Genomic DNA, 288,358 nt, shown 5'->3' on the forward strand with positions numbered 1-288,358 from the left:
ACCCTGGGAAAGAGGCCTTGATGTCCAGCGACATTGTGCAAATGTGATTTCTATTCTGCAGCCGGGCTTCACATTAACAATACAAAACAAGCCCACTTGATCTGGCAAACTAGAAATGAATTTAGCTGTCCAACTTGGGAATCCTTCCAGAAAATATATTAGCCTTAATCACCCTTTTCACAGGGAGATAGACTGTTGCATGTATTTGAAAAATATCTTTTCTTTCAACGACCTTACCTACTGCTAGAAGAAGGGAGAAAAGAGGGTTGCTACTAAAGCAGCATCTAGGCTTTTGTTCACAGTCAAGGGTATTTGGTATTGCTATGATAATATGTCTGGCAAATAGAGTGTGCAGCTGGATCAGAACACTATTTAAAATTCAACAGCTCAGCTGTGTAGCTTGGTCAACAAATTGTTCCTCACACTGAGCAAAAACTGGGCTTTTTCATCCACTTTTATGGTACAGACTTTTAGTGGTCAGATTAGCAATTTATCTATGTAGAACTTAAGCAAAAAGTCATAGGTAAGCTATGACCAGATCTTCTTTAGAAAGCTTAGATGCCCAAACCACATCAGTAAAAACATCCATAAAAACAGGGCTTTAGGAGTAAAGAATGTACATAGAAGTGCAGATTATACTGGGCAGGGCACAGCCAGCACCTGCATTACTCTGAACTCTTCCCTAACTACTTCTACTTTGGGGTGTTTTTGTCACCTTAATGGCATGAGAACAACTAAGGTGGAAAAGCCTTTCTGTTCAGCTATCTTCTGAAGATGTGGGAATCATTTTGAGGAATGAGAATCTTTTGATTCTCAGGGTTCCACCCCTTGCAAATAAAGGTGGAAAAGACTTTTTATTTGCTTGTTCATGCTGTAATGGTGGTCTAAGAACACAGGCAAGACAATTTATAGGTGGAGTTAATATTTTTCTCTTAGATCAACTATTACAGTTGAAAAAATTAGACAAGTTTTGTGCACACAAGTCCTTCCTTGGGCCTTAAAGCTCATCTAATTTTTACAGCCATGCCAGCTGTAAAAATAGGTTGGGCCAATAAATGTAGTAGCAGGAGAATCAAGAGATACACAGGGGTGAGACAGAGCAGGTTGGTTCATACGCACTGCAAGAGCTTATTATTTACTTTGAAGAAAGTCTTTTTGTACAGGCTTCATCAGAATACTAAAATCTGACCTAGCTAACCAACTCCACTTTATAATAAATATGCAGAGACCAGCACTTTTGATATGATCCTGGAATTACACATCATCTAGAAGTATTTCAATGTTGTTTCAAATTCTTTTTTTTCATTAATCTTCTAAAAAAAGTGGGACTTGTAACAGAATCTTATTTTCTCTCTGATGCAAGTGATCTCACACATGGAACACCAAACTGCTGACTGGATTTAATACAAACTTTTTAAAACAAGAACATCTGGTTGAAAGAGGCTAATCCTAGAAAATTTCTGTTCAAGAGCAAAACAACATTTTAAACCATTTTTTACTTTTGTACAATAGCTGGTATTAAGAAATCAGAGGTTTTTAAAAGTTTGATTATATTAAAAGCCACCAGAAACTTTTGAAAATAATTATTAAAAATATTGGTATGTTTCATATTTACAACCCTGATAAACTAGAAAACTTAGTTCACAGGCAAGGGTGAGATTGACAATACAGCAAATGAGTTTAATAGTTAATAAAACTAGTTACTGATGGTATCCTTACCCCTACCATGGAGAAAGGTTTTATGAGGAAGGTATCAAATCCTTAATATAATACCTGACATGTCAGATATTTCTGACTATAAATCAAAAACTACAAAGTTATGCAACCTATGCCTTCTAAACCAGTATATAACAGAGACGTAGGCTATTATAACAGAGTGCACCATCCCTGAAGACAAAATAGAGTGAAAAAAAATTACAGAAACCCAAATCAGATTATTAATCTTAAACTAATCTATTTGTCTACTGAATTGTGAATACCAATAATAAAAACTGCCTGGGTAAGTAAATCATCCTCTATCAAATTCTTCCAGTTATCCAAGTATTTTTTTAATTGAGTTGTTTGGGTTCCCCCCCCAGCTCCCCATTTTATGGGATTTTCATATGAGAAGTAAAAAGGAATATCTATGCACTGTTAGTCTTATTTAGAGAAAGCCTTTTAGTAAAAATGGCAGGGAAAATCAGCATAGAAACCAAGCAAATTTTTGAATGACCTAGTTAAAAGTTTTATCAGTTTCTGTTACATACATGTAAGGTTATTAAGCACAGCATGAGTGAAACCATTGACACTAAGTGCATAGTGATTAAGATGAAAGAACAGTGATATTTTTAGGGGAGTGATATAGATATTTAATTTTGTAATGCCTTAATGCTTTGAGTTTGAAAGCTTTATAAGTCAAGTAATAAGAGAACTTTTAGTCTTGCATCTTTTTGAGATAATGAAGTCAAGACACTTGCAAAATTCATGTTGAACTGCTGTTACTCTTCTAATAACAGGAGTGCTGAAAGTACAGTATTATCCAATCAAATAAGATAATGAGAGTATATAATGAGAAGTATATCTTCCAATGCATATTACATCTGTAAAGTGGAATCATTTATGATAAAAACTGAAGGTTTGGTTTTCAGTTAGAAAGTGAACTGTTGCACTGATGCTCCCTCTGATATGTAACACCTGCCTAGCTCTTGCCAAGATGGTAGCACCTGTTGGGGTTTTATTTACTTTGAAAACTTACTAGATATTAATACCTGTCCTATGCCATTATCCTCTTTCTAGTGCACAAATGTACATTTATTATAATAAGTCTAGTAACCCCTACACATATTCTTAGGGAATAGCTATTCTATTGCTCTTTTTTGTCTGTACAGAATATGCAATGTGGGAAATAACCAAGGCATTTGCTCAAAAGCTTTTTCAGCTCTACTGAAGCAGAAGTAGCAAGTGAGGACATGGGATAAAAGACAGCAACCTTTTAACTGATAATATTATACAGCCAACCTGGCTTTAGGGCTGCTATGAAACAGTACACTTCTGTCCATATGTGTCACTGTTAGCAATAAAAATGTGGCCATTGGAATTTACAAAACAGATGTTGAAGAATTAAAAAAAGGAGTCAGACTGCCTTTTGTTATCTGTGTTGACTCTACTGAGAGATTAACAAAAAATGCATTTTTAAAAAAGTAAATTAATGTGACCAAATTACAGACAGCAAAATTCATCACTCAAACAGTGAAAAGTCTTAAAAAAGTATTTCTAACTATTCTGTGTCCTCCAAGGAGAAGATCAGGAGAATGAAAGTCTTGTGCAATGGATATTTGAATCTAGTCCAAAGTACTAGTTACTTAAACACAGGGTGAAAATTATTCCTGGGGCTATGAGTGCATATGATTTTTTTGGGGCATACTGACATTTCTAGATGGTGTATTGACATTTCTAGACAGCTTGTCAGTCTTCTTCTTGAAGATGACGCTTCATTATGTTCTCTGAAAAGGAATTCTACTTGTGAAGCATTCCGGGAGAGGTATTGTTTGTGTACAGGGACAACTGTGATTGGAATGAGCTACTGAAGAATGAATGTGCCAGTGCAAAACAAAATATTAAAATAACTATACTGAGATCTGATGGTTCAGTAGTGTTATAAGGCATGGCAAAGGCTCAAATGCATTAGAGCTTCTTTGTTTTCTTTTCCTCCGTTGCATGCCTTAAATTATGGAGAAGTAAAACCTATTTATGTATCTTAACAGATAATGGGACAACCTTTCACAGCCCCACTGTGATATAAATTATTTCCACATAGGGCAGAAGATTTACAGCTGGGATGTGACTTGTTTTAGCAAGGTATCTAATATTATTTTAGACTCCCTAGGTAATTCTGAGGGCGCTCCAGCTGCCACTTGAGAAAGGACTGGGTCTCCTTCATATCCTGTAACTTTTCTGCTGGTAAGAACCTGAAGATTCTAAATTACCCTGATCATCTATTTTTGGGTAGTTAAATCCTACCTCTGATGTGTGCACACTGAGACAAGGTGGGTACTAAGGATCTGATCCCATTTTTGCTTCACACTGTAACTGGTTGTCAACAGCAGTGCTGAAGACTTGCCTCAACCTGCCTGATGGAGAAGTCTTTGGGCTGGACACCTCATGTGTCACTGGATCTTGTGTCCTTCAGTGCTGAGACTCAGGAACAGTTCCGAATTCGCCGTACACAAAACTGAAGAAGTCCCTTCCATTTCTACCAAACCAGACCCTGACAAAAATTGCACCTCATGCCAATTGCCAGGTATAAGAAACTTCTAAAACAGAAGGCTTCTTTGCTGACTGTTTTATTTTGCCTGCACAGCATCTGGAGGGGAAAATAATCCTTGTGCTTGGCAATTGCCGTGCTGGCTGTTAGGTAAGTTGCAGAGGATGGAGACTACCAGAGCCATATACTGCTGTCTAAAAGGCATTCACAGCCCTAATGGAGAACCTCTCCCTCCCATAATTTAGCTTGATGTCTTCACAACCTATGGGAGTCCCTGAGAGGAAATTGAAAGTATGGCCATTATTAATACGGGAAATCAGTGAAAAGGTTGAGAGCACAAAGGCTGAGAACAAATACAACCTTTATGAAAGCTAGAGATAGGTGTGAGGTTCAGCTGCACAGAGAAGGGGATATTTTGAATGGGTGCTTCATCTGTTTTTGTTGTAGAATGCACTGAAATACAGAGCATACTGAAGGGGGGGAGACAAGCCATCACTTTGGCTAATTATTAGACTGTTAGTTTATTTTAATTTATAATGGATGATTTTTTTCCCTTAAGTTTTAATGTAATTTTTTGGTAGCAATTGAAATCTCATATTTAGAATATGTATACTGCTTTCCAGGAGAGGGCAGTCCATTCCCAGGATCAGTTGGCTCCTGCCACATTCTTAATCCAAGAAGTGTCCAAAGACAGAAAGTTTTTTTGGCAGGGCACAACCAAGACCCCAAGATATGGGTCCATTTTATACACAGCTGTCTTGGATAAGAAAAACTAAAGGTTCTCCACTGTCTCCCTGAAGGAGAAAGAATGTACATATGCTAGTGGAAGTACATCAGTGACCAGTAATGTGCAAAAAGGAGGCACAGAAGTGGAATGAATGTATAACCACAGCTGTACAAAGGCTAATGAATAGCATATCCAGAACTTTGGCTGGGGAAGAGTTCTCTCTATCACACAATCATTGTAAGTTTAAAAAGGGCAAGCGCCAGATTCTGCACCTGGGACAGGGCAGGCCAGGTTTTGTGTATAGACTGGGGAATGAGATGCTGGAAAGCAGTGCTGCAGAAAGGGACCTGGGGGTCCTGGTCGATGGCAAGTTGAACATGAGTCAGCAGTGCCCTGGCAGGCAGGAGAGCCAAGCAGGGATGCATCAGGCACAGCATCACCAGCTGGGCAAGGGAGGGGATTGTCCCACTCTGCTCTGCACTGGGACGGCCTCACCTTGAGTGCTGGGGGCATTTTTGGGTGACCAAATGTAAAAATGGCATTCAGCTATTGGGGAGCATCCAAAGGAGGGCCATGAGTATGGTGAAGTGCCTTGAAGAGAAGCCATATGAGGAATGGCTGAGGTCATTTGGTCTGTTCAGCCTGGACAAGAGGAGACTGAGGGGAGGCCTCATTGTGTTCTTCAACATCCTCACAAAGGGAAGATGTGGGGCAGGTACAGATCTCTTGTCCGTGGTGAACAGTGACAGGACTCAAGGGAATGGCTTGAAACTGAAGAGGTTTAGGTTGGATATTAGGAAAAGACTTTTTACCCAGAGAGTGGTTGGGCTGGAACAGGCTCCGCAGGGAAGTGGTCACATCACCAAGCCTGACAGAGTCAAGAAATGGTTGGACAACAGTCTCAGGGCCCATGGTGTGACTCTTGGGGTGTCTTGCACTGGGCCAGGAGTTTGACTCAGTGATCCTCCTGGGTCCCTTCCAACCCAGCATATTCTATGATCTATAAAGGCATAAAAGCTCTAGACACAAGAGCTAAGACTGGACTTTTATTTGACGTAATTTCATTCTTCAATTAATTTCATTACATTTCATATTTTTATAGAACAATGTTAGGGGTTATTTCTGAAACACAGTGTAATGAGTCAGACTGTGTTTCTCCACTTACAATCATGCCTGTGCTCCTTCTACTTGTCTCTGCCAGGTATGTGATTCACCCAAGAGAACTTCGAGGTCTACTCTGGAGTAAAAAGCAGGGTAGCCACATCAACAAGATACAGCAGCTAAAGTAATTAGCCTTAACAGCGTCTGGAAGAGACACTCCCAAGCTTGTCTGAGATAGTATGTTCATGTATTGTATTTCATGGTTACTGACATCCACAGAAGATACTGACTCCTGAGCTGGTGCGACAGCCCTGGTGAGGTGCTCAACAGGAGTTAGTGAGTGCTCTTGAGGCACTCTGTTGTAACCTGCACTGCAGGAGATCAGTGTAATAAAACTCAAGGAAGGAGAGGGTGATTTCTTTCACAAAATGTCAAAGGAGTAGATTTTACCCCTTCAAACGCATTCTCTCATGGACATCTTTTGCTCACACTCTACATGCACAGGCACTTAAAGCACCTCTTGGCCTGGACCTCTGCGTCCAAGGGGTCTGCCCAGGATCACTGGTGAGGCACAAGGGATTCTGGCTCCTGAGTCCTCATCATGTCTCTAGGGTTACTTTTGATTGGCAATGGCTAAAAAGTTTTTGGACAGATCTTTTGCATCATTTAAGGGCTGTGATGGAGCAGTCCTTTTCTACAGTCTGTCTTCCTGATCAGTTACAGAAAAAGGAATGGCACAATGGGGTGTGCAGTAATGTAGTTCAAGTGCTAGAAAAGGGAGGACAAGGCACAGTGCATACCTTTCAGCTCTTACATTTTAGTTAGAGGTTAAAGCATATGCCACCTGACTAATAATCTAAAAACTGATCTACAAAGACTAATGGAATATTTTGATTTGCTTGGAGAATCAAACAGAAACTTGAAATACAGTCATAAACCACAGTGTAGTGGATCAGTGAATACAGTGACAGGACCAAAAAATTAGAAAAATAAGCTTCTAAGAGCAATGTACTTTCTACAGACTTGCAATAAAGATAGAAAAAGATAATCAAAGTCAGTGGGTTACGATTAGAAGCTTCATACTACAGAGATGAAGAACAGAGGAGTTTATTTCAAGGGAAGGGTACTGGCTGTTTTTATTAGGAAGGCATTATTAGGTTAGGAACAAGTATGAAACTTTGAATTTAATCCCAGTTCACTATATTATCTGGAAATTGGACCTAGATAGTTCCTAAATTATTTTTAGTACATTTTCTATCTCACCATCTACCTGCATTACAGTCAAATCCACCTTCTACAAGTTCCTTCAGAGTCTGAGACAGGAGCTGAAGTTAAGAGTGTTTGGTAGGCAGGAGGATGTATCCTCCAAAGGGCAACAATGATTGTGGCACAGTCTCTCTTCCCTCCTACTTTTCAGTGGTGCAATGTTTTGTCTAGGTGGGCAATTATAAATAATTATGCATATAAATAAGTGAGCATAAAAAGGACTAAGTTTGAGAATTTTTTTTTGCAGTACTCAAAGGGAATTTTTTGTTAGCGGAATTGTCCTTTTCCAGAGAATTTTACTTTCCTCTTCTCCACTGAGAGTTTTAATCCTGTGAACTTGAGGAAGGGCTAGGGCTCTTGTTTGTCTCTGAATCTGCTTTCATTAGTCTGCAGTTGTGCCTTGTGACATCTCCCTTGCCTTAGCCCAGTCCTCAATCCTAAACCAGCTCCCACTCTTGCCAGATCTCAGGTATAACCTGCCACAGTGCCAGGATCATACTTCCTCTCGCTGATTCAGATAATTGCACAAATGACCATCTCCTCAGCAACTGCATCTCCAGCCCATCTCAGAGGGTGATCTGTGTCCATGCCCAGAACTGGGTGTACTGCTTACTCCCTAGATAAATATATATAGTCTTTTCCTTGTACTTCACTCATCCCAATGCTGGAATGTTTGCATAATGATCCTAGTCCTCCCAGCCCAACTGCTAATGATTCCAGTATCAGGATGTCCTTTGTTGAAGAGGGGACAAAGACTACGTCTGTCCTAGTAAACTAAATGTGACCAGAGCCTGGACCTGCACACTATTCCGTGATGGTGCAAGCTGTTCAAACATTAGCACATTCCGTGGCAGAGCTCTGGCCCATGCTGGCTAGCATGGTCTACAGAGTGCCAAGACACAGTTTGGGAGCTGACAGAGTCTGGGGGCTTTTTCAGTGAGCAGTGCAACTGTCCATTTCTTTCTTGATAAAACCCAGCAATGTTTGCAGAGTCTTAACTGCAGGCTGTACAAATGTTCTGACTGGCTAAGTAGTGCCCCATGATGTAGCATTCCTGCTTATGACATTCATGAGAACATACATGCAACAGTAGAAACAAATCCTCTTTTTTTTTTTTAATTCCCATTTAAATTGAACCATTTCTTTCATAAGTAGGATTTTACCATAAAAATAAAAAGGTTCTCTTTTTCTTTATCAGAAATTGAGAAAACAAAAGGAAAGTCCTATGTAATTTTAAGGTTGAAGGACACATGAACACATATGCATGTGTATTTGAGTGAGGACTTCAATCCAGCAATATCTGTAATGAATTCAGTGAGCATTTCCCCACATAAGTGCTTGCACTGTGATGACTGGATAGGACAGTGATCACTGGATGGGAAAGTGAGGGGAATGATCTTTCTCTCCCCAAGAATTTAAAAGAGCTCTAATAATTTTTCTATCCTGAATCAGAACAGTGACAAGATCTCCAACAGTTTCACAAACAGAGTCATTTCACACGCAAAAAAAATTTGTTGATCAGAAAACTGTGATTTAGGATGGAACATAAGATAAGAGATGAGCTGTTGGCAGGTTTGAACAGAGATTTATGTGGGAAGAAGTTACAATACACTGGGAAGACTTGGGGGGAAATGACTGATGAGGAAGCTGAAAAGGAGTCAGTTAAATTAACTGTATTTGTCTTATCATTGCCATTACAGTTTACAGCTAATGGTAGCCTTGCTAGCAATTGTGATTACTTTGCCATATAAAACACAGTCCAGGCCACTGATGAATGACAAGCTGTTCAATTTTCCCATCTACTGCTCTCTAAAGCACTTTAAAGGCTATTGCTGTTCTCGCAAATATTTACAAAGAGATGGTTTTGGAAAGCAGACAGCTATTTTGCCATATGTCTGAATTGCTGTTCTTCAATATGTTCTTGAAGAGTAATGACAACTCTTAAAATTTCAAGGGCAATTTAAAGGGATCCTCTTCATTTACATTTAGTCCACAATTTGAGTTTTGTGAAAAAATAACCAAAGGGTCATTTTTAGTATTTGGAAACATGATTTTTTTCTTCTAATCAAGCACATTCTCTTCTACTTTTAAGTATTGTAAGGCAATTGTGTGGAAAGTAAGAGCAACTGGCTAACATGACACAGAGAATGCAAACCAAACATACACATTTGGGAAACCCCTCAATGTTCTGTTGTGACAGTGTGGCATCACCAAGCTCCAGGCTTGCCATTTCTTTCCTGAGAAAGAAACTGATCCATGGTAATTCCAACTTCTGCGCTGACATATCAGCGTGCGTAATGAACAGCAGAAATCAGTCCCTTAATTTAATTTGTTGTTCAAATTTAAAAAATACACCCCTCCTCCCTAACATTTCAGAAATATGTAAAAGTGAGTTAGAAACTCACAGACAGATTAGTAAGCAGTCACAGGAATGCTTGAGAATAGAGACCAGAGGGCATTTTTAAGGGTGTCTGGAACAACTTCATGCAACAGATGGTACTTGGTAGGAGCACTTGGATTTCAATTTCACTTTGGCATGCTGCATTTGTTTGTATGCAAAACCTTCACATACAGCTCAAAATTTTCTTGAAATATAGATTGAAGTTTCTTGAAATATAGATAATGAGTAAGATTTAGGAGATTAATTTCCAGGATTAAAAAAAAATAGACTGTTATCTTTTCATTTTTTCCCTCCTCATTTTCACTTTCTCCCCACCCATATGAAATAAGAGATGTGGAGTCCAGCAGTTTAATTTTACCATCTATCTTTAGTTGTGTTTCTTTCTGATACGTTCTTATATTTTCTTAAAAATAAAAAGTAAAAGTACAAGTCTCTGATTTGTCAATCAGCAGACTTAAAATTTTCAGTGTCAGGTCCCTCAATGATCAAAAGTCTATACTTTCTACCTTGTCTGAGAAGGCTTTGCAGCATGCACACAAGATCAATAAACAATCAATGGTAGAGACTTTTACATGATTCCACTCCACCAGGCTCAAAAGTCTAACATTAGGTAGGTTGAATGAGAGGCTGAACCGAAAAATGTGAAAAGTCAGCTGCAAATCGAAACTGGACAGAGCAGAAAAGAGTGAGAGTAAGAGACAAGAAAAAGGTGTAATAAGAAGCACTACAGGCTACAGAGAAGCAGAAGTACTCTACCCTTAAGAGAAGCCAAACCAAAGTCCTTTTTTCTGTGCACAGCAACTGGACTTTGTCAAACTACATTTTAGTGATTCATATGAGTAAATCCAGTCTTAACAATAAAAATGCTCTAAAATTCATATGTAAAGCAAATACCTGATTCAAAATAAAACAAACACAGAAGGATCTGAATATTCTCTCATACTTAAATATATCTTACTCTCATGGTTTACACTCTGGGATGCCACACTAATTCTATGTGGTGTCAAGATCAGCTGTGAAACACCGTGGTCTCTTTTCATTCCCATCAGGTTTCCTGCAGGAGTTTTTTTCAAACCCCACACAAGTGAAAATTTAATCTCTAAAGCTGTAGTAGAAAGGAAAATACCATTACAGAATAAGTGAAGTTTTTTTTGGTTTTATTTTTTCCAAATGTTTGTGGCTCAGTTCATGCAACCTGAAAGCCAAGAAAATGGATACTCCCCTTCTGGATCTGATGTGTTTGCCTGAATATTTTCCTGTAAGATAAGCTGTCCTAAAAAGTATCTCCATTGCCACTGGAATGCCCCTGGAAGAACCACCAGACACATATCCACAGCTGACAGGGAATTCAACAGTCTCAAAGGGCAACAGTACTCCTCTGTATTTTCATGCAGCTGATCTATTTGACTTTTACTGTCATACCTATTGTTCTAACCTACAAGGTTTAAAAGAGGTTCTAATAAAGACCTGTGGACTTTTTCTTGGAGATATAGAGAGACGACACTGACTAAACAACAGAAGTTTTCCAGTAACACACATCATGCCTGTTTGAATCTACCTGAAGAGCAAATAGAACTTCTTTCATGCTTTTCATAAAGTAACATCGACATATTAGCAGAAAAAGGTGCAACAATGTAATGATACTATTTCAGTTTAATTTCTCACATACTATCTGCTACCTAACAAAAAAAATCCTGTCTCCATTTAAGGATGTGCAAGTGGTATTTTTTCCAAGTGAGTGTTTTGCCTGAACAAGAACCACAAAACTGGTAGCTTATGATAGCATTTTAAACAAAATGGGACAAGTTGTACAGTGTCTTAAAAGCACATCTGTTTTGCTTACTTTTGTGGTAAGAGATAAAAGTCAGAGTGAGAGATGTGGAGGAAATTATTCACTATAAATTAACCTCAGCAAAAAGTAAGTGTCTTTGATAATCTGTGGTAAAGTATTGCTCAAAGTACACTATTAATGGATATTTCAGAAATGAGCACTCATAATATTTAGACAAATATGACAAGATCAAACTTTGATGTGTGGAGTGTGCTACCCACCCAACTCTGGCATAGTACCATCTTCAGAATTCTTCTATTCCTCTATAACATCCTTCTCCCTCCTTTCTTTCTTTTTTTTTTTTTTTGCACTCTAGAAGATAAACTGAAACAAAATGCACCACTGATGACTCAGTATCACTTTATGTATGTCTTACCTAACTGACATTCTGCGCTTGTTGTAACATATTTAGCAAATTTCAAACCCTGGTACTACAAAAACATGCATGTTATTCCATCACCATCCATAAAGTAAAATTAGAGATATTAACAGAGTACTTATAAAAGGAAACTCACTAAAGTTGTCCTGTTTTCAACAGGAAGGCCCTGCTGAAACTGAGAGGGTACAACATATAAACATCAATAGGCTGTTGTTTTGTTCAAGCTGTTCTCCTGCTACACTTTCTGACAGCATGTGACTTCATCTCCAACTTCCCATGTAGCATTTGCATTAAAATGTTATTTCTTTCATTTGCATTGATGGTGACAAACTGAATAAAGCTCATTCTCCTGGGAGTGGTATAGGGTAATGTTGCTGGAATAGGTAATGAGGAACACAGGAGAAGGCAGGGCAAAGACAGAGCCTTTAGCTGTACAGAGTATTGCTTCTGAAGATTAATACTACCTTAGTGCATAGCAGGGGGTTCTTCCCAATCAGTGCCTTGACACTTTGCACTGTTCCATTTTAGATCTCACTGCTAGTTACCTTGCATGTTAGCCTCCTATTTTACAGAGGCCTTGTTCACAGCAGCGCCGTGAGGATAAATATATGTGAAATTATGAATTAATCAAATGTGCTGTGAAGGAGGGCCTTGGAAGTATGTAGACAGTGAGGCAGAGCAGTTCTCTGACAAACCCTTACAGGATTATAAAGCAATGAATTTGTGAGCCATCTGTGACTCTCTGAATCTCTAATCTCAAATTCTGTGTGCGCTTCTAAATGGTTCCAGTTCAGCTACTCATTCATTTTTTTCTCATAAAGGAATGTGCATTCTAGCTGGCTCAAGCTGAACGGAAGAGAATTTGGGTGGGATGCATACTCAAGTGGAAGTGAGAATTAACTGAATCTTTAAACAGCAGCAAGAAAAGGAAAATGTGGCTTCAACTGTCTGACAGGGACTCCAAAATAAAAATGTAAAAAATTATTTCAAAACATAAGCAATACTTATCATAATGGTTTGAAGCCCATTCTATTATAAGCACAGGAATAGCACGGGAAAATTGATTAGGACAACAACAAAAATGAATTTATCTATTTGCTTTGCGGACACTTCTCTTAGAAATGAAACTGGATTAATCAAAAATATTTAAGCAGCACAATGCTGCAATAACTCGAAGTAATGAGGATGATCAGATTTAATAACAGTTTTTTAATAACCCAAAGTACACAGAGCATATCCTTGCTATATTTTATAATTTTTTCTATGTATTTGTCACATGGTATTTCTGAAGTATTATGGAATTGTACAAAATGTATTTACATGCTTGTTGCTATATTTTAAAAATGCAGTTACAACAGCAAAATAGGCTTTTTAATGTTTAAATGAACACACACATTTTTGATGGTACAGAAAAGCTGATTGTGTACTGTGTTCACTGAACTATTTACCCCAAATGTCCAAAACTTTTACAGATAAACTAAAAAGCAATAGAAATACTTTTAAAAGTTTATCAGATTTCTTAGCATTTTGAAAATGTAATTACATGTCCTTAAAAAACAAATCCTGCAAGATCTTGTCAACTGAAAACTATTTTTAAGTCTCCTAAAGTCTATTTTGGTCCTATTTTTATATGCGGTAACAAATCTTCATCAACATGTAGTCATAGAAAAGAGTGAATGTTTTGTGCCTTTGCTCATAGTGCTTTTTAAAAGTTTGGATTTCAGAAAAGGAGGATTACAATTAGGACGGCTAAATTGTGAAATATTTCTTAGCAACAGACGAGCAGATACAGGACCAGATCCACACCTCATTTTAATAGATGTCATTTTAACTGAGATGAAATAGAACTTTGTTTTAGACTTTTAAAAGTCTCATTCTAAGAACGTCAGGGAGACATCGTCATCTAGACCATATCCTCTCGCCAAAAGAAACTATAAAGGGATAACCAGGGAAGTAGCCCTGGATAACAGGGTATCCAAATATGGCAGTTTCTCTAGCACTACCCCAGCCAGCCATTTTCATACCAGTGTGATTGCATCCTAACTTCTCAAGCCTGATACTACTTTAGTGGTACTTGGGTTCTATATCTTAATCCCCTCCTTAAATCATAGAGAATTTTGCAGCTGCTTGTTAGGAGCATGGGACTCATTTTCTTGCCTATGCCAGCAACTCCAAAAGTTATTTCTGGAAGAAAAAGGTTATGTCTACAGATTCTGTTGATATGATACAGGTCTTTAATGTGGAACAATATTACTAATATTTGTGCATTAAATCTGTGTATTACCATTTTCAGAAAATAGGTGAACAATTTAATAAAGACTCTTGATTTTTTTCAATTCTCATCTACCATAGGTCTGATGCTCTAGCAGTGACTGGAGTTCATCTGGAAATCTGAAAATCATGTGACTTCACAAACTTGACACTGAAAATATCTGGCTTTAACTTTACTAATTCAAATGTAAGGCCAAATAAATATTTCCTGAGCACAGAAATGCAAGAGAAAGACAGCTTTCCTAATCCCTATTTTGGTCCAGCTGGCTGGGATTGAAGCTGTGTGTATGAGTGCATAAACTTTTATTGATTCCCACCAGAGTTACGCATAAGCAAACAAATGTGGTAAATTAAGTTAATAATTTCCTCTCTTCCAGTCTCCCTTTTTTAATCTCCAAACATGACCTTGAATGTAAGATGTTACAAAATAATATTTAAATGTTTCTACTAGGTGTTGGGAAAGGTAAAAGATGCTTTTTTCTTACTAAATATGCTTATTTCTCAACTAAAATATAGATAATATTGCTGAAAATCATGGAAAATATCTCTGAGCAGAATTCTGGTCTCTGCTCAGAGATATTGTCCAATCAGTCCAATTGTCTGTGCTGCAAAAGAGTTGCCTACATGATAAAGAATACAGGACTGAAAAGGACCTTCAATCTAGTTCCCTGCAATTGGAGAGTTGTATCATGCCATCATACATGAAAAATTATCAAAGTTCATTGTAAAATAGTGTATGTTGAAATCTTATCTCCTACATACTACTGCAAGCAGGAGGGCTGCTTTTAACTCTTACAGATCTGGTAAAAACCTAAAAGCAAGGACTGAGGTAAACTGGGAAGCAGTCTCAAACTTCTCTAATAGGATCTCCTAACAGAAGTCTGTGTGCTGGAAACTGTTTGAAAGTGCCAGCAAAGCCTAGTATTGCACAGTCTCCATAGAGGCAGGCTCTCCCTGGAGTCCCAGTGGCTTACTTAAAATGGCTTTCACTTGTGGAAGTTCCTAGCTCCATGAACAGAGGAAAGATGCTTTAGTCTAGGGAGGTAAGTGCCACCTGGAAACCGAGCTCATGGCAGATGGGGAAAAACAGTTGAACAGAGGGAGAAAAAGCAGCACATAAGGTTCAGTTCTCCTTTGGCTTGTCAATTGCTATGCAACTGCAGTTTTATAGAAAGAAGGACTGAAAACACTGCAAAATGCACAATAGTCCTGTCATTTGACCTCAGAGATTGAATTTTCTTACCAGGCAGGCTCTCAAGCACTTAGGGTCTCCATGGATCAGGTTTCTCTCATGTATGATGGAATAATTAACATTGACTGCAAGCTTGTCAAGGAGTAGCTACTCAAGGAGTAGCATTCCACATTATCTTGACAAACTGGAGGAGCAGTTAGGGTAAAAAAAGGGCAGTGCAAGACCTTAATTTTATCCAGATAAAATAGTTTTGGAAAATTTAGTGGAAAATAGGTAGATGTATAGGAAATGTGTGAAAAGGAGACTGATCACTCTGATTGTTTACAAGCTGAAGAAGGGTTAGTACCAAGATCATCCAGTTTTGGCACAGCATTTCCAAAGGCAGTTTGAGAGAGGACACTAAGAATGGTCAATTATCATGAAATATTTTTTGTCAAGAAAGCCTGCAAGATAGGTTTCTTGTCATCAAGAGAAAACTAGCAGTTCTGTGGCAGTGTGTAGGTAGACATTCACATGTTCAAGAGGCTCTGTATTCATGATGGATAAGCTTAAACTTAAATTTGGAAGACTCAAGGCAGACACAAAGCATCACCAGCTGGTCAGGGGAGGTGATTGTCCCGTTCTGCTCTGCACTGGTGTGACCTCACCTTGAATATCATGTGCAGTTTTGGGTGCCACAATATGAGGATATGTAGCTCTTAGAGAGTGTCCATGGAGGGTAACAAAGATGGTGAAGGGCCATGAGCGGAAGCCGTATGAGGAGCGGCTAAGGGCACTTGGTCTGTTCAGCGTGGAGATGAGGGAACAGGCTCCCCAGGGCAGTGGTCACAGCACCAGCCTGACAGAGCTCAGGACGTGTTTGGATAATGCTCTCAGGCACATGGTGTGACTCTTTGGGGTGGTCCTGTGCAGGATCAGGAGTTGGATTCAATGATCTTTGTGGGTCCCTTCCAACTCTGCATATGCTGTGATTCTGTGATCTGTCATGGCACAACAAGAAAGCTCTGAATTAGATCAGCTGAAAAGATGTCTTAAGGACAGGTTACAAAGCTCTCGTAGGACTGATTTAGAAAATTTCCACTGTTGTAGGAGAGAAGGATAGAACAGGTGGACTTGAGTTTTGGAATGGACAACCAAAATAAGATTTTTTTAATTATACTTACTAAGTTCAAATAGTGCAACCCGGGAATACTAGAGGGGGAAAATTACCCAAAATGAAGAGGAGGATGAAGGGACCATCTCTCTTTTGGAGTTAGATAGAGGGGTTTTCTGAAACTCAGTACCTCTCTCCTGAGCCCCAGCATTCAGTGAGGTGAAATGACAGCACCTGGGGAATAAACTGTAAAATCTTTTGGCGTCTTACTTGTACTAAAAAAAGAGGGGGAGAGTAGAGCTCAACCCACTTAACTTTAGATAAAGTTGTTAGGCAGGTACTGATTTCTAACTAGTCTGTAACTAATTAGTCACCATTCAGATTCCTTTTCCAACCAGCTGAGGAATAGGTATTTGGGAACAGTTTGTCTGACTAAACATATATGTCTACTTTGGGATGAGCCTCATCCTGGGAATTCTCATGTCTCTCATTGACTACAAAAGGCAATTAGTGTGATGAACTTGTCAGGAGACATCTACACTGCAAATCTCTGCATTTGATCAGATAAATCCACCTACAGTGTACATAGTTGCATTGAAAAAGAGCTTGCTTCATTTCCATTTGTTCCCAAGAATATGCTGAGCAAGTTCTCCTTCTACTTCAGCATGCTCACCATCTCACCATTAATGGGGTGGGAAAAGCTGAGAACCATTGTGAATTTTAATTTACCTTTTTTTTTTGCTACTGAAATACTAGGTGAAAGAACTCATTTCTCACCAAATCAGTTGGGGCTGGCCATGCATCCTTCTGTGAACTAGGCAGTCAAGCAGTCTCTTCTACATAATCCGAGGTTTTATATATGACTACAGACTCTTCCGTGTGCTGCCTTTCTATTTTTATCAACATTTCTTCTTTCTTACAACTAGGTAATATTTCAGCCATTTCATTTAAGTTTTGAGAAGACAAGTAGTGACAATCATGTGGCAAAAGACAGCTGAGAAAACAAAAAGGTGAAGTACTTTCCCTTGCCTGGAAAAGGAAGAGACTCTGAGGAAGAGATATTTACAGGAGTGAGAGACATTTTACATTATAGGCAGGAGTCACCTAGCTGGCTTTGAAGATCCTCAGAAAGCTGCTGAAGTTTTAGCATTTTGACATTTTCTTGAAGCAGGACAGTACATGTCTGTGATGTTGTTTGGGATGACCTGTGAGGTACTGTGGTGCAGACTATTACTTATGATGATTGCAATATCTAAGCAGCTTTGCCACTCAAAATCTTTAGTCAGGATGTGCAATTGGAGGAGCATTCATTTGTGCAGTTTTCCATAGTAGTAGCCCGCATACACACTTCGACAAAGTTTCCTTATTTCCCATATTACGGATATGTTCATACTACCAAAACAGGTTTCTGTCATTTCCATGTGTTAAGCTTATCACTAATTGCTTTATTCTTTTTATTATTTAGCTTTTATTGTCACATCATTAAATGGTAAGAAATTCACTCCTCTGCACAAACCAGAATAAAAATGCTAAACAGGCAAATGAAGGAACTACTGCTGGATTTCATTTGATGTGTACATGAAAACGAGATCATCAAAGTGCTGCTGAAATCAAAGGGAGTTGTCACAGACTTCAGTGGAGTCAAAATATCATCACTGGCAATATGTACAGAAAACTGACCACACTTTAAAATGTAAATGTAAAAAGAAAAGAAACTGAATAATAGCTGGTCTATTTGCAGTGCTATATCAATATTTTCAGTTCAAGGTAACATAACTTCTTTTTGTGCTTCTTCTAAAGCATTGTTATGAGTTTAACAAAAAGATTTTCTCAAGAACATGTCTGGTTCTTAAGGTATGGCATCCAAGTCTAAACTCATGCACACCTGTAAAACTCAGTTTAGTCCACTGATGTATCTTGGATGTTATCATCCATCATTTATTTCCTTAGAATAACAGTGTACACTGCTACTGTTAAGAATATATATGCTGATAGTAAAACAGCTAGAATATTATTAATACTTCTGTTTGTGGACAAATTCAGTTTGTGTTTCAAGATATCTTGAGTCAGACTACACAAATAAATATCTGTTTTACTCTATATGCAGGATACTGTACTGAGAAATGACATACATCTTTCTGACATTCTCACAATTCCTCATCCAGTAATCATGTCTGAGGACAAAGAATAAAGTAAGAAAGTACATTTTTTTCCATTGGAAGCGCACAGACACACACACACGCACACACACAAGTTCAGGTCTTTTCTGTAGTGGGCAGCATGTGAAATCTATAAGGAAGAAAAGCCTCTTCTTTCAAGGAATCAGGAGAGTTCTCAATTTAGGGCTGCACAAGTACTGGAATAACACTGACATGCTAGCTTCCACTGCTACTCTTTCATTTCAGTAGTTGTGCCTGTTTTTTTAACTATATCACTTCGTCATGCTCACTGTATTTGTTTATTCCTGAAGACAGTGAGGACTGAAAATCACCACTCAAGAATGTGCAACACCAATGAAAATATCTCTCTTCTCTACAAATTGTTTTCATTTCCTGAGGGAAAAAGCAAAAATAGGAGTAAAATGCATGCCTTCCATACACCTTCTACCTCCAATTTACAAAATATTTTACTGTGGTTGCAATTAATGAGCATTCTATAAAAGAAGTGGAAGGAAGCTTTTTGTCCTTAGGCAGCAAAAAGACATATAGTGTAAGAATAGACATGTGATCTGAAATCATACTTCAGTTTGGGCAGAAGATAGTACTGAAACTTTTTTTCCTACTGCATCTGCCTTGGTCTTTGAATCAGCCAGAAGGATGGAAGTTGAAGTAGGCTTTGCTTTTAAAAGCACTGAAACCAAATTTTTGCTGATCCAATCCACCCCTTGATCTTGATACTACATATCTGCATAAATTTTCCTTTAGAAAGGGCTGTTCTGTGGATGCATGGCATAGTGCTGCTTATGAATTTTTATTTGGAAAAAAGGCATTAACAGGACAAGTTCCAAAATTATAAGAATCGTAGTAACCACAATGTCGCATTTAGGCAGGAGCTATTTGATTTCTAACTGAGTTAATTTCCAACTCCTTTGCTATTTCCTAGCCCATTCCACTGAGCTAAATTTGTATGGAAACTTGACTCTAACCCCTTCTCTTTCCCCTTCACTTCTTTCTCCCTTCTGAAATGATTAAAAGGACCAGGAAGGAAAAAGAGAAGTGACTCAAGATTAAAATGTCAGTGCTGATGGAGAGGAGAGCTGTGCAATGGAGAATTTAAACATGATACCCAGAGACAGATTTTCACCTGTTTTCAAACAAAACATTGCAGAGCACTGTAGCTGTTATTTCCAGAGCTGGATTGCTCCCATGATATGAGTGGTGTCTTGCTAATTTAAACTGGTCTGCAATGATAAATGGAGTAACAACAAGGAAGGTATGAGTAAAGGTAAGAAAATTCAAGGTCTTTTTCTTATCTTGCCACTTGTGAGACAGATAACTGAATCACTGGCACTTTCCTTCTCTTCCTAGGAAACTAACTGGTTATTGAAGTAAGAACAGCTCACAATAGCTTTGCCTTGAATTCATCCTACTCTTGAGGGTGCAAAGCTTTGACCTTTGCAAGTGATTTTAAGGATTCCCATGTCATTAAAACCAGGTGAAAAAAAGAGGTGCAGACATGAAATAAAAAGCAGAAGAAGACCAAGCAGTTAAGAAGGCAGTGACAGAGACACTGGCAGTAAAAGGACAGTAAGAGACAAAGCTGTGAAAATGCTATGAAATGCATTAAATAGCAGGACAAAAACTGAGGTTTCCCATCCACTTGATCTAGAAGACCTCAGTATCCAGTAGTTATAAAAGCCTCAATATTTTATTTAATGAGCAAACATATTTTAGTGAAAAACAAACTGTACACACAGCATGTACACCATGTATACACACTGACATGCACACTGACACACCGTGCACACACACTGCTCTCTCTCTGCCAGTATGACCTGGGGTTTCACTCCAGTTGCTGCACTTAAACCTGCAAACACAGAATAGAATGTCACCCAGAAAAGCAGAAGTGGAGTTTTGGGAGGTGGGGGATAGATTCAGAAGGGTGAAAGTGAGAAAACTCGTGGGCTGAGATAAAGACAGTTTAACAGGTAAAGTTACACATGCAAGCAAAGCAAAACAAGGCATTTATTCACCACTCTCACGGGCGGGCAGGTGGGCAGCCATCCCTAGGAGAGCAGGGCTCCATCCCATGTAACAGTCCTAGGGAAGACAAACGCCATCGCTCTGAATGTTGCCTCTTCCTCCTTCTTCTCCCAGCTTTAGATGTGGAGCATGATGCCATATGATATGGGACATCCCTGTGGTCAGCTGGGGTCAGCTCTCCTGACTGTGTCCCTTCCCAGCTCCTTGTGCACACCCAGTCCCCTCCCTGGTGGGGTGCGGGATGAGAGGCAGAAAAGGCCTTGACTCTGTAAGTTGTGCTCAGCAATAACCAAAACATCCCTGTGTTATCAGCACTGTTTCCAGCACAGATCCAAACCTCAGCCTCTTACCAGCTACTGGGAAGAAAATCAACTCTATCCCAGCCAAAACCAGTGCAGGAGGAAAGCAAGTGGAGGGAACATAAAAGGAAACAGTAGTTTCTATTAGACAAGTAAATGGAAAATTAGACACACAGCTTCCATTTAAAATGTATTTTATTAGGGTAGGAAAAATTACCCAGGTCTTCATACATTCTCAGGCTGATGTTCTATGGAGCCAGCAGCAAGTCATGGTCTCCATGAAGTGCAAGTACCTGCACAGCTTCCTTCCACCATGCACACGTAGGCAAAGCTATTTCCTTTGCTGCTCTGCATTTTTTTCCTCTGATATCTGATGTTTCACAGCTCTCCACTGATAAATATATTGCAATGACAGTGAAAAAGGAGTAGGATAGCAGTCATGGGGAGTGGTGTAACAGACAGTAGGCACAGTGTTGTTCACAGTATCGCAGTGTTCACTTGTTTTCCAAAGTGAATGAGCTTGGTGACCTTTAAATCTGTTTCTGCTGCTTCTGCAGTTTGTTTTTTACCCGCTCCCACTCCACACAAGCCACTGGACTCTGTTATATGTTCGGCACATCACAATTCTGGAAGAGGCCATTATATATGCAGTAAGTAGAAAAGTTTTTTTAAAACTTTTGTGGTTTGCTTTCTTTAGGTTCCAGTCTTGCCTGGGGTTTTTGATTGCTTTGGTAGCTCTTTTTTTCTTTTGTTATTCAAGATGTCACATATGAAAGAACTGTTTATTATTAATCATGACTATCATCTTGATTGGTGTTGCTGTGAGTTCTCCTGGCAGTGATTGGGACCCAGGGCTTGGTGCCGTACAGCTCAGCACAGCAGGAGAAAGGGCCTTAGAGGTGAAATGGAGTGGAAGGGATAAAAAAATCTTGACCAAGTTTAGGGAACAAGAGAGTGGCCAGGCCAAAACCCTTGGTCACTTACACTCTTTGCAGAGCTCTGTGCATCTTCCTTACATAGCACCTGTCATATGCCATAGCACCTACCTTTCCATCTCTGGTGGAAGCGTGCAGAGGAGGACCAGGGGGCTGCTGTATTCTGCAGGTACCCCTGCCCAGACACGCATGTGGGATGGCACCCCGCGTCCTGCATGCCCAACCCCAGCAGCAGATGACCCACTTTGCATAAAGCAGTGTTCCTTGCACTCTCTGTGGGTAAAGCAAGGGTGACAACACGTGCTTATCTGCTTCCTTGATTTGTGATTAATGAGCTTTTGCTTGTTCACAGCTTTAGAAATGAAAAGTATTGTCTATCTGCTGAGAGTTATGGTTAGATGAGTTACTGGTGAGCCTCAAGGCATGTTCCCACTGAATATGTGGAACAGCTGGTATTTTAAGTATGTAGCCTCTATGGTTGTGTCCAGATCACTGTAGAACTGAGTTTAACTTAAAATAAAAGAACCTCTGTATTTTCAGTAGAAAGTGAATTCTTCTTTTGTGGTCATAAAACCTTATTTTGTACTTGTTCATGCTTTCCTAATCTGTGAAGCCCAAAGGTGTAGTATATTACCAGAGGTGCCTTGGGCTAGGCTGGAAGCTACTTCTTAGGGGAAGTAAAAAAAAAATTTTGCTTCTCTCTTCTTTTTTTTCCCCCCTGGTGTTTCGGATGTGTATTTGTTATCCTATGGATGAGAACAAGCAGTCAGACTGGGCCATTTGAAGATGTCAGTGTCCTCTGGATCCTAGAAAAGTTGAATGCAGTGCCTACATATTATTATTGTACAATATTATATCTACTTGCATAAAGCTTATCTCAATGTAGTAAGAACTTAAATAATTTCTGTATTTAGAGAGGATTTTTCTGGGAAATAAAACCAAGATGATGGTCTGCTGCAGCTTTTCTTATACATCCAAAGTATCCAAATTCAAAATTTTCAGGGACGTAGGAGGGCAAACATAAAAACCACATTACATATCCAAAAAATACTCAAAATATATTTTGAATTTTTAAAACTACTTTGATTAATTAGTAAAATATTCCTTTTCCAAGTGCATGGAAAATTCAGATAATGTGGAATTGGAAGTGCCAAACAGGACAGCTTAACCTTCACAGTACAACCAGCTTTGGTGCTTTAAGGTACTATTGCCAGTATTGGACCATTTGCTTTCAGCTGTCTGCTCCGAGGGGTCATCCTCCTAAAAGAGCACACCATCTGAGCCCTACATGCCAGCCTCTGAGTGAAGTTGCTTGGCTGATTTTAAAAGCCCCCATGTGCTGTGGCTCAGCCCAAGCTGCCTGCCTTGCGGTCAGACAAGCAACGAGCGAGTGAAGCTCAGACAGATTGGCAGCAGTCACCTGCAGCAAACTCTGCACTGCAAGGGACAGCTAGGAAATGGTAACTTTAAAAGCCATCACAGCCGTTTCCAAATAAAACCCAATGTAGATCGCAGCCAGATAAAATGTTTCAGCTGCCCCTTCGACCAGATCACACCTCAGACTATTCACACAATTAACCCATCCCTCCACATTCTGCCATTAATGGACGGGTTTGTTTTCTTGTTTGTACACCGTCATGGAACGGAAGAGCTGGGCAGGAAAAGCACTGGATGGCGAGGCAGCAGCAAACAGCTGGGATGATAATCTTTTCATCCAGCTCATCATAGGAGTCCACCTGATTCCCCTTTATAGAGATTGACGTGACTAAGGCAGCAGAAGAGAGTGAGTGGTGGGACTTGTGGCAGTAGCAGATGTGCCTGCAGTACATCCGTACAGTCAGTCCCTGGCTGTGTGACTACCAGGCTGGTAGGGATGAGGCCATCCTCTGATGGCCAGAGGTGTGACTGCTTCCCACAGTCTGCAGGCTGGTCTGAGCTCCCACACCTCTCTGCTTATCAGCAGTGGATCAGTGAGTGCTCTGCCCACACAAAACCTGCGGGCTCAGGCCACATGGCTTTACTGGGCAGAGTCAGTGCTAGTGCTGCTCTTTAGCAGACAGCAGGGTGGTGTGTGCCAAGGGGGAAGGGAGGTGAAGTCTCCCTGTCCCCAAAGACAACCCCACAGCTCCCATCTGTACTGAGGAATTCCCCACAGCAGTTGTTCCTTTCAGCTGGTCATCCATAATAACTCTGGTCAGAAGGGCAGATACTGTAAGAGACGAGCTTCATCACAGGTCACCTCTGAGTCACCTCAGTGAGTCATCTCTGTCTGGCCTTGCTGCTGGCTCTGGAGCCCCCAGCTGCAGCCCAGTGTGGGAAGGCACAGTCTCCTTTCTGTGAATCGTCCTTTCTTCCAGTGTCCTGCAGCCGCTAGTCCCTTGGCTCCTGCCCCAGCATGGCTCACCCGGGGTTGTCTCTCTGCCTGGGGTGCCCCAGCTGGCTCCCTCTGCCCGAAAAAAGTCAGGCAGAAAATCATTCCTTGGAGACTGACAAGCAGACATACAACAAGGCTGGCTTTTACTTGGCTTGTGATAGGGTCTTGGGCTCACCATGTGATGCATTTAGATGGACACAGAAAAAGGTGCAACTTCTCCTGGCTTGAGTACAGAACTGCAGCTCCTGGTGTGACCGGGAAGTTTGGTGAATGAGCTGAGCCAATGAGCCCATCCATCCGTTTCACTGATGAGCAAGAAAAGCCTTGCATTCAGCCCGAGCTGCTGCAGCCAGTTCTGCCTCAGCTGTTCCTCTGCCAGAGATAAGCAGTAAAGAAAAATGGGGCAGGGAACCAAGGGGTCCAACACAGACAGTAAAAACAAAAGGTTTACAAACAAGTGCAAACACTTCACAAATATCGAGAATGGCAGAGAAGGCTTCTATGCTTTCAGCCAGTTTCTCTGGGTCATATGGTGTTAGTGCAGATGAAAAAAAAAAGATGAGTCATACAGTTTTGATGAGAGCCTCCTCCTGCCATTGTAATAGCTATTTAGTTTTACATGGAGAGGAGTCTCTAGGACATAAGAAGGGCATTACAAACAAATGAAATTATTTAACAAAAGTAAACTTGTCTCATGCACACGCTGAAATGGAGTAAGAAGTTCTGCCTCTATATATAATGCAAACTTTCTTTTGTTCTAATTGCCTGTCTATCCAGAAGAAGTCCTTCTAGTTTTATGGCCTTCTAATTTCCCTCCTTTTCAAGGAACAAGCTGGCATTCAGCATCATAGCAAAGAATCCAAGTTCAGAGGCGTCTTTGTAGAGAAAAATCTGTGAACGCAGTTTCTGTCAAAGGAGAAATTGAGTGTTCGGGGCTCTTGGCTAACTGTCATGCTTGTCCCTACAGATGCACAAATGTAACACTAGCAAGTACCTTTTACATATTTTTTTCCATGCTTCACTGTGTTCTTTTCACTGTGTTCACTGTGACTTTTTCTGCTGGGTACAGGGTTGGAAGACAGACTGACAAACAGACAGTGTGTTAGTATAATCACATTTTTTAAATCCTCTGGATGGACATGTGGGTTTTGCATTTCACTCTAAAGCATTTCATTAGGCAACTGAGTAGCGTAGTAGCCGTTACCATTAATAAAATGGTTTTTTTCTTCATTTAACATGACAGAACTACAGAATATGCAAATATCAAAACCAAGTACAACCAAGTATTTTGCAATTTTTTATATCTAGTTTGCAATTTCTACATATCTAAAAACATATATATATATCTATATCAGCATCAGGCTGAAGGAACTCAACTGAAAAAAATCCTTATTTTTTTTGGTAGTCTTGAAAGGGTGGGACATAATGTGTTGTTACCCGGGTACCTGGTGTGAATGGTGACTGAAGGGCAGGACTTCAATTCTACAGAGCTAGAACCCATAGAAGGACAGAAAACCCTTTTTATTTCTTGTGGGGCTCAGTGTTTGCCTTTCAGTGTCTTGTTGATGGGACAGCTTGCTGACTCTGAGAGAAGGGGGAAAGTGAGAAGTGCAGCTTCTCAGGTCACAGAAGATTTTTGGAGGAACTGATGCAGAAGGACTGCTCTGTCACATTGCATAGTCACTGCATAGTTCACTCTGCATAATTTTTCATTTTACACATAATTGTAATTTCTAACACTAACAGGATAAATCAATGTGTCTTAACCTCTCACTGATACACTAATGGTATAATATGGAGTGATTCTAAGATAATTTCTCCCACATAAACCAGAACAATGGTAGCTGATTCCTGAAGGACACTAGAGAGATAATAATCAGGGATGTTTCCACGTCCTTCCTGTGTATACTTGATGAAAAGCTAAGTTAAGGTCTATTGAATAACGTGCAAGAATCTGCCATGCAGGTGCTATTAAAACATCACAACACAGCCAGCTACATTTGGCAAATACAGTAATCCAAAACACCTTGGGCATAGTTTTAAACCTTTTCATCTTTAGATTCATTACCAGAGTTGCATATGCCAGTGTATTTTACAAACACATCCCATTAAAGTATAGGTAACTTATTAATACAGGCGTGTACAGATAAGAAATGTACAGATAGCAATAAATAGGAAATAACACAACATATGAGTTTTGCACCACAGAAACAGGATGACATAAGTTTTAGAAAGGAAGCACACACAGGAATTCTAGGCAGAATAAGTTACTTAAAATGAAAATGAGACATGGAGAAATTTCCACTATAATATCTCCAAGGCAACAGCATGGGCTTGTGTACAGGCCAGAGTATTGCAATATTGCTCACTTTCATCTTGGAGAATGAGAGTTTCCCACAAGGACTCCCTGTTCTGATTAAAGCACTGTAAATCCTCTTTTTCTAGATTTTTTTTTGTTTGTGGGTTAGAGGGGTTTTTTTGCACTAATCAATACAATGAGAGACCTGCCTGTGGTCTGTCCTGCTCTCCTGGGCTAGCACTCGGGGAAGAGTGGAGGTGCAGCTGGGAGTGGCTGGCACTTGCACAAGCCACACTCAGGTGAGAGAGGCTGGTTGCTACCCTGAGGAAGTGTTGGCCAGGTTCTGATTCTGGACATTAAAGTACACATATTTGGGATTTGTACTGGAGGAGTTTTAAGGAGTTTCTATAGTGTAGAGGCTGATAAAACAGAAAAGGAGGGGCACATTTTTAACATAGTAGTCTGAGTTTACATCTAAAGTACATAAATGTGTCAGGAGGCACATATGGACAATAAGAAAACTTACCTGTATCACTCCAAATGTCAGCTTTAAAGCTCTGTATTCTGGAATGAGAATTTCTTCCAGATAGAAGCCTGACCAAATTGCTTCATTTGCTTATTATAGCCTTGGGCTACAATAGCCCAAAAGGAGCTAAGTGAGACTAGGAATAGGCCAAAAATTGTAATTTATTTAACACTTACAGTATAGCAAGTGAAAAACTCCAGCCAGATTATCCAGCGATGTTATGAAAAAAAAAAAGAAGGAAATGGTGGTTTCTGTCCCAAAGGATGAACTATCTAAAAGATAAGACATATGTGGCTGGATAAAATCAACAAATAAATCAGACCTGGGCAGAAAAGAGCAGAAAGGCAAGTAATTGTTTAAGGCTAGTCTGGTCTGGTCTCAATCAGAAAACACCTTCTACAATTTCCCAAATACGTGGCTTCTGAGATCACTCGTTTTTTCCCACTTCAAAAAGAAATAAAGTTTTTGCCTGGTGATCCTGCCCTTTTGGAAGTGCAATCAATTTGAATACTGTTGCTTTATGCATCAAACCTAAGGGATAAGTGATAGAAGAAGAGGAGGAGTGTCCCAGCGTAGCTCCTGTCAGTCTCTGCCACTGCTGAGAGGCAACAGAAGAGAAGTTCAGATCCAAATGGCAATGTTGCATATTGATTTTTGTGGACATGCCCTGCTACTGCCAAGGTCTGTGTTCCTTTTTTTAGCAGCTTAGATGGCTTTTACCAAGCATAAATATAGACTGCACGAATAGTGAGAAGCTATTTTTGAATATTTTGGTCACTGCTAAATACAGAATTGCTAATCCAGGCATTCAGAAGTCATGAATCAGGTCCCCAGAATAAGAAGGCAGGCCTAAGTATATGTAAATCCTTTTTTATTTTCACTCTGTTTCGTGTACTAAAACTTCAGAATATTTCTGGATTAAGTCTTCAAGCACTATTCTTCAAAACTGAAGACACTCATTTAATCTGAGTTGGTATTTACCTCTAATTCACATGGTTCCCGGAGCTGTGACTTAAAAAAATATTCCTAATGCTCTGAGGCAAGAGAATTTCTTTGCTTATCTGCCTAACTGTCTGGTGTAACAGTAGCTGAAATCTCTTTAATCAAAAATGGAAATGTCAACAGTGAAGAGAGAGAGCAGCAGAGGACCGAGGCACCATTCATCTGCCACCTTCCTTTATCTGCACAAATTTGATGAAAGAGGAGCACAGTGCCTCCCCTGCGCAGGGCTGGCAGTCAACCCACGGCAGAACAGCAACAACCTTCTGAGTGAGGCACTTGCTCATAGAGCATAAATACATCATGAATGTCACGCAGCACACAAATATTGTGGCACAAATGTCAAATGCTCTGAGGAATTCTTACAACAGGCATTTGCATGAACTTGTTTGATGAATGTTTTGTACAAGTACTTTCAATTTGTGACGCATTTGGGAGGGTTTTTTTTTGTTTTGCGAATTTAAAAGCAGCTCATAAGCAGAACATGGGTCTAGCTTTGTCCAGTGAAATGAAAATAATATATTGCTCGTTCAGTTGTAACCTTAAGCCCAATACATTCTAGTACATCCTCAGCTTCTACTCCCCAGCAAATTTTAAACTTGGCCAGTGTTGCTTCTGCCTGAGACTTCCTGCAAGAATGGTTTATTGTCTTCCTTCCCTAGGAACGACCCATTTTTAAGCAATCAGTGTCACAAGAGCTGGTGACTCTCTCATGTCTAAGAGCCCTTGCAAATATATTTTTGTGGACAAAGTACCCTTCATTCATTATTGTATTTTTCCTGGAAACACCTCAAACCCATATTCATGCATTTTCAACAGTGCAGATTAGCAAATTTCTCTTCTATAAAATACTTGCAGCATTCTTTTCTACTGCAAACTGGTCTTTGCTGAAAATTAACAAATTTGTCCTAGCACCATAATATCTATTATTGGTTCAGTACTCATTCTTTGAATACCTGTTCTAATTTCTGCTTGCTCTTGTGAACTCCATGTTTTGCTTTACAGGGGCATCCTTTTGCCTAAATAAATTGACTAAATGCATTTCTGTAAAAATAATACCAGGTTATTTTTGTCTGCAGCTCTCAATGATGGTTGCGTGTCTCTTTAACCCTCCCTCCTACTTAAAAGCTTCAGAGTTTGCTTGATCCCTTTGAGGAAACAAATAGTCTGACAGGGAAGGGCAAGGGCAGGGCTTGCATCACCCTGACCCGTACCTGCTTGTTGAGCCAGCTCGACAGCCCAAGTCAGAGGTTACACCTTCCCTAAACAGGTGTAACTTGAATACTCCTCTAAGTGTACTAGACAGCTGGGACGTAAGAACCAGAGTCCCTGAACAATTTCTTCTGGGCTTTCTTCTTGTGGCTGAGTGCTGATGTCCAGCCAGAGGCAGAGCCCTTCCTCGTCACACCGTGTGTGCCCTACCCTTGCAGATAGGGCACCCAGCTGGTGGCGTGGGTGTGACTCACCCCACAGTACCCTGAAAGTCAGGTCAGTAGGGGCCATGCACTCTGCCACAAGCCGTGGAGGTAGGGATGGAGCACTTGTGCAAAGCAGAGACAAGCAGAAGCTCTGCAGCGCAATCCCCCTCGAGCTCCTGGCAGGTCAGTGCTCCACAGACCAGGAGCAAGGCAACCAGCAGCAAACATGAGCTGGCCCAGGACAAGCCTGGCCTTCTGCTGCAATTTCACCCTCCTGCAAAACCACGGGGATTTCTTGCCCAGTCACTGCTGAATTTGCAGCTCTTTGATTTTGCCAAAGTTCTATTTAAGCTTTAGCCCTACCAAATGCAGATTAAATGCATACCTTCCTACCCTTGCAAAGGTGTTCACGGATACTAAACATTGCATTTACCTCTGTGCCTTTCCATTTTACACAGAAATGCAAAACAGACCATCTTGGTTTAAAGACCTTGAACTACACTGAAATTTTTCGTATTAATTATCTTACATGTATGGAGACTAGGGGGTTGGAAAAATTTCTAATCTAGCCCTTTAAGGAAATATGAACCTTGAACATCAAGGGTTGCTGGTGGCACTAAAAAGTACATGCCTGCTTTTGTTTATAGCCAAAGAATCTGGGTACTGCTCTGATAATATATTTGGCTGATGGGAAGCATGCAGCAGGACAAGCGTTCAACAGCTAAACCATGCAGCCTGTTCCTCAGAGAGTCCCTTGCTCCTGGCAAAGAAAAAAAATGCATCTTCCTGGCACTAAAACTGGGACTTTGTTTATTGACAAGAATAGACTTTTTTCCTACTTGTAAGCACAATAAATGACACTTTCACTGTAAGCTAATGATGGGTGGATATAATGTATGGCAGAAGCAGCTCTATTATTGATGTAGTTATACTGGTAAAAAATGCACACATTATTATAGTTTTATATTGCAATGGGAAGAGATTCAATTATGCTCATAAACAATGCTGGAGTTGTATTTGTAGCTCTGCCAGCTTTCCCCACTATAAATACACCAAGAAAACCTTTTTCAGCTTGTCAGATTGCACAGAAATAGAGATCACTCTCAAAGAGAATGCTTTGGAACAAAGTGCGATGTAATCCAAGCATGTGGAAGCTGAAAAAAATCTAGCAATATGCAGAGGTGAGAAGCATGGCTCATAAAGGCATCATAATAAATTACATAATCTAATCATCAAGTAGTTATTTTTAAGGCAGACTTCTTACTTTGAAAAAAAACCAGTTAAATTCAGTGCAAGCAACCACTGTCAAACAAATACTTAATCCAGGTTAATATAAGGCTCAAGTTACACCAGAATTGCAGTAGCTACAACATCCCCCTGTTTCTGCTGTTCCATCCTTTTTGTATCTGTTGGATATAACTATGATTACTAACAGAACCAACCACTAAATATCACACTTACATGTGCCCTGTCATGGCTGTAATTGTATTTATTACTTATTTCTTACACATGCCCCCGTATTCTACAACAGAAATATTACATTTCTAAATTAAAATGAAATGAAATGAAATAAAATAAAATTTAAAAAACAATGAAATATGTTACAAAGAGGCTGTAAGAAAACTTAGCAGACTTGCTTTGTAAACATCTTGTAGGTAAGATGGCTGATTCTTTATGGCTCTAAGTACACACACTGTACATTTAAATAGAACTTTCTATAGTTAATAAAATAATAGAAATTGTATTTCTATTATTTTTATATGCCCACAGCCACATTTTCATAATCAGCCCCTAGGACTCTGATGGCCAATATGAGCATGAACTTTTTATACTGAACTTTCATATTTATGCATAAATACAAGGCTTCATGAATGTCAAGCTGGCGATCAGATTCAATTCTGGTTTGTGCTAAAAATTGCAAATTGTGAAGACGACTTGTCAGTTCACTTTTAGTTACTAAAATGCTGATGATCAAGTAGGAAAGACATTTAATGGCATATTTAATAGGCTGTTTGCTTGTTACTGCTTTCTCAGAAAAAAAATTTAAATTCAAATAAAGATCATTTGACAGTTCACAGGAAACAAGACTCCGTGATGATGTGACACCTACAGCTTGTGACTTTCTAGGACACTCATACTCACTGCATTACATCAGAGTAATTCTGATAGCTCTGCCCTTATCCTTTTTAGACAAGTGATGAGGCAGGCAAAACATCACTTTCTGAAGTCTATCTGAGCTAGTTACTTCAGGGAGAGAGATCCATTCACAGTTAAATCCTCTTACTCAACACAGTGGTTGGCAGGCTGTTGTGGATACAACAAGGAGATCTGGAATAGCTGCAATAAACATAGCACGAAATGTAACTCTGAAAAATAATGGTAATAAAAATAGATCTTATGTACTTGCCACACTAAACATGCTTACAGGTTATTTTCAAATACAGATAGTGTGATAATAAAAATCTATCAGAAAGTTCAGCTGAGGTACAGTGCCATGAATAGGGAATAGCACAGAGCCATTTACCTTTTGGTTGGGCAAACCTCACTGAGTGAAAACAACTGCTGAAATCAGAGGAGTCTTAAGATTTTCAGAATCTGGCTTTGTACAAATGATTATGGGTGTCACGTTCACTTTTTGCAGAGTAATAAAGCTGACCACATCCAAATAATGACACGCTTGGTTTTTTTGACGTGTAAAATGCAATGGTATATAATTTATACAATTTGAATATCAGGATTCTGTATCACTTAAAATACAAAAGCATGGTTAATGGTAACTGTTTTTTAGAAGTTTCTTAAAACGATCCATGTGGTTCAAGTATAAAATTTTAAAAAAAGGCAGTATTGTTGGTCTTGCTGTAAAACCTCATTAGTAGGAAATGGCACAACTTTGGAAAGGAAGATGCTCCCAAAGCTGTGATTATACTGACATATTTGGTATTGCACACCTTCTTCTGACAGAAAGTTACAATTTAGTAGGCAGAAATGGCTACATAACATCATTGTGAATTATACATTTTAGAATAACTTAATTCTTACTAGCAATTGTTCTTTATTAAAAATTCATTAATTTAAAATCACCACAATTCGTAACAAAATTATAAATAATACCAAAAGTTTTTTGTGCTGTGTGCTTTTAAATGGTTGTGTTTCCTAGGGAACTTACTGTTTAAGAGATTGCTGGTAATTCAAAAGTATTTATGAGATCAGCCACAGAATGGCTGAGGTGGACAGGTTCCTCTGGAGATCACCTCATCTCAACCCTCTGCTTAAAGCAGGGTAAGCAGGAGCAGGTTCCTCAGGGCCACAACCAGCCAGGTTTTGAATATCTCTAAGGATGGTGATTCCACAATCTCCCTGAGCAACCCATGTCATTGTTTGACCACTCTCACGATAAGGAAAGTTTTTCTCAACTTTAAACAGATTTTTGTTCATAGTTTATCCACTGCTTCTTGTCCTTTCAAAGGACACCACTGGGAAGAGCCTGGCTCCATTGTCTTACCTCTGCCCCATCAAGTATTTTTACACATTGGTAAGATCCTTCCTGAGCCTCCTCTTCTTCAGGTTGAACATTTCCAGCTCCTCCCTGCAGATCTCAGATGCTCCACACCCTTCACGACCTTTATGGTCCTTTGCTGGACTCATTCCAGCATGTCCCTATCTCTTTTGTCATGGGGAGCCCAGAACTAAGCTGTCATCTGGGGGTGTTTCATAAACGTACAAATATAAATTTTAATGCAAAAGTTTTAACTGAAATGTTATTCTTGGAATTTGAAATCCAGATAAGAATAGCAATGCTATTCTTCCATTAACCTTAACTGTACATTTAGAAATATACTATGTATTAGAGTAATCTTCCACAGCTTACAGAATACATAACTTCTTGTTCTGTGAGCAGTCATCTATGCCCAATGAAGACCATGACTGCCTCAGACAGATGGGCTATAGCCCAAATGTCCATCTAAAGAGTTAGTTGGAAGATTAATACTTCTATGATCTCATCTCAGGCAGGTTACAGCTATGCAACATGTGATAGAGTTTTGCAACTGATCCATACTGAATGCTTCTGACAGGTGAACAAGCACACTCTAGTCAGGAGTCCTTCTCCAATACTACTGAATGAATAATGTGTGCTTGCCCTGTTGAAGACAGGGTGCTGAATCTGCAGATCAGCATTTTTCTCCTAGCTCAGTGTGCCACAACATCCATCCATTGGAAAGCTGGAGTCTTTTAACCTCCTTAGTGCCTCAATGCCTAGGCCAAGTAGTAGGGCTGTTTGACTGGTATCTCTACTCAGATTAAGGGCAAAAGAAATTTCTCTCCCAGGCTTCACACTATCACATAGACAAACAGCAGAAGTATGGCTCAAACATGCCATTGAATTCAGGCTGCAAGAGAGGAGGAACTGAGCAATTACAGATCCTGAGCTTCAACAAGGTCATCCTGTTCTCAACCAACACATTATCTCATTCTATTTTCCATGGACAGGAACAAAAACTAACCCAATTTTGACCCCTTTGTATTTCTGATTATCACCACAGCTGAAGAACAACATCAGTGGAGTTGATAGGCTTTGGACTGAAATTTAGAATTAAAATAGCTAGTCCTAAAGTTTATCAATGCCCATTGTATCCTGACAGTCATAGTGAAATCCACCCAAAGATGTTGATAGAAACCATCTTTTAAACAAACAGCTCAGCAGAAAATGTCACATGGATCTCAGCTCACTAACACAAAAGTCATAATCTGGATTCCTCAGCTGGCTGTATCTGGAAAGACTGCTGTGCCAGGACAGCATATTAGCTCACATCATTCCACAGTTATTTCAAGTGCTGTGTGCTACATCTCCTAGCATGGATATGCCTTAAAATAACCACCAATTCCTGTGAGGAAGCGGAAATGCAAATCAATTAGAGAAATAATGATAGGGGCCAATAAGATTCAAATGAGAATAAAAAAGCTCTGAATGCATTGAAATAATGTCAAATGGCAGGTGATTGCCTCTTTATAGTGTTTTATACTGTAGGAACTGTGTGAGCATTTAGAAGCATGAAGATCGTTATGTTAACAATGGGGGAACAGCTTTTTTGAACTAATGAAATGGACAGAAATGAAAAAATAAAACCTGAGGCACTGCAGAATGGGACACAACCGGGAGTTGTAGAATAAGATACTATTTTACTATGCTCTAGTTAGGAGGGTTTGGAACAAATGGGGAGTATCTTAATTCCTACTGATGTTCACCAGAACCGAGCCATCGACAGGATTATGCCACAAAACTCACCTTGTGAAATTGTGGGGACAAAATTATTCCAGATGATTCAGAGCAAAAGGAGGAAATCAATCCTATAAACAATTATATGTATGAGTAACTGTTCTCCCAGGGTTGTCCCACTGATTTCAGTATGCCTACTATATAAGTGAACTGATGTGTATATAAGTGTTTGCCGGGATTAACATTTAATGAAGATTAAAATTTTCTCATGGCTGCTTATAACTCCATCCAGCTGATACAACTGCCAGGAACTGTTGGGGTAAAGGGATATGCGAGCCACGCTGCTTTTCTGTGATTACTCTCACTTATAAAAAGAGCTGTTGGAAGGAGGAGACATGGACAGCTCCTGTCTTCCCAGACAGGGAAGTTTGATACGAATCTCACAGCTGTTTTCTGCTGGGATAACGCAGCTGCTGCAAGGCAGACATAGAAAGAGCCTCAGCAGCACAACCAGGTATTTCAAAAGAGATAGTCTGGAACTTTTTTTTTTTGGTGCTTTCTGGGATGATGGAAATAAGAAGCATCACTTTATAAATTTCGGTATAAGCAACTAGTCAAACTTGCAAGATGCTTGAAAACATGTTGAAAGAGTTGCGTGCAACAATGCACTAAATTGCACTGTCAGGCACACACAGAAGACAGATGGAGATGCTCTGGGCCTACAAATATGGTTTAAAAGAATTGGCCCCAATTCTTCAGTGGAGCTTCTTTGAACATAAAATTAATGTAGTGAACACAAATGCAGACAAGCATTTGGTCATTTGGTCTTGTTTATAAATGCCCCATGGCTGCTCACTGAGTATGTCTATTATACAGCTGGGGAAAGAATTAAAATATGATTTATCAGGAGCCAAGCTCGCTTTAAGCAAGCCTACTCTGTTGTTGATAGTCAAGTTCAAGTAGCACTGAATTCAGTGCAGCTGATTGTTACAGGTCCAAAGTCAGTTCTTGGGAAGACATAAACTCCTGTAGCCAGACTGTTATACATATGTCAACATTTTCAGTTTCAGATAATTTCTATGTCCAGTGCCTTGGTATCTTTGAATAGAAGCCAGTGGATTTAGCTATGCCCAGCTTTACAAACACTGAGCCCAAAGACCAGCTTTACACAGTAAAAGCATACAACTTTAAGCACAACTGGAATTTGTACTTCTCTCATATGGGTCATGCCGTTTAAATAATGGCAGAGGCAGTGCTACATAGAGTTGCTTTTTAGGAGAGGAAGGACCCAAAAAAATAATGCCCAGTTGAAGTGATAAAACAATAATTCCAGGAATGTCTCTGACCTCATGCTACTCTTACTAACAAATACTCCTTTAATAGTGGTGAATTAATGGTATCGAGCCCTGTGCAATCCAGCATGCAGCCTGTGAGATGACAGCGTTCAGACAGAAATATTCCACCTCCGTCAAGCTAGCTGGCTCCTATTATAGCACGGGTGTTAAACCATGCTGCTGAACAAGCTTTGGCAGCTATCATGCAAGCTTCCCAAGTGAATGAATCACAGCAGTAACGGGTGATTGAACAAGGGTATATAGTGTGACTCCTTAATTTCTTTCAGCTTCACACTTCAAATCAATTGCAGCAAAGCTCAAATTAGATGACACTGAGAACTGCTTTCTGTTTCTTTCAATGCCACCCCCAGCCTGATCTTCTGTGAGAACAACAAAACTGTCGATGGACGAATCTGCATATGTCCAGGTAGAAATACATTGTGGTGTTTTATTTGGACTCTGGAGCTGCCAGTTTCAATGTCTACATAAGAAATGGTGTCAGGTTGTGTTCTAGATTTTAAATGCAGGTATTGCTCATGTTTTACTCTTCATTGCATTGCAGAAGAACATTTCTAATCTATGACCAAGAAAAAATGAATATTTTATCTTTAGCACATTTTACTAGATCTAGACTAACTATATAGCAGGCTGCTTTCCAATGTCTAATTAACTTTGCTTTTACTTTTAAATAGCTTTTATTAGAATTAAACTAAATAACTTATTGGAAGAGAAAAGTAATTGTACAAAGCTGGTTTTGTCAAAAATTTGATTTTTTGCATGTAGTTCACACAGTGAAGAACAATCTGATTACTAGATTTCACTAACTGACTTAAAACCAAAAACCAAGTTGTGCCTTATTCTGCAACATTTGTGACGTGAAAAAAAGTTTGGAAGTTTGGCCTTGTGACAGGTACCAGGAGAAAAATTTACAAATATTTTCTTATATTTATTTACCTACATGGACCAAATATTTCTTTGTCTTCATTAAGTTTTTTTGTATATAGAAAATAACTGGAGAAATGGCAAAAGCACAGCTGCATGTACAATCATGTCTGATACCTGTGATGAAGTGAGGAGGAAGGAATAACAGAATATGTGCCCCAGGAATAGACAGAAATTTCAAAGGTAGTTTCAGTAGAAATTTTGAAAATGCTATTTGAAAGACCTATTTTTGTTATTAGGATGCTACCGCCATCTCAAATTTCTAATGCAAGTTCTAGGACTGCTGCTGTAATAAAAGGCATGTTGCTAGAATAAAAAGCAATTCCTAAGCAATTGCAGCATCTGCTAAATTATAAAGCCAGATGTTTTTCTGAAAAAAAAAGAAGAAAATTAATTCTAAAACTTCTGAAAACAGAAGTTAAACTGAAAAAAGTTTGTCTATTTTGACAGTTACCTGTTTCCTGGTTTGTTTTTTTAACCTAGAATTTTGGAGTCATGATTTTGCCACATCAGACAATAAAATCCATTCCTAATATTTTAACTCAATTTTCTTACAGACAGATACTACTTATTGTGATCTGTATTTTAATCCTGTGCTGCCTTCTGTTCCAGGAGTAGAACCAGAGTGAACAATTTCATGTATCAATTTCTATGCACTTATGAAATACTGATATGTTTAGTCTTTGAAATATGATGATATTCCTCAAAAGAAGCCAAAAGTAATGAAGATAATTTTTTTCGCATATCATTTTTTAAGACCTCTGTAATGCCTTGAATTTTTTTCTTTGCTAAATATTATCCCTATATAGGCTCTGAGACTCTTATGTCATCTGCTGTTTCCTGTACTATCAACTCCAGATATTTCTGCATCTCTTAATTTCTTCCGAAGTTCTCTGTAAGGCCATTTACAAACCTCTCCTCTTACAATCTTCTTCTTGATGCCAGGAGCTATGTTGCTATCTATGGTCTATTGCAGATAACGAAGCATCACTGTATCAAACTTACAGCCTTACTTTGCTTGGTCAGTATCTGTAGTTCTAGGATATGTTCTGTGATATACCACAAAAATGTGATGCAACTCAATATGCTGGGCTGCCCTAAAGGGAAAGGGAAAAGTGCATACAGGGAAGATTTTTCTGGACCTCCTTTTTGAAGAGGCTGCAGTGAACCCCAGTTTACTTCAGTAAACTATCTTAATATTTACAGAAAGTAGTGGCAGCGGTCAGTCCCCGTTTCGCCCTTTGCCAAGGGCCCTTGGGATGTCTCCACTTCCCCACCATCAGGCCCTCACATCTATGGCAAAATGCAGTATCAGGTTTTTTTCCTAGTTAATGAAAATGCTGTGCTTCTAACATACCACTGCACTGGTTGTTTTCATAGAAGAAGTAAAGAAGCTGAAATATTTTGCCATGATTGCTAAATACGCCTCTGCCATGCAAACAGCTGCACAGATGGTGTGAAACAATGATCCCTAACTGAAAAGGATGTTCGAATTTAATCAGTAACATCGACCCTTTGTTATTTGCTATCATACTAAAACCACATGCATTCTGGGAAGTAAACAGCTTTACCCTATATAATGTATGTTTTTTATGGAGATGACAGCTAATTTATTAGGTTAGCACTTCAGAATTTTTGACCTTGACTTCCTTCAGCTATGGTTTCTAAATTTTGTTCACCATGACAGATTAGTGGGAATGTACTGTGTGTATCCACTGTTGGAGCTGCTTCATGGTTTTGAGCTCAAGTACTTGAGCAGACGTCTTTAACATGCTAAATACTGCATTTTTCCATTACATGAGGTATCTTAGTTAATAATTCTTGACATAAATGCTGAGTGTCTTGACGTTTAAATGTCATGATCATCAGAGTCATGGTGATCCAGGTATCTTTCTCGACCTACAGAAAACAGTCTAAGTGGCTTCCTGCATAATGTTACTTATCTGATCTTGCATTTTAAAGTATGCATTTATTAAGATGATAAATAGTAGATGTTATTAAAATGATGTAGTAGAACTATATTCTGCATTTCAGCTTAAAAAAAAAAATCTTTTATTTTAAAGGGCCTGTTGAATTTGCTTCCTAAACTTTGATAGAGAGGTGGACGACTTTATTTCATAAACAGTGACTTTACAACTGAATTTTAGTATCAGACTAGAAAGGGGCAAATTTCTTGTACAAGTAATGAAAGAACTGGTGCATAAATGCAGAATCTAGAACTGAATCCAGTCCAAGCTCAAATTTCACCCATCAGAAATAATGCATGTGCTTTGTATACACATTACTGATGCCGGGGTTTGCTGCTGTGCTTCCAATCCTGTAACACAGAAGATGAGGCTCCCTCTCATCGACCCTAACAATTGAACAACCCATGGCACTTTTCTGCCTTTGACGGGTGTTAACATTGATAATGATATTCCTGCCAACCTACGGCTCAGGAAATTACATTTTTCCTCCCCGTATTTCCAAACGGATATTATGGCTCCAGTTCTCTGTCCAAGGTTGATAACCAGTGCTGCTGGAGGGTTTAAAAAGACCAGGTTCATAAACTGAAACAAGTTACTCTGTCAGCAGCAGCAGCGTACAAAAGATGAAAGATCATTCTTCCATGCACGCCCTCAAAGGGGACCTCAAAGGTCTTTCACGCCTTCCACCTCCTTGGATCCGGCCGTGGTCGCTCCAGCCTCCGCTGGACATCGGGCCAGCACGGCTGCGGGGAGTTGGCACCTGCTGAGGGAAACCATCTTCCTCTCAGCAGGATGGTTTTTCTTCTGTCTCTGTCTGCCAGCGGTGTGGGAACGAGAGCTGCAGGGACCGCGGCACCCGCAGCGAGCGGCCGCAGGTAGCGCCTGACACCTCCGCCACGGGGCCAGCGAGGGGGCGGCAGCTCCCGCCGCGCCCCCATCACCGCCCCGCCTCGGGATAAACGCGGCCCCTCGCGGGGAACTGTGGAGACGTAGTTTCCACGGTGTCGGAGGGAAGTGCCGCGGTCTCACAGCCCGTCCCGACCCCGCGGCCGCGGGAGAGAGGGGGGAACCCACACCGGGAGCCGCCCCCTGCCCGGCCGCGGCGGAGCGAGCGCCTCTGGCGCGGCCGGTCCCTCCTGCCGCGCCGTAGCGATGCTGCCGGCGCCGCTGCCCTCGGAGGCTGTTCCCAAGATGGCGGCCGCGCGGGCGGCTCTGCGCGGCCGCGCTCCTGCAGCCGGGTAGGAACCCGCTCCCCTCCTCCTGCTGCTCCTGCTCCTCGCTGCGCCCCCGCGCCGCGCACTGGGGCCCGCCGCCATGCCGGCGCCGGTGCATGCATGAGAGACGCCGCCGCGCTGGTCTGTGCCGCCGCCGCCGCCATGGAGGAGCCGCCACCGCCGCCGGGGAGGTCAGTACCCAGCGCTGCCTCACAGGGAGCTCCCTGCAGGGAGCGATGCCGGGCGGGGGCTGCGAGCGCCGGGGCCGGGGGTGCACGCTCTGCCCCCCGCCCCCGGCCCCTCCGCGTTGCAGAACCTCTGTCTGCTGCTGCTGCTTCAGCGCTTCTGCAGAGCGCCCACGGACCGAGAAAGTGCTTCGATAAGAAATCTCTAGTGGCTGCGGTGGGTAAGGCAGTGTTTTGTGGGCGCTTTGCAATTAAAGCAAATCGTTTCCTTCGCCCCCAGCCTCGCAGCAGTGCGGGCGGGTGTGTCGGGGCACTGCCGAGCCCGGCTCTCGGGGTCGGGCCGGAGGTCCGGGGGCTGCAGAGAGGAGGGGGAGCAGCAGCTGGAGCCCGCGGGAGGCTGACGGAGCGTGACCTATGCTCCTCGACTTGTGAACTGCAGCGATGGAAGCGCTGCCCTCTGGAAGGGTGTCTCGTGTTTATAGCAGCCTTGATTAAAATCGGGTTTTCTTTAGAGTGCCGGTAAAACAGCAGGGTCACGGAGTATCGCTGCTGGCAACATTGCAATCGATAGTTGTAAGAAGATGGGGTTTAAAAAAAAAATAAAGAAAAAGCGTTCACAAAGAAGTGTTGTGATGCTTCAAAGCTTTCTGCAACTGCTGTCACCTCCTGAATATGCTGACCTGCAGATTGGCTTTTTGCAAGTCTCCATCTGTGTCCTGCTGAGAGATGGGGATGCAAATTACTTTATGCTTTAGTGTTTCCAGCTGGCTGTAGAAGTATTGCAGAAGTCCAAGTTATTAATTCCGTGCCAATTATTTCTCATTTTAAAATAACATCCTGTTGATGCACTTCACTTCTCACTAGGAAGCATTCAGGAAACGTTTTTAAAACGCTTGTGTGATCAATTAGTACTGTAAGGCAGTAGTCAGGTGCACTGTGTACCAGGTGTGCTGTGCAAAAAATCTGCTGTCGTGTTGCTGAGATGGTTCTTGAATATTGCGAGCTGCTGCTTTGTATTGATGGAATAAAAGGGAAGTTGTGATGTGCTCCTGTTTGGGTCAAGGCTATGGAGTTAACAACGCCTTTGAGTTTGCATTAATGATTTGTTTTTCTGTCATGAGAATGCCAAAATCAGAAGATATATAAAACTAATTAGATTTAACAGAAATATTATGAAATACAAATGCTATAGGGCAGCTGAATTAATAAGCTTCTAAGTTACTTTTTCAAGGACTCTTCAAAGACTTAATACTGCAGGTTCAGCAGAAAATGACTTAAAATAAAGTTTGTCCAACAGCATGACCCTAGACCTGGGCTGTCTTCATGTAGAAGAGTAATCTTCAGAGGCTGCATGGAAAACACCCAGGCATTTCCTGTGCAGGGCCATTTCTGACCTCTGCTGGATTCTGCTTATTACAGGACAGTTTATATGAGTCGGATGTGGGTGTGGATAATGTGGTGACAACTTCACCCAGCAAATGAAAATTGAATTAGTTACTTCAGAGTGAGCTGGTGGGTGGGAAGGGGATGTCTCAAAACAATTAGGTAGCCTTAATTTGTGTAGGGTAATGCATATACTCCATCCACTGTGATTCATTTCTCTGTGTACTCTGTGTCCCAACTTCACACCTGCTTTAGAACACAATTGCTTCTCTGGCTTCATGCAGCACTTGCTTTTACTTAAATGTAATACAAGTAAAGTATCTGAAGCTTTTTCAAACATGATTACTGTCGATTTAAATTTTGGAGTCATCATTAGATGTTTATTCTTGGGGCTGTGAGGTTAGAATTTTGTTGAAATCAGTTTATTTTACCTAGGCTTGGGCAATTGAAATCCATTTGATGGCAGATAGCTTTTAATCCTGTTTGTAGAATATGAATGTGTTCTTAAGATAATGAGTTCTGGCTAGTGCTAAAGTGCATTGCTATAATGCATTCTCTTTAAGTTAACTTTAGTTCTGATGGAGAAGTATTCAGTCATTCTGAATTAGCAATACACCTACATTTGTTAAATAAACAAAGCTTATTGATTTGTTGTTTTGAGACTGCCTCGTGTGAGAAATCTGCTTGTCTTTGTGTGAGGATTCTGTCTTGTTAGAATATAAATGCAATAGTACATTTTGTAAACTGAAGGCAAGCATAAAATATATTTATGGCTTTTTTTGAATTACATCGTCCTTGATCAAAAGCATTTGATTGGGAATCCCTCTCCAAAAGCACACTGTTTTTCCCAGGCCTTCTTTTCTTTCTTGAAATGGACTTTGGGGTGGGGGAGAGAGGGGAGGCAGCTCTAAACTGAAAAATGCTCAGGGAACCTGCAAGCAGATGTTGATTTTGAGAGACAATTGCTCTTTGACCCTGGATAGCATGCAGTAGTTATGGATAAGTGAAAGATACTACTGAAAAGTTTTGTGGAGAAGTCACATTTAAGTATCAATTGTGATAACAAAACAAGTGGAAAGTTTTCAAGATAAGATGTTTCCACTTAGATAATTTAGAATGCTAATTAAAACAGATGTGTTTGGTGCTTCTTGATTATTGCCCATAGGCTTTAAATTTCCCAAGCCCAATTTTAGGCTTTCCCAAGAATTTTCTGGCACAAAATCCACTATAGAGAAAAATGAGGCCTTAAGCATGTCCTTTGTTGGGACTTTGCTCTTTGCTTGGGAGCACTGCAAAGGCATGAAGAGCCATAGGACTACTGTAACTTGTGCCTTGACTGCTTGTAGCCCTCTTTTCTCCTGGCATACATCCAGTGCAAGGGGTGAAGGAAGGACCAAGGCTGTGAATAAAGTGGGACAGAATTGTGAATTATGTGGAGGCTTCCTCCTTGCTGGGGAACTTTTCAGTAGTCTATCAGATTTGTTGTCTCTAGGATGACAATGAATTGGGCTGTCAGTCTGCAGTATCTGTGGTTTGGGGGAAGCCTGAGGTTATGTTATGAATTGTGCTCAACATATTTTCCTGCTTGCCAAACTATCTGTGTGTCTGATAGTGTATGAGCAGTGAAAGAGTTTAAAATAATTTTATTAAGATCGTAGTTTTAGTAGGAAAAATGATTTAAGTATATAGAGCTTTGCCACAGTTTTTTTTCCTCCATGCATTTAAATGAGGTAAGATGTAATCTCTATTCTACATGTATTGCATTTTCTTGTTTACATGTGCAAGATTGGGATGAATGACTGCTCCACCTACACACAAACACACATGAAGTGCTGGTTGAGATGTGTTTGGCATTTGTAGCAGTAAGGATTAGTCTGTGTTGTGTGGCTGCTTGGGTTGTTTTTATGTCTGTTAATTAGTGCTGTCTGTGTCAAGGTTGGTTTTACTGTTATGTAAGCTAGTGAGATTTACCTTTGTGGAATGCAAACTGTGCTGTGATGAAAACAAATCTACTGAATTTAAAGGAAAGCATAAGGGATATGCAGTAATTCTTACTTCAGGGAGCTAATTTGGATTTTTAGAGGCTTACAAAGATTTGGCTTCCATGACAACCACATTTCTTAAATTATATACAAACCATTCTTTTAAACTGCATCTAAAATGCATTTAGAAGACAACTTTTCATACTACCAGCTGCTAGTCAATAGTGTGTTGACCTCTGTCAGCGCAGGAATCTCAGCTCATTTCTTCAGTGGCGTGGTTGGATTTGCTGTTGCCTGCAACATTTATGTTTGCAGGACTGTTACTTTCCTTCAGTTTTATTCTTCTCTCAGATGTTAACTGCACTGATGCTATGTTTAGTCTGTAATTTATTAACTAAATAATTTTTGAATTTTAAAAAATAACTTAGAAGCTTATTTATTTAAAGTGTTGATAATGGTCCCATGCTCACTCTCTGCTTACTGCAAATGTAAAGCCAAATAAGAATGTTTGTTTTTAACATCTGAATTTGAGTGTTAGTGAGTTGACAAATGTTCACTCGTGTCAAGTCCAAGAACCCTGTGTGTAAAGTCACATTAATTTTCCATGAAACCTGATCAGGTTTATTTTGGAGCCAGACAAGATGGGATGTAAGTATTGTCCTGATGAATGTCTCCTGCTGTCTTAGGGTAGAAGGAGGAAGGGAGAAGTTCTGTTCCTTCTGTGTCCTGCTGATATTCAATGGTGTCGTGTTGCTTTCTAATGTGGTATAAATGTATGGTTTATTCTGCCCTTGGCTTACATGTGCTGCTCGTTTACTTGCTGTTGCTTTTCCTGAGAGCAGTATTTGTAAAGGTTTTCACCATTTTGGCTGTAGAACATCCATTCAGTAAGTGATAACAAGGCCACAGTTACTCATGCCTCTATTACTTCTTGACCTCACTGTAGAACTCTCCATGGGCATGACCACTGAGCTTTTAGGATGCTCCAAGTAGTGCAGAGTACTGAAGTCCCATTGCATTGCACAGATTTTCCAAAGGTCACACACAAGAAGTCCAGTATGCAGTGCTTAGACACCAGCTTCTACTGAAAACCTATTTAACTTTCAGTACTTCACCTTCAGGGTTCCTGTAGACTTTGACTTTATCTAAATGGCGAACTGAAACTTTGGGATCATAACCAGTTGTTAGCTTTTTCTTATCTAGGAATGGAACTTTCTGCCGGAAGAATAGAGTGTGTGTGGGAGAATGGGGGAAGAATGGCTGTTACAGATCTTTTTATCTTTTATCACAGGTCTGTGCACTTCCCAGTTTATCACTTTTATATATGATATATTTATAGTTGAACCTAGCAGCTTAACAATCTTTTATATTAATTTTATATATCTCTTTTCCCAATAGAATGTAACTTTTCTTGGTGTAGCTTAAATTTTCCAGAAAATCCATGCAGATGTGTTAGTGCAGATTTTTCATAAATAGTTCTTAATTAAATATACTTTACTCTTTTGGTGTGTGGCTTGAGACTTGGGATCTGATCTGTGCAAGTGCCAAGAGCTTAATTGCAGCACTTACCCTTTGGATTGATACTGTGCTGTGTAGTGCTCAAACATCATTAGTGAGGAAAACATATTTCAGAGATTCTTATTTAAAAAACAAAAAGTCAGTTTAAATTCCCAAATATGAGCTAGGGTTCAATTGAGGTTGAAAAAGTAGCACTAATAGAGAAGCATGAGGACTGGAATCAACGAATATTTTAACATCAGTTGTTCGGTGAAGAGAGCTGGATACTAGCTGGGGGGTGAAGCTCTCTTAGCTCCTGTTTCTACAGTTCTAACCTTTGATCCATTTGCAGCCTCACTTGGCAGGCTTGAACATGGATGTGGAAACCTAACAAACCCATCAACATTTTCACACTCTATTACATGTTATAGAACAAGGGTAGAATTAAATAGGCTTTTTTTCTTTTGAAATAAAATACGCGTGGTTTTTATCAAATGATCTGTTGGGGACAAGCTCAGAAATGGATCTACTGTAAATGCTGTTACATCATAGTTCAAATTTGTATGAAAACTTACAATAATCCAAGATGGAAAAATGAGTTAAGTTTTCTCTGTTCTCAAATTTGCTACTAAAAAAGAACAGACAGTTCTGAGTATTTTTTTTTTCTGAGATGAGAACATGAAGAACTGCCAAAGCTTTTATAAAAGCTCTATTTCATTTATTTTTTAATACTTATTTCTAGTTGGTATAATTTGCAGAAGAAAAATGACTTCCTTAGATCATCTAAATATGTCTCAGTAGTGCTTATCACTACTTGCTATGAAAAGATATGATGAATACTACTTTGCATTCTGCTTAATTTATTTTTGAATCATTGTTTGACAGTTTCGTCTTTTTGAGGTTTACCATGTTGTTCTAATCAGCCGAAAGGTGCTTCAATACCTCACCATTCTTTCAGTAGCTTTTATTAGATTTTTCTGTGACTTTGTCTTTCTTTTGTAAATATAATAACCACATATAGAAGCTTCTGCCCAGGAATATAGGAGAATTTTGGGAAAAGTGCCAAAGTAGTAGTAATTTGAAGAACTGACTCTGGTAGCTTCCAGATCTTGAGAAGCAGACAGTTGTGTTAAAATTTTTCTGTTAAACTAAAATTTGCTAGTAAGTACATTAGTGCTGTAAATAAATTTGTAAAGCCTAGTCAGACATGTGCTCGAGGTCTACTGTAGAAATGAAGTGTGTTCACACTTGCTGGGTCCTTCTGTTCTAATTAAAGAGCTTAATTGAGAGTTACCAAGGAGGAAAAGTTGTTGCTGGGAATCAATTAAAGTTTAACTGTTGAGCTCAAAGCTGTGCATTAATCTTTTTCCCAGTAATGACTTTTATTATTTTCCTCGGCAATTTCTGGAGAAATAGTGGTGATTTTGTCACAGTGAAGTCTCGCTCCAAACCACTGTTTGTGTTGCAGCAGAAATACTTGCTTTATACTGCTCCCTCAGCTGATGTGGAATTTATTGTACTTGGTTCTTAAGTGTTAGCAGGGCTGTTGTAATGTAAACCTGTAGTTTGCAAGAGGGTGGCACGGGTTTCATAGCAGCCTGAGCGTGTGCATTTGTGCAGCCCTACTACAGTTAGTGTTCAAAGATAAACAAGGTGTAAACAGTGAGCAGAGCGGGGCTTTTAAAGGGCTGCTCTTATGTCCTGACAATTTGCTAATGAAGTTTTAGTGTTTCTGTCATTATTTCTATGTTCACAAGCCCTTGTTCATAGGTTAATTTATAAAAAAGCTACTGGAATGATGTAATCAATCAGTTCTTCGTGGTGGTACCAATATTACCTTAAGCATCTTCCTGCCCAAGTGTTCTGGTTTTATTGTTGCTGCAAGTAAAAATCTTCATTAGTTTTGTGGCTGACTCAGCTAAAAGTTACTGTTCTCATCTTCTAACATCCCTCTCTTGCCCTCCCTCAACTAGGAATGTCTGCCATATGAAACTTGCTAGCGTGACATTAAGTACATTTGGCTGCCTAATCAAAATTAAAAGTGGCTGAAGTTGGAAAAATCCTGCTAACAAAGGCATACCAGCTGAGCTGGATTGTTTTGGCAGCACCAGTGAAGAGCCAGTGTTGGTACTTTAAGTTATACATGTGCATCTTGGGTGCTGGTGACTTTTGGCAAAGTATCTGGAAAGCAGAAGGGACAGAGAGTCGTGTAAAATTGCTTCATGTGCAGCCAGAAGAGAGTGATTGAGAGCACGCGCTTAACACTCAGCAGGTTGCCTTCTTCCCCCTGCTCTCTCTACAAGAGAATGCCAGGTTCAGGAAGTGGAGGACCTTGGCTGTCATGGGGCTGTGGGGTTTTTGTGTATATTGTGTGTATTGATCTGACAGGTAAATGGTGCACCAAAAAATTAATGGTTTTTTTCACTGTCAGGTTGGTGATTGAGGTCACATGATTGTTGCCTTCTGTGCAGAAGGGATGGCAAAAGGGTCAGGGATGTGCAACCTGGGAAGCAAAAGGTACGCTGGAACAGGTTCCCCTTCTTGTATCATCTTACTGTGACTGTAGTGTTGGTAATTTCTGAGGGTCTTTACTGTAAAAAGTTGTGTGAATAGCATTACATTTCATACCTGATTAAATTTCTTTTTTAAAATATTGCTTCCTTTTTTGTTCTCTTAGAAGTATTTGTGCTGTAAGCTGTTTTAATGCAAACTCAGATTTTGTAAGATTTGCATATGCAGACATACTAGATGAAAGATGCACGTGCTTTTTTGCATTTTGTGTCAGGAGTAAATGGTAAAATTACTATCTGTTATAAATAAATTTTTTGCTCTCCTTTCCTCCTGTCCAGCTATCATCTTTTTTCTCCCAATATGCTGGTTGTTCGTTCCTAGACTGCAGAGATAAATGATAACATATCCTGCCTTCCCCTGATTCCTCTGGAAGAAAAAAGATGTAGCTATGTACAGCTGAATTTGAATTCTAATATTTCTTAAAACTGAAATTGTTATGCTGGTACTGTATCTTCCTTAAAATGTAATTTGAAATACCTAGTACATACAGAAATGCCATAGATTTCTGCCTTAAAATATTGTTTTAAGACAACAACATGACAAAGTAATTTTTTGTTTACTTAGATTACCTCCAGTCATTATTTTAAAAATCTGTCTCCTTCAAACTTTCTTCTAATTTAAAGACAAGTTTTAAGTTCGTTTTTTTTTTCCCCATTCATTTTAGCCTTTACATTGGTGTGCCTTACATATTATCTGCTTTTATTGTTAGAGAAATCAATGAAAGGTTGAATGTGACCCTCATAAATAAATTTATGTCTTAACTTTCAGAAGAGCTGGGAAATGGATGCGTGTAACTGGACAGGATTAGTCACCTGCTGTAGAAAGGAAAAATAGTGCAAATATACGGGTGATCATAGGAATACACAAACTGAGGTAGAGAAGCCTGCTTGAAAAGCAGAAATTAAAGGAGTTATCAGTCTTGCTTTTTAGTTGCCAACTGAAGGAAGAGTTGCAAAGGCAACAAGTTAATTTAGAGAAGAATGTTATTATTTTGTTCTTTCTCCCTGCTATTCTTTTTATACAGTCTTCATGCCAGAAGAAATGGTACTCTGAGTTCCCCTTTTCCAGAATAAAAGTGCAGTTAGATGATTTTCTGCCAGGCTTTTTTGTCAAGTTAAGTTATCCAGATGTCTCTTCTAGAGTAAAGTAATGCCTACAAGATCCTTGTGAGATAGAAACTTGGAACTCCAAAGCTTTTGTTACCGCTCTCTCTTCCAGCTTAAAGCTGCTTTCAGATCTTTTTTTTGTACTGGTGGGATGTGGCGTATGTTCTCTCTAAAATTTGGAAAAGCTACAGGTAATATATATTCCTTCCAGTTCCTTATCCAAAACCATGGATATTCATTTGCCAAGCAGGAATTTGCCAAAAGTAACAAAGTTTTTTCTCAGGAGGAAGCTGGTCCAGGCTTTGATAGAGATGTGGTACTTTTTGCAAGTCTTAATTTCATTTGCCCTACGTAATTTGAAGACTTTTCTGGTTTTTTAAAATTTTTACACTAGAACTTTAAGGAGAACTATATCTGCAGTTTATCTTTGTGGTAGTGATTCTGCTCAGAAAAACCCCTCAAACTTGGTACTTTTCTATACCCAAATTATACTTAGGATAACGAATTACGAAGCCAGACATATTCTTAGTTTCAAGTTGAATTCAATTATACTGTTAAAAATCTTACCAAGTATTTACCAAGTTTGTAACAATAAGAACTATTAATATGTTGATAGCAAGGACATGTTATTTATTGATGACTAAGATTTAACATTGACTACTCAGAAATACTGAGCTCAGGCATCTAAGATTCAAATGTGAAAACAAAGGTCAAGTATTTTCATTCCTCTATGTCAGTGTTAGGTTTTAATATGAACACTATGTCTGCAGTCTCTGGAGGTATAATGACAGGAAGAATATGTGACATGAATACTATTTGAATGTCTGTGCTCATCACAGAATTTTCATATCCTGCTAACAGGCTATTTTTTCCCACCTGTAAGTGCTGTGCCAGACTTAGAATGCATTTAGCAAAAAAATACAGTTTTATTTGTAGAAACAGTGCAAATTCCTGCTGTGCTGTAATAATATAATAAGAACCCCCAACAAGATCTTTTCCTTGCCTTCTGCTGAAGACTTCCTTTTGCTGCACTTAGGGCAGTTTATAGTAAATGCAGTAACATCAGGCACTTCATTTTTGTATTCACATGTGTTGCAGATCTTTGAAAATACCTTATTCAAAGCTGGATTTTTAGTCATTTCTGCTTTCAGTTCAGGAACCATTCAGAACCATGTCCATTCATTTAAGCTTACAGCTTCCCTCAGAACATAATGTTTAAAAAGTGATTAAAATATAGGGGTGCATGATGCTTTCCTAATGTTGGAACGTAACACTATGTGTTTACACCAGGTAGCTGTCCTGTATTGTAGTAGAACTTCAGGTTTTTTCATCTTGTTTTCCTGATTTGGTTGTCTAATCCTCAGTCTTTTTTACCCAAGGTGCTACTGATTGCTTAGTGAAGTTCCTTTCTTGTGCTGTTGGTCCAGGAGTACCTTTACATTCTCTTTTGCTATAAAATGAAACCTAGTACTGCCCCACAGAAATTGGAGCTTCTGATTCCAGAGTTTTGCTGTGTGTGGTGTTTAGCAGCACTGACTGCATACTTTATTGTTTCTCTGTTTTAACAGGTGCATAGGTGGGTACTTAAAAATTCTGTTTGCTTTTTGCATAACCAGCAGCTGTTGGGTGATGACAGTTCTTGTCAGAATATTGTCTGAAAAAGACTGGTTGTGACTACCTTTAGGGAGAGCTACCTTAACTTTAACAAGATGTGTTTGGCAGTGTGTAGTGCCTGTGTTTTCTGCTACTTTTGCTGACTGGGAATGTGCATTGCTAAGAGCAGACCAATGTAGCTTTGTCTTCCTGCATTAATTATCAAGCTGAATCTGAGTTAAGGAGTATATATTTGAAAAATAGACACTTTACTTTTAAAACAAAGCCACTGAATGTCAAGAGCTGGTACTTGGTAGTTTGGTGCTGGACCCTGTACAGATACTGCAGTTCTTTGTATGAAAATGGCAGAGGGCCATAAGAAGTGTTGAGAAAGAGCCTTACTGATTCCTGCAAGGTGTGATGGCTTTGATACTGCAGGCAGCTGTTTACAGCAGCAGTCTCTGGAGTGCACAGCTTCCAAACCATTGTGGTGGGTGATTATCCCAGCTACTGTGTGGGAACTGCCTAACTCAAATTTATTGCTGTGTGCTTGTAGTCCAGTCAGTTGACCTCTACTGCTCTGATCCCCAACAAGCTTTTAAGCTGCATGTGGGATGATAAACAGTAGCTGAACCTGACTTAATTATGTAAGTGCCTAATGTATTTGAACTCCTGCTTCTGAGGAAGGTGGCTGATATAAACGGAAGAGTAAAAAGGGGCTTCCCCTATATAGCTGTCACAGTTTTTAGGATGCCCTCTCGTTAATGGTTGTTACAAACTTTGCAAGCTTCAGGAAAGTGCAAAAGTTTGTATTGGTTAAAAATTGTGTTCCTCAGTGGGACTTTAGCCTAATTAATTGTAACATGTTCCCATGTGATCCTCAGTGGTCTTTTCATTTGTTAGTTTATTTTTAGTGATAAATGAATGTATTTTTTCAAAGGTTGTGGCCTTTATCAATAGTGGTGCTTACCAGACTTTTGCTTCCTATCCTGCTGCTTCAAATTTCATACCTATATTTCTGCCCCCTTTCCTATTTTGGTTTGCAGGCCTTTAAAATCCAGACGAATTATCTTGGTTTTCATGACTGAGCTGGAATTGTCCATACATTGCCATCACTTTTACTTAGTCAAAAAAAAAAAAAAAAAAAGCTGTTGTTGTATAGAAGTGCAAATTAAAGAAATTATGTATTCTGTCTTTTCAGATTCTGGTTGAAACATTCTTGGTTTGTTGGGGGTTTTTTTTTGGTGCATTTCCGAGCTGTTAAGTTGTTTTGCTTTGGTTCTTGTTTTTACCATACTACTCTTAAAACTTTCCCAATATTTATGATTTATGCATCCTGGCTACAGTCTTATATTCCGAGGGTAAAATTCTAAGAAGCATTTTTGTCATTAAAATTGAGGCTTGGAAACTGTAAATAGACTATGAAAATTGTGCACGTCTAGTTTTCCTTGTAGGGATTTGGTTTAGGCTGTTATTGGCAAATAGTAACAGCAGTTGTCACATTTCTAGCTTTCACTTTTTGTGTGTTAAGCATAATTAAACTTTGGATGGTTCTCACTTGCTGTGGGGGAGAAAACCTGCATGTCTTGGTAGCTACGAAGAAATTAGCCTCAACTAATGTTTCTCAACTCTGGTTCCAACAGTATTTAGGAACCAACAATTCTATCTAATAACCAACACTATGATCTGATTCAGGCTTGCCAGCACTGCATTTTAGAGATTGGCAGATTTAATTAGCCTATGGTTAGTTCATGACAGCAAATAACACACAAACATTGTAAATGCTGCAATGTCAGTAATCTATAAAAATCATAATTGATTTTAACACCAGAGTCTTCCTGCTGAAGATCATAGATGTCTGGTGTTGTCTGGATGAGAAAAATTAATCCTACCATGTCAAAGCTGATGTAGCTGCTTTAGTTCAGACCCTGTATGTTTAGTGCATTGTTGTACCCTAAGGCTTGCACTGATGAAACTGAATCTTTGTGTTAATTGGCACTGATTTGAGGTATAGTCTTTGCACACAAACCCTAAACTGAGTATGGTAAAATTTTAAAAACTTGGTTTGCAACCTGTGCCTTCCTCTCTCTGAGCAGACCAGCCAGCTTTGGTTAGATCATCTCACCAGCTGCTAACAAGAGTGGTTCTGTTGTTATGAACGAGGGCACGGTTGCTTGTTTTGTGATATGATTTCAAGTGCTGCATGTTTTGTGATGCCTGCTATGCTTTTTATCAAAGAACATTTTACTAAATTACCCAGAAAAAAAAGGCTGAATGTTAAGTAAGTCATACTGGATGCCACTGTATAGGTATGTGTGTAATTCATGTGTGAGGTTGGAGGGTGATTTGGATACTTCTGGCACTCCTGCCCTCTCATCAGACATAGCAAGAAACAAACACGGTAGAATTATAAAATCATTTAGGTTGAAAAGGACCTCTAAGATTGAGTCCAACAGTAAAGTAACACATTCAAGTCCACCAATAAACCATGTCCTATGAGGGCCACACCTACAGGTCTTTCAAATGCCTCCGGCAATAGTGGCCAAAATAACCATCTTACGTTCTTTAAAGATCAGTTAACTCAGCCTGGTGGAGAGGTTTGATTGTTACATTCTTCGAAGAGGTTGCTTACTTATAAACAGAGGGAAAACAGTGTTTTCTCTGGTCTTTCCTAATGAGGTAACTTGTCCTAGTTTAAAACTACCTTGGAGACCTAACATGAGTGCTTGCAGGATCTGTTCCGCCAGCCTCCGCAAGAGCATCAGCACCCCACCCTCTGCCTTGCCAGGCCAGTGAGATCACTGAAAAAATAAGTGGCTCCATAAGCACTGGAACTAATGACTTCTGTTTTATGTGGTTTAGTCTCTTGTGGTTGATTTGTCTTTGGCAAGATCAGAGGGGTGTTCTCTGAAGTGTTTTTTGCAGTAGGGCTGTTTGCAAGCGTTCTCAGAAATAAAGCTCTTCTGGTCTCCAAAAAGATGTAAACTTGAGTTCCACTTTCCCAGCTCAGCACTTACAGGATCTGTTTCTCTTACTCATCCACCTATTTTCACAAGATCTGTAGGAACAAATGTAAGGCTTGTTTTTATATTTGGACAGTGGGGGTTGTTTGAATCAGATTGTTAAGACACAGTAACAGTGTGATATTCAAAGGCAAGGAAACCAGACTAAAAGTATTGGTGATTCTGTGTGGTTGTCATTATGACCAGATTGTAGGGCTCTCCGTAGACTCCAGGTGGTGCTGCGGTGCCAGCTGGGTCATTTTTCTTGGGTAACCAGTAAGGTTTATCTGCAGAAGTCGGTGAATTTGCCTATTGCCTTCTCAAAGCTGAAGTAGTAGAGTGAGAAGAGTAAAGTGAAAAGAATATTTCATACACTAAATGTTTCTGTGGCTTTGCAGAGAACATAACTCTTCTGCATGCTAAGGTATTTATTTCTGTTTGTAGCTAAAGGCCAAGAAAAAGTACAGTATCTGTGTTTTGTTTGTTTTTGTTTTGTTAGCCTTACTGCTGTTCTACTAGCTGGAAATATTCTGACATATTTCTTGCTGCAGTAACTCAGACTTGTTTCACCAGAGCATAAGTAACATTCCTTGTCTGCCCCTAAAATAGTAGCAAGTAAAATATAATCTGTGATTTGAGTGAAATTGAAGTTATCGGATACTGATGCGGTCTTGCACTGATTTAGATCGACTGTTTCTTTGCCTCAGAGTCTTTTACTAGAGTCAAGAGTTACTGAGAGTTCTGTAGAGTCAAGTGTTTGCACACCTGCTTCCAAAATAAGTGAGGGAATACAGGCAAACCATTTCTTTTCTTTCTTTGAAAATGGGGTGTGTTCTTCTTCCTGATACGTGTTAAAGCAAGAGAATTTCATGTATGGCACCATTGGGGAGTGATAGTATTTATATATGATATTAATGGTATTAATATAGTTGATGTTAAAATCTGTGAAAAATACTTTCAGATCTCCTATGCTGGGTAAAAGTTTCGTGGAGGGTGGGAGCGTGATTTTAGAAGTTGCCTTTGTGGTATGCGGGGTTTAGGGGGTGGAGAATGGAAGGGAAGACCTCTGCTGTTGTCCTTGCTGCTGATTAGATTAAACGTTTTGCATTATGTTTGTATACTCGAACCTTTGTTTATTTCATGCGCCTTTTAGTTTAGGCTTGCCACAAGTCTTTTCAGAACGAAATGTATTACATATACATGTATGTTAATGTTGTGTTCTTCTAGTGACACTCTGCCTATACCATCCTTTTCATATGTTGCCTGTTATTTATTTGATTGGAAACGTATCCTTAGGGATATGAAAAAAACCTTGGGTAAATACATGTGGATTTGGCAGTAAAATATAGAAGGTTGACTATGTTTGGGATTTATGGATGAATTACCTTTCTAAACAGACACTGCAAGTAATAATTCTTTATCTTGAATGTAATGGTTTATCTTGTTCTCTGCAGGAAAGAGTGCAAATCAGAAGATGCTACTTCCAAGATCTCTGAATCTGACCCTGAAGAATTATCAGATGAAGCAAGTGCTGACACTTTCTATGGCACTTCTCCCCCTAGTACACCTCGCCAGATGAAACGTATGTCAACAAAGCATCAGAAAAATAACGTCGGCAGGCCTGCCGGCCGCTCCACTTTGAAAGGTAGGTGTGGTGTCTTGGTTTTTTCCTTAAATGATCATAGTCGTAGCAGTAGCCTGTTGTTACCTGGTGGAGGGGTTGTACAGAAGATGCAGCCAGGTACTGAGGTACAGTGAAAGAACGGGAGGCAGCTGTTGTGAATTCCAACAAGGGAAAACTCCTGCATATTAGAAGAAAAATTTTGCTATGAGAATACTTAAACAATGAGCAGTTTGCCAGAGCGATTGTTGGATTGTGGAATCTCCATCTTTGGAGATTTGTAAAACAAAACTGGTTAAGATCATGAGCAGGCTAAACTAGTTTTGAAATAAACCCAGCTTTGAGCAGAAAGTTTGAAAAAATTGCTTTCAGAAGTATTTTTCAATCTTTTTTTTTCTGCGATTCTGTGATCTCTAGTAATGGTATAGTTGCTTTGTTGCCCAAGTTTCATGTTCTGAAGCACTTCACAGGCTGTTTATTGGAAAGTACAGTTTTCAGTGATTAATCTTCAGTGTCACTGAAGCACTTAAGAGTGTAGTTTTTCCTGCTTGCTTCTGGTGCTTCAGTATAGAGGTAACGGGGGGAAAACCCAAAAGATACTTGATAGGCATTCTTCTCCTAAAGGTACTATGTAATGGTATCTAATAATAAAATCTTTTAGCTTAAAGTGATTTTTTTTTTTTTTGGGTTGAGATTGAATTGGTGCGAAAAAGCCATTTAAGATTGTATGTTCAGTGTTTTCATACAGAATACAACTAGGTTCTTGTGTGGGTTTTTGTTGTTTGTTCGTTTAATATATTTTTAAACAAATAACAAACGATGTCAGAGGATTATTTGCCATAGTTATGACAGCTTGACTATTGCCAGTTTATGTTCTGGAAGCAGTTTTTAGAATTGCGTCACGTGGAACAAGGAAATGTTAGAGTACATAGCAAGGATGACATTTTTGAGGTAAAATGTAGGGAAGAAAAAGGTAAATTGTTTAGGGCGAATAAGGGAATATAGTCAAATCTTTGGTTGTGTAGGGCTGTGTAATGCAAGTTAATAATAAAGGAAGGGCCAATACAAACATTTTCCAAAGCTTCTGTTTCCCTTTCACTTCATACAACCTCCAAATAACGTCACTGAAGAGAACATTCACCAAAATACCTCTTCCTTATATGAAATTACAGAGAAATCTTGTTACTCTTGCCAGTTAACTGTAGGCATTGGAATTATTAAGCCTCTTAAACTTTGCTAAAAGGCACATTTAAAATCCAGTAAAATTTTTCTGTTGCAACGTTAACTCTATTTATTTTAACCCTATATATAGTGGTTATGTAAACTTTTCTTGCTTTTGGTGATTTTGTTGTTGTTGTTTCATTCTGTGCTTTAAAAAAGAGTTCTAAACATGGACATTGTGATACTAAAGAAACATAACACATTATATCTCATTGTTAGCCTTTGCTTCTGAGAAAATATGGAAGATTGATACCTTTATGGGAAATAAGGAGTTGTTGTTTATCCCTGCTTGTAGATTTCGAGTTTTTGGAGCAAGGTCTTTCTATTTGCCTATGTGTACCATCTCATAACAGTTATTTTGTATTATGAAGAGAAAATAAGCCACCCCAAAACCTTGTGGAGTAGTTTGTTGACCTTGAATGTGTACACATATGCTCTTATTAAGCTTGAATGGGTATACTTCAGTAAGAGAATTCATTCAGGGGTTGGTTTGATGCAACTAATCACTCAAAAAAGTAAATTTGAAATAACTTTTCAGATGTTTACAAATAAGATTTAAGGTATCTTTTTTTAGATAACTGCAAGAATTTTGGAAATGAGGGTCTTGGCTTACTTGTGCTTCTGATACTTGGTTGTTTAATTTCTGTCACACCAAGTTTCTCATAACTTGCATTTAGTATCCAAACATAAATTGATGAAATAATCTGTTTAGTTTCTGAATTGTTTCTCCTGTAGCCCAAGACCCATGAGGTTCACATTTTTTCTAAGCTAAATGCATTTCAGAGGTGCTCGTAAGATCTGTCTCCTGAACTCCATGAATGCTTGCTTACTGACTGAAGTGTTAGCTTCTTTGTGTACTATGTAAAAGGAGTGCCTGTGTCTGCTTTTTAGTATAAAATTTTTGCAGCTTCATACTTGAAAGGGAGCCACTGTTCACCCTGCTTTCCTACCCCCATCATATTCTTCACATGCATTTTGTCGTATTTTCTTTTAATGACCTCTTTAAGATCTCAGACTCCACCACATGCTCCCTCTCACTGACTGATAGTGGCTTAGTTGTGAAAGTAGCATTAAAAGTAATCATAACTCAAAATTTGTTAGTACAGCTGAACTTTTTTTGCAAATTAATTGAAGTCTGTATTACTATACTGGAATACAAGTAGTAATAGGAACTCATACAGTTATAGCATTTGTACTAATTTATTGCAGGACTGTCAGGTGTATTTGAATCACTGGTGTCTATTTGATGAGAGGATTTTGAAACAATTTGTAGATTATTGTGCCTGGGCTTTGTTAAGGATGATGAACATTCAAGTATTATGTCTTTTTGGATGTCTAATAATGAGTAGTTTTTAACTTGCCTTTCTTTCAATGTGTTTTGGGGATGTGGGGAATCTGAAGATAATGATCAGGGAGAATAACATGTTAAAAATACAAACTGAAGGGATCTAGAGGTTCTATCTAGAATGCAAGTTAAGAAAGTGATCTTTACATGTAATAGGATTTTAATTTATTTTGCAAGGCCACCAAAATCTTCAACATCAAAGTGCTGTTAGAAGTTGATTCATTTCTAATCTACTTAAAGTCTGTGTGGAGAGCGTGTGTGTTTCATCTCTGTCAACCTCCATTCTCAGTCTGCTTGGCTGCCAGTGCAGAGTGCCCCTTCCTGCTTTTTGCCTGGCCTAGCTCTTTGGGCTATGGCCTCCTTGCAGCTGTGCCAGCTGCGGTCAGTGAAAATAGACTAAGTATTCAACCATCATTCTGAAAGTCTTTTCTGTGCTTGAGTGAGCAGAGGCCCTGTGGCCATGGAGCTTGTTGTGTTCCAGCTGCTGATCAGCTGGAACTACTATTCTTTAGTAGTCTGCATACAGGTTCTTCCCGTCAGCCTGCCACCACTTCTGAGAGAGAGAGAGGACCACTCTTTTCATGCCAAGTAGTTCCTCCTATTCTGATCTGCAAAGCCTAGGCTGAAGTGCTTTTCTTAGTTCTACAGAAAAGTGACAAGGTGTGCTGCTCCTGAGGAAAGAACAGGAAGAGAGGAGGAGATTGCACCTTTAGACAGGAAAGAGCTGTTGTCCATAGTAAGGAAGAAAACAGGTGTGTGTTGTGACAGTGGGGAGGCAGGCTCAAGGTGCTAAGGCAGTGTATTAAGATTACAGAGGGGTTCACAGAACTAAGATCAACCTCCCCAAGAGGCAGGATTGCTGCGTTCAAGCAAAATTTCAAAATCTTTATGTGCTCCAGCTTTTATGAAATTGCATGTGCAGTGGAGTCTCTTTAATTCTGTTTGACTTTGATACTGTAATAATGCTTTGTTGCATTTTGAGTTTCTGTTTCGGAGGTTGTGTGACAAATGTATGGAAGATGAACTTGGAAACCGTTCTTTTCCTTTTGATCATACTCAGTTCTCAGTAGATGGTATAATCAAGATGAGAATTCTCCGAGGTTCTTTCTACAAAAGAGGTAAAGCGAGAGAAGAAGAAAAGATCCTTTGGTTTAGGGTATAGTAGTGGTAACTTATAATGAGACTACATTTTGCTTCTATCCATGCCAATTTTATTTTATTGATATTAAACATTTTTATGCTCAACCTAAGAAAAGTGATTGGTAACTGAATTGAAAAATGCTTTTTCTTGTTGCTACAGTCACATTCTTCTTCCTTTGGTTACAGAAAAGATGAGTATGCCAGCTCAGTCTTTGCATAAAGACAATGGGAAAACCATTGAGAATGTGGAGGAACACAGCTATAAGCAAGGGAAAAAGATCAGAGATGCCCTAAGGACAACAGAACGAGATCACAAGAAAAATGTGCAGTGCTCATTTATGTTAGACTCAGTTGGTGGATCTCTGCCAAAAAAACCAATTCCAGATGTTGATCTCAATAAGCCTTACCTCAGCCTTGGCTGTAGCCATGCTAAGCTTCCAGTCTCTGTGCCCATGCCAATACCCAGAACTACACGCCAGACTTCTAGGACTGACTGCCCGGCAGACCGGTTAAAATTCTTTGAAACCCTGCGGCTGTTGTTAAAACTTACCTCAGTCTCGAAGAAAAAGGACAGGGAACAAAGAGGACAGGAAAACACCTCCTCTGTCTGGTTGAACCGATCCAATGAACTGATCTGGCTGGAGCTGCAGGCTTGGCATGCTGGCCGGAGCATTAATGACCAAGACCTCTATCTCTATGCAGCCCGCCAAGCTATTCCTGATATCATCAATGAAATCCTCACCTTCAAAGTGGACTATGGAAACTTCTCCTCTGTAAAAAATGGAGCCAGTCTCAATGGTACTTCAGGAGAAGGAGTTTGCAAATCAACACATGGAACTAGTGCTTTGGGTTACTCAAGTTACCATGAACACCTTCATCGCCAGCGGGTCTCATTTGAGCAGGTAAAGCGAATAATGGAGCTGCTGGAGTACATAGAAGCACTTTATCCATCTCTGCAGGCTCTTCAAAAGGACTATGAAAAGTATGCTGCAAAGGACTTTCAAGACAGAGTGCAGGCACTCTGTCTATGGTTAAATATTACAAAAGACTTAAACCAGAAACTAAGGATTATGGGAACTGTATTGGGCATCAAAAATCTTTCTGACATTGGCTGGCCAGTGTTTGAAATTCCTTCTCCTCGACTGTCTAAGGAAAATGATCCAGATGATGAAGATATTGATAGGGAAACAGAAGTAAAGGAATCCTCAGGAACATGCACAGGGGAGAGTGATAGTGAAGAACAAATCTCTGAGGAGAATGTTGAGGAACTTAGGCAAGCCATCAAGAACAATTTTACTAATAAGCCAAATTTTGACTTTCAGGACCATTTTTCAAGGAGGCTTGATAGGCTTGAATCGGAGGATGACTCTAGTTCCTGGGTTATTCCAGAGTGCAGTGCTGAGGGAAGCTGCAGCCAACACTGTTTGACCTCTATTTACAGGCCGTTTGTTGATAAAGCACTGAAGCAAATGGGGTTGAGAAAACTAATTTTAAGACTGCACAAGCTAATGCATGGTTCATTGCAAAGGGCCCGTATGGCGTTGGTAAGGAGTGATCACCAGCTGGAGGTAGGTTACTAGTGTAAATGGATAACAGGAGTACCTCCTTGCTGTATTGTTTCTAACTGAAAATGTAGGAATTGGGATTTTATGAATGTTTCAGTTGCTTAGCTTAGTTGGTTTTTTGGAAGACGGTGTATATTTTGATTAGGAGCCCAGTTCTCCTTCCACAGAAATGAATATGTCGTGTCACTGAATTTGTGTGAAGCCCAAGCTAGTTCTCTGTTCTTGTTTGTAATTGAAATGACATTTTTATGGTAACATCTTTGTTCGTTATATTTTCTAATGTCTAAATCAACAAGTCAGAGAAATCACTGTGGAAAATTAAGCACAACAGTTGAATTGTGAGAAAAATCAGCAATGGAGGTGTTAATTTTTCTCATCTTCAAGACTGGATGTTTTTCTGTAAGACATTCTTTGTAAAAATGTCACTATAGTTGTGTGGTTTTTCTTGTCTACATAAATCAAGTACTGATTATGCACAAGCACATTATGCTCGAGGAGAGATGGAATAAATGAATGGACTCTCTTAACCTTGACATCTGTGAAAACAAGTCATGTTAGCATGTTACATTCTTTGGCTGGCTTGTAGTTAAATCATTATTTTTGTTTGGGTCATTTTATATTTTTAACGAAGAATGTGTTAATAAAACCAATTTATGAATTAAGCAGTAAGTGAAGGACAGTAGTTTCATATTGTAAGATGTGGTCACTAATTCTTTCAAGGCGGAGTATTGTTTCTTAATATAAACTGTTATCTAACTTGTAGATATTTTTATGCTAGGAAAAATTAGTGGTAAGGATTACTTGCTGTCCCTGGAAAAGTGGCACAGTGAATTCTGGGCAAAGGCATCTCTTAGCCAACATGCCCATTCTGATACTGATACCATATGTGGTCTTTGATACGTTGCTGATCTCTTAATGTTGATGGTCATGTTTGCAAAAGGAGTAAGAATTGTTTATCTCCCGTGGAGGTTATTTTTTTCAGGATTAATGAATTTATAAATATAAAGCTATTTGATTTTGAAATTTTTCACTCATACTGTTATTAGTGTAGATACTACTGTAGAAATGAAGTTATTAGTTGAATTTTTATTTATTCTCTAATTGGTTTTAGCTTGTGTTTTAGAAAATTTGCATTAGAAATACATGAAAATTTTCTTAAAGTCAAGTGCCTAGGCAAAACTTGCAGGTATCTTGTTACAGGAACCAAAAGCACGCCCAAACCATGTACACTTAGAAAGGTCAGCTTAATATATAGGTTGAAATACATTTTAAAAAAATCGAAGTAAATTATATAGTCTGGGGGTATTGAAAATGGACTTTGAATATATTTTTGAAACTGCTAAATACCTCCAAAGTTTTGACTGCATAAGGGTTTTTAAAACAAATTAAGGAAACATGAAGTAGCTAGAGTTTTTGCTGCAGCTTCACACAGTTAAACCTTCTGGTAATGTAGTGTTGGATGACTTGTGTAAGATGTTAAGGTTAATCATTTCTCCCTTCTTCTATACTCTTGTGACTACTTTGAATGTTCATTTTCAGTAATTATTACCTTTTCTTTGGAATATTACTCTCCTTTAAGAAATTACTTTGAGTAAAGGTGAATGTTATAAAATTGTAAACTTCTTTCCTGCACCAACGTTTAAAGCATGTTGTCAGAAAAGAACCCGAACAACTCTTCATCAGAGTTGTGGTACCTACTGCAGCAAAAGATGATATTATACTAGAATGGAAGAGATGGGTTTCAATTGCTTGGTCTTTGCACCTGACAATACTTGGAATGTAGTGTCTTTTTTTTTAGTGCAGTTCAGAGACAGAGTTGTTAGTAATCTGTTAATCTTTATTGTTTCTGTTGCTTCTGTAACTTGACTCTGTGTGTGTGTGTGTACCTTTAAGTCTCTGGACATACTTTTGTTTCTGTTGTTGCTTAAACACTGTCTAAAACACATCTAAAACGTGCCTCTGGATTCTTCCACTGTATACATTTTAACATTCATTTAATCCTAAATATGTGTAAATCTTTATACATATTGCTGGTCTTAAAAACATACATTTGATTCCTCCATAGGCTCTGAAACTTTAACAAGGCTCTAGACACTATGCAGTCCATTTTGTATAGAAGTTGTACAATTTCATTCTTGATGAAGATGGATAATATTTCTAATTTAAATTTATAAAATCAGATTTTATTTTAATAGAACATATTTGAGCTCATGTACCTTGTTTGTTGTTTATTCAACTGGCCACACTTTTGGGTCTGTTTTTTTGTATGATCTCAATAAATGGTTTAGAGTTTTTCTTGGGGTTTTTATAAAAAGTATTTGAAACAATGTGCAGAAGATTAAGATTAGTCAGATTGAACAATAGAAGTTTAGGTGTCTAGTACTAAGCCCTAATGTCATTTGCTGTTATCCTTGATGTTAGAAAATGATATTACAAATTTATTGAATTTGGCTGTGTTATTTTTGCTCGTAGACTAGTTCTTTAATAGTTTTATAACAACTGAATTTCCCCAAACTATATTTGCATCACCATGAGGATTGTATTTCTTAATTTTTTTTGTTGTACTGTGGAAGTGTAGTATTTTTATGATCTGTTTGTTAATGAAAACTTTTTGTATAAAAATCTTTAGCTCTGGTGCTATTCTGGTGCTGCATATTCCTTTTAAGGAGAGTAAAAAAAAGACATTAATATTCCAAGAAGATATGTTTTTAAATATGTGTTTTAATTTTCTGCTAGATTATAAGATTACAAGGTTTTCTAAACTTCCTAGGCAGTACTTTATAATTGATCTAATTACTGGTCATGTCTTTTTCCCTTTTGTAGTGGTGTTTAAATTTGGCTGAAGAAAAACCTAGAAAATGCTAGTCATGTCTAGTATAGGAATGAAGGATATTCAGATGTCATAGTTAGCAGCTGAGAAATGAGAATAAGAATAAAATAAAGTTAATCTGAAACAAATCTCATCCTTAAATGAGATTTAATTGTGTGGTGCTATCTTCTGGAACTACACATGTTCTGCAGTCCAGCTTTTCTTTCTAAATCAAGCCTCAGTGCTTCCATGCACAGCCTTGCTTACAATGTTATCAGAAGGTGTATAGTTTAGATTTCTAGGATGTTTATTTCATATAGTCTCAATTATTTTCTCTAATTAGAAAAGTAATTTTCTTTAAATGTAATCTTAATTTAAAAAAAGTACGTTTATTATTTAAAAAAAACCTGAAATCCCCAAAACAACAAACCAGCTTGACCTCTATATGTCATCTTTCTTTTTTAAACAGTTTAAATTGAAATCCACCAAAATTCAAAAGTTACTTTTTCAGTACTTTAGCTTAGTTTAGCTAGTGACACTTTTTTGAATATTGCATTCATTTACAATGTGGAGTTCTATGTTAATATATGCATTATGTATTTGAAAAGGAACAAGGTTATGTACCTGATCTAGCTTAGTATACGGTTGTTTCTCTAGATACCGTCATAGCAGAAACATTAAGTAAATGTTTTTTTTCATTTCCGAGGGTCCATAATTGTTTTTCCTGAGACTGATGATCCTTAAAAAAAAAAGTTAGCTTTAACAATCCCCAGTGATATAAACTTGAAACTTCTGTGGTTGACTTGCCATCTAATAGACTGTTACCTTTTAAAAACACACTTCTGTGCATGCTACTTTAAACAAATCCAAAATCCAAAAGAATTACAAGGATCCTTTTCATGATACCTATTTTTTGTTACAGTTTTCAGAATTTCCAGATCCCATGTTGTGTTCAGATTATGTGCAGTTACTAAATTTCCCACCTTGTTGCGAGCAAAAATGCAGCGCTGTATCATGGGAGGAGTTGAAATCCATGGATTTGCCATCTTTTGAACCTGCATTCTTGGTCCTCTGCCGAGTCCTGCTCAATGTTATCCATGAATGTCTCAAGCTGAGGTTGGAACAAAGACCTGCTGGGGAACCATCTCTTTTGAGTATTAAACAGGTTTGCTTCAGTTGCTTTTTTAGTACATATTTCCTGTTTGAAATACTTTGTCATTTCATTATGATATGGTTGTCAGCTTAAAGAGGATTAATGTAAGAAATTGCAATGTATGATTGTGTAATAATTATTGTAAATGGTCTTGTATTTCATATGGAGATCTGCTTTTTGCATAATAAATAACTGATCATATATACCTCTGATTTAGGCTTCCAAATCAAAACTGGTGATTAAAAATATTGTTAGCCAACAAAAGTAAACCGTATTGGTTCCATTTGCATCATAAGCTATATAATCTCTAGCACATCTTCTGCCATTTGGGTTTCTTAGGCAGTATAAGCAGTTTTAAGGATCTATGTTTCTCTTTTTTTCCTTGATTTGATAATTCTTCTCTTGCGAATGTAAGGCATCTGCTAACATGCAGTAGTCACATAGTGGAAGTTAATTAAGAAGAAAAACGAAATGAAAAAAAAAAAGTTTTTCCCCAGCATATTGTATTATTTTCTGTGGGCAGTGACCCAAGATTGTCAGTCCTGTCATTGGTTGAGAATATTGTATAAGGATTTATTTTCTGGAGGCTAAATTCTACTAAATTAATCTGATCTCCCTGCATAACCAGATCAGGGTTTTATCAGATGGTCTCCAAGGGTAAACACGTAAATAACTTCTTGGACTGATTATGATCTCACATTCCAGTTATTTGCTGATCCAAAATCCATTGCTATGTTACTTTATGGTCCCAAATAAATTTGTGCTTTCTTCCTTCTCCCCTCCTGTGCTCCCCCTTGCTCCCCCCATTGATTGAAGCCTACAAGTTCAACCTTAACAGTCATAGAGTAAAACGATGCATAGCATTCTCTGTTGTTAAGCACAACTGCTCCAGAGACTGGGGAGGTTGTTTTCCCCCCCGGCCCCCTCCCCCCTTAACATTTTGTGTGCTCCTTGTGGACTCCGAGTTAAGTAAAAATTATACTTTCTTCCTGTAAAACAATGTGTTTGTACCAGACTGTTTTGGTGGTGTGTGGGAACCTAGAATGCAGAGAATATTTGTGATAATCTCACATAGTATTCTATCACCTAATTCACACCATTGTAGATTCAAATTCTTCCCAGAGGTTAAGCAAATTTTCCCATGGACAAAGGTCAAAACCAGTACTGTCCAGGGGGGGTAAAACCTTTCAAAACAGGCAGAGAAATACTCTCTTCATTCTAGGTTCCCACATCAGTGGATACTGCCTTGCTGATGACATTGAAAAAATGAATTCAGCTCAGCAAATGCTTCCTGTCCCACGCAGTATTTCTGAACAGGCAAAGGAGCTGTGGAGGTTGTTTCACAAATAGATCTGTTTGTTTCCTGAAGAATTATAATTCATAAAATCTTGAGCAAGCTCAAAACAGGAGTCCGGGAATCTATGTTATTCTGCAAGTTCACGGAGTATTACAGAGAAGTCTGGATTAGAGATACTCTGGTCCAACCTTCTGGAAGCTGAGTCCTACAATTAGATTGATCCCCAAATTAGATTGTTTTATTATCATATTAGAGCATAGTCAGCAGGTTGAGGCAGGTGATCCTTCCCCTCTACTCAGCCTTAGTGAGGTGCATCAGGACTGCTGTGTCCAGTTCTGAGCTCCTCAGTATCAGAGAGATGTGCAGCTCCTGAAGTGGGTCCAGTGGAGGACAGCAAAGATGATTGGGATCTGGAACATCTCTCCTGTGAGGAAAGGCTGAAGGAATTGGGCATGTTCAGCCTTGAGAAGAGACAGCTGAGAGGGGACCTCATCAATGTCCTGCATCACACTCTGTAGCCCTCAGAAGCTGACCATCTGGAATATGATCAACCCAGCTATCTTCAGTCATGCTGCTCTCCTGGCTGCTGGGCAAGGATGCAGAACTTGCATGCAGCTCAATACAACTGGGCCATCTTAACTGCAGACATAAGATTTTTCAATTCTATCAAGTATTTTTCAGGAAGGAGAGCTGGTGCTGCAGCACAGCTTCTGGAAGTGGCTGCTGCTTCACTTCCTTCTGTAAGATGGTCTTCTGGGTAGGCTGCTGTGCCTTGGCTTTCTCTGCATTGAGGGCCAGGGCCAGTGCTTTATTGTTGTACTTTGGTGAGACTTTATTAGTAGAGGAGTTAATTATTTTTGTTTTGATTTTGGTGCAAGTGAGGCATTCAACTTTGCAGTCCTCAAGGCACCCTCTCCCACATCTAGAGAGGTGGCAGAGACAGAAGGGCAGTTGCCAAGCATGTGAAGTTTAAAAAGGGCAAGCGCCAGATTCTGCACCTGGGACAGGGCAGGCCAGGTTTTGTGTATAGACTGGGGAATGAGATGCTGGAAAGCAGTGCTGCAGAAAGGGACCTGGGGGTCCTGGTTGATGGCAAGTTGAACATGAGTCAGCAGTGCCCTGGGAGCCAGGAGAGCCGAGCAGGGATGCATCAGGCACAGCATCACCAGCTGGGCAAGGGAGGGGATTGTCCCACTCTGCTCTGCACTGGGACGGCCTCACCTTGAGTGCTGGGGGCATTTTTGGGTGACCAAATGTAAAAATGGCATTCAGCTATTGGGGAGCATCCAAAGGAGGGCCATGAGTATGGTGAAGTGCCTTGAAGAGAAGCCATATGAGGAATGGCTGAGGTCATTTGGTCTGTTCAGCCTGGACAAGAGGAGACTGAGGGGAGTTCTCATTGCAGTTACAACTTCCTCTGGAGGGGAAGAGGAGAGACAGACTGATCTCTGTGGTGACCAGTGACAGGACCCAAAGGAATGGCTCGAAGCTGAGTCAGGGGATGTTTAGATTAGATATTAGGAAAAGGTTTTTCACCCAAAGGGTTTAGCACTGGAACAGGCACCACAGGGAGGTGGTCGCAGCACCAAACCTGACAGAGTCCAAGAAGTGTTTGGACAGTGCTCTCGAGGCCCATGGTGTGATTCTTCGGGTGTCCTGCACAGGCCCAGGAGTTTGAGTCAGTGATCCTCCTGGGTCCCTTCCAACTCAGCATATTCTATGATTCTGTCTCTATAAGTATCTGAAGGGAGGGTGCCGGGGGATAGAACCAGGCTCTGCTCAGTGGTGCCACGCAGTAGGACAAGAGGCAATGGGCAGAAAATGATGCACAGGAAGTTCAACCTGAACATGTGGAAGAACTTCTTTACTGTGTGGATGACTGAGCACTGGAACAGACTGCTTGGAGAGGGTGTGGAGTCTCCATCTGTGGTCCCTCCCAACCTTACCCCTTCTGTAATTCAGGTCCTTGTTAGGTCAGATCCTGGATACTTGCAGCTAGAGAGAGACTCCTCCACTACTTTTCCAGCCAATCTGTTCCCGTATTTAATTTTATTCCTGGTAATGTGTTCTGTTCTTGTGTTTTCTTTTTGTTGTTGTTTGTTTTTTTGTTTGTTTTTTGTGTGTGTATGGGTTTTTTTAGTGTGTTTTTTTGGTTGGTTGGCTGGTTGGTTGGGTTTTTCCCCCTTGTGTTAGACAGAATTTCCTTTAAGCAACTTGTGTGTGTTGCCTCAGGTGGGGTCACTGTGCATCCTTCTGAAAGGAGTGCCCTCATTTTCTCTGCAACTGCCCTCTAGGCATTGGAAATTTGTGATTAAATTCCCCTTGCATATTCTCTTTCAAGGCTGAACAAACCCAATTCCTTGAATTTTCTTCCTATGCAAGTAGCATAGCACAGTCTGTTTTTGGTAGTGATTGACCTAGTGAATCTTATTTGAGGCACTGAGACCTAGAAGTGTCTCCTGCTTTTTTGGTACCATTTGAAATACATAGCAGTACTGTGTGAATGTATCAGGCATGCTAGTCTTGTTACTCAACTTTTTCAAGATGGCATTAAATTTTTGTATTACTAGCAAGTCAATTGTATTAAAAAAAAAATCTGATTTTCAATAAGAAGTATATACATAAAAAGAAAACTAGCACAGATTATATCCTTCTTACAATGTGCCTTTTCTCCTGTCCTTTCTTGCTGCCTTCCTCCTTTTTGTCCATGTTTCACTTTCAGTACCGGTTTTTGTAATCCTGATGATCCTGTGTTATTGGAGAGAGCTGTTCTCTTTTAATGGCAGTTTAGTATCTGAGCATTTCAAGATGGTTCTCAAATTCAGCATTAGTGCTGAGAGGTGGATGTGTGTATGTGCATGTGGGTTATTTCTGTTTGGTGGTTAAATTTGGTATTGTCTTGCTCTACCTGCTTTGAGAAAATAATTTATTGTATAAACTACCTAAACAAAAAGCAACCCATCAAACCAATAATAGTGATAATATTTTCAGTTTAAGGTGTGTGTTCTTTCATGTGGTCATTATACGCCAAAATTTTGTTTGGCCACTGCTTTGTGAATTTCAGTTTCAAAAGTTGACACCAAGATTAGCACTACAGATTTTTTGTAAATCCTATATTCTGTTATTCAATAGCATATCCCTGTAAAAGAGTATTATTGAAATAAAAACCTCTATTGTTAATGAAGTTCTGCAAGTTTATTTTGGAATGGATGTGGATTGAAGGGAGAAAAATCCCCCACAGGTTAACACAATGAGTGTTAACACTGGATTGAGTGAAGAAGCACATTAATTTTAAAATACATTATATGTTAAGGATATAAAAGTGTCCTTTTGCATTTCCACCTTATAAAAAAATTACTTTTTCCCCCCTTTTTTTACCTAACTTGGTGAATCTTAAATTGTACAGTTTAGACTATTATTCTTGTTTCCTCTGCACATCGGGGAGTACAACATGTGTTCTGGCCTGTAAAGGATTCCAAAGACTCATGTCATACTAATATCATTCTTGTAGGTTTTTTGCTTTTGTTCCATTATAATTTCTCATACATTGAGTCTACTATATTGATGTATTACTTAGCCAGGAGAGCCATTATAGAGGATTTTAAAAAGCGTATTCATCATCCAGCAATTCCATTCTCTCTGATCCTCAGAAAAGATCAGGGATTGTCAAACCTGAAGACTGATAATGATTTCAGAAGAATACACACTAAGCACTTGAAGGGCTTCTGAAAGAAAGGCATTTGTTAGTATAGGTTTGAAAAGATCCTTGCTCGTTGTGTACTCCTCTACCTGTGGTTGTACATGTCTCTTGAAATAAATAAAGACTAAGCTTTCAGGGAGAGATGACAGCTGTTCCAAAGGCGACCCCTTCTGCAGTTGAAAAGATAACTTTCCTCATGTTAGCTTTGCCCAGGGAAGCAACAAAAAAACCACAAATTGTTTTCAGATCTGGTATGGATCTTGGAGTTGAGGGCGGCTGCCCAGTAGATGGACAGTGAATTCACTGTAGTAAAACACTTCTCTAAGCATATGTTAAACACGTTGCAATTTTTCCTGACTTGCTTCTGTTGAAACTGGTGATTTTGTGACTGTGAGCCCTTTTACCCCTTTCTAAATTAATTATCCATGAAGTTGTTTGCTGTGGCATTGGGCAGGGATTAAGTCTGAAACATCTGCCTCCATCTCCATTTACATTTATGTGGTGAATAATGGGATTGCAATTAAATAATCTTGGAAAACTACTGACATCTTTCCTGTGGATGTATAGAGTAACTGTATTTGTTTCAAAAAGCTGTAGAAATTATTTAGTGACAAAACTTACATATTTAGACAAACTGGACTGGCAAATTAAGCTTTCACTGCCCAGGTGAATTTAAGAGTAATGTCTTGACTGATGGCAGTTTTTGGGTTTTTGTCTTGCAGCTAGTGAGAGAGTGTAAAGAAGTTCTGAAGGGTGGACTCTTAATGAAGCAATATTACCAGTTCATGTTACGGGAAGTGTTAGATGACTTACAAAAGATTGATTGCAACATTGATTCTTTTGAAGAGGATCTGCATAAAATGTTAATGGTAAGCTTCCAAAAGGAGAGTTCAAGTAAGTGTATTAATCTGAATACTGCTAATAGAAATCTGTTATCCCTTTTAGGGATAGTTGCCGTTTTTTTTTTTCCCCCCCCCTGCTTTGATGCAATTTTATTGTTTTAATGGACTTGTAACAGAAGCTAGTGCTGTTTTAGCAATGATTTTTACTGTTTTTTGCTCTGTGGTACAGTAGACTTGTAAATTGCTTGTGTTTACCAAAAATGGTTCATGTATAGAAATGTAAATTCCGTAAGTTTGAACTAAACTTTTAATAACCTTTTAATATTGAATAAAATACGATTTTTTGACTGACATTATATCTTACTGTATTGGTACTTCATTAATACGTAATTGATACCTTATTTTTAATGTGTATTCGTTACTGCAATTAGTTAAAGAAATCTTTTTAAGAAAAACACTTGGCCTCTGAAAGATAGGGGTTGGAACTGGGTGATCCTTAAGGTCCCTTTCAACCCAAAACATTCTATGATTCTATGATCTTGGCATTTTAACAGCATAGTCCGAAAATACCTGAAACCAATAGAAAGTGGATTTTTTGAGGAGAGATGTTACAGATTATTGAACTGAAACAAATTGCAGGTAATTTTTTGCATTCAGTATGATCCTGAAGGGCAGATGGTTGAAGAAGAATTGTATTTACCTGGATTTTTTAAATGTTGGTTTAAAACAATAGTAATTAAGTAAATGTGAGAGATAAGACTTGATGTAAAGGATCACAAAGCGTAAATGTAGAATCTCAGGAACCTTTTTGTGGCACTTACCTGTATCGAGGAGGATATGTTCAGATAAAACCTTTTGAAGTAATCCAGTTAATAAAAGGTACAGAGACTATTTTTCAGCAGCTCAGCTTTAAAAACTCTGGCTACTGTGGATGTTCACTAATACAATGGTAAATAGCAGCACAGCAAGCAAGGGGGTCAGTATTTTCAGGAAGGTATTGTGGAGACATAGAATTTAATACTTCCTGAGCCATAAATTGTGCCTTTTGTGTGAAAACATGGAGCTCATTTCCAGTTGGAGGAAATGAAAATTATTGTAGAAATACCTTCTAAAATTGTATAATACTGAGTTGTTCTGTTGATTTGAGAAGTTCTAGTCCTTAAATTAACACCTTGTGTTACAGTTTCTGTTTAAATTATCTGTTTCCTTGTACAGGTTTACTTTGATTATATGCGAAGCTGGATCCAAATGCTGCAGCAGTTACCTCAAGCATCTCATAGTTTAAAAAATCTGTTGGAGGAAGAATGGAATTTCACCAAAGAAATAACTCCTTATATAAGAGGAGGTGAAGCTCAAGCTGGAAAACTATTTTGGTAGGTTTTATTTAATTACTCTGCTTATGGTGGTGTTTTGTACCAGATAGGTGTTAAAGTTAGCACTTGTTCGGGGTTCCCAGGTGTGACTTCTTGAGATGTCAGTAAGCAGCTGGTAGTCTTTGTGATTATTGCAGTGGCTGTGGGTGTAGGATGCAGTAGGTGCAGGTGGCCCTGAATCTTGCTGTAACAGACATTGCTTCTGTGGACCCTAAGATGCTGCTTGTTTTTGTACGTGGACTTGGCAACAGCTCTCTTGCATTAGGAAGGAAGAAGTTTTAAGGTACCATTCTACCTCAATAAGACTCTGAAGTTCCACCATTTCTGTTGCTACAGTGATATTGCAGGAATGCTGCTGAAATCTACAGGAATATTTTTAGATTCTGGACTACAAGACAGTTGTGATGAATTTTGGGCCAGTGCCGATGACAGTACTGCATCAGATGAAATCAGGTATTAAGTCCTTTGGCTTAATAATAACAAAACACTTACTTATGTTTCTCTTCCTCTGACAGATGCATAATGTATTTTATTTCTTAGAATGCAGACTTCGTAAATGCAAGGCTCCATAGACTACCACTGTACTTCTGTGTGCAGTAGTAATGAACCATCATTTTGTTTTTGTGAAGCCTAGGAAGCTTCTCTTTAGTTCAGTCTGTGAGAGGTTGTCTGTGTAATGATACTTGAATTAACTTCTTATATTCTTATAAAAAATGTGCCTACGCAAGTTCAACTTATTTATCAGCTGCTTGCAAATATTTATGTTCTTTCTACTAACGTATATGTAAGTAATTATTTTCTAGCGGCTCTATAAATGCAATATGATTTATTAAAACATTGTCACTTCATTTCTGCCAATGTTTCAGGAGGTCTGTTATAGAGACCAGTCGAGCACTGAAAGAGCTGTTCCATGAAGCTAGAGAAAGGGCCTCCAAAGCTCTTGGTTTTGCTAAAATGCTGAGGAAGGTAAGTTAGCAGTCTCCTCTTATTTATATGCTTTAAAGAAATTTAGTCTGAAAGCATATTCCTTTGTTTTGTCATTACTTGTAGGACCTTGAAATAGCAGCAGGATTTGCATTGTCAGCCCCTGTGCGAGATCTTCTGAATGCCCTGAAAACAAAAGAGTATGTGAAGGTAAATTCATGTAGGTAATAAGGTTTAGAGGCATGAAAGTGAGCTGGGTATGCTAAGCAGAATGTCAAAGGATATTGGCCTGCTTTCAGTTTTTTATTGGGACATCTATACTTCAACATTTAAAGTGTTGTGTATTTAATATTGAATTGTGGTAGCCAAATTCTGTACTTGTGTTTGTGTGAGTGAGAATGCTAGTCTGTTTTGGGGAATTGGTGTCTTAATTCCTTGTTTTTCCAAAGATTCTCTCGGCGACTGAGGAAAAGCTTTTTTGTTTAATAACAGTAGTGAGTGCTATGAAACAAATGCTGCCAAATCTATAAGGTAAATGGATACATGTTTGAGTAGATAATCTCAGACTATAGACCTGTGTTTTGCTTTTATAAAGCAACAGTATTATAGTGGAGGTCTGCTCTAGCAAGCTTCCTAGAGAGTACTGGGGACATTAGAAATGCAGGGACTCTGTTCTGTTCCAGAAAAACTGTTGCTAGAAAACTGTTGTACAGCGAAAGTAAGTTAAGCTCTTGGTGCTCTATATTTACTGCATTGTAAAGTCCCACATTTGTGGTTTTGCAAAATTTCTTAAAAATTCCTAGGTCAACAAGTCTTAAGTCATTTGCTTCAACAGATTAAATGTATTTGGATCTGCTGGTTTTTTTTGTCCTTCCATATCCATACATTTTATATATATATGTATATATATATATAAAAAATTCCCAGTTGGGAAATAATGTACTAACCTTCTCATGATGTAATTCTTGTTAGATTTAAGTAAATGTTTGCCAAATACAAAAATTCATTTAAGGGGACACAACCAAGTTCTGTAGGAGAGAAGTTCATAAAGGGTTGTTAAATACATGGATGAAACAACTGGCTCAGCAGGGCCCTGGTCTGTGAGTTGTTTAAGAGTTGGAAAATGCCCAGGGAAATCAGTGTATGTTTACTTTAAAAAAGTTTTTTCCCCCAAGTATCTAGTCTTGGCTGCTTTAAGACACCATATTAATTTTGGTAGACCTTTTAAGGATCATATAGTTTTTCTTAAGAACGGTTTTTGAAGAAAAAATTGACTCTCGAGTTTGACACATCTGTTATACATGGGTTAAATGACACACATTTTGATGATGAATACTTTATGTATTGTCCCTCTAATATCATGTAGGGAGCTTAAATTTTTAACAGCCTTTTCAGTCAGATGTTCATTAGTTTTGGGAATCTAAATTTAGCTTTTAGTAACAACCATCTAGTATTTTACATTGGCCTACAGATTATAATAGTTTTAATTATAAAATACATCTGTCTAATGGTAGAAGTGCTTAGTGCAGTGTTTTGTTTTAGCTTGATGACATCTGATAAGAGAATTTAACTCCACCGTAAGTCAATTACCTCATGTCAAATCATGATATTGGCTATTTTACTGTTTTCACAGTCTGCCTCTGATGCCTGACTTGGGTGAAGTATTGCTACCAGTGTGACACATATAATTGGAAGTAGTTTTTAAGTAGTATCAGTAGTATTTTATTAAAAGAGAACACTCGCTGGACTTAATCTAGTTCTTGTGGAAGTAGAAGAGTAACTGATAATTTTTTAGCCAGAGTTTTGTTTACTCTTTATCTTTTGTAGCCTTTGAGAAATGTATGAATTCTGAAGGAATTTTTTTTTAATACTCCAGTCTTTGTTGGCTAATTTACTTTTTAAAATATGACTGTATGTATTTTATACTTGTGTATGCATACATATATAGTATATATGTGAAACTGGACTTCTTCTGTAACAAGATTCCTTTAAAAGAATATGTAGAAGGATTAACTGGAAGTACACGGAAAAAAGTCACTGAAAGATGGTGATCCAGTGGATTTCAAAAGAAACAATTTTTAATGCTTTTTGACTTTCAATGCAAAAATAGTTGAAGATATTGTTTTAGTATATATGTTGTACAGCTTTTTAGGATGGAAATTCTTCCTGTTGCTTAAATGATACTACATATACCTATTTTATCTTTTTTATTTGTCATAAAAGACAGATTCACTCATTCAGTGTGTTTCTTTTCTACAGGTACAAATTCCTGGACTCGAGACTTTACAAGTATTTGTACCAGGCAGTATTGCGGGGGAAAAGTCTGTGATTTTGCAGCTCCTCAATGCAGCTGCTGGGAAGGATTGCTCCAAGGATTCAGATGAGCTTACATATGAGGCCTACTTGCTAATGACCAAACACAGTGACAAAGACCATGAATTAGGTGACAGCTGGAGTGCATGGGAGGGTCAGCCGGTCAAAGTAGTGCCACAAGTAGAAACCGTTGATACGCTGCGCACCATGCAGGTGGGTTTGGTCTTTTTCCCCCACTGTTTGTCATCTCCATGCTTCTATGAATGCTTATTCTATTAGATTAACTGGAGTGATGGAAGTGAAGCATATGTCCTTTTATAGGTAATAAAAAGTTAAATTCAGGAATATGTTTGATTCTTAGTTGTGTTAAATACAAATATTAAATTGATTGTAGCATTTCCTGGCAGGATCAGTCTCTACAAATGTGCATTTTTCAGGGTTGTACTTGAAAATAGAGATTCTTTTAATATCTAGTTGGGTGTTCAGAAGTGTTGTTAAGACTTGAAAGCTGTACATTTTATTATATTAAGAAGTTACAAGTCGCCAAGAACATGTGATGGTTGTGTGCCTTCCACACACTGAGGCATGAAATCAGTTACTCTTGATCTTGGATGAATTGTGACATTTAATGTTAAATTTCTCTGGAAGTTACTGGATGTTCAACAGTTCTGCAGGAAGAAATGTTTCCAGTCATACTTTCCTTCTTCCCAAGCCAACAGGGGTTCCTTGCCAGCAGTTCTGATGCACTCTGACAGCTGAGCCAGCTCCCTGCCCCTCATGTTCTCATATCCTTATGTTAAGCTACATGAATTTTCCTTTTGGTATGTCATGCAGTTCCTTGGATCCTACCATAAATGGGCTGTACTGTCCAGGAAGAGAGTGACTTTCCATGTCACTGTGCCTGACCTTTAGCATTCAGAGGGTTCTAGCAATTACAGGCAGCTGAAAAAAGTCCCTCTACAACATACTGCTGCTTTTAACGTGCAAACATGTTGTTTCTTGTTTGCCTGTTATTCCAATAAAAAAGCAGCCTTTGATTAAGTGCTTACAAGTTCTTTGGACTTCTATCAAAGTTAGTATTTCATTCAGAAAATGAGAACAGCAATAGATGAAATTTGGTTTGCAAATGGTTTCTTACATGTGCAAGTGTACATAAAACACTATGTGTGTGTGTTTATATGTCTGTAACACTAGGTTTTTCTAAATCTAGGATTGAAAGTTTAGGAAATAAAAAGTCCTTCAGAAAGATTGTGTCTTAAAAAAATGCATTTTGATTGCAAACTAGAGAAAATGTAAGGTGTTACTTAAAAAATACTCATCAAATGAAAGAATCTCATCAACACTTAAAGAATTTTAAGCATGAAATTATTCTTTGGGAAGGAGGTACTGAAAATCAGGATGAAGTAGGTCTTGTTTTGTGAGTAACTTGTTGCAGATGCATTGTCTGTAGTTTGAAATCAGCAGAGCTTAGTATGGCAACACCATCTATGATGTATACTTTTATAGACTTGTGCAATATCTGAGCTCTGGTCTCCAAAACATATTACATATTGGTAATTTTCAAATTTTGATCAAATACTATGTGTTAAATCTATGTCTTTCCCTATTGAATAGTGGGATTTTGTCCTGAACTATGTAGAGTTTTTTGGGTACAACCTCTTTGCATATGTAATGGTTGTTATTTCCGTCTGCTTTGAGAAAATATAATTTTTTTTGCTTAGCTGTTGCTTTTTCTTGTGTATAGATAATCTGAAGATAATGTAATGCAGTGTTTTCCCTGTTTTCCAGAAGTGAATAGGACTACATTCCCCATGAAAACTTGATGTGGCATTTACCCTAGTGGAACTCTGCTCATTAGATGAGAATTTGAGTTTAGTTGCCAGCATCAAGCTTTTCTGTGTGAATTTAGATTTTCATGAATAGTGACAAGAGAGGTCTTTCATATAGTAGAATTTAAAAAATAAGTGGTTGGAATCTGGTCATGTTGGGTATGTTTTTACGGAAAGGATTTTGTTTACAAGATCTAGTGGTGTCTTGTATTCTAGGTTGATAACCTCCTCCTTGTAGTCATTCAGTCTGCCCACCTTGTGAGTCAGAGAAAAGCTTTCCAGCAGTCTATTGAAGGGCTCATATCTCTGCACCAGGAACAGACATCCAGCCAACCAATCATTGCCAAAGCTCTACAGCAGCTAAAGGTAAGCAGGTTTTGAGATTATTTGTCAAAACTGATGGTGTTTTGCTCACTGATAAGTAAAAAAGTGGAAAAAGATTTGATTGCAAAGCTAATGGCATATTCTGCAATTGCAAGGTGTGTGGTAGTCCTCTATGGATTTTACTTTCAGTACAGTGTTCACTCTGTTTTTGCAAATGACTTGTGAGTGTGTTTTTGAGCTATATTGGTGTAATCATTTTTGCATTGGGTAGTTGGGAAACAAGTCCATAATGCAGATGAAATACCATAGCAACAGAGTGAATACCTCTTTGGGTGACAGCAATATTGAATTGAAGGAAAGTATGTGATTTTCTAAAAACAAATTCTATCAAAATCAATGATCTGCAGCAAACAACTTTTCTTCCCATATTTGAAGATGCAAAAGTGGGTAGTCTCTGTGTTTATTTTCTATTGGATTTGGTGTGGGTTTTTTATCTTTCTTTGCTTGTTTTGTGTATGTGGTGTGGGGTTTTTTTTATTTGTTTGTTTGCTTTTGATTTTGTTGGATGAGTGTTTTCTTTGATGGGTTTGTTTGTTGGGCTTTTTTTAAGTGGCAGTATCACCCTGCATTCAATAGAGGCTGTGTCCATATTCCAAGGTGAAAATAGAACCAAAGGCTTGGTCGTGCTATAGATAGTAGAACTCATTTTCTCCTTTCTTGTCTGTCTGGTTTTGGTTAGATATTTTTGTTTGTTTTGTGGTTTTTTGTTCATTCCCCACTCACCCTTTTGCTGTCTTTGTTCTTGAAGTTAATCACATGCAAGCAAACTTTATTATAATACTTGAGTTAATTACAGGACTTGCTTCGTGCAACTGCTGGAAAATGTTTGTTTTTACAAGACTGAATGAATTTTTGTGGCATTGTAATACCTTTTCATTTAACATAATGTAATTGTTAGATTCATGTTTGCCTTATATTCTACAGTTGACAAGACTAAATAATATGTTGATATTCCCCCCATCCCTTTTTGTTGTTGCTCAGAACGATGCATTACAGCTATGCAATAAGATAAGCAGTGCCATTGATAGAGTTGATCACATGTTCACATCTGAGTTTGATGCTGAAGTTGATGAATCTGAATCTGCCACTTTGCAGCAATACTACCGGGAAGCCATGATTCAGGGTTATAATTTTGGGTTTGAGGTAAGGAAACAAAAAGCAATTGAAATTTCTGGTTTTACATTGGTGCAAATAAGGTAACTAGTAACTGTGAAAATACAAAGAATTTATGGAAACATTGAATTATTGAGGTTGGAAAAGACCTTTAGGATAATCGATTCCAACTGTTAACTCACTACTACCAGGTCCATCACTAAACCACGTTTACATCTACACACCTTTTAAATAACTCCAGGGATGGGGACTCACCACTTCCTGTGGCTTGTTCTAATGCCTGACCAACTCCTTCAGTGAAGAAATTGTTCCTGATATCCAATCTAAACCTTCCCTGGCCCAATTTAAGGCTGTTTTCTCTTGTCCTAACACTTTTTACTTGGGAGAAGAGACGGACACCCATGTCACTATAACCTCCTTTCAGGTAGTTGCAGAAAGCAATAAGCACCTGAGCCTCCTTTTCTCCAGGCTAAACAACCCCAACTCCCTCAGCTGCTCCTCACCAGACTTGTGCTCCAGCTTTGTTGTCCTTCTCTGGACTTGCTCCAGCACCTCAATGTCTTTCTTGTAGTGAGGGGCCCAACACAGTATTTGAGGTGCAACCTCAGCAGTGCCCAGTACCATCACTGCCCCAGTCCTGCTGACCACACTATTGCTGATAGAAGCCAGGATGCCATTGGCCTTGCCCTGGGCACACGCTGGATCATGTCCAGCCAGCACCCTCAGGTTCTTTTACCCCAGGCAGCATTCCAGCCATGCTTCCCCCAGCTTGCAGTGCTACATGGGATTGTTGTGACCCAAGTGCAGGACCTGGAACTTGACCTTGTTGAACCTCATACAGTTTGCCTTGGTCCAGCAATCCAGCCTGTCCAGATCGCTCTGCAGAGCCTTCCTGCCCTCCCACCTATCAACACTCCCACTCAACTTGATGTTGCCTGTGAATTGACTGAGGGTGCCCTTGGTTGCCTGGTCCAGTCATTGATAAAGATCAGCACTGGCCCCAAAACTGAGTCCTGGGGAACCCCAATAGTGACTGGCTGCCAGCAGGATGTAGCACCACTCACCACCACTCCCTGGGCCCAGCCATCCTGCCAGATTTTTGCACAACAATCAGTGAACCTCTGTCCAGACCATGAGCAGCCAGTTTCTGCAGAAGAATGCTGTGGAAAAAGATATAAAAAGCTTTACTAAAATATAGGTAGATGACATCCACAAGCTTTCCCTGATCCACTGAGTGGCTCACTTTGTTGTAGGAGGAGATCAGGTCAGTCAAGTAGGACCTGCTTTTCACAAACCCATGCTCGCTGGGCCTAATCCCCTGGTTATCCTGTACTGGATGATCCCTAACTTTCAGACTGAGATGTTTTGTTGTTTTCTGGATCCTCCTTGCAGTCCTTCATATAGATGGGCCTCACATTTGGTAATTTCTAGTGAGCTGTGACTTCCCAGTTTTAGCAGAACATTGTTAAAAAATGTGTTGCCTCAGAAATTTTACATGGAATTTATTAGACAGCAACAGATGAATCTGATGAATCTGCTAAATTAGCAATGCCTGGAAATCTAAAAAGCTTTTAAGAACTTGATGATTTCAGGTATAGTCTTGTAAGCCCTGCTGCCTGGCAGCATTTTAGATGATATCAGAATCATTAAGGTTGGAAAATACCTCCAAAGTCACATCCAACCTTCAAATGAGTGCCACCATGCTCACTAAACCATATCACAAAGGGCCACATTTACTCATTTTTTGAGTACTTCCAAGGATGGTGACTCTACCACCCTCTGGTTTAACTTCCTTCTCACGGTTTTTCAGCCTAGAATAGCATAATACTGTAATACTGTAACATGAGACATTCCTTCAGAGTTTATGGTGGTTCTGTGTACTTTCAAAAGCAGCGCAAGCTTTTGACTGCTTGCCTTAGAGTGCAGACATTCAAAATGTTATGTTCAGATGCTTTAACTGTTTTGCTGTTTGATTCCTGGGGGCTTTGTAAAATTTTTTTAAGATTGTGTCATACCCTAACATACTTCTAGGATAGTCTTATAAGATATAGCTGGTATTTGTTTGATTTTTAAATGCACATAGATAACTTTTTTATCCCCTAATGTTACTGTAATATAACTAAAAATAAACACTATTTTGCAGTTCAATCTCTGATTACAGAACCAAGTGTTTATGTAGGATGTTTCTTCAATGATGTGTACACTGTTAAACATCAGCACATGCCTGATGCGCACAGAAGAATGCAGTATGGTTCAGTACTGCCTCTCACTGTAGCATATTTTGTATCATACTTTTCTTGATTAATTTTTTTTCTATAAATAGGCAACTGCTTGCATAAAATAATTTTGTCTAAGAATAGGATGTGACTGTCACCATACTGTAGAGTTTTGTTAGCCTGCAAATACTCCAGTGGATATTGTTCTTCTTATTAATATGTGAAAAGTAATCTTCAGTTTCTTACAGTACCATAAAGAAGTTGTTCGTCTGATGTCTGGAGAATTCAGGCAGAAAATTGGAGACAAATATATCAACTTTGCCAGAAAATGGATGAATTATGTGCTAACAAAATGTGAGAGTGGCCGAGGCACTCGACCCAGGTAACAGCCAACTTGTTACTGCCATGGTAGTTTTTGGAAGAGCTGAAGGGTTGGGCTCAAAAAATTGGAGTAAATGAAGTGGCATCTGGGTGGCAGCCAGTCACTAGGGTGTTCCTTGGACCTCAATTTTGGGGCCAGTTTTTTCAGTGTTTTTTATCAATGACCTGGATATAGGAGTTGTGTACATACTAAATGAGTTTGCCATACTAAATTAGGAGCAGATATTGATTCACTCAAGGGCACAGAGACCATACAGAGAGAACTTAATAGATTATGAGTGCTGGACAATAACCAACCTTATGAAATCTAACAAGGGCAAATACCAGATTTTGCGCGTGGGGTACTGTAACTCTGGGTATACATATAGATCAGAGGCTGAGAGGTTGGAGTGCAGACATTCAGAAAGGGACCTCAGGGTTCTTGTTGATTGTAAGCTTTGAGTCAGTGATGTGCCCAGGTAGTGGAAAGGGCCAACTGTATCCCAGGGTGCCTTAGGCACAATAGATCTGACCAGTTGGAAGGAGTGATTGTACCACCGTGTTTAGCATGGGTGCAGCCTCAACCTTGAGTACTGTGTGCACTTTTGGGCTCCACAATCTAAGAAGGACATAAAAATATTGCAGTATGTCTAAAGAAGGGCAGTGTAGATGGTGACAGGACTAAAGGACAAGATGTAATGGGGAGTAATTAAGGATACTAGCTTTGCTCAGCTTAGGGAAGAGAATGAGTTGCTATCTGCAGCTTCTTCATGTCTTCTCTCTGGTGACAGGACAAGAGGAGATGGCTTAAAGCTGCATTTGGAGAGGTTGAGATTGGGTATTAGGAAAAAATTTCTGAGAGGTGATCAAGCACTGGAACAAGCTCCCCAGGAAAATGGTCATGGCCCCAGGCCTGTTGGTGTTCAAGAACCATTTGGACTGTGCTCTTAACTTCTGTGTTGCCCTGTGTGGAGTCAGAAGTTCAGTTCTGATGATCCGTGTGTGCCTCTTCCAGCTCAGGATATCCTATGATTCTGTTTGTATTTTGTAGGTTGCAGCTGCTAGTTCTAGTAGGTCAAAGAGGAAGCAGTGGGGGACAGCAAGTGGCTGAAGACACAACTCACTCCAACCAAGTTACTTACTTGTTTTACTTCACTAGTCTAGGCCATGAAACCACTGATGCCCAGTCATTACTAATCAGATAGTCGTGAAATCTTTAGTATCTTTTCAGTCTTGTTTCATAAAGGAGACTTCAGGCAGGGAACGCAGTGGTTTGGCTTGTTGCTCTGAAACATACTATGGTTGTGTTGATGATGCTGTTCTGAAGATAGCACATATATGGGTTTAGATACATAGCATGGCCTGCTCACCTTATTTGGCATTGTCCTTGCTAAAATCAGTCTTTATCTGAATATGACTGGATACAAGGTAAAATTTTTATGGTTTATGTATTGGTCTGTTTTCTTACAAAGATTTTATCATATTTTCCAGAGGAAAAATTATTAACTATTATCTACTGTTCTTGGATGTGGTTGAAACTCTTCATGATGGCTTTAGCCAAAGAGCATTTCATTTTCTGTCTTTTCTTTTTCTTTTACATAGATGGGCAACTCAAGGTTTTGATTTTCTTCAAGCCATTGAGCCAGCATTTATTTCAGCTCTCCCAGAAGATGACTTCTTGGTATGAATACATTATTGTGCGGGTGTTTATTTGTAAATGCTTGTGAAGCTACTAGTATATGTTTTCAGGGATACTTTTTATAAAGCAACATCTGGACACAGATGCAGTTCTGAAACAATTGCTGTTGTATATCACTGTTGAAGCTGCTATCTCTTCTGTTTGTTAGATTCTGAAGAGAGTAGGTTTGTGACCATTGCCAGTAGTAGTTTCAAGTTGCTGGTACTGTTTTGGGAGGCCACCTCCCTTTGTGTCTTGGAAAGTTGACAGCAGCTTTCTATAGAGATTAATAGTTGTCATAATGAATTCCTAAATGTAAGCTTCTGAGGCGTAACTAACACCCAAATTCATCTGTGGATATGAATACAGAATCACAACTGTTTAAAGATTTTTATTTTCAAATTGTTCCAACATGAAACAGACTTTCAGGCATCTTTCTTCTGTTTTTATTGTGGAAAAAAAAGAGTAGACTAAAGCTGGTTTTTTTGTGTGCTCAGTCTTCCTCCTTTTCCTGTGAAAATAAAATTCTGAGAATTTATTTCTCTGATCTTGGTACAATAAAACAGAGAAGTAAAAGCACAGTTGCCACAAAATAGCAGAATGTGAGTGTCAACACCTCTTGATTTTTACTAATTTCAAGATGTGTTATGAAATGCCACATGAATCTTGCATAATACAGAAATGATACGGTTTAGTCTTTTTCACACTTGTGTTTTTATCAGGAGCTCTCTAGTAAGTTACGTGTTAGTCCTGCATTTGTGTTGCTGCGAAAGGGTTGACTGCCTTAATGACAGAGTTAAGCTGGTAATTTGGAATACTCTGATACTTTAGCTTAAGGAAGCAGCCCCTCAAATTCTTCTGCTTTGACACAGTTTCTAAAACAGACTTTGAACAAGTAAAGGAGAGAGAAACGAGGGGAGCGCAAAACTGTAGCTGCATTTTTGAACTTTTTTCTTTCTTAAATGGGATTTCAGTTTTGGAGATCATCACTTGAAGCAACTTTGATTAATCTGTATAGCACAGGTCACAGTATTTTACCTGGAAAGGGCAGTGTCAATCCTGATCTCTTAGATACTACATCATGTCATGGAATAATGACGGTCTAGATTTAGAGCTCTACATTTCAAGATGAAATTCTAGCTCAGTCTGCATTGGTAAAATATGCCAGTCTCAAGCTCAACACTTAGTTTTATAATTTTGTTTTTTCTTAGTCCTTGAATTTCCTGGTCTTCACTAAGTTTTTGAATTTCTGGAAGATATTGGCTACTCTGAGTGACTGGCATATAGAAATGACCTTCACAGCAGCTCTACTAAAGAATATAATTTTACTACTTTGTGAAGATATATTATATCCCTGGTGTTCTGACAAGTAAATTGAACCAGAGGAAGATTTAATAACTTGTCCAGGGTTACATACACAGTGAATAGTACACCTAATAATTGAGCTCAGATTGCCTGAGGCCCAGTTCAGTGATTTTAACTATTAAAATCCCTTGCATGAAAGTTTTGTTAGCTTCATGGGTAGATGAGAAAAGTGTATTTCTTCTAATATGCAGGGCTTCATATTTTTTGTTACACAGATCTTCATCTTGCCATTCAGACCATCATATTCTCACCCAATTTTTTTAGGTGTTTCTTCTTGGGATGTGAAGGGGGAGGGCAGAGAAGGTTGTTACAGCTTTTTCCAGGAAGCTTGATTTTAATTTTATTAACAGTGAACATTAAGTTCCGCTACCTTTATATTTTGAAATGTTCTTTATGATATATCACTGTTCAGTTGTAACAGTTATGTGATTTTGACAAGGACAAAAGGCAAGACAAAACTAAGACTTCCTAGCTTTAAAAAAATCGATTAGGTCAAAACACTAATGTGGATCCAGAAGTTTAATATAATAGGTAGAATATAGGGGTGCTTATCTGACAGATTACATACTTGAATAATGTAATTTTGTTACTGTGAGCTTTATTGTGTGACCATCAACCTTCTTGTAACAAAACATCACAACTTTTTATGTTTGTCTTTTCTAGAGTTTACAGGCTTTGATGAATGAATGCATTGGCCATGTTATTGGAAAACCTCACAGTCCTGTTACAGGTTTGTACCTTGGTAAGGCAGAAGTTACTGGCATTTGTTCTGGAGCTTTGCTGCTGCTGTTACAGAATTTTGGTTGTAAAGTACTTTTAAAGTGCAAGAAATACCAATAAAAGCATTTTCAATCTTTTTGTGATTGTTGATGTGAAGCCATTATTGCCTGATAAAGTGTAAATTACCTGGTGGTTTTACTCAAGAAATTTCAAAGCTTTACAGATGCTTTCCTCTGATTTTGTCCTTCCTGCGAAGTCTTGCAAATCTTCTAGGAAAGGGCCATGTTGGGTAAAGAAATGATTTTAACATTAAGAAGGCAGTTACAGCTCCCTCTCCCAAACTTTCATTGTGGCACTGCAGTTATTTACACTTTGGCACTGCAGATGTTTATGCTTCTAATGGACTTTATATTATCAAGGACACACAGTTTATACATGGGGGCTGTGCAAAATAGTTCTGTAATATAAAATACAGCATAGTGTAAAATACATTTTAATAGATATAAATGTTGATATCATTAGCGTGAAATCAACATATTTGATTGCGTATCTCGAGAAAATAATGTTTTGTCAGCAGTACATCCCTTTTACCCATTTCTTTCTCAGCACTGTTTCTCTCTTCCTCTTCTCAACTCCATTGACTAGTTTACTTTCCAAAATACTTTGTCATCTTTTTTATCTTGTTCCTGGTGTCCACTTCCTGGGCAGGCTTGATGATAGAAGACGTAAGGGGAGAGTAATCCGCCCCCAGCAAGAGGAGGTTTTCCAGTTTTTCAGGAAAGCTTGTTTTGATATAATTTTGATGAGAAAGTGTAATAGCTGGCAAACCTTTTGCAGTGAAAGTCAGTCCAATCCTTTGGAAAGAAGCATAGTGTAAAATCAAATTTAGCCAAATTCTTTACGGTGATGTAAAACCTGTACATTCACTTGTAGTACTGTTGTTCAGAGGGAGGCCTGTTTTAGGTGAATCACCAGTGTGATGCTGCCAAATTACTGATACTCATATAAACGCTATTGCAGACGCAGCAGATCAGACAAACTAAATTGCTCGACAGCTTTTGTCTCAGGGGCATGGGGAGGGGATGACACAGATCAATGCTGCAGTCTTGAACAGCAGTCTGAAACTTTAATACACGTGAAATTTAACATAAACTGTATCCTGGCTACAGATCTTGCAGATACCCATTCCTGTCTCCTGCTTAGGAGAAAAATTAGACTTCCCAGTTACATTTGCATACCACTTTGAAGGACTTAAACCCACTGTGGTCTTTACCCCTTTTCCCAAAGCTAACGATCCAGCTTTGTTCATGCTGCTGCCTCTAAACACGTATCTGTGTATCTCCTGGTGTTTTATCCTGTCTTTTTGCTTTGTGAAACAGCCTGTGTCTTCCTTCCTTGGAAGGATCTGCCTTTGGGTGTCCTGCTAGCGTATTCGCCAGTTACAGCAGGACAACCAACACCTGGCCCTGCTGGCATCTTTTGCTTGCCCTCGTAGTGCAAACAAGGCAGAAACTGAGCTCACTGAGAGGAACCTAGCCTGGCAGAAAGTGCTGACTAATGGTTTGGTGGGCAACCAGCTGTCTGGAGATGTGACTGCCACAGTATTTTTCTTACTAATTAAGGATGAGTTGAGGGCAGACGGTGCACACTGCTCTTGGAGGCACTGAATTAGGCATAAAGACGGTGACTACTCATTTAGGTTTTGCCCTGTCCATTTGTACCACTTCCTTGGGGCAGACTGTCATGGGGGGCATTAGTATGGGTAAAACTGTCATATGTGGGTTTTATCCACAGCTTAATTTGCTTTCCATTATTGTCTGAGAAAGCTCAGTTCTTATGCAAAGGAAACACAATAATGCTGTTTGGTTTTCTAATTATTATTTGGTTTGTTAATGTTTGTTTTTGCAATAAGATAAATTAATTTGTGAAGTAGAAATAATGAAGTAGTTTTTATGAAGTGCGTACACATTTTCTAATTGCTCGTTTTTAACTATCTGGAGATTTTCATTATTTTATGGATGAGTTAAATAATACAATAATATGAAAAGTGTTAATATACATGATTTATTTAAAGTTGAAATAATTTGTATTTTTCCTAAAGGGTAAGAAAATACATGCCAGTTCACACTTAACTCTGTAAATAGGAATTTGTTTTAATTCTGTGTCTTGAAATGGCCCTAACAGAGTTTTTCTGACATCTGAGTACATGTGATCTGTTTTTATGTTTGCAGCTGTTCATCGAAACAGTCCCCGTCCTGTAAAAGTGCCTCGGTGCCATAGTGATCCACCAAATCCTCATCTCATCATCCCCACGCCTGAAGGCTTCAGGTATTTAGTATTAATACGGCATTTTAAACTGTTTTATCCTCTCCTGGCTATGCTGAATGTCAGTAATTGGAGCACCTTTTCTTTCCCGTTGAGGGCAAAGCAACTAGGAAAAATTAGCATGTAAGTGATGCAGATTTTATTGATGTGCTTTTAAGGACAATACAAGTTTCCTATTCTTGCTGCTTGCCCACCCCCCTTTCTGTTGGTGCATGCGTTCTCACTTTGAACTCATTCTTTATCCCCTTTATCTTTCCTGAAACCAGTGTTTCAATGTAAAAAGCTTTAATTCAGTGAAAACTGCTCATTAACAAGACTTTTATTTCCTTCCCCACTTTGAATGCCTGCCTAAGTTCCTGTGGCAGTGCTTTCTGTAGTTTATATACCTGGAACTTAAAAATGTAGCATTCTGAAATATGGTGGCATTTCTGCGTCATTACCAACCTGCTGTGAATAAGTCTAAAACAGTGGATCTTTCCTCCTGCCTTCGAAAGAGTTGACATGAGAATTAATGCAAAAATAGTTTAAAAAGAGTTCAAAATAAACATCACCATGCATAATTTTACACAGAGGGCCCTATTTTTCAAGAATGTGACAGCAGTGAGAAACTCTACAGTTGACATTTTTTTTCAGAAGTCACTTAGCTGTTGGCAGAAACTAATGCTATTCTAAAGATTTGAAAATTTTTATTTTGAGGATTATTATTGCTGTACACACTGGCAACCCACAAAGCTTCTGAGACCCAGAGTTATTCCACATAAAAATCTTTATGTAATTGAAAAACTTCTAAAATCAGGCATCATTATACACGCTTCAATATTTTGTTTCTAAAACAAACTTTCAACTCCATACATTTTTTTCTTAACTGTTTCCTGAAGTTTTTCTTCTTGCCACAGCACGCGGAGTGTCCCTTGCGATGCGCGGAGCCATGGCAGTGTTGCTGTCAGTCGCCCCGCTCCCGTTGGGAGCGACTCAGGCCAGCCCAAATCTCTCAGCAGTGCAAATGAGACCAGGTAGCTCCGCTCCGTGACGTAGCAGACTCATCCTACCTACATCACCCACATAACTGTTTCCACATACATCCTAATAGATCGTTTGCACCGTGCTCTTCCCTCCCATCATGTCTTCCACTGGCTCCTTCATTCATGTTCGACTCGAGCAAAATCATGTGTCTTAGAAATTGATGATGAGGCCACTTTCAGATTCAAAATGCCTGAACAATGTGGTAGTTAAAGCATGCAGTTCTAACGTAGATTACACATTTGCTCATTAAAATGTCCATGAAATGAACATATGCCAGTCAGCTCATTGGTATAGCTTTAGTAAATAATCAGTACTGGTAACTAACACTTAGAATCATAGAATCACTTTCACCAAGATAACTGTAAGATACAACTAAGCACAAGGATTTTCATTTTTTTCATGTTAGTGAACAGTTTTGGTATTGTTTTTGTCCATCATAAATGTTTTGAAATACTATATAGTGGCAACTGCAAAATTAAACACATGAGATTTTTAAAAAAATTATTTCTTGCTACACCTTTGGCTTCTTAGGGTGGTGCAGAATAAACTTAATACAAAAGAAACTATTCTTGTATTAGGATATGTAACAGAAACCACTCCTGTATCATCACAAGTGACATTTCTTTTTTTTTTTTGGCAGACCTATGTTAGTATCTTTTTTGTTTTTTGACCTTTGATTTGGCTGTTGTAATTTTAGGCTGTTGGTATTTCTTCTTCCCATATTACAGTCAGACCGCTGACGTGTCTCCCAATTTTATTTTACCTTTTTTTTTCCCCTGCACCCCAGACTGCGAAAAGCCTACTCTTAACACAGTGGTGTTACCTTATGGTTTAAAAATAGCTTTTTGGATTCTTATTTCTACTGCAGAGTACTGAAAGTTCTCTGGGACAGAAATTCATATGAACGGATACACATATCCGACTATATCACACAGCTGGTAGAGAAAAAAAAGAGGTGGTGAAGGAACAACAGATTGATGGTGACCAAAGTGAAATTGATATGACTTGATTATGAATTGTTTTGTAATAAATTATTTTCAACTGTGAGCCAGCAAACCATCATAGTTTGATGTGTTATCAGATGCATAGCAGAAGCATGCATTAAGCTGTTAAGAGGGAAGTAAATTGCCACTTTTCATATGCAATCTTTTCTGCAAGTTTTTTCAGTTTCTTTTTATTACAAAATGTGATTTGCACCTTTTACAGTAGCCTCCAGCTGTATAGCTTATGAATCTAGGCCTTTTTTGGTTGAAAATACATCTTGAAATTGTTGTCATTCAAACACAGACATTATTTATCCTTCTTGCCTCTGTTTTAAGCCCCCTCATGAAAAAGACAGAGTAGGCAGTAGTCTGCAGCATTTGAATAGCCCTTTCAAGAAGTAACATTCTAGAGAATTTTCACTGAGAGGTTCTGGTAGCTTTATAAGCTGACAGTGGGGTGGATAATTAGTGTTTTTTGAAGACTTGTGTTTTTCTTAGAGTTCTCTTCTTTTATTTTTCTGATGGTTGTTCATAAAATATCCCATTATCTTGGTTTTTCTTATGCACTGTCTGGATTTTTAAGTAGCATTTAATACCTTGTATGAGCTAGGAATAATTTGAAGAAAAAATTTATGAAAGCAGAGACAGAGTTCTGTAGGCTGCTGGGTTTTTTTAGGGGTTTTGTTTATTGAGGAAGGCAAAATGTAATATATTTCTACAATTTTCTTTTTTTTTTGTTCTACTGTAGTTAAAAGAAAGTTGCAAACTTTGATGAATTGCAGTCTTAATTATGAATTTCTTTTATTTGTGCTCCAAAAGAGAAATGGAGTCTTTTGGATCGATGAAGTGTTTTGTGGTTTTGCAAAGTGTGGAGTCCAGTGCTGGAATAGCACAAAGACAGAAACTTTGTATGGAAAAGTTGAAAGTAGGAACTTTGTAAATCAATTGTACTAGGCAGTGCATAGTGTACAAATGCCACCATAGTTCTAGTGAAGTTTTTCTTAACAACAACAACAACAACCAAAAGAAAAATAGTCAATATAATATAAAAATTCAAAGCACCAGTACCTGACTGTTTACATTGAGCTTTCTGATATTTATACATTTACACTAGGTTCACACTAATAACTTACATAGATGTTCAATTTATGAGCTAACTGAGTTATTATTCATCATTTTATTATTTATCTAGGGCTGGAGCCAAAAATTATCAAGCATTCTTGTCTTTTACTGTAATTTTTGCCTAATAATGTGCATACCGACAGTAAAAGGTGTGGGTGCCTGAGATGGGCCTGAAATGGGGTTTAGGCACCTGCATTCAAAGCTGTGATGCTTAGGGTCCTCTGTTCAGTTGCTGCCTCATTTTAGAGGTGGTGTAGCTTTGCTTGGTTTTAAGCATTTTGTACATCAGGAATTGTTGCTCTGTATATGCTGAGAGCCACCTTCGCCTTCTTGCTCATTAAAACTTCGACTTCCTGAAGAATAATGGGGATTTGCACTAGTTTACTTTCAGTTCCTGCTCAAACTTACAAAATCTAGTGGGGAAGTAGAAGGAAGTGCAAAGCAAACATCATATGGAGAACATTTGCAAGGGAATAGGTTGTTTTCAGTTTTGGCTTCTGTTCTCAAGGTCGTTGTTTTTGTTCTTTTTTTCTTTTTTTTTTTTTTTTTTAACTCTTCTTAGGTAATAATCAGATGCAATTTGGCAACAACTTAAGGACTGTAGGGTAGTCCTCTCATGGGTGTGCATACACCTTGTGAGGCCAGTTATCTTTCATCTTTTTGTAGTTGTTAGCTTTCAGTGAAGGATTTAACAATGTTGCCCACTTTTCAGTAATGTTTAGCTCATACCTCTAAAGCATTATGTTTAAGGAGACATCAGTCACAATTCTTCCCCATCAGACTTTAAAAATTGAAAGGGAGCCTTGTCCAAAAGGGAGTTAATGGTAGAAAGACTTCCACAAGGAATTTATGTCTCTAAAACAGAAGTGGACTAATTGTTGTCTAGGGCTGGAGGAAGGTGCCTGAAGACCTAACAATTTAAGTCTTGTTTCTCTTAGTATTTTTTTCCTTTCTCTCCAGCCTTCTTATTCATCTGGCTCTTACTCTGAGGCATCTGATTCCAGTCTGTGCTGTCTGGACAAACTGGGGCCTCCAAGCGATCAGGCTGCTGTCATTTAACAGAGTCCTTCCTGTCAACCAGCTTGTGTTTCTTCCCACTGGTTCTGGCTTAATGACTATGGACTATGACTGCATTTGCAGTGCACTAGGCACATATGAATTCAGTTACTATCTTTCATCTGATGATGTGGCTCACATTATCACCCAGCTGAATCACTTCTGATTGTATATCCAACTCTGGCACAAGCTGTATCCTGCAGCAGCTGTCTTAGTAGTAGGTTACAAGTCATGAAAATGGATTCTGTTGCTATGGGCAAGAAACAGTTTGAAGTAGTTTATGCTTTGGAAGCTTAGGTCTTTTTCATAGAGCAGCATAACTAAAATCATATAAAAAGTCTTCATTTTGGGGGCAAAATAGCATAGAGAGGGTTTTCTGTTTACCTTTCAGCATCAGTTTTTCTTTCATGTTGCTTTCATGGTTCGTATCCTAGGCCTCAGAGGTTCTGTCTCTTAAAAATTGCAGTTAAATTAGCATTGCACTAAATAAATACTAATGACAAGTTAATTAGTATGATGGCTCTTTTTAACAGGGGTTCCAGTGTCCCTGAAAATGATCGACTTGCTTCAATAGCAGCTGAATTGCAGTTCAGATCCCTTAGTCGTCACTCCAGTCCCACTGAAGAGCGAGAAGGTGATTGTCACAGTAACAAATTGTGACCTAGATGTGCAGATGCTTTATGTCATTAACATATTTCTCTCTGTTCCCAGTTCTTACCCTTTCCAAAAATTTTTTTCACCTCATCTCATTCCGAAATCTTAGATTTTTAATGTGTAGGCTTATATGGTCAGAGTAAGCCCTTCTGTTTTCAGACATACCCACTATTCTCTTGCCATTCATATTGTTTCTGAATTATATCTGAAGGGATTTCCTGGTGCTGTTCTAAGTTCTAGTGTTCAAAATGAAACTAGTAATACGATTTCTGAATTATATACCCCATTTGATAGCAAATTTCAAAACACTGTTAATGAGGTATGAATTGGATCCATCAGGACAGTGAAGTGTTTTCTGTCCAGTTCTTTATCCCTGCAGTATTCATATTACAAATACTTGCTGTTATTTGAATCCTGGAAGAAGGGACAGGATGTGTCACTTGATGTCCTGATCAGGGCTTCTCCTTCAGGTTTCCCCAGCCCCTGTACATGTGGTATTTATTGCAACAAATACCTTGAAAGATTGATTGTGAAAATTAAAATGAAGTACAAAATCTGAAGCAAAATAGAATTGATATTGTGGTCATCCACACTGGATTTCATAGAGAGAAATGCCTTAAAAAGGTGTGGGAGATTTTTTTCATCTTTGTTAGTTTTTAAGCAAATGTTGAAAACATTGTCTGCCTCATGCTTATTCAATTTTTTTTTTTTCTATCTGTATGAAAAGGAAGGTGGCTTGGGTTGGAATGCATACTAATCTTATTCTAAGGAACCTTAGAAAATTATTTTTCTACAGATATTTTGCATATTTGATTCTGAGTGGCCTGGCTTAAGGTGCTCCCCTCAGTTGTGGAAGGAGATCTCTGTTTCTATATAAATGAAATTCTTTTTTATAATTTGTTTTCTAAAGAGAAGTTGATTTTGATTTCAAGAGCATATTTTTGCTCTACATGTAGGGTGTATTAGTCCTATATGTAAGATCTTAGCTTCTGCTGAATATAGTGACATAATCCTTAATAAGAGATAAAGCTACTTTGTGCTCACACTATTATTTCTCTAGAGCCATTGTATCCAAAAGGAGATTCAAGTGGTTCATCCCGGCGGAGTTGGGAGCTCAGAACGTTAATCAACCAGACCAAAGGTATGTGTTTAGGGTCACTGTAATGTAATGTCTGTTAAATTGTACTGAAAGGTTGGATTTTATTGTGGATTGTGAAGAGGTTTTCACAGCTTTATACTTAGGACAAAAAATAAAGCCCTCATTGCAGGTATAGGATATTGCTAACAAAATCACAAGAAGATCTTTCCCCAAGGTGGGATTTTTCTTAATTTGGGTATCTAATAGTGTGTGATCCCACAGTTTCCTAAATTGAAGGCTATTGTTTCCTAAATTGAAGACTTCTTCTTCTCTGTCTTACTACTGATTTTCATGTAACCGAAAGTAACTTGATTACTTCGGACACTCCTATACTGTGCGGATTGATACATGAAGCTTGTCTGCACGTATTGTGGCAGGGTAGAGCCTCATAAAAAAATGAGAAAAACATTCTGTCACATTAGAAACTGGTCTCATTATGTGTCTTACACAGAACACAGGAGGAATTACAAATTCTCATTTTGAAATCTGGAAGTTGGAACATAAATACTGAAGGAATTTGAGTTTGTTTAAACTAAAAAAGAATGAGGGAAAACTTGAAAATTTCTAGAAGATTGCTGTAATGGGAACTGGTTTTACAGTCCACTGTGAATAAGACAAAGATTTTGTTTTGAAACTACAGCAAGGCATATTTAGTATAGAGGAAGTACTATTAATTATGGGTAGGGGAGTAGAATATATACTTTGGGAGTATCAGTATCTCTGTCCTTTGGAGACAGGAACAGGTTAGGCTACTGGTGCCAGCAGTGACAGGTGTATGATTTTTGTGCTTTACAAGGAGGGATGCACTAACACTGCCCTGAGATCTCTTTGGTCTCACTAGGATGCTGTTTCATGACAAGACTTGACAGCTGGAGTTTCTAATACCTCTAAATCTTTGAAATAACAGATGCCATGAGTCTTTGAAGAAACCTCTCATAATTCTGTAGAAAAAAACCTTACCTGTCCTTCTTTCCTTAGTGCTTTTATGACCCTGTTTCCACAATCAGAGGTTAGTTACAGGTCAAATGCAAACAAGTGTGTTGCATTTCATAAATGTGATTTCCTTGAATCAAGTAAAAGATGATTAGTAAAGTACCACTTCTCATTTTACTTTAGTTTCATATGTGATTGTTAAAATGTCTTATTCTTTTCCTACATCTTAATTAGACTCACAAAATAGTTTTCTTTTAATTCTGGTCACTTCATGTGTTACCAAAAGGTAACAAAATGTAACAGCGAATATTTCTCAATCAAGGAAATTGTTCATCACTCTTTTTAGATACGGCTTCCAAGCAAGCCCCGATGGAAGCTGTTCAAAAGTCTGTTCAGTTGTTTGAAGAAAGGAGATACAGAGAGATGAGAAGGAAGAACATCATTGGCCAAGTTTGTGACACACCGAAATCTTATGATAATGTCATGCACGTAGGTTTGAGAAAAGTGACTTTCAAGTGGCAGAGAGGAAACAAAATTGGTATGTTCTTTATACTTTTGTTTATCTAGCTAAATACCAAACTTAGTATTCGTGAAGGAAATCAAAGGCTCTCTTTAAAAATCTTGGGTCTCTGCATAGGTATTACCAGCTTTACTGAAATCAAAATGTTAAAATACAACATACTGTTGCAGCTAGGATTTTCTTAATGTAGCACTTCACTGAAGTTTTCATTGGTCAAATAACAGAAAACGAAGAGAAGGATTTGGTTAGGACAATTATGTAGGCATGATCTTGTGATATCTGCGTGTGCTTAACTTTATAAAATGTTTGAGTTCTACATTCGGAAGAACCAGAAATGGAAATGACTTCAAACTCTGGGATTTAGTTCACCAATCTTACTGTTTCCCCCATATGATCACTTTTTTACTCTGGTTTGGGATTTTGGGGGAAAACGTATGTTCTTGAGAAGTTTTCTTTCAGGTCAGCAGATAAATGTTTTTACTTTTATTCAGCTTGAATTCAGGACTATGAATGTAGCATTAAGTGTTACAGTTAAAAGCTACTTGGAGTTTTAAATTAAAAGAAAGGTAAAAAGCATTGGCAAGCTGCTTTCAGTGATGTTTCCTCATTGCAGTTGATGTACCTGTTGCTTGTTGAAGGTAGTGTACTGAATTTGCCTTACTCTAACTTTGCAGGTGAAGGCCAGTATGGGAAGGTCTATACCTGTATCAGTGTTGACACCGGAGAGCTGATGGCTATGAAGGAAGTGAGTACTGTGTCTACAAGAATCTCGGCTGCCCTTGTTTTTTTCTAAACCAAATGTGGGTGATGTAGCAGGCATTGAGGGTTTCTGCACACTGCTGCTAGCTAATGGGGAAAGGATGGGAAGACAAATTGTGTCTTCATGTAGCTACAGCTGCTGTTAGCACTTTTTCCTCCTCAAGTTGGTTTTCAGTTTATAAGTTTCAATTTAAATGTCTGTAAAATGGATGATTTTTTTTTTTTTTTTGGTAATCTCGTAGGGTGATTGTGAACTTAAATGAATTCTTGTTTAATATATGTGAGCTTCCATTAAGAGATCTTAAATGATTTTGAAAGATTATTGAAAACTGCACACAAATGTATATTTTACTTCATAGTGTTTTGTCTCACATTTTATTACTTTTCTGCTCATTCCTTAGAGTAAAGATAGGAAGTGTGATATCAGATGTTTTTCAGCTTCTCCCATAGTGTGAGCTAGGTTGAGTCACAAAATTGCTGACTAACTAGGTGGGTACAGAAATCTAGTTTTCAGGATAGGAGTAAGTGAAGCTGTGTAGGCGTAGAGATCTGTTTCCCCTACAACACCTTGTGGTTGTTTTTCTTTTAAATTATTGTTTAGTTTTAATGCATTTCCGCATCTTTAGACAACTGCAAGCATTATCTGTTCACAGCAGTTACTGTGGCAGCCGTTGGATGTTGCAGCAGCTACATTTTACGTGCCAGTTCTTACACACACAATACATCTGTGATCTCCAAGGTGTGGAAAAGCAAGACTGGGCTTGTGCTTAACTTCTTGTACCATACTCGTTCCCTGACTAATACCAACACTTGAAATTTGCTGTTGTTACATTTTTTCTCCTGATGAAATAAGATTTTTCCCCCCCTCCCATCAGTAGCACTCTGTGTCTGTAATTCAAAGTTGCTTTCTAGATGCAGGTGCTGTTTACAGATTAGCATGTGTGTGCTCTTTAGCAGAAGCTGAAGTAAGCTCATAAATAGATCCTGTTTGACAGATGTTTGTTTCACTAGGCTTGAATGCAAACTACTTGCAACTTCCAAATAAAAGGCCTTTCTGGATTTCTTTAAGAATGACTTGGGGGAAGATAGATTGATTTTTTTAAAAATTAGTTAAGAACACTGCATTCCCCTGCCCTTGCACCAAGATTTCTTCACACTGTGTTACCTCAACTACAGTGTCATTAAAATGACTTCAAATTATGGTGGTCAGGCTTACTACAAATACACAGTATTGCAACTATGCATTAGGGAATATGTAAAATACTTAAATATCATTGTCACCTTTTTTAATCTTCATGTATTTAATTTTACCACTGTTTGAATACAAACTGTATCCTGGAATTGTTACACAGAACATAACAATCATAACTTCCTAGCAACTGAAGGCAAAATATGTGCATTTATTTCTTTAGCAGTTGTCCTGCACTCAAATAATGAAGCTTCTACTTTCTAACAATATGATAAAAGTAGCATCTTCCATGACTTGCTATTCATCTTCCTTATCTTTGTGTGGTTAGCAGCTTTAAATCAGTTTTTCAGAACACCGATAATGTTTTTCCTCATTGAACAGTCCATCACAGCATATTGTAGGAGAAGTAATGAAAACCTGTTTCTTTCGTCAAAACCTTTGATTGTATTTGTTCCATGCCACACCTTTTCCTTGCAGCTGCCTTGTTCTCAGTGAAAAAACCCCTCAAAGAGATCCCTTAGACTCTCAGGTGATGAAGTACCTGGCAAATAGTCTTTGTTGAATGATAGCTCTCTCTGACATTGCTTTTAGATTATCTTGTATTGTGTCTGTCTACCACACTTAAGCTAGAAGGCAAGCACAAAAGAGATAGATATTTGTGGACACGTGTATATTTACACAGTTAAGTAACAGCATTTTGCTCTTACAAAGTTTATAAATCATCATAGTTGTAGGTAATTTTCCAGAAATAGCTTAATGTGCTTTATTTGTTTCAGTTTGGATGAAACAAACCATCAGAGGATGGAGAGGGGTATTCTGGAGCTTTGTGTGATGATGCTATTTAACAACAGCAACAACAATACAAAAAGAGCTTTTTGTTGTGTTTGAGTTCAGGATGGGTTGTTTGCTTTTTTTGTTCGTTATTAATTTGAAATATCAGCAAAATAATGACAAATCTTTCTTGCAGATAAGATTTCAACCTAATGATCACAAAACCATCAAAGAAACAGCAGATGAGCTGAAGATTTTTGAAGGCATCAAACACCCTAATCTGGTTCGTTATTTTGGTGTGGAGCTCCACAGGGTAAGAAAACATGAATTATTGGGGCTTTTTTTATAAGGCAAAGAGAAAATTTTAAGAAGCTTTGCATTATTGGAGGTTTTTACATGAGAACATTTTAGTTAATCTTGTCTGGTTATCTCTGTGAATAGCAGTGTGTCTTTTTTCCTCTGGATATTGAGGTCTCTGAAACATAATTTGGACTTTTTGGAACTGGTACATAAACAGAGAAGGCTTAAAATAAGTGAATAGAGTGAGTAATGCTGGAACTATTCTATGCTGCTACTCTGTTGAACTGGTCTAAAAGCAAGTTATATCATATATGGTATGGTAACTTCTGTATGTAGATGAAGACTAGACAGGCTAAAACCTGTCCCTGTTAGCAGCAAAGGTTGTACTTGTATCATGTTGATTCCTGGAAAAATTTTGTGCTGGCATTTAAATCTTGATGCCAGACAAGTATTGGAATTCAGCTAGCATCTCTTCAGAAGGAAAAAGCAAGTTTTCTTCCTTGAGCAGCAGAACTAATGAAATGTATTTTTCTATGGACTTGGATTCCAGAGTTGTGTGCTGAGATATCCAGCTTTCTATTACTCTCTGCTTCCCACAAGCTCTTCCCACTTGTGAGTCTCAAGTCCTGATGTCTTGCTGAAAAGTGCTGCTTGGATTTGACCGATTTGCTCAATATGGAATAAGTTGTTTGGTGACCCATTGCTGGTTTAGAAGGGGACATAGGCTGCTTTCTGCATTTCTCTACTTGGAGACACAAATTTGGGTGTCTGTGCCACTGGGTCATGGCTTTCTCGGACTAGTTTCTAAGAACTTTGTGTCTTTGCCATCTTTTTATATTAATTCAGTCTGGCTGAAATCAGCTGGGCTTGAAGACAGAGTGGGAGCAGAAACCTAATTTTTCCTTAAAGTGAGTTAGAGTTGGCATGGTTGTTCAAGCCACAGCAAAGAACAAAAAACTTGCCCATCCCAAGTTATCAACACATGATACTGCAGGAAGTGGCACAGAGAGAGGGGATAAAAAACAAGCCCAAACCATCATTTTGTGCCTTTTTTTCCCCTCCTCTAAATGAGCAAAAAATCTGTTTACATTTCTGTGTAATATGCCTGCAAGATCTCTGAAGTGTCTTTTGGTTGATGCCAAAGCACTGTATTTTTATACCACCAAGTAGTATCAGTTATGTATAAATGATGCAGATAGATAGGCATGTAGCAGAGCATTTCCTAGCTGTGCAATAGAATATGTTAGGTTGCAGCATGCTAGAGAGAATAGAGTTCTGAGGAGATGATTTATTAGATATTTTATGGTAAGTGATACTTTCATTAAGACATTACATGATACCTTTATTACTCGTTTCATGAACAATGAAGCATGTAAGGAAAACTATATCTTAATTCAGTGTTTAAAGTATAAAAAATGACACCCAATGAAATCTGGTTTGGTTTCCACAACAGGAAGAAATGTACATCTTCATGGAGTACTGTGATGAGGGCACTCTGGAGGAGGTATCAAAACTGGGCCTTCAGGAGCATGTCATTAGGCTCTACTCAAAGCAGATCACGATTGCTATCAATGTACTACATGAACATGGTATTGTTCATCGAGACATTAAAGGTAATGTTAACCAAAAAGGTCATGTTGTTGTTTCAGTGTGGTAGATGAGAGCAGGGGGAAGGATGGGGGGGATGTATTTGCATATTTAGTGTGCATTATCTATGCAGCCATTATTTGTATAAAGCCTTCCATTAACTTTTCAGTTTACAAGTTATTGGCTAGTTTCATGCTTTTTCTTTTAAGTGTAGATTGTAAAAAAACACTCACAATTGTCATTTCAAACTCATAAATTTTGCCCATGATTTATATAGTTTTTTTTAGAGGTTGTTAAGATTACTGGGGTTTTATCTAAACTCAATTATTAGTCCTTGCATTTTTAGTAATAATGTACTGAGTTATGTAATACTGTTTTCCTTCTTGTCTGTGCAAACAAGTGGTGTTTTCTGGAGCTGACAGGCAGTGTACAGTGCTAGAGTTGTGCATCAGAACTTTTCCTTGTGATTCCATTTTCCTGAAGAGTTTTAGATTTCGGATGAATGGCTGATTAAACTTAGTAACAAAACCATTGTTAAAAGAACTTATTTTAGGATATCCCTTTATCTAGTGTTTTTTTTCCATACATATATCTTCTCATGCCTGGCTGTCAGCATTTGCTTACATAATTAGCAGACTGAAACTACAGTAACCAAAGGGGGGTTGGGTTTGGCTTTTAAGATATCCAGTGTCAGTCCTCATTTCAGGTTCATTTTTCTTTTTCTGCGCCTTCCAACAACATCCTCCATGCCTGGTTATCTTGGTTTTGTTAGTCTGGCATATTTGGCTCACCGATGGCAGGAAACTTAGGTGAAGGTAGGGGAAGCAATGCTCACAATATGCCCTGTGAATGCTCATTTTGTGACAAGGCAGTGCAACCCAACGATGCTGGGTTTCTATGTCCCTCTTGCTCACAGGGTTTTGAATCACCGCAGCAGTGTAGGAGGTTCCCAGTTGCTCTTGGTCCTTTGGCCTCGTGCTTCTCATTTGGGAAAAGAACTATCTACGATCCAGAGGCCTTCCACCCAGGTAGGCCACTCTTGAGTCAGTTTTGGCTTTTTTTTTTCCTAGAAACACTTTCCCTCACTCCCATTCCCCAGCAATCTTACCTTTTCTGGTTCTCCTTCCTCACCAAAGGTTTCTCTCCAGTTGTGGATTTCCCTTTGTGTTTTTCACAGTTCTCTCCTTGCCCTTTTCTTGATCATTCCTTGTCCAGGTTCTGCTTAGCTGGATTATGCTCTCCTGGAAGCTCGTTGTGACCAAAATCCAAGGCTGGCTGACAGGGATTTCTTTTGTGCTGCTCAGTGTCATTGCTGATATCTGGATATGTTTCCAAATAGGTCTTCTGCTCTTCAGGGAAATGCATGGAGTGAGAAAAGCTGTTTAACAGAACTGTAACATTGTGTTATCTGAGGGCATTTCTGTCACAACAGGTTCCTTACATCAAATGTTGGGGTGTTTCTTGAGAGTAACAGAAGGTCACTGCAGGCACATCTGTGTATAGACCTTCCTGAAACTCCATGGCAGAATATAAAGACAGACCACAGAGGTTATATTTATAAAGGTTACCTGATGCATTGCATTCACTGCAATTTTGCTCATTGACTTCTTTTATGCTAACATTGCATCCCTAAGTTTTCAGGCTAACAGCAGTAAAGAACACTCTAATTTTAATTTTATCTCTCATGTAGATTGGTACTCTTATTTTTCTGATAGGGAAAAATGACATTCAGACTGTTAAAACTGCTTTCCTATGAAAACCTCGCTGTCAGATCATACTAGATCTCTCAGGGCCAGTTTGCTGAACATCACTGTGGATCTATTTCTTTTACCAGCAGATAAGCAAATCTTATAACGATTGTTTATCTGTATCCTGGAAGACACCTGTACTCGGTGTCTTCAAGTACCTTGTGCCCAAAAATAAACTTTTGGTTAACAGTGTTCCCTTGTCCCACTGTTGTCTTTCAGATGCTATTATGGCATCCAGCTCTATGAGGGTAAAAGACAAAGCAAGATGCAGCTGCCAAAAATGTTTTTCAGCCTGTGGTGGTGAGGGCAGATGGAGGGTTTTGTTGGCTGGTTGTTATATTTGGCTGCACTGCTTTTGCTTAGTCTGCATCATTGTGAAAAGTAGGTGGTGCAGGTATGTAGCACGAGATAGTCTCTTGTGAGACTCTTTTAATTTCTCTTCTGGGTATTGAATTTTAATTCCTGTGGCTAAGCCCAGTTTTCTTGGTTAGAATTATTTAACTTTTTGTAAGGAAGCTGTTCTGGTCAGTGATGGAGAATGATGGAATATTTAATGCTGGAGGGAACCTGTGGACATCTCTGAGCCGTCTGTCCTAAACAGGGCCAGCCTCAGTATCAGATCCAGTGTCAAATTAGATCAGATTGCTCAGGACATTGTTGAGGTGAGATATACATGTATCTCCAGGGATGGAGAGGCCCTATTCCAATGACTGACCTATCCCCACTGTGAAAAGCTTTTTCCTGATAGCTCCCTGGAATCTGCAGAGCTTGCTGTTGTGTCCATTGCTGCATAACCATTTCACAGCATGCTTTTGAGGGAAAAGTCTGTTTCCAGAGTCTTGCTATCCTCCCATTACACAGCTAAAAACAGCAATAAGTCGTCCCCCCCCCCCACTCCCCCGAGCATCCCTTCTTCAAGCGGAACAAACCCATCTTGCAGCCTTTCCTTGTAGGTCGGGTGCAGCCCTCTGAACATCTTGGTGCTGCTCTCCTGGGTTTGCTTCAGTGTGTCATTGTCTCTCTTGTGCTGGAGAGCCTAAAAACAAGAGACAGCACTCAAAGTATGGTCTCACAAGTGCTGAATTGAGAGGAATTAAATCAATGAGGCCTGATGGGTTCTCTTCAGGAGAGGGCATGCTCCTGAAGAGTGCTTGGATGAATACAGAAAATGAAAGGATTGTATCTGAAGCTTTAGTAATTCAAAAACCTGTGAATGAGATGCTCCATACAAAAAAGTCTTCATCAAGCTGCTACTGTGTTATTGTCTTCTTGTTAACCTTGTTGTTAGCTCAAAACTTCTGCCATCCTGCCTTCCTGATGAGCACAAAGGAAGGAAGGTCGTTCAGCAAGAGATGGAAAACTCTGCAACAGGAGACTGTGGGCATGTGCCATGGCTCTCTAAGAGACTGAGAAAAAGAGTATGTGAAAACTGATTTTCTCATCCAAGAGTAGCATTTGGCCTGCTTGTTTCTTGAATTAATTTGGCTGTTGCACTGCTTAAGCACTGGCTGTGGAATGTCTGAGCTGCCTCTTCTTCTGGAATTACAGCACAGCCTTTAGTGGGGCTTTTGGTGCTGCTCCATGGACCCATAGAATTTCCACCAAAACATCTGGACTATCATGCTAGTGCAGTTTTCACAGTTCTTACTATGGGGCTGATTTGGTAGAGGTACAGGGTGTGAAACTTGAGTTTAAATGCTTTAGGTTTTGGCTACCCTAGCAGGAGTGTGGCTTTTACTTGCTCTTTGCTGTGTGCCCAGGAGGACCTGTGGTGTCACAGCAGGAGGGGTGTGCACAGCTGGGCAACCTCCTGCCTCTGCCCAGTGCATGCAGTGACAATGCTTCAGACAGTGTATGTGTAAGGGGAGAAAAGGAACAGATGGCGGGGTGGTCCCTTTCTGCTGTTGTACTCATGGTCTTTGGTTTTATTTTGCCTATTAACCATGCAGCTATGTAGGTATTCTGTTACACTCCCAGCAGTGTTAACTGTCAAAGGTAAAAAGCATCGGGCATCTTCAAAGTACTGCCCTCTTGTCTGTTCCTCTTACACAGGTCCTGCTGGATTCTGTGCAGGTTTCATTTAACAAGGAGACCCTTTTTAAAGACTCCTTCTGCAGTCTGGTCTTGGTTTCTGAACAAGCAGTTTACAAAACAGGCTCCAGCAACAGCACATCCATGGAAGCTGACAGAAAGTGTCTGCAACATGAGTCTTCAAATGCTATCTCTGTCTTCTTGGTGAAACTTTGGTTCAGTGCTTTATTCCCTTTGACAGTTCCAAGTGCTTTCAGGAAAAGGGCTTGCAGGAGCTTTCATGGTAACACTTAGGCTAAATTGTCATTACTTTTTATTAAAAGGGACAAACTCTAGTTGAAAAGGCCTTGGAAGAAGGTTCTGAACTGTACTAAACTAAAATATCCCAGTAGCCTAAACTCAGTCAGAAGAGAGATTGTTGCACTTCAGCACTGCCAGGCTCCATCCACTGTAGTAGTTGAAAACCACTTTGTAGCCTTTTGTGAAATTTTCATGTTGCTTTCTTGAGGAATGGAAATACAAGTTTCCAAAACATCCTTGAAAAAGTGTTTGCTAGTGAGGACTGTTTTTCCTAAGCTCTTTGTGGAGGCTAAGTACGCCTACTTCGTATCTGACAAGCAACTGCTTGAAACTGTTAGAAAAGCAGTTGACAGTAATTCAAAGGAAAAAGAAGCTGTCACTCTCCTAATGCATTGTCCATACTTAGTGTCCCATCAAACAGCCTTCTTGTAGTGCTTTGTGTCTTTCTGGATCCTCCTTCATTCAGGAAGCTGAGGGATGGTCTACCCATCTCCATTAAACACACCTGTTCAGGGTGACTGTGAACATAGGTCCCACTGATGGCAAACTGCAGAATCCAGTGAAAGAATTCTGGAGTATGTGCAAGCATCTGAATGCCAGAAGTGGAAAACCACTGGACACAATGTACAGAAGAGTTGTATTCCCTGAACATTAATTCTTTCAGGACTTGTAAAAGCTACAGTAACTAAAGGTTGGAATTTAATTCTGTTAATAATTTTGGTCACCCATTAATTGCAGTTCTGTGTAATACCTCTTGGACTAAATAGTTACCAACTATTGTCAGAGTAGTCAGAGAGTCCTTTGAGAAATGGGCAGGGTTTTGGCATCATTGACCTGCACTGCCTTTTTTTGACTTGAGCTTTTTGAGGCTTCTTTGTATTCTCTGTGAATATCTTGGGGATGCCCAACCAAGTGAATGGGAAAATGTTATTAACCAAGACAACACAAAGGAGGAGCAGCCAAGAATTTCTGCACTGCTCAAGATGGAACACTAGTGAGAAACTGTGGAAGGTTCTATTGAGATGAGCCATTTTTGAATGAATCTTTCGTGTGACATGGGCAGACGCTATGTGTAGTGAAATCCTCAATATCTGCCTGCTCCTAGAGTAGGTGAGTAGTTTTGTTTTGTGCATACCATCCATCTTTCCTCCAGAAAGATCACAGCTGAAGCTCTATTTCTGCCAGCTGATACTTGCAACCTACTTGTGCTTTCAGTGTCATACTTGTAGAATCCAGAATGTGGCCTGACATAAGGAGCTCCTTCTGCTCTACCTGTTTGCTGTTGCTGTCAACATGAGTATTTTGGCAGGATGTTGAATGAAAGAAAACCATAGGTTGTCAAAACCACTTGGCTTATTTTGCACTGTTGTGTTGAGCAACTGACTTGAAGCCATTTGCAGATTTCCCTTGGAGATTTTGTAACTATGCTAGGGAAGTTTGTTCTAGTGCAAGCTGCCAGTATAGCCAGTTATTTTAATGGTAGTCCTCCTCCAAAAATTACTCAGGAAGTAAAGTGCAATGGAGTAGGCACTTGGTAGTATGTGTAATAAAAGGCTCTAAGCTCTGTTTTGCAAGTCAGCTGTGACCACAGAGTCACTAAGGTTGGAAGACCTCCAAGATCAAGTCCAACCTTTGACTGACCACCACCATGTCAAACAACTAAACCATGGCACTGAGTGCCATGCCCAGTTTATCTTGAATACTTCCAGGGGCAGTGACTCCACCACCTCCCTGGGCAGCCTGGTTCAATGCCTGACCATCCTTTCAGTGAAGAAATTCCTCCTGATGTCCAACCTGAACCTCCCCTGGGATAGCTTGAGGCCATTTCCTCTTCTCGTGTTGCTGGTTGCCTGAGAGAAGAGACCAACCCCCACCTGGCTACATCCTCCTTTCAGGCAGCTGTAGAGAGTGACAAGGTCTCCTCTGAGCCTCCTCTTCTACAGGCTAAACACCCCCAGCTTCCTCAGCTGCTCCTCACAGGACTTGTGCTCCAGACCCTTCACCAGCCTTGTTGCCCTTCTCTGGACTTGCTCCTTCTTGTAGTGGGGGGCCCAGAGCTGGGGACACAACTTGAGGTGCAGCCTTACGAGAGCTGAGTACAGGAGGATGATCCCTTCCCTCATCATGCTGGCCACACTGTTTTTATTGACAAGCACGGTATCATCTGTCTTGAAGAGATACTAGTGGGGGGCACACAGCAATGGCTTCTGCCAGGAAGCAGTTTCTTCCTAATTCAATGCTCACAAGGAGAAGCACTGGAATTCCTGAAGCAGTAATTTCTTGTAACAAGCTTGTATGGAAAGCTGTTTAATTTGCCTGCCATACTGCTTTTTTTGGGGGGTTTTTTTGGTTTTTTTTAACACTTGTCAACTTCCAGTACACTTCATGTTAGCACAAACCCACCAGAACATCTTTAATGCTGTCATATTCCACACTTAATTCACAGGTAAAGATCTTAAGTGTGAATTCAGCTATTACCTACTGCAACTTCCAAGGCTATATTGAGAAGCCCTCATTGCTCAATTCAGCTCTGGCTTAAACAAGTGTTACTGTGTTTCCTTGTGTTTCCTAGGAGCCAACATCTTTCTTACCTCATCTGGACTGATTAAACTAGGAGACTTTGGCTGCTCAGTGAAGTTGAAGAACAATACCCAGACAATGCCTGGAGAAGTGAACAGTACCTTGGGGACTGCAGGTAAGGAAGCTTGTGCTAGGCAGGTACTTGTCTAGTTACCATAAAAGAAGATACTTCTGCCAGAAGACTGGGCTGGAGTAAAACCATCTGTTTCAGGGAAACTTGACTTTACCTTAGCTAGTTTTGTGCTTTACATCCAGAAGCCAAAACAATCAGTGAATGATATAATGTGAAAGATAAAATTGTATTTGTCTGTAACTATAGAGATGCTGGGGCATGTGTTTTCTGGGGTTGTATTTTTCTCTGCAGCCTTACTGAAACAGTACTCTTTTCACAACAGCTGCTCAATCAATTTTCATAAAATGGCAGTAACTGAGAGTATGTACTGTAACAGCATTTTCGCCATCCCTTTTCAAACTGAAAGACAGTTGTGCTGAAAACAGGGCAAAGAACAAGAAACCAGCAAATGGCAAAACTTAGCGAGAAAACCTGCGTAGTAATTCATGGGGTATTTTAAAAAGCATTTGGTTTACCCAGTCAGTCACTTGATGTGTACTGTTCCTTCTGCTGTATGAACTGATGGCATAATATATGTTGTTTCAAAGCGTACATGGCTCCAGAGGTAATCACTAGAGCTAAAGGAGAAGGGCATGGACGCGCAGCAGACATCTGGAGCCTGGGCTGTGTTGTCATAGAGATGGTCACCGGCAAGGTAGGGATGTTTCATGTACTGATGAAATGCAAACTGTTCTCAGCAGTTTTTCTGCACATTCTGGTCCCACTCTCAGCAATTTGTCACACTAAAGTCTGCAAAGACTGGGATGGCTTTTCATTTCCTGGAGTACAGACATACATGCTCTAGTGGGTAGAAAGTTGCTCACTAAAGCTTGCACTTAGCAATGCTGTTAACTGTTGCAGAGGCCTTGGCACGAATATGAGCACAACTTCCAGATCATGTATAAAGTGGGGATGGGTCATAAACCTCCTATTCCTGACAAAGTGAGCCCAGAAGGGAAAGACTTCCTTTGCCACTGCCTGGAAAGTGACCCAAAGATGAGGTGGACGGCCAGCCAGCTTCTCGATCATCCTTTTGTCAAGGTTTGTCTGATGACTTTGGCTACAAAAACTGCAGATGGGAACTGGGAACAGCTTTTAGTCAGCTTCTCTGTTTTCAGTGATGCCACAGGGCTTGGTACCATGGTGAGGGGCTGGTAGCAAGTTGATGCTGTCCAGGATACATGGATTGGCAACTTTCCAGAAGCCTGTGTTGTTCTTAGCAAGCATTTGACTATAGGACCTGGTGTGCACCACACATTAAACTCTCACTGCTGTTTTGAAATGCATTATCTTTATGTTAAAAAGACAAGTCAGGCTTCAACTCAGTGGTAGCTAATTGGATCTGAAGGGCTCTGCAGCAAAAACTTCAGCAAGTGCAAATGCACAGGTTTTTAGAGATAAGGACCCCCTCCGTAAAAAGTGAAACCAGCACATGCTTGAGAACTCTTCCATTCTTCTGTGCAAGGGGCTGCTTTTCTTTTAAGCTCATACTTAAGGTCATGCTGAATGTCCTATCTGGCAGCTGGTGTAACAGTCTGCAGTTCTTGCATGAACTGTGGTGTGATGCTTTACTTAACAACAGGCAAATATTCACAGCTACCAATTGAGCTGTATTAGTAACTTCTTTTTTTGGAGAGGTGGGAGCACAGTAGGTTATTGAATTCTGTCCCATTTTCCAGCATAAAGTTGATCACTTTGGTGTTCTGGTTCAGTGGCAGTGTGTTTGGGATCATCACCCCCCCCCTCAGCAGTGCAGCTGTAGCAGATCCCATCCATCACGGAGGTGGACACTGCTTTAGGCACCTGAACGATGCACGGTGACAGTGCCAATGTCAGTACTCCCATACAAACACTTGTAATGCATTATTGTGTAACAAGGGAGGAAAAAAAAGTTTCAAAGATGTGAAGGTGCTAAAGAGATTGATCATTTGTAATCTTGCTGCAGGAGGGAGATGGCTGAAGTAATTGCCTTTTGCTTCCTTCACAGGTTTGCACAGACGAAGAATGAAGTTACTCAGTCTCTGGCCTTTTCTATTCTGACAAGATTTGAATCACTACTGTATGTAATATTTACATAAAGACTGTGCTGAGAAACAGTATAAAAGTTGACCTTAACGAAGACTGCACAAGTGACGGTGTCACTTCCTCTGCTGCTCCTGTACATTTTACTCGGCACGTGTTGCTCACGTGGCGTGTCCGCAAGTTGGAAGAAGCTGCATGTTTCAGTGAAAGTGCCATTACTACTGTATATGGACCATACCCTTTTTGTTCCTTCTCCTGTTTCTCATTTGATTGAGAACTTGTAATGTTAATATGTAGTATTTTTGAACTTTCTAGGTTCAGAAAAATGCTGTAGTGTTATCAGGCGTTATGGACCTTGTTTTTTAATCTGTTTGAGTGCACTGACTGTGAACTTTTACTGGGGTTTTTGTTTATTTGTTTTTGGCAAGCTTCAGATTTGTTATGCACAAGGCTGATTAATGAAATTTAAAAAAAAAGGTTTTTCTCAATAAATGGTTTATTTTAGGAGATGTTGGTGAAGGGTTTTTCTTCCAAAAATAAATGTGGGGCTGTGTTGCTTTTTAAACTTTTTTGCAACATTGGGATAAGACTGCTAAGCTGACCTAACTGGAATAAGCTGCCCTTATATTGCAATAGTCAGTGTTGTGTCAAGTTTCAAGATCAGTAGTGTGAGATGCTTCTTACACAAGTGGTAAGAGAAGTAAGGTTCCCTTTCATCGCCCTCTCAGGAAAGAGAGTGATGGGCAATTTCTGACACTGCCTTTTATCTAAGGGATACCTTCCTTCTTGAATGTGTGCGCTGTGAACAGGGAGTGCTCTGCATGGCCTTTCTGTCTTCTAGAAGAGAACTGTACAAGACGATTCTTGTGTTCTGTTTGGCAAAACCAAGAACCTACTTTGAAAACTGACTTCTGATCCTGGGCTTTCATTTCCCCACCACACCCCAGTTGTCATCAGCCCCAGACAAGGAAGAGAGATTAGCAGTGGTTAGCAATTGAAAGAAACAGCCTGCAATGCATGATCTTGTTGATTTTTTTTTTTTTAACTTGCTATTACAAACAGGTGACTTAAAACTGTTACTTGTAAACATTAATGCAAGCTTACATATTCCTGTTACAGCTTTAGACTTAAAATAGGTAACTTAAAACTTGCTTTTAATATTTGGTTTTATATTCTGGTGTCTTGTCATCTTAATCCACAAATCTTGATTAGTCACAGGTGTGGGGTGAGCTGTTCAGGAGGTACCACAAAATCTGACATTTCTAGAAAAATACGAGCCTTGCTGTGCATGTCACCTGTGCGTGTATTTAGGCTCTCAAAAAATATTATGCTGAATTCAAACACAGACTTTCCCTCCTTTTCAGTTCTCTGTTTTCAGTTCTGTGATAGGAGGGGAAGTGTGTTGTCATCCTCAGTAAAGGACTGTGAAAGTACCTGAGGTGAAAGTGTCCCCCCAGCCTGCTGTGTGCTTCACTTTGCAGTGCAACAGAAGTGTCTTGAGTGATGTGTGTCCTCACTTGCTTCAGGTGCCCTTGAACACAAACAGGAACTGTGGACAGCCTTTAGGAGTCAGGACAGAGGTAACAAACTGTTAAAAGTGTGTTCTTCCCAACTAAAAGAAAACTCAGTCACTGCATATCAGCTTTTTATACTTTTATTTTTGTATAAACAAACATTAAGACTAATTTTTGTTAAGGCAGTTGTAGAACATACAGTTGCTTGTGGGGATGAGGGGCAAACACTGCTTCCTAATGATCTATGTCATTCTTTTAATACAGTGAACTGGACAAGTTTAACTTTGGCAAGGACCATTAAGCTTTCTCTGTTTGTCCATGAGTGCTGGAGGGGCCTCAGTGGTGTGCCCGGACTTGCAGAAGTGCTTAGGAGGGTGGATCCAGGAGTGGCAGGTTTGGCCCTCAGCCTGTTCTAAGGGTTGGACCCAGGGAAATGGGTATGAAATAATCCCTGCACTCTTTCAGAAGTATTTGTTTGGTACTTTCCTCTGGGAGAAGTGGCACTGCATGCAGGTGGAGGGGAAAGGACTAAGATTCATAAGGAATGCTAAATGTCTTCCTTGCTGCATGTTAAATCTGTGGCTCTTATGAAGGTAGAACAGCCATTGTCATTCCAGGAGTATGTATTTGCTGCTCAGAACTACTCACCCACCACCCTGAGAAAAGGCCACTGGACCTGCCAGGTAATGTTTACAGTAAAATGCTACCCTGGAGAGGCCTTTCCTTTCTCCCCTGCCACCCACTTTCAAACTGTTGGGTACAGTGTCCTCAGGTCTGGCTTGTTAATGTGCCTGATCATTACTACAGGATGTAATACTCAGTTTTTCACTGTTAGGAGTGTTACAGCAAATAGAGTGCAGGGCATGTACTATTATTAAATAGCATTGTAAATATTGCAGTATTTTCTACTCTTTGGCTCTATTTCATGTGTTTTCATGAACAGAAACATGGGCTCTGATGTAGTTTTTCCATCATACACCCTATTCCAGAAAGCTTCAGAGTGTAGGGAATACATGTGTACACAAGATGTGTGAGGAAAAAAAGCCCCCAAAACCAGTCTCTCACACTTCGCATGGTCTGTTCCTTCTTTCATGTTGTAAATTTTACTGCCTCCACTATCCATAAACTTATAGCTCCATGCTAAGAGCACTACTTCACCTGCTTTTTAGGTGTTGCCTATTAAAAGGGTGAGTTTCTAGATTATCTGATGTACTGAATAGCAAATACATATTCATGGAATGATTCAAACTGTTGTATTAGCCTGTTTCTTCCAGCCTCAGTTTTATTATATGACAAGAGAAACGTTTTTATACCAGCTGCTAGAATAAGACTGCTCACTTCCTTCACTAGAGACTGTCATGGTTTAGTCCTGTGCCTAGTGAAAATGGACTGTCTGTGAAAGTGCCAGTCACAACCTCCATTACTCAGAGTCAGGATCTATCAACTTTAAAAAATTGGGATTTTTTTCCAATCATAATTGCTGTTAGTTAATGTGCCCTCTTTTCCTTTTTTCCTGCTTTAAGCAAGTTCTTTCTAGTAACCTGCAGATCCTTAACTCTAGAGGTTTAAAAACAAGAGGCAGCTGCCCTGAAATCAGTACTGGGAATGTCACAGCAACCCCACCTTGCTCAGAGCTTGATTCTAATTTTATTTAATTCAGACGGGTGTCAAATCAAGTTAAGACATAAAATGAGCTATACCCACTGTCCTAGGTCTCCCTCCTAGTTCCCCTCTCCTCCCCTGAAGAAAATAATTTACTATTACTTAGGCTGACTGTTAGGAGGCACCAAGTAAACTAATTTATCAGAAAAGACAGACAAGCAGGTTAATTAGGATCACAAGAGTATGGGTGTGGGGCATACATTTTAATGCACACGTTGCATTTTTTCACTACACCATGCCCAGTTATTTTCTTTCCACAATTGTGAGGATGGCCTGGAATTTTAAGTAGCATTTAAAGCCTTGGATGTATGGCCTCGGGAAAGAGATGGCAGTGGGTAACCTAGCTCTGCTCAGGCCACAAGGCCAAATTCTGATCCAGGTTATGCTACTGCCAGGCTCTGCTGCCTGGATGTGCAGGGTCTGGCTGAAGTTTTGAAGGGCCCATGTAGTGCACACTGTGGGAATAAGTTCTGGATGTACAAAAACTCTACTGTAGTTCTGCCAGTTCAGCAGAGCTGCTTCAGTCCAATACTGCTATAACCAAGCACAGCATCCTGCTGTACTGTATTTAAACACTGACAGATTATGGTTGTTAAACTGTGTGATCTACACAACTATCAAGTTTAATCATCTTGTAACAGTCTTCTGACATTAAAGCCTGCACCTCTGGTTAGTTTCCAGGTAGAGTCTCTTCATACAAGCACGCTGGAATTTATTTTTTTTTCTTCAAAACCTAAGACACTTCATAGGAAAACAAACCAACCACACATGTGCAAACCTGTTGTTGAGGGTAGATGCAGGAGTGCATCTTTCCAGCACATCATCCAGCCCAAACCCCCAGAGAAAAACAACAGGAGCACAAATTCAGATATGCACAGCAATTACTCATTCTCTGATCTCACTTGAAGGACCATGATCTGCACTTAAGAGTTTTCAGCAGTTGCATTTGTTCTCTTTGGATTGAAGCAGTCTCTGGAGATGCTACTTTTGTTTCTGTTTGTTGTCGTTGTTGCCATAGGTGGAGCCCTTGTTAATTTCTGTAACCCCGATCATCCATCTGACACCAACAGAAGCTGCAAAACAAACACAGTTAAAGCTGCTTCAGGCAAGGCCTGAAGATCTGTCCTGGTTGTAGCATCATGAAAGAGACCTTGGATCAAAGGTGCATTTGATGCTCCCGCACCTCCACATCAATTTATTGGCCTGTGGCATCTCATGAAGGAAGAGCCTCAGGCTGGACACGTCTGCTCTCATCAGCAGGGAAGAGGCTACAAGGAACCAGGATGGGTGTGAGAGGCACAGGGGTGCACAGCTCTGTGTGCCAGGGGAAGGGAATTCTGCTGGCTTTCAGCAGCCCCGTGGCTGGAAGAGCACAAGGGAACTTCAGGTTTTGATAAAAAAATGTAAGTTGTGGCATTTGTTAATGACAGCTCATGAAAAAGGCCCTTACAAGAAACCAGGTTAATTTAAAAGACTTTCATAGATGATTCTGTGGTAATAATTCACCATGTGCAGGGATTATTTTATTTATTTATGTGTAGCACTTAGAGTGACTAAGTTAAATGCAACTTAACTCCTTCCCTCACACTTTTGGTTTTTTTGTAAAGGGGCTCAGCTGCCCAAAATCTATTACTCCTCAAGCTTCTGCTCAGCTACTGTACATATTCAGAACTGTCATGCTTCTTTCATGTCCGGAAGTCACAAACATCTTCCCTCTGCTCAGAATGCTTTCCAAAAAAAAGGAACCCAAACCAAACAAACCCAAGAAAGCCACAAACCTCCCCAAAGCCTCCAAATCCTACTGTCTTTCTGAGCGATGCTGGAAAGGCCCAGTAAGGTGAGGTGCTCTAAATGTCTCAATCTCATGGGTCTTTACTTCTTAAGATGAGCCTAGACAAACTCTCACCAGCCAAAGAACCCTTTATGGTTAAGTCAGTGCCAGATATCACCAAGAGAATCCAGAGGCTTCATCCCACTACCAGGCTTCCCTTGTGAACAGCAGGGGTGATCCAACCCCGTGTCCTGGCATTTGCTGCTCTTCAGCACTGGCAGGGGAGGGGGCTGCCAGCTGGCAAACAGCACTGCCCTGTGCTTGAGCAGCTGCTGCTTGGCACAACAACATCGGCCACAAAGAGCTGTCCCTCGAGCTGTGTAGGCTGACAGTAAATTGGCAGTTTTCAGAGTGCAAGTGGTAACTGGATACAGGGATGAGTTACACATGATGTGACAGCATGGCTGGACACTGGGAAGCTGGTCTACCCATGGGGCTGCCCTCAGGTCTTGTGGGTGCCAGGAAAGCAGGGCCCTCTCACAGGCAGAGCTGTGCAGTGAACAGCCCAGAAAGGGAGCAGGCTCTGAGGGCACTCACTGACACTCCACTGTCAGCCCGTGAATAGAAACACACACCAGTGAGACAAGCAAAGGGCTTCACTCTCACAGATAGACAAGAAAGAATACCATCTCTGACATTTAACTGGCCCTGAGCTGGGGAACACAAGAAAAAGATCCAACATGTAGGCCGTAGTCTGGGATCATAACATAATAGTAAGCATGAGATCATTAAGATTTTAACCACAAGGGATAGAAACAGCATCTGCAGATGGACACAGAGCATAAATAAGAGCAGCTGTTACAGCAACCACACGCCAGATTGGAGATTTCATCCAGTTCCAAGAATGCCACTGCCTGGACCCACAAACCAACTAGTTCAGCAGTTGAGATTTCTTCTTTTCTTCCTTTGCTCCCTGGCAGAAGCTGCCACTGCCTTCTGTCCCCGTTTCACCCTGTAGCCCTCAGCACCCTGGGGGAGGTGGGGTGCAAGGAGAAGAGGACTACTCATGTTTGCCAAGGTTGTGGAAGCAAAGTGGGGTAAGGCTGGGCTGCCTCACTGGCCTGTCCCTGCACTGCCTCCTCGCCACAACTCTCCTGGAGCCTCAGTGCAGACCCAAGTGATACCATTGCACTTCCTGAGTGATACCATTCACTTATTGTTTTACACACAACTGTAGTAAGGGGAAATTCAGGGTTTTTACTTCAAGAAAGGGGAGAAAGGGAGATCAAGCAGTAACTAATCAGCAGTGTCTAACTTAATAGCTGTGAGGGTTTAAGTCCACCCTGAGAAGAGCATGAGAGAAGCTATTGGCTGAAGCATCCGTGCGCTGCTCCATGGCAAACAGGTAACTGAGCTCCTGCATCCTTCTGCCCACCAGTACTCAGCATCCAAAAGATGTACAAAGTTGCTGAGGACCTGCTCTGCCTGCTGGAGTGCCAGGGGCTCAAGGAGGGCTGAGCTGACACAATCAGGAGAGCCAATAATGTAATCTCTTTCTTGGAACACATTTTAGCTCCAAGAAAACCACCACCTCCACCCGCAGTATCTCAGCCCTCAGCAAAACCTTAGCTCAAAGGATTTCCACCTTTTCGCTTACACCTCAGGATTTTTTCTCATCTGTTACCCTGCCTCTATACCACACAGCAAGTGCTATGAACTGCACAGCAGGCACCTGTGTTATATAGGTTATGCATTGAAATTAAGAGTTGAACAACAAAAGTGTATGAATGGTAGACATTTCCATTGAGGGCCTATCCTACATACTATGAAGAAGAAACAAGCAACACACAAAAAAAGCAAACAACCCACCCCAAACCCCCAATTTCTAGGCACCAGGCTGAAAGGCCAGACTGTCTGGCAGCTCCACCAGAAGGCAGAATCAACACAGGCACGATCCTGCACATGGTTTGTATCCTGTGTTAAAACTTCCTACAACCCTGTTGGCTTGTCCTCTCCTCACCTTCCATTCATCTCAGCCTACAGGCATTGCCAGCCTCACTGCCCAGGTCACATCATGCTCCAGCCCTTTGGTCCACACTCTGCTCTTGCACACTGTGACATGCCCAGGTTTGCAGGGTGATCCCATGCACACAGAGCACAGCACACACACAGCAGCTCCCATGGAATCGGAGCTGGCTCACTGCTACTTGCACTCGGTTCAGCTGGAACACTTCTCTCGCCTAGAACTGACACAGAGCTGCTGGCCCTGTGCCATCAGCTCAGCTTCCACTGTGCTTTTAGCATTAAACATGGCAGAGCTGCTGCTCCCTTTAAAACCCCTCTCATCTTTTGCAAACATTCCCCTTTTAACTGCTGTTGACAGCTTTATAATAAATTACCTCTAGAGCATGGAGGGTGGGTGTCCTCCTCAACACAAGTTATCAAAACATGAAAGGCAACCCAACACTTGGTTCTTTGAAGCCAAATCAGACTGGGGAAGCAGGAGGAGGAGAAAAAAAAGAAGCTGCTGTCAAATACAGATACTGACATTTGACAGATGTGCTCACTGCTTCAGCACCAAAATACCAGCACCAAGTTTTAAATAGCTGTTGTGAGCTAAGTACCTAAATCTCTTTCCATGTGTCCTGTGAAATTAAAGCTGGTTTTCAAAACACTTTTGTACCTCTAACTACTCGAGGATTTATCCTCTGGAGCAGTGACTGCCTTGTGTTGGTTCAAGTAGTCTCACAAAGGGCTTCCAGTCCCAGACCAGCAGTAAGGTATGAGCACAGTGTGATGATTGTTGGGAGTATAAACAGCCAAACTGCTGCACAGCAAAGCACAAGGGGACAGCACTCACAGTACAAAGAGGAGATGTTATTTATACAGGGCTGAAAGAGTTTGAGCTGAACCAAGCAGAGCCACACACACACTGGTTATTCATTCTTTACATCTCAGGGTCTGAGGGATTACAGTCCTTCTGCTCCAGCTTGAGTGGAACATTTTTCTTACGGCTCTTTCCACCTGAACAGCCAGTTACTTACAAGCCAGTCAGTGTTTTACTGGAGAGCACAATAAGCAGAAACTATCCAAAGGACAAATGACAGTCTAGAAACAATGCAGAGGGTACCAGGTAAAAGGACCTTCTAGTTACTCTGCTCTATCACAAAAAGTTAATTTTGTGCTTATCTGCACCTGTGTCAGGTACTGAAACCCACCCTTAAAACCAGCAATATACTACAATGGGCTTTTAGGGAGTAAAGTTCCTGATCCTGGAGTATCAGGTGAGCTGTCAAAGTGCCATAGAAAGAAACCAAACCACTACCCATGTGCTTCAGTTACAAACAGTGAGAAAAGGTCTGCTAGGAAAAATGGGAAAAGCTGGTTTTATCATCTGATAAATCCCTCCAGTCTACAAAAAACCCTTCCTTTTACACTGTTAAGCCACCAGGTACCAATTACCACTCCCACTGGGAAAGACAGCAAACACATTCCTCCCTGCTTTGCTGCAGACTGGCTGTGCTGGGCAGACAGTTCCAGCTGGCACCAAGAGCCACAACCTCCAAGCTGCGTTGGTGTCCATGCACTGCTGTCTCCCAGCCACTGCAGGAGCCACCTCTGAGCCCTTGCCTAAAGCTGGGCACAAACTGCAAAATAAAATACTGGTTGCTCCTCTGTCAACAGATGGCTGCACTACATCCAGAACATTCATGACAGAGATGCCCCTAGGGATACAAAGCACAGTCTGGGGAGAATGGCCTTGCTACAGAAACTCAGCTCTTGGCTACTGAAGTCCATATGACAGCTTGGGTTGAGGATTTTTTCTGCTTCCACAGAAAGAGACCAATTATTCCCAACTAGCAAGAACATTGGTTTTAAAGGAATATGGTAAAACAGAAACAGACTGTAACATACTAAGGTAACTGTTGCTCCCTTGGCACATAATGACACATCCAGTTTTAAGTGACCACGAGAGAGACCAGCTCTGCGTTTTGTTTGGTTTGACTCATGGCTGATCTTTCTTCCACTCCCATGGATTCTCTTCTCTCCAGAGTGGCTGCTATCTGCTAATAAGTGACATCATCTTTCTTACTTCCTGCTCATCAGCAAAAGGTGGCTGAGTCTGACCGGGCAGCAGCCCCTCCTATGGGTCCTCCACTGCAGGGCAAATCCCAGGCAATTACGGGCGCGTTGGGATTTGTCACACCACGTGTGGAGTGAGGACTGAGCTGCTGCTGAGCACAGAGGTGCTGCACCAGTTGCAAGCTGCATCAGCCCACAGGTGGGGCAGCTGTCTATGGGGCAGCAGTGCACATCACACACCCTCAAGGTGTTCTGCTGGGCTTTGGCAGCCTGGGAGCTCACACCCAATGCTGCTGTTCATTCTGGCAGCAGGCTGCTGCTGTAGTCTTCTGGTAGCTCCACAGTTACAGATAACCTGAGAATAAATCCTTTGGATTATCACTGCATTCAAGAGATGACTCAGGGCAGCCTGCTTATTAACCTTTCCTTGTGGCTCGAAGCAGAAGAAAGCTAAGTGGGGAGTAAGACAGCAAGAAAAAGGGAAAAAAAATGAAAATAAGGACATTCTTGCTGTCTGTCCTTGGTGGTATCATAGCTTTTTTCCTTTACAGGTTCTTTCTCTCACTTCTTGATAGAGAAAGACATGACCTACGTGACTAATGGCAAGATTGTATTACACTTAGGGGTGGAGGGTGAGTGGTGTGGTGTCACTCATCTAAATTAAAGAGGGCTAAATCCAAAAGCATCATAAATGCTACAATGCCAAGCAGTAGAGCAGCTGGCCCTGAGGTTAAACTCCAGAAAACCTGAATAATGGTGTGAGGCTCCCTGTGGAGGGTACACAAGGCATAAAGCACTTTGGAATGGCACCCAACCAACCAGTCTGCTGAGTGGAGAAACTGAATTAGGAGGAAAATGCTGAAGGAAAGATGAGAAATTCAAACCATTTTGCAACAGCTACATTTCAGTGCACCATTAGGCCATCATTCCACATTCTAGCACCGAACAGACTATGCCAGCATTTCTCCCAAATGCAGAACAAATGTCCCCTTGAGCAAACTGCCAGGCAGTAGCATTTGCAATGGTGTCACACCTCATCCCACCCACTGCTGTTTACCCACTCTGAACGGGAGCACAGGGGAGGCTGATCCACCTTTCTCTGTCAGTGACAGGGATTGGAACCCATCACCTCCCATTCCTGAGCACAGCCCAACCACAGTGTTCACTCTATACTCCCATCCTCTTCACCAGTCAGAGAAGGGGAAGGGGGCACTGCCTGTGACTTCCAACAAGTAAGGTGGGTGGAAAAAGAAGCTTTTAAGTTGTGGTTGCTGCTCCAAGGAATTCTTACACATTTTACACAAAGCATTCCCAGGGTAACAAGCACCAGCAATTTCTCCAGATGAAGACGAGCACAGGATCCCCTTCTTTTTTTCCTCTACCCTGCCCACCTAAGGTACCAACTATTATGCTGGACCTTATCCTTGTTTTCCTTCCTCTGGCTCAAAGCATCATGAAGGAGATTTCCTGCCTGCACACAACAGGCACATACACAAGTTGTTCCTTCTCCAATTTTCTTTGTAAGAAGCATCAACAAGAGCTTGACACAGCATTTGTTTTGGTGGGCACTTTCTCAAAAAGAATATTGTGTGCTTACCACATCAAGCTCTTCACAGGTGGCCAGAAGGACTTTAGTTAACCTGTCTAGCTCAAGATTCAGACTTCTGAGAATGCAAAGAAATGTTATGTGCTAGGAAAAATTTCCTGGGTAGAGAGCAAAGATCCACTTCTGAGACAAGAAAATGCTCCATGTTTTCGTATTTCCTCTGTGTTGCTGTTCTGGACATGGCTTTTTAAGTCAGATCTGTATCCAAGTTCTCTCAGAGCTAGGAAGACTGTGAAGTTCTGTTTCTTGTTTCCATGGTTGTTTGTAATATACATGGACATGAAGGTGATGATGTCATAAATACTTGTGATGGTCAGTGCAATCACAGAGAATATTTGCTTTAAAAATGTATGGCTTATTCTGGAAGGCAACTTGCTCTTCAAACCACCACACAAGCACAGACACCCAGATATGATGCAATTTGCCAAACTGACCCGGTTCCTGCTTCCATGAAGAACACCAAATGAGATCACCCTCCCTTTCTTTGGGCCAGCTCCTTGTTTTGTTTTCCTTCCTCCTGTTACATATCATATTAATTGAAATACGAACCAAGGCAATTCAGAACTGCCACAGGAACTGTAGGAATCACCTGTGACAGTCCATGCCCTGTGCTACGTAAGTCAGAGTAGATGGTCACAACAGGCTGTGCTTAAATCACGAGTTCATGGATTACCAGTGCGTGACACATCAAACTATGATTAGACAAAAGCATTCTCAAAGGAATAAATTATCCTTGTGCCTCTCTTCTAAGCATTTAAAGTAGAACACAGCAACACAAGAAAAGAAAGCCTTTTGTAGGCAACCCACTGAGAAGTCCTGAATTCCACAGAAATAGAAAATTTGGTATGCAGCTCTTACAAAAAATGATCCAACTACACAAAAATAAGCAAAAAAAGAATCTTTTTAACTTGGTCCAGAGTGGACATTTTGGATGGGGTTGTTGAATTCACAAGTCATTTTTATATTTAGCAAGTCTCAATAAATCCTACTGGACAGTTATGCTGTAAGTAGTCTTTTCATATCAGTAAACTTACCTATTATAATGACAAATGCAAAACTAGCCAGTGTCAGTGATGAGCCACTGTTGATCATGTTGATGAGCAGCTTGAACAAAGGATATAGCAGCAATAAGGCCCAGAAAAGCCAGTTCAAAAGTGTCCATGGTCGACGGGGTGGTATTATAGGGACTGCTGGGTAGGTTCCTGTGCGGTAATATTCTTCCTGGAATGCATCCTAGTAGAACAAAGGAGGGCAACAATTAAATCCCCATCTGCCAACAAAACTAGCCATTCCTGGCTTTGATGTTCCTCCTTCTGGAGGCTTGTAACCACAGGGGAAGATCAAAGACCAGCTGATGGCTGGAAAGCTTGTACTTTGAAGTCAATGAACAGAGAGTCAAAAAAAAAAAATCAAAAACCTGAAACAAAAAACGGCGCATACACTGATACGTGAATACTTTCTTTCTCCTACACACAGCAGCCTGAAAAATGCCATACCTGGAGAGTATAACAGCCTAGGAAAACAGGAAGGATGATGGGATGTACAGTCCTGCAGCAATGCAAACATCACTGCTGAACCTCCTGCAGGAGCCACAGCCACTGCTCAAGTACTGCAGATAAGCCAGGGAAGTGTCTGGGCTACCTACTCAGCAGCATCCTCTGTTCCCTCATGTTTTCTCCAACCACTGCTCTCAAACAGTACCCACAGACCTGTCAGAAAGGTGACCAGACACCATCTCGTCCCACACTCCAAAGAACACCACCCCCTCCTGTCTTTGTCCCACGGATGTAGTCTTGCTCACCTTGTTCTCATGAAGCTTGTGGAAGGAAGTTTGGGTGCTGAACCTCTCCACAGGCAGCTGAGTGTGCAAACAGTGCACAAGCTCTCACTAGCTTTGAGCAAAGGACTCTAAGTATAATACAAGGAAGATAATGGAGTAGGGGTTGTTTTTTTCTGTTTTGTAGCATCTGTTTTTTAAAGCACAGAGGACTTTGAATTCAGTACCTTCCTCCAGAGCCCACATGGCTGAAACGCATTGCTTTTAGTGAACTCATCAATCCAAGATATCAAAAGAGGGTAGGGGAAAAAAAAAACCCTCTCTCCTTGTTTAAAAGCAAAGATTATTAATCTGTTATCTATTACTCTGTGTTATCACAAAAAAAAGGTTAATAAATGAAGTTAGCATTAGATTGACATAAAAAAACCCCCCTTAATTTAGTCAGAATGAAGTATATTTCTTTAAAGAAAGGATTTTTGGTTTCTAAAAATTCTAGCAAAGCCAAGACTAATCAACCAAAAGACTATTTGTTCTACTATGCTATGATTTTACACTTACTTATACTCCAGCTGACACAAACAATTCTTTACTTGCTTAATAGCAACTTGAGCAATTACAAGCTGTTACCATTTTATCTATTTCAAAGGGAACATTCAGCTTTTAAGGGATTATACAGTAATTAAAGCACTGCAGTCTCTTTACTGAGCTTAGAAAAATTGTGAATGTTTTACTCATGTGAGCTGGATTGTAGTGGGATCACTGTGGCCAATTACTGAGCCATCTTCAACAGAGTACACAGCATATGATGTTTTCTTCACAGTGCAGCGAAGACTTTTGTTTATAACACAGAGCTACTCATCATCAGTAAACTGAATTTACTAAGTACAGTTAGCTTTCCGAACAGTGGTATTACCCAGGAAAGCGAAGAATTCCCGACTATTACTGGGCATTGCCATTAGAGGGCCTACTACTACAGAGAGCAGGACAGGCTTGCTTGAAACAAGCGCAGCAGGGTTTTCTTTGTTGGCTCTGCGCGGCGTGAGGGGCAGCAAAACCACAGACCATACCTCACTGAGAGGCTTGAGACAGATGGAAAACATATACAACAGGCAAACAACGTCAAGGCCAACGTCCCCAGCACATTTCACACTGCTGTGGGGAACAGCTCTTCAGTTACAATTCCTTACCCTTAAATACATTCACTTGCAAAAGACATCTGTGTGTTTATCTGTCTTGTCAGCTTTTCAAGGGTACCTATGACACCCACCAGCAAGTCAGGCTTTAAAATACATAATACACCTCAACATTTCCCAAAATCACCTTACCCACATTAGATTCCTTTCATTCCTCTGCATACAGAGCTTTTTCTCCGTTTGTAATAAATTCCATCCAGGCAGGTATCACATTCTGACATGGAAACATGCTCCCTCTATTGCCCCCACCGAACTTATGTTACTTCAGACAGGGTGGGGGAGGGGTAATGCAGTGAGGAGAAATCAGGGAACATCCATCTCCTTGTGAGAGGCTAACTGGATTCCTCCTCCCTGTTCCCACCAGGAGGTCTGATGGCAGACGTATGCAGCTGCCCCTTCATGAGGAAGCCCACAAAGAGTGAGTATCCAAAAATACATTCTTTGTTCCCAAACACTGGAGTTCTGTACACTTCTCCTCTTCAGTTATGCTTTGCTGATTCCCTAGGGCATTTCTGCATATATTTTCAGGCCCTTTTTTCCAAGCTTCTCTTACAAGCAAGAAAAGTTAGACGCTTGCTCTCTTTTTAATGGGGATTAAGATTCTCAAGCAGAACTTCTATTTCAGGCACTGAGGGTGTAAGGAGGTAAAAAAAAGAAAACAAACATGCAAGGACTAGCAGAGTTGTGACTACTACATTATCACCTCTTCTGACCTGGCAATGAGATCCTCAACACAGTCTGTGTTAAAGTCAAAGGGAGCCTTTCTAGCAATGGCAGTTAAAAAAATGAAAGAAATAAAAAGAAAAGGCAATGTGCAACTCAAATTGAACCTCTGCCATAATTTGGAATTAACTGATACAGTGCTGGCCATATGTGGAAGGACAAAATCCACCTCCAGTGAGGAAGAAGCACATGGATATGGTACTTACTGTAAGCCTGGAAAAGGAAGGAGAATGGTGTTTGGTTTAGAGCAGCAGCACAATGCCACTGTTTATCTGGCAAGACTCTGTTCAACTGTGTTTGCAGCAGTGACTAAGCCAAAGAATGAAGTGATAAGTAGCAAGAACATAAACACGATGGGCTCCCAGGGAGAAGTATCTCAGATTGAGGTACATGTAGGTGAGACCAGACAATGAGGTAAAAACCAATGGAATAAGCTTTTCTCAAAGACTCTCACTCCTTTACTAACGTCAATATGGGGAAATAAATAAATTGGAAAAAAAAAAACCCAAAAAAGTCATGTCTCTCCATGTCCAACAGCTCTGCAATCCTGATCGTCTTCAGAGCACAGACCTTGACCTCAGTACTCTCCAACCACTAAATCATGCTACTACAGCCTAATTCAGCACACTATGTGTGAGTCTTAGGAAACTACTGCAAAATTATTAAACTCATTGAGAATAAGCAACAGCGCAGGGAACCATAATGCATGATAAAATAGGGTCTCTGCTTTGCAGCAGCACGCACACCTTGTCTTACTTTGAAACAGCAAATGAAGCACTGCAACCAAAACAGACAAAGCAGGAGATGAGTGTGTATCTTGCAATGAATTACTACCTTTTGAATAACAATTTTTTATATTTTATCATAAATATTTCCTGACTGAAGACAATCTGAAACAGAATTAATTTTTGGAAACAGCACCTGGGCGGCACTGCTACTTATTATCCGACCTAAGAGCCTATTATCTTTTTAAGATGCAGGGCAGAAAGGTGAGACAAAATTGTATTTTTACTCTGCAGGTGGGCTTTTATCATCTCAGAACTCTGGAAGAAGTTGTCCCTGCTCTATATTCTGCCAGTATGATTTTACAAAGACATGGGCTTCAGTAAACCAGGAATGACTGCAATGAAATAAGTTTCACTAACGTAAAAGAGCTGGAGAAAGAGAAACATGCTGCCTTCAGAGAAAAACAAAAACCATCACCAAAAAAAAAATCAAACCAACAAACAAACAACCCCCTCAACCTTAATCAATCAAAAACACTCCACATAACCAAAAAAGGTTTTAGTGGAATGGAAAACTGAACACACTATACTTTACTCCTGGATGTAAAACCTCACTCCTATACTTAAATAGGAAGCCAGAGATTTAACCAGCCAGCAAATGAAGTTGTCATGAAGAACAGATATAAAGAATACTATGATATATTGTATAATATAATGTTATGAAGGATAGATGTACACTCTGGTTGCACTAGAAGCAACTGAGTGTTTGCCAAAGAGGGAATAACAAAAATCTTGAAGTGAATAACTGAAACGATGTAATAAAGGATTCAGGAAAACAATCACCACATTCACATTTATGTTCTTGTCTTGCAAATGTCTGAATAGTTCTCAGGGACATGAAACAGGGCAACAAAGTCATAGCAGCAGAAAGTGGACTTCTGCAGTGTTGAGCAAAAGGACCATTTGCATGTACATGCCTGTAAAGCAAGCAGGGCCTGTGGGTAACATCCTGCCTTTCTGTGAAGGTGCTGGGGGTTGTGCCTCAGTCGGGGGTCACTGGCACAAACTGTGAGAAGGGGGATCAAAGAGAGTAGATCTACAAGTGAGGTCTCAAGACACATTTACTTTCCACATTCCTGTAAGCAAGCTGCTTAGAGGAGCTATGAATGACACCGGAAACAGTCATGGTTTGAAACTGAGAACAGCCAGGGCAGAGTCGATACAGAAATACCAACGTGGTGTCCTGGGTAGAGCACGACAGATGGCACAGCAGAATTTTGCTGTCCCAGTGAAAGGGAAACAGAGGATAGCTATATTCTGTCACTTCTAAATCCAAAGCACTGCTGCATTCCAGTCTGAATACATAACTTTGATCAAGGTATTGAAGCGAAGTGAACTGCCAGGCCCTCATGCCATGCATACCTATGACTCCCACTGATTGAAATGGGAGTGCTGTGTGCATTCAAAAAGCACATCCCCCAACAGCTATCTCCAATATTCATAAAAACAGCCCAGAAGAAACAGATTCTAAAAGACTGAAGGATTCATATGAAAGCATTTGCAGGGAAATAAAAAAAAGAAAAAATAACCCCACTGGTCATCTACAAACACAATCATTATTATTCTCTCCCCATCCTATGAAATTAGGAATCTTAAGTGCATGCCTTCTATACCCACAGTGTGAAAACAATTTATCAGCATGTCCTTTTAGTGCTGGATGTTTGTCTTGGTAAAAAAGGCAGGGTAGAACAAGGGACAAAAATTCTAAGACACTAAAGAAAATATCTTATTCAGCCCACAAATTAGTTCTTGATTTAGAAGGTGCCTTCTAGGGGACAGGGGTCTTTCTACCAGTCAGAAGGCAGTTTCGATTTTTGTATCCTTATGCACCTTTCTAAAGAAGAGGCTTAAAACTGCTCTAGAAAGGCTTGTTTAAGCTTTCTTCTTGTTGCTCTATGTACAAAATGAAAGCAAACACGACTGGCAGCACAAGATCAGTTTGTACGTAGAGAAACAGAGCACTTACCCTGAAAACCAAACAAACCAACTCACCCCAAGCCTCCAAATTAGGACACTACACATGCACACTGTAAAGGTCTACTAGCACTATAAATAACCGAGCACTAGTGGCTCACAAGTGCTGTCTTGACAGAAAAACCAACCTTTTCTTGATATAGTTTGTGGAGCCAGGTAGAACATTCCTGCTCATCTTCTGGGACGTCCTCTAGTGGAATCCGCCTGCCAATGGTAAACAACAGAAATTGAACAATATTAAATACTTTGGCTTCCGTGAACAGCACTTGCATTATACAGATTATCTGACAGGAGACTCACTACATTTTTCACCTTTTTTTAACTTGTGCAACACCTTCAGCACTTCAACAAGCAAATATGGAGGATTTTGAAGAAATTTGTGATAGTCTCCAACTAACTGCTAAAACAAATTTAGCCATGAGGTTTACCCTGCCTGTAAGAGCTTTTCAGGATAGGCAAACAGCTACCCTGAGTCATGAAAAGCAATTTCTGTACTCTGCCAGACTGACTGCAGCAGGCTGGAATGGTGTAAAGCAAGACACAGCAAGAGGAAGCCCTCTGCTCTGCTGGAGCTGACTTACAAAGGCAGGGCTCCGTGAATGCCATCCAGCCAGGCTGTGTACACCAAACACAAGGACACTAGGCTGAGCTACCACATGGGAAGAGGAATCAAGAGAAACTTTCTTTTTACCCTTGGACAAAAACAGTTCTGAAAAAATACTTCTACAAACAGGCAGAAAAGGAGAAGTAAAAAGAAAAGGTCACTCTATTCCACTTCATGCTGGTATCCAGGATAAAGAAACAGGACCAGCTCACTGGTCCACTATAGCTCTAAAGGGGTTATGATAAACTCCTGATCACTTGCAGCATCACTTCTAGGCTCCTGTGCTCCAACCCTACATCATCACATGCCCTGGGTGCCTGTAGCATAGGTGCTGCTGGTAGAACCTCACCTGGGAATTGGCTCTTTTCCATTAAGATCATGGGAAGCCATTGGGGTATTTGTAATTTATAGAAACATTAATGAAAAAGAATCCAGGTAATGTTTTCTTTATTAAACAACCCCCTTCTTGGTAGGGAGGATGCAGCAGTCAAGTACATCAACAACTACACCAGCAGATAGGAAAAGTCCTGAGCCCAACCTCCACCAGAGGAGCTGGAACTATCTCTGGAACTCCTGTGTCAGAGACAGGTATAAAGCAGCTCCACCTGAACACTTGGTTGGTGTTTGGTATTCAGGCCACTTGAGTGAAAAGAGGCCCCACTGCTGCTGCTGAGCTAACAGACACGCAAATGAATAGAAAAATAACAACAAAAAGTTCTGTAGACATTTATGGGCTCCTCATGTACTTATAATCACAGAACTTTACTAGAAACAGAAATGAATTTTTATCTGAAGGTCTGTGAAGCCAGGTTGGTAGAGATCTGCTTTCTGTTACCCACTTGAAAACATCCCCTTATTTAACCAATTGTGATTCCAAGTACACACTCCTAAAAAGGAATTAAGATATGGATTACTTGCCTTACATATAAATCTGCATGATATTTCTTTCCATTTAGAACTCCCAGCAATGTTGGATTTTCATTATTTCTAAAATTAAGGGTAGAATCATAGACTGCAGAAACTACAAGAAGAGAAACAGGTTATGTGCTTACTGTAGTAATACAACAGAAATAAGTCATTCTCTCTCAGACAAGGAGAATATTTAAGTAAGTTATCAGCAATAGCACCACAGTTTGAGCTGTCACCAAGGAAAAAATGACAACAGAATATTCAACATACATGTGTTCAGAAGCCAAATAACCAGTGACTCTTTCAGGAACTGCACCAGCAGAGTGGGAAGGTTTGCTCTCCAGCCACTCTTACCTCCTTCCTCATCAGGTGCAGAATGATGGGCATAGGAACACAGCTACAGCTTCTGACAGAATACACCTAGGTCTTCCTAGGAGTCAAATGGTTGCAGAACTGTTACCTTTTTCAGTTCACTGTGAATCAACAACTGCCCCCTAAATCTGAGGAAACAACCAGGCAGATACACATTTCATAAACAATAAACAACACACACCCTTTGACTAAGAATAGGTAAAGTGTGTGTGTGAGAGACATCCTACAGCAGGAGGGCTTAGTACAGACATAAATCGCTGGGGTCCAAAGCAGCTCCTGGTTCACGTCCATTGTCTGGTAACTCAGGCACTTGCTATGGAGCAAAGGCAGAGAGAGAGTGGCACACCACATCTCATGTGAGCTGGCTGCTGTTGTGAAGACATGCAGATGTGAGGAATGTAACATGAAAGTTCTGCTGAACAAAACTGCAGCTAAACTTGCAGCACTGAGAAAACTGTGCACCTCAGGACTGAGCGGGAACAGTAGAACCATTTGCAAAGGCTGATGGCAGATAAACTAAAAGAGCAGTAACAAGCAGTTTCTACAGGAAAAGCATTAAAGCATTCACTTTAAAACCACATGAAGCATTGCAAAAAAGTTTGTTTGAACACATCCTTAGATACGCTATTTTCCTGATGTCATAAAATTACCTGAGAATGATTCATTTTCCTGAGACTGAAATCAGTTGTGCATCATGGTATGAACTCTAAGAGCAATGACAGCAAAAAAACTTGTTTATTTTTTGTCACAAAAGTGACTAAGATGCATTTTCATGTGTAGCCTGTTGTATTTTAGGTTTTCTGCTCTAGAGTTTTGCAATAACGAATAAAAATGCATGTGGTGAAACTTTATTGTGAGAGCTCTTGACCCACCTAAGACAGACTTATTACACAGGACAGATTTGCTGTTGGTTTTGAAACCTCTCTAGCTATGAGAGATAAATATGGTTTGGTCTCAGCATTCAGCTCCCAGAAACTCACCACATCATTTGTTACTGCAAAATAGAATTCACAGTGCAGAACAGAACAGCCTGGCTTCAGTGCTGAAAGGAAATCCTGAAAACAAAGGCAAAACCCCTGTCACTGCAAAAAGACTCTGTCCCTCACTAACAACTCCGTTCTTTTCCTACTACAGTTGGGTTCTTAGCTCAAACTCAAAACAAGCCAAAATCTACTTCAAGCACACTACTCTCCTCGTACAATACAAGTCTGAAATTACTTTTTAAAAAAAATAAATTATCTGCCTCCATTTTTAAGCTTCTTAGTGTAGAAGGATTTTACCCATTTACTCTAATTTACTAATCCAATGTAATTGAAGGAAAATGAGAGCTCAGTTTGGTTTATACAGTGTAAGCTTCTTAGTTTATTCTTTAATAGCATGAGATTATTCTAACAACAATAGGGATGCAATAAAGCAAAGTATGATATACACAACACTTTTCCTTCCATCTCTTACAAGGCATCTACATTTGGGTTTTTATATGAATTGGGTTTTTGTTGAGATACATTGGAAGACAGTTCTCATGTTATGAAAAAAACTTCTGTGGAGATGGACAGGAACATCCTTATGTGCTGACAGGCTCACACAGAGTTTTCCTTTTCTCCAGGGAAAAAAAATGCTATTCCAGGTTCCAGCTGGTCTGTAGTTTGACATTCAGTCCAGTCCCTTTTACTAACACACTGTGATCTTTTGGTGCAAAGCAGTGCCAAACCCAAGACAATGACAGCAATGTGCAGGAGTAAACAGACTTCTGTTATCCAGATATAACTGAAGATAACTAAAGATTTTAGCTTTCTCATTCTGAGAGTGCAGGAAAAGAACAACAATGAAAGTGTCCAAGAAAAAGACTGCATGAAATTAAAATTTGCCAGAAAGGTTCCACAGTAAAAGCAGGACTACCATGCTGTGTGACACACTGGAACTGGTTATCATTAAACATGGATTTTGCAATTGCGTAATTAGAATTGGGCATCTCATGACTTTCTCATCCAAAAGCTGAAGAGACCAGAAAATTCCCATTCTAAAACAAGTAAAAAAACCAACTCCATAGTATCTTGAAAACATTGCAGCTGTCTCACTCTCAGGCTAATATAAGCAGCATTTGAGAAGTTTTGCTTCAATTGTGAAATATTTTTTTCGAAGGAGTTGTATCTTAAAACCTCTTTTTCATTAAAAACCAAGCAGAAATATTTGAATGCCTTTTATTTCTGTCAAAAAACAATTAGGTTTTTTGTTCTGTTTTCTAATCTCTGCCCAGCTTTTTTTTCATATCATTAACTTTTGGTTCCTTCTACAGCATTCTGACAGAGAGCTGTACTTAAGAATTTAAGATTTAATTTCTTAACTTCAACCTAAAAAAATCTTCGGATTACATATCTAGAGAGGATTTTTCTTACTCTGACTGTCCTCTTGAATTTCACATATTATTTTTTGGCCATGGTGGATTATGCCAGGGTGATTCACTTACAAATCAACATACAGGCAATGAGTATGGCTACATGCACCTTCATACGAGCACAAAACAATCTGAAGATTGGAAAAGGGAGGGGAAGGTACAGTGAAATTCACTGTACTGCTGATGTGACACCATCTTGACACAATCCTTTAACACTTCATTAATCTGGCCAGCTTGAACAAAAACCACTCATCCTCTCCAACTTGGTAACTTGCTCTGGATGATGAAGAGAAACCCACTTGAAAAAAAAAGGACTAAAGTACAGCTCATGGGAAAAAAAAAGTCATTGCAATACCCCAAAACTGTCATATTGAACTCCGCAAAAATATCATCCTGGAATTTATTCTCATGCATTCCCTCTAGGACAACAGTTCCCAGGCATGCACAACTGGAGGAAAAGGTACAAAACAAAACCTGGGCTTATCTACAATCCATCATGAAAGATATTTTTAAGTACAAGCCTTAACTAAATAAAAGCAGCTGAAAGGAACTGCCTGATATGCAGCCAGGCAATAAAAGTAACAGCTAAATATATCTTTTGCAGTATTTATGACATCTACTTTTACTGTAAGTAATGGATGAGTGTTTGAGAAATAGATTTGTATTTGCATTTGCTTCCATGAACAGTACAGGTAGCAAACAGCAATTTATTAAGACAGTGAACAGCCTCTAGAAACTAAGTTCCTGGGGACTGCATCTGTAAAACCATACTGGTAGGGATGGTCACTGACAAAAATATCAGAACAAATTCAGAAAATATTAAAAGCATTTCTTTAAGAATCAAATTATGTACCGAGATCTGAATTTGTGAAAGTCAGTCTTGGAGGAAAAAAGAATTCCATTATCACTTATGAAAGAAATTAGTAAGGAGGGAAGGCTCTTTCCTTGTTATTTTGCATGAAAGGTATTTTTATCCAAATACATCTGCTTATGCTGACAGATATGGCATCACTGGTATGGAGGCAGCTTCCAGTGTATGCACATTAAATAAACTCCTTCTGAAACTAAGCTTTTCAGAACAGATGGGCTTGCCACTCTGATGTCACCAATGTCTATTTCCAACTACTGCAGAACTACTTCAGAACCCCTTCCAGAGAGACTGCAGCAGGTAGCACTAAGAGCTGATACAAAGTTTTGAAGAGGACCAGCCTGGGATCACTGCTGCCATAGGTGAATTACATCTACAGCCAGAGAAACCAGCATCTACCCATCCTATAATATTACCGGTTCTGACAAGTTGAATCACATCCTTGTCAGAAAGGAGGAAAAAAAAATGGGACAGCAGCTCTGTCCCATGCAGCTGTGAACTGGTCCCAAACCTGTGACTTGGCTTCACTGCTACATCGTGCTGCCCCTATACCCCTCCGCAAGGCACTCCAGCCAGGCCCACCACCCTTGCGGGAGAGCAGAAGGTGCATAAGCCTAAATGGCAGAGCCCAAAATGGGACAGGCAGCTCAGCACTAGTCTCTCACTTTTGAAGATGCACAGGGATATGACCTAATTTCTAGAGAAAAATAAATTAGAGATTAGATCATGGACTGTCAAAAGAGACTCCCATCACATTCTCTATTCAAAAAAATCCACGGACTTCCTTCTTATCTGTACATAATAATGCCACAAGGAGTTCTAAAAAATAAGACATTGTTTTCAGATGCTCTTCACAGGTACCCCTTATCTCTATAGGAGAGAAACAAGTAGTAATCCAGGCAGTAACACTTCTATCTCCCTCTCACTGCAAAAAGTAACAAGGCAAGTAAAGCAACAAACCTAGAAGAACCTGCAACACCAATCTGGGGGTCATCAAACCTTCAGAGGTTTGTTGGTTGAATTTTTAAGATCGACAGTTTTTGCTGAAACTCTATATAAGAAGTTATGACTCTGCTTCTCCTTGAACCCTCACAGGGAAATTCTACCTTCTTACTGGCCTTACACTGCTTGATCTAGCAAGTCACAGCTTCTGGATTGAGGTAGTGACATACTCCTCTAAATGAGTAAGTCATCTAGCAACTCAGTCTTCTTTTTCTGAAGGTATTTCAAATATTTAGGGTACTAGTAAGTGTTATGGTAGTGTGTCACATGAATGTCCAACACTTTTTATAAATGTCACTGGGGTTCCCTAAAATTGTTTCCTTTTGAAATGTTTTCCCACAAATCAGTCCACCATCACGCCGTATTTAGCTTGCATTATGCAGAGCAGTGAAAAGAACAAAATCACCACCAAAATAACCTGTTTCTGATTCCCAGCTCATGGCATTAGAGGCCGCAGAGTTTTGACTCATCCCTTCTTCTGTGCCTCAAGTCTACTACCCCCTGCCCTCAGCAGAACAGTCACCCTTACTCAAAAGGCAAGGCTAATCCATGCTCTTAAGGGGGTTGCTGGATGCTTCATGTAACTTACCTCTTCTTCATGGATCAGAAAGGACCCAAGCTATGCTATCCATCTTGGGGGCAGAAAGTTGTGGGTGCCTGGGAAGCTACAATAGAGGTATGATCTACCTGGCTTGCCAGAGGATATGCAGAAGAAATACGAGAGACAGCAGGCGAGCTGACTGGGAAGCTTTTAGACAGCAGCTATCCCAGATATGCCACATGAAAACATGTCTTTCAAAGACAAAAGAAGTTTTGACATTAACTTCAGTCAAGCTGGAACATTTTCTTCCAAACCAAAAACCACTTTTGTCTTTCTCACATATCAACCGTCTAACACACAAATCTACCAGACCCCAAAGACACTGTAACATTATGGCTACTTAGCAGTGTCTTTCCTTTGCCCGTGAAAATACACAGCAGAAGACTTTGATAGATAGTATTAGTCAAAGAATATCACTTCAAAGGCAACATGTACAATATTCTTACTGATGTCACTTTGAAGCTGGCAAATGCAAGTAACCAGAAATAAATGGGGAACTCAAAACAGTATTAACAAAGAGAAAGTTACTCATGTTCTGTAATGTGGAAATTGTTTATAAATTTCACCTACATGTATCTTCTGTCAAGATCTACTCCCCTTCCTCAGCTTCACTAAGAAACTCTAAAGAGCAAATCTACACAGAAATTTAAAGTAGAATATTTTTTGATTTAAAAATTACATTATTTGAGGTAGATATTTACCACAAGAAGATATTTTAAGACACACTGCCTCAGATTCTCTACTGATGCATTTACTTTATTTAGAATAGAATTGCTTAGCAAATACTGAGAAATACTATCCTTTGACAACAGGTACAAAATACACAACAAAATATGTACCAACGGGTACAAAATATGCAATTGAGATTCCCCAACACAAAGTCACACTTAACACAACAAAACAATAATAAATTAAAACCCAAAAACCCCAAACAAAAAAACTCCCACAAAAACCAAACCAAAACAAACCCAACCAAAACCAACCTCACAAACTGATCTATGATTTTGTTACTAAGACCAAAGGCTAGTGAAAAAACAGTCTGAAAGCATCCCAGGATTTTTCTGCTAGGACACACGCTACAGGGAAAAGAAAAGCATGGCAAACTGACAGCAGTTAGAGGAAATAACCATTTAGCATTGTCCCCTGTGACTTTCCTTACCTACATTTCTCAAACACTGCACGGTGACAGCAAATCCCTTCGTTCGTGGCAGGAGGTGGTACTTGAGCTTGGGCAGACCTTTGGCTTTGGCTACCTGCATGCTGATCTGGTGCTTCTGTTCTGTGAACCTTGTGCCCTCACAATGAATCAGGAACTAAAACCAAGAGAGAACTACTGTTAGACAGAAGCTCAGGTCTTCTGCTGACTGAGCAGAGGTCTCTCTAATTCTCACCAGCAGAGCCCAAATTAACACTGCTCGCAGGGACAGGTGTAGCCACATACACATTTAGGTAATTTATTTGACTGAAGTAAAAAATCCCAACCAACCAACAAAACCCCCCAAAACCCCAAATCCAAACTTGCCATCCAGTTTGAACTTCAGCCTTTAGGCTTTAACATCTGCTCTGTTACTTGCCATCAGAATGACTTGATTTCTCTAAATGAGTCACTCCATCTCTAATGAGCTGTTAGAAAACACTCAGAACATACTCCCATTGCAAATCTCTGATGGTGAAGTGTTCAAGTATCACAGCATCTAAAACTTGCTAAGTGTATAAACCAAACACATTTCTAGGAAATGCTTCAGTGCCCAGCTTGTTTGCCCTCACTCCAACTTGCTTGCCCTCACTCCAACTTGCTTGCTTTCCCTATGGCACACGAGGTCCATGGACAACTTCAGACAGTTGATGCCAATGAGAGAGTTGTTAACAGACATAAGGCAGCAGATGCAGGACAACTGAAAGCCTCATGCTCTTATGAACTATACAGTGGAAGTGCTCAGACATGAATAATTACAATCTTGCCACTGGCAGGCTGGGGAGAACACACACATCTTTGGAGATTTACCACTTGCTCATCTGCTTTCTGCCAAGCATGAAGGCAAACTAACACACCAGAGAGCACTGCCAAATCACACAAAGTAAGTCCTCATAACCATAGCAAAAATGGAGCCAAAAAAGACAGAGAGATTGAAGAAACTAGCTGAGCAGCCAGCTTCAGTTCTAGCTCATCCAAGAGTGCTTTTACTCGTGTATCGCAAGCATAGTGTTATTCAGATTGATGAGACATAGAGAAACTGATGAGAGGATCTCTCTAATTCACTTAGCACGCTTTGCCTGTCTACCCTTCCAAGGTGCTATTGTTGTGCCTTTTGACATGTCATCCTACAAAAAGAAATTAAAACTCCACACTGCAGTAACTCCAGGTGTGCATCAGCAATTATCTCCCTCACACAGGTATAGCTCCTTTTTAGCAATCACTCTACAGGAGTATCTACAGGATGGTGGTGGCCTGTGCTCATTGATTAGAGTTGAACTGCCTACATGTATAGAAAGTCACAGAGCACAGGCAAATCTCTGGAGAGAAAGTGAAACTAAAACCGCAGAAGCACCCCTTTGCTAGACCTCCTGTCACTGAAGTCACTTAAACATTGAAGCACAGAGATTAGTTTTGATTGCTTAGTACTCATTTAAATCAATGACAATTAAAAAAAGAAGTTTGTTTCAGAGTATGAAAAATACAGCATATACATCTTCATGAGGAAACAGCAATAGTTTCTGTAGGGACCAGGGAGGCTGCTTAAGACACCATTTCTTTAACTGAATTGCACTCTTGCCATCACTAGCTCAGAAGAACTACAATTTTTATGATTTCTGAGAAGAGAAAAAATTCAAAGACTTTTCATTCTCAGATAAGGAAATGCCAGGTGGGGTCAATACTAAAAATTATGGTGATGCAAAAATTGAGTTTCTTGTTACTGAAAAGTGACACCAGTTCTCCCCTGGAACACAGCTGATGGCTCCAATGGGCCACTTCTCCGATCAGGTGGCTTCCACTTCTACTGGGCCATGTCCAACCAAACACCTTCACAGGAATGACAGCATCACAAGAAGGAAAAAACACTAGCATGAACTCTGCAATCTAAGGTGAGAGGGGAGCTTAGGTAAAGAATATAGCTGATGTGCTTCAATACAACATTGTTACATGCATCTGTTACATAGCCATGAACCCCTGCATCTACCCCTATCCAGCTCCTGTATGTAAAGGACCACAAAATTTACTGAGTGGATCACAGTGCAGGTATTTTTGCAGTAATATCTGCAGGGCTCCATACTACAGAGAAGAAAACAGATAACACGGTACATGGGAAATTCCAGAGAGAATTCAATTGAGAGTATTCTCCTGATACTCCCAAGGAAGTTAATGAATCAAAAGTCTCAGGAACAACCTGGTAAGCATCACATATTGCCTGTGCCCCTTATTCCTGCCGAGCACTATGGCACCTCACACTCCATTTGTTAGTCATCACTCACCCAAAAGTTTTCAGGGTAGTCCCGGAGATTCAGCAATTTCTGTACAACTGTTTTCCGATCTTCCTCCCACTTGCGCTTGCAAAAGACTATCTCTAGGAAATACCACATCCAGCCGATGATAGGCATGTAGGAGAGCTCCTTCTTTGCAAGCACTTTGGAACTCTGCAAGACAGAATCAAAACAAGTAAAACAGTGTTAAACCACTTCAGAGTTCACTGTGGGTACGACACTTGCACAGTTAGACACTAACATACCGATTCACTTTGACCAGACCCAGTTTTAACACCAGCATGAAAGCAAAACAAAAATAAGTTTCTCTCGTATGACAGAACAGTCAAATCTTATCTCAGGTATCTGCATGGAAGACTTCTAGAACTAACTATATATGAGTGTGTGTTTCTCTATCCTACCCAAATGCTGAAATCCAAAAGGGAAGCCAAATTCCTTAAAACATGGAGGAATCCATGCAAACAACCCAAGCCATATCAATCAAAACTATTAATTCAAGCAGATTCTGGCATTGGCAGCTCAAGTTCCTTTAAGATACCTTGAAACTGTATTTCCCCCCAAAGCAGGGGCATCTCATGACAAAAAATAAAAAAGAAAAAAGAGAGAAGCAGCATCTCAGAGCCATTGCAGCAGAACATACTGATGCTATGCATACATGGTTCACCAACAGAAGAAACTTAAAACTAGAAACAGCAGCAATAAGAATACTTCATTTGTGTTTAGTTTTGTTTATGAAAGGGCAGAAATACTTACAGTAGTGAATTTCTCTTCAAAGTATGCTTCTGGAGTAGAAAAAAACAAAAAAGCACTCTTCCTGTCTCACAGGTGTGACAGACACTGAAGTGACTGGTCCAGACACTCCACAAGAAGGCTGTGATTTATCAAGCATTCGACATGTTCTGTAAATTAATCCTACTCCAGAATTTAACTCTGTGATCATCTCAGAGTAACATCCCCTAGGGCAGGAGAACTGATTCCATGGGCTCCTTTCCTGTCTTCCAAGCCAGCCTACCTTGGTGAGCTATCTTACATTTCACTTGGTTATTTAATGAATAAAATGGCACATGTGTGTGTTGTGTTCATATAGAAATTGTTGCTTCAGCATTTCTTAAAAAACAGTGACATTTCCTTAGAAGACAGATAGGGGTAATTACAGTCCAGTTTCTGACCATGGTATCATTATAAACTAGCCCATCAAAATGCCCTAGATGGATTCCAGGACATGGCATTTGACTAGAAATTACTTACTGGTAGAAGTTACCATCAACAGAAAATATTTACTTTTATTTTTTCAGTCACTCTTGTTCATTTGGCTGCTACAGGGAGAGACTTGACCTAATTCTTTATCTCAGCTCATATTTTTTTATCTGCTCTCCTCCCTTGAGAAGGAAAACACCTTAAATAATTAAGCTATCTAAAAGCTCCTAAGACTGGAAGGCAAAGGCAAATCACACAGCTTCACTAGCAACTGTTACACAGAAGCAGAACAGAGGATGACAGACAGTTCCATTTCTAAAAATGCAGGAACCATCTCTATCAAATGATTTAATGCTTTGTAATAAAAGTGCTCCCTCTTGAGCATTTGAGAATTTCATAACTTCAGTGATGGGCTCAGATCAGGATTCCAAACCCCCTGCTCCCCTGAGAAGCAGCTGTAGTAATTTCAGTTTTGAGCTATGTTCTACATTAGTCCCTATTACATGACAGCAGCAACGCTGAGCCCAGCCTCCTCTTTCAGCTCCCCAAACTGGGCAGAGAAACAGGCTCTCCTTTTACTACTTTCCAGCACAATGAGGCCAACAGCAGGCCTGTCACCACCACCCCACCACAAAAGAGGAGAAACCTCAAAATGTTCTTAAAAGTTTATTTACAGTAAGTGTTCAGTATCATAAGAACTACCACAAACTAATCTAAGTGTACCCTGCATAGAGTGCACAAGGCCTCCAGAGCACAGTGTCAGAACAATGTAATAGTCCTCCTGCAGACTTTAAAATGCAGGAATTATAATCCAAAAGGCTAGCTGAAATGATTATTTCACCATACCTATTTTCTACTGCTTTACATATTTTAAGCCGAGCATGAGTTACACAAGAGGCAGGAGAGAAGTTGTCATTGCTTTCCTGCACCCCCCTCAGTGAAACCAAGAAATGATACTGTGAGCTAAGGTGTTCCATAGCACAGGTACAACCACAAAAGCACAACAGATGCCTGGACTCCTCCCCGGGGCATGTTCTTATTCTTTTACTGTGCTGATGCATTTTTAAAATTTAAGAGCGCTCTTTCAGACACGTGTGAGTATGACTCCTTAGATGAATATAAAAATAAACTAAATCACCTCATACTATTTTATGCACCCATCTGTTCTAGGAGTAGAAGGAAGGCTAATGACAGAATTAGAGAAAGGAAACTCCTCAGTGCATTATGCTGGCAAGACTGTTCTTGTGCAGGAGGAATACATTAGGCCTCCCCTCAGAAGCTGCCATACAGACTGAGGAATGAGATGCTGGAAAGCAGCACTGGAGGAAGTGACCTGGGGGTCCTGGTCGATGTCAGGGTGAATATGAGCCAGCAGTGCCCTGGCAGCCAGGAGGGCCAACCATGTCCTGGGGCGCCTCAGGCACAGCATCGCCACCAGGCAAGGGAGGGGACTGTCCCGCTCTGCTCTGCACTGGGGCAGCCTCACCTCGAGTGCTGGGGCAGTGTTGGGTGCCACAATATGAGGATAAGTAGCTATTAGAGAGTGTCCAAAGGAGGGCAATGAGGATGGTGAAGGGCCTTGAGGGGAAGCTGTATGAGGAATGGCTGAGGGCACTTGGTCTGTTCAGCCTGGAGAAGAGGAGATCTCATTGAGGTGAGATCTCATTGCAGTTACAACTTCCTCATGAGGGGAAAAGGAGGGGCAGGCGCTGATCTCTTCTCTGTGGTGACCAGTGACAGGATGTGAGGGAATGGCCTGAAGTTGTGTCAGGGCAGGTTTAGGTTGGATATTAGGAAAAGGTTCTTCACCCAGAGGGTGGCTGGGCACTGGAACAGGCTCTGCAGGGAAGTGGTCACAGCACCAGCCTGACAGTTCAAGAACTTGGACAACACTCCTGGGCACCTGGTGTGATTCTTGGGCGTGGTGCTGTGCAGAGCCAAGAGTTGGACTTGATGATCGTTGTGGGTCCCTTCCAACTCAGCATGTTCTGTGATTTTGTGATCTCTCCTTCAATAACTAGAGCTACAACTGTTTCAGTCATCTACCCATGCACAGCTCCCATGAAAATACCGGGGGGAAAAATGCAACTCTAGTTGACTTCAGCCACTAACTTTTCCTTTACTAAAGTGCTTTGGTAAATATGTGACACTTACCAATAACCTTCAAATTCAGCTTTTTCAACAGTAAAATAATCATTAAAAAGTGCTCATTTATTCCACATAAGATGCCTTCTTAAAGGAAGACAAACATTTTCAGTGCTCAGAACTGTGTAATTTCAACAGATGTTTAATGAAATTACTGCTGGACAGGGACAACTTATCTACAATACTAATGTTTTAATCCAGGTTAATTTATTTTGGCCAAGTTTGTTCAAATGAAATACCCATTCTCCTTTTGTGAATGACTGCACCAACATCACTTTAAGAAAGTATTTTTACAAGCTTGCTGTAGTGCATTTGCCCAACTATGCTGTCAAAGAAAGAAAATCTTGATTTTACATGTCCAGCCTCAGTTATTCAACACTTCTTGTTTAAAGAACACAACAAACAGCATGAAATCAACATGCAAGCTGAAAATGTCACACAAAATTTGTTCCTCAGTTTTAAAACGAGTTAATTGTAGCTGAAAACCATTAGCAGCAGCAATTTGCCTCGTAAGTTATTTTCTCCCCAGGCTGCCCTCAGCATTGACATACTTTTGATGATTCTGACTGCTCTACTTTTGAAATATACCACTCCTTCATATTAAACTCTCTGGGACATCATGATGACAAGGTATATTTCTTTAGTCCCTCAAAGCCATCATTCCAGAAATTTAGTTATGCTCCTAATTCCTCAGGTTTCATATTGAGTTAAACTTCTCCATGTTGGAAAGGTAACATAGCAATATTTTGGAAGATATGTGCCCAAGCACATGCTAACATGCTGTGATAAATGCAAATAATAAAGTACTTTCATCTGCCTACAAGAACAGCTACATATTTTAGAATCACAGAATCACTTCAGTTGAAGACCCTTATGATTATCAAGTCCAACCATCACTGGCATCACCTGGCACTGCCAAGTCCACCACTAACTCATGTCGCAAGTGCTATGTCTGTGAACGTCTTTTAAATATCTCCAGGGATGGTGGCTCAAGCACTTCCCTGAGCAGCCTGTTCCAATGCTTGATAAAACTTTTAGTGCAGAAATTTTTCCTAATATCCAATCTAAACCTCTGCTGGCGCAACTTGAGACCATTTCCTCTCATCCTATCACTTATTACCTGGGAGAAAAGACCAACTCCCACCTGGCTACACCCTCCTTTCAGGGAGTTGTAAAGAGCAATAACATACCCACTGTGCCCCCTTTACTCCAGGCTAAGCACCCCCAGCTCCCTCAGCCACTCCTCACAGGACTTGTGCTCCAGACCCTTCCCCAGCTCTGCTGCCCTTCTCTGGACACACTCCAGCACCTCAATGTCCTTCTTGTAATGAGGGGTCCAGAGCTGGACGCAGCACTCAGCGTGTGGCCTCACCAGTGCCACGTACAGGGGGACAATCCCTGCTGTGGTCCTGCTGGCCACACTACTGCTGCTACCGGCCAGGATGCCACTGGCATTCTTGGCCACCTGGGCACATGCTGGATCATGGTAAGTGGCTGTTGACCGGCACCTCCAGATCTTCTACCACCGGGCAGTTTTCCAGCCACTCTGCCTGCAGCACTGCATGGGATTGTTGTGACCCAAGTGCAGGACCTGGCACTTGACTTTGTTGAACCTCATACAATTGGCCTTGGCCCAGTGATCCAGCCTGTCCAGATCCCTCTGCAGAGCCTTCCTGCCCTCCAGCAGATCAACACTCCCACCAAGCTTAGTGTCATCTGCAAACTGACTGAAGGTGCCCTTGACCTCCTGATTCAGATCACTGATAAAGATATTAAGCAGGACTGGCCCCAAAACTGAATCCTGGGGAATACCACTTGTGATCTGCTGCCAAGTGGATTTAATTCCATTCACCACCACTCTCTTGGCCTGGTCATCCAGCCAGTTTTTTTTACTCAGAAGAGTGCATGTGTCCACACCACAGCAGCTGGTCCAGTGGGACACCTTCTCCAGCTGGCTCTTTCACCAGCTGTATCAAGAGGTTATCTTGCACACACACCAGGAACCTCCAAGACTGCTTCCTCTCCACTGTGTTGTATTTCCAACATACGTCTGGTAAGCTGTAGTCCCCCAAAAGAACAAGGGTTACTGATTGTGAGACTTCTCCCAGCTGCTTATAGAATACTCCTTCTGCCTCTTCATCATGGGATGGGTGGTCTGTAAGAGACTCCTACCAAGATATTTGCCTTGCTCGCTTACCCCCCATTCTTACCCATAAACACTTGACTTTTCATCACCACTGTCCAGATCTAGACAATCAAAACACTCCCTTACACACAGGGCTATCCCACAGAGCTTGCCTATTTCTTCTGAAGACCTCATAGTCATCCACTGCAGCATTCCAGTTGTGCAAGTCATCCCACTGTGTTTTTGTTACTGCAGGTACATCGTTTTCAAGCTGCACAATGGCTTCCAACTCCTGTTTATTACCTACACCATGTGCATTGGTGCAGATGCACTTCAGTTGGGCTCTTGATCCTGGCACCATTTTTTTGGGGAGAAGTCCCAATTTCTATGTGACCATTATCAGGCACTTCCATGGCTTCTAATACATCAACAACCCTCCTGCTTTTGCTGCAGCTTTGACATCCTCCACCTCCATGGAGACATCAGACCAAAGAACCTCACTAGCACACCACCTCTCAAGCATTGGCATGCCACCCCCAGACTTATCTCTAGCAAGCCCGATTTTGTCCCTTTACCACTTCAAATCTAATTTAAAAATCTAATAATATATTAAAATGCACAAACAAACTAAAGAACACAAACTACTGTGCTCACACACCTATTAGTCCCATACAATAACATAAAAAAGCATCTTCTCACACCTACATCTAAGGTCACACTCAGCTTTTTCCAACAGCTTCAACATAAGCAACTCTTAAGCAAAATTAAGTTTCCTGACATATGGAACAGACAGTTAAGGTTAAAACCAGCAGGTTTAGCTTTAAAGCGCAGACAATTTTTGCCAATATTAATGTCTTCATCTCAGACAAATGGTTATTAAAATTACTAGAAAAGCTATTTTATTGCTGCTTCATCAGACCGAACAACAAAGCAGTGAATCAAGACAGGGAGCATATTAAAGTGCTTTTGGTGAGAATCCTGAATAACACCTTCCTCCTCAGAACTTGCCCACGTCCTGATTTTAAGTTCTGGTGTCTGGCAGGTCTTTTTTCAACAGGATGGTTAGCAACACACCTTGAAGAAACTAAATGCTACTAATGCATTTGAATGGGGACGAAGTGGCTAGTGACCCCACTAATAAGGTAAATCCTAGGACTGGAATGTCATAGACAGGAAAAGGGAAGGACACAGCAGAGAGCAGGGACCTGTCACCAAGACCACGCTTCTATTTACACAACACAGCAACACACAGACACCAGAGTCAGCATCCCATCCAGCCATTGCACCAGCACGGGGTGGAAAAACAGAGCATCCACAACACATACAACACATCCTCTGTGGCAGGAGGAGGCAGGATTCAGCCGTCCCCACAGACATCCATGCTGCCCATGGCAGCATGATGCTGACTTGACATCAAGGACCCCTACGCACCCTCCGTCCTGCATGCAACACTGAGGTCTGGCAGCACAAGGAGGCGGGTACGGGTGGTTGATCGGTGTCAAGGACCGGAAACAAAACAGCAAGAACCCTTCATAAAAACCCCACAAGTGGAATAGAGATGTAAGTGAATGATTGTTTGGGCTGAATGCAGGTTTTCCTGAAATCCCTCATGACTTTTAGTTTTTGTGAAGTTTGCTTCCTTCTATTTTCCAACAACAACTGACAAAATCATGTAAGTTTTGGTGCTGCAGAATTACACATCTATAACTCCAGCTGCACAGAATCCAACAACAGCTAGCAAGATTCTCAATAGCTACAGTAACTTGCAAGAGTAAAAGCGAGCATAGCATTGCTTCTTCATGGGATTTTCTCCTTCTCCACTACAAATGAACAGATCTCTGGCTCTTACTCAGTACTGTCAACCCTGTGCGTCCTTGTCTTTTCAATGGGTTCTCCAAAAAGTATCATACGAATGAAAAAAACCTAAAAGTAAAATAAATGTAAGAACTGTCATTCTTTTTCTTTCCTCTTATTCACACATACTTCTCAAATTCTTAGCACTTTGGTTCTTTTTGCTAAATTTTCTTCCACAGCCAGTAAAAACCCTTCATGAAAGCAGAGAACCTCATGCCAGACAAGTGCAAGATTTCAGTCCTTAGAACAACACTCAGGTTCACAAACCTAGAAACAGGCAAGAGACTCTGCCACTTCCACTCCATCTCCCAAAAACAGCAAAAAACCCCCCCCAAACCAACACTGATAAATTGAAACCACCCTGATAAAGCTTTATAAACCTGTAGAGATTATGGCAATTTGGCTTTAAGGAAAAAGTCAGTCCAGGAGACAAGAGATAAAAGAAGGAACAGACAAATGCACAGATTGAATGTTTCAACTAAGACCAGGAAGGGCAGTTTTCAAACGGGAAGGACTTTTTTTAGGAACCAAAGGGACAAGATAGGTTTAAGGATGTTTAATACTGTTTTCAAATAAACAAAAGCAATGTCTGGATTTCAGCTGGAATAGAGTTAATTTTCTTTCCAGTAGCTGTGCTTTGGGTTTAGGACGAGAATAATGTTGGTAACACATGGATGTTTTAGTTGTTGCTAGGCAGTGTTTACACTACATCAAAGACTCTTTGGCTTCTCACCACCCTGCCAGAGAGTAGACTGGCGGACACTAGGAGCTGGGAAGAGACACAGCAGGACAGCTGACTGAAACTAGCCAAAGGGATATTCCATACCATATGATGTTATGCTCAGTATATAAACCACGGGGAAAGATGGCTGCAGGTTGCTGCTCAGGAACGGGACTGTGGTGAACAACTCCACTGTGGATCACTCGTTTTATATACTCTGATTCTTTTACCACCATCATCATTATCATTATTTTTGCCCCTTCCTTTTCTGTCCTATTAAACTCTATCACAACCCCCAAATTTTGCCCTCCCCCAATTCTTTCCCCATCCCATGGGGGGCAGGGAGTAAGCAAGTGGCTGTGTGGTGTTTAGCTGCCTGGATGGTTAAACCATGACAACTAAGCAAAAAATTACAACATTTAATGGCTTCATTAAAGAAATGTTCAAGCTGTAAAATACTGAGAGTTTGAACACATGCTTGTGACACTCTTAAGAGCACTACTGTTGTCTGCCAGAGCTGCAGGGCACAGCTGAATGTCACAACAAAGGCATTCTGTCTGCCTGCTGCAGCCAAGCACAGCCAGTTCCAACTCCTTTGGCTCCAAGCTGTCTTCACCTTTTCCCTCTTCACCCTCCCCAGTCATCTCTCCTTTCTTCATTGGATTAGTTAAGGCAGAAAAGAGACAGAGAGGTTATCTAAAACACTGCAAAACAGGGTACACAAACATCCTAATAGATGCAGGAGACTACATGTGCAAGATTTCCTTTTCAGCTGCAGTAGACATGAGATCAGCTGAGTAAGGTGTTGGCCGATACCCAAAGTTTGCATAGAAAGTTCACGGAGTATACAATTAAACATCATTAAATATAAACACCCATTGGCTCACAAAGTCCCAGAGCTGCAACACACTGGAGGCTGTGACACCTTAGAAAGCTCTCTGTATACTTGGCTCATTCCTGTAACTCTTTTCCTAAACACCAGCCCTCAACATAATGGTTCTTACATTCCTAATTGTGCTGCCACACCATGCCCCAAAACTTTGCACAGTGGAAACTCATGTAAGGCAGCACAAGTCAAACCAACCTACACTCCCCATCACTGCACAATCACCTACCCTTGCACTGACCCAAGACAAGTACCAGTATACCAATACAGACAATCCAATTAGGAAAATGACTGTTTGGCATTTTCCATTCCTTACGCTTTTTATAACATGGCTTAAGATGAACTTTGGCTGGTTGCATCAAGAGGGAAATGCACTGCTTTGTTGAGTAAAGACATTTATGCAAATGAGAGCATGTGGAAACAATTTCTTCCAGGAACAGTTTCTGGGAAGAAAAACCACAGTACATTACTCAGGAGTGAAATAGTTTTGTGTTGGTTTTTGGCTTGTTTGTTTGGTTGTTTTTTGTTGTTGTTGTTTTTGTTTTGTTGTTAGAAAATAAAAAAGCAAAAAAACAACCAACATATATCAGTTCCTAAAATAATCCTAAAATTAGCATAAATGCAAACTGAGTAGTAAATGCAAGCAGCCAAAAAAAGGAAAAAATATATTCAGTGCAGCACAGTAATTTCAACAGTTGTTTCTATGTTGTGGTTTCCTTACATGTAGGGAACAACATAAAAAACTAAAACAGAATCCTGATTAACTTGGAAAACCATAAAAAAAAATTGCATGTAGTGAGATTCAATTCAACCACACATCAACAATGTAAAACAAGGTATTTTTGACCTTGTAGGCCCCTATTACTTTGTACAGAAACAATCATTCCATTTTCTACGTTGGTATTTTCTGAAGAAGCACCTGGCCTTCAAAAACACAGCTTTATTCAGAGAACTGAGGCCATTTGGCTTACAAAATTAGACAGACTATACTACAGAGTCACTGTTTTTTGCACTTACATCTGCCTGCTAGGAACAGATTTCCCTACATCTCCTATGTTCCAGCCCATCCTCCAGCTCTGTGCCAAAGTCCTAGGTAATATGGTAGAAGTGTTACTCAGAAGCCAACAGCCATTTTGGTTACAAAAAGAGCCTGTAATGCTTAGGTTTACTTTCCTCCACTTTTAAGGCCCCTTTTTATGCTTTTGTTAAACAGACTGCCATTACTGTAATATGAAAGTGACTGGAGTGGTGCCTAAAAGTCCAGAAAATGCAGAGTCCAAAGGAAAGGCCACAAAAAAATCAGAGGTTTACACAATCCACGTCAGGACTTTTGACAGTGGCAGTATCAAAGCTAGAAGGATGCTGCAGGACGCTGCCAAAATGAGTCATTAGTTTTCTTTCTTATGAGGGAGGAACCCTTATTTAAATCCTTTATAGACAGACAATATCTTCACCACCACAGAATGAAGTCAGGCTGATTTAGGCTGGGCCTTGAATTATCCCCATGATCTGACAGGGGAAACAAAAAAGCATCCCTGAAAACAAACGCAAATGAACTCCTAGCTTAATGTAGCAGTGTATTCAACAATGAATAACTCATTCCTCCCCCATCTCTTACTAGCTCTTAGCTGGTCACTGCTTTCACTTAAGATGGCTGCTCTTCCATTCTGAGAGAGGCAGGCTACATCATTCAAACTCTATCTGTGGATTTGTAGGATTACACTGGAAAAAGCAAACAAATTCTGTAATTTAGTGGGAAAGAACCACAGGATAGCTCATTTTTCTGCAGCACAATGAACTGCAATAGTTACTTAGTAAGCACACAGAGAGTAATAACTGTAATGATCTCCACAGGTTGAGAAAATATCTTCTTCATCAGCTTTAACTGCAATGTTTTTAAAATTTCTGTGGTTTCCCAAGCCATCCTGTCTCCACATACTTGTACTGCACTGCTTTAGGTTCACCTCTAATTCTGGACAGCAGCTGGGTGAAATTTGAGCACGGATCCATTAATTCAAAAACACAATTAACTTATTTTGGACTTTTTTTCACATCCAAGGAGATTTATTTTAAATACTAAGTAACTCACCCCCAAGACCCCAAATCTCTCACAAAAGTTCCAACCACAGAGAAAGTCAATTTCAAAGTTGTGATTAAGGATTACGATGGCATTCTCCTTCCCGTACTTGTGGTAACTCTCTGGGTCAGTATAAAGGGTGCAATCGGTGCCTGACCACCATTCCAGCAACATCACCATCTCTGAAACAAAGAACAAGAAATACGTGAATGTACACAGTATATGCAAAACCACAAATTAGTAACATGTTGAAAACATCAGTCACCTCAATGGCAGGTGGCAAAGAAAGGGCTGTAATGAAGAACACGCAAGAGGGCTGTTTAAAACACAGCTAAGCTGTGTTTACAAGCTGGAAAGTGGTTTCTCAGCAGTATCCTAGTGACTATCATATGCCTTTCATTTCCTATTTGCTTATCCCATTATCAAGCACAGGCTTGTATTGTAGGCTTTGTATTTGTTTTGCTTGGAACTTTAAGTCTGACCACAAGACTTGTGAATCAAACCTTTATTTAGCGAAATCACTCTGGTCTGGGGCACAGGAAGTTGAGGTGAGTCAGTAAAGCCAAGAAGCTCAGAGAGCTCTATCTCCATGGAGATGGAAAAAGAAAATCTAAAAGCAATGGCTTTCCTCAAGCAACCCATGTCTTGAGCTGGGGGTACCATGGGACTAAATGAAAGCTGCATGTCTAGCACTGAAAAGAAGAGGATTTAAGGGACACGTTTGCTTCCGGTCAAAGCTGTCATGGAAGTTCTGAACCAAAGCAAAGGTCTAATGCAAAGGGTTATTCTTTGTTAAGTGAAATGTATCTCCCTCTCAGAGCAGAGCTGTGCCACGTGAATGCCTCTGCTGGAAGGACGAGACATCCAAGATGCTCTCCTGGCTTAAAACAAGCCTGAAGGCACCAAAAATGCTCATTCACCTCAGGGAAGATCAAAACCAGGCCAGCCTTTGAAACACATTTGAATTCCTTTCCATTTTAGTCCCCTACTGGTCACAACTAGTGACAGAAAACAGAAACCAGCCAGGAACAAGTCCACATTTTCAGCCATCATGAGTAAAATTAACTGCCTGAAGCTCTTGGATGACATTCTGCTGTACACTGAAGAACAGGCATTAATGACATGAATGAATTCTATCTAACAGTATTACAGCCAGGCTAATAGACAATCTCTTTTGATTTGATTAAGATAACATTACCTTAATATGATAAAAGTATGTTTATGGTACAGATAAATGACTGACTTGTCAGTCCACCTGCTTATTTCTAATCAGGGAAGGTGACTACTACTGAAGCAGAAGTATGTATTACTCAGTGTAAGTATATATTATGCATCAAACAATAGCCTGAGATGTGGAGGGAGACCTGAACTGCCATATGCTAACCAGGGAATGGCAGATTTCACTGACTGCAAACTAATTTTCCAGTGAAAGCCAAAGATATCCACATCTCAGTGAGGCAGCTATGAAGACACAGAAGCATATACCTTGAAGACTTCCCCTACAAAGAGCTGCCTTGTGAAACACACTCAGTGTTACATCTTTCTAAGGGTGTAGCTTTCTATTAGATTTATATTGGAAATAAAAGCCTTTCGCTCCCCAAAACACAGCAAAATTGAGTAATAGCTGAGGGAAAACAACCCATCCCACAATGTAATTTGCAAACATTTATGGAATCCACAGTCATATCCTAGGGCGAAACACAATAAAGAAAATTAGTGACAGGATTAGATCTTTTGATTAACTAAGAATCCAACTAAGAGAAAAAAATGACTGTCACATGACTTTCCTTCTTTTTAACACCTACTGCCATTAAATCTATTCCCTAAAAACACACACACAAACAAACAAACAAAGGCAGAGATGATGATGGTAAGGCTCTCTTAACAGAAGAGCCAACTTTACCTGAGAAAAGTCATTCCACTTCAAGTGTGGATTTATTTTGTCTTTTCCTAAGGAATTTGAACAAAACTACTAATATATCATGAATCTCACTATACAGGTGTGCCACATGCATAGAGCTCTTCAGTTTTATATATTCAGTTTCAAATACATTCCAAAAAAGCATAGGCAAAATTATTTCTAGATGTACTTTGATTTTTCAGGCTTCACATAAGCAGGATTTTTGTTTGAATAAATACTGCAGAAACAGGTCCCCATCCCTCACCTCACATGCCATCTGTCACTGGTGTGCTCAGGCAGTTGCTGCAGAAACACAAAGCAGGCACTGAACACCGTTGTATTTAAGTACAGTAAATACCATCTGCCAGCCTCTAATTTCTTAACATGTTTATTTCCCTTGTCTTCCCTACTCTTTCTTTCACCTTCTTCCCAGCCTCCTTTCTCCTTGTGGATCTCGAGCAATGATAAGTAGTGTCAGTTTGTGCTACTCTTGCATTGTGTCACCAGCTTACTTCCACAGCCTTCCACGGAAATTTATTACCCAGCAACTCACTGTGGTGGCTCAGCCACACAAGGTCACTCGTTCACACTCTCCTTCCCTCCTTCACAGGACACAGATGATCAGAGGAAGTCTCCTCCTTTGTACACCAGTCATACTGAATAAGCAGAAATCAGTTGCATACTGGGAAGAAAAAAAGATTCTTTTGCTCCCAACCAGGGCTGGTCTAAGATTTCTAAGGCTTCTCCACACCCCCTTTGATGAGGTTTTGGAGTTTCAACACCACAACTGAGCTGATAAATACATATTTAAGCACGTCATGAGGGTTCCTACCTTTCAAAGCAATTCCTCCAGTGACACTTTCAAACAATTAAGGCAAAGGAAAGAGAAAAACCAAAGGAACTTGAAATCTCCACTCCCTGCTTTGAAGGCAGAGTCCTTGCAGAGCATTTCAAGAAGAAGCTGATGGCAGAGAGAAATCATGACTTCAAAGACCTAATATGGGTACCCTGTGTACTTACGAATTTTGAGGTTTTTTTACCTTTCTGAAATAAAAAAACCCCCCTCATCCTGTTTCAAATAATATCCCTACCTCCTGCAAGAGTAGATCATTTTCTAGCCCTTCACTGCACAAATCTGAGTTGCTTCAATGCCTGCACTTCTAGAACAAGTAACTAGAAAAAAAAATCTCCAAGGCAGAGCTGAACTATAAGTCGTTATATGAAAAATAACATCTAAGGGAAGAAGGGAAACACACAGACTTTATTGACACTTTCACCTCAAAGTTTTGCAAGAATGAGTCATTAAAACAGTTAACACTTTTTCTGTAGAAGGTGTTAGTAATTCCTTTAGCTAACTACTCTTGATAAGGACCAGATGACCTACTGTGGTTCCTTCCAACCTCATCCATTCTGTGATTACGTGATAAACCATGGAAACATTTGCTTACAAGATTAACTATTAATTACCTATTTTAAAGTGCCATTAAAAGCATAACTCTGTATTGACTCAAAACGTACAATAATTTGAAGATCTCAAGTACGTGCACAACTATTTAAGGAGCTACAGAACTGCTTCCCTCCATGACACTCTTCATTTCCTTTAATCTCTTCATTTTCTTTAATCTATCAAGGCAACACCAAGAAAAAGAAAATTCTTATGGGAATACATGGTAAAAGCACAGCAAACTCTCCAAAACAAATAAAAGCAAGACAAGTGGGCAAGCTGTGACCACCATTTAAAAGAGCAGACAGGGTGAATGGCTGCATGATGAATGACTGCATTGCAAAGAAGACTGGGGAAAGCGTTTTAAAAAATGCAAAAATAAGGCTTAAGACAGACTGACAGGCAGCATAGCCTAGAGTCCATGCCTGTCTGTAAGAGAATGACTTGCAATAACTTACTACCTTTCCAGATTTTCAGACTACATCTATTAGGTGCACTTTCCAAGCATTTTTCATAGAATGAAGTCTACAGGTAACTAAGAAAAGCAAGTCTGTATCTTCCCCTAGACTACTCAAAAGCCCTTTGTGTATCATAGACAGGGTTAAACCCCTGAATGACACCTACTACATTAACTGCAAAACTGCCTGAGAGGTTTTCAAAATACTTCCAAGTATTCCTTACACAGGCTATTCTAGTGTTGCACTCCGCTGTCTAACCTCACCAGGCATTTATTTCTGGTCTCTACTTCCTTCTTCTCTGCAGGAGCTGCAAGTAATTATGAGGGAAACTTGAAGGCAGGAATTCTGCTTGCATTGATTAGTACATGAAACTGCAGCTCAGAGATGGAATACTGCTACATGTCTACAGGAAAAATTTTCAAAGTAACTTATTTTTATAAAAAACCACCTTTCCTGTGAGGGGGAACCAAAACTAGTTCTTGGGGGGAAAAAAACCCTGCAGCTGGAAAGTCAAGCAATGCCTCTCCCCCTTCCCCAAGATCAGTGGGAGGTCATTCAGGGAGCCCAGACAGACAAGGCATCAGATTTCCAGCTTCAGATTCTCTTCCATGCAGGTGTTGCACCAACAAGCTATAATGGAATAATCTGGTTCACTCCCAGACAAACGTCCTGGTCTTCAACCTGTAGGAAAATTCTTAGGATGACTGGTTTTCTGTAATTCTGTGGTTTTCTGTGATTTTGTGGGCTTAAACAGAACACCAAAATCCAGCCCCCTCTTTCCTTAGCACCACCACCACGCCCCATTCCCTACCCCCACCATTTACCGCAGCTGGTGGCAAAACCACTGGTATCTTTGGACTTGTTTTCCCCTCCCTTGAAGCTGTCTTGCAGCAAAAGTGCTGGCTGAAGGCAGGGAGAGGTTATGAGGAATCAAATTTAAAAAGAAAAACAAACAAGCGAAACCCTTCTCTCTTGCCTTCAGGTCTGGTTTTGCAGATTTTTGCCCCATTCTCCATGGAAGATCCTATAAGCAACTCCTTTGAATAACACTTCAACTAATTACATGGCTGTGCTTTTAAGAGAGGAAGGAAGAAATGGTGACTTTTAATTCCTCACTCATCACAGTAAGTTAACTGGATGTGCTTGCAAGGACAAAGATAAGCACAGCACAGTCCCTTCATATATTCAGGTTCCAAGTCACGTTCATTTCAGCATTTGCTTGCAGGAAATTATTTTAATGTACTTTTCTTCAACAATCATACATTCCAACACAGGCAATGTGCTGCATTTACCACAAATGACTGAGGACAATATAGCATATGCTTATCAAAGTAGTCCAACAAACAGTGAAAGAAACATGCTGCTTGGCAAGTTCCTACGACACCAACATTTGTTTTGTAGGGGTGTGAAATCAGGCAGTTGTACCTCTTCCGGATGTGGTTTCTTGTTGTCAGAAACACCACTGGCTTTTTCTACTCTGTGCAGAAGCAGCAGCACAGAAGAACTGCTTAGCAAAGAACAAATGGTTACAGTTCATTCACTGCAAGTCACTGCAAAAGGAACACCAGTCTCCTTCCAGTGCTTTCTTTTTAGCAGTTTCCTATACACATGCACACACCCCCCCAAAAATTATTTTTTAATTTATGCATCCTTGGCCTACTTGTAGGTTTTATTATTTTAAGCCTGCATATCTTTAAGAAATACTGTTCCTTCCAAGCTATTTGAATAAACCATTCACTGTTACAAATGGTACATTATGATCAGTAGGTTTATTATGGAGACCTCAACATTCACTTCTTCATGGGAATTAGTTATCAGTAGAAGGGAGATGACAGCCTGAAAGGAAGGCTAAAGCTACCAACCCCAGCTAGCGGGCGATCCTGAGAAGCTTGTGGGAAGAAGCGACTGACCCTCTTAAGGTAGAAAGTTAACTGAGAAGAAGAAACACGTATCTGTCCTGAGCACACATATATGTTTTCCATGTTGGTGGATTCATATGAGTAACTTCTGCTTCCTCTCAGAAACAGCCTAATCTCTAAATACTCTAAAACCAGTCAGAAGATAGCTGGAAAGGATTATTATGAAGCTATTGTTTATGTCACCTCCACGATGCCTGTGTACCTACATGATAGTATTCCAGAGACAATTCTGTCACTGTCTGTTCTGTATCCCTACTCTCCCTAAATACATACGTACCAACTCTCTTTCCTCTGACAGGCTAAATGGGTAAATAGATAAATTAACCTTCAATTTAATCTGAATTTTATCTGAATATTGCAATTTCTCTTTTAAACTTGAGGGTGGCTTTCTGCATGCAATTCCTTTCCAGTTTTTCAGGTATGTCACAACTGGTCCAATAAAAACAATACTTTTGACTACAAATCCTTTACATTATCCATTTTCCTTAACCCTTTCCCAACTGTGCTTAGCCAGACAACATCATCCCAAATAGTAAAGACCAGACATGCTGCAGCCTCTGGTTAACCGTGAGGACAGTGCCTGTCACAGTACTTCATGATGTCTAACAAACAGCACTTCTCACAATTCCCACCACACCCACAGCCCGTGGAGGAGCCACACAATGGAGGAGGTGGATGCCTGCCTGAGAGGAAGTTGTGACTCCATGGGAGACCTGTGGAGAGAGGGACTGTCCCTGAATGACTGCACCCCATGGAAGAGTAACCCATGCTGCAGCAGTTTTGGGAGGACTGTCTGCCTGTGGGATGGACTCACATCAGAGAAGTTCACGGAGAACTGTCTCCTGTGGGAGGGACCCCATGGTGCAGCAGGGGAATGACTCCTCTCCCTGATCAGCAGGAGAAACCACGGGTGATAAACTGACCATAACCCCCATTCCCTGTCTCCTTGTGCCACTGGGGTAGGAGGTAGATCTGGGAAGGAGGAAGGGCTGGGACAAAGGGTTTTTAAGGGCTTATTTTACTTCTCATTTACTTCTCATTCTCTATTTACTGCTCTGATTTTGTTAGTAATAAATTCACGTCATATCTCTAAGTTGAGCCTGTTTTGCCTGTGATGGTATTTAATGAGTGATCTCTCTCTCAGTTCTTATCTCAACCCATGAACACTTCGTTGAATTTTCCCTCCTCTGTCCAGCTGCAGAGGGAAGTGAGTGAGAGGCTTTGGAGGGTGCTTGGCACCTGGACAGTGTTACCCCATGACACATGTACATCAACAATATGTTCTGCTGAGGGGGCTTGTTAGGATGCAGAAGGAACTCTGGAGAGTTACACTCTGAGTTATACTCTGGAGAGTTATACTTCAAGTGGTTATGTCACAACTGCTGTGTGGGGTCTGCACTATGAAGCGGATTTTCTGAATAAGAAATGTACGTAAGTCATATAATGAAGATTTTTGCTCTGTCCTTAGTAGAAGGAAACATCTTATCTCAGTGAGCAGTAGCTGGTGTCAGATTTCCATGAATATTAGATTATATTTTTTATTAAATTATTCAGTATTTGAGGTACAAATGATGAAGCCTAGTACATTCATCTGTACAAGCACAGACAGGCAGAAGAGATGAGTGCTGAGAGAAGAAACTTGGAAAGAGTAGGTGAGAAAACTTAAAATAAGGTGTTAAGTGCTCTGCAGTGACCAGTAATGCAGCATTTGATAGCCCTTATCTGATTAGTTTGGGCTTGCACAGCAACCACTTTCTAAAGAGAGAATCAAACAACTTTCATATTCTGGCACACAGACTCAACCTTGGACAAAGCAAAACACCACCATCACACATCCCTCTCCTGTCATGACTTCAAGTATGGCCTCACATCATGCCTTACCCCCAGGGTAACTTCTGTGTCCCACTGATGAAGCTGTTGAAGCAATGAAGCTTAAATGAACAGTACATATGATGTACTCCAGTTCTCATTTGTATGGTTAGGGTGGAATATTGCTGTCTAAATCCCAAAACAGAAGCTTAAATGAAGGCAGGGTGACCTACATTAAGCTTAAGTAAGTGCCATCTTAAAATAATAGAATCAAAAAATCAAATCTAGTAATTACAGAGTGGTTATATCTGGTCTCATAAAACACCAAATAAATGAACAAGTACTTGCCATCAGGTATTCAAATTTCTACAGTTTCTTTTCAAATATTTTGCTGATACCAGAAAGGTCAGGAAAAAAAAAGGGACTTCAAATCTAATACTTCCAGGCAATGTTCATGTAGTACAATAAAAGAAATTCCTATTAATAAACTTTGTGGATGATATAAAGTCAGAACAGAGCTTAAGAATTAGATGACCTTGAAAAGTAAGGTAACATAAATGGAATTAATTTTGATGGGACACATCATTGCATCATATCTTGCAGAACTAATAAAAATAGAGCCTCATAATTTGGAAATGACAGAGAAGAGAATTATCTGGGAACATTATTTTGCCACTGAACATTGCTGCTCCATTCATATTATAAAGTCCTAAGAAGGAAAAAGATGGCATTAGGATGTTTGTTCCTGGAGAGAAGGAATCACGCATTGCACTGAGAGAATCTCTGGGGCAGCACACCAGTACCAGACATCCATGCTCAGGAAGGAAACACTGAAACAAAGCAGATGCAGACCAGGGCTATCAGGACAACCCAAAAGGAGGAAAGTTTGGCTCACTGGAGCTTTCAAACAAATGCTAGAAGAGGACTGGGTGGGCTCCCCACGAATATGGCTTATGGATGAGGAAAGTTAACAGTATGGAAGAAGAACAATTTAAGCTAAATACCACTAGCACAAGAACATCCATGTCTAAAATGACTGAAAATACAGGCATCCAATATTCTGAAGATTCTTCTGATTACTTTGTCAGACAAAAATGCTTAGCAGCTCTGTAAATTGAGTAAGAATCATCTTAAGAAGACTGCATTATACCACTGCTAGAAAGTCAATGATTCAAGAACTCCATTCTAGTCCTATTTTCTGTAATTAGGAAAAAAAGTGAGATTTTCCAAACAGACTGCCTTACAGACCTCTCTCCTCTCTTCCATCACTACTTGAGATACACACTGCAGCCTGAGAAACACTTTGCTACCACAGGCTGCAATGACTATTCACTGGACCAGGGGGAGGGCAGTATCTTGCAGCAATGAGCAAAGGCTCCTGTTTAAGCAGGGTAGCACCAGACAGAAACCTTTCCCAAAGGAGTTCTCTGTTGAAAATCACCTTCCAGGAGGCCAGGACCTCAAAATTCAAGTATCCAAATAAGTAAACATGAACCAGTTAATAGATGTCAGTCTTGTATTTATTCAATCACAGTTGACTTCTCTGACATGAGTCATTAGCATGTCCTTAATTATAGGGCAACCAGCATTGTCCATACTCGTCTCATGCTTTCATGCACAACAGAAGTACACACACTCATGAGACTGGTTTTATTTTGCCATATGCATTAGGGAAGTTATTTGACTCAAGTGAATCATGTTTAATCCACATATTTAGTAAGAAGACCCGGTCTCACATAATTTTTCTCCTTCTTGCATGTGATCTTGCAATAGCCTTAACTTCTATATACGGCAAGTTTATCCTCCATAGTTTCAAATCAAAAATCAAAAATTTCGGCTTTAGAAAGAAAGCATTTCAGAACAAGAGAGAAAATCCCATTATTCTTGCTGCTCTAAATCCATGCCATCAACATGTTTAACCTGCATTTTCAGCTACTGACAAGAAGAGACACTATTTTATCTCTGAGAAAACTGACTGATGATACAAAAAACTATGAGTTGCCAAAGAAAGCAATCTCCAGCATGAATTGGAAGAAAAGTGAATCAGGAAACTGAACAAAATGTAAATTACATCCTAAAAAAATCTACAATGTTTTTAAATAAAGCCTCTAGTTATCAAGAATTACATTTCACAGAGGTGCAAATACATAAAAAGAAGGAACTATGGTGTCTGCAGAATGGCAGAACAAGAAAACCAGGGCTAATGGCTTCTAAGGTTTCTGTACTTTTCCAGTAATATTTAAATTTGGCTTTTGATTTCAGGTAACTGGTAAGCTCAGGAGAAATATCTACATATTTCTGGATATAATATGCTACAAACGATTCATTTTTAGACGCAAGTCAAGTCATCTAACTTCTACTCAGTCTTCTTATGCACAAGATATTCTATCTGAATTTCAGTAATGGAAGAAAAAACAGACCAAGTACCTGTATCGTATCATCAGAGTTAATGGTGAATAACCACAGAACCTCTATCACTGAGAACACTGTTCAGAACAAAACCATTACTCATTTTTCACTTGCATTCTATGAATTCCCTCTTTCTGCCTGTAATCTTACAGCATCTCATCACGTGAGGTCTTGAGAGACAAGAGCTATGTCCCAGTGCTTATTTTAGCTTCTTAATCCCTATCAGTGACTTTCACAAAATGTTCTTTAGAGGGACAATAAGGTCAGAAACTACAAATCAAACAAATGGCTTTCATGAATTAAAAATAAACTACTACAGATCAGATATACCTATCAAGTATTAAGCTGTGATTTTTGTCCTGGGTGCAGTCTGTAACCCTTCAAGATGATGTTATCCAAATACCTAAATATACAAAAATCCCCCCTTTTTCTCACTGAAGAATGTAATACGCATCAGAAAGTGCACATTCTATTAAGACAGACATACACCCAAAGTATACAACAATATTACACCACACATAAGGACACTAGTGCCTCTCAATTCACATTTAGTTTGATCGTGCTTGCATTTCTCTTTCCTCAAAGCTTTTAGAAAACTAATTCACTGCTGGAACACTGCAACCTGCTCAGACAGCCTGCAGATCATGTGCTCCAGCAGGTGAGGATGCAAATGGACCGTTTGCTTGTCTAACCTCTCACTGCTCAAACTGAAAGGGTATCCACAAAAAAAGCATTACTGTCTTCCTGGTATGTAGTCCCAGTGGCTCAGTCCAACATGGCAAAAATTCTGCACAAAGAGGTAATAAGCTTTTTATTTTTTCCTATCTGTTGCAAGCAACAGTGTTGTACTCTTAGAACTATTTGTGTTGAATGATCTCCCTAGAAAACAGAGGTTTAGCTTACACATTACATGGAAACCCTGCGTCATCAACAGGCTCCAAGTTTACCCTCGTCTATTCATTTTCCAGAAAGACAACTTCTGGAAGTTACAAAATGCAGGCTGTGCTTCTCTGGTAACCCAAGACATTTTCCTATTCAGTGCTTTGCAAATTATGAAGAGTAGCAGCCAAACACGCCATTTCAAGTCGGTACAGGAGAAACAGTTACTGCTTCTCTTAAAAGGCACAATCTGACTTGTCACAGCAGTAGTAAAATAAAGGCCTGTCATACAAACAAGTCACGCATGTGTCAGGAGTAGAGAAGTATCACAAAATCATATGCATATGCACTACTGGTATTTCTGTCAACTTTATCACAAGTATTTCTGGCACCACAGAAAACAAAAAAGGAAACTTTTCAAGATTTAACAAGGGCATACAATATTACATAAAGTATACCAGGTACCAAAATATATATCCCATGATAAAACTGATCAAAACTGTAGAGAAATCCCAGAAAAAAAAGGCACCCTATTGCAAGTCATTTCCTTGAATTTAGCTTTATTCCTTTCTGAATTACCTTTACCACCTTTGTTGCCTCAACTTTCTCAGAATGAAAGACACACAGGATCCATGTGACTCACCAATTTGGATGCAGCATTTATCAGCCTGCAAACCAATGGAGGCTTCCCACCTTCCAGGCCACAGACACTACTGATTTACTATGGATCAAAATACTCTGCTTTAACTCATGCAGGCTGACACTTCCTCTTTGCTAAGGAAGACCTACAGCTTTTTAGAAACAACTCTTCTTGATGGCCATCCAGACTTCTCACAGGATTTCACACATGCAAAATTAAGAGAAGCACAGTAACAGCATCAGTTCTGGTTGCTCTATCAGACCTATCAAGGGCAGACTGCACCTGTTAAGCTGCCAGCTAGCACTGTGCCAGAGGTCTTTGTGGTTCTGTGCAGGCCGTTTGGATCTCCTCTAAAGTCTTGCCTAAAAAGCTGGAAAGCAGAAAGTCAGTGCAAATAAACACTATTTAGCGTTTGAGTTTACTGAACTGTATTTGAAAGGCTTAGACAATAACCTCCTCTGGTATCAATACTGCTGATTCAGTGTCTTTGCAACATCTTGCATCACAGTTGAACTAAGAAAAAGGGAAAAGAAGAGCCTTGATGTCCTGTCTAATTAGGGGCTTGTTATTTGAAAATGGTGTAATTTTTACCAGTTCAAATCTTTCTCCAAGTGGAATTGCCATGTAACCCAATAGCAGTGGAAGAAACGTCAGCTTGTTCAGCTGAAGGACAGAAATCACTCATGTTCTAGGTTGCTGTGAGCATCATTCCTTCCAACTTTTTTCTGACTGCTAAAGGTGTGACTGAGAAGCTTGTGAGACAAGCTTCTAGCTTCAGCTAGGTGTCACGTAAAGGTTTTTCCAACAGCCTGCCTCTGTAGGAAAAAGCTTGCATGGAGGCTTCCACAAGGAGAAACTCAACTCACAGTCTTCCAAATCTAGATGTTGCAGCATATCAGATCATTCCTTGACATAGTAAAGCAGTGCGCAAGCAAGCAGGTCTCTAGGTTCAACACGGAAGACTTTGATTTATGAACTTTATGCAAGAGGTACATACTCCTGAAGAGCAGAGCTTCTACTGAGGGTGCAGCCCCAGTTCTGAAGAGCAAATTTCTCTCCGCTCTTAGCTAAGAAAAAATAGCTGAACAGTAAAGAAAAAATAAATCTAAAACAAGATTCAAAATGCTGTTCTAAAATACACTTCATTTTTGCAAATCAGAGCTGGCCATTTATCAAAAAACTCACACAACAAGGAATGTGGACAGGAAGGAAGGTTTCACCGGCCATCTACCATCCCTTGGAGGAGGGGACAGAGGGAGCCCTAGGCTGGCCAGAGCCCACTGCTCCCCTGCTAGATGTAGAGAGCTAAGGCAGGGTATGAAGTGTACAGAATCAGTCTTCAGGCAAGCATGCAAGGCAGTGTTCTTTTACAGAGCACAGGGCACACACAGGCTGCTGAAAAAGGAGCTCACTGATAATTGCTCAAAGGCATGCACTGCACAGAGGCAGCCTGTGACTAGAATGATATGCTAAAAGGAACACTTCATAAGTGTGTCATTTTGAAAATTGAAGTACAAACAAAGCTTTCACTTTGAAGTGGTAACAAATCACCTCCTCCCAACACTTACTAATTTGTCAGCATAACTTCAAGATAAAAATTACAGATTAGGAAAAAGGCCAATATGTTATGCTTTTAAAAACCAAACCAAAGACTGATGGTGCACAGATTTTTTTCCCTTCACTTTTCTTATTTCCCTCAAACATACACTGACATTTACTTAAGTTGGCCAGATCGTCAACTGGCATAAAAATAATCTTTTTCTCCTGTCTAATTACTGTTAACACCATGCTGAGTTACACAAAATAAGGATTAGACTCATCACACCTACTACAAAGCTAAAAGCTTTATCTGTGCTTTGATCTTCTTGGCAATTTCACCTCAATAGCTGCTTAGTAACATAAAATTAAAACCTGCATTTACATGTGCATAAAGTGACTAATGTACTAAGTGAAAATATGTTGCTTTATTAAAACATTATGGCTGTGATTTTGAAGGCTGACATCACACAATGATAGTTCTGGCGCTTGCTGTGTCTCGGCTCCTTGACCAAGATCCATTTGATTTTTTTACAAGATTAAGACAACAAAACACTATTGATGAAAAGGGGATTCACCCTTTTTGATGCATTGTCATCAGTGGTTTCTCAGATGAAACGTACAAAACAAAATAAACTACAAATAGTTTAATACGGCCAAGCCAGCATTCCTGTAACACAGCCACGCTGAAATTGCTTTGGGAACCAAGATCAGAACCAGATCTAATGCAATGGCATACTGAAAGCCAGAGTGGGCTTTCCTCATAGGGGCTATGATAGGAACCAAAAATTAGTGGGTAAGACCAGTAAATGAAGGCATGTCTCTAGTATTTGAACCAGCATTCGGTCTGGGCACAAGCCTTGCATAGGAGCCTTCCAGTTACTGCATGCGTTGTGGCACACCACCTCAGTTCCTAGCTTCACTCCAGTTCCCATTCCCATAGTGCCTTCTCTCTCAAAACACATGCAAATAATTCAAGTTTAATCAAATAGATTCTCTCCTTCAACATAACATCCACAAAATGTAAAATCTATTATTTCTTAAGGTGAAGAACAAATTTTAAGTCAGCATATGTAATCTTGAAAAAAGTTTCAAGTGATCCTTCCTTCTCTAGTGCAATTCTGAGCTAGAGAGTGGAAGAACATGGAAACAAGTTTTGTCCATTTCTTTAGCCACTGTTTCTTTTAAACTATCTCCATGCTCTAAGTTAGAAGCAACCCTCCCTTCAGAAAAAAACAAAGAACAGCTGCACACTTCAAACATTTAATTTCACAGCTTTTTTCTGTCTGTTATCCTGACACAATCTGCCTACAAAACAGCTTCTTCTCTCCAAGTCACACAGTGTATGGAACAAAGCCAGCCTCACAAGTACAATGGATTTAACACACATACAGATCTGAAGTAGTCAGTGTTTTGAAATGCTCTCTTCAAATCCTTTGGGAAAATTAATTATTTAACAGCCACATGTCAGAGATATTTGTCTCACATCTGAAGGCTCCTCTTATCCTTCTTCCCCAAGGAATTTAGCAGTACTCCCACGTTTCAACAAACCAGCAGTTCCTCGCTTGGTAACAGGACCAGTCAGTGCGGATAACAATCAACCAGGCACCTCCTGCTCCTTTGTCCACCTGGACAGCCCCCAAAGGTCAGCACAAAGCTCTTTGTTGAAGGCCTAATGAAGCAGTGAAAGGAGCAGCAGGAATGACCTTCCAAACATAATACCCCAAATCAGTAAAGGTGCCCTTCCAGACAGACAAGTTGGTCTTACAGGTTTCTTCTACTAGCATTTATTTTTCGTATCTCAAGAAAAAACATCCTACAGAAGTACCCACCTGCAATAGGAACTGCTCACATATGAAAGCAGATAACCTTCCTATTCCTTTTTTTCAGTCTTCCTTGCTTAATAATACAATCATGATTTCAGGACTTTTTTACAGCAAGAAATCAATGACACGAGTTGGAAATAAAGAAGAGACTCCAGCATCCTGACTCGATATGAAGGTCAAAGACAGTATTATCATTCCCACACTATTTGGGATAAAGTACTCAACAGTATTTTCCACTTTCTAACATTGTTCACAGGAACCACCATTGAAAAACAGTCCTGAATATTCCTACAGCACTCCAATATCCTGCACAACACAGGAAGAGCCCAGCATGCCACTGCTCTTAAAAGAGGTCCAATTCCCATCCCCATCTTTCCAACACAGAAAAGGAACTTTTCAAGGACTTATTTAATTTATGTGGCGCATACACTGAGCAACAGCATAGGACAGGTCTTACCCAATAATTTTAATTCAGTAAATCCCAGTGTAACTCACACAACTTGGGCTGCTTCATGCTGCAAACACTGTTTGCCATTCTGCTCACCTGCACTTGTCTAATTATCGGTTTATCAACTATCACTTGATTTCCACATGAAGAAATCTATCACATCTCAAAGATTCATGGATCTGCCATTCCAGCTTTTCTAATTCTCACCTGACAACTGCATGTACCAAAAGGAAGCTACAAGCTATCGCTGTACAACCAGAGAAATTTAAACCACCTTTCAAGAAACCCTGAATTTTAAGCATGCATTAAGAGCCTGTGAAGACATAAGAGAGACAAGTTTCATGGTAAACTTTAATCCAAGCATTAAGCTTTAATCCAAGCATTAAAAAAACCCCACTGAAAATACGGTGTTATACTGAAAGGAAAATGCACTATGGTCTCAATTTTAAACTAGGTAAATTAAGTACATAAAGAGGTATGTCAGTTATTTTGCCTGTATCCTGTATCTCCCTTATGAACACAAAAGGCAACACATGCTCAAATAATAAAGTTTTAATTTATATATTTTCGTGGGTAAAAATATAACCAAATCCATACAATACAAGCACTTTTCTGAATACTTCAAGCTTAACACCTCCCTTGCTATCTTTTGTCTTTGTACATAGAATAGCATTACAAAAGTCTGTCATATAGGCCCTACAGATAAATGGTATAAGTTTGAAGGAAGTAACAGATTCTTTAGCTCTCTACACTTAGATTGCCAGCATAGAGTCCTCAGCAAACTGCAGAGGATTAGCACACTGCACATCTTTGCATGAGATACCATATGAGCAAAGGGAAATACCTGGAAAATGTCAGAGAATGGTATGAGATTCTTAGGGAAAAAAAATCCAGTAGGATAGGAGAGTAGCTCCTTTACAGCAGCAAAGCAGTATTAATGAGAGCCCTGACAAAAACCTCCCAGCTGCAGGTTTCCAAAAAACAAGGGTAAGCTTCTTTAGAAGTGCCATCAAGAAACTGAGTAGGTACAATCACTATTTATATTTCCTTACCTAACACAGGCTGATACATTCATTCATCAAAATCTTTCATTAGCAGTACATATTGATTTCGGGATTTTTTAAACAGGGTCATATAAGTGCAGCATAAAAACGTTTATGTACAATGAAAAATCTCTCATGTATTAAGAAGCCCACTTGTTTTTAACTCTCAAAGAAAACCCACACTTGGAGACGCAATATACTGGAGATTCAATTTAGAAACACAGCTAAGTGAACTTAGAACCTTGAGAGAAAAGAAATGTTAGTTATTGACACTCCAGTGCAATTTGCTTGAGTACAGAAAAAGCACACAGATATAACATACTAATAAAAGTGTGCTAACTGAAGAGAAAAACAATCTGTACACAAACAATTGCACTGTAATCTCTTTTATGGTTCCTTATTTTGTTTCAAATGTTGTTTTGGCAAAGACCAAAGTGGGTCTGGAAAACAGGTAACTGCCTTTCTGAAAACAATCAGATGAAAAAATTGTTTTGCACACGTTTTTATTTGGCTTTTTATTCACAGTTGAAGGATTCCTACTTCTGAACACGGTGTTGGAAGAAACATGTTTAAGCATATACTGCTCCAAGATGGATGTAAAGGAAATTCAGCAACAGTCTCAGAAGCGAGAAAACTGTATCCTTAAGTAAGAAGCCATAACCTGAAGGTTGCAAACAAGTCACAGGAAAGAACCATCCAGCCACAGAACAGTATCAAGCATGTGCACTCAGAAGCTCTTTCATCTCAAGTGTCACACTGAAAAACCTCAAGTATCTGCTGAAAGGACATACTGGTTCCTACAGGCTTGGAAATCCTCCTGCAAAAAATTAGTCAGACACCAGATACTTTCACTGGACCAGCTGCTAAAATTCTTGTTACAGGATGAGCCTGAAAACCTACTCCATAAAAACCTGCTGCTATGTGACCATGATTTTGGATGAGGAAGAATCACATAGATGTAGACTTTCAGGGGTGCACATTGCTCAAAAGGGAGCAGCAGGGGGTAGAAGATGTAGCAAATCAATAGTAAATGAGACAAGACACAATGCACCTCACTTGGAACTTACACCAGTAGATCTATTCCCTGACACAGGAGAATTCAGAGTTCCCACAGTAGTCCTACCTGTGGAGGTACTGTGCTCCCCTGGAGAGTGATGGATTACTGCTAGTATGTATCTGCTTGTAACTGGCGATCAGTGAGCTACTCTCTGCATCTTTGCATGAAGTTCCCACTGCATCAAGGGACTATCCTTCAGATTCAGTACTGCTTTAGCAATAAAATCAGGCCTATAGCTAAAATGGAGTTTCTACAAATATGAAATTATCTTTTGATTGTGATATTCCCCCTTAATGAATAAACAACTGTAGCACCAAAATGTCTTCATATTCTGTGCTATGACATTAATCATTAGATATCATATTTCTGAGTTATGCTGTGTCAGATAGAAGTACTTTCGTACAAACACTCCAAAATTTACCCTAGTTCAGGAATCTAGGAAGCTTGCTGGCCAGATCTAATGATCAGTAAAAGGTGCTGGAATCTTTGTGACGTGTGATGCCAGACACCAAACAGAATGCAGTTCACCTATTGCTTCCCTGCCATCCCTCTATCCAGTATGCAAGCTATCAACATCAGACTTCAGATCAGGAATCTGATGCAAAAAAAAAAGAAAATGAAGACAAGTGACCTCTACAAAGGCTCCAGCAATAACAAAATAGTATCAGTGACAGTGAAGATGCCCTTTTCATTAAAGATCAGACTAAGTGCCTCTCTAGCTCTTTGCTAGTCTTGTAAAGAAAGCATCAGTATCAAAGTATTTTCACATCCATTTTCATGGAAAAGCAGTCCCTTTCTCCTGAACTGAGAGCTGAGCATAACAGATCATATCCCTACAAGTTCCAGTAGGAACTCTGGTAAAGGTCATGCACAGATGTCATTCAAACACACCTTCACCATGCTCACACAGCATGCCTGCAATCAGCATACAGTCTTGTGTGATCCATTCAAGCTCAGTGTCAATACTTGAACACCTACGAAGACTGAGTAACAACTACAAGTAGCATAAAATGAGGACTGAGATGTTATTAGTTGATACAGCAAGTTAATGATAGTAGGGAAAATATGGAGGCATATGCTAGGCACTGCAGAGGACTTATTCATAGCAATTAATGCAATTCCACAAACACAATCTGGAAAAAAGTTCCAAGCTGTGATGGATGCAGCAAACACACACATACACACACTTTATCTTACTCTACCAGTAAAATAATGGAGAATCTGGTGCAGTAATTGCTCCTTCTGTCTTTCCAAATTAAAGTAGAGAAAGTCAAGGTTTGGCCTCAGTGGAGAATTGTTCAGTTAACCAGCAGCACTATTCATAAGTACATAACAGGTATAAAAGGGTATTAGAAAATAGGCTGAAGGAACACATTAATGAATTAGAGTAGATGACCCTTTAGGGTAGATGATTTCTACTGGAGTTTATTTTTTTTTTTAGAGTTTATCTACATTAAAACTAACATGGGCATTTTCTTAGCACACTCTATTTCCACAGTTACCGCCACGGCTTGGCGTGAGAGAAAAAGAGAAGGCTAAGGTGATGGTCTAGTTTTCTACAGGTTCAAATCAACATCTTCCCTTTGCAAGACTATCAAATCTGGCCTCCAATTTTGCCCCAGCAGTTATTGTAAACTTTCCATAGTCTTTACCAGTAGCTTTGTATGGACGTAGTGTGTGGAACTAAGATAACAAAGGCTTATGTGGACAAGTAGCTCTTGAGGAAAATATATTTTACATAGATTACTCAACACAACATTTCAGAGAGGCGAAGAAAGTGTCCTACGAAAACTCTTTGCTACATCAACATTGACAAGCATAACTCAGGTTGCTTTATAAATAAAATACTGTAAGACTGTATTAAGGACACTGTACCACACTTTGACAACACCAGGCTGCTTCCTCTGCAGCATAAGATGGTGGTAAAAACAAGTGGAGGAAGAAGAAAGTCCTACCTCTCTGGGTCCCTCTTGCTTCCCAGCTCTTCCCAACTACTTAACTGCACCAGAGATGAAAATTCTCCTCTCTGCCTCAGCACCACCTTCATACAAACAAGTAAAATGGCTGAGGGCTCCTCTAAATGCCAAGAAACAAAGGACTGAGGATTAGCATGGCCCTGATACTACCACAAAGCCTTGTTCAGATACTCAGTCCTCACATTGCAAAACCTATAGTTGTACATGGAAAGAATTAGCTTTACCGTGTTATAACAGTCAGTCAAGATGATGGAACTTGAAGTAGTTCTCAATTTCCTCTGGTTTTGTTTCTAGGAAGCTCAGTCATAAGAAGAATCAGTTTCCATCCTGTTTTTGCTGCAGTCAATGGACAGGCATCAGGGTGCCTCTTTCTATGCAAACAAGGGCCTTCCCCTCAGCAGGATCTACAAATTGCACCCTACACAGTGTAACTTTACCCAGAGGTGTAATAACACCCCTTTCACGGCATGAGAATAGGTATTAGTACTACTGTAATTTATTTATGAAGGCAGATTAGAAGCTAAGTCAATTGCTTTTAAGGCCCTTGTGCACCTGTCCACATGACCTTGTCATTACTGGCAGGTCTTTTGTTTGTGCAAAGTTCACCTGGTGCAGAGTCAGCAGGAGGCCAGTTTGCCACTCACCCTGAGAACGAGAAGCTCATTTCCTCCCAGTACAGTGGCAGTGAGAGGACAAGATAACAATGACTGCTCTACTCAGAGGCAAATACCTCCCACCCAGCACCTCTAAAGAAGCCATGTATCCTGTACGTGCATGTCCCATTATCATAGTCCAGGCACGTGTCCTGACCAGTCCATAGGAGCCCAGCAGACTCTGCTTGACCTGGGGTTGCAGTTCAACAGCCAAGCAAGCACAAACTGATTTGGGAAGTACAAACCACGTTCCCACTGCCCAGCAAGCTATGCAGCCATGTGCACATATGGCATGAATCCCAAGACAACCTGTTCCCTCTATGCGTATGGTCAGCTTTACAAGCTACTGCAGAAAAGCTGTGGGTACCACTTGTGGTGGTTTGCTATCACGGAAGGGGGAGGAATAAGGTGTATTCCCACCTCTTCCAATTTAGACACAAACAGCATCCATGAGAACTGTGACGTATTCCACACTAAGTGCTTCCTACCTCGGTTCTCTGTCTTTTAGAAAAAGAAACTGAAGACAAAATGTTCCTATATTATTTAAAAATAAAACCCAAGATTGATTGCTTCCCCAACCTTTCCTCTTATGCCAACTTCCAAGCACACTTATGCTCAAAATTTTTATTGTTGTCACCCTATTGAGGTTTGCAGCGTTCAGTTTCCTTATTACGGTGCACTCTGTTGAGTTCAGTATGAGGGAGAGTTTATCTGGGTTGTCATTTTACAAAAGGGGGAGTGGATTAACAGGCAGTTGAACCAATCCATGAATATAAATTTGAAGCCAGAAAATATTTTCTGTAAGTTAGAAGCCCAAAGATTTTGGTGTTTTGTTTTTATTTTGGGAGGGTGGTTGTCAGGTTCCTGTGGGTGTGGTTTCTTTTGCTGTTTGTTTGTTTTCAGGGTTTTTTGGTTTGTTTCTTTAAACATGACAGAGGGTCCATAACCCTTACCAATCTTTTGGCTCATTTCAAGACCAACAAAAACAAGAGTTCTTTTGAAGCTGGATGTCCACTCTTTGCAACAACACTTCAGTAAAGGTCAAGACGTAGAGAGGACATAGGACTAGAACTAACCATTACTTTGTACCTATTTGTCAATTGGGATAACAGGATCAAACAGGAAGAGTGTATTTATAGTAAAGGATGAGAAGTATCTTGGAGATATAAAAGCAACCCAAACTGCAATATGGGGAATGGATAACACATCCTTTGGAGAGCAGCCCCAATGCTATTACATAACGGAGCAGGTCAATAGAGAAGCTAAACTCACCTTGGCTGACTCAGAATTGGTTTCAAGAAGGGCAATAACTTCTCAATATCAATTACTGAAGGCAACTTGGTATATGCCATTACACCTGCTCTATTTCATTAAAAGCAAGTTGTTGCTCTAGTTAATCCTTCTGACTGTCAATTCAACTGGAAACCAGGTTTCCAGCTCTTCTCTAACTTGCACTGATGAAAAGTTTGACGTCTTTGGCTTTAGCCTTCTGGGCTGTCAGTAGTTACGGTGAGAAGCTGTAGTGCAGGTGCCAACCTCACAGCAGAGAAGCAGCAGCTCACACAGCTACCTGTGCTCAACTACCACACCACAGTTACTTCATACAGCCATTTCGTGGTATGAAGCTGCTGAAGGGCCTGGGGCACAAGTCTTGTGAGGAGCAACTGAGGGAGAAAAGGAAGCTCAGCAGAGACCTTATCATTCACGACAGCTGTCTGAAAGGAGGTTGTAGCAAGGTGGGGGTCGGCCTCTTTTCCCAAGTAAAAAGTGACAGGACAAGAGGAAACGGATTCAAATTGAACCCAGGAAGGCTTAGATTGGATATTTGGGAAAATTTCTTCATGGAAAGGATTGTCAAGCACTGGAACAGGCTGCCTAGGATTTGAGTCATCATCCTTGGAGATATTTAAAAGAGGTGTAGATGTGGCTCTTAGGGACATGGTTTAGTGGTGGACTTGGCAGTGCTGAGCTGACAGCTGGATTTAATCATAAGGGTCTTTTCCAACTTTAAAGATTCTGTGATTCTGTGAATACTTTAACTTGAGCTAGTCTGGTTTGATCCATGTAAACAGAGAAGCACCCCAGTTCAAGCTGTACTACTCAAGTGAGGACAAGTCATTAATCACAATAGCACTTTAGCTTCCCATATGCATTTTGACAGCAGACATTGCAGGAAGAGAAGGGAGAACATTATGTTTTATATTAGGAAGGAGATAGGAAGAAAAGGAGTGTAAGAAAACACCACTTCTTGAAATACAAAAACCCCCAACTTGCCCAAAGAGCACAGCGTCAAAGACAAAAAACTCTCTAATTTCATGGAGCCATTTTTCTGTACCTTTGACATCAAATGGAAAATGACTGAACTTGCAGGATCTAAGGACAACTGCTGCTTTCATTTCATTTTTCAATTAAACCATACCTACTCTATTTCATTCTTTGGTTGACTGGGTGACTCAGGCTGTATCAGGCTCTCAAAGCAACATGACACTTGTCACCACTGCAAAGCACATGCCTCTTTATATTCTCCAATGCTGAACTTCATTGCCTCCAGCTGCAGGCTGTTTCCATGACTTTCATCAGACCCATACAGAACCTGACTTATTAGTCACCACATCAGCGGCCCCCCAAAACACATCCATTTTGATTAATTGGTCTTTAATTCTTTGAAATACTTTTTTCAAATTAACTATCAGTTTTCCCTTTTCAAATATCACTCAGATAAGGGTGATTCATCAAATGCCAGCTTGCTCTCTTGTAAAGCTAAAATGAATGGCTTTAACCTAGACATACTTTGTTCTAAGCATGACTGGGCAAAAAACTCACAACACAATCTATACCAGTGGTGTCAACACTGAAGACTAGATCAGCAACCCTGGGTACAAAGCCATCTGCATCACCAAGGGCAAGCATGCAGGATTACTCCCTCTTCCATACTGTCCATCCCCTAGATCAGATTAGATTGAGCTAAACTGAAGGATTCAGCCAGAACATTGTAGAGTAGCTGATTTCTCTGCACTGAATAGCCAAAAGCAAGAGTAGGCCAGAAGGCATTGCATGAAAAATAGTAATACATACCTATATACAGCTGTACAGTATCTTCTACATGCCATGGCTTCAAACATACACTATGCTGCCAGGCAAAAGGTAAAAACGTGGCCATATTCAATGCCCCTGTTTGTACATACAAATGAACAGTACTTGCAAACTCACTACTTCAGGGACGTACAGACAGCAAAAATGAAATTTTTCAGAATGAACATCCTCTCTCCATCACAGAAATAACAGAACAGTATCCCAAATTTATTTGGGCCTATACACTCTGATGCATTTGAAATTTAAGTCAAAAGTATGTTTTTAAAAAATGCTTTGGATAGTTGCTCATCAGAGTCACTGATGAAAGATAAATAATCCCTAGTGGCTCCCAAATTGAGGCATGTGACAGATTTCTACCCCACACAGTTTATTATGAATACTAACAGTGTGTTTCCATTTCAGGTTCTTAGTAGCAGAAAAGGTTACCTGAAAGAAACCATTTTGCTGCATTTCTACAGCACAATTGTTAAATGCTGTATTGGAAGGTTGTTTTCCCCAGTATGAAAACATCTATAAATCACTTAGCATTGACAGTGACATCACACTTGAATAATCTTTAGGGATGAAGATTATGCAAAAGCATGCTTTTTGCAACAGTTTCCTTCTAAGAAAGTACTTTTGAGTTTCAGAAAGGCCCAGGGAAATCTCTCTGGAAGGTGGACACATTTAACAGCACACTCCTAAATATGGAACATGCCAAATAAGAGGCAATCTTTTTCTTCAACATACTAAGTCAAGCAACTACCCCACTATAAAAGAGCAAAACATTTCAGCACAAGAAGACATTTCAACAAGGCATACATCTCTTCATACAAGTGCAGGTGCTGTAGGAAGCAGACATGACCTTTATATAGGCTTTGAAACCCAGAACTTTTCTACCAGTTCCCTCAAGACAAAATATGAAAATACTTTAAAAAACAAAATGAAATCTTACGGCTCGAAATGCAGTAAGCCAGCCTGCAGTTGATCCTCCTGAACAGTTGCTTGTTGATTGGCCAAAGTATAAGTGTAAAGAGCTGAATGGAGTTAATGATCAGTCCTGACACTATAAATATGTAGCAGATCAGAAGGTGGCAAATGAATTGCGACTTCAGAAAGCCAACGATGTCCATGATTTGCTGAGAAAGCAAGAGGGTACCTTCAGACACAAAATTCAGAAGACAACCTGCAAAACCAAATAGTATCAGCAGTTACAGAGAGCATTTATTTCTATAAACAGACTTAAAACAGACTTCAAGCTTACACTTAAATACACTTAAAGTTAAATCTACTGTAGGAAAAGGCCTGATGTCAGTATTTGCAAAAGTAACAAAGGAAAGAGAACACTGTATTTCTGAATCAATTTACATTTGGCTTTGGAAACATATTTTTATATTTCAATCTTAACTCCGCAAAACCCATGAGCATATGACTCCACTCCATGGACTACAGTACTCTTCCACAAGGTCTTCCTTGATAAAATATGAGCAAATATTTTGAACTATATGACAACTTTGATAAGAACTTGTATTTTTACTTGTCTGTACTTCAGAAGACATATACGGTCACCTCTGTAATCTTCAAGAGCAGCTCCAAAGTAAATGCAAGCTTTAGAGCTTTTTTAGGAGTTGTGCCTTTCTTGACAAGCTATGCCAGCCATGATCCCCAAACAAGAGGTAGCATCAGCCCCTTAATTCCAGCTTTATTGTCTTCTTCCCCTCTCACACTCAAATAACAGTTGATTTTGGCAAGAGAATAAAAGCATGGCTATGCACATACACACAATTTGTTCAATTATCCCTTGACACTGATTCTGTCAGTTATAATCCATAAACCCAGAAATGAAACATCAATAACAGTACTAACCCATGACCCAGCAGAGTTTCCGGAAAGAAATCAACTCTAAGGTTACTTATGAAATGTTTGTGTAATTTTGGAAAGGTCCAGTCCAACCTTAGCAATAGAACATTCAGAGGAAATGTCCTCTGCAGAGTATTCTGACCTATCAAATACTGTACTGACCTCCCCCTACCATCACTACCACCACTGCTAGAATGAAGATACATCTCTCAGCAAACACAACCCCCAGTATTCTGAATACAGTTAGACAGGAGGTGCTGCGGCCATCCTGCTCCATTCCTCCACTGTTTGTGCCTCCGAGGCGTTGGAAGAGTTTTCCCAGGGAGGAAGCCCTGAGACAGTATTTCTGAATGTGCCAGTCACATCCAATAACAAAAAAGCAGCTGTCAGCAGCCCAGGGAATTAACTGATGAAAAAAATCTTTATGCCTATCCTTTTAGTTTATATGAGACCCCATTATGTGAGGCACTGAGTCTAGATCAGTGTCCTGAAACATTTGTTTTACTGCCCTTTGCTGACTCTGCTCACCACAGCAAAGAGCATACACAAGAATTGCTGCAAAGGCTTCGGAAGTTATTTAGCCAGTTTTTCAACCGCAAGCAAGATGAGGAAAAAATTAAGAAAGAGAATCGGTATTGTTGTATAATTTATATAAAGAGTTTATGGCAGTCCCAGGCCTATTATTAGCAGACAAAATGTGCCCTTTTGTTCCCTTTATCTTGCTGTACTATTCAGTACCACAGCTGACACCAGCTGTAGCTCAGAATGGCAGAACAGGCCTCTATTCATTGTAGTAACCACTGTCATGATACTCGTAAAAAGCTATTCCAGCTTTAACCAACCTTTCTATTAAAGATATGATTCTTAGGGTGGCAGACAATTTACAAGCTTGGGCTTTGACCAGAGGCTTTGTTTTTGAAGGCTAAGCAGAATGAGAAATGTTGTCTAATAGGAACCACTGCTGTGTTTCTTCTCCAACCCTTCCACTGAACACTCAGAAGACAAAGCCAAACAAAAAGAACCTTCTTAAAAAGTCAGAATAGAAGCAACCAGCTACTTGCAAGTGGATGGTTTCAAAGACTACAGAGTCCAAAAGCCTGATGACTGGGTTTATCCTACTGTCCTTGGCTAAAACTGGTCAGAAGGGTTTTTTGTGCTGGTCTGCCTGTTTAATTCTATCCCACAGAATCACTCTAATGTAATTCCCAGAGATCAGTAAGACATGGGATAAAACATAAAAACAGCAGCCACAAATTAAGACTGAAGCACTGTTTACTTAGTGAAGACCTGAAAACTCCCTATTTGATATAATCAACATAAATCTACTGTAGTAAGCAGCTGACAGACAGACTTTGTAACAAAAATAATTAGTCTTTTTGTCCACCAATTAAACCAGCAATTCTTTTTTTATTGTTACCTTTTCATTATCACAGATGTCAAACTTTATTAAAATGTTACATTTATGTGAATCATTTACTTCCTGCTGGGTCTTTAAAACAAAACTTCATAGAAATGAAATAAACAAATATGAGATAACCCTGATAAAACATAATTATTGCCTTACAATTTTATTAAGCCACAATGGAATGTCTGAAAGTAATTAATTCCTCACTTTCAGAGCTCATCCATCAAACTTCAATTCTGTAAAGCTTCAGAGACCTGTTTTAAGGCAAACTAAATCTGCTTAAGCAGTACTATTCAAAGGCGTCTAACCTAACTTGCTTGCAAAAGGAACAAGAAATGAGAGACACTGCTCTAATTCTTCTTTTCCAAAAAGTAGGGACTACACAGAGAAGTTTTCTCTTCTGACTAAATGCAATTTGTTTTCCCTATAAAATGTGCAACCTAAACAGTGTATATGGAATGGTAGCTAAGTTTCTGTTTCTCAGATATAACCTCATTCTCGTAAGATTTTTTTGGACTGTTTTCATTACCCAAACTCCAAGAATGCAATTTATTCTTGGTACAACAAAAAGAATCAGTTCTAATCTTATGAATGAGGCCTAGAAACATGGGTTTAAGAGTCCACAGGAACACCTTACACTTACTCTTTGTCTTCCTAAAAGTCCTCATGGGTAACATCAAGGTAATACCAGTTTAAGTGATAAAAGAGTCAGGTCTTTAATTCTTAATCCATGATGCTACTTTAATAAACTACTGATTTCCTTATAGATAATGACTGAAAATTACAGCAATCTTTTAAAAACAAAAGGACCAATCAATGCATTTTCTCAGAAGCTATTAAGATCAGAATGCTGCCAAGAAGCTCTCTTCTATCAAACACCCCTTAAAATTAATTAGGAGAAAATGGCTAGCTAGAGCATCTAAACCAGATAGCGACATTCTTTAATAACAGTTTTCCTCTGGATACAGAACAAAAGACTCAAACCTCAAATGTCTGTTTAGGGACCAAGTCAACAAGCATCTCTTCATGTGACTAAGAGGTCACATGTTCAGGATTAAAAGCAAATTACATGACTATTCATTCTAACTCTTTTCCCTCCAACTTTCATTCTTCAGCAAGATCCACTGTGTTTTCTACCTCAGCTACTCTCAGCACTTCCTTCTGCTTAGACTAACTGACCAGGAGGACGCAGAAGTGATATGCAAAGTGAAGAACTCTATGCCAGCAGAGGCTGCTGCCAATCAACAGTTCTGTTTCATACTTCCAAGTCAGTGAGTGTTCTGAGATTACAACTGGAGATTCCAAAAAGAACACAACTGTTCGCACTTTTGGAGAAAGCACATGAATGAAGCAAAGAACTGTCATCCACTGTTTCCGAATTTTATGTAATATATAGAGTTCTTGGAGTGTGGAAAGCAACATGGTATGTACCTGACAGCATCTAGACTGAGCTGATATTCCCCACTTAGAAAGAGAGGCAAGTCAGCTCTATACCTCTTTTTTTACAGCACATATTTCAATCTTACACAAAAGTTTTCACTTACATCTAGTCTCTGACCCAGTCCTCAAATGGTTTGCTGCAAGTTAAAAACAACCAAATAGATGATGATGCCTATTCTTGCATTTTCTCATCTAAACCACATCTTGGAAGGACGAGTTACAAAGACTATTATAAAAATATGCTCAGGTCAAATTAACCAGTTTCAGTAGTGCCTTTTAAATCCAAACCCCCTGTATTTGGCACTGGTGAGGCCCCAATTCAGTACTGCATCCACTTCTGAGCCCCTCACTTCAAGAAGGACATTGAGGTGCTGGAGCAAGTCCAGAGAAGGGCAACAAAGCTGGTGAAGGGTCTGGAGCCCAAGTCCCGTGAGGAGTGGCTGAGGGAGCTGGGGGTGTTTAGCCTGGAGAAAAGGAGACTCAGGAATGATCTCATTGCTCTCTACAACTCCCTGAAAGGAGGGTGTAGCCAGGTGGGGCCAGCCTCTTCTCCTAGGCAGCCAGAGACACGACAAGAGGACACAGTCTTAAGCTGTGCCAGGGTAGGTTCAGGTTGGACATCAAGAGGAATTTCCTCACTGAAGGGGTGATTACAATGGACTGCCCAGAGAGGTGATGGAGTCACTGATCCTGAAGGAAAAACTGGACCTGGCACTCAGTGCCATGGTCTGGTTGCCATGGTGGTGTTCAGTCACAGGTCAGACTCGATCTCTGAGGTCTTTTCCAACCTATTTGATTCTGTAATTCTGTGAAAAGAGCACAGACAGCAGCACTGCATATACATCACAGTCTATTTCAACGGTGCTCCTGTACATGAAATACATATGCAAAGCAAGCCACAGGAAGCCCCTGTGCTCTTCTCTTTCTGTCAATGAGCATCAAGTTAGCAAAAGTGAGGTTGCGTCCACGTGCGTATTCATCTACAAGGAGACTGTATTTGTATGAGCCACACCAAAAAACCCCCAAATCTGGAGGAAGAATTATCCATCTATTTGTCTCATGCTTCGTTAGGGTTTGAGTCACCTCCCACTTCCCCCAAAGGCAACTACTAGAGCATTAGCCCCAGTGTTGGGTTTACATGGCAAGGTTTTGGTAGTGAGGGACTGCAGAAATGGCTTCTGTGAGAAGACACCAGGAACTGTCCCCCACATTGTAAAGCCAGCTCCAGACAGCTCCAGAAGGGACTCACCAGTCAGCTAAGCTGAACCAATCACTGACACTAGTGGACCTCTGTGACAACATTAAAGAAAGGATTAAAAAATGCTGCACAGCAGCTGTGAGCGAGGAGTGTGAAACACATGACAGGAACAGCCCTTCAGACTCTGAGGTCAGTGAAGAAGGTGGGGAAGTATGTGCTCCAGGCACTCTCCTGCAGGTGAAGACCATGTGAAGCAGGTTCTCCTGCTGCAGCCCATGAAAGACCATGGCAGAACAGACTTACCCACAGCACCCCAGGAGAACCTTCCAAGGCAGCAGGTGCCCTGAAGGAATTCACAGCTTACGGACAGGAGCCCACTTAGGAGCAGGTTTTCTGGCAGGGACCACAGCCCCTGGGGGTCCTGCCTGTTCCTGAAGAACCATACCCTGTGCGAGGGACCCCAGCAGTAGCAGGGGAACAACGCATGGAAGAAGGAACAGCAAAAAGGAACTGTTAAGGACTGACTGCAACTCCTCTTCCCCATCCACCTGCACCACTTGGGGTGCAGCAGAGCAGTACAGTCTACAGTCAAGCTGAGCCTGGGAAAAAGAGAAGACTTGGTGGGAAAGGTAGTTTTAGTTTTGGTTTGTTTTTCACTGCCCTTCTTTGTTATCAGCTGACAATAAGTTATGTTAACTTCCACAAGTGGAGTCTGCTTTGACCACGATGGTAACTGGTGAATGACCTCCCCGTCCTTTTATCAACCCACAAGCTTTTTTGTCCTATTTTCTTCCCTTGTCCTGCTGAGGGAGGGAACAGTTTGATGTAAACTTGGAAGTCAGCCAAGGTCAACCCACCACAGTTTCTACAAAAAGTCCCAAATCGGGGAATAACTCGAGTGTATCTTAAGACCTTTCCCCAAAGTTAAGGGAACTCAGGAATCCTTTCAGATTTTCATGAGGAGTCCTGCATTCCTGAGCTGCACATTGTTAGAAAGGAGAGATCAGTCAGTTTGGCTGTTCCAAAAGCTGAAGAATGAATAGCAGCAAGATTTAGAATTCCAAATTTATATACTTGCCATAAAACTGACTTACTATTTATCTTCTATTGAGCACAGATGTAATTTGCCTAACAGAGCATAAACTGAAGAAATGGAAGTAACCTGTGAGTTTTCAAATGGTTATCACACCATAATGCTCTCCTCCCTTTTAAATTTTCTTCCTGCTGTGATCTAATATAGGGAAAACAGCTACACAAACTCTGCATGCCTGCCAGGACACAAGTCCTCTGTGTACACATACTTTAATGGCAAAATGCATAGCAGAGCTCCTGTTAGCCTCAATGCTTGTCCCAACACAGCAAAGTGTTTATACAGCAAGGTGAGGAGGATGACAGCAGTTCGAGAGAGGCATGCATAATCTGGGAAGGAGTTGGAAAGATGGAGAGCAACTGCCCAAGTTCTGCTGAGAAACAGTTCAGGCTCGCTCCTTTTTCCAGAGACATGAAATATTCAGGGAGGAGGGAGAAGAACTTAAACACGTATCAGTACAAAACTCCTTAGAGATGTAACATTTAGAGACTGCAGGGCTTGATGCTGAGAGGAGGTATTTATTTGGGAAGAATAAACCCCTTGAAGTTAAGCACTTCTGTTCCAAGCTTCTAAAGAGATCCTCAAAAAATACATCAGGGTGAAGTACATCAGTTATCTTGGGTGCAGAACATGAAGTTCACAAAAATAGCTCTGGAAGGCAAGTTGCTTCTTTCCAAAATGCCAAGTGTTGCTGTTCAACTGTTTCCCACACAGATTTTTGTACTTTAATACATTCACATACATACATATAAATATATATAAAGAACAATCACCTGCAATTTGCTTGGGAACAAATAAAATAAAGAGCTGCATTAAGATACTCAAGGCATCGATGACTTTATCAGAGTTCAGTCCCAGAGTTCAGTCCTGGGGACCACTGAGTCCCTCTGTTTCCTTTTTTACTTTATTACTTTAACTGGGTCCATTAACCTAAAGAGTCACTTGCACTGACAACAGCAGCACCACACACAAGTAAAATTTAGGGACTAAGAAAGACAGTAGGATTAAACAGGAAAAAAGTTACAAGGAAGTATACTGAATGTAAGCAGGATGTGGGCTATGCTGTCACACTAACAAAAGCAACCTGGACAGTTCCTCAAAAATAACTGAGGTGAATAACCACAAAGGGTGTAGGACACACAGCTATATCACGTGGTCAAAGACAATTTAATATTTGTTTTCATGGGCAACATTAAGTGCTTAATCAAAGGTAACCAGACCCACACGTTACCGCCATCTGGCACTCTACAAAAAACAACCCCCCTACAAACATGCTTGCACAAAGTCACTTCAGTGACTCGGAATTCTGCAAAAGTACAGGTGGTTTGTTAAATTACTGATTCTGAATGTTTGCAACAAACCAAGCCTTCACAAATATAAACATACCTACATATGTCCGTAAGTAGAGATGCTTTTGCATTTAAGACACATGAAATTCTGTACAGAACAGTCATGGACCATTTGGGGCAACTGTACATTTGAAGTAAAGAGATCAGAGTCAGTCTAGTTAAGCCATTGATCCTCAATGCACAGCTTATGAGAAATCTTTCAAGGGTGAGATCCACACCATCACTCCTTACACAGGGGATTACCCATTAAAAACTACAGAGGCAGCAGGAGCAGTACAGCAGGATATTGCCACCTGCATTGTAATACTTAGCCACCATCAAGGGCACACTGATCACCTCTGCACTGGGTATTTCAGGAACAGATCCAATGCGAGAGTAGCTACTGAGTTCTTCAGTGGTTATTATAAAAACATTTCTTTTAGAAGAGCCCAAAGAAATGGGGGTATGGAAGGCGGCTTACAGGATTATTCAGGAGCTGGTACAAAAACAGGGTTGCTGTTTTAAATTGTGCTGGGAGTCTAAACATTCTCTTGATAAGAGATAGGCTTCGGAAAGAAGGCCTCTCCTGTGAAGACTAGTGGCTTATACTTGTCAAGCACTGATTGCCCTCATCTTGTTTTAAGAACTATAAATTACACTTGTAGCAACACAAAGGGTCAGCACAAGGTACAGGAACTGCTTATACAGTCTCAACAGACAAAATACTTCCCCTGCATCCAAATCACGTTTATGTGTGAGGCAACACAGAAACATGGATCACATTTACTTCAAAGCTTCAAATATTTAATCCTCCTATTCTTACCCACGAGTTGCAAAGTTAGACGACAAAAGTATCACCTCCTAACTCCAGTTCTGCAACAGACAAACACATCTCCAACACATAAGCAGTTGTATCCAGGCAGAGAAGTTTCATATCCTCTCAGCAGACTTAGTAACATGACCAAGTCCATTTCTATATGCAAGATCAAATCCTTCATGTATATAGGATTAGAAAGCAGTGTGGATTTTGTTGATTTTTTCCTGTACTTATCCATCCCCTCTAATACAAAAAGCTACAGCCGTTCAGAAGACACTAGTGAAATAAGCCTGGAAAGATCCCTCTTGCTGCTCCCCTCTTACCTCCCCTGGTAGAGAGCTTGTTAAAGTTACATAGCAAATCCACAGAACAGCCAACACCAGAACCAAAACCTGCCACTTCCCCAGGCTCCAGCTTTCAACACAAACTGGCACTTTTCATACTCCTTTATTTGCCTTCTTGCCCATGCTCAAGTTTTCTTTGCAACATCTTTTTAAAGGCCACACATAGGAGAGCAGAGAGGGAACGGACACATCCCACAAGGACCTTCAGCGGAAACAGATGATGCAATAGGTATAAATGCTCCTGTACAACCCAGGATGTATGTGCTCATCTAACACACTCTGTTTTCCCTTCCTTTCTCTATTCCCCAAGAAATGCAAGTCAAGTAGTCAGCAGCCTGGATGGTTCTGTACTATAAACTACAACTTTAGCACCAAGTGGGCAGTATTACCTGCATGTGCACACAAATATACATCTCTCCTATCATTCTTACCCAAGAAGGAATTAAAGGCACTGATAGATGCTACAAAGATATCAATCGAAAGATAAAAATCATCAGCACTGGAAAAAGGGTAACTTTCTTTCCTCACTCCCATGTAACAACCTCTTTATATTTTTTGGAATTGAGACTGACATTTTAGTAATTGTGGGCAGCGTCTTTAAGCTTTTTCCTAGGAGTTTAATTCCTAACTTGTGTGGCTTTGTTGTTTTGTTTATTAAAAAAAACCCCAGAAAGTGCAACTACAGAATAACACAGAATTTGCGGCAGCAAGAACCTTAAAAAAAAAATAATTGTGGGAAACGGCAGAGACAGGGCATGAATCACTGAGCTGAGAAATACACCATGGTGACAGCACTGCTGGTTTACAAGTGCGACTTTCACCACTGAGCTGTGGGCTGGTAACAAATTTTCTACTGTCCCCAAAACCCCAGTATAAATACTTCTAACATGGTGCCACTTTCTGAGCAGCTGTATGGCCCCTGCTGGAGACAACCCTGTTCTACTCGGCGGGTCTGAGCCCTGCTGCCCACGCTGCCACAGATGCAGCAGGTATATGGCACACATCACACACTCTTTGTGCTTCCAAGTCACACGACATCAGCCAACAGCACTGACCTCCTCCATGAGGAAATCCAAAAGCTTCCAGTACAAATCACAAGACATTGTTAACTGTGCTGGAAACAAAAAGTGCCATTCACCTGATTACAGCTCCAAGTGAGCTGTTAGGTTTTTGTATCTTCTGTGACAGGAGACAGTCTCCTTCAGCTAGGCCATTTGCATATTTTTAATTAATATGAAGCAACATCACTATGCTCTTTGAATACTAAGGAAACATTAAACAGAAAAAGACTCATAAGGCCTTTTTTTAACCTCTAAGTATTGATTTAATTTGTCTGTATTCTATCATATGACACTGAAGAGTACGAAGTAGCTGAATTTCGCCTTTATGAAAATCGCATCCCAAAACTGGAAATGACAATGTGACAATGCAAACAAAAGATGTAGCCACACAAGACAGAGATACACAGGATATTAATACTTAGTCATTAAATATTGTTTAATGGTTCTTTCTGTAGAAAATAGTTTAACTGAAGAATGAATGTGGCAGGGAAGCTTCCAGATTTATTATTCAAAGAAAACCAACTCCTGCCCTAAAGAGCTAACACCCAACACCTTAAACAAAAAATAAATCTCATAGCTGAGATGTGGTTGGCATGGTTCCAAAAAATAAGATGCCAGCTTCAGTGAAAGATGTACCTACACAGGAAACAACCAGACATGCCAGGTAAAAACCCAGATAAACACAGTGACAGCTTTACCCATGTATCAGCAGTTCCATTCTACATCAGTTTTCACTCACCTTTGCCTCATGATAGGGGTGTTCAGATGTATTTTGCCACAACATGAACTAAGAATACTTTCAGCCTCCTCATTCTCCCTGACCATTAGTCCTCTAAGAGCCTGATTTAATTTGAGAACTTCAGAGAATAAAAGCCTTTATCACAGGCACGAGATTTATCAAGCCCAGTAATAAAGGGAGGTTTCATTTTGGACCTGATTCAAACCCTGTTGAAGCCAAAAGAAATCCCTCAACAAGTTTCAATTGTCCTTGTTGTTTAGCAAACGTTATGACTCCAAAACAGCCAAATGTGATGTAACTAATCAATGATCTTGTATTCTCAGCACCTAAAGCCAGGGCTAGTCAAAACCACCTTAAACATCCCGCAAAATCATTCAGAGACAGTGTTTGACCTGACTGCATTTACTTTACTGGATGGCAAGTGTGCAGGTGTTAACAGTTCCTAAACATGCTGCTAAGAATGCCCAGGAATATTTTTATAAATTTTGCGCCAAACTGAGCATCAGATACATCAACAGCTACCTGGATTTTCCACAACATCTCTGAACAACTGCAAGTGCCCAAGTCCTTTTAAAAGCCTGGCTTTGAGCATTTCTCCTGCTTACTTTAAATATTTTTGATACACTTTTACAAGGCTTAAATTCAAACTGAAGCTCTTCTCTGCCTCCTTCTTGGGTGAAATGCAATATTTATGCACACATTCAGAGGCACAGACACGTAAAAAACATCCAGTAACACAGAATCACAGAATTAACCCCTGACCAGCCACCTGTAACTTGAAGGGGGGAACCTCAAAAATGATTTAAGTGTAGTCTGCTTGCAGGCAGAACGCTTCTAGACCTTCCAGAAGTGCAAAGCAGCATCTGCAGTAATAGTCTTTTCCAAAGTGCTCAAAAACATGGTAAGAAGAGGCAAACTACGATGTGTGAAGACATGGATTGTGTGGAGACAGGGAAAGAAACAGGACCCAGTTTAACTTTCACAAAGTAGCTGTCACTTGAAATCATGAGCCATTTCTACAAAAAGACTCCTCCCAAATATGTTTCTTTCCCTGTCTTTAACAGCAGGTTTTAAGTCAAGTCTTACCCTTTTTCAGATAGGTGAAAAAACCTGCATTATCTGCCAACTGAATCGGCATGGGCAAACCTTCAAATCCACCTGGATCCTGCTGGGGAAATGCGACTGAAATTTAACTTTGTTGGTCCAGTTAAAAGGAAATCTAGTGCACATCAGAAGTTTTTCAGATGTTAATCAACAGTCCCACATGCAACTGAAACCAGTGTGCTTGTCTTTGCCTGCAACTCCGAACCTTCTGGCAAGTAAACCCTCTCTAAGTGACCTCTAGCTCTGACTTCTTTCCAGCCTAGAACTGGTTAATTGCCTTTCCCTGTTCCTGTTATTTATGCTACAATAGAAACCTCATGCCAGGTCAGCCCTTTTGCAAGAAGCAGAAAATTATTTCAGTGTAAAGCTCTTTGTGGCAGAATATAACACGACAGACAGAAGAGCGGAAGGTCAAAACAGTGGCATAAGAAGTAAAAAGGCTTTCAGCTCAAGTTGAAGAACAGACCACCAGCAGGACCATAACCCAGCATCTCCTGACTGTGGGCTCACTACAGTTGTTAGCCTGCTCTGCTTGGCTCCTAACACATAGCTTATGTGCCTTTTCAGCAAATCCATCACATTATCAAAGGGGGGGGTCTTTGTAGCATCTTCATCCTTGCCACAACACACAGTTATTCTCATTCATTTCCATTTCTTCCTTCTCTGACTTTACCTTGGACCCTACCTCATCTCTGCATCAAGGCACTGGAGGAAGACAGGGGAAAAGCAGGAAAACGAAGTGAGTCAGCAGTTTCTGAGCACACACAGGCATTAGTCAGAGGTGATCAAGGTACTCACCACAGTCAGATGTGAATGAGCCTAGGACCACCAAGTAACAGACTGGTGAGCAAACTTTCCCAAATGCCTGAAAATGAATCACTGGGCAAGGCAACCCCACAGATAAAGCACTTCAGGGAAAAAACATATTCTCAGCTGCCACATACCAGTCCTGAAAGGCAACAAAGCACACAGGGTACTGTCCTGTCACATTTCTAGTTTCCTTACAAAAAGCCCACTGCATTCAGTACAGCTGATGAGACATTTGCCTTGACTGGTATAATGTTTTCTCTAATAAACAAGGCCCATAGTTGCAAAAGCTCTTCCTGAGTAAAGTACATGCACAGTGCACTACTATGCACTGTTACCCTCCTGCTCATCTGCTCCCTTATCAGGACACACTGACAGCAGTAGTAGTGATGCCACTAGTCAGGGAAGTGGCGTGCCACATCACACAGTGGAAATCTGAATTTTTAAAATTTAAGATCAAATTACTAATACAAGTTCTAAGGGCCACAAGTGCTCATTTGCAACACAAGAACAGTACCTTGCTAGCCTCAGCACAGCTGTGACAGTGTCTTCCTGCACGAAGAGATTTGAAGGGGAGTTGTCCGCAGTCTTCACCTTCCAGCAACAAAATCAAGGGTGCACAACACAAAAAATAATCCACCCCTTTCAGCAGGGCAGAGTACAGCCCTAGGATTCTCATCCATCACCTGTGAGAGAACCCTTCTCCTATAAAACTCTTCTCTGTTATAGTACAGTAAGCCCATTAAACTGTGAGTGATGCACAACCATCACTCCAGGAGAGCACACCTCACTCGAGACAGATGGACACTGCTTCAGTGCCCTGCACTTGAGCTGGACAGAGCAAGACTTACCGTAAAAACAACCTCCCCACCAAAATGACACCTACTGAGTTTCAAGAAACACAGTTAATTACTGTGCTCTGGGCACAGCATTCTCTGTTCTGTGACTCTGAGCAAGTGCTAACCTCTCTGCGCAATTTTTCCACTCCTAAAATATGTTACTTTCACCTTCTTGTGAGGCACTTAGTAAAATCTGTTAAAGTGCTTGCCAACAACACAACTAAACTTTACTTAAGAGCAACCTTTATTCATAAGCAGCTTGCAATACCTTCTCTCTTCTCTGCAGGCTTCCTAAGATATTCTTCCATATGAAACCTGGCCCTGTCATCCATAAAACACAGGTAAAGTTTCATTTTTGATACAGCTTATTCAGGCATTGTTAATGCAAAACATTAATAGGGAAGAGCAAAGCTACACGTATTTACACAAATTTCTAAAGTGAATAAATATGTGTTTTAATCCATAGTATTTGGAAAACCACAGCATTGTATCAAATACAAGCAGGTAGAGAAAGTCAGAAAATGACAGCAAACATTTAAGCACGTCAACTATTCTAGTGATCCATGCAGTCAGTCTTTACACAGAAGTAGTCCTGGCATACTTAAACAGACCTCTGTACATTCACACCAATCTTTACATCCTTCACATGAGAAGTTCGAGGAAAAAAAGGCTGAAAAGTTCAGCTTAAGTTGTTTCACAACAGTTTCTCTACTCCACCAGTTTTTAATTCTTTTGCTACTCACTCTAGTGTGAAGTCATTATCAGTACAAGCTCAGGCTACAATCGCCTGGTACAACTTCCTGGGTCGGAGGCATCACTGTTTTAAAATAAATGTTTGGGGTTTTTTTGTTTGAGAGTTTCTGGCATCCTTCTACCTTCTTGTAAAGCATTTTCAGTTTTCATGTAGCAGCAGGGTTGCTCTCTCCCACACAAGCACCTGCACAAGGTACATCATTCTTAGATGTCTGCAAAGGGACTCGAAACACAACTTTTAGAAATGTGTAACAAAGATAAAGACCAGAAGTCTTGGTGTGACATTGTTGAAACAGACTCTTTCGTGGGTTGTCTTTTCAGCCATTCGAGTGAGTGCTCACTTGTTGAAATAAATGCTAAAAAGCATTACTTGTTATTTAAATAATCTTCACCACACGGTATCAGGCGACAAACCTTAAGTCAGTTTACAGTTATTATTTAATTCGGCTTAAATATCTTTATGAAGAGACGCCGACAGGTGAAAGGCAGCGCTCCTACAACACGTGAGCACATCACCACGGAGGCAGACTGCCCCTCTCCCCCGCCTCAGCTCACGGACTCCCGGGTACGGCGGGCGGAGCAGCCGCCACGACCGACCCACGCCCGCTCCGGACCCCGCCGGGGCACGCCGCGCCCGCTCGCTGCGGACCGGCGGCAGCGAACAGGCGATGGCACCCGCCCGTTCCCAGGGCAACCGCACCGCCCGCCCCATCCCCGGCCGCCGCCAGCCCTGCCGCGCCGAGCGGGCGGCACCGAAGGGAAAGTGGAAGGGGCGGCACGCCCGCCCGGCGCGGCAGAGGGGCGCTCGGCGGGGCTGGGCCGCCGTAGCTCCGCCGTTTCCACGGAAACCCCGGCGCGGACAGCGCTCGCCACACAAAGGGGGCCCGAAGGCGGCAGGAAAATTCTCGGCGGCCGCGGGCGAAACGGCGCGGGTCCGGGCGGCGGGGGAGACCCAGGCGGAGGAGGAATAAATCAGGAAACTTGCATTCGCAGCCCGCCTCTCCCGCACGCCCGCCGGCGGCTGCCGGTCCCTCGCCTCACCGCCACGGCGCGCCGGGGGGCGGCAGCGCCGCGGAGGGGCTGGCTCGGGGCTGGTTTTTCCGCCCGGGGCAGCACACCGGGCGGAGGAGGGAGGGCGGCCCCGCACCTGCGGAGCGCGGAGGGCGCCAGGGGAAGAGCACGTACCTGGCGCCGGCGGGCCTGGGCACGCGTGCCGCGCTGGGGCGCCGGGAGCGGGCGGCGGCCGAGCCGCACCGGCTGCCACTACTTTGCACGCGGCGGGAGCGGGCGGGCGGCTCGGGCGGGGCCGCCAGGCTCCACCCGCCGGGCGGCTCCACTCCGGGAACAGGGTCCCCGTCTCCTTCCCTCCCCGCCGTCAGTATGTCACTTCCTCCTGGGGCGGCGGGAACCGGCGACCCCTCCCCGTACCTCCGTCGCTCGCCCTCCGGGGCGCCGCCGGAGCGGAGAAGGAGAACTCCCGCTGCCGCGCCACGTTTGGGGAAGGGCGGCGGGCTGCCAGGAGCGAGTGGGAGCCGGGGAAGCGGCGGCCCGGGGGAAGGGGCGCGGCGTAGCGCCCGTCCCCTGAGGGACGCTGGCGCTGATCGCCTCTGAATGCTCGTCATCCCTTACCGGGCCAAACGCGGGGTGAAGGTGGAGAGGGGGCTGTCGCGGCGTGATGCGCACCTGTGACTAGCTGACCCTTCAAGTAGAAACTGGGCAACAAAAAACAACTCCACGGCCTGAATGCTGTGGAAATAGATACATGCCGTGGCAGCCATCCAAGCACCGAGTACCCTGTACAGTATTCACTCTATGTGACAACGCAAACATTTGCTGCCAGGCTCTGATTGCGGAGTGAAAGGCAGCTTCCATGAATAGAGAACAGCAGGAACTGAGTCTATTATAAACACCCAAAGCATTGGAAGGTGATGGTGGCTGGGATGACACATCACTGGGACAGCACTGTCAGCTCCTGGGTGCGTGGTTACACCAGGGCTGGAGGGCTCCCGTGGCTGGGGGCTGGCAGGCAATGAGCTGGATAGAGCAAAGCCCTGTTACAGACCCGGTCCGTACCAGCCACGTAGAATCCCTTTACCCTCAATGTAAGATGAGCTCAAAGTAAACACTTGTCGTGGTTTAATTCCAGTCAGCAACTACTGGCTAGGCATCAGTCAGCGTCTGCTGAGGAACTGTACTGTGCATCACTTGTTTTTCTGGGGTTTTATTCCTCTCTCTCCTTTTCATTACGTTTATCATTACTGTTGCTATTATCATTAGTGCTATTGCTCTTAGGGAGCAGCAATAGCAAGGCTGGTACTCAAGGGAGGAAAAGCCTGGAGCTGAGGGTAGCCACACCACAGGCAGTGTACTTGCTAGCCAGAGCACTTTCCCACAATACCTGAACAGGGCAGTGGCAGCACATTGCAGCTCCACTGACTGTCCTAGACAAGATGAAGCAATGAAACAAGTGTAAAGCTCATACAAAGAGCAGCAGAAGATAAGGCCACAACTGGAAACAGAGCTACAAGAGGGTTGGGAAGCAAGGCAGGAGACCAAACCAAACATGCATGCATCTACTGGAAAGCTCTCAGAGGGACTAAGGGCCCAGACCTGGGCTTAAATGGAGCCCTGGCCCATGGGCCATGTGTGTGGGTCCCAGGTGAGGCTGGTCAGGGCTATCAAGATGTAGCTGTGCCATCAGTGCCCTGACAGGTTCCTGATGATGGGGTGTGTTGAGTGTACTGTTCAGGTGCTCAAGATTGAGTCACCTTCTTCCCATTTGGTCATGAAGGAGTTGCATCCAGCTCTCTGCCATTCTCAGGCCAATGGTTTAGCTGCTGAACTGCTGTGTGGAGAGAGATTGGTAAAGGGAATTTCCCCAGCCATATTTTAAAAGTCTGACCCTGTGGCTGCATTTTGAAAAAGGGATAATTCCAGGCAGAGGTATAAGAAGTAAAATCCATGAATGAAGTACTTAATTATGGAGAGTGGCTGGGTTTGTAGCGCAGCTGTGTCCAAAGCATCCCTGACCACCTACTTGAAGCAGCTTTGTGTACTACAAGTACAGATTCTTGGGGTGTTATTCCGAGGTATCTTACTCAGCACCTAGATGTTATCTTGACAGCCAAGGGTCCAAAAGTCAGGCACCCTGATGCTGTGTGTGGTAGTTTCTGAACATCTTTTATTTAGCTTTTCTTGAAACCAAACTCTTGCAGCTGGTTATTTGTATGTTCTGATTTTCTGTGAGGCCATAATAAAAGTCTGTCTTCTTGCTTTCATTAGTGTTAAGCTGCAGCTGAATGTAATAGGTTTTATGGATGCTTTACACCTGAGAAAACTTTCCATTGGAGAGGTGAATTCTAGTTTTGATACAGTACATCTATTTGTCAAAAGACTAACCAGGAAAACATGAATAATAAAACCCTCTTATTTAAGTTGGGGATTAAAAGGTAGATCTTATGAAGCTGTAGATGCCATGGTAATGACTGAGAGTGAAGAGCATGTAGAAAAAAATACTTCTGTGTTAAGAGCAGGTCTTGTGATGTCCTCACTGAGTATTTTTTAGGTAGTGGAACAAGAAGGATAAAAAGGAATCAGATTCTCTTTCTGTAAGCTCTGCCCTGCAGAGCACTGAATGGAGAATGGCTCAGGTTTGTCATTTCTTGTTCTGAGTGCTTGGTTTGCAACCTCAGTGCAGTTTTTTTCCTTGTTGCTGGTGGGTATGCAAATACTTTATTTGCATTGGGCAAGATTCAAGAGTTGAGTCAGGAACTTACTTGATGGATGCCTCCCAGCTATCCATCACTGTGTGAAATGGGTGATTTTCAGTGAGTTTTCCTGTAAGAAATAAACATAACAAAAACATGATAACAGCAATAACAAAACAAAACCACAGAAACAAACCCCAAACCACCCCCTCTAGTTCCAGTCGGTGAGGTATCTCTCATGGCTGAAGCAAAATTAACTGCTTGCTGGTTTTCACAGCTGGACCTCAACCCTGCTCATCACATGCACTTTTAAACGACTTGTGAATTCGACTTCAGAAATTTTATTGCAGGCAAAAGCTTGTTTGTCCTGGAAAGTTCTGCAGTGCTGCCTATGCCAGCCTAGAGAGAAGAGGCAACACCCCTGCTGCTGATGCTGCCAAACTGAGAGGGTGGATACTAACATAGGGATACACTATGATACATTTCCATGAGCAGCTGAGCTCAGGAAGTCAAGTTTGCTCTTGCTGCATGTCTTATGGCTAGAATCTCCAATATCTAATAAGGCGTGGGTTATAAAAGGCAATTTCCTGCATTTAAAAACATTCATAATGGTCCTCTTCTGTGTAGACTGAATGTAATAAAGGCTGAACTGCAAGCTTTCCCTCTGTGCTGGCAATAACAGGAAGTCTTTCCTGTGCTTGGCTTATCCGTCTTTATGAAAACTGTGGGAAAGTAATTGTGTCTGAGATCTCTGCTGCTTTTTGGGGATTGATTAAAATCTGCTAACAAGGTCAGGAATTATAGTAAGGACTGATGTGTGAAGTATGACTACACAATCCTTTTCCACTAGGAAACCACATGAAAATATCTATACCTAGGTCAATATATGCTGACAGTTTGTTTAAGTATGCAACCAAAAATGAGCGGTATTGATGCAATGCATTGTTGGAATGATAGAAGTCCTAATGTAGATGCAGGTGTACCAGTTTAAATAGGCCAGTGGAGGAGTGGTGTTGAAAATCAGACCCACTCCCTGTGTAACTAATTTTTCTGGGTGAGTTTTTCAAGTGTGGACTAACCCCAGCTGTGACACCTGCCATCTTCTCCTCTACCTCAGCTGTACAGTGGATCCACTGTTTTTGTATAGAAACTCCCACTTCCTTTCAAAGAAGCCACGATACTCACACATGGAAACATTCTGTTAAAACAAAACCCTGGGGCCACAGTTAATTTTAGAATAGACTCATTCTTTAGTTGAATAGGCATTAGCAAAAGAGCTAATGTGTGAGATGAGTTACAGGAATTTAAGCTCCAGACTGTCCAATTTGACCCTTTACAAAGTCTAGTCCATACATAAAAAATACTGACTGAGATGCCAAAACCCATTTCTTTGAACATGTTTATTCTTTCAGCATGCTTTATTTTCTGCAACAAGTATTAGATTACTAATCAATTACGTAAATTCTTTACAATTTTTAAAAAATACCATTCTGTCGCTGTTGTCCCCAGGGATGGCGAGAATCACGACACAGAATCCAAGTCTTGGATAAAATGGAATTATTTAATTAATTATCACCTCATTTATATAACTTGGTTCACAATAGAGAAATGACATTATTGGGTGCTTGACCATACACCTCCCAGAGTGATTGGCTGAATGCTACGACGCCTATTGCAAAATATTTTCTTCAGTGAACCAAAACAAGACCATGCAGGTGCAAGATAGAGAGTTAGTTTACAAAACCGTCTTTCACTGTGTCTCAGCTAAAGGATGAGAAAGGAAGACTTCACAAAATGCTTCAGCAGCTGGAAAATTCCACTGTTCCTGCTCTTTAGCATCCACACCACTCATTTAATAAATACCAAGGATCCTACCATATAAAATGTTTTCCAAATTACTCATTTCAGAATTACACCGAATATTTTCACATCTGCTGACATCCACAAAATAAATACTCCTTACACATGTACAAATATTATTTCTGTAGCTGTTTTAAATATTCAACTTGAGCCTGCCTATTAGGAGGAGAGGATCCTTTGTTTCTCTTTACACATGTATCTAATACAAACATCACAGATTTGTTTTTCTTGTTTTCTTAAAGCTTGATTAAAATGAAGACTTCTGCGTGGACCACTTTGGGCCTAAACTTGGTGACTCAGGTGACTGGCTTTAGATAAACCTACATGTGCAGGTGGCAGAGCAGATATTCTAGACACACACACACAGGCATGCATGCACACACATTCACACACATACAAACACCTACCCCATGACAGGAGGAAATCTTGCAGCTCTGATTAAATGTGGTTCAGTGTGACAAAACGGTGAGGGCTTCAATGGCACCTTGGAAATGCAGAGATGCAACGTCTGTTACTGGCATGGTCATGGGTGTACGCAGGTGGAATTCCTCTAAGACCTTAGAGGAAAGATCACTTTGGAGCTGCAAAGGTAAGGGTTGTTTAGAGGGTACTCAGGAAACTGCGGAAAAGCTCAGATAGGAAGCTGCAGAAGAAAAATTTTGGTCCGAACATTTGGAAGCTGGAGTAGCACAGACCCTCTAAAAACAAATGCTGTTTATGCACAACTCTGTTTACATCAAGGAAGCACGGCACATTGGCTGCTCTCCAGGTCTTCAAGGGCAATACCTAATATGCATATGTAGTTACACAGACATTTACAGTCAGAAACAAATCACACAATTATTCTTGTTGCTTGCATATGTACATTGCCTCACCTAGAAGAGGAAATAACTACTTCAGTACAATGAGGACAAGGCTGCTTTATGCCACAGTAGAGTGTAGAGATGAGCTGTGTGAGCCTGCCATTTTGAGCTTTGTACAAATTTACATAAAATGGTAATCCCTGCAATAAGTGTGCTGCTCTTGATCTAGCTTGTAATTAATTCTGTAGCAGTGTCCTCACCCTGTGAATGGCTATATCCTCACCCCGCCCATAAAAGACAGCAGCTTTAAGCCACACTTAGAGCACTCATCTTCACTCTGCCAGGTAACAACTCGAGCTCCATTGTCAAATTTACATTGAAGTTAGCATTTGATTATCTGTTCAATCACACAGAATTGGAAAGGTCATTTAAAAAAGCTTTTAAGAAGAGCCAGGAAAAATACTCTTCCTTATACATTGCTCACTGAAGAATGTGTTGCTTGCTGCAGCTCTTCTCACCAAACCCGCACCACTCTGTCCATACTGGAGACACAAGACAGGACTCAACTCTTGTCTTATCAGCTGTAGCCGTCTCCATCCCATGTTCTCCTATGTGCTGCTTTTGTAAAGACAGGTTTATCTGATGGGATAAAGGGAGCTATTTCCCAAGAAGGGTCTATTTCCCAAGAAAATTAATGGGATAAACCATGGTTTGAGTGCTAGGAAATAATCACTATGCAACAGTCTTTATATAGGGTCTTTATATGGTTAGTAGGTGCAATTTTTTCAATTTCTGTGTAGTCTGATGTATTTGAAGAGCAGATTTGGGTCAGTTTTTATTCTGTATACTTTAGTAGAGCCCACTAATGATTCATAAAGGTCCTACACTTTAGAGACATTGTGTGAAGTATAGTTCTTGGTCACTCAAGGGTTAAATTTAGTAGTACACCTTATAGACAAATATCTGTGGCAGCAAATTTGACTCCTCAAAAATGGAGATAACTGGCATTCTGTACTGTTGCTTTCTTTCTCAGAATAAGCCAGTTGTTGATGAAATAGATTTTTAAATAAAAAGGCATTAGCTAAGAGCTGATTGGGTAAAAGATGGATACTTACAGTTTTTATAAATGTCTGTTACACACATTAAGGAATGAAAAAATTTGGAACATCATTTTTGGTACTAAATTGCAGAAAGAGATTGCATGATACTTGATAACAGGAAATACAAACAGCATTAGCAGGTCAGGACTTAGAGAAAAGGAGTAAAAGATCCAGGTAAGATCTTGTACTGGTTTTGCCTTGGGCCGTCAAATATTTGTGATGTGACTGAAAAAATACAGTACAGTACAGACTGCTTTATCCCACTAAATGGAGCAAATCTGTGTTCTGTGTGAAAAGAGTACAGGATACTGTATTTCCTCTAGTTTCTTCCTGTTGACCTTTCTTGTCCACTGAATTGATGGTTTAGGGAACCTACATATTTCCAGTGTCCCAAGAGGGGACAGGTCTTAGCTTTTAATTTTCTACAATTTGGCCTGATCTTGCTCCCAGTGGCATTTCCTTGATTTCAGTAGATGCAGACACCATTTCAGAACTGGCTGTTGAATAAGGATACTGTATTAAGAAAATTACTAACTTCCAGAGAAAAGGAAAATAGTTCCTTAATCTAAAACTCTTAAACCTTAAAACAGAAGTGTTTTTACATAAAATAGTTGAAAATCTCATGAAGATGTCCGATCATCTCTTGGCAGCAGTTGCACAAAAAGAAAAGTGTCCACAAAATGGAAAGAAGACTGGACACCTGGGAGAAAAATGACAGAGTAGTTCTCAGAAGCCCAGGCCTCATAATGCTTAGGGTATTTCAAACACCACAGTGCTCATAGGACTGTCTGTAATGAAAAGAAAATGTTGTCGAAAGAGTGATGTTATACTTTCTGAAGTGAAATTGCCTCAATGTGAAAGATTTTCTGTGTGCCTTGCTGGCTTCTACTAATCATTTACCTATGAATACTAACCATAGTGTTTTATACATGTTTGGTTCCAGTTCTGTATCATGTTGTGCTGTCCTGCAGCCTGTTCATGGGGCAAAATTTAAAAGGATTTGCCAGGGATCTAAGAAAGGCATGTAATCCAGGGATACATTTTGGTAGAAGCAAACCAGGTAATATTGCCACACCATTTCAGAGGCTCTTTGTAACCATTATCAGACACAAAAGATCAGGCCATTTCTGTAAGCTTGCTTTTGCCTGCCGCTGCTCCCATGCAATGTCTGTATTCTTGTCTGCTTCAGTCCTATGTGTGGCTTCCAGCACAAATCACAGCAGCCCCCAGCAGTGTTTCAGTGTAAGGGCCCTGGTTCTCTGTGTATGCTAGAAATCCGTCCTTCCATCATTTTGGTTTGTGTTGGAAGGGACCTTAAAGATCTTTTAGTTCCAACCCCCAGCCATGGGCAGGGACTCCTTCCACTGGACCAGGTTCCTCAGAGCCCCATCCAGTCTGGCCTTGAACACTTCCAGGGATGGGGCATCCACACCTTCTCGGGGCAACCTGTGCCAGTGCCTCACCACCCTCACAGTGAAGAACTTCTTCCTGATATCTAATCCAAATCTACCCTCTTTCAGCTTAAGGTAAAGGTAAGGTTCCCTCTTATGCCTCACTACATGCTATGTAAAAAGTCCCTCCCCAGTTGTTTTGTAAGCCCCTTTCAGGTGCTGAAAGACCTCAATGAGGTCTCCCTGGAGCCTTCTCTTTTCCAGGCTGAACAGCCGCAACTTTCTCGGCCTGACTTCACAGGAGAGGAGCTCCAGCCCCGTGATCAATATTTTGGCCCTCCTCTGGACTGGCTCCAGCAGGTTCATATCATTCCTATATTGGGGGTTGCAGAGCTGGATGCTGCACTCCATGTGGGGCCTCATGAGAGTGGAGTACAGGTGGAGAATCACTTCCTTTGACCTGCTGGCCATGCTGCTTTGGATGCAGCTCAGAGTCCATCTTTGCTTCATGGCACAAGCTGCCCCATGATATCTTCCTCCATTCTGTTCTTTGATTCTGTGAAAAGCAAGCCGAGGCTAAGGGATAGCTAGGGGTATGACAACAGGGCATGGAGCTAGTCGGCAGTCTGAATCCAGCAAAGGATGGTGGCCAATCAGTCTGTTTATTCAGGCAACTCCTTTGTAGTCAACGTGAAACTGCATTGTGAATTTGCAATTGCAATCCACTTCCTTTGGAAAAAAATCACTTCAATAGATAGTAGATAGCAGGCTCTTACAAATCATTGGCAGGCTGTTCTGAAGCCAGTCGTCAGGTTCTTGGAGCATCACGTTGCTTGAAACTGCTGCGTCCCTTGTCACCGATTTAATACATTCATCAAATCCGAGACAAAGACCTTGCTCCAAATACCTCTCCTACAGGAAACTGTGCTAAGTGACCTTATGGATAAATGCCCGAATGGCTCAGCCAGAAATTGAGCAGTAGTCCCACTTGGCCCTGAAGGAGTGAACCTTCATGAAATGGCTACCTAAACCTGGTACTAAGTTACTAAGGTGGTACCTTAGAACAGTTGCTAAGTGTGGCCTTATCAGAGGGCTTCCTGCTTCACAAATGCCTCATGAAAAACTGTTGGATACAGTACATGGAATGGACTGTTTTCTGAGGAAGATTGACTTTATAGCTCAACATCAGAATTGCTTAACTAGGCATGTTTTTGTATTAGAAAGTGTAAAACCCTCAACAATGAAGTTTTATAGAAAATGCAATAGGAAACACACAAGTACCAAAGCTGACATGCAGTACATGTCAGATAATTTATGTGTAATATATTAAAGACTCATGGGGACAAAGGACCTGGGTTGCTGTTCGGAGGCACCTCTTGCTCTATGGAGAGTCCTCAGTGTCATCCAACTGTCATTTGTCACAGGAGTTCAGGTTCCCCGACCTCAAGCCATCAGTGTTAACAAATAAAAGGCTTGTTGTGCACACAGACATCCTGGTGAGCCCATGTCCTCATCAGCTCCTGAGCTCAGCCCCAGCTGTTTGATGGAGGTTTAGCACAACCATTCTCAGAGTGATTTGACACTATTTAATTTGTATGCTGACTTCCATGCTAGCAGTGTGTTATTAATCCTACAAACCACACTGATTTATATTTTTTCCCAACCTGAAAAACATAGCTAATGTCATTTCCTACTCATCAACTCCCAGATGGCTAAGAATCACTGGTCCAGGAAACTGTGAGCTCTAGGATCTGTCAGTCAAGTCACCTGGCAATTCAACCATAAAACAGTCTACATAAGCACTCTACTGCTTCTTACAACTGCTTGTGAACCACAGGTGCCTCAAGTATTAACAATATAATCAACAAAGCCTGCTGCCTCCTAGGCTTGGTATCCATAATGGTAGCATGAATCAGAATTGGCTACACTAACTGCAGTAAATCGACAGCACTGAGCAATCCCATTTCATTAATAAGAGCATCTCATCACCATCTGCTCCTTGGAGACAAATGGCTGCATCTGGCTTCCTAAACATTGCTTTCTCTTGCCACCCCCAGGGACTAGTAGCATTTGAGACATCAGTGACCTCAGTGTCTGAGTTTTTTGTACATTGGAAATGTCTTTTCTGTCCTGATGTCTGATTTTTCCTGTCCTTTTTCTTCGTAACGAGAATCACAAACAGTAAAATAAAATCGAGAAAAGAAAAAAGAAAAGTTTTTTCCAACACAGATAGAATACCAAAACCCATAGCTGAAAAATATCCACCTCATACTAGCACTTTTCCGAGACCATCAGGCAGTGTGATACCATCCTGACAATTGTGATATCATCCTGACAACTATTTAAAAAGTCTGTTGCCAGAGGGATAACTTTCTACTTGGCAGGTATGAAATGCTTTTCCTCTCTTATTTCAAATACCTTATTTAGGCAAAGAATTTAACCCTGAAACCAAATCCCATGCACTGGCACTGGTCAAATGATTGCAATCCTAAGTGGACCTTCCCTCCTGCATTGATCTGTGCCTCGGGGTCTTTCCCCAAATGCTTTTGAAATTATTAAAGCTTCTACAAAGGCAAAGGGTTTTGCCAGTCCTCAGTTTAGTGCAGTGTAAGGGTGTTATATTCACTTACCAAGACACACGGACTTTCAAGCAGCAATGCCCGGTGCTTGCAGGAGTCTCTGTCATGTGAGAAAACGAGTGGTGTTTGCACAACCTCATGGTATAGACTTCTGCAGGGAGTGGTAGGCTTCATCCAACAGCCATAAGAGATTCCTGAGCTTCTGTGCTGAATCTGTGTACCACAGATGGAGGGGTCCAGCTGCTTTCATAACATTTGTGGATTTTGCCACTGAGTTTCAGCTCTTCTCTAAATGGAACAGGACCTTGTGGGAATATGATGTGTCTCTGAGAGTAACTTGACCTCTGACTGTGCCTGTTACTACAATAGAGCTCATGGAAGTGAGGTGGGAGGGACGAAATACCAGCCATCTGGGTCATGACACCATTAGGATATGAACAGTCTTTTCCTGACCACTAGAAAATATGAAGCACAATAAGGCTTTGTAAGAACTGCTAAAATATTGCTAATAATACTCCACAGCAAAATGGAGGCAACAAGTAACAGGTTTCGGCAACAGAAGTTATTTAATTCTGTGGATGAACTGTTTTATTCTAAATATCTTTGGGAGTCTAAAAGCCATTTCTGAACTAGGAAATGGAGGCAAACAAATAGACAAGATGCATCTTCCCACAAGAAAGTAGTTCTTGAAAGCCTTGGCCAAATTTTTTTACTTAAAAGCAATTCAAGTTTGTTTCACTTTTCTTTTAGTTTCCTGTATCCTAAAATTGTGCCTAGAAGCTGGTTATTAAGAGTGTGATTTTGGAAGCAGAATCATCAGTACTTTTAAAATAATTTAAAGAAAATTACTTTGCAGCAAATGGAAGCCAGCACAGTAATGGCAGAGGGAGTGAGTTACCAGAGAGCAAATGCTCAGGAGAGAAAACACAGTAAGGTAAAACTTCCCTAAATTTAGATATCAGCCCCTATGATTACCTTGCAGTACTGTGTGTGGCACTCAAGCTGATAAAAATAGAGTTATTAAGAAGATCCCTAAGTGTTTGTGGAACAGTTGATTTCATCATCTTAATTAGACAAGAGCAGAATTCCTTAATGTTGTGTTCTTCTCACTACCTGGGTGACTGCAAATCACTTTGGGAAGGTTGTAGCAGCTCTGTTTGGGGTGATTTGGGGCAGGTGGCAATGGGATGGACCTGCAGCTCTGGAGAGAGGAAACTAGGGCCTGGCCTGACAGGTATCTGGTCAATGTAGAATGTAGGAGCTTTGCCTTCTGATGGCTAAATAATTATCAGGCCATGAACTATAAATAGGTATAGCTGTTTAACTTATGTCAACCTGGTGTAACACCATGAGTTTCTGTGACACTCAGTACTGGCTTCCACTAGAGGAGACTGTGGCCTTGATCTGTGCTGAGGGGCTTTTCAGCAGACAGACTGAGAAATTTCACAGGGGCACTTACAGATGTTACTGGTCTCCTGTCCGTCTTTCCTACCCTCTTGGGTTATTGATCCTCTGGAAGACAAAGGAGCAACATGTGCCTGTGTCTTAACTGTCCCAAGGCGTAGGCCAAATTTTCAAGAAGATCACCCCGGAAGGTGAAGTGCTCAATGCTCACCATTCATTGGAAAACGGCAAGTAACAGAAGAAGGGCAGGGCATTCAGAAGAGCACAGGAGTGTCTTCAGCCACTTCAGCAAAATTTTTCAGAGGACATTTGCCAAGGTCCTTGCTGACATTGGATCTATGCAGAAAGGTATAGAAGGTACAGTGACTGACTTCCCACAGTTAGCTCTCCCAAGGAGATGGGAGAAGGCACAGATTGTGCAACAGATCTTGAAATGATTCTGAGTAGGAAAATGTGGCTACAGCATGAGATTTCAAACTCTGTAGAACTAGTAAGTGTTTTCATGCAGTGTTTCAGTTTTGATTCATATGCTACACACACACTTAAACAGCTAAAGGGTTGTTGCAAAGTCAGCTACTCAAAGCTGGAAGTGCTAGAATTAAAGTGACCTTTGCAGATTTACTGCCTCCTCTGTGAGTCTTCATATGTTACGTAGGTTTCAGTTCACATAGCTGCCCAGTCCTTTCTCCACAGACTCCGCCACATATTCAGAGCCAAGACCAAACAAGCCTCATTTAACGAGGAGTTGTTTAAAACTGTTTTATCATCCTTGTTCAATGTTTGTGGCAGCAACGCTAGCTAATATTTATGGTGTGCTGTTCAAACCCTCATGGATGTTTTTAATAATACTGTCCTAGTACTCAAGTCTATTTTCACAAATTGTCTGTGAATTAAAGGCAGGGTCATGAGTCTGATCCTGCCATTGTTACCCCAAGTGGTGAGTAACTTCCTTCATGATTACTGGTGCTGCTCTTCAGAAAAAGGAAAGAGAATTCAGGTCTGATTTATAGCTGGCGTTTTGTGCTTCTTCTAAATGCCCCCCTCCTTGCACCAGAAGGGTACGTGGGAACATGACAGTCATCATCTGGGATGAGTTAGGTTCTCACCAGAGATATAGAACGAACTTAAAATCAAGTGCAAAGAGGAGAAATCAGGATTGTCAATAAGAGAGGGGTGTCATTAATTGTCCAGATATTGTTCTGCAAGTGCAGTTTTTCCATTACCTTTTTTACAGTGTCCAGTCACATAAATCCTTGTGTGCAGTTTCCTTTAGTCACAATGCTTGGCACTCCTGGCTGGTAGAGAGTGAAATATGCAGAGGAAGCCTTGAACAGCAGCAGAGGAAAGAGATGATAAAATCGTTTCATCATTCCACTTAACAGTTTCCTCTGCACTATAACACAGGACGTTTGATAACCCAGGCATTTGCGTGTACAGGGTCAAAACACTGCCCCTTAGCTATAATAGCTACCAGTGTAATTAATGAAAATTACAGTGTCCGGATCTAAGAGATTGTAATGGCAAAAGGAAAAAGCATGCCTAATACTTTACAGCAAAGCTCTTCCAAATGTGTATAGACATTGGAACAATTTCAGCTAGACAATTTTCAGCTTCCAAACTGAAATTCCTACTGCTGCTCACTCTTCAAGATGTAATTCTTGGTGAAATTAAAAGATGCTTGCTTTGTTTATTTAAGGTGACAAGAAGATAAAACTGAAGCACAAGTATCTCCTGGGGCTGGTTGGTTTGCTTTTTTTTTTTTGCTATCAAATGAGATATGTTGAATAATATTTGGAGCAACTGTTGCTCCTCGGCAATTTACTGCAGAAGGAGCAATTTTGTCACAGAATAATTCTGCCAGAGGTTTCTGCAAGTACACATTAATGCATTATGCTCAAGGCCAGGCAAGTCATCAGATGCAGGTAGAATGCATACTACAGTGTTCTTAATTTCCAATGTTGGTTGACATGTCTAAAACAATGTTCATTGTTGATGCAAAGACAGCAACATTTTTGATTCAAAGAATGAATCCTGACTGAAGTGTTGCTCCTGTATTTGTGGTAGTTCAGCAGGTTTTTGGTACCACCACTTAGAAAGTTTGCAGTTCAAGATTTGCAATGTCTGTAACTAGGAAGTAACAAAGGGACAAAGTTGTGCATAAAAAGCTTTTTTTTTTTCCTTTCTCACTGAAGTGGGACATGATCAAACTTCAAAGGATCTATAGCTACATAAGAAGATTTTAATATTGTTATGTTTGCTCTCAGAATATGGAAGTCTTACGGTTTCCAGAAACAGTAAACCCTATTTTGGAGCAATGGTTTCTGACAAGCCATTGCTATCTGCAGAGCAATGGCTTCAGGTGCACTGAAGCCCCTAACCTGGTGGTACTGCCATTTGTTAAAAAGTTCCATGTGTTTTTGAATAATTTCCTGACCAGTGAAGTGGTTTTGTTTTCTTTCTGGAAAAAAAAAATTCTGTACAAGAGCTTAGGAGAGTTTTTTATTCCTTTCTACATAAAGAAAGGAGAACTTTATCAATGCTATAGAGTGGTAGATATTCCAAGAAGCATATAGAGGTGATAAAATCGTATCTGCTATACCTCCTTAATATTCTCCTCAATGTCTATAAAATGCAATTTATTTAGTTCCTATTGGTGGTATAAGACAGAATTCTGGGAAAAATGCTTAAAGGTGCATAAATGACAGAAAAGGCAAAATACTATTGTAACTTAAGGTTTCTTAGGTACTGCAATAAAGACTGGAAAAAGTTCTTTCAAGAAGTGTCTCATTTAAATTTCTTAAAAAAGTTATTATCTAGCAATATAGTTTATATTCTGCCAATCACCATACTACAATGATTTCAATAAAAATGAAGCAACACATACTTTTAAAAATCCCCTATGAGATGTTAAACTAAATAGGATAATACAAGGATGTGATTATGTGGCAGTATTTCAAACACTGGCACTTACTGATAAAAAGCCATTATAATCCCCTCTGGAAACTCTTCCTATTCCCTCCTTGCTGATAAATGGGCCCAGCCTGGAACCTGGCAGACTGAAGAATAAGATCACTGAAAGCCATCCTTATGTCTTCCCTGCTCTCATCTTTCCCCTGAGTGTTACATTCTTTGAAGCTGCATGAAGTGATAAAGTTGATTCTATAATCCCTGTTTCACTGGGCTACTGCCACTACAGAAAACAGTTTCACTGTAGTCAGCTGTGACTCAGATGTCCTCCCTGGTGACCTGGGAGGTGCATTGCCTTTGTCCTGGTGATCTTTAAATAGTAGCCAAAAGCAGGCAGGCTGCTGCTGGTGTCATCCCACCAACTCGAGATATTAATGGAGATACCCGAGTTAGGAGAGTGGTTGCTCCAAACTTCATCTGTAGTCAAGAGAGAGAGACAGGCAGACACTTGGTGAAAATGAAACAGATAATTTATGTAATTTTCATCACTGATGTGTTTTAATTAATGCTAACCTTATTCTCCCCATGAGTCAGTCGAAACATCACTCAATAACACCACAGGAAAGGCCCAGCTTTTGGGGTGAATCCAACAAACTTCTTCATGCTTCCTGTAAAGCCCCAAAAGAGGGGGTGGAGTGCGTGTGTGTTAATCCATTTACCAGAACCACCTATCCAAATTTATGCAATAATTTTCCCCATAAGTTAATGGGGAACTTCTGATCGCAATTTGAAGTAGAAATTATGACTGGACTGGGAATGCTTAATGCTTTGTGTAGCCATCATTTAATGATAAAATGAGGCTGTTTAGCCTCCTCAGCTTCATCTCTAATTCTACTCCACACCCCCCAGCAGCTTGGTGAGAATTTCATGTAGCTGTCTGGGGTTTGGCCTACGTTCTTTGCTGTCTCCATCTGTCTGTCTGTGCAGCTGTCTGTCAGTCCTCCCACAGAGGCTTTTTTCAAAGTTAGCCAATTTTTGCTAAGTAATTTATAAAAGTAGCCTTATAAAAGTAAACCTGTTAATGCTTGCACTGAGAAAAAAAGCCCTTAACCCTTAGTTCAAGCCATGTTTGGCTCAGAGGATCAGGGACCCAAGGCAGGAGAGGATACCTGGAGCCATGACCACAGGTGTAGCAGCATCCTGTGCTGGCCGGTGTAAAGCAAGCTCGGCACTGGATCTGGCTGCTACAGACCTGATTCTCCTCCTAGCAGCTGGTGTGGTGCTGTGTTTTGGATTTGTGACTAAAACAGTGTTGATAACATACGACTCTTTTATCTGACGCTGAATAGTGCTTGCACAGCATCAAGACTTTCTGTTTTTCCCACTCTGTTACCTCATTGAGTAGGTTGGGGTTGGGCAAGAGCCTGGGAGGAGACACAGATGGGGCAGCTGACCTGAATTGACCAAGGCAATATTCCAAACCATGTAACATCATGCCCATCAATATAAAACCCAGGATGCTGTCTTTCTAAAGTAGCCATTGCCCAGAGACTGCCTGGGCATCCATCTGCCTGTGGGAGGTGGTGAGTGATTGCTTTTGTATCACTATTATTATTTTTTTCATACCTTTAGTTATTAAACTGTCTTTATCTTGACCCGTGAGGTTTTTTCTTGCTTTTGCTCTGCCTACTCTCTCCCTGATTCTGCTGGGTGTGGGAGTGAGTGAGCATTTGAGCGGGTGCTTAGCTGCTGGACAGGGTCAATCCACTGCATTAATCTACATCTACATGAGTTCTACCAGTAGCAGCACAGATGAATCTTCAGGATAAAGAGCTGAAATATGTTCAGCAAACAATTCAGTAACTTGCCACACTGGAGGTGTTCAAACCCAGATGCATTGAACATAGCAGATTTACAGTACTGTAAAGTAGTAAAAAAAATGCTCATGTAGCATATGAAAAAAACATTTAGAATACAAACACACATGGGGTGATTATCAAAGGATGCTACTGTACTTGTTGACATTGCAGTAGCTTGCCCATATCCTGAGATGCACAGCGGCAGCCTAGAACTGTATAAATGCAGAAACTGAGAAAAAGAAAGCCATAAAGTATAGACACCTCATAAACCAGAAGCTTGGAAATCACTTGGAAACGAGGCAAAGAAGGCTTTGAGTGAGATAGACAATTGTAGGATGACCATGAATTACCAGCATGATGTCTCAGTGAGCAACGTGTTATGATCTGGCATGTGTCAGGAATGGTTCCACTAGAGACACAGAGGCATGAATACTAAAGGAGGTGGTGGTGCAATCACACCTGCATCTTATGCCAAAGTCCATCACTCATACTTGATTCTAGGATGCTTAGAAAAATGTTTATTCAAGCTTTTAAGCTTGGCCTATTAAGCCTAGTAAAATGAGTGAGGTGGAAATATGATTGCTGTCTACTCCACCCAGTCAAGGAACAAAGGGAATAGGAAATATTAACCAGAAAACAAAAACATTAAACTTACCAGTGATATTGATACAACGATAAATAATTATAAGGTGACTGTTAATACCTTGGCATGAAAAGGTTTCTCATCACTAGCAGCTGGAATCATGTTGCAGAATTGCTTTGCCGTGAAGGCAAATGGGTCTTGAAAGCTGCTTGCCATGGCACTCTGTAAATTCATGGAAAGACCTACATAACAAGATGCCTGTGATAGTAAGTGGGCACAACAAACCAATAAGACCTTTATACTCCTGAGATATTAATAGCTTGAAAAGGAAAGAAATTATTGGGTGTTAAATATCAGGAAAACCTCCTGGTATGGAGGTCTCTCTGGTAATGGCATTGGCTAGAAAAGGAAGTTGCTGGATCTGAGACAATAACTGCATTAATAGGAAAGGTTTCTGGATCTCTCTTTCTTCTTTTGAGCAATTAAATAATTCATTGAGTAGTTCTCAAAGATGGAATTTTCATTTGGGAGTAGGTGAACACAATACTGTAGGAACATACATGAAGGGACCTCGTAAGGTCATCTTATCTGTCAAGGCTTAACTGCTTGTAAGAAAAGTTCTCTCTTCCATAATGGAGCAAAGGCAGTAAACACCATTATTTCTTTGGGCCAAGCAACGCTACATAATAATAAGTATACCTCATTTATCTGAGACTTGCTAAAGTTCTGCTAATGCCTTTTACAATCCAATACAAATGTCTAAGTAAACACAACTAGCAAAATACTCTGACGTTTATACTGTTTGCTGGAAACATAACAGCAAAGTGACCCTGGGTGCAGTCATTACAAAGGGCTCTGGATCATGGACTTCTTTGTTTTTTGAAGAAGCAAATGTATTGATTTAAAGTTTCTCAGGGCCAGATTTTTCCATCCTGCACAGCATTCAGAATCAGAGAAAAAGTTTTAACTGTTCTCTTTTATGTATGTGCACTACCTTTGCTTAGACACTAAAGGTATTTCATGGCAGCAATCTGTGCCCCAGCTCACCTAGATGATGACACAGTTGATGTGGAAGCAGTTGGACTGCCCCAACCATCACTCATCGCAGTTGTCTTTTGGAATGAGTCCTTCCTGAGGAGGGAAGGAAGGGGCTTATGAGTTTTCTAGACTGGAAAAAGCCATAAAAAATACTCCAATATAATGGCATAAGTAAATATGTAAATTTGCTGATCTACAGCTAATTTAGTATAATGCAGTGGTCTACCAAGCCTAATATCAGGTAGATTGGTGGCACAGCTGTACTGAACTGCTAGAAGAGTAGCCTTTCTGTTGTGCAGACTTCACTTTATATTTTTATTTATTTGGTTCTACGCTGGAGCTCACACAATAAAGAGGACTAAAAGTGAAATGCCACTGATTGTTTTTAATTTCTGCACAGTAAATGTCACAGAAGAAATCACTGCTTCAGGAGAAGATATTCTACCATGCAGGGGCTTATTGCTAGCACTGGTTTGAAGCCTATGTTTGCTTTCTGTAAAATCCAACAGAATGAGGCAACAGGAATAGCCTTTATCATTGTACTTTTGAAATAAAGTAAGGACCTGAGTGATTGCAACTCCATTAATTAGCACCTTAATATTTACTAAGCAAAGCCTGAGTAATATTTTGGTAAAATGTTAGATTCAGTTACATCACCACTAAAACTTAGAAACTTCAATCAAAACTGATTTCAGCTTCATTAAGTGACTGAGTTTAATGTAAATATCACAGTATTTCTGGCCTTTCAGGAGCAGATTAAAAAAAAAAAGCAAACCTGGCATTTGTTGTTTCACTGAGTACTTGAAAAGTATCGGTGTAGCTTAGTCAGGTAGGGTTTTTTCTGATTTTTAACTCCATCAGCTGTGCAACACATGGACTTCAGCTATTCATTAAAAAAAATTCAAACCCTTTGACCATATTGTGACCTCTTTACTTTGGAAAAACACAGTGGAGAGCTTTCCAGGTTTAGCTTCCAGTCATAAACAAACTCAGCTGGCTGAACCTATTCATTGGATGCATTCAGCATCCATTCCAAGAAAAACATTATATTGGCCCCAACAGAAGAAGTGTCTGAATACTATTTCATTGTATTGATTGCTGCTTTCGATTTTAGCATTATCTTTTGAGCATTACTTAAGGCCATCATTCAACCAGCTTTTGGCCTGGTAACCAGCAGCCGAAGTTGGCAGGCTGTCAGGATTACTGTTTATGAGGCAGACAATACAATCATGTACCAAGTAAGAATGCATGTACAGTCTGTTGCTTCAGATGTTTCAGATGTTAACTAAAGGTTTTTAAAACCAGTATGACATCACTGCTTGATGGATTTTAGTTTGGACCAAAATGAGGTGGAGAGAATATGAGGTGGGCATATGTATGTTTTTTAGATGAAATATTTAACTAACAAACAGATAAAGAGGAAACTGGGACATCAAGTTCTCTCAGAGATCTCCTATGCACTGCTAAAATGCCAAAGTAAGTAGCGTGTTCAAGGTCTAAATTAGTCTTCCCCCAGTGAAGCCAGCAGTAAAATTCCCAGTGCTTGCAAAGGATGTCAGGTTAGATCATTGTTCTTTAGGCCACTGAAAATCCTACCTTTAAAAAAATTATTTCTTTGTGTCCCTAATATCACACTAGTGTTCTCTGGACCTTAAGCTTCAAACTTGCTTCCTGTGTCCCTAAGCCTGTGTCATCACCATCCCAGCACACAGGTGGCCTCCACTTTGGTGCAGCTGGATTTTCCCAGTTGTGAGGAAAGGGATGATGTGCATTTGAGCTGTTGCCTCCATGTAGTCTGGCTGTACTCTGGACTGAATTCCCTGACTGTAAAATACAGATAATGGCACTTCCCTGCCTACACAGATTATGTGGATTTCTCAAGCTTTCTAGGGATAAAAGCCAAAAAGTAATGTAACAGGTGATGTCTTGCTGCATATTTTATCTACTGGCATAGAACCATTTACTCCACTATTCAGAAAAATGGAGACAGAGACAAGAAAAACAAATTAAAAGCAAAGAAAAATTGCTATTAATAATAATGAAGAAAAATGAAATGGCATATGGCCTGATTTTTAAAAAAAGATATTCCTACAGAGCACTACATTAAATATGATTCTCCGTATGATTAAATGAGCTTCTCTCAACTTGCCTTCCTTTCTGCTTCCTTAAAGCTGCTGACATTTCCTCTGGCCAGCACAAACTTAGCCAGACTATGAGAAGAGACTATTGAGAGCATGAACTCCAGTAGTTCCTACACACTGAAGCCACAGACTTCTAGAGCATTGAACTGTCTGAAGATGAGACACGCAGAGCTGGAAATCAGTGGGTGATACACAAGGGGAACCCCACGGGCAAACACATAAAACACATACACAAATAAACATAAGAGGAACCAGCAGACAAACATGTTTGAAAAAAAGGGAGAGGTGCTTTTCTAAATTTGCTAATTAGAGAAAGAAATATTTCTTTAAAATTTGTAAATAGATAAAATGTAAAGTGGTATTTTTGTCTCTTCTTGTTGAATCAATGTTAATGCTATACTGTCAGATACATCTGGGTGAAGCTATTGAAGGACCATCAGGAACCACTGAACATGGGGTTTCCTTCTCCTGGAAACTTTCATCTGGTGTTGTCTTCTTCAGGCTTTTCTGTTGCTTAATGAGGAACTGAAGGAAGCATGAGAATTTTGCTGCCTGGAAACAAAACCTAGCTGTTAAGAGCTACTGCAGCTCTCTATCTCTGTGTAGGGTTTCCCTCCATCAGCCATCACCATATGTCCTGTTTCCAGCTGGGATAATGGGATAATTTTTTTTCCTAGTAGCTGGTACAGTGCTTGTGTTTGGATTTAGTATGAGAATAATGTTGACAACTGATAACAGTTGTTGCTAAATAGTGCTTAAGTCAAGGACTTTTCAGTTTCCCATGCTCTGGCAGTGAGGAGGTGCACAAGAGCCTGGGAGGGAGCACAGCCAGGACAGCTGACCTGGACTGGCCAAAGGGATAGGATATCCAACACCATAGAAGGACATGCTCAGTATATAAACTGGGGGAGTCAGCTGGAAGGGGTCGACCACTACTCAGGGCTGGGCTGGGCATCAGTTGGTGGATAGTGACCAATTATATTGTGCAGCACTCATTTCTCTTGGGTTTTATTCCTTTTCCTCTTTTTCCTTACTATGATTCCATGATGATGATGATGAAAATGATGACGACGACGATGATGATATTTTACTTTATTTCAATTATTAAACTGTTCTTATCTCAACCCACAGGTTTTACCTTTTTCAGGTTCTCCTCCCCATCACAGAGCAGGGTTGGGGAAGCACAGTGCACGAGTGGCTGCATGGTACTCAGTTTGCTGACTGGTTAAACCGTGACACCATACTCATCAGATAAATTAAATCAGCATGGGGCTAACCAATCTTTGGAGTTGATTTTATGTGTTATCCTTCCAGTCTTGCTGCAAGTGTTGCTTACTGAGTTTCCTGCACACAATGATTTACTTGTGGAATGGTTTGAGCAGCACAGTCAACATGAGGAACATAACAGTTGTTGTTGTTACTCAAAGTGTGAGAAAGTTTGGCACAAAGTCTTCCCAGTCTTCCAGGCCAGCGGAATCTCTTGGAATCTGGCCTCTTACTTCCAAGTGCTTCAGTTTTCCCTCCACAAATGCCAATTCACTTCAGTTTACATGGTGTATAAGATCTGCAGGCAAAAACTTAAGTACCATGCTGGTTTGCAATACAGATGGCACTTCACTATTCATATGCAAATAGCATTTTGCACTGCTTACTGTTCTTTCAGAGCTTGACTGTTATTTCCCATCAGCAGCATAATGTTTCTTTTGAAGTGCCATTTACTGATTTTTTTCTTTAAAGTGTACCCTTTAAAATGAAATAATTTGGCTTGCGTTTTGTGATGAGATAAAGCAGACATATAAATGATATTCTAGTCAAAGTCACAGTTCCTGAAGTATTACCTACTCTAAAGTTTGAGATATGCTTTTTCCTGAGGAACCCAAACTGTTACGTATTTTCTTTTTAATCTACTTCATATTTGGATTTCATTTCCAGCTGGAATTAAATATTAGAGGTTTTCATTGTAGTTATAGAGCTGAATTATTATAATAATAATTATTATTGAGTATTTAAGCATACATCCTGTACTTTATCCATTTAACATGCACTAAAGGATCCCAGATTGCAGTACCAAGAACAAGTCTGTAATTGCTTTAATCTGAAAGATGAAGAAGGTTTAAGGTAAGGAGAATTCAGTTAACAAAGCCAAACTTTGATGTGAAAAGGTACAGACTTCTTTTTTTTGCTTTATAGAACCATAATAAATCATCTTCTTAGAACATACACTTAAATGTCATTGTTTCCAGGGTGTATTGCTAGCAGAGATCATAAACCCACAGGCTCTCGAGAACTCTTAAGCCCTCAGGTTTGTTACCTTCTTTCATGCTTGAGTCCTGTTTCTCTTCATTAACCCTCCACGGCTGCCCAGGACCACTTCCAGAGATGTGCGTGCCAATCCTGAGGAAGGGTTTGCCAAGGCTCGCTTCAGGAATGCTAGCAAGCAATGCCAGTGCTTTAAAAAGTTTTTAAAAAAGGAAGATTCCCCTCCTCATGCATCAACCGAGCCAAGAGTGTGCAGGAGCACACAGGACAGGTCTGGTGCATCCTGTCAGGAGCTGCACCCAGTCTTTGGCAGGGATGTTGCCGCCACATCTCTAGCCATGAGCAATTGTACTAAAAACTCAGCAGGCTGCACCATACACATGCACAACAAGCTTCAGAAGCTACTGAACCGACCAGAGAGCTAAAATTGAGTGAGGTGAATTTCACTCTGATATTTCAGAGTTGAAATAAGAGGAGCAGTCTGAATAGACACTGACAACTTGGTTTGTTCTGTCTGGTTTTGCTTCAAATTACAAAATAAATAGGATTTTTAAAAGGTGTTTTTTATATATTTTTTTTTAAATGGCACTTTCCATGCAAAAAAAATTTACCAGTGCAGGACATTTTAGGTTCAATTCACACATCTCTATAGGAATTCCAGTGTTCTTACAGTGTCAGCAGAGCATTAATCCTGAATTTTCATGCCCTTTAAATTGTGGAAATGATGAGAACCCTACAATAAAGAGAAATCAGATTAACAGCCTGTACCATCTCAAAGTTTGTGCATGTATGCATGGAGACATATAGTACTAACACAGAGAAGATCAGGACATGTTCTGTTAAATTCGGCAGAATACACATTTGTTTTTGGCAGAGTGCAAACTCTGGGCTGTGTGATGCAACACACATTGAGCCAATGCTGGAACTCCTTTCTTTATTCTCCTTTCCTGCCCTTGCTTACGTCTCAGACAAATGCTCATAATCCCGTTCTCTGACAAGTTCTTCCAAGAAAGAGATGTTTCTATTCTAGCCTTATGACTCACTCCTGTCATGCCCTTCCTAGGCCAGAAAGAAATACAGTAGATAGTCTATAGTCCATTGACTTCAATGGACCTTGATCCAGGGGTGTAAATCATGTGTTTCTACCTAACAATTAAAACATTAACATGTTAGATCAGGCTCTAAATCAGTGAAACTGCCTTAGAGTGAATGACTTCTTCATCCTAAATAAGAAAGACGCTTAAAAAAAAAGGGAGATTCAGACTTCTTTAATTCTGAATGTTTTTAAATATGAAATACAGTGATGAACTCCCAGGTAACACATGATCAAAGTAAAATTTAGCACTGTTACTTTTTCCCGAGCCTGTTGGAAAGAAGCCATATAAATTATAAAATAGACCCAGATATAGGAAATCAAATCGTGAGATAATCAGAGTTCACAGTAAAATACCCTTGTTAAGACAAAGTACTTAAATGAGTTCCATTGTGGCATTCAATTGCACTCCTACACTTCAATGTAGCTACTTCTATATAAATTTTAGTTCAGCAGTGCCAAACAGGATAATTACCTCTAGGAAATGTCCATTGTCTTCTCATTGCCCCTTCCTTTCTTTCTCATTTTCTTAATTCTACCAGTTCACTCTCTCATTTTTGGTACCTCATGCCATTTACTCTTTTGTTTCCTCACACTTTTAATGTCACTTCCAGTTTAGACAGATGAATATTCCACTGGTTTTAGCAATTCGACATTTTTTCTAGTGAGCCTGGGATTTTTTTTTTATGCCTCAAGGTTCATGTTCTGCACTGATATGAGGCACACCCATATTTTCAGGGCTCTACAGTCGTGCCATACAAAATATTAGTTCAAACTTGATAAAAGGAAGACCATGATTGTGGAATTTATTTTGTGCTAACATTGTCTTGATCAAAGGGCTAGCCTCTCAGCTGGGAGTTTGAATCAGTCAAGGCAATGCATGACCCACCCAACATTTTTGTACTCACTTTATATTCAAATGAAAAAAAGAAATAAAGTTTAACATTTTGACCACTTTATTTATTGTGCGGTTTTTTTTCCAAAACTAAATTGTGCAAATCCTTACATGGTGTGTTGGATGTGGACATAACCCATTTCATTTCAGAATAAAACATCAGTGTAAAGATCACAAACAGTAAAACTGTTCAGACTTAGAAACGGTATTAAACTTTACTCACGGTGTTAACATTGTAAAACGAAGCTGTCCCTCTGCCCCACACCATTAGAGCAACAAATAAATTTTCAGAATCATGCCCATATTCTAATTCAGCTTAGGAGAATCATGGTGGAGAAAAGCCCTGAGAAGTCTCCTACTGCCTCACTTTGCCATGTCCAAAGCATTCCGTAAGTACAAGAAAAATGAAGCCCTGTGAGTGTAGCTTGCACAACATTTAATTGGATGCAGTCACCACTGTAGCAACAGTCACAGATAGGGCTGAAACTGCACCCTTAGCTAATCTTCCCATGGTAACAAAGTCTATAATGAGTAGCTAGGCGGGCTTTGTGTTGTATGTCACAAATACACAAGCATAAGCATGACATAAAGCTGGGTGTTTCCATGAGAATTTCTTTTGAAAGCAAAACCCCTACAGAAAGCCTGTTAGGAAGAAACCCTGAGAAAAAACTTAAGAGCCACAGTCTTCCCTCTGCCAAAAATTCTGTTAAGATATACTGCCTCGAAATCAAAAATTGTGCTGAATGAGCAAAGAAGTGGTCAAAGAAAAAAAGCAGATGGTGTAGGAAACATCTTCTGTCCCCCCTTGATGCTCACACACTCGGACACACACACACGTATGCAGGCTGCTCCCTCCTGCAAGAGCTATGGATTCCTGACTACAAATGTCAAGTAAGGTTCTTCATGGTAATGCTACCTATTCTCCAGACGGCACAAGTTCCAAAAGTAGTAATTTACCCTTCTTTGTACCATGATGAGCAACTCTGTCCATTAAAACAATTATTCTTTTTACTTAGTGGATTTAAAAGCCTTGGCATAACTTCAATGTGATTTTGGTATGATTGCATATGCAATAAAGCAAAAAACGAACAAACTAGGCCAACTTCTGAACTCTGTGTCCCTAAAACCACTGGGTATTTTGTTTAAGCAACAGGTTCAGAATTTGGCCCTGATGAAAACAAGCTTTAGCAGCAACATGAGCTGGCCTCAGCACTGCTAGTCAAACCAGTGATCTCCCATGCAGGTTCTGTTCCACTCCAGGCCACAGTTCCAGCACCACTCAAATCTGCACTGAGGGCGAGGACATTTCATGTGCATGCAGCCACCTGCAAAATAGCAACAGAATGGCTTCGGTACTTGGCAAACACTTAGAGATGTTAATCAGCAATTAAGAGCATTAAAATCGACTTTCTTAGACATTAATTTACCAACTAACTAAATTATTTAATAAAAGAAAAGTACAAACCTGAAGAATATTTCCCTGGGCTTTCTAAAACTCGCTACTCCTCTCTTACTGGGCTTTAATGTGCTTTTTTCACTTGAGGGACTGCAGGGGTAGGTGGAAACTAAAAAAGACTATGCTAGGGATAGGGAAAAGAAATGATAATCTGTGGCATCTCAAAGCAGTCATGGAGATATCTCCTCAAGGTTACTCTATACTAGTCCAGCTGTGAGCCATAAGATAAACAAAATTAAATTATTTTTTGAATTTGGATTCAACAACTGCAAGATTTGCAAAGTTAGTAAATCAGAAGGTACAGGCTTTGGTGTCTGACTCCTGATTATACAAAAATGACATTAATAATTTGATTTGACCTTTTTAGTATCTGAAGCAGCCTTTGATCATATCAATGCTTCTTGCATGTTGGGTTTCTTACTTCTTCATACCATGACAGCAGCTTTAATTTCTCTGCTCACAACCTTGATCAAAAGTTTATTTTGTAATATATAAAACATTAACATTACAGAAATACACTTCAAATGGAAATTATGTTGCTTACCACACAAAGAGATCTTTTGTATAATTCAAACTGAGAGAAAAGCATGCAGTATGAAGAAATGCTGAAATGTCATCTTGGTTTGACTCCAAATGGTGATGGGGGAGGTACAGGGAGTGTGTGCTCCCTACTGTTCGAGCTGCTACCCTTACAGCACCTTTTTTATAAATGCCACTCCAGAATGTTTCTCAGAAGGCAAAAACAAACAACAACTGGTTTGTTAAAATAGGCCTGTCTGCTTCACCTGACAGAGAGAGGAAACTACTTGTGATAGCAAGGTATATTTGTCAGTTTATATCTTTGTGTAAGAAATGCAATGTGCCAGAAAGATTTTTATCTTATTTAAATGTAAACATACAAATGGCCAGCTTCCATGTTACAGTTTATTTAAAGTTTAGATCCAGTCTTCTCCTACAGTTTCGATTAAGCCGTCACTGGGTAAAACTCGTCTCAGTCCTGGTGCCCTCTGTCAAACATGTGCCCTCCCTGCTAAGCTACATAAATCATGTTATTCTCTGCTACATGGCAGCTGAGATCAGCAGTCAAGAGTGGAGAGTGCCTCAAGCAACGTGACCTAAAGCTCTGTGAGTACAGCAGTCCTTTGCGAGATGTGGATGTGTGTTTAAACTCACTCGGACTGGGGACTGAGCTGTGGGATAGTGTTTCCCTCTTTCACTTCAGCTATTACAGGAAAGTTATTGGCATCTAGAAACTACAGAAAAGTTATTGGCATTGTCACTGTCCCTTGTAAAAGACAGTGTCCACGGAACATTTGTGGAAGGAAAGCAGAATTATTCTTCTGAGTGGAGTCAGTGTACTCCTCCCAAATGAGGACTGCTGGCAGACCTCAGGTACAGTTGTCAGTCTCTTAACTGCAGCTGTACGTAGGCAGCTCTGAAGTGCTTCTTTAAGTTTACAAATGGCAGCCTAGAAGCTGGCACATGCAGTACCCATGACCAAAGAAGAAGGCAAACACTGCACCATTTAAGCTTCATGCTTTAATTTGCAAAGTGACAGAATCACTGAGGTGGGAGTGACCCTTTAGAGATCATCCAATCCAAAACCCACTGCTCAAAGCAGGGCAGCTAAAGTAGGGTGCTCAGGATTGCATCCAGTTGCGTTTCAAATGTATCCTAGAATGGAAGTGCTTCCTGGGCAACATGTTCAGTCTTCAACCACCCACACAGTAAAAGTATTTTCTTACGTTTAAATGGAATTTCTGTGTTTCAATTTGCGCACGTGGTTGTCTGTTTTTCAGTGGGCACCATGAGAAGAATTTGTCCCTGTTTTCTTCACTCCTCCCATGTCTATTTATTTACACAGTTCTTTTTATAATCTTTGTAGTCCTTCATTGGAATCACAGACTCATGGAATAGGTAAGGTTGGAAGGGACCACATTGAGTCAGCTGGTCCAGCCTCCCTGCTCAAGCAGGGTCATCCCAGAAGACATTGCACAGGATTGTATCCAGATGGATTTTAAATATCTCCAGTGAGGGAGACTCCACAACCTCTCTGGGGAATTTTTTCCAGTGCTCAGTCATCCACACAGTAAAGAAGTTCTTCCTCATGTTCAGGTGGAACTTCCCTGTGCACCAGTTTCTGCCCATTGCCTCCAGTCCTATTGCTGGGCACCACTGAGCACAGCCTGGCTCCATCCTCTTGGCACCTCCCTTCAGATACTCACAGACATTGATGAGGTCCCCTCTCAGTGTCTCTTCCTGAGGCTGGACAGGCCCAGCTCCCTCAGCCTTTCCTCATAAGAGAGATGCTCCAGTCCCTTAATCATCTTTGTTACCCTCCACTGGAGCTGCTCCAGGAGCTCCACGTCTCTCTTGTCCTGAGGAGCCCAGAGCTGGACACAGCACTCCAGATGTGCCTCACCGGGGCTGAGTAGAGGGGCAGGATCACCTCCCTTGACCTGCTGCCAATGCTCTTCCTGCTGCACCCCAGGATTCCATTGGCCTTCTTGGCTACAGGGACACAATGCTGGCTCACGGATGCTTGTTTTCCTCCAGGACCCCCAGGTCCTTCTCTGCAGAGCTGATTTCTAGTAGGTCAGCCCCCAGCCTGTGCCAGTTCCTGGGGTTATTTTTCCCCCAGTGCAGGACCCTGCATTTGCCTTTGCTGAGTTTCAGATGGTTCCTCTCTGACCATCTCTCCAACCTATCAAGGTTTTTCTGAATGGTAGCACAATCAGCCAATTCCAGTGTGTTTCTAGCCTGCTACCGTGGCTTTGGCATTTTGCATTACGAGGCACAGTTCTGACTTGGGTCAGGCTATAAGCAACAAAAGGTCTTTTCCTGCTCATGGTTCAAAACAAAAATTATAACTGCCTTTATTTCCTCTTTGATTTTTACAAACAACTTCCTTAAACATTAATGGGACTTGTGTGAATGGTGTCAAATAGGGATATCCTGTTTGTGACAAATGACAACTGTCTGTAATTTACCAGTAAAGATTTTGTAGCAGAGTCTGAGACAAAGTAAAGGTCCTACCACTCCTTCAAGCCTAACCAGAAGGGGTTTTCTATTTGGCTGTGCACAAGCTGTTGAATATAAATAGTCACCATTATAATTTGTCTATCTCTAATCAGATTAAAACTTCTGGTTTTCAGTCTGTTCTACAAATCTGTAAATAATTTTTTGACCCAGCCTTCTGTTATCTCTCTGCTGCTGCCCAGCTTGCTCTCTACGCTATGCCAAGTCTTGTCTCACCTTCCCACTCTTGAATTCAAGCTTTCTTTCCTTTTCTTCTTGTGCTTGAAGGTGTCTCCCACTTTCCATCTGCCAACTGCCTTCTTTTCTTTCATCAAACCCCAGATTTCAGGATTTTGTCCTATTTCTTCGAAGCCCAGTAATATTTCTGCAGTGTCACTGCTTGAAGTGTTCTCCACTTGCAGTTCATAGTGCCTTATTTGGTGTTTTCAGCGTCCCATGTGAATGCCACAAAATTGGGAATCATCCTCTAAATGTTTGTATAATATTTAGGCAATCATGTTAATGTATTTTTATTAATTAACATAAATACAACTAAGTCTTGGAACAGCATTAACCTATAAAGTATAGCCTATTTACCATTCCTGTTCTTCATTTTAAACATCCCAGTGCCAGCAGATTACTCTTCTTCCTACACGGTAAGCGTTGATTAATGCAAACTGTTTGTCAGGACTCATGTTGCTTCCGCTAACATGCTCTTCTACCATGGGCATATGGCTGAATATGCCATAATCTCACCTAAATCTCACCTTAATCTCACCTAAATTCAGCCATATACTGTGTAGACATCTACAGCAGGACTAATTCTTCATAACTCACTTTTAGGTGTGATTTTTCTGGCCTACATCAGACATATGTTCTGCTTGATCGTGACATGAGTTTTACCCTACAAATGCCTATTTTTCCCAGTGACAATGGAAAATCTAGACAACTAGCTGGATATCCAGTCATATGAATGCTACATCCAATGCCTCATTTTCCCTACCTACAAAATACCTGGGCATTTTGTGAGGCTTAATTCGTGGTTTTAGAACTAAGTGATTTAGGCTTAGTGTTTTCAAGATAATTTAGATAAAGTGACACAGGGAATTATTCAAGCCTTTTTTGCTCTCTCCCTCTTGGAATAATATTATGCATATGTACACCTGCACATTCATACTTTTATACTGTAAAATGAATTTTAAAAGACAGGTAAGTACAAGATATCTAATAAACTTACCATTCTTTTCTACTGGAATATTGCAGTTGGGGCATGGCTTGGTTGTCTTCTTGATTGTTTCTCTAGATGCTTCCTCCCATCGAGCCTGCATGGCTGCATGTTCATCTACTACATACCCCTGCAAAGAGAGAGAAAAGCACCTGTGGGCACATTACTGAAAGGTTGCACTGGGACATGATGTCTGCACTGAAGTGACAACCATTTACCCACAAGAAACAGACAGGAGTGACTGCAGTGCCAGGTAGGCTGGACTTTGTGAGAGATACAGAATTTCTGCTTCAAAACACAGACTGTTTTGTCCCAGTGAGCACAGCACATGTGTTGGGTTACATCCTGAACTGCAGGATGATGGGGTTGGTGGCAGCAGCTGAAGCATGTGCCATCCTGGAGGCTCTTCCTACATCCAGCAGCAGCACAGGCTGCATTCTCCCTGCTGCTTCCTGTCCTGAGAGGCGGGCAGAGCTCTTGTCGGAGCATCAAGCTGTGCTGCAAATGCACAAAGACAGGTAAAGCAAAAGGGAGGGCGAAGGAGGAGTCAGGTTAACCCAGCTGACAACATGACATGTTAGGTACCACAGGTTTGATTCTGCTTCAGGAATTAAAGCCCTTCTTGCAAGAAAAGCAAAAACACCAAGAAAGTGCAACATTAAGTAACGCAGGATGGTGGCGTGCCTGGAAGGAAACAGTTTTTCATAATAAAAGTGTACTCTGTTGTATCGGAGGTCTGAGCTTTATTCCAATGTAACTCTATGTAAATACAAGAGGCACAAAGAATAAACATAAAAATTTTGGGAAAAAAAGTAAAAAAAAACAACTAATGAGCAATGAAAGCTCCCCAGACAGAATGACACAGATGGAAAAAGTCATCATGAAGAGTGCGAAAGGGACTCCTGTGTTTGCCCTATTTATGACTGGGACAAAATTATATAATCTACACAAGTGGCCTATTTGGCTGTTTCCTAACTAAAATGATAGTACAAGGACAAAAGAGATGGCAGTGCCTTGGGTCATTTCCATCACACAAGGTTGGCAACTATGTGAATAGTAGCTATAACCAATGTATGTAGGTTCCAGCCTTGAAACTCTGCTCTCTCCATCCATAATATGGTTTCATTCAAGCCTGTGGGAAAATGATGAGCTCAAACAAAACTATTTAATTTATAACAATTCCTAAAATTTCTTAGTGTATACCTTCTAAATACGTATAGGCTGTTATGTGGATAGACTTTTATATTTATTTAAATGGATAATTTTTAATTTAATCTTTATTTCTAGTAAGACAGAAAAAGGAAATTGGCCCAACCTTAAAAAATGCAACAAAACTGTAACTCCACTTGAATTCTGGTCATCTACTATTGTTAAATGTGTAAGTTGTGTCAGTGAGTAATGCCTAGATTTTAGTTCTTGGCTGAAATGACGTGAATTAAAATGGAATTACAAAGACCAACATCTGCAGAAATTTGTTTCCAGCTCATCTAGTGGCCATTGCAATATGCATTTAAAGAAAACCAAACCAGAACAACAAAGCAATAAAAAGTACACACTGTCTTCTTTTAATCAGGAAACCTCAAAAGTATGTGTTTGACATTATTTATTTTACAATCTACATCAGTCTCCTCAGTCTGTGAATCTTTTTTGCTGCCCCTCACTTAATATTCTTCAATTTGGTTATCTTTTTGATGTAGAAGTGAAAAAAGTGAACTAAGTTTTCTTATCTGTATCCCAGAAGTGACTTTTACTTTTGGCTCTCTGCTTGTGGAAAGGGAACTCAGCCCTGCAACCTGCTGGATTATTCAGCAATTTGGCAGAAAGATGACCTCTATACAACAGCACATTAGTAAGGTCTGGGAAATAGAAAAAGCTCCTCAGGCTAATAGCAAAGAACATAATCTAGTATCGATTTTTCAACACCTACATCCTTAAGGAAGGATGACTTTTGCAAGCAATCTGAGCTACCTCAGAGAGGCAGATCAGGAAAGTGGGGAACACTTAACCTGGGCCTCAGTTTTTCCTGTGACAGAAAAAAGATATCTCGGTTTAATGGGAACTTATTACTTAACATCCATACAGATGAAAATCACTACAGCAGTGACAAAACATTGCTATTCTTTTCAGAAGAGCTAAATGAGAAGACCAGCAGTATTTTTAATTTTTGTAGTTGGTCCAAAAGAGCTTCACAGTGGCTCAGTTTTTTCAAATAGTCCAAGTCCAGTGTTTTAATACTTGCAAATACACTTTTTTCCTCCATCTTTATATCTTTGTTGTGACCTTATAGCAAAGGACACTGAGGCAAAATTTCACATACCAAATTACTAATTTTTTTTGTATAAACAGTTTTGATCTTAGTTCTGAAAACAATACAAACTTGGGAGACCTTAGAAATAACTAAAAGAAATTACTTCCAGCCACACACATGCAGTTCACCAAGAACAAATTGCAGAAAACAGCAGTGAATTATTATTTTAGTATATCCCATTGCAAAAATTCTAGCATGAACTAGATGCAGCATGATATTTCAGCCCATTAGAGCTAAAACATCCCCCTCTATGCCCAGTCTTGCTGAATACTAAGCTAAAAACTTCCAGCTGCATGAACCAAATGCAGAGAAATGGCTCAGTGATGGAGTCCCTTTGACTAGCGAAGAAATCATAGAATCTAGATCTATGAGCCTTCAGTGTTCATGTGCTTTATTTAGTGCTCCACACCCAGTGATGGAAAGCATGTATTTCTCTGCATTTTTTCTTCAAACAATAAAGAAAAGGTGTATGGCAATTCTTCATTACCAGTGTCTATTTAAATTATGTTCTTACATCCTAAACTATCAAACCTAATCTCCTTGACAATGGCCTATGTAATACAGCAGGTCTGTCAAGCAGAGGGGTCTCTCACTTCGTGTGTTCTGCCTGGTCTTGGATAGGAAATTCAGAGATGCTCCAGGTGTGCATCACATGTGCTGAGGACGGGAGTCTTTGATCACTTCTGATGCTCACTCAACACAATACGCTCTAGTTCCCCAGTTAGTACAGAACATTTGTCCCAGCACTATTGAAAAGCTACTAGATTTCATCCATGCCACTTTATGAATAATTTTTTTGATTCTCAACTATGCTGCATATTATGATCAGGAATGAATACTCATACATAACAGCAAGCTACAGTAAGAGCTGCTGTAAGCACTATTTAATATCCCTCCTGCAGTATTCCATTAGTGAGACAGGAGGGAAATTTTGTCTTATTATCTCTGGGTCACACTGACGGATATAGATTTACTTCTGTCTCTTTGCTGAGTCTTTTGGAAAACCTAACAGGGATAAAGAGACCACAGAGACTGCTGAGGACCATACAAAAATACAAAAACATGTACATGGAAAGCTTTCTTTGCAGTTAACCAATACAATGCAGTACTGGAAAAAGATCTACAGGGACAGAAAGCATCTTGAAATAGAAATCAAGTGTCCTTCTCAGAGCAGCATCTCAGTCAGGTAAAAGAGTACACATCGACCTGTCAGTAGAACTACATTGAAGCAAATGAAGTATGTGTTCACAGACAGCAACTAAGTAGTACCATCTAGATTAAAAACATTCATGGCAAAACTTCTTGTTCAAAATATTGGAAGTCTTAGATATCTAATGTTAAATTTTGACATCCACCAAATTATATACTGCCTTATTTTAGCACACTTCTTTTATGATTGTGCTTATTTTGCCTAGCGTAGACAACATCTGACAACTGAAGACCCTTAACTCAGAGTAGAATATGCAGCTGTCAACCTTATTTGTGCTTTGCTTTAGTGGATGTAATTTCTGCATTCCTGCTTGCTTGCTCTTGGTGCTTCATTCCTCCCTGATAAGCAAAAAAGCTGGTCATGCATAACTTAAAAAAAATGTATACTAGTGCAGCTTTCTTTATATCAGAAATACATTTTCTTTTGATCAGAAATGCTTGGTTTTAAGAGAATTTTACTTGTAAAAATAAGCTTTTTTTTTAGGTTAATAGAAATATGTAAAATTATTTCACTTTATGTGAAATACAGAATTTTAAAAAGGTTTAGATGTCTCAAACCAGAAAGTGTTACTTATTTTCTAACAAGAATATGAGAAAAGCTATGTATACTTGAAAGCATTTGAAAGGAAGACAAAGAATAATTCATTGCACACGAGCAATGTTCAGCCCACCATAATATTTAGCCCACTTGAGCTAGAGCTAGAGCTCTAAGCAAAAGCAGCCTCAGTTGTTGAAGCCTGATCTACAAGGCATGGTGACAGTCCAGCTTAAATTTATTTTGTCTTCTTGGCTTCAGCAGGGCTGTTTTATGAACATGATCACATGAATTAACATACTGTCATGTTTAGTGGTGCCTTTTACTGCAGTTGTGGGGGTAAAAATAGCAGATGACTAGGGCACTAGATAGGCTAGAGTGTTTTGGAAGAAAATGGATTATTTGAGCCATTTAAGAGTCAAAATCTCACACAGAGAGATGTGCATAGCTATGGGACTACTGCTCTAGTTTGGAGACAGATTTAGGCTAATCAAAACACTAAAATGTGGCTATAGATAAGGAACAGAGAAGATATTCATTGAAAGAGAATGTTTCACGCACAGGAAAAATAGAGGTGCCAGTACTACGGTGATCTAGTTAAATCCACATGAAGCATTGTGTGAGCCAATTTGTCTGGTGTGCCTAGGGAATTCTGACATAAAATGAAAGAGCTGCTTTGTGATGACAGCAACTAGGATATACACAGGGTCTTATGTTGGATATAAGATGAAAGAGTGCTCTGGTTTGGTGACACTGCACATCAAGGTTCTCACTCTGTGTGTTGCAGCCATTCATATAATGAATTAAATTCAGGTAGATGGTGAATATTGAATTTGCACTGCTCTAAAGCATAAAATCTAATCTAATACAGGTCATTCTTATATAACTGTTTTCCATGAGTGGAATAAAGAATGTGCCTTCTCTTGTAAGTGAACACAGCTGAAAATGACTGTCAGCTTAACCTCATAAACAAAAGCAGTCTGTCACATCTTTGTTACTTTATTGCTACCCAAAATAGGAAAAGCTAAAATTCTCCCTCTATAGTTCTCGTCTATTTCTCATTAGACAGGAAGTTAAGACCTCTTCTCAGATTTCCTCCGGTGCATCTTTATTTATAACACAGAGGTTAATTTTACAGGACATTTCCTGGTTATAGTTATTTTTCTTGCTCCTTTAATTAGGCACCTGTAGGTTGAAATGTCCTGAGCTTGACATTTTGAATATACCAAATACCATATCGCTGAGCCTCAGTTTCTTTTTCAGTTATTTAAGATATTTTAGAAATCAAGCTAGGTGTGCCATTTCTTGTACAACCATGTTTTATTTAACTTTTAAAATTGACCTGATGGGGAAAAAAAAAAAAATCAATGGCCTAATAATAGATATTCCACATTTCATACTGTGACTCAGGACTCAGTGAAAGATATTATGTATGATGAACCTTTTCAGTAGCTTTTCCTTTCACTAAAATGCAGGGAAATAATTAATGTATTTTGTGGTTCGCATTTACTATTTATCGTTTAGATTATCATTAGCTGCTTCGAGACCAGGCTTCACAACCCTACATACTTGCTGGAAATACACGGCATGAGAGGTTAGAAGCTGTTCCACGATGGAAAAAGAAGCCTGGCAGGCAATGCCTGTACATTTCATACCCCCTACTGTCAACTCCGAGAGCTGCACACAGGAGGCGATGGGAGGAGAAGATGGGCTGGAGGCCCAAGTGATCTGGGAGCTTCTGCAGGAGCTACATTACAGCAGCCTTCAGCAGGATGCCAGGGGCTGTGACAGGCTTTCCTGCATGTGTGTGCCTCTATGTTGCACCTGTGCAGCAACAGACACGTCTGGGAAGTGATGCAATGGGTCTGCTTCCAGCTGATCCTTTGCCTGGGACATCGTGCCTGAGTCAGCTTTGAGCCCAGAAACTCTGGTTAGGGTACAGCCAGGGCCCTGCAAGCGTGTGCTGATGAAGAGGATCAGGTTTGCCCTGACTCAGCTGAGGCACTGACTGCTCTGCTTTTGCTTAGGTCTGATAGGTTCCTGGACTGACAGGGGTGCTGGATAAATTTTATACTGCTAGTTGCGGAACAGCAAAGCTATTACCTACATTAGCTACCTGAGGACTGTGAGGGCTGAGTCCCAAACAAGGAGCAGCTGAGGTTTGATTTGAAGGTGTTGGGTCTGGGAAGGGCTTTGGGATTTGGGTGACAAAGGCCTCCAGCTTAGGGCTACAGCCAGGACAGACAGGTTAAGAGTGAAATTGAAGTTAAGTTTTACAGCACTAGCTATAGATTTACACTGGAAGAGACTGTAGGTGAACGTTTAGAACATGTATCTTTGTGGCTCAGTAAAAATGCTGTTGTTGTGTCTTGTAAGAGACCACAGCCTTTGTGCCAAGCCAGCACCATGAGCCTCAGGACCCATCAGGCTTTATCCGGACTTGTCTTGGCATGCCCTAGAGGTTTGGTTTAGCATGTGACAACAATTATTTAATGATCTGATGACTGTTCCCTATTCTGCTCTTGCTTTAACAGTTCCATGTATTTTTGTAACTAACAGGCAGCAGTGACCATTATGGGTACTATTGGGCAGAACAAACTCTCTCTGACCGTACAATAATGTGCTATGCAGAGGAGTAAAGGCATGGGATGATAGAAGAGGCCTTGAAAGCAGAGGCACAGGATGATATGGGAGGCCCCAGCAATAAAAAACCACTCTCAGGTGGTCAGTTACCCAAATACAGCCTTGAAAGATAAAAACAGTCTTGAGGACAACAAAGAGAACAAAGGCATAACTGACTTGGGTAAAACATGCCAATGTTGGCTTGTACATCAGAGAAGGAGTCTGTTAACAAACCCATAAGACTGACTCCAAGCAGATTATACAGTAAGAAGGAAAAAAATCCTTTAATATCAACATCATGCTCCTTCTGGTAAAGGATTTACCATGCCAGCCCATTCCAGACTGCAGAAATGAGCCTAGAACCCAGAGAAGCAGTGGAAGGTTAAAAACAACACAAGGGAAATGGGTGTTACCTGAAAGTTTGCATATCCTTTATTTTAACTATGTATAATTTGAACTATAAGTCCTAGTGTTATTGTAAATTGACTAAAAATACTTCATTGATTAGCTTTCTAAGACTTTGATAAAACTAGCAATACATTTTTTATTTTGCATATACAGTGAACATGGTCTGAAATAAACACCTTCACCAGGTAATGAGATTTTCAATGTAATAAAATGGCAGAAATTTACACAACCTAGTCTGTAACCCGTGTGCAAGAAATGGGTAACAATTTTTAGCTGCATCAGCAGCTAAAGATGAATGTTTAGTGAAGGATTTTGCTGGATTGCATGAATTGCAGGGCCAGGCTTGCTAGAACAAGCTGGAATTAAGGCTTGAACTAAGACTAGGTATGTTCTGACAGGATTTTTAAGGAGTTTGGGTTGGAGCTTGGAGCAGAAGAGACCACTAAGTAAACTTTAAGAATTTAGACACCACAGATGTTTAGTCTAGGCTTAGCTTTACAGCTGTTGCTTGCCTATCATTAATGGCAGAACTTGTTCAAATGAGAGGAACTAGATTTTTGTCTGGGTTTTCTACAAAGACTGCCAGACTGGTTTATGGAATGATGAATTAGACATCAGATTTTCTTTTAGGTTTGCACCTTTGAATGCAGGTTATAGGAGGTATTTGTGTACAGCTGTAACTATAGAAATCTATCATGATGTTTAATTTATTCTCTTTACTAAACTCACAGCAACCTCTGAAAAAGCAAACTTGCTAAAAAGCAAGCTTTTTATAATTATGCACTCATTGGTTTGGTAGGACAAGATAATCAGCAGCTTCTTGGAGAATGTCCACGGAACCATCTCTAAAACATACTCTTTAATAACATGTTTCATCCAGTTTGTGTCATGTTTTTTTCCCCCCAAACATTTATGACTCAGTGCCCCATATTCTATTCACTTATTTACATAGTCACTGCTTTTACACCAGTGTCATTGCTATTGCTATTACAGTTTACCTTGCTGGTGTCTTATGAACATGCCCAGCAGCAAAACCATCCTGGAAGCTACTCTGAAAAGTTCAAATCTAATATGTGGTCACATTTTATTGTCCAGTTGCTAGTGAGCAAGAAGGTTCTTTGCTTATCCTTGTAAAAGGAAAACCATCTAGAAAGTTTTGTGCTGGAAAAGCTAGGCTAATTTTAAGGTGGGGACTTACAGAGGAAGCTGGTTTATGGCTAATTCCCCACCAGCATAGACTGTATATGTGTGAGGTTAAAAGAGGCCAGGAAGCTTGGTTTTGTGGTGTACATAGCAGGGACTATGTGGTTATTTCTAAACCTAAATCTGGCTGGAGTCACCTTTACTGTGTCTTTGATTCCATCATGCACACTGTGCCTTTTAATTCATCAAATATGATTGGTTCTGTCATCCCAAAGTTCAAACAGCTCCAGGAGGCTGCAATGGTTTTAAAACAAAGCTTCTCAACTGATATTGCCACAGATAAATTTTATTTTCCTTGAAATAATGTAATTTACACACTAAGATGGGAAATAATCAGTCCTGCATCAGTAAGTAAATGTTTAAGATACCAATAGCCCATCTGGGCTAAAAATGGACATTTCAGCAGAAAGAGAACATTTTATCCTTCCCAATGGGCCATGCAATATCTGTGCACACATCTGAAAGGTCATGATATGCCACTAGTTAAAGCTGGGCTGCTCTCTGCATGCTTGCTGCTGAGTTTGCCTTTTCTACCCCAAGCAGCAAGTGATGCCCTTTGGCTTCCCACCATTATAAGCTTCCAACTCCTTTATTTGGAACAGGCTTTCGAAGATCCACATGTGGCACCCACTTTGTCCTCCTGTGCCCTGCAGTTGTGGTTGGTCTCTTCCTTCCTCCTGCCAACTGACCCCATTTCCCCTTCCATCCTTCCCTACCCTCCTTCACAGTCCCACCACCTACACTCCCCTCTCTTTACCTCAGGCTTCTTCCTCCCTCCTTTTGACATCTGCCCAAGCACAGGCTCATTTCACCACCACTACCATTTATGTTTCCTGGACCCTCATAGCTGTGCCATGTCATCTCACATCTCTCTTTCTTTTCCTCTTTCTGGAGCTTCTGCTCTATCTGACAGGTCATAGTCCCTCCTGTCAGCTCTTGGCTTTCACGGACATTCAAATGCCTCTGTATCAGCCTCTACCTCTCCTTCACAGGGATCTCCTTCTCCAAGTCTTCCCAAATGTGTGCCAGGCTCTGAGGGTACCATCAGACTTTGCTGTCCCAGTCCCCTAATAATCTCTGCAGCCTGTTCATGGCTCAGGAACCCATGTCAGTGCCTGGTGACACTGCAGCAGGGCCTGTCTCCAGCTCCCCACATCCCTGCCCAGACCAGTCATAGGTCATCTTCCACCCTTCTGACTCATCCCTGTCCTCAGGCCCTGCCCTGACACATGGAAAGTCCCGAGGAAGTAGAGGGCCCTGGCACACATTGGGAGCACTGCATGGAGTGCCGCCACAGCTCTTCCTGCTCTCTATATTGTCGCCAACTACTGGTCACTCAATTCCTCCACAACAACTCTCCTTTTTGGTTTTTCTTTCATCTTTTTCCCACTCCTCATGCTTCACCATGTTCACCTCTGTCACGCTGACGTAGGCCTGAACCTGTCCACAGTGTTTCCTCTCATATCGTTGAACATCGGAGACCTGCAGGCATTTGCAGAAATGCGAAGGCAAGAGAAGGTCCTTTCACTACTGCAGCCACTACAGGCTAAAGTAAACCCTGCATTTTTCTTATAGGAAGTATTTCCCTGAGACTGATCCCGTATCCTGCACCTGTTCTGGAGAGGAACAGTTTAGTGGAAGTATGTCTGTCCTTAAATTCGACTGGCAGGAGTTGTGACAATCAGATCTCTTTATAAAATAAATGATATGGAAGAGATCCAGACAGGAGTCAAACTGCATGAGTTGGAGACAACTCTGAAGTCTATTGTTCCTACCTTGAAACAGACCACAGTCAAAGATAAAACCTTCTCACTGCCTCACCAAGCACTACAATCACAGCAAGTTAGGTCTGACACACAGACCTATGCGCTTGGCAGGTGGTGCCAAGTGGAACAGACAGCCTGAAAGCACAGGTGGATAAATGTTTACACTAATCTCAGTGAGAGAGATGGAAACTGTCCCAGAGGCCCTGCCCTCCATACATGCCCCCTGAAAGGTTTCTGTGCCCGGTACGGGAGTGCGGTGTGCCGGGCGGCTCTGCAGTGATGCTGGGCGGGTGAAACCAGCATCTCACCAGCACCTGAGCTTGCCCTATTTCTGCTGCCGCTCGGTTTGCTCGCCTGGCTAAGGAAAAGCAAGGAAAACATTCCTTCAGTGGCACAGCACCGCCTGGTGGAGAAGTTTAATTAGTGCCGCTCTCAGTTTCTTAGGGCAAGAGAAGGTGGACCTAAGTCAATTAACTTCAGCTTAAACTGGAGTATCAATGAATCCTGCGTAGTCTGTGGTTTTGTCTGTGCTGGGGAAGTGATTTGTATAGATGCAAGAGTTATTCTGGTACTACAATTTAGCTATTCTGGAGCAGTTCTTTGAGAGTACAGGACATTTTTCAGGAAGAGCAAGAATGTTCACCTTACACTGGAACTGCAAAAGTAGTCAACATGGCTAAGTTAACAGGTCTACTTGGGTGCAATTTGTGTGCTGAGAGACTGAATCGGATGGATGAAGTGCTCCCATTGTTATAAGGAAAAGCTAAGGCAATATTCAAATATTTAAAACAAATGACTTTTTCCTATGGTATTTGATTCTTCCTTTATCTCTGCCCTACAACATAAAAATTACATGAACTCTAGCTTTCACCATTGTTGAACTCACTTGTAATGTGCCATGACAACTTTCAGTACTCTAGGCAAAACTGAGCATAAATAACTTAATGAATATAGAGCTCTCTGTTCAGGTCGAGATGTTTTCAAGTCCTAACTCAATCAAGACATTGGGCCTTGGTCTCCTATTTTACTAGGCTGTTAGATGCGTTAAGCATCTCTCAATGTCTCTGTTGAAGTTGCTTTGTTTTTATGTAAGTATGAATGGGAACTGGAAGACTGCTCAAGGCTACTGCAAATAAAATTAAACTGTTCTTCAGAGAGGGCAGATAAACTGCAAATCTCCTTATTATATATACATATGGCTTCAAAACTGGGTTGCACAAATTAATGGAAAAAAAAATTGCTGATAGCTACTAAACATAAAATACCACATCTGCATCACAAATCACTAGAGGCTGGGAAAGTAGATGGCTTTTGGGTCTGATACAATACACATGTTCCAGCACAACAGAGGTAGATAACCTGACTGACAACTAGAATACAGACTGTTTCATTCTGTCTCAACCAGTGCTAATTCTTTCTATAAATTAGAAGAGCTTCACTAGGAAAGGTTAAAGAGAAGCATCTCTACACAGGTCATGGCCTAGTGCAATGCCTGCAAAGTATGGCATAGGAACCATCTCCAGGTAGCACATGGCAAAGATTCCCAGGAGAGCTTCAGCTCCCTGCCAGTTTCTGTGTTCAGTGAGTCCCCAAAAGCCAGCCTCAGATAGAGCCTGCCTGCAGGCAGTTACAGGAGGTTGGCACACTTCCCTGAGAGCTGGCTGGATGCAATTCCTCATCAGCACCTGCCCACAAACCTTTATCTGCTACACTGGACTGTGTGGGGGCTCAGGGTTTGAGTTTCCTCTTAGCATCAAACCTGCCAGATATCTGAATAGCAGTTTTCTGCTTCCTAGGAATGCACCCTGGACATCAAGCTGTGAGATATTTAGCGGGTATGTTTCCTGTTCTTTTCACTTCCCACTTTCTAATTTTTTAAGTTTATTTTTTTAATTTTTATTTTTAGTTGGCAAGACTGTGGTTTACATGATTTATTTATTTTAGGGAAAACTTGAATCTCAAACAAAGAGAAATGCCAAGACAGAAAAACTATTTCCTGTCCAGGTCTATAGCTACAATAGCTACAAAATTATAGATTAGCATAGAATAATTATCATCTAACATCTTGCAGCCTAGACAATCTATTTTTTTATTTCTGTAACCTAAAACATAAATTACCAATAGTATTTTCTGCATAGGCTGTATAAAAGCCCTGTTATTTATATTATAAACCCACATGAGTTCCTGACTGGTGCAGTAAAAATAAGCTGAAAGGCAGCAAGACTATAGAAAGTCTTTCAAAAGTGTTCACATTGAATAGAGACAACCCTAGAAGCCCACTGGGAAGGCCTTTTCTTTAGCAACTGATGGCAGAGCCCTGTGTGTTCCTGACAGAACTCAGCTACTCTATCAATCAAAGAGACTGAAATGCACAGCAAAGCCAATTCGGCAACTCCGACGGCTGGAGTAATTCAGCATGAACATAATTGCTTTTACTCGGGATTATAATTAGGGCCCATTTGACAAATGTCACTCTGGCTGAGCCAGGGAAAATGATCAGGAATTGTGAGATCCATACCTTCTGGGCCATGGCTCCCTGCGGGCTGAGGAGAGAGTTGCATTCCCCTTCATGATATTCTTCTTTACATTCACGGCAGAACACAGACTGGAAAACAAACCAAAGCATGCCAGTCATAAAAACACACTAGGGACATAGACAGCAGGTTACAATCATGAACACTCATACAACAGATGATCCCTTGCCCTTCACTTTCCATTAAATTCCCATAATCCTCCTAATTGTGCATCTTATTATACACTCTGATCATTAACACAACAATTTTGCTGTTATTATTACACATTTCATCAGTGAAGTAACATAAATGCCATTATTAAAAATGAGATTTTGCTACATGGTTCATTTAGGGACGTAAAGTCGTACTAGATACTTCTGGGTGTGCTTTTCCTGCTGTGAAATCTATTTCTAGAAGGGTGAAGGCTGAAAAAAAGCAGTTCTGCTGTATAGTGTTTGCTAATGGAAATAGTCTATTCGTAGCTCTGAATCAAATGCCTTCTCTATGGAAAACTATTGCTGACTTTGCTAGGAGATGACCACTTTATAAAAGGCCGTATGAAATACCATTTTCTAGGAAATTATATCCTTGCCATAGACCTTTAAGATGGTTTAAAAAAATCCACAGAAATAACACAATGATAGGATACTTAACACAGGGTTTAGGGATCTACCTCTAGACCTTTATTGCACTTTTAGCAACTGTTCTGGTTTCATCTTCCTTAAATAACATTGCTCTTTACATAAGGCTTCATTGAAAAGTAATGTCTTTTGCAGGTAAGTGAAACAATTGTCCCTAGTGCAGCCTGACTGCCTCTGCCACCTAAAGTGGTTCATATGTATCAGGTTTGATGCCTTTTGTTAAACTCTAAAATGAAGATATCTGTCTTGACATGTGTCAAAATCTTTGACCCATCAATGCTGCATTAAATTCTGTGTCCTTGCAGGTAAGGGGAAAAGTCAATAATGTAGAATGGGTCTCTATTATGCTGTTTTAAAGCTATGCTGTCTTGATGCAACTCCATGCTCTGAAAGATCTCTCAGCAGTAAGCCATTCTGACTGGCATTATAAGCAAGACTGATAAAACAGCCCTGATTTTTAGATACAGAGCTGCATTCTCATGTAATGAACAAAGGATATCAGGAGGACATGACACTAGAACATTTGTCTGCCAGTAATTCCAGCTTTTGTATTTTCATTTGAACTCTTTCAAGCTGTATTTTCACTTTTCTAAGAAGCACTGAAAATCATATTTTATTGTCATGCTAAAGAAACTGAACTTAATGAAAAGAAGCATTGTGCAAGTACAAAAGAATTGATCCTGTTATTCAGAAAGTCGGGGAAATTGGGAGTGGTGGAGTGGAGTGAGTGTTCTAACTTCCAGAGATATCAAACCTAATCACTTGTTTGCTTTCTTGTCACTTCTCTCCACTATTTTGTCAATGATCTAAAGTGTTTTGTTTTACTTCAACTAACACTGATTTGTTAATTCACTTGTGGCTGTTAGCAAAAAGCTTCACAACGGAGGCACTTTTTTGCGGGGTTTGTTGTATGGGAGGCTGCATTGTTGTAATAGAGCATCATTTAAATACAACAACGATTTGCAGGGTATTAAATGGTCAAAAGCTTTGGGCATGTTAAGCACTGCTCAAACACATCCAGAGAGATACTTTCCATCTGAACACCTATGGTCTTAAAGACTTGTTATCCCTTAACATTTAAGGTTATGCCTGGGTTTAATGGAATTTCCTGCTGTGTATCCTACTCTCTTTTTCCTTTGTGACTTTATTTCCTTATGAGCACATCTGACTGACATTTGTCTGATAAGGTTTTGTATACACTTGCTTTATCACTGCCTTATCACACAATGCTTCAGCTTCCTTTCCTTACTCCAATCTCTCTTTTCCCATGCAAGCACAATTTTAAACCTTTCATAAACATTGAAAAGGGAGAAATAATGAAGAAAGAGAAGAAAAAACAACCAGGGCATATATTTTGCTGAGACATTCTGGCTGACTAGTTTATGTGGCATTGGTGTTTATTATAATAATAAAATTCATAAGCTCATGCAGTACTATTTAAGACGTGAAATGAATTTTCTCATTATAGAGGCCACATTTCATACTTGCCTTTGAAATAAATTATCTTCAGTACCAGTGTTACCAATGTTTTCCCCACAGGCCTATTGGAAACATTCGTGAGTGTATAACTGGGCCTTTCACTAACAATTGTATATCCTGCAAGTAAGTCTGTGAGTAAGCCTGCCACATCCTTGTAATGAAACAAAGCCTGATTTTTTTGTGAGACAGGATACTCTTTTCACATCTTATTAGATAATGGATGAGATGTAGAATCAGTTCTGTGGCAAAGAAACACCCCGGAGGCTGATCGCTTTGTCAGAATAAATAGGCATCTCCCAACAGAAATGCATTAAGCACTCCCTTTTTATGGCAAAGCATGCATCATAAAGAAAAGGCATGTCACTTACAACAAAGAGCAGTTTGTGATAGTTTTATTCATTTTTTACTTTCAGACATGAAAAATATGATAAATTTTCAGTAACAAAATACAGTTGCAGTAAGCAACTGCAAAAATGCTGTCACTTAACTTGTATTTTATGGCTTCATTAATATTCATACAGTTACTTTGCCCTTGGAAAGGAAAGGATTTGATGTTCAGTCAGGATTTAATACTTTTGCATAAATTTAGTATTAGTCAGTGCTTAAAATTACTATAAGTAGTGTAATTACTAATAATAGCCACACTTTCTTTTCCTTCTTGTGCCAAAAAAAGACTGGAAGATTGCTGTGATAATATAAACAGCAGGTAAACTTTCTACGTCTTTATGTATTTAGCACTTGCTGTTGTTACCCTTGAAAGATTCTTTGGTTGGAAAACAATCAACAAAAAGAATAAATCCCAAAGGTTCAAACCTACTCCTGCATTAGAAAGAGGATTAGCAGGGAAATCCCCAAAGCACTTAAGGGATTTAGGCACTGGAAATTAATATAACCTGTGTGTTGGCTATTACAGGCTTTTGAATATCTGTAAAAACGTATGAGATAGGCCCAAGAAGAAATCCTAAATCCAGTGACCTCAGAATGGGGGGTATTAAAAACCTCAACAGGGATTCAGATCCTGTTTTTAAAATCCTCCTATCGTTATGATTATTCAAACAAAAGGTAAAATCAGACCAAACTCTGGTCAGTTCTTTGGAATTCAAGCCCTGCAGATGATGTCTGCAGTGACACTGAATAAAAACTAGGGTGGTAAAACCAAGCTCCAGTCTCAGTTATTCCTGACTGGCTCATTTACAGTGTTTTGAGTTTGGAAGTGGGAGCAGAATGGGGCTCTTTTTTTTTTGGATGAAAGGAGAATGAGTTTGTCACTTGCATGCTATGCTGGTTGGTTTTTTAGAAATAAGATTTTATCATTTCCTTTTTCACAACATTTCAAAGATTTGCTTTCCCTTGGATTAAGCACCACAGCTCTCACTCTCCCTTGCCTACTGCAAATGCCTTTTCTTTGGTCTCTGGTAATATCTCCCTATAGTGCTTATAAATATTACTGTTAAAATTATCTTTCTTCCAACTTCAATAAAATATTCCCATTCCCTGCACAAGGCTTCACGTTTGAGCTCCCTTCTGTTATTTTAAAGTTACTCCTCAACTCAGATATTCCATTTCTTTTTCACCCTTACCTCCTTCCATGTGTCTACACAGCAGAATGTAGGGAAGTTTGCAGTGAGGCAGTCACAGACAGGGTTTAATCTGGAGCTCTGTAGGTGCACTGCTAGGGACTTCTGTGCAAGTAACAACTCAAGCACATACCCAGATTTCTTACCAGCCTTCTGCAATCCACGTTGAAATCTGAACTGTCATTTCTTCCCTCCTGTCGTTATCACTATTGGCTTTATACTGATGACAGACTATGTTTTGGCCAAGGTGTGTCATCCAAAACTAACATTCACATCCAGATTAAAGATATCAGGTGAGGAAAGATGCACTCATACCTCTAGTGCAGTGTTTTATTGGCTCTTCAAAATCACTTTTAAAACTTGTATCTAATGTCTGCTTTGACTCTTTCTAGTTTCAGCTTCCAGCCACTGCTTTCTGGTTTGCAATTCTTTGCTAAAATGAAGAGCCTTTCAGTATCCCATACTTTCTTCCTGTGAAGGTACTTACGTACTGCAATCAAGATACCTCTGAATCTTGTTTAACCTAAGCAGAGAAACTGCTAAGCTTCTTGCTGGTTAAACCATTCATCCTCCTTCTCTCCTCCAGCCCCAAATCATATTCATTGCACTTATCTGAGGATTGTCTTGGTTTTGTTACTAGTTATATTTGACTAATCTGTATCATTGCTGTGCTGCATCAGCAAAGTTTTATTATATACTTCTGAATCACTGTTGAGTATTGAATCATGACAGGTTTGCTGACAGTCCCTGTCAAATGCTGCTATCAATACTCTGCTATGAATAGACTCTTCACACTGCTTTCTGTGATCTGCCAGTTCCTAACCCTCATGACCAAAGCATGATGAGACATCCCTACCTTGTCATCTGACAGTGATGACACAGTGCTGCTGCTCAGACCCCAACCACATCAGTTGGAACCTAGCCCACTAAAGCCTTTTATTGATATAATATGGTGATGAATACCTTATCACAATATTCTGTAGTTTGAAGTCTTACAAAAAGACTTGAAGAAATTGATTTTGTGCAATTATTTTTTCTTATCAAACTTGCAATCTCATCATAGAATGAAATCAGTTTCTTCTGTTATGACCTGTTATCACTGAGAATATATAGACTTGTAAAATCTTATAAAAATCACTCTTTTTTCTGCCTTTTTCTATTTTGATCATTCCTCATTTGGTGGTGGCTGTCTGGACCCTCCACTACTGATGAGAATTGTGAAAATTAAAAGCTACTGAATGTAGGCAGGATCAACATCTTCATCAGTATTGGAGCAAAAGTAGTATGCAAGAAATGCAAAGCTTCCTCAAAACCATACCTATATGAACAAGTAAAACCAACACGGATCTCCTCACCTTTCATTTAAAATGCAGTGCTTACAAGTTTTACTTTCCTTCTCAGGAAAACAAATACTTCAAGAAATCAAGCTGCAATGCATCTACTCACTCTTTCTTCTAAAATCAAGCTCAAAACCAAACCAAAAGAGTGCTACATTATAATTCATGCTGAGGCTGACATCCACCACAGCTGACACGTGTTAATTCTATTATTTATTGAGCTGCCAGAAAATGCTCTTTAAGTGCTCTTATAATGTGGGAAGCCTATAGTGTAGTCTAAAGAGAATCCCAGAGAAGCCATGTATAATCTAAGACACGTATGGAACTAAATAGACATTTTTATGTCTTCAAAACCAGTTTGGTTATATATTACACATCAAAGCAAAATAAGTAACAGTCCAAGATACTTGCACAGCTTTGATCATCACGGCATCAGAACATCTTGGAACTGTAAGAAAATCTCTTTCATTGTATGCCAGTGAAGCAGCAGAGGACTGCTGTTACTGTTTTAGTGACTGAAGCCTAATTTGTAGAAAACCTGGGCCACAGATCTTTAAAATTTGAGGATATTAATTCAGTTGATATGCGTACCTAAATGTCACTGAGGATCCACACTAAAGGTGCTTGTCCAAAATCACATAACATAAAGGAGATTTCCAGTTTTTAGACATTGGACTCCCCCACTAGTCAGATCATTCCTCTAAAGAACCACGCCTCTGGTTTAATAAGGTAAAAATTTCACCTAATAGAGGTAATCAGTGAAGTATTTCCATGCTTTCCCCCCACCTCCTTTAAATGAAAATACAATGGAGGAGTGAAACTAAGTAGTCACCAATCACACAGAATATCCTATGAGTTCCAACCATCAAATATTTATATGGTATAGAGAAAATGTATAGTTGTTTGTTCTTCATCAGACTAATGGGATTTTTTTACTAGACTTTTTAATCTGAAGAGTGTTTTATTAAATCGTAGTACAAACAAAACACTGGATAGGTAAAAAATTAATTATCTTCACTGGACAACATCAACATCTGGTCAAAAAATTCCTTGAAAATGTAAAATATTTTAAGGCACCAAGTTTCAATCCTAAATAAGCTTTTCTAGTCTTACTATAGGCTTGCTTACTGGAGCAAACATTTATATTGAAAATATGAACATGCCTTATGGGAAATCAAAGCAATCCGGAAGTGACAAATAGAATGACCCAAGTCATCTCTCTACAGTGTTTCCATTTAGAAAAATATAGCTTCCAAATGCACTTACCAAAGTACAAATTATGTTATAGTGACTGAGAAATACATACAAATTTTTTTATTTTTCTTCTAGAAAAGCCCCCAAATCCCAGATTTCACAGAAAAAGATTTTACCATATTATATTTCTTTTGAGTAAGAGAGGACTTAGATCTTGGCAAGAATTCAGACCTCCATAAACACAGACTAAGTATTTTTTACTTTGAAACTACAAACTTTGTTATGTATTTCCACCCAAAGTCAATTAAAACCATCCCTTACCCTCCATGAAAGTCACAATCCTTGTCATGCTGCTGCTGGGAACCAGACATCTCAGCTATTGGATTGGCTTTGCTGCTGGCACTTTGTTATATCCAGAACCAAGTGTGAGACCATCATCCACACACCCTGTCTTTTGGTATTTCTTGTCCTTACAGCAGGAAACTTTAAAAGCAGAATATTTACCATCTGGAGTAGCTATGTTTACTTGGAATTTGTGGCTTTGCCAACTGTCAGTTACAGAAAAACCTGCAAATACTACAATGAAGATAAATGCCACAGTAGAAAAAGCCATTTAGACATTAGAAAAGTCATTTCTAATGACACCAGTTTTATCAGATATAAGGCAATTGCAAAGCATAGTAGTACTTGCAGAGAAATTTTGGTCTTTTTCCGTATAATAAAGTACACACATTCACTATGCATATTTCAGCTAAAAGCAAACTTTTGTAAGAAGCATGACAATCTGTCAAAACATGGTTTCAAAAATACAGCTGCATTCTCTGTGCAGCTTTTGCAATCTAAGGGCAATTTGCCATCAATACTAGAAGAGGCAATTTTCTATAAACATAAGAAGCTTTAAGCATAGGACTTAAGCATAGCATCAAGATTTCAGTGTTTTCCTTTTGAATCTGAAAGTCTCCTTCCTGACTTCTGCAAAACAACCATGGGCTCATTCCCTAAGATCTAGATGATGGCATTTATGTCTGAAGCCTCTTCAGTGAGTGCTGGCGAGTTTGCGCCTCCAGCCAAACATACTGTCCTGGAGCTTGCCTTACATCACACAGCATTAACCTGAAAGATGGGCTGGTTAAACTGGCAGCATAAGCCCAGAAAACCTGTCCCAGACCTCCCCCAAACTAATTTGCTGATTTATGTGGATTGGCAATCTTATTTCTGCTTCCCAGCCCCCTTCTTTGTTGCCTTGTCGTCCAAATGCTGCAAGGGATAGAAGAGAAGAAAGAAGCAGGGCAGAATGCATGTACTTCTCTCAGAAGGAGTGACTTCAGCCCCTGTGGGAGAAGAGAGAATGCTCTTTCCGGATTCCTCTACCCATACGTACACACAAGGGTATTACACAGTCTTGTTCTTAGTGTGTTGGCTGGGATGTGAGATTTACTAGCCCATCCCAGAAAATTAGAAGGAAAAGCCTATAAAGCAGAGTTAGTAACAAGATTATGTGGTATACCGAAAGTATGAAAACCTGTTGTTGGTTGTGCTATTATGTGCACATATGAGAGTCATGTCTTTTTATCACTGAAGGATCCTATCTGATAGCTGACTACCTAAGCAAGCATGAGTTCAAACATTGCAAAATTTTCAAAGCAGACCATAGCTTTGGTTGTCTAAACAGGCATAGATGGCCCTGGCAGAGTTGCACACCTCTAACTGGAAGAAGCAGAACAATATTGTGCCCTGAAGCACTAGGAAGGGATGCCCAGTTAGATGCCAACCAAACTCCCTCTGGAAAAGGAAGCCAAACAAGCTTAAGCAAAGTAAGCAGCTGCCTATAGCAGCAGGCTGTTAAACCCTGCAAGACATTTGTGTCCCTGTTACTTACCTGTGCCAGAGCTGTGGACAGCAAGCAGAGAGAGCAAGGCTTCTAGCTTGTCATGCTACAGGGACTCTGACAAGACCTTAGATGTTAAACATGACTACTTTGAGGAGCTCTTCCTAGCCCCAGAAACAGCTGCTGCCATGGACTCTGACCCCTCCTTCAGGACCAGCTGTCACAGCTACTCATCCTCCTCTGCTCTTAATTCTTTTGTACCCGCTTCTCCTCTCTGCCTTCTCATTTCTGTGCAGCAGTAGCCTAGATCCTTTCCTTCTTCAGGTGGAAAAACTGAGCTTTACCTGCAGGTTGCACTGCTGAGAAGCTTTGGGGTAGCCCTGCTGGAAGTCTTACGGCCTTACCGATAATCTGTAGCTAATGCAGCTGTAGCGTATTTGGGACCTGCACTACTCTCTCTGCACAGTGCTGTGTTATGCTGGGTAGAGGTTTCAGCACAGCTTGGGGATGCAGAGCTGCAGAGATCCCTTACTTCCCTCTGCAGTACAGACATGAAAAAGAAATTTAATTAAGTATTAGGTTCTTGGTGGCCCCACTGGAGAGAAAAAACAATTGTGTATTGACTTAAATCTGTTTCCATTTAAGTTAATTTAGTAAGTAGTACAGACACCTAATCACATCTATCTAGTGTATAATGTTTACCAATTTCATGCCTGGATGACTAATAAAATGAAAAGTGTATGCAGGTTAATGTAAGATTTCTACAAATGATTTCCATAATAAATTAAAAAGTATTTATATGAGGAAACATTGAAAAACCCCAATATCATTGCCACCTTATAATTTAATGGAATGTCTTAGAAACTAGATGCAAGGGATAAGGCTATTAATTTATGAATAAGAGGAACAATTTTAAAGCAGTTGAAGATGTAAAATGTATTAAATGGGATTTTAAAAAGACTTTTTGTAATCTAGTGCCCATAATTCTCTGTTTTGAGCATGTAATAAAAGACTGTAGCATCCCACTTACAACTGATGAAAAGGAAAAATAAAAGAAAAATAGGAACAAACCTCTAAATATATATTATATATAGGCATGTATTAAAACAGAAACGATGTGTCTCTCCCACTTAAGGTGGTAGAAATCCTCTGTCACTCCAGTGGAACAATACAGTATTTACCCCAGAGCAGATAAAAGTCAGAGCATGAGTTACACTGCAAAGAAAATAAAGCTAGAGTGTATGTTGTTATCACTGAAATGGATACAAAGAGGTAGTGGAATTTTACATGGAAGAAAGCATTATTTTTAGGAACTAGGATGCAAAGAGAGAAAATGATAGTTTCCTTGAGATGCCTTTAGAAAGTATGAGACAATGCACTTTATAACAAGTATAACACAGTGGCTATTTTTTCCTGCAGAACATGCAACACTACAACTGAGATGTAAAAGCTTATTTTTTTTTTTCAACAAAGTGGTTGAAAGCTACATTAAAATATCATTTCTTCCAGGTTTGAAAAAGATGCTTTGTTGCTGAATGCATATATCAGTCCATAAGGAATGTCATGAGGAATGAATTTTACTGCCTTTGGCTTTAGCTCCTGCTTTAGCAGCCTTGGAGTTCTATTAATATGCCCTTAAAAAGTACAACAAATCTATTTCCATATGATAATACTGCTGCTCTGCATGCATGCCCTGGGCATTTGAGCACCTAGCTGTACATTTATATGTGCAAACAGACCTGGAAATCTGACGGGTTCATTAATGTGGTTCTTGAAATGAACTACTGAACATGCAGGCTGGGAAGATGATGAGAGCTAAGCAATTACCCAGTGCTTAATTCACACTGAATTGCAATAGAAATCAGGACACTCCTTTCCTTGAATGTCTTTTTAAATATCCCTAACAGAATGAAGGCACCCCACATAAAAACTTTTATTCTGTGCCATTTGGACTGTGTTCTTGTAACAATGTGCAAGATGCACATATTTTGTTCATCTGGTTGCTGGAATTCATCTACATTCAAAAAAGCCCACCCAGCAATATTAAAAACTTCCCGAAGATGGCAGCAGTGACACAGGAATCGACACAAGCTGTCTTGGCTAAGATTTTGCAGTTGAAAAAGATTCTTAAAAAATCATAGTCAATAGCTATGATCCAGTCCGGGGTTACTAACAGCTGATACATGCAAAACCAGTCTTGACAAGACAAAGAAATGGTATTCAGATGCACTGAAACACATAAAAAGGAGTAAGGGGTACTCCCTGTTTCAAGGGCATTGCATCTTACTGCTCTTGGATTTGGTAACAGCTGAAGCCCTGTAAAAAGAACATCCTTCTGAATATGACCAGATAAAATAGCATAAATAATGTATCTGGGATAACTGTGGTGCTTTTAAGTGTTTTATTGGGTTCATGCTATCTCCTATTTGTAGCACTTGCTTTTTAGAACTGTCAACACATATCTAGTTTATGTACTAGGGAGAGCATAAAATAATGAACAGATTTGTGTGTCTCTCTGTTCTCAGGAAATGCCTGGCTTCTGCACATGGATCCAGTGAGCGTGCCTTCCCTCTTAGTGACCAGATTAAGGGCATGAGGATATTTCTCTGACAGAAATTTTGTTTGTTTGTTTTAGGGTTGGTTTTTTTTTTTTTTTTTTTTGAGGGGGGGAGGGGAAAGAACGACCTCAGGTCTTTATTCTGCTTCTAATTTATGTTTGTCATATGAAAAAGTGAATCTTTTAAAATTAGGGCATAACTAATCTATGACCAAATCAAATCCAATCCATGTTCTCTCCAAAGACCAGCACCACTCAGTTCAACAGCTGTTTGTTTCAAATTCTGAGTGAATTTTAATAGTACTTCACTGGAAATAACAAAAACCCCACAAAACCAAACCAACCAGAAAAAAAAAAAATCCCCGCATTAGAGGATTCTAATTAGAGGTGTCTCTAAGTCTGAATATTGACACTGCACAACACTGAGAAACTCTGGACAAATTTCAAAGACAGATGAAGACTTCGTTTTAAGCCTCAGTCTAAAATTGGATGTAGCCAGACCTTGGAACTCCACCAGGTCCAAGCTCTGAAGGATGGATTTAAACTAAAGATCTACAATTCCAAGTAATCTGAAAGGGGAATAAACTAAAATAAAAATAGTTTAGAAGTGAGAAAGAAATGGCAAGACTTTTAAAAAACTGCCATATTTGGTTCTTCTGAATGGAGCATCATCTTTGCAAAATGTTCTATAAACACTGCTAGAGAAAGCACTGGAATAATGATGAAAATACCACCCTTCATCTTTCAAGGAACAAAAGCAGATGCTTCCTGAAAAACACAGGCCAAATCAAAAAACAATGATAGCTGGACTGGTTTATGCCAGGAATACCCTGTCACAATGCAGAGCTCCCATTAAGGATACCTCAATTTCTGTACCTTCTTTTTGGTGCAAAGCCTAGCTGTGTGATTTCAAGAACTTTTCTTTTGAAACAGGAATGTTTTTTTAACTTACAGAATTTGTGCTAATTGTATTCACAGTGTATGTACCAAGTCAATAATGTGACCTCTTGTCTGACCTTCCAGACTAATCCTTTTCTGGTTTGTTGATCCTAGACATTTCTATAAAGAAATTATACAAACTACAAAAAATGATCCCTGAAATGTGAGCTTACAACATTACCTGGTTTATAGGAAATACAATTTGGCACTTGTCTCAGCACCATTTTGAAGAACCACATAATAAACATTTTATTGCAAAAGAAACTCCATTCAGACTCTGACTACATACACGTGTATGAAACCAGCAAATACTGTCCTGTATCAGCATATACTGACAGGCAGCAAGATCTCTGTCTACAAAAAATACACTGCATAAATAATTCATGTTTATCAAGATAATTTTTCCACTCAGCAATTTTCTTACCTTTCTTTGGATTTCTGACATCTACAAATCGCCCAAGAAGCACTACATTTCTCTAGTTGCCTTGGAGGCAACACAGCAAGGCACAAGCAATCTAGAAGATTTCTGGAGTGCATTGATGACAATTCCTTGACACAAAGGATGGAGGAGCCAACAAGGGGACATGGTCTGCTGCACTTCCATCAAGGAAGAACTAGTTGATCTGTGAAGACTGCAGGCAGCCTAGGCTCCAGCAACCCTGAACTGATGGAGTTCAGGATCATGACAGAAGGGAACAAGGCAAAAAGCAGGACCATAAATCTGGATTTCAGGAGAACCTACTTTGGCCTATTCAGGGCCAAAGAGTGCCATGGTAGCCGGCCCCCAAGAAAACAAGGGTCATGGGCAGTGGCTGATGTTCAAGGATCACCTCCTCCAGCTCAGCAATGGTCCATCCTGACCATCAGGAAGTCAATTAAAAATAGTAGGAGACTTGCAAAGAAGACCAAGGAAAGTCTGCTGATGAACTGGGCAGGGAATTTGGTGACAAAGTACATGGAAAAAGCCAGAGCAGTCCTAGGACCCACAATTAGCATAAATTTCACTGCTACAAACGTATGATATGCAATTACACTCTGGATGGCACAACAAATAACATTAAACCAAAGTGCAGATGTTCACCCTTTCCTCAGCATAGCCAGAAAAGCAGATGCAATCCTTAAATCCCAAGGAAATGTGTATCTGCATGTGCATGAGTACAGAAGGATGACTCCAAGCTGGAACTTCTGAATAACATGGGAGTATACCAGACCTCTGTATAAAAACAGTTTATGCTTGACCAAAAAAATATTAATGAAACAGTCTTTGTTCAAAAGATCCACTGCAAGAAGGCAAATCTCACATAATGCATCCAAATACCAGTGCTGGCTGAAACAGTTTGCCTGAAATCTGGGAAAGCATGATGCAGTCCCTCCAAGTACCTCTAGGACATCCCTGTGCCTACCAACGGGTCTCATTCTCAGAACTCTGAACTAGTACACTTTTTTTAGTTTCTGGAATTAATGACTGCAATGCAAATTATCTAGATCTTTAGAATAAGCATGCATGGCTGAAGAATTCCTCATTCATGTATGGTTTCTAAGAAACCAACGTGATAGGGCTTATTGTTCGTTTTTAATAAGAAAGGGAGTTCACAAATTCATCTCATGTGATAATTAGATTGTGGCCTGATGATCTGATTATATGTGAAATTTCTTGCTATCATGACCAGTTCCTGGGCTTATGCAAATGGACATGACTCCATTTTCTCCAGTGGAGCTACATTAATTCACAGCTGCTCAGGATCAGAGCCTACCTGCCTGTTTCTGACATCTAGGATATGAATTCATATGGCTGTATGGCATCAAGATTCACTAGTCAAGTGATGCCTTAGGTTTTAACTTCCATAATTTTCAAATCCTGTACTGCCTAGTGTGTAACTCTGAAGTTTCTTGTAGCCTGTTAACTTCTGCTCTCATGCTAGGTAGACATACAAAGCCTCTCCAGGCCTGCTCTCCAAGGACACTCAGACCATCCTAGGCCCAAAATCTGTAAACCAAAGCCTCTAAAGCAGGGGGCAAGCTCAGGGAAACTACATCAATAACTGAAGCTTTAATTGGAGAAGTAACCCTGATATGCAAATGAACCAAACCTATAAAGGTGTGAAGAACTTGTGACCTGTCGTCCATCTTGGGGTCCATTTTGAGAATAGCCTCTGGCTTTCCAGGGGGTACCTTTGAAGGCCTTTCAAATAAACACCTACCTTTATTCCCTTATTCTTGTCTAGTCTCTGTTTCTAGGAGGCCTCTCAAGGCATCAAAGTACAGCACATACCTAAATATTTCTCATTTGAGATATTCTGCTGCAGTAATGCACCTCCTCCTGGGGTCTGCCCCCCCCCCCACTCTTCTTATTCATTCCATCTAAATTCACTTCTTCCTTCCATATATCTAGCTACATTTACATCTTGACTCTCTTGATTGCATTCCTAAAACAAAATTCAAGCTATTCACTATCTTTCTTTTTTATTTTTTCCCATGTCTTTAAAAACCTTTTGTCTTAAAGCTATTGAAATTCCTCTTTTTTTTTTTTTTTTTTCTCCCTCTCTCCCAGTACATTCATTTTCCTTTTGTTAATAGCTGGAAGCATTACTCTTCTCACACTGTTCCTCAAGATAGCAAGAACCTTTTAATTGCTGTTAGAACTTTATAAAAGCAATAATACAACTATAACAATGCTAACAATACCACTATCCCAACAACAAAGAACAATCCTACTGTCAAACACAAGGTGCATCATCCCTTCCTCTCATCTCCTTCCCTACTCTCAAAAGATTCGGAAGTGGCCACACCTGGAAGCCTTCCAGCCATGAAGGCACATGACTTTGGTGTATTCTTGAGATAGGAACAAAAAGGTATGTGTTTGGAGACACTCACCCTTTCTGCCTCCTGAGGTATATGCTTCAGGCATTCTATGCAAATGAGCCAATGGTAATTAGGGTAGCATGAGCCAAATTCTGTATTCAGGACCCACATAGAAAGTAGATAATTAATCAAGGGGGAAAAGAAAATAAGAAACTTTGCTTTTTTTTTTTTAATATATTATTCAGATATAACTGATCCTGAGGAAATTATTAATGTGTGTCTAATCCCCACTACTTAAGCTTATATATGATTGTATTCTGTGCTAATCATGGTATTTTTGTTTTTTTGGGGGGTTTCTTTTTGCACAAATCAAAGAAGAAAGAAACACACCCATGGGTCACTCATAAATAGAAATGTATCATTATCCTTGAAATAATTACAATCTGGTGGGAAAATGTTGTAATTTTTTATCTTTTCCCCTCAAAATTCAAATTCCTTTGCTATTAGGAATGTAATGCAAAGAAAAGAGAAAATAGCCACAGTTAGTGTATGATCCTGCTGTATTTTTATTCTTTGGCTTCAAAGGTAACCTACCAGCTCACACAGAAAACAAAGAAAGGTTGCTTTCGTAAACTGTCTTAAAAGCACTCAACAATAATGACCCCAAATCACTACAGCTCTCAGTTGTCTCACTGCAGTATTTGGGAGCTGTTACTGTAGCTTGTTGATAAATAAGGATCAATAAGAAAACCTTGTTTGGAGTCTTCTGATGTCTTACCTTTATGTAGTATGTTTACTTCGACTGTGTGCCACAACTGTGTGCCACAAACTCTTTGGATTTCAATCTCATTTTTGGATACATAGGAGGTGGAATTTTCCTATAAGCAGCAAAACAAAAAGAGGCAAAGCATGCCTGCTTGTACTGAAGTGGCAAAATCACATTTGTCAAACAGAGATGGACTTTAATTTGCTCCTGTAAGTTGTGATATCTGTTATTTTCCCACTGGAGAATCAAGTGTGCATCATTTTTCTCAGCTGCTTTATGAGAAAACTGTAGTTCATGAAAACCTGGAAGGTATTAATGGGAAAAGGATGCAATTTGACTCACAGTTCGAGTTATCTCTATTTTCCATTAACAGAGAGTGCTATGTTTTTAAATTAAAAACCATCCAAAGCTACAAAATTCAAGGTTTGTATCAACATTTTGTTCAGTCTCATGTTCAAGGAACAAGCTGGAAATTAATCCCACATTTACGTTCCGGTCATTTTATACAGCCTCTGCTTGTGGACTCTAGCTCTAGTCAGTGTCCACTTTCAGGAGTTTCTTAAATGCTCATCCCTTGTTAAGATAACATTCAAAAGTCAGAATTAACAACTATTTGCTCTAGCTTGTCCCCCATCCTGGATGCTTGAACTATCTACCTGTCTGCTCAGTACACACACACGCAGCCCAGCAGAATTACATGACAGCGCCTGTTCTTGATGACACACATACAAGCTTCCAAAGGGAAACAACTTTACAGGAGGCAAACCCATGGTTTTCTGTACTCATAGTATGTATATACCACCAAAACTATTAATATGAGAATAGATTAAAAAAAAGGAATTTCCCTTGCAGTCAAGGAATAATGCACACATTTGCTATTTTTTGAAAAGCCTTCCTCTGAAAAAAAGGAATTTCTCTGATTTTTGACAGATGCCACTGCTGCTGTGGGATCCAATTAGATGTTTTGTCTTGCATAATGACTGCTAAAGATATATACACGTAGCATTACACAAGGAATTAAGATGTATAATTGCATAATGGCTTCTAGGGATGAATATACATGCCATTACACAAGGAATTAGGATGTATAATTCTTAATGAGAGTGATGTCTAATGCCTGAGAGTAGCAGGCTAGACATTAGGTCCCCATTAAGAATAGGCTTAATTTAAAGCATTTGAACAGTCTCACTCAAATCGATCTCAAGTATAAGTGGATGTTTAAGCAAATTTTTTCATTAGGACTTTACTCCTAATGCACAGCAAATTTATTTAATTCAGATTTTCTAAGAGCTTTTATTAGAAATATATAATGCCAAGCAAGTAAAATACATGATTACCTATAGGAAGCCTTCCCAATATGTCATTTTTTTACACCTGACAATTGATGAGTCAACCTACAGCAAGTCCTTGTAAATCTTGTTTTGTTAATGCCTTATATACTGAATTTCTTTCTTAAACAGAAAAATAGTTCGGCTTATTGGCAGAGATCTTGGTGCCCCTGCTGGGTCATCTCGGCAGCTCTGCACTCAAGATGTGTCCACACTTGTACAGGTTTTCAAAGGAAACTAGTGTTATGCCTATCTCTTTCTTGACTGGTTTGAGCGCCTCCCCATTATACACGTGCGATATACAATGGATGCGCATCTCAGCACTGAACTGTAGACAATGGGAGAGCTATAAACATACAGAAGTAGCACTTCTGTTAAGACCCTGACAGTATCCTTGTCCATCAACCACAGAAACTGTAAGGCTTAACGGGACGCATGGTACTCTGAGATAACACATGCCTTGTGGGCGTTGAGGCAGAAGTGAACGCTTTTAGTGACCTGCCAGTGTTATCTTGCAGCAACATACACACCTTGGAATATCCTATGAAATTATAAAATAGCCCCAAACTCACAGAAAATTATTATTAGGTTTTTAATTTAACAACTAAACAAAAGAAGTGAGGTGCGTAATAATTAAATGGCCAGTAAAGAGCAAAAAACTCATGAAATGTTTCATTTCTGGACTGCTGAGGAGAACAATAGACAGGGACACAGGTGAATGAAATAAAATGTCATGTACATTCTTCATGCTATTCAAGCATAGCAATTTCCCCAAAGGTCCTTCATTAAAACAAGAATGAAATAATGGAAGAGATAGTTTGGAAAGATTTTTTCTTTTTTTCATGCACCTTAATATTTCTCAAGACACACTTCTGTTTATAATTCTGATTGGCATTTGAAGTGCCATAGTTACTCTACTGGATCAAACCACAGCCCTGTATAGACACAAATTTCGTAACCTACAATTTAATTCATATATATATATATATATATATATTTGTAATTAGAATAATTCAATGTTTCCAATCAAACATTTAGTGGGTTCAAGTTTTCCAGAAAACATGGAATCCTTTTCTAAAGCATTCGTACAAACTGATAATCGTCACTGTACATTTATCTAACAACAGTAAGTAATCTATCAATTAACCTGGAAATCTTGCAACCCTACATGATGTTTTAGCAAGGGACTACTCTGGATTTATAGTGTTCTGTCTTTTGCATTTAAGAAATAAAATAAAAAAAAAAAGCCAGTTCAGCTATATGGGATTAAATACTAAGAGATACTAAACCAGCAAATTCCAGTTCCCTCTTGCAGAAACCTTTCAATAATGCCATTAACAAAGTTTCTGAATTATACTCTCTGAAAACAGAAAATGCTTCCTAATTTTGTTGGACAATCAATTACAGATAAGATAGATGGGAAACTTGTCCAGATTATCGCAATGAACAACCAGTACTTGTCCTCTTTGTCCTGTGAGTACATATTGGTTTTGTCTGGCATAATAGTCCAAATATTGATTTGCAATCAACTTAAAAAAACATCTCAGCAGATGACTTGTCTTAATGTCCTCTTGAAGCAGTGGGTTCCACACTAGTGAAGTGGTTCACATTCAAGAGTGAGTTTCTCTTGTGGGTTTTTTTTTTTCCTTCCTGTGAGTAATGGTCATACAAAATCCATGTACAGGACTAAAATACAGCTTTGATACAAAAGCAGATGAATGAATGAATACCTCAACATTCAAGCAGCATAGGAACAAGCACTGTACATTGTAAGAATTTCTTAAGATCTTATTTTAGCTGTAAAGATACATTATAATTCAGTTATTATTTTACACTCTATTCAGTATAAAATAACTCCAGTTATTTTGCATGATATTACTTATGTCCTGTCATATTTGTGTCATAAACATGACACAAATAAATATGACATATACTGAGATGTAGTATCCTGTACAAGGGCAAGATCTCTGGAGACAGTTAATATCTTTTGCTGGACCAGTTGGTACAGATAGAATATTGAGCAGGGTTGTTGGATATATACTGGCTTCTTCAGTTTAATCCAAACCCAAAATCTTCTCTATTTTAAGAGTTCCCTGGAATAAAAGAAATTAAGGAGCATTTCTATGAGCATTAGCAATAAAGAGGACAGTTTTGCAGACATTTGTATAATGAGTTTGAGAGACGATATGGATTTTCTGATGTTTAACCAGGCTTGAGGTTATAATGCAGCTCAGGACATTTGAAAGTTCTCTTTTTCTCTTCTATCCCCACTACTTATTAATGAAATTTGTGGAAATATATCTGATAACATATATTTAAAATTGGCCCCATAGGTTACCAAGATACTAAGGGGGTGTGAAAGATCAGCAAAGATGCAGAAGCAGTGCTCTTCCATAAGACTTATTTCCATACAAAAACAGGATAAAAAAAGTGAGCTCATCTCACACTCTGACAGGCAAAGTCTGCTGATAAAGAGGGAACAGGAACATGGAGCAGATACACAGTGATGAAAACAGGGTAAAGACTTACAGAGTAGAGAACAGAGTGACATGTCCCATTGTTAAGTCTGCTCCTCTTTGTGCTCTATATATAATTTTCTTTCGTGCTCCTGTAAGTCTCTATCCTTTTTTCTGCTGTGTGTTCTGAAAGGAAGAGAGATATCTTTTAAAGGCCCTCAATAGGTTTTTGGTAACCTATTTTATGTGATCATTAGCCTTCATTATGTTTCCATCATCTGATTTTCACATTACATAGCTTCATTTTTTGCTCTCTCTGACTGTGAAAAAAGAAATGCACCTATATCCAGGTTAGCTTTTTTTTATGGTAAACCCAAACACTTTCAATAAATTACTCTAAAGGTGTTCTTTTTCTTTTTTTTTTTTTTTTTTCCCCATGGAAAGAAAACTTCATATTTTCCAATATTTCAGTGTTAAACTATTTGAAACTTGTCATCATTTTGGTAGTTCTGCTTTGTTCCTTTGTTTCAAGAGCAATTACACCCGGAGGCACAGGACACAATAGGAGTTACAGCATTTTTGATGCAATGTAAGTGCTATCTTATGTAACAAGACCATCCCCTCCCAGGCTTTGCTTCACTTTGTTTACCCCAGTAATACAATCCAGCATCTGATTTGCTTTCAGCACTGCAGCTGTGTTTTAGTCCAAAGGCTTTAGGGACTTTTCTATAAACAACTCCCAAATCTCCCTCGTATCAAATAATCCCCATTCTGTTCTGGGAAGGATTTTTTTTCTGTGAGTGCTGATTAACAAAGTAGCTGAGTAGAAGTTGTTTCCTTTCAACCTTCCTACCAATTCATTCATGATAAGACCCCAACACAGTGCTTGCAACACTGCTGCTGTTTCCAAGAGAGAGAATTTTGATGTCATAAACAAACGTGAGCTCATGGGCAGAACCTATCAAGAAAAAGCCAGAAGAAAGCTAAATATAGGCTCATTCTCATGTCATTATCAGCTAGTGGTAATTCATGAATCATCTATGTCTATTTAATACTATGAGAGTTCATAACCTATGCTGATCCTCCCCCAGAGATGACAAAACAATAACATTTTAAAGGTATTTGTTTTATGGTTTCTTGATTAATGAGGCTTTGAGCTGATTCACAACTATACTCACTGATGCAGAGGGTATTGGCAAGTACACATGATGCAAGGGCAAACAGATTGGCACATCAAACATAACCCATTTGCCACACATGTAATATGCACAGTACATAAATATCTAAGGACAGAGCTTTAGAATGATTTCCTTATTACGTGCCCAACAGGGGGTACAAACATGTACTTTGTTTGTAGTTGGCTCTGTAGTCACAGCAATGTCATGCTTTTGTTAAGAAAGTTCAGAATGCAGAAGAGGAAAGCTACATTTTGCCTTGTCATGGCTGCTGCCCTCTGGGTTCCATGCTGCGCTCCCAGGGGAGCAGGAACTTACTTGCTCCCACAGTGCACATGGATATGGGGCAAACTCTGGGAGTATGGAATGCAACAGGGTGTGAGACCTGGCAGCTAGGATATGAATATAGGGTGGGAATCTCCCAGGAGGCAGTGGGGACTTGTGTGAAGAAGGGAGCAAATCCACAGCTAAGTCCTCACAGATAGCTGATGAGTTCTTAAAGATCCGGAAGGCTCTCTGGAAGTTTGTTGCAGCCTAAAAAGCCACTGACACTTGATGGGCTGGAAAGCAAAATGGAAGTAATGGCACACTTGTAATGACATGCTGAAAGATTTGTCTTTTCCCAGATACATTCATTTAATGTCTTGGCCACTGACTGTTGTTATGTTTAAAATTATTGCATCATTCTAGTTCAGTATATGAGATATAAAAATGCATGTATAGTTCTGAGTTGTATGTGTGTGTATACATACATATTAAAAAAGTATAGGTAGTATCTGGTTTGGTATGTTTTTAATAAAATCGCTCCAAAAGTGGAAATTTTTTTCCTGGTTTTTTTTTTTTTTTCAGCATTCTTTTCTTTTTAAGAAAAAGTGGGCCAGTTCAGCTTTTCAGCTCCTGGATAGTTGGAGGTTCAGCTGTAATATACAGTAAGAATTCATTATTGCCCAGTTAGGGTAAATACCTGTTGGGTTCAAAAGATAAGTCAATTAGGACTCTTTCCTGTAATTACTATTTTATAATGATTAATCTTCACTGTGTTTGTCTTTCAGTCTCTTTATGTGAATCATGTTTAAGTAAATAAATAAATTATATTGAAACAAAATCTAATCGGGGGAGAGGTTTTCATATCTTCTGAACAACATGAAGCCATTTATTAAAACTGACTTAACCTCTAGGATTATGCAATCCCTTTTGATGTGTATTTGAAAAGGGATTTGTGAAGGGAATCCTGTGGCTTAAGGTACAGCATACACAGCTGAGATCCACCTGCAAAAATCCCAGAGTGAGATGCCCTGCAGCAGGTCTCACCCAGGGTCCAAAGCACATCTAGTTCTGTCTCCCACATAAACTTCCCCATTTCAGTGATACATGTCTTCAGAGATCCAAAGACTTACTGATGAAAGAGAAGTATGAGAGGAAGTCTGGGCAAAAGAAAGGCCTCCTGAGTGTGCAGACATCCTCAGCCCAACATTTATCAGTCTTTCAGAAGTGTAGCTGGGTTCCCAGTAAAGGACTTTAAAAAGGTAGTACCTTCAAATGCTTTTCTAGTCTGCTTTGTCTATACAAAGGAACAGTGTTGGTGTGTACTTCAGGCTAGATCCAGTAAAGGACGTGGGTGCACAGAAGTTAAATACTGCAGTATTTAATGTCCTAGAATGAAATACAGGCACTTGCACAGGTACAGCAATCTGATTTAGGTGTTTAAGAGCAGCACAGAGAGGCCTACACAGAAACAAACAGATAGTATTTTGCAAGTAGACACAGTGCAAGATCAACACCCCCCCCCCAAAAACCAGCCAGTTTTTGCAGTGTAAATGTGGTGTGAGTGGAGTTCCCTGGCAATGCTTGCTAGGAGCTGCCATTTGTCACACCCTCCCAGGAGCCTGCAGCAAGGTGAAAAAGTTTGCAAATGAGGTGCATTGTTTAGAGAGGCAGAGATGAAGGCTGATTGTAAAGACCTGCAGAAGAACCTTGTAAGATGGATGATAAAGCGGCAGGTTAAATTCATTGTATGTTTTTGTGGCTATGTACTCTGATTCAGTACCAGATTTAGGAGGTATCAAATGAAGATAGTAGGAGCGAAGTTCAAAGCAGCTCACTGGAAGGAAGCAGTTCCTCATGCCATGCACAATATGTTTGTAGATCTTAGTGGCAAAGGATGTTATGCAAGCTGAAAATCCACACCCTTTCAAGAAAGACTGGTCAAGCACACAGCAGACAAATCCAAAGGAAATAATTACAGACACATCCATCTTGGGAAGTATCCTTAGTTAACTGGAACCTGAGAAGATGTTAAAGTATCATACTTGCTTCTTCTTATCCTACTCTTTCCTAGGGACCTATGATTACTGCTGGTGATGCCAGAGCTGGCATAGCATGGCCATTCTGCCTCTTCCCAAGTGAAGAGTCCAGGTGTGTGCCAGTGCTTGGCCTAGGACAGGGGTGCTGCAGGGCCACGTGGGACTTGGTGAGGCTGGATGAACTGCCCAGGGTGGCACAGGCAGGAGCGCAGTGGCTGAAATTCACTGTCACAGAGAATTAGAATTGGGTATTATTGTGGTACTGGTACCAGGGCAGAGGTGCTGGCACTGGTACCACCCACCACTGCTGCCAACAAGCTCTGGCAGTAGGAACTTGTTGGGCAGTAGAGCCAAAAATGAGGTCTTAGGGCACCATGACAGCTATACCAGGTGATCACAGGAGCTACAGTGAGCTGATCCACCCTGCAGCTTATTGTGTTGAGGGTCATGACAATGCCAGAAGTAACTCAAAATGGAATGCCTCACACCTTTTACAACTTCATTTGCACTAAACTGCATTATCTGTGATGTCCCTGCTGGAGGTGCAGCTCAGAAACTCATTCCTTATATACGAGATGCTGACTACATAGAAGTAGATCTGGCACTACATTAAGCAATGAAAAACTAGATAGGGAATAAGAATTTAAAATCAAATTTAAAATGCAGGGCTTCAAAACCAATTCTTCTCCCCAGTCTGCTATAAATTATACAGCCTTCAGTATAAGCTTAAAGAAACAGCAGCTCTTGACATCAGTTAACCTCTTTTTTCATTCCTGGGGCTCTTCCAGTTCCTTCAGATCAATAACATTCCTATGTATCTTTATAAATTTGAGTAGCAGAAGTTGACCCCATCTTGCTTTTCTGCTGAAAAGTGGAATCAAAAGTATTTTAATGGATATTTGAAACAGGGAGATTAAATTCTCTCTTAGTTATACCATGAACAAAAGGCAAGGGAGAATGCTATATAACTTGGGACATTTTTTACCCTTGAATATCTTCAGATCACAGTTATTTTTGTAATTTATTTTTACATTGCTTTTTGCAATCCTGAGAGTTTTTTAATGTGAACTGACTAGGTTAAAAGGTGCCTATATTTCATAACCTATTAAAAAAAAAAAATCCCTCTTTACTTTATAAAACTGACATTGCTTTTACATTTTGCCGTTTACTTTTAGAAACAGCCAGGGTAATTGAATGAGGCAATCCACATCTGCTCTCCTATCCAGTAAGTTTCAAACCAAAATTTAATTCAAGATCTTTTATACCAACATTGAACATTTCATTCAGTGCTGTAAGGACTAATGTGGAAGTTAAAGCAAACAGATTGTTCATTGATCAATGGATATTTTAAAAGAACAAAAGCACAAGAGAAAATGTATATTGATTTTAAATTACTTCACAGATTGATTTTACATTTATAATCTGAGCAAATTTAATCTGATAATTTTCTTTTAAAATTAAGTTATACTTTATATTAGTATTTTCTATGTAGATACTTCTGTGCTGGAGGAAACCAGGCTAGTTGTGTATGTATGCCTTCATCTTTTTAAGGGTTTTGTAGAAATTTTGTCATAGTGGATAGAATTATAAAAAGCCTATTTCCCAAGCTGGCTAACATGTATAAATCATTAACTATAAATATAGGTAAATGTACTTCAGCTGAATATGTTAACTACTCAGATAGCTAAGTAAAAATGCAAGTTGCTACTGAATAATTTACAGCATGATTATTTTTTAGATGAGGACAAGAAAACAAATGCAATGCTTTTGTCTCCTTTTACTAGGAACATCAGAAAAATCCAGAATAACTTTCCAAAGACAATAGAGGATTTTTTGACAAGATGCTGAAACAGTCAGACAAGATATACAGATTTGCAACTAAATTCGGTTTACTAGAAGGGATTCTTTTATGTGTGGAAGCTGTTACGACTGCTACATCTGTTTTTGGAGCTCTGTGTTTCCTTCTGCAAGTAACATATCCATGGAATTATGGCTGTTATTGTTTATTATTATTACTATTATGACTTCTGCTGAAATAGTAGTGCTCTAACATCAGTTGTTGAACTACTACTTTCATAATAATCTCCAGGGTAGCTAACAGTAGCCTGAAACACCCATATCATTGCTATCTAAGAAGTGTAAACTGCGGGAACATTGACTTCTGATTCTGGTTCTGCTTTTAACTGCTATCTCCAGCAAGTCACAACTCCTGACTCTTATCCCTTGCATTTTTGAATGACTCTGGGAAGTACTTCAGAAAATTTTGAAATGTGCAAACTGAAATCCCTCATGTGGTGGATCAGAGGATAGATCCCTTTAACTCCTACCTGTGGCACTGGTTCTCACTCTCCCTTTTTCCAGGAACTCCTATCACTCTGCCTATAAGAATTTGAAAATTCTGCCGAAGGACCCATGTATTGAAGCACTTCCTAATACTTGAGAGATGCAGTTGGGCACTGCAGATTTTGGGGAGCAAATGTGAGCACCTGCACTCTGCTGAGAGCAGAGAGAGCAGAACCTCCCTCTGCATGGCGCAGTTCGGTCACACTGAGGCACCTCCTGGTTGAGGTGACACGGAGGGGGTGATCACTTACCAGCTTTCATAAGAAACCTGTCACTAGCAACAAAATGGAGCCAACTGTAACCTAGGAAACTGCTACGAAATAACCACAGAGCAACCGAGCGCAACTGCTGCACATCAGCACTGACATCAACATCTGGAAATTGCCCTTTAAGCTACCAAAACCCCCAGGGTTTCTCACTAATGAGCTTTAAAAGAGGCTAGCTGAAAGCTAGGAGCTTGGCCCATGGCTGCTTAGCGAGAGCAGGAGGTGTTCTCTATGTAGCAGAAATCACTGGCTTCACTGTCTTCTGAAACTGGAAGCCACTGTCACTGGAAACATGACAGCAGCTCTAATTCAGGGCCTTGCACATATTTTCATCTTACCTGTGTAGGCAGTTTTTCAAAATTTGTATTACAAGGAATGCATTCCATAAAACCCTAGAAAAAGCCCTTGACCCAGAAAAAACATGTTAAACAAAAGAGCTGTAAGAGAAAGAATGGTATATGCAGGCTGCATGCAAAGGAAATGTCTGTAACGCAGTTTGTACACATTTAAGCAAATCTCCTCACTTTCAGATATCTGGGGTGGGTTTTTTTTGTTTTGTTTTTTTTTTTTTTTTTTTTTCCCTTCCCCATATGCAATTATTTCTGCATTTCAAAGCTTTAGGATGTTCCCAAGGAGCACACCACCCATGATCCCCAATTTCAGACTCCCCCACCTGCTACTCATCTCAGCAGTCCTGTTAATAGAAGCTTTAAAAAATTCAGAAGTGCTTCCCAGCACTAAGAAGGACCCAGCACCTTTTGGATAGAAATATCCCAATGCCCAAGATTAAAAAACCTGTAAATTCTTCAGTGCCATCAAGCAATTCTGAACCTGTATACCTTTGCCACACACAACCTCTGTTCCACAGTTAATTTGACTCCTATGTTTCCTAACCAGTAAAAGCCTTTTGTAAACACAAAAAATTCTGGCAACTTCACATATGAATGTGATTATTTCTTCTACTCAATCATCAGGAACATATCCCATGATTGCCTATCACACAGTGATAGAGAACCAGAATCTGCATTTTCATTTGAAAGGCCACTCCTTTCACATTTTTCTCAGTCTCTTTCCCTTTCTTCCTGAAGTGCAAAATACCAGTGTCCTGTGTACACATTTATTTGAAATATACAAAACGCAGAAATTTTGAGTTACAATGACTGCAACCAGAAAATCAGACCCTGAAGATTTCTTACAACCCAGTGAAGCATAGGCTTCACTTTATAAGATTCTCAGTAAAAGCAAGAGAAATTGAGCAAGTTTGGATCTGGTTTTAAACTTCTGCCCACGGATTTTAATACTTAGTAATACAATAAACTGTGGAATTTCACGCTGAAGACCCATCTCTATGCTGAATATTTTTAGGGATACAAAGTATATATGAACACGGGATGTTAACATTGTCAGGAATACATGGCTCTGGGACACATAGTGCATTATTTACTGTACTTGCTGAACTTTTTGAACTGTGGTAGGAAAACAGATCAAACAACAGGCAAAAGGAGTTGAGTTTTTAAGACTATTTCCTTAAACTACTTTTTTACTCTAATACAAGAGAAGAGGGAATTGTTTGAATAAGGATTTTATACACCTATATCCTGGGGTTTTTTTTCAGATGAAGCTCAGGGGTGATTATGCATGAAAGGCAAATTATTCTCTCAACCAACAGAGGATGGTCTCTATAGATCAGAATATCAACAGAGAACTGTAGTAAGATTCTCTAGTTGTCAAAGACTACATTATACATGGGCTGTAAATGAATGGATTTCAGTTCTAAATTCAGACACTCTTTCCATTCACAGAAAATTAAACTTCTGAGAAGGAGAAATACCGAGTATTCACTCTCTTTCTAAAATTATCTGACAGCTTCAGTGGTTAATGACATACAGCCTGTCATTCCTCCAAAAAGCCGTGAAAACCACAGGTGCTGTGTCACTAATGCACCGTTCTCATAATTAATAATACCATAGGGATGGACCGGGCTTTATCAGAAACAATAGCAACACACTCAAGGCCTCGTCTCCTGCTCACTTACGACACATTGCTAGTGACTGTGACTAAGAAGATAAGTGTACATATTAACGATGCCTGTGCAGCTGAGCCAAGGCTGTATATGCTAATACGACATTTTCTTAACTTTTGACTTCCAAGCTCTTCATCCATAATATTTTTGTAACAGATTTTGAAAAGGAACTTATTTATCTTTGGAAAAGCTAATGTCCTTTCTGGGTCCTGGTTATGATTACTTACTTTTCTGAGGCTATACAGTGTCAAGAGAGCTTAGCTGTAAGTGTTGAGGATCACAGATAAAATAATATGTACAGATAATCTCTAAAATGAATTTTCTTCTCCATACAAAGAAAATGGTCATATTTCTTAGTTTATCAAGCTGTATTTGTGACCAGAAGTACCTAATGGATTCAATATGTGCCTCGATTCAGTGCCATGCACCAGCTACAACTGTCACGAGTGTTTTTCAACTATAGTTTGACCAAAGACTTTAAAGGAATTCAGTACAAATGTGATTCCTCTCAAAATGCCCATGTCTTTCCACTGTTGTAGCCAGATACAAAACAAAATGCTGCCTGTTTGTTCAAATGAAGCAAAGAAGAATGTACGTAGAAACTTCCTGCTTTGCTTTGTAAAATTCATACATCTTTTACAATGGATACTTCAGACTGCTTGCAACTTAGATGCAAAACCTGCCATACCAGCCACGATCCATGCAGGGAACATCTTCCTCTTCAAATGCTTTAAATGTGGGTCAGCTTTCATAGGAAAATTCTATTCTATTAAATGTCAGATTATGCAAAATGCAGATTGAAGAATAAATAATAGCAGCTTATCTGAATGAAGAGATTCTCCTTTATGACACTCATTTCTATTTCTGCTTATCAGTTTATGTCTCTGTTCTGAGCAATGCATTTGTCCACATTCTCAACTGATTCTGAAGCCCTTCCTATGCCAGTTCTGCCTGGCAGGGACATAGCAAGGTGACCCTGTCTAGACAGGGCTGTTGGGCAGAAAGGAGCTGCTGTCTTCCCACAAGATTTTGTCAAACTGCCTTACAAGACATTTAATAAGGGTGAAAGAAGATGACAGGAGCTTTTCCTTTAGCCTCTGGCTTTTCTTGGCCTAGAGCAGCCCTTGAATTTATGAGGGCACCAGCTGCTAGAAAGGCTTAAAGAGAGGCAGAGCTGAATAAAGAATCTCCCCAGAAGGTGAACTCAGCCCTGGGCATGCTGGGGAACAGACATGTTGCTGAGCATATGTCTAGGTCACAAATTTGAAATACCAGGATTTCAGTTTCCCTTGGGGAAACTCTGGACCCAGAGGGAAAATCTCCAACTGAACTACCAGGTCCTTCTCTCCCCCTTCCACCCCAAAAAATAAACAAAACAATGCTTCCCCTGCCAAGGGCAAGAGGAAAAAAAAAGAAAAATGAAGGGGATGAGGTTTGTCCCTAGCCACTTAACACAGACGGTGTAGTCCTGCCCCCACACCCAACTAAAGACAAAGTCCAGGTATCTTTGGATGACGAAACTATAAGAACGGCCAAATTCAAAGTCCTTCTTCACTTTTGTAGCACTTTTATACCTACACACACAGGAAGACCCAACTCAAGTACGACTAAAGTAAAGAATTTAGTTCTTAAAAGGTTGTGTTGGCTCACAGGATGTCTGCTGAGGGAGCGTGCAATCTGTGTGTCTCTTTTTATACTCGACACCAGAGGAGAATGGAATAAGGGAAATTACATCTGAAATAGCAAATGTAGGGGTTTTGAGTCACCACCCAGAAGCGTCTTTTTATAGATGAAAACTGCAATCGTTTTGACAAGCAAAGTGTAGTTGGGTGTTCTTTGTATAATTTGACTTATCTGGGTTTTCTTTTTATAGATCTCTTTCCTGCCCACAATGGCAATTTCCTGTTTACTGCCTTTTCCAAGTACCACATTCATTTGTTTTCATTTGTAATTAAGACATTAAGAATTACAGCAGTGTTCAGTCTTAAAAGCTGAATACCGTTACATGCTCTACTAGTAGAATTGTTTTGTTCTTACAGACAATGGAGGAGAAGAGAGAGAGAGAGAAAGTAAAAATACTTATTTGTTGCATCACAGCAAGTATGTTCTCCAGAGTGAAAATAACCATGAATTTCTCAATTCTGACTTCTCCATTAGAGGTCAATTCTATTTACAAGGGAATGGGAATTGTTATTTGTGACTCTTTATTGCTAACGAGTTTAATGTGTTCTGCAAATATTTCTGTGAAACATGACATGCAATTTATTTTTGTTAACATTAGCAGAAATAAAACTTGATGCAATGATATGTTTGCAATGGGAAGTGAGCAAGTCCAACCATACTTAGTATTAAACCATACTTATTTTTAAATTAACTATTCTGGAGAAATAGCATTGTATAATATTACAGTTCCAGTAAGAAACATCATCACTACCAAAAAAAAATTGTCTTCCAAATTCAACAATAATTAACTAACTCAAATGTGGAATAGTTTCACATTATATAACTCTCTCACATTATATAGCTCTTATATAACTCAGCATTCATTTAGAGGAAATAAGATAGAAGAGAAAGCTATGAGACTGTACCTGCACTGCTTTGCTAAACTCAGTATATTGTGTCTAATACTACTGGTTATGTGAATCCAATATTTGTATTATAATTTGTGAAAACATTTGATTCACTAATTGTGGAAATTTAATAACTGTGTTTTTGAAAAGCTATAGTGTGCACAAGGTCTTCCAGTCTTAGTACAATTCAGTTTTGTTTGGCTGCAGTTTTCATACACTGGTTCTTGTTAAACTTATACATTACTAGTTTTAAAATTCTCTGATGGATTAGAAAATCCATTAGTACTGTCCCCAGGAAGGGGATCAGTCATCCCTCAGTATCTTCTGCTTACTTAAATCAATTGAGCAGTCTCAATTTTTAAGTCATTTTTTCCTGTTCTAAAATAAATTCTACCTATCAGATCCTCCTCAAATTTTCAGCTGTTCCCAGTAAACTGTTCCCTTAGATGCTCCCAGTAAACTGTTCCCTTAGATGTTCTTACATACAAAATTCACCTGTTTCTGTTGCATCATTCTGGGAGTGCATATCCCTTACAATCCAGAGTTCCCTGTCAAGGTCACCTCTTTCTTAAATGTAATATATTTGGGAAGTAATTCTACAGTTGTGCAGGTACATTAAAGTACATTTGGTTTGTGATCTCAGTGGCTGAGAATGACTGCATCTTTGCTTACAGTTCCTATCAGTCTTTGTGTCATCCACCAGTTCCCTGATGGGTCATTTCCATTTATCTCCAGATCACTGATTAAAATGTGGCTTTGTATCAATGTCTATAAAAGTCCAATGAAATCACTCCCATCCAGGATAATTTCTCATTGGCAACAGATTTTTGACATCTGTTCAGTACATTAGAATGTCATAAGTCACAAAGTCAGACCCCTTGCAATAAATCATAATGCAGAGTTTCTACCCAATTACATGCATCAACCAAATCTGCCATGACGCCTGAGATTTAAATCAAGTTTGTTGACAAGAGTTTCTCTTTAGAAAGTCATGCCGTCTGAAATGGAATACTTTCTTGTCCTTTGAGTCTTTATTAATTTAAGTTCATTGGCACTTTCGTTTTTTTTTTTGTCAGGAATAGGTGTCAGCCTAACCAGCACTTGGGACATCCTTCTTGACATTTTTAATAGGGAAGAGACACTATATACTGCAACAACAGCTGGCACTTCATCACTGTTGTTATTTCATTTTACCAGAATTCACCCTGTTCCAAAATTAACTAGAAAGAGCATCAACAGACTTCAGATCTCCTTATCTAGGACTACTGAACATGTATTATAGAAACTACCTATTTAGAAATATTAATGCCAAACAGAAATTTCTGCAGTCCTTCCAAGGTAGTAAAAGACTGGAAAGTCTGTGTGTGAAATAAAATGCCTTATGATACTTTTGTCCAAATGCAGAGCTAAAGTATTTATGGTGCGCTATTGATAATTTTGCTGACTAAATCTGAAGATGAGACACCAAACTGAGGCTTTCTTTAACATTGGATGTACTCATCTTGGTTATTATCTTTTTAATTTTCCATATCTCTAGAAACAATGCATATTTGTTTAGCTCAACCTCTACTTTCTTTTATTGATTTTCTATTCTTGACAAATTCTAATTGATATTAACAATAACCTAATTTTTTTCATCCTATTTGTCATATACTGCTCTCTAGCTCTGTTTTATGTCTGCTTCAGATAAACTGTAAGTCAAAGCTGCCTTTACCCTAGTATGGTCAATAAAGAATTATGTTTATTGAATAATGGATCATTACTATCTATTAATCCATTTTTAAAAGTTCATTCTTCATTTCAAGAACAGTTTATGTAATATTTATATTTATGTTTGAAAACATGTAACACCTCCAAATTTAGCAATCATATTTTGTGAAAATATTCCTTCTTCATTGTGCTCCAGTGAACACATGATACATTTTGTACCATTTAATATTTATGTAAGCAGTCATGCTTGCAAAACCTACCACATAAAGTGCTTTAGAAGGCAGGAACAAGCCTGATGGGTTTGGCCCATGCATTTCAATATTATGATGATTTTATGACTGCCTGCTGACATTTTGAAAATATTCATAAACTGGTTTCCCTACTAAAATCTCTAACAATTCAATTAAAATGGTTTTCTTCTGTATCTTCCTAATTCAGCCTTTTCATAACTTCCATGAAGAATTTAAGCCTATACCAGTTATTGTTGGGACAACAGGCTGAGAAATCTAGTTAATATCTTATTCCCAATTAATGAAAATATGTGGAATTTATTTAAAATGTCGAGAAGTTAAAGTAGCTTATTATAGCTGCTGAGATATAGTTTAATCTATATCTCTATAGATAAAATAATTTATAAAGGAATTTAACTGTGTCATTGCTGGAGGGGTTTCAGATAGACCTGGATCTGGATGTGAACTGAGAATCTTGTAACACTGAGTTTGGGCTTCCTGAGGTTAGACAGAGCACACAAATAAATTGGTACCTCCAGAACTGAGTTTAAAGCTAATGCTTAGCACAGGCAAATGTGGCTGCCATTTCTCCTCTGCGCTAAACTCTATCCTCTGGTGAAGAGAGAAAGTGCAGCTGCATATTTTCTACTGGGTATAGTATTTCTTACATGGCTAGCAAAGAGGAATTCTGGTAAGATGCTTCTATTAATTCTATGGATGAAAACAAGGCCAGATATTGAAGGATTTCTCTATTTCTGCAGATGGCTGATGGGTCTTCAGTAGAATTTTTTCCTCATTGATCATCTTTCCAGCTGTCCATGACCACACAGAAATCAAGGAGACAGAATTGCAACTCCTCACCAAATCCTTGCAGGTCCTTGGTGACTAAGTGCCATTTTTCAAAACTCTCCTTGAACAGACTACAAAGAACTATGCAATAATGTAACCGTAGCTTCTGAAGCTTTTTGAACTCAGTCCACATGAAGTACAGGGATCAGTAAGGAGCAGTCTGCACTGGCAGAAGGGTGAACTGGATGGCATTTCCCAACTCTGCCATTTCAGAGCCTCAGAAGCTTATAAAAACAGTCAGTGGTTAAAAAAGTCAGTCACTGAGTGTTAGATCTCATGAGTGGCTATGCATACCTAACAGGACTCATCTAGCAAGAAATGAAAAACTTTTCCTTGATTTTGTAAGGCATTTTGATGTGCAGGGTTTATAGTCATGCTTATCCATGACCAAAAGCCAACTATCTCAGAATCAATGCAGCTTCTGAACAATTTTGCTTACATTTTGCTTCTTGAGGTATCATGTACAGTGATAGATAGTTCATGACAGCATATTTCAATAAAGTGTCAAAACTCTTGGTCTGCGATGGGACAGCACACTATAAAATTAACTGTTAATTATGAAATGAAAAAATGTTTGCCATGACTCTACCACAGTCCCAAGCATGAGGGAAGGTACTGAGAATGGCATTGTGTTGCTGAACTTCATTAACCTATTCTATTCCTTAATCCAGACTGTGGCTGATTGCTTTCTACAATCTAGGCTAATTTGTGCAGTGAGCAATTTGTGCAGTTCTCTACCACTGCTGCTTTAGAGACAGAATGTGATCCAGCAACTCAGATTTCCTACTCCCATTGCTATGCAAGGCCCATGCAGCAAGCAGAGAGAATCAAGCAGGGTGGGTTATTTCTCTTTTAATCAATTAGAATGGCACAGAGGACAGACAATAATATTTCTGCACACTGTGTTTAAAGGAAATTAAAGCTTTCTGAAGGGTGAAAAATATATACACTTACCATCTGAATTTCAAGGATTATAATTATCCACAGTTATATGCAAGTGAGATAAAAAAAGGAATTTTCCTTTGGCTTTAACAAGATCTAAAGGTGAAAACAAACTGATCTGCTTGGAACTGTAAAATACATCTGAGATCAATGACAATTTGACTGGTATCAAAAACATTAAACAGCTGAAAACAAGGAACATCAAAAGAAGAAGATTTTGCTTGCTGTTTCAGTTTTGAACCACTTCAAACTACATGGAAGGTCCACAAAGTAAGTTTCACATGCCAACCACTTTCACATGTGGTATCTGAGTTTCAAAATTCTCCATTTTGAGCTATGTTTGGATGAGATCATATCTCCAATTAAACTAAACACACACACATTTGTCACTTTTTGAGAGAACACAACAAAAGCCCTTAAAGGTTCTGACTTTGCATGTTGGGAAAAAATGATCTTACACAGCCACTGCCTCCACATTAATACAACCAGGCCTTAGTGAACTATCCATTTGCTCTCTAGGAAGAAAACAAAATTTTGAAAGCATAGGACAGATTAATGCTTTCCCCAGGTACTTGAAACACTGGATTTTGCCTACGATGCTATTTAAATTTAGCATCTTATTAAATTAAGTCTCTGAGAGATGAAGTGACAACTAGAAAGTCTGTGATACATCAGAAGTAATGACATACCACGAAAAGAGTCGACAGCACTGATGTTCTTGGCAATATGAGAATCCTTCATTTACAGCCACCTTTCATAGTTTGGCTCACTTTGATGCCCTCAACTAAGAAAAGATGTCCACAAAATTGCAATCTCATTTTATTAAATTCACAGTTTTCAGAGTTCACTGTCATGCTAGAATTTTCTTAAGACATTTGAACACTTGTCAGATGTTCAAATGTCAGATTATCTTAGCCTTGTTGTACTGTCCTATATACTAAGATGTCCATCCTAAAGCTGATACTATAAGAAAGCTTCTGCTTTCACATGTAATACAGGTAAGCTTCTGCTTACATGTATAATTACATATGCAATACTACTCTGTCTCCATTGATGCCTTTTCTTGGTCTTAAAATCAAGAGTTAAACACAGTTAGAAGGGAAAAAGGGATTTTACCTTGGTATTTATTTTCAGGATCTTTAGGTGCACATGTCCAGGTCGAATGCACCGAAAAGCACATTACAATGCTCTCCCAAAAGATCTGGTATAACATTATAGGTCTTACTAATTAGCATATCTATCAAAAATTCCTCAATGAGAGGCTCAAGTGAGCCCCCCTCCCTAAGGAGCCTTCCCCTGGATGGTTCTATCTTAGTTTACAGAATGTGTTTTGGAGAGGACTTTGGGGTCTGGGGCACACTATCTTCTACTTAAGAAATTTCTAAAATGTTTAGTCTTCTAGCTGAACAAACAAGTCCAAGAATGTAGGCAAAAAGCAGCAAGAACACAGAAGTTCAGAACAGGGGTATAAAAGAAAAGGCAAAAAATCTTCATGGCATCACCATCACAAAGAACGTGCAAATTCCCACTTGAAAATGTCCATTAAAGCTGATCGGTATTGCTGCAGATATATAAGGTATTGGAAACAACTTTGGGAGGAGTTATTATACTACAAAAATTGATATCTATTTTTTAGGTATTGCTAAACTAAGTAAAATGTCCTAAACATGAGTTGAAGCCAAGGATGTTTTTCAGTTATTCTCAAACCTGTTTTTTCCTAGTTTTGTCTTCAGCCTCATTTTTGTTTTCTTTCCTAATGAAAGATACAGATATGCTGGTTTTGCAGTTTTCTCCGTTTCCGGGGCCACTTAAGAATATTTTCTTTGCAAAATAACAGAGCACTAGTTTGTGGTCCCTCCCTCTATTTTGGCCTTCATTAGCTGTAAGGTAAAGTTATCCTTTTCCTCTTAGCCTAGTCCAGAAATGTGTGTGGGTAGGTAAGAATGAATTCAACACTAGTTTCATTTTCTTTGTCTTAGCTGTAACAGGGCTTAATAAAGACCTCTTCATGGTTTAAATTCATTTATTTGTATGCCTTACAGAGAGGATCTTTCTTTGAGAGTTGCTCCCACTGAGAAAGAAGAGAAAGAGAAAAAAGTTGAAGTGGGCACAGTGAAACTGCATAACACACTAGGAATTAGAAGTCATCCTACATTCATATGAACAGTCTTATCCATTCAAATGTTTTCTTTTTTTGTCCTCTATTAAGCACATGCTCTCACATGGTCAAGCTATTTGACCTTTGTTTCTTAATTACAGCAAAAATGAGATGAAAACTAGAGTTCTAGCACAAGCACTAACCTGAGCTATTTATTTACTTTTTCTAGCAAAATGAATCCACATCTGCAAGCTGTTTACTTACATTTTGCTAGCAAGATGGATCCACATCTGCCACTTCTTCCACAGGAATGTCAATTTGCAGGCTAACAGATTCACTGATGACACCATTCTGCTATACAGGAAAAGATAACAAAAGATGTCCTGCCCAAACATGTAAAAGTCTGTCACCACTCTGTTTCATTTTGCAGGTTTGTATACATTGGACTTCAGTGATTTTCTTTTGGAAATACCGTAAACTTTGAATTCTATAAGGCTGCAAAAATAGCTGCAATTCTTGTATAAAATTTACCTACCTAAACTATTAAAACTATAACTATAAACCGAAGTCTCAAAAGTTCTTGAAAAATTTTTGAGATGTTTTCTCTGTACAGCACTTCTAAGTGAAGGTGACAAACAACTCGCAATTGAGTTTGGGATTTTTAATAGTAGGTTTCCTGTTTCATAGAGGCTTTACAGGTCCCAACAAGTAGCAAAACCAATCCATCATTCTAACGGGTCGCTGCTGGAAGCTCCCAATTCCTCTCTTTCAAATTCAATGTCTTGGCATGGGCTAAAACCGTGAGTAATGCTTTGCTATCATTGCAGTCTTGCATGGTTGAATCAGGCAGCACTTTCTAAGTGTTCTGAACTTTGGTCCCAGGATGATAGAGAATGGACTTCTTCTCTCTCATTTTAAATCAAATATATTATAAGCAACTAAGACTTTCTAAAAGCAATCTATTGTTTTCTTCCCAGATAGTGCACTAAGTTTTTAGCATCGGACAAGTCAAGAATCTGAAAAACATAAAAGCCTGACACTTTCCCCAGCATATCTAAGAAAAGCAGACAGAAAATATAGCTGGAGGGTTTGGGTGGAGCAGACATATCCTGTGTGACTCTGTCTGACTGCAATATCTAACAGATGGGGCTCTATATCACAATTCTGTCGTTCAGCATTGATTCTGAAAGTATATGCTTCTTACTGTAGGCTTGAAGGTTTAATTTGCTGTAGTTTTTAAAGTGTGTTGAACTATAACTCCATTAGATTGTTTATGGGTATTTTTCCATAGGTCTGAAGGGCTATCTTTTAATTTCCAACAGTTATTTTTCTAGCCACAACCTCAGCATGCACTATAATAAATAGTATTAGTAGTAATAACAATAACAATAATAATAATAGTTCTCTGAAGATGCACTGGAACACCCACCTTTGTTTCTCAGACTAAAAACCACCATAAAATTACTGTTCATGCTACATTCAGTCATCAAAGCCTCCTACCACAAACGGAGTCCTTAAAAGGTGAAAAATGGAAAAGGAGCCATTCTGTGGGTCTGGCTTTTATAATTTAAAGACATCTTTTCCAAAATTTAAGATTCTTGCTTCCTCTAAACTTGGTTTAAGATATCCAGTCTTGCAGAGATACAGGAGGGATCAAGTTTTCCATACAAGTGTTTTCCATGTCCCCAAAGATTAGTGATGGAGTAGCGTTCTTCATGCCTGACACTGCGTATTATGACACTGCGTATTATGACATGCAAAAGGCTACTCCTGTTAATATTGACCTGTAATCTGATAACAAACACGTAAAAAGTGATTTAGCTCCGATCCACATGGCCACATCTCTGTGGATATCTGGATTCTCAGATTATTGCAACAGTTACATATTTTGCCTTGAAAAATGTCAGAATATTTCCATTCACAAATATTTGTAGTATCTGCATTGACATATATTTGATTATTGCATCCTGGGAACATGAAAATAATGTTTCACCCCAAACTGTATGAAATCAACAGTAAAGTTGGATTATTCCACAAGGTTAAAAAAAAAAAAAAAAAAAAAAAAATATTATAGCATGATTCTTCCAAGGCACAATGTTGAAAAATTTTACTCCTTCATCTTAGTCACATTGCTCCAAACATTCTTTTAAACATACAGATCTCTTTTTAATGTTTGATACCTTATCCCAGTGATAATTATTTAGCTATTCAGACTGATCCTCTGATGGACTAAAATAAAGCAACACGCCTATTACTACTGCTAGAAGAAAAATAAATACAATTCTGATTTTTCTTTGGGTGGTTTATCAGGCTCTTTTTCATGCTAGTGAGACCCTTAAAAAATCCCAGACTAGTCCATTAGTGCTAAAAAGATTTTGTTCCTTGATCTTCACCAATTGTATGCAGAATAACTTAGAAGTCATTGTTAAGTCCCCAGCTGGATAATGAACTGAGTTCCTCATTTCTCCCCACCAGAATCAACCTTCCTGACTCTATTCTTTTTCTGAGGTACAGTGGGTGATAAAAGGATATTAGCATTCTCATAGTCTTCTTTCTCAAAGGAATAATATGTGTTTTCACCCACCAAAGAACCTTTTCTCCTAGAAAGGCTGATGGAAATGGTTTCAGTAGAACTCTCGTATGTTAAAAGACTGACTCAGGAAGTCACTCTCTCTGTTTTCTTACTAAAAATTTAATGGGTATGTGAACACTGCAAGTGCTACTAGCAGGAGTTGCAGCTTACCCTAAAGATGCCACCTGCTCATTTAAAAACTGTATGCCTTATAGTTTCAAAACCATATCTATAAATTCATACATATGCTGAGCTGAAACCTGTAAAGAGGAGTAAGAATTTCCTAAGCTACAAAACATCTCATCTTCTGCAGCTCCCTTTCTAGAGTTTCCTTAGTGGGAAAGTCTGCATTCCTATAGTCATGGAAAAAGGCTTGTGAGGTCAGTGACTGCCACTGTTGACAGATTAACTGAGAAATAATGTATTTCTACTGTATCATAAAATGCTTAAAAAGGCATTTTAAGCTGAAATCGACTCAATTAAATAGACTTACTTATTTTATATATATATATTCTTCCACATAACTTATTTTAAAGCATCATGTTTGTGTAACATATCTGTTTAATTTAGATTATGTTTTTTAATCCAACCTCTTTGTGGCACTGCAAGCTCAACCTAAAACACCCTGAGTGTTTTCTAAGTTGTTAAAAACACCTAAGTAGGCAACTGTTTTCTTTGTCTCTTTATCACAAAACCATCTTAAAATAATTATGACATCTCTATATGTCTTAGCAAAATAAGTATTCGGCAGGGCTAGCAGGGACTCAATTGTTATTTCCAGCTAATGCTTCCTCCTGATACAATTCCACCATTTTGAAAGGAACGATGTTATTCTATCTAGAATAACCTATTGTGCCTGTTGCATTACAGCCAAGAAATTAAACTTTTTCTTCTGCTGGAATCTAAACAGATGAGATATAGCTTGTCTAGGTATTACACACAGAAATAAAACACTTAGTATTGTGCAACAGCCCATTACAGATATAAAATGGTGCAATCCTGATAAAGATATAGAAAAGGAAAAGAAGCATTATTTCACTGTGAGAGTGTTTTGTGGAGAACAAGCAATAAAGCAACATTTATTTTATGTGCTATAATTACTGGATAGTGCAGACTGCAGTTTTATATTTTTTAGGTCTTTGTCATCTCTAACTGTCCTTTGTGGGATTTTTGTTCTTGTTTTTATTTTTTTTTTTCTTTGCCAAGCTCCTTTCTTGAGATTCTCTTTCATAACTAAGTTTGGCTTCCAGTGTTTGGCCTCTCTTTTTCTTTGGGAACCTCTACTGTGATCAGCTCAAATAGCATTCTTACAAAGGTAACTCTAAAAATGTTTACACTGTGCAATCATACATCTAGCCACACTTCAAACTATTCACACATATCTAAAAATACTATGACTTGGAAAGGCACCCCTTGAGAAGTTGTAAAAAAATGAGGAGCAAAGAGGGCTGGCTAGAGAAACAAAGTTCTGAGAGGTCAGTAAATGTGAAGACATGGAACAAGAGTTCAAGGCTAAACTTCACCTGTATGAATAGCACTGATGACGAATGACAGTTTTGTTGTTGGGTTGTTTTTTTTTTTTTTTTTTTGGCTTGTTTTTAGAGGACAGCACATGGGAAATGTCTAGGAAAATGTAATGCTTGTTGGAGTTTTGATAACTGCAAAGCCTTAGACTCATTTAAGGATACAATTTAAAAATGCCTTTAAAAATGTGTATTTTGAAGTATCATTTTGAAGACTTAGTAAACAGGTCTGAGTATGTACACTTCCCTCTTTTATTTCTCTTAACCAGCTTGTGAGACAGATTGAATGAGACAGATTTATATGTTCCAGTCTGAAAATAAATTCCCTACTGCAGGCAAAAACCCAAATCTCTGGGATACCTTTGGCGCTTCAGGTGAACACAAACAAGACAATCAGATGAAAATAAATCACATACATAGAGCTATGAATATTTAATCTGGGGAGAATGTGCCCCAGGATTGGAAGGGAAATATTTGAGAGTGTAGGGTTCAAATGGGAAATGTGCCCCTTTTCACACTGTGGCAACACTGGCCACTGCAGAGGATCTGCATAATCCTGGGCTCACAGCTGAAGACTCCACAATCATGGACAGTGATGACTATGGCATTCTTATCTGAATTAATAACAGCAGCAACAGCTTTTTTCTTCTAGATTGCTCATCTAACAGAAGAAAGTGGAGATGACAGCTTAGGTACAAAACCCGTTAAACTCACTGTATTGGAAAAGTAACAAACAATTGCTGATACTTCAATATTTTCATCAGAATATCCTGCTAATATGGCAAAGCATTAAAATACACGTATCTTTCCTGACATAAATCAATGACTACTTCTTATTCCTTATTCTTATTCCTACTCGCTACTAGTTTCAAACATGTGGTGCTAGTTGATTGTAATATCTGTGTGGCATTGCAATCTGAATCTCATCACACCACATTTCTTCACTCTTAGTCATCCTTCATGTAATCCACTACGATAGTTTTCTCTACTCATACCACAATTGAAATTTTAAACCCCATTTTGTATCTATTAATACTATCAGATGTGTTTTTAATAAACCTTTGTCATATATTTAAGGCAATAGGAAGACTGAACTTTTTTTCTTTCCAGGCCAGACTATGCCCTAAACTCATTTTACTGATACTTGGGCAGCATGGTTTATAAACAGCTTTTTGCACTAATAACTCACCACAGCAATGAATGTTTTCTAAATATTCAGAAGTTATTTAAGACCTATGTTATTAATTTACTGATATTCCTTTTTCACAGATCCAGAGCTGCTTTCCAGTAAGGTTGTACTATCAGGTAGTCCTTTCATAATTCATGGCATAAATAGGTAGCATTTAAAATAGGTAAGATTAAGGCATTTGAAAATAATTTTGCTGATACCTCATACATGTATTTAAAGAATACAATGTGTAAAGATAATAAGAAAAAAACCCTCTTAACAAACTTCATAGCCCTTACAAGCATTTTAAGCTCTGATTTAAGAAAAATAAAATGAGGTATACGTTGCCTAACGCTAAATATTTAAACGTGGGCACCTGGCACTGAACACCTGTTTCCACATTTAAATTTCAGGGCTATGTGAATTAATATTTCCCAAAAGAAGATGTTCTTGCAATTAAATCACTGTCAGGGATACTAAATATCTTATTTTTGTTTCCATTTCTCTTGGAGAATTTTTTTGCTATGCCACAGTTCCCAGTGGTACTGTTTTACCACACAGGTCGGGGACAAGCCATCGAATGTGAACAATGCCTCTGCAAGCCAAAGTGACAAATACCACCAAGAAGCTATTGAAAAATACTTACTTATTACAATAGTGAATAATATACTATCATTTTATTGTGCCACCATTTGGATTTTAGTGACTATTTTAAACAGTCAAGTGAAAATATGTCCCTTAGTGACTTGTCAGTTTTATATGTTAAGTAGTAGTATTAGCATAAGCCAAAACCTTTACATCAGGGCCTTTGTCTTGAGAACTAAACCCTATTTACTCTTAACCATTTTCCACTTTTGGTGAAAAAATTCAAGATTTTAAAGCATTAAAGAAGCACAGAAGAAAAGAACTAATATGAACTCTTGATTGTAAACTAATCAATGATTCAGTTAACTACAGTAATAATCTGAAACTATCAATGGCTTAGATAATGTAACAGTATTCATGCATTCTGAAGGAATACAATGGGTATGCAATTTTCTTCTTTTTCTGGCGTCACTATCAAAATTGACAAAAAATGTATAGCTATATTCATTCTACCCCCAGGCAGCTCTAACTGTGGTATGAAAAAGAAATCACGTATGGTAATAAGTATGAAACAAATGGCAGCATAAAAGCCTATCCATTTATATTAAAATCTTTTTTGTGATCTGAAAGAAAGTAATGAAAACCCCAGCAAATACAGTTCACAAGCCTATGTGAGGCTTAAGAACATTTGTCACATAAGCTCAGACTCATCTATCATTAGAGGTCAGCAGTGAAAAAGAAAACAGATTCCCAGACGCCCCAAAGAAAAATGTTCTTGAAACAGCAAGGTCATGCAGCAGTGTGCACTCAAGAGATACTAATGTCTATCACACCAAACACGGGCAATGTGTGTGCCATTGAAACCTGAAAGATGATGGTGGTTAGCCTCAACATGGAGTGCTGAACTTTTTCTGTCTAGATACATCTTGACAGCATTTTCCTTTGGTCACTCACGTTAAGGCCAAATCTAATTTCTTTCCTAGTTTGGCCAGATCAGTTTTATCCTCACAGGAGGCAGCATAATTACAGTGGCAAAACAATTTGCCCAGCAATGCGAAAAAGCCATGTATTATGAAACACACAAAAAAATAATGAAATATCAACATCTGCTAATTATGGACAATCCAGCATAAGGCCTCTGTACCACTTAAATACTCCTTAAATCTTCATGCTAGACCTCCTGCTCAGAAGTGAGTTGGAAAACACGGAACGTTTTTGCAAAAGCATGAGAAAGCAACTGTGTAATTCAGACAGAACACCACAGAAATTCTGAAATGTATCTCTTTATCATTCATAATAGTTCAGCATGACTAAGGTTAATGATGGGCTTATCTTTGTGTACTTAATCAAAGGCCTGATCCAGCTTCCTTCACTGAGAACTGCTGAGCTGCTGTACAGGCATGGCCATGGCCTTACTGCCTCAGGTTACAGTTCCTCTGTTCAGGCCTATGTGTTCACCTCTACAGTATGAAATCATTTCACTGAAGGACTGAGGCTCCTGGTTTACTGTTCAGCTCTGTAGGAAATGAGCGGAGACTTTGTGGAAAGTACTAACTCAGTTACTTTTTATTAAATACGTGATGTGCAAAAAAGCCTACAGATACTTGATAAGAAGAAATTCTTTCAGAGCAATGGTATCTGCTCTTGCATCCCCTTCCTTTAAAGCTGAATGATTCACCTGTGATGAAATTGTGAGGACTTCCTCTGCCTCAATAGGGTCCGAAAACACATAATCTCTATTTCCACTGAGGAATATGGTCAGAGGCATAGAACTGTCTGTGCTTTTATAACCTTTCACTTTTTTGTGGCATAGACTCCTGATCCACTTTGACAGGTTAATATACATCACTTACAGGCAACGTCACCCCTGCTAAGCTAACTGTCTTGCACAGAAGCCAACCTATTGCCCTGAATCAATTCTTTTCAGGGACAGAAGACCTGAAATTGAAGACTCATTCTTGTCAATTCTGTGCCCATGCTTCCTGAGGCTCTCATCCCACACAATTAAAACAGAGAAAAAAACCTAACAAGAAAGTAAAAACGCTCTCAGGTCCACATGAAAGAAATAATCCTCAGCATCAGCCAGAACTCAGAAACTGATTGTAAAGAGATTATCCAAGTCATCACCCTTGCTATGAGCCATGAATTTTGGACTTTCTGTTCTTGCTTTTTGGATGTGCAAATTCCAAAACAAAGGTCTAAACTTTTTTATGAGATTTCAGCCATATGAAGACTCTTAATGATAATTTGCTGCGCCGTATTGCAATCAAATATTCCTTTTCACTTTTATTCTGTGTACATATTTCTACTGGTACTTGATTTACTTATAACTATCACTTTTCCATGTCAAACTGCCTTATTTTGGTGACTAAGAGGGGTCAGGCGGCTTGACTCTCTTAGATAACCATCAGTAATGTAAAATAAAGTATGTGACAGACATAAGTGAATATTTATCTAAATATATTGACGTATGCATTAAGTGCTTGGCATCAGTATTAGTGTGGCAGTACACAAAGAATGACACAGTTATATTACCATAAGTAGCAAAGAAGATTAATGTGTTTTATCTCTTCATGTCATCATGCAGAAAATCACATCCTAATCCTGCTTTTTACGTGGGGAAGAATATACTGTCAATTACTAATGCTTCTATTTCTTACACATTTCCTGGATTGCTATCAGTACTAATACTGTAATGCCTTATTTAAGATTTTCTCCCATAAAAAAGCTGTTCATTCAACCTTCTCTCATTATAATAAATGCACTGTGCTTTCCCCTCACTTTCACCATCCTAAAACTCCTTTCCCTTCCCCTGTTAAACCTAGTCATTTCTCAGATTTTGTCCTCTTCCTAGCCTTCATTAAATCTTCACCCTAGTCTTCTTCCTGACTGCTGCCATACTCATTCTCCTCCCTCTTTCCATTTTCATTCCCTTTGGCCTGTGTGGGACTTAGATTTTGCTCACCCTTCTCTAATTGCTGTCATTTCTTTGTTTCCACAACCCTGTCCTCCCCATGCTCTCTAGAAAAGCTCAAGTTACTCCTTCAGCTTAAGCAACTTCTTGATCCTTTTTTACTGTTTTTGGGTGTAACAGTTCTAAGGATTCTGTTCTTTATTTCCTTCTCTTTGTATAATATATTTTGGGGCGATTCAATCTGTAGATGTATATTTAACCTGACAATAGGCCTCCTTCTCTACTACATACTTGCCTTTTCCATCCACACTAAATTTTTTGTGTATCTCCAATCTTATAGATTCTTAGCTATGCTATAAAGATGTGTTTAAATTAGAATTCTATTTTTCTCCCTACTGTATCTTTTGATTTCCATGGGCAAGAGAACTATATTTAGTTCTTGTAACTTGGTACTCACTGTTGGTTTTTACCCCTTTCATTTCTTTGTGATGCTTTGAAGTGTTTTTCCTATTCATACACACATCTGGAAACATTTGATGAAAGCAGTGCTGGCTTGTGTTCTGGTTAATAGAATATCCCCTTTTCTTGCTTGCATTCAGATTTCTATTGCAGAGATCATCTACCTAACCTGTAACTTTAGCTATGTCCCTCTCCCTCTGCATCCTCCTTCATCTTTTTTTTCTTTACATATTTAAGCTAAAGCTGTCATCTTTGAAAGACCTTTCACAGACTATCGTTTCTTTACATACCATCTGTCATTCACCAAAGCAAAATATTGATTCCCATCCCTATTAGTCCACTGTGATAATGTCAGCCCCAAACATCTAACTGTATTATTGCTTTCTACCTTAGTGCACTTCCAGATCAGAAAAGCTCCCTATAAATATCTGCATAGAATTTCTTTCTCAAGTTTGACATCCTCCACAGTGAAGCATCTGCTTGCTTTAATGTCTACCTACAAAAATACTTGAGAACAATTAGGACACTCATCTGCTGAGATTCCTGTTTGCTGCTCTGTCATATCATCTCCCACATACCTTCACTTCTCTGTTGTCTTGTGTCTTACCTTTTTATTGTAGTTACCATATTTTTTTTTGACGTTTCATAGTGGGATTTGTTCCTTGGCTATTCCAAATAAATTGCACAGCAAAAAAACCCTCTGCACGTCTGAATACAGGTATGAGTTGGTAGCAACACCATAATTAAGGTCAGAGGGAGAACAGAATTAGATTAATGAAGTTAAGAGTTTCAAACCCAGTATTACACTTATGTTTCTCTTAATGCTACTTAATCTTTAAAGCTCCTTTCAAAACAGTTTAAAACTCAATGACTGCAGAAATATGGATTTATTATAAAATGCACAGAAATAGGCTTTTACATTAAGATATAAACTACATTCAACAAATTAATGTTCAGTTTTAAGAGAGACATACTTAGACAGTTTAGGGGTAAAAAAATTCTCTGTTCCCTTTCTCATCCATTCTTGCAAAATCCTACTGAAGATACAGAGTAGTTATCAGCAATTTCCAAAAAAAGGTTATTCCAATACTAGTGTCTTGGCAATTCCTATCATTAGTAAGCCTTTAGAAGACGTTGTTTAAAATCTATAGCTGTATTCTCACAAAAATCAAAAACTTTCAAAAGCGTCTTGACACACACTGGTTCTTCGCCCTGGATGACCACACCAAGATGCCCGAGATACTTTCCAACCAGACAACAGAACAAAAAGCACACAGATCTATAATTAGGTATAAATCCTCTGGCTGAATGAAAGGCTATTATTGAGCCTGAAAATGGAGTTTGGAAATCCAGAGTGCTGTATGTGCAGTGCTACACATTATAACCAAGAACATTAGGGAGTCTATCACACAGAGGTAACCACACACCCACACAATAAAAGTTGTGCTCGTGTTGTCTTCCCTTGGTAAAGCTGTTTGGAAAAAATGATAATAATAAAAACATCTAGAGCAATTTTGAGCCAGGAATTCAAAGGCTGCAAAATCATTATCTGACACAGGGAGAACTACCACATGGAAAATTACTACCTTTACTATTACCTTAAATGCTTGAAATGCTTTATAGAAAAATGAGAAACATTTTTTTCTTATTACTAAGCTTTCAAAAAAAATTTTGTATGTGCAGTACCATTCTACTAGAAAGAGGTGCACCTAGCTCTACGGTGTGCGAAGCACTCAGATGTTGACAAACAGTATCAGCCATTCACAAAAGTCCTGGGAGTTTGGCTTACTATTGAAAACTTCTGATATTTTCTTCAGAATTTAGAAATGGCCATTCATTTTCATTATCTCTGTGAAAAAATAAGACTGAAATTTTAATTAGTAGAGTAAAAAGAAATTTAAAACAACCTTTCCACACTAATCCACCAGTCAGCAAGACATCATCTAGCTGTGCTTCCTATAGTCTTTGTGATCCTGTTACCAGGGTGATATAACTTAAGTACCACAAAAGAGTAGGCTGCCTAGTCACACCCACAGTATCTTAAACATATGTAAGTTGCCCTAGCACTTCACAAAGTTTAAATCAGAAGAAATTATTTATTTTATTCTCCTCTATTCGACTTAAATCACATTGACTAGACTTAGTGACAGGAAACACAAGGAACAGGACTATCATGGCCCCACAATGTAACTGGGGACCTTTTCCCTTTCAAATTTAAGTCACAGTTTCTCAGTAGTACAACAAAATTGTCTCTACAAAACATTGTGACAAGGCCACGATGTCCTTTCAGTAGTGGGCCACATGTTTTGAAGTTTTTTGAGGCACTCTCTACAAGTTACTTTTGAGCCATGAAGAAAAGAAATGGGGGAAAGAAAGTCAGACCTGTTTCAGTTCTAAAATTTATTTTAGTGGCAGAGAAAGGTCTATATGAGTTTTTACTTTCTTTGCTTCTAGCCCATAATCTTTAGAAATTATTTCTAGTTCAGCTTTCCCTTTTAGCTCTAAGGCAGCAATTACAGGACAGGTAGAATAAGAATCTCTCTACATTAAGAGATCCAGATTACATTTTAATTGACAATTCACAGATGAAATTATAAAATGAGGATCTTTGACTAGTTATTTAAGTATATCTTTCAGCTATGACAATAACAGGTTAGCAAAAAAAAAAAAAAAAAGCACGAAAGAGTAAGAGAGCAATATCCATACTGGAGCTGGATATTTGGATTCACAAATTATTACTGGCTTTAAGTTAATCAAACTCATGTATCATGTTTTTCTTGTAGTGGCAGTGTGCCACTTCTGAGTGAGTGAAAGGAAGCTGGTAGAGTGGTAGGAGTAAAGGAATGTTTGGGACACTGCAGCAGGAGATACTATCTTTACTGTAACACACTCTTCCATCCCTTTATGATGCCTTGAGGGTTCAGCCTTTAGTTGGTGTTGAGTTCTCAGAGACACAAGGCTCTGAGATTTTACTGCAGAAACCAATGAACTTTCTGTGTTGTTTTTTTGTTTGTTTGGGTTTTTATTTGTTTTTGTTTGTTTTTTGTTTTAAATATTAAATACTTAGAATATTTTAATATGGGGGAGCCGCATGTTGCCCAGCAGGTCTGAAATCTCAATGCTGTCCTGCATTTCTGGAGCAAGATCTTCAGCTGCTATAAACTGATATAGGTATTCTGTTTTCAGTGAAGCAAAGCCAATTTACATCAACTGGGAGTTGAAACTACATCTGGTAAAGCATTCTTGGATCTTGGATACATAATAAAAATTAACATTCATTCAACAAATAGTTACTGTAGATAATTAATAATTGAAACACTTAATAAATTTTCATTTGTCAAGTGGAGAAGAATCTATTTCAGTTCTATATCAAATAAGCAACCAGTTTCAAACAAAAAGTATTTCTCCCTGAATAAATTCTTCATTTAAGTTTTGCTAAGACTCTTCAAAAAATTGTTTGAAAATGCTCTACTAAACAAGATCTAGGAGGGTAAATTTAAGTACTAAGTGGTGGATAATTTTTAATATAGTTTTCCTTCTTTATGCTCATGTACTCCTCTGTGATTATATAGTTGACATTTTTCATGAAACATGCTGAGGCCAGGGTGAGTGCAGCTTTATGAAATTGAATAGAAAGACTGTGTGCTATCACTTTCTCATTCACGCCACAGGAAACCCCAAGTTGCACAGCACTAAATCTGATCAGGTTCACAGGCACCTTCAGAATGGAAAGACTGGTTTGAACTCATTAGCAAGATGCAAATGTATAAATTTTTTAATTCACAGCATTCAAAGTAAAAAGAAGGACAGTCTCTGTGACTTGGTAATGTGTAAGGTACTGTGAAAAGTGCATTCTTGCTGAATGGATCAAATCATCAGCAAGACTGAACATCTCCCACAATTAATTATACATACGTGAACCAAATGGAGAGATACATAGTTTTGCTTTATCATGGATGCTGCAGCTTCACATGCAAAGGATACAGAATTCTTTTAGGACTAAGATTATTTATTTACTTATTTTACATTTCCAACGGTAGAGTAGAATTTCTTATTTGATTTTGCATGCACTGCATGGATAGCATGGCATATGCTTTCCTATTAGGGAATGGTTAATGACTTTCTGAATTAGTCTGAAGACCTAAGGCAAGGAGAGGATGGGTAGTACATTTGACCAGTCATTAAAGTGTCTTTTGCTGCAAAGAAAACCCTCTAAGCCAAAATGTTTCTTGTGTCTCACATTAGCAGGCTATGTGACCCCTACACCAAAGTTTTTATGCAATAAATAGCTTTTGAATATTTCCTCTAAAATTGGAGAAGGAGGTGGGAAGTCCTCTTTTCATCCTGTTGCAAGCAGGTGACATATACTGAAATCCAAACTGTACGCTAAGGACTGCCGCAAGGATGTTTCCAGTAAAAAAAGGGGGTAGCCCTATTTTCTGTAGATAGAGGTAAACTTTACATTTACTAAAAAAAAAATATTTAAAATTACCATTTAATTCAACAGGATAAGCTCAAAATCATGGCACTTTTTACTTTTTTTCTGTTCATTCAGAGCAGACTTATTCAGTGGTGCAATCTAACAGATTTGAAACATTCAGCAGTTGGTATGGGAGACACAATGTCCACACTATTAATGTTTCAGGAGCTTTATTTCAGACCAGCTTTAGTCTGTCTTGTGGACTGAGTGCTCATTAGCAGCAGGAATGCATGATATGAGCTCCTGGACCTCATCCTTCAGTTTAATTTCTTCAGGACAAAAGGCCAGTTGATGTGCCCTGAGATCACACTATGATGTGAATCAAAGTGTAGTGAGTGGGAAAAATCAAGAAATTTGCTTAAAATTGACTCTTCTGAGATGAGAACACTAAGGCCAACACACATTATGATATTCTGAGATATTATTACTTTTAAAAAATATTATTTCTACTCTGAAGTTTGTAACTCTTTAAAATAAGGTTCCCACTGCTGCTCCTTTCCACCATTATTCATCCTGACACTTTGTGCAGAGTTTTAAACTGACCAAATATTTAACTAAATGAAAGAAATAAAGAAAAAATATTTTTGTATTATTGTGATATTATAAACAGTACCTTTTAAAATCTTTTTGATGTGAAAAATTAGATGAGGATGCAGAAAATTTGTGTTTCCATGAAGCACCCCAAAATCTGAAAGGAAAACAGACTAATTCTTATCTTTTGATTATGGATTAAATCTGTTGGTTCAAAAAGTTTGTCATCTGCATGAGCCAGGGGACCTACATTATGGTGGTATGGTTCAGCCTGGCTTTGAGCCACTAAGTGCTGCCCAGAACATCAGAGAGCTGTGAAGGATTAGCTGGTAGTACATAAACCACCCAAAATTTAGAATTTGAGACCACTGATATATAATTTTCTCACCACTTACTACACCACAATCAATGATAAAACAGGAAATGATGCATATATTCTAATGAGATCAAACTTTATTCAGTGTCATAACTCCACTGCCTAAACTCTACCTAACTTCAGTGGTTAGAGCTTCCAGTTAGCTAGTTCCAGGTCCATTGATGTAGGCTGGATTTAGATAGGGATCCCAGTAGATTTAGTTAAAGATTAATCTTCACTTAATCCTTATCAGTTGTGTTCAATTTATTGTCTACTTTGTTTCACAGTTATATGAGACAGTGGTATGTCCATTGTCCTATCAAAATGAGAAAACTGCAAAGGAACCCATACTGTTGTGCAGATATTTTGTGAAATGGCTCGCCTAGGAACTCTGCAAGGAGGTGTTCAGTTATGGCCCATCCCAGTTACTTCATAAGAGAGGAGACTTCCCATAATCCATTTTCCTGTGACTCTGACTTATCCTGGCAATTTCTCTTTTGGCTTCTGATCCTATCTTTTAATCTCAGAAATTTCTTCAAAGCAACCACAGATCAAACTTCCCTCTCTTCTTCAAAGAAAAAGTGAATTCTTTCTGAAAGACACAGTTGTATCTTCTTGTATATCAGTGTATCTGTTCACCACTAATCTAGTTTAATTCTTTTCCTCTCCCACTGCTTGTTAAAGCATCAGGGTGCTGCCTGGGGTATGCTGGCAGTTTCATTGAAGTCCATGCAACTGTGCTCACTTTCACCTTCTCAGAATCAGGCACATGACAAGTCCTTAAATTCAGGACAAAGAGATAGAGCTCTGGGTTGCACAGCAAGGGCGACTCACCTGTGTGTATTAAAAGCTTTCCTTTCTCAAGGATAAGTGTGAATGTTGTGAGCATGAATTTTACTACCAAAATGTTGATCTCCTTGATTGTATACCAGAGATGCCTAAAGCACCTTTGGACTTTGCTATTCAAACCCCTAAAACTACCTCACATATTTTATATTCTCACTAATTGCTTTGACAGATAACAATGGGGATGTTTTCAGCAGAATTACTCTATGTCACTTGTTCTAGAACAGAAGGACAGGGATGATTCTGCTTCCTCAGCTATCTAAAAATGAGAAGGTGTTACTCTTTCTCTTGACTCACCACAGCACCAGGTCTGCACTGCAGGGTCAAGGTGTCTACATCTACAGAGGGGCTATACTTTGAAAAGAAATTCAAGCAAAAAATAGATTATCAATCACCTAGCATTTTAGCTCCCAGTATGTGATACAGGAACAGACAGCTGTTTGGAAACTCCTTTTTGGCTTGAAACCCTATTATCTACAGCACTACTTGATGCTCCTAGATGAATGATCTCTTGGCTGCTTCTGACTCTGGGTGGAGCTGTGCCATCTGAACACGTGCCATCTAAATTACTTGGACAATATTGCTAGAGGTTCAGTGCCAAGTGACTGTAGGTTTAGACAGGCAGCATACCTAATATTGTAAGTGCTGGGTCCTTTGTAAAAAATCCCATTCTCTCTGACAATGATGAAAAATTGGCTTCACTTTCCATCCAATATGTGATTGCACCTGTTAGTGCTTAACAGAGATCCTCCCCCTCCAGCCAAATCCTTGTAGCAATAAATGACCATTCAAATGGTGTTAAGCAAGGAGGTTCCTCATCAACCTAGGAAGTTAAAGCCCCCTTTATTTAGATATTAGAAAACTAAGTAGGTGTGTTCAAAACTGAAAGGTCTCCTCAATACAACCACAAATTCTCTTTTTGGTATGTCTGACCTCATTGTGGCAAGTCCAATTAAATTAAACACTTATTAAAAAACACTGTGGAGTTTGGTATCAGGACACCATTAAAGGAGCCACACCTAACATGCTGCCTACGTGTGTTTGTATCCATACTTACCCATAAAATCTGGACAACTACTCAAATAATATTTCATTTGTAGATAAGCTGCCCAGAAGAGATGAAAAATTGCCAACAATTCAGAAAATGTTTGACTGCACAGAGTGCTGATGGGAAGAAATACTGGCCAAATTGCTTATGCAGGCACAGTTCTGGGAATTTTCTGCTCTACAAAATAATTAGCTTATTAAATCACTTACTGGAAGGCAATCAAATACCAAACCTTATCTACCAGTGAGGACCCAACAAAGCTAAATATTGTGGTTACTATCACTTTGTTACCAAGGTTGTATATGTTGTGGCTGTATTTAGGTGCAGATTTGCAGGAAGAAAACCTTGCAATACAAAAAAGAACTGCACGGCTAGAAAAACTTTCCTTTTACCTCTCCATCAAAGTTACAGATGTATCCAGCCTTGGATGATTTACAAACTCAGTCAACTAATGGAGTCTTTGAGTTAGTTCTGCTCGTATGTGAAATAGATGTCCCTAATTAATGATCGATAAGATGAATATCTGAGGGCCTTATTCAGGAAGAAAACAACTCTGTATTGATGAATATGGTACAAACCCAGCCTCTTCAGACAACAGATTTTTTCTTTTTCCTAGGAAAGTTGCTGGACTATCAAACGTGAAATTGCTAAAGAAAAACCTCTCCTACTTTTCATTCCTGAAGGATGAGTTTCAAATGACTGCAAAAAGAGACAAAAGCGTTCCTGTGTATGAAACTGCTGCGGTCCCTTGTAGGACCCACTGAACGCTGCCGCTGCCACCGCACAGGGATCAGCTGCGAGAGTGCCGGAGACAAACTGCAACCACCACCACCTCACCACACTTGGTCCTGTCTCCCAGTGGGACCTGCCACAACAACAGTGGAATGAACTCCTACTTCATGGTTGTGTGTCACCACCCATCACACACAGGACAGACAAAAAGACAAAAACCAGATGTCAGCTTACAAGTTATTAACTGAAAAAATACTGGGTGAGCTAAGGTGAAGTTAAATTCAATACAAACTGGCATACACTACCTTAATTAAACAGTGGGACTCTCAAGGAAGCAAGGAGGTTTTGTAGTTAACTTAGATGATACTTTTCCTCTGGAAAAGCCAGAAGCACTTAGTATTCCAATGCAGGTAATTTTCAGAAAGATGTATTCTTTCTTGTTTCAAAAATATCAAGTACGATTTTTAACCAAGTACAGAAAAATAGCAGTTCTGTTTTTGTTTGGGAGGATTTTAAGTCATACTTGTTGATTTAAACAACATTGTTTACATCCAAACACCCAAAGGCAGTTAAAGGACTGATCATCAGATATCCCATTATCCACTAAAAATTCACTAGAAGTTTATTTTCTGCCTGTTGGTGGAATTTAAATATTACTACAATTAAATATAATTTTTTTTCAATGCATAACAATACAACTTCAACCAATTCTGTTCCACTTTGCTGTGCTTTTATTCACTGCTCAACAACATTGCTTTTCAGGAATTCAAGGCACAATACAGCTAATGTTTTGTACCTATTTGTTTTCCTGGGGTATCTCCACAGGGAGCTGGGTACATGGCATTGTTCCAGTAGGAATTTTTGTTTTGCTGTTTAGATTAACAGAAATTTATATATGTGCCAGGGGAAACAAGAGAACTGTCCTTCTGGAGGAATGGTAAGCAATATAGTAGTTGCTTATTCCTTCTAAAATGAGCATCAGCAAAGGAAAATTTTTAGAAATGATGAATAGAAAAATATCTTAATCTGTTTACACACACAGACAGACACACAGACTCACATTTCATGTATGAAAAATTGCTACCTGTGAAACAGCCACAGTAGAATCATTTCCCAAGATGAGGATACTTCAAACATCTTCAGCTTATCACCTCAATACTGTATATTTCTATTATGTTCTACAGAAAGGAATCTTGACAGGCAAGGAAAGAATCTGCTTTGCTTCTTCCTTAACTCTCTCTGTTTTGTCTGTAATCAAATAATAATCACCAGAAAGACAAACTGACCACCTAGAAAGAGATAATATGTCCTGGGATGGCAACTTCTGTAGCACCAAAGTAATTTAGGAACACAAGACACATTCAGATTCAGAACGATACGTGCTTCCAAATCTCTTTGATGCTTTAAAAAATCCCCTACAGTTTTGTTTTTATTGTCTCAGAGTTACCCAGGCAATTCCACTCACTGCAATGGAATTATTTGTGATTTGCAGTGGAGTACATAAGAGGAATATGATACCCTTCATCTCTACATGACAAAAGAACTTCCTCTTTTTCCAAGGGAGAGTTTTTAATTTAAATGGTTAGACTCGGAAACGGGAGTATGGAACCCCTGAGGCTTTGAACAAGTTTCTTAATCTTGCAATTCCAGGCCCTCCATCTATAACAACTGGAGTAATACTTTCTCTCACAGTAATAAATAGCCATTAATGAGAGTGCCTGCTGCCTCCTGCCATGGGACAGGTGTCTTACTGACAGAGCCAAGAAAAGAAAAGGGATTTCTTACCAAAGCATTTGCTCATAATGCCTACAACAAATGCTGTAATTCAAATATGTAATGCACTCAAAATGTCGTTTGAATAGAAATACAGATTTGGAGTGTAAAAACCACCGCATTACCTGGCATTCTATTTTAATATAAATTTCCAGTTCTTAATGTTTTAGGGGACGTGTATCTTTTCATATTATCCATGAAGAGTTATATACTTACTGAAACATACCTGGCTCTCACCAGTGGGAAATGTATTTAGTAGCTCCTAACCCAAAGCAGATTCTTGTGTTACCTCAAGTTTGAAATGCTGAAGTAATGTGATAGGTCTCACAGTTCATCTCCTACACCAGGTTCAGCAAAACCTACCTTGGCATTATGCCCTGGTGTGCACATTGGGTTGGCTTTTGGCCTGCTTGCATTGCAGCATGTGTCCCTCCCTAGCATTGTCTCTTTGATGCATCCCTGAGAGGAATTTCTACTTAGACATCATAAACAATGTATAACCTAGAGATGTGAAGCATCACCTATGTGGAAAGAGCTCCATTAGCTCAGTAGCTACTGTCAAGCAGTTGGTATTTGGATCAGCTCTCTTCACAGTCCTTTTTTCTTCCAGACTGGTGTAGTAAACACAGCTCATTGCCTCTGACAAGGAAGATACTTTCCTGCATGTCTAGCAACACCACAGGAGCAGAAGCTTTAAGCATTCTCTGCTATTTCTCCCTCCCAGAGCCAGAAGAAACTGGTAGGGTAAATACAGCAGCCTTCCAGCATAAAGGAGTACAGCACTGTACAACAATATTGAATTAAATTCTTTAGCAAAGCAAACTGATAACCATTGAAACTTTATATATTGACTATTCAGAAACTTTTTCAGATTTCCTATCAAGATTCAAGATGACAGAATAGAAGATATTTTGAAACACAGACGTTTTAAAAATCTTATACTCCTGAATTCAACATTTTAAAACCGGGGAAAAAAGCTTCATGTTTGGGTGCAAATGAAGCCATGAAGTAGGAGCAGAAATAACAGCAGAAAATCAGACTACCAGCAGAAGCTGGATCCTTTCTTTGGGAACTCTTCTAGTTAATCTTATAATTCAATAACTTTCACCTACATCAGTGAATCATCATTCTGCTATTTATTAAATTCTTCTGTAGTCACAAAATCCTATCAAGGTTCTCCTTTCATTTTAAATCTGTCAGGCTTCATCCTTAGTCCCCACAGACCATTTTTATGATGATAATACTGAGAAGTCTACATTAAGTGAGATAGAAAGAAAATGGAGAAATCCTCGAAATCAAGCAGAGTTCATCTTTCTTAAACTACTGCAATAACCTACTGTACACTTCAGCTGAATATTGTTTGTAATATCTTCCCTTGAGTACTGCAGTAGTGTTGGAAACTAGTACTTTAGCAAATTGAGCAGAAAATGTTGTATTTCTTTTGGCTCTACCTTCTACTAATATAATGCAGTCTTGTTTGTCTTTTTAATTTAGCCTTTTAAAAAGAAACACCACAAAAGGAATATTTGCTGCACTGCCAAATCCAGTATGCAGCTACAGATTGTGACACAGAAATTGCACCTAGTTGCTCTGGAACGAACTTAAAAAAGCAGCTCCTTCTCTCCTAGAATATAATGGTGGTGGACTAATGGTGGTCTCTCACAGAGATCTAGGGCAAGGAACAAGAACTCTTACAAAAATTGTTTTCTTGGATGGATGAAGACATGTCAAAACACACTTTATGCCCTGTTAAGAAAAAATATTTTCCAGTCGGTGTTAATGGAGTAGAACAGCTGTTAAAAAGTACCTTCCTACTGTCCAGCCTAAGTCCTCAAAATTCCTAAACACTGCATCTAACCACTCTTCTTTCTTGACTTTTCCCTTCCTTTCCAACAGTCCAACCCCAGGGCAAGCACTGTGCTCTGCTGTTCATGGGAAAGGGAAGCTGGGCCATGGTCATGCTTGTCACCACTTTCCAGCTGATCTTGCTACCTCTATCAAGTCTTCCATGTCTAGCCTTGTGCATGTTCCTGTGATTAATAATAATCTGAAAATAAAGGGAATATTGACCAAAATAGATAAAATATAAATATGTGTAGGGACAGTGGCTTTTTTGTTTTCTCAGTAATATGGCTTTCAATACTTTTTTGAAAGTAAAATTTTGAACTATACTTTGTTTATCAAAGAGACTATAAAATTAAACTGAACTGATTCTTGACCAAACTAATCTTCTAAGAAAATATGATGAAATCCCTGAATAACCTCTTTATGGTTCAACTAATAAAACTAGATTTTTCCAAGGGTTTTTGTGTACTTCAAAGATACTGTAGAAGAGACTAATGCATGTTGTCATCCTTGCACCACAATGTGGTAAATAATGGTCAAAACCATTTTTTCTGTAGGCTGAGGTACAAGCAAGGAAGAAAATGTCATACTTCATTAATCCTTTGGGGAGCTGCAGTAGGTTCTTATGGGAATTTAAATACAAAAACAAAGAGATGAACCTTGAAAAAATATGCATGACTGTTAAATAATGTAAACAAAATGGGATGTTTTGAATGCCTGATGCTGAAAGAAGTGTGTCTACTTGATAGGGCCAAGACATTTTTCAAGAAAATTTCACCCTTGTGTAATTCTTCACTGTTTATGACTGCTAAAAATTACTGCTTTGACTAGAACAGACAACTTTTCAGGGAAAAAGCTAAATGCTTTGCATTCATGGATTGGAAGCTTTCATGCTTTCAAGCTGTCCCATCATTGTAACCACACATTTTATGGTGTGCAAATTACCAGACTTGATGAATCCTTGTTGTATTCCCTTTGCATAAGACAATTTGGTGTAAATACTTCAAATAAGTCATATAAAAAATACTAAGTCACTCAAAACCATTGCCCAACATGTTTGCAGTGTATTTATAGATCAATGACTCCATGGGCAAAAGTTCTTTGCACAGAAGAAAGTTCAGCTTTAGTGTATACTACAGTTTGACAATGAATAAACAGACATGCAAATGAATTCCTGACACTGAAGTCTTGAAGCTTTTGTACAAATGAGTCCACAGACAAATCTGAATCTACAAGAGAATATAAACACATCAAATGGAGAAAAAAACCCCAAGGATGCATCAACATGTGCACTGTATTTGGGAGCAAAAATGCACTTTCAAAGCAGAACTCCTAGCCACCTTCACCTACCACTCTTTGGTTCACATTTTGATTTTCTTACTACGCTGAACTGAAAGATGTACTCCAAGAGGTCACTTAATGCCATATGCTGCTAGTGGACATTATGTCTATAGGATGGATTAGAACTAACCTGAAGCGGAACTCCTACAATGTTAGCAGTATGGTATTTCCTTTTGCAGATCCATTATTGCAACTCCATTTGCTAATACAGACAGAGCCTGTGCTGGCAGGACTGTGAACTATAGAGTACTCAAGTAGGAAATGATCCTCATGGGTTTTGAGGAGATTCAGACCTCAAGTTGATATGTGTTTCAGTCTTCAGATTAAACTTCAGTTTTGTGTACGTACTGCAAAAAAAATTACTTCAGATTAAGAGTAATAATGCTGCCACCTGAAGAAGTTTAGATGTGAACTGGAAGTCTGGAGTCACATTTTTTTGTCTTGGAGTCTCATCTGCTCTTTCACTTTCCAGTCCTGCATGAAAGGAGAAATAAAATCTTGACCCCACTCAGCCTAATGAGAATTTTGCCACTGACATCAGTGGAGCAGGGGTGTCATTACTAAAATGCATTTCAATGCAATCCCTACAGACCATTTCACAAAGCTCCTTCTAAACTGGAGTTGAACTAAGTGAAAACACAACACACAGTCATCTAAGAACACACCAAACAGCACTTTTAGGAAATTCCCCCTTAAGATTCTTAAGGTTCTAGGTGTCCTTTGCTCCATGAACATTTGAATGCCTAGTACACTGAAACCTCTGGACACCTCCCCTTACAGACCTCAAGTAAAGATATGAGGTATATTAAAGTAGAAATATCAGGCACAGTCATGTTAGTTCCACATCTGAAAGGAAAATTTGCAAAATTCTCATCAGCTACTGATGGCAAAATACATTCAGAGTTCATGCTCTCTCCCACCAAAATACAACCAGACTGAAAGAATTTCTTAGGCTGCAAACTCTCATTACTTGCATTTGTACACATTACTATTTTCACAAGGAAGAAAGCTGAAATAATGTTTTAGAAGAACCTTCTCTTATGCACTGAGATAACATGGTATAATATATAATGCCAGGCATTGGTAAATCCAATATCATTGATGGATTAACCACCATACATTAATAACTATAAGTAAAAATGGAATAAGAAAACCAGTTTCATTTAGAAGGGGCTACTAACAATCCAGCAAAAAAGCAAAAGTATTTTCTATATGCTGCATAAATATGGAAAATTGACACCCTACAGGCTGCAAATATAAATTTATAGGAAAAAAACCCCAAACCCCTTCTTTTGTCCTATATTTTTTCATATAAAACATGTTTTGAATTACATACACCTGTGGCCTAGAGGTGTTGGATCTAGATAGTTCAAGGAACCATCCTATCATCATTAGGTCACTAATGCAGCTCTAACAAAAACACTAAAATCTGATTTTTGCTCAGTAGGTTGCGTGGAATGGACTGCTACCCTGAATTGATTTCCAGAGGACAAGGGTTCATAGTATAAGTACCAAGCACACAGCAGAGAGACCAAGAAAAAAGAAAAGAGATTTGTGACTCAGCTAATTTTCTCATTCTAGAGACAGTCTTCAGGTTGAAGCACTAGCACGCTGACGTGGCACAGCCCACTATTTTGTGCATGACTCTTGCTTTCCAGAGCCCCTCATTGACCGTGATTACAATGGCTGCAACTAGGTTATTAGGGAGAAACAAATTTAAAGAGACAATAATTCATTACCTTCAAGCCAGATATTAAAAAATGGACTGGGATTCACTTGTAATTAATATCGAAAGGAATACAAGTTCCAGTGATGAGACAGCATTTCTCTACTACAAAAAACAATTAAAAAACCCACTACTAAATAATGTTCATTTGATTGAAATTCTGCTTCTTCCTGACCATTATTTATTACAAGATTTCTTCAAAATAAGCACTAAATTGACCAGGTGGCATCAAAAATGCTAGTATCCACTTTTGTTTATCGACATCAACATCTAAACCACCATGAAGAGCAAAGCATACCCTTTACTAATTAAAAACTTGCCACTATACAGTATATCATGATTTGTTAGAAATCAGCAATTCAGATTACTTCATGACTTGTATTCTTCCCTTCCTTTTTTTCCTTTCCCTGAAAGCAGAGAATACATGAAAAGATCACTTTCAGTAGATCATTTCATCATAAGGAAGTCTGGGTTTTTCTTTACAGTACGTAGAAGATGAATATAAATACCATAAATATACAATAGTATATTTATATTAGGATCAAAGGACAGCTTCTTTAAAGGGTTTATTTCAAATGGGTATGGCCTGAATTTGTCCCTATAAGAACATTTAATTTAGTATTTCACTTTAGTGGCAAGGTTGTGAAAAAAATTAGGTACTCTTCTCTATTTCTAGTATTTCTTCCAATGAGAAAACTGCCTTATAAAAAGAGTACTCATTTCACAACTAGCTTTCTTCCTTTATGATAATTACGATTTCAGTCTTAGGTGTTTATTTTCTTTTCTCCATTCATATATGGTTTACTAGCTCTCAGTATATTTAGAAGCCACTTAAAAACATTTTTACTCTTCTACCACGATTTTGTTGTCTTTAACGCATTATTATCCATAAAAATAATATATTTATTTTTAACGTTCTTCAGTTTAACAGAAGAGCAGTTTGATTTCTTATTCTTTAGCAACTAAAAGGAGCAGCCTTTTTTTTAAGGGATCAAAGACCAAAGATCAGATTCTGTGTTTTTGTATAAAAAGATGAATTTGATGACATTCCACTTTCTATTGTTCACCTACCTTCCCTTTCATGTGTTTCCAGTGACAGCAACATTAATCTCCACGTAATATCAAAATTCTGCCTAAGCATATGTGAATAATCTTTTCCTACAGCATTTCTGGGAAGCGAAGTTGTCAGCAAATTAATATATATGCATGTTTCTTCATGTCTTTCTCCCTAGTTGGTTGGGGCTTGACAGAATTTATTTTCAGCCTGTGCTTCTGCTTATCCCACATCTCTGTCCATTTTCTTGAAAGAAAAGTATGGA

At 39.7% G+C, this 288,358-nt stretch overlaps 3 protein-coding genes across 10 annotated transcripts in view; 1 reads left to right on the plus strand and 2 right to left on the minus strand.

Annotated features, from left to right (window-relative positions):
- The first annotated feature begins 39,982 nt into the window (after positions 1–39,982).
- On the plus strand, positions 39,983–108,175 carry MAP3K4 (mitogen-activated protein kinase kinase kinase 4). Of its 5 annotated transcripts, XM_042025056.1 has the most exons (28): positions 40,022–40,419; positions 55,002–55,192; positions 59,061–59,776; positions 60,197–60,442; positions 64,171–64,413; positions 70,121–70,267; positions 71,456–71,613; positions 71,950–72,066; positions 72,480–72,579; positions 72,664–72,747; positions 74,797–75,063; positions 76,896–77,045; positions 78,045–78,206; positions 80,641–80,774; positions 82,355–82,433; positions 84,459–84,537; positions 86,747–86,843; positions 87,737–87,853; positions 91,558–91,658; positions 92,739–92,819; positions 94,096–94,287; positions 94,944–95,014; positions 97,185–97,301; positions 98,742–98,901; positions 105,527–105,649; positions 106,195–106,301; positions 106,508–106,687; positions 107,634–108,175. In XM_042025056.1, exons 1-28 carry the CDS (start codon positions 40,349–40,351, stop codon positions 107,652–107,654), a joined length of 4,311 nt encoding a protein of 1,436 aa, XP_041880990.1. In that variant the 5' UTR covers positions 40,022–40,348; the 3' UTR covers positions 107,655–108,175. The 5 variants fall into 5 exon arrangements, with proteins under 5 accessions (XP_041880989.1, XP_041880985.1, XP_041880990.1 ...); XM_042025055.1 differs by having other exon boundaries at positions 39,983–40,419; positions 59,061–60,442; XM_042025051.1 differs by having other exon boundaries at positions 40,021–40,419; positions 59,061–60,442; positions 84,459–84,525.
- A 1,131-nt stretch (positions 108,176–109,306) lies between these two features.
- AGPAT4 (1-acylglycerol-3-phosphate O-acyltransferase 4) lies at positions 109,307–191,881 on the minus strand. 3 transcript variants are annotated; one of them, XM_042025058.1, is made up of 11 exons: positions 189,821–191,881; positions 189,040–189,094; positions 187,623–187,683; positions 170,017–170,247; positions 146,005–146,174; positions 134,979–135,140; positions 132,667–132,820; positions 126,279–126,381; positions 124,885–124,960; positions 119,339–119,537; positions 109,307–111,917 (listed from the first exon to the last, which is right to left on the minus strand). In XM_042025058.1, the coding sequence occupies exons 4-11, from the start codon at positions 170,192–170,194 to the stop codon at positions 111,826–111,828; spliced, it is 1,134 nt and encodes a 377-aa protein (XP_041880992.1). In that variant the 5' UTR covers positions 170,195–170,247; positions 187,623–187,683; positions 189,040–189,094; positions 189,821–191,881; the 3' UTR covers positions 109,307–111,825. The 3 variants fall into 3 exon arrangements, with proteins under 3 accessions (XP_041880992.1, XP_041880991.1, XP_041880993.1); XM_042025057.1 differs by lacking the exons at positions 187,623–187,683; positions 189,040–189,094; positions 189,821–191,881 and adding an exon at positions 185,032–185,112; XM_042025059.1 differs by lacking the exons at positions 170,017–170,247; positions 187,623–187,683; positions 189,040–189,094; positions 189,821–191,881 and adding an exon at positions 185,032–185,055.
- Positions 191,882–209,508: 17,627 nt separating this feature from the next.
- PRKN (parkin RBR E3 ubiquitin protein ligase) overlaps positions 209,509–288,358 on the minus strand; it is a 693,755-nt gene continuing 614,905 nt past the window's right edge. For both annotated transcript variants that reach the window (XM_042025061.1, XM_042025060.1), the window contains 3 exons: positions 227,734–227,820; positions 215,177–215,294; positions 209,509–210,790 (listed from right to left, as the gene is read on the minus strand). In XM_042025061.1, coding sequence (XP_041880995.1) covers positions 210,681–210,790; positions 215,177–215,294; positions 227,734–227,820 — 315 coding nt within the window. In that variant the 3' untranslated portion in view covers positions 209,509–210,680. The remainder of the gene's footprint in view (positions 210,791–215,176; positions 215,295–227,733; positions 227,821–288,358) is intronic.

The sequence above is a fragment of the Corvus kubaryi genome, unplaced genomic scaffold, assembly GCF_017639235.1.
Source record: "Corvus kubaryi isolate FWS band 111438036 unplaced genomic scaffold, C.kubaryi_AGA036_p1.0 37266, whole genome shotgun sequence".
Lineage (NCBI taxonomy): Eukaryota > Metazoa > Chordata > Aves > Passeriformes > Corvidae > Corvus > Corvus kubaryi.

Coding starts and splice junctions, on each gene's coding strand:
- AGPAT4 (XM_042025058.1), bottom strand. CDS start 170,194: ATGGACATCGTTGGCTTTCTGAAGTCGCAATTCATTTGCCACCTTCTG. Junction 135,141..146,004: donor AGAGATTTGGGGTCTTGGGG/GTGAGTTACTTA, acceptor TCTGTCTTGCAG/AGTTCCAAAGTGCTTGCAAA. Junction 126,382..132,666: donor GCAGTGTTTGAGAAATGTAG/GTAAGGAAAGTC, acceptor CTCTTCTTGTAG/TTTCTGCAGTCTATGATTCT.
- MAP3K4 (XM_042025055.1), top strand. CDS start 40,349: ATGAGAGACGCCGCCGCGCTGGTCTGTGCCGCCGCCGCCGCCATGGAG. Junction 80,775..82,354: donor GGCCGAGGCACTCGACCCAG/GTAACAGCCAAC, acceptor TCTTTTACATAG/ATGGGCAACTCAAGGTTTTG. Junction 98,902..105,526: donor TGTTCATCGAGACATTAAAG/GTAATGTTAACC, acceptor TGTGTTTCCTAG/GAGCCAACATCTTTCTTACC.